The 244,999-nt window shown below is 45.7% G+C and overlaps 3 protein-coding genes and 1 pseudogene across 6 annotated transcripts; 3 read left to right on the top strand and 1 right to left on the bottom strand.

Moving 5' to 3' along the window:
- Positions 1 to 3,772: 3,772 nt before the first annotated feature.
- GPR107 (G protein-coupled receptor 107) lies at positions 3,773 to 51,600 on the top strand. Of its 2 annotated transcripts, XM_033137038.1 has the most exons (18): positions 3,774 to 3,956; positions 18,767 to 18,886; positions 19,464 to 19,514; positions 20,740 to 20,828; positions 21,735 to 21,832; positions 22,588 to 22,631; positions 23,627 to 23,683; positions 24,675 to 24,773; positions 26,188 to 26,321; positions 27,344 to 27,419; positions 27,620 to 27,693; positions 28,525 to 28,642; positions 29,236 to 29,366; positions 29,926 to 29,969; positions 39,421 to 39,470; positions 44,324 to 44,407; positions 46,407 to 46,531; positions 49,417 to 51,600. In XM_033137038.1, the coding sequence occupies exons 1-18, from the start codon at positions 3,795 to 3,797 to the stop codon at positions 49,514 to 49,516; spliced, it is 1,656 nt and encodes a 551-aa protein (XP_032992929.1). In that variant the 5' UTR covers positions 3,774 to 3,794; the 3' UTR covers positions 49,517 to 51,600. The 2 variants fall into 2 exon arrangements, with proteins under 2 accessions (XP_032992930.1, XP_032992929.1); XM_033137039.1 differs by lacking the exons at positions 39,421 to 39,470; positions 49,417 to 51,600 and having other exon boundaries at positions 3,773 to 3,956.
- Positions 51,601 to 59,863: 8,263 nt separating this feature from the next.
- NCS1 (neuronal calcium sensor 1) lies at positions 59,864 to 121,346 on the top strand. The gene is made up of 9 exons (XM_033137335.1): positions 59,864 to 59,930; positions 75,280 to 75,782; positions 98,781 to 98,805; positions 109,543 to 109,681; positions 114,503 to 114,581; positions 114,950 to 115,038; positions 115,631 to 115,708; positions 117,364 to 117,481; positions 120,501 to 121,346. Exons 2-8 carry the CDS (start codon positions 75,719 to 75,721, stop codon positions 117,460 to 117,462), a joined length of 573 nt encoding a protein of 190 aa, XP_032993226.1. The 5' UTR covers positions 59,864 to 59,930; positions 75,280 to 75,718; the 3' UTR covers positions 117,463 to 117,481; positions 120,501 to 121,346.
- A 7,804-nt stretch (positions 121,347 to 129,150) lies between these two features.
- ASS1 (argininosuccinate synthase 1) lies at positions 129,151 to 209,977 on the top strand. Of its 3 annotated transcripts, none has more exons than XM_033137636.1 (14): positions 129,177 to 129,258; positions 132,306 to 132,449; positions 133,399 to 133,467; positions 134,621 to 134,809; positions 146,781 to 146,837; positions 149,091 to 149,165; positions 162,960 to 163,030; positions 163,258 to 163,288; positions 176,638 to 176,728; positions 180,099 to 180,183; positions 181,552 to 181,616; positions 188,786 to 188,917; positions 200,207 to 200,363; positions 209,810 to 209,976. In XM_033137636.1, the coding sequence occupies exons 2-14, from the start codon at positions 132,342 to 132,344 to the stop codon at positions 209,919 to 209,921; spliced, it is 1,242 nt and encodes a 413-aa protein (XP_032993527.1). In that variant the 5' UTR covers positions 129,177 to 129,258; positions 132,306 to 132,341; the 3' UTR covers positions 209,922 to 209,976. The 3 variants fall into 3 exon arrangements, with proteins under 3 accessions (XP_032993528.1, XP_032993527.1, XP_032993529.1); XM_033137638.1 differs by having other exon boundaries at positions 129,235 to 129,258; positions 132,337 to 132,449; XM_033137637.1 differs by lacking the exon at positions 188,786 to 188,917 and having other exon boundaries at positions 129,151 to 129,258; positions 132,337 to 132,449; positions 209,810 to 209,977.
- A 5,105-nt stretch (positions 209,978 to 215,082) lies between these two features.
- Positions 215,083 to 216,826, bottom strand: LOC117040026 (annotated as a pseudogene).
- Positions 216,827 to 244,999: the final 28,173 nt, after the last annotated feature.

Genomic DNA, 244,999 nt, shown 5'->3' with positions numbered 1-244,999 from the left:
GGCTGCAAAGGGCTGCTGATGGTGGAAGAGCTCAGATGGAATGTGTATTGAAAATAAACTAGAGAGAGAGAGAGAGAGAGAGAGAGAGAGAGAGAGAGAGAGAGTCCTCCCGCTTGTTGCTCTCTGAGCCAGGCTCATATTTGGTGAGGTCTGCCAAGCTTTTACCAGCTCTGTTGTATTTCCCTTTTACAGTAAAGAGCCTGACAAACACACATTTATAGCTGGCTTTTTTTTTTTTCAGGCATCGTAGCAACTTAATGGGGAATTTTTTATTCCTCTTGCTACATTTCTGCTCTAACTGCAGCTTTATATGCAGGGGTTAGGATGTGCACATCAAAACTGAGGAAGAAAGTGTGTGTGTGTGTGGGGGAAATGGAATGTTCTAATAACACACAGGAACATGGGTTGTAAATAAGCTGCCAACCCTATTTGTGGCCTGAGTTGGGTAACATCCTCCCTCAGGGGCAAAATGGCTTTATTTCACCTGGGTCAAAGACCCAGTTTGGCACCCCCCTGCACATTTGCATACACACACACACAGGCTTGGAGCCTCAATGGCACCCCTCTGAAGGCTCCACCCACGGTATCCAACCTGGCTAGCTGCTCTCTATAAAGGGTGTCACAGTGCTGGATGTGGTACACAAAGTGAATCAAAGTGAATATATTTGCAGATGACACCTTCCTAATTTTGCAAAATCCAATAACGGCCCTGGAGCCACTTAAGTGGCAGTTAGAAGTGTATCAGTGGGTAGCAGGATCGCAAATCAAGTATTCTAAATCCGTGCTCCTTCCTATCCATGTAGAGGACACTAGAAGAGACTTGCTACTACTAACTCTCTGTTTGCCACAGCACATGGAAAATTGAAATACTTACAGGTGTTAGCTTATTACAGACAAGAAACTAAGATGTATAAACTATAGGGCAGAGGTTTTCAACCTTTTTGAGTCCACAGCTCCCTTGACCAACTACATTCTTTCTGCGACACCCCTGTGGGGCTATGAAGCCCAGTTATGTCACCCCTTGCCTGCGGAGCTGGCAGCCGCTCACCCCTTTTCCAACCCCCTCACTTGTGGAGTGTTCCCTCAGCCTCCCCCCCTCTCCCTGTTCTCTGAGCTGCTCCCCCACCCCGCCCCAAAGAGAGGTGCCTTCTCACACTGCCCTGCAGGGGCCTGGGATTCATCTGTCCATTCCCAATAGCAAAGGCTGGCAGACTGGCTGGCTGAGCTCCCTCACCCACTTGCTTGCTTACTCTGAGGCCGCCTCAGAACTTAGGAAATGGAAAAATATCAATCTTGGTCTAAATGTCAGTGTTTTTATATTCCTATATTTATGTTCTTATATTTATTTTCAAGTTTGCCTGTTCCCATCCCTCCTCTTCAGTTAAAGAGATGGCAAAACATACTCAATGCATTTGTGTTGGGAGGCAAAAGATCTAGGATAAGCAACAAAACCATAGACATAGAACAAACAGAGGGATGGAAATGCCTAACTTAATGTTATATTTTGCTGCTTTTCAAATCAAATCCTTTATCCCATTGCTCAGGAGAACCCTGAGAACAGGGGAGAGGGCCTATTTTGTTTGAATCCACATGCAGAAGGCCAGCAGCTGTCAACCCTCCCTGCTGTTCCCCACTGCTATATACATAGCTGTCAGCCCTCACTGCTGTTCCCCACTGCTATAATAAGGGAATTTCCCACAAAAAAGGGAGAAGATGACAGCTATGCATATGACCTGAAGGGTGCCGCTTCCCTAATATACAGCAATCTATTGGATCATGAAGGGGGGCAGGGGTGTAAGAGGCCTTGGAACTGTACTGTATGGAAATCAGAATTCGGTCACCCAAATGAAGATCATAAATGGGAGGGTATCTGGACCCCACCCCACCCCGTTTCAAACCATCTCTGCTTGCTTACAGGAGGCCTTGCTCAAGGTCATCCTCCACTGGCCCTGGATACCAGTCAGACTTACAAAAATTAATCCCTCCCTTTCCCCTTTATGTTGGAAGGGTTGGGGAAAACTTGTTTCATTGATTCGTGTTTTGTGGGAATGTCTCCATGTTAAAAACTTTTGGAATAGAGTATTCTCCATTATGTCCACCATTATAAGCCAACCCCTTTCTCCAAATCCTGCCTTAGCCCTACTATCTTTGGACATGGGCTCCATTCTCCACCACAGAGAACTAGACAGTTTCTTACTGACTGTAGCACAATTAGGGATAGCTCAGCAATGGAAGAACCAGACTAAAATACTCATGAGCATATGGGAAAATAATATATGGAATACAGCAAAGTCTGAGGAGGGCAGACTTGCATCTGAAGTCAATGGATAGGAACAAACACTATTAGATGTAATGCTAGATAAGTGTTTAGTGGTTCCTGTATTTGTTTAAAAACAAATAGAAAAATTGTTAAAGTTTGGGCAACCAAAAGCCACTTGCTGTCTTCACGTGACATCTACTGGTCACTGTGAAGATGACACCTTCCTATGCAAGTGGAATTTATAAGCAAGAAAAAATGCAGACCAGTTTTGGCTTGGGTGGGGTGCTGGGTTTAAGAACATAAGAGCTATGCTGGATCAGGCCACTTGTCCAGCATCCTGTCCTCACAGTGGCCAACCAGATGCCCCAATGGGAAACCCAAATGCAGGGCATGTTTGCAACAGCAAGACTATCTTCACTTGTGATTCTCAGCAACTAGTATTCAGAAGCATCACTGCCTCAGGCCAGGTTTTGCTGGGCTTGGATCCCGAGCTACAGAAAACTAATGGGAACCCTCAATGCTATGACTCACAAGGATGAACCAAATTGATTAGATTGGACAAAGGAAGCCATGCAGTGTTTTTGAGTGTCTTAAGAGAGAATGAAGGTCCACTCCCGACTGTGGAGGCAGAGCATAGCCCTCTCCATGAATTTGTCCCTTAAAAAAAAAAGCCATCTAAGTTGGTGGCCCTCACTGCCTCCTGTGGAAGGGAGTACCATAGTTTAACTATGCAATACATGAAAAAATACTTTCTTTTATTTGTCCTGAATCTTCCTACATCCAGCTTCGTTGGATGTTAAGAGGGAAACTCCCCCTGCCATTCACTTTCTTCATGCCACACATAATTTTGTACACCTCTATCAATATGCCCCCCACTTCCCTTTTCTCTTAACCAAAAAGCTCCAAATTCTGCGGCCTTTCCTCATAGGGAATTTGCTCCTGACACCCTGATCATTTTGGTGGACCTGTAGCTTTAGCCCAATCCCAGATAGCTAAAAAGATTGTGTTTGATTTATTACATTTATTTGTTTTACAAGAGTTATATAGCGCTTGACTGTAATAACACCTCAGAGCAGTTTACAATTAGAAACAAAAGATCGCTAAAAAAAATAGTTTAAAGCAACTATTTAAAGCATTCACATATAATAATTAAATAAAATCAGCAATAAGGGATTGGGGCCTGGAAGCTCGCCGGGTCTGACTTTGGGGCCAGCCACTGCCTCTCTCAGCCTAAACTACCTCACAGGGTTGTTGTGAGGATAAGATGGAGGGGGAGAACCACCTATGCCACCTTAAGCTTCTTGGAGGAAATAATTCCATATATGGGGTTTTGATTGCCCCGCCCATCCCTTAGGTGAGAAAAAACACTGCGGCTTCCAAGGCTCGTTGCTTTCGAACGTGTGAGGCCGTAGTAAACGTCTCTCTAGGCTAGCTCATATGTCTATGAACCCGGCTGCTGTGGCGTAGTTTCCGGTCTGTCCTCTTCCTCCTCCACGTCGCCCCCTGACCCCGGAAGTAGGAGGGGCTTGCGAGGATGCCCGGTGTTGATGCTGGAATAAACATGGCGTCGTGCAGGAGCTGGAGAGGCGGTGGCGGTTCCTGCTTGGTTCCTTCGCCTAAGGCGGCGCTGATCCTGCTGGCGGCTCTGCTCCTGGGAGGCCCTGCGCGGGCCCGAGTTCACCACCTCACTCTCAAAGTAGGTCCTCTGGAGAGGGGCATGAGGGTTGAGGGAAAAAGAGGGGGAGGAGAGAAAAGGAGAAGAGCGAATCGGGCGGGTGACGGGGCCGGTGTGGCAAGGGTTGAACCCGGCGAGGCAACTTCTTCCACCCTGCTAGGGCTGCGATCACTGTTTTCCCTTACTCGACAGGAGACTCTTTGAAAGATAGTGGGCAGTGACCTTAGTGGGTTCTACTCTTGAGTAGGACTTTGTTGGATGAAGCCCATCCTTATCGTTATTGGGTTGTAGGCAGTGTGGAGACCTACTCGAGAGGAAACCATTGAAATCGGTGGGTAATGGATCGGAAATAACCATCAATAGTAATAATAATAATAATAATAATAATAATAATAATAATAATAATATCCAAGAGGAGACCTCCTGAAATTGATTGGTGTGGCTGACTCTGGGGTCACTGGCCTCCAGTGGGTCTTGTAGGATTTAGATGGCTAAAACATGTTTTTGTTGGGTTGTAGCCAGAGTTAATGTTACTCAGTGTAGGCCCATTGAAATTGATGGTTATGACTGACTTGGTGTCATTGATTTCCAGTAGGTCATCTCTGAGAAGGACTTAATGGGGTGATTTTTCTGTATTAATTTCATTTGGGGGTTTGGCTGGATTTTGATGCAGAAACTGCTTTGGCCACCCTGTATGATATCCCCTGGCAGAAGAGAGACATGGGAAATGCATTCCTGCCAATTCTTTACCTCAGCGGCTTTCGATACCATTGACCATGGGTTCCTTCTACAGAAACTGTCTTGAGTTGTGGGTTGGGTGGTTCTACTTTGTGGTAGTTCCAGTACTACTTGGTTGTTTTCAGGGGGTAATGCTTGGGAAGTGCTTTTCGGCCACATGGAGCCTTCAATGTGGCTCAGGGTTTGATTTCCCCTGCTTATGCTGATCAATATCTACCTGAAACTGCTGAATGGGATCATCCAGAGTTCTGTTAGCAATACGCTGGTGACATGCAACTCTACTTTTCCTACATCTGTAGGTGTGGTAGTGGATGTGCCAACAAACTGAAGCTCAATCCAGATAAAGCACTGTTGGTGGGTGGTTCCCTAAGACTGGGTGGATAGGAGGTTGCCTGCTCCTGATGGGGTTACACTCCTTCTGAAGGAGCAGGTATGTAGGTTAGGGGTCCTTCAAGACCCTTTGATTTTGCTTGAGGCTCAAGTGGCCTCAGTAACACAGAGTGCCTTCCATCAGTTTTGGATGGTGGCGCACCTGCGCCCCATCTGGACAGGAATAGCCTAACTTCTGTCGCCTATGCTCTGGTAACCTCTCGGTTAGACTACTGCAATGCATTGTACATATGGGGGTGCAGTTCAGAGGGTGGTGGAACTGCCAAGAGGGTCCTGTCTGTGATTCTTAACATCCAGAAGCTCAGATATTTGGGGCTTAAGTGGTTTAGGGCTCTAAACTAAGGTTACCAGATCTTTTTCAATGATTCTGGGGACACTTTTCAACTTCAATGGATTTTCTATGGGGACTGATTTGTAAATCTGGGGAAACGGGGACGTCTGGTAACTTTACTCTAAACCCTAATCTGAACACCTTGAATTGGGCCTGGAAACATTTAAATGAGTAACTTAGATTTGTTAAGTTCAATGGATCGATGATGAGTATGACTAAGTTGCATACAACCTATTCTTATTGTTAGCAATATAATTAAAGGTTATTAATGTTTAGTATTTGGGATTATAATGAGCATTACAGTAAGCCTACAACTTATGTGGAGGTTATGTTTCAGGTATCACGCCAAAATTGTATATAATCAAAACACATTGGGTTCAATGTTGGGTGGAATTACCAAAGTTATTTTTTCAAGAATTCTGTCCCCTTAATTTTTTTTTTTTTTTTGCTACCCACTTAAAGCTGAATGTACACAAGTTAAGTTAAATTCAGTTACAGGTAAGTTACAGGTGTGGTGGTTCGTTTGAGATAACACTTTGTATGTAGCTGCTGATACACATATGAACTTAGGTGCTGTGGTTATCATGTGCATGTCCATTGCCTGCTCATCTAGTTATTAGGGGTGCGGCTCTTTTTGTGCAGCCTGAGGGTATGAACAATTGCTCAAGCCACTTTAGAACCCTGTGTTGTCAGTAGAATCGGGGAATATGGGTTATCCTGCCTTAGCTAGGGCTGTGCTTCCCTAGAGGACTCTTGTCCAGAGTCTGGGTGTTCTCCTGAAACCATCACTGAGCCTGGATAACCAGATCTTGGCAGTAGACTGGAACACCATAGGATAGCAAATGTGTTAGATCTGGCCATAGTAACGTGCCTTAGTTACATCTATTGTGGACTGCTCTAATATGTTCTGTGCAACTCTGCCTTTTCAACTGTGTTTGGAAACTTGAAGGTTTCTCTGAATGCTGCAGAAAGGTGTTGAATGGGAACAGTTACAAGAACTTGTGTGGCTCTCTTGGGGCAGAGCTCAAAAGTGTTGGTCATGACCTGGAAAGTCTAGAATGACCAGGTCACTCAAAGGACCACTTTCTTATCAATGAGCCTGCCTTTGAGATCTTCCAGAAAGTCCTTCTGCCAATTCATCTACTGTAGTATCCAAGGCACATGTGGCAGGGATGGGCCTCTTTAGGGGTTGTGCCCAGCCATGGAATTCCCTTCCTATCAATCTCCTTCTGCTCTCAGGAAAAGACTTTATTCAGATAGTCATTTAGCCTTTCATGCTGCTTTGACTCTTTTCCCCGTTTATGGCTGCTTGTACTATGGCTGCTGTTGGGTGTTTGTTTTTATGTGTTGCTTTAAAGAATTTTTTTTAAAAGTCAATGTAGACAGTACTGAGTTAGACCAAAGGTTTGGCTCATAAGGGAAATTCTTATGCTTTAATAAATAATGATGAAATACAATTTCTGTCCTGTCCTTTCTCTTAGGAGCTCAAGACAGTGTACTTCATTTTTTCCTCTATCACCTCCCTGCCTCATTTTATCCTCTTTATCCTAACCTCTATGACTGGCCAAACGATCACCTTCCAAGCTTCTTGGCAATGTGGGAAACTTTAATTTTAGTCTCCGTCAGCCCCCCCGCCCCAAATCCTCACAACAATCCTTTGAGGAGGTTAGGCTAAGACAGCGACCAGTTACTGGTACTCAGTGAACTTCATAGCCAAATGGAATTGGAACTTGGGGGTTTCCCACCTTGGTGTTACTTATGCACAAACACCATTAATGAGGACTATTGTGCTGTAAGTTCAGATCTTTGAAAGTCCTCCTAAGTTCAGGATATTAATTATTTTATCTTAGGGTAGCTAATAGCACCAAACTTTTAAGATGGTAAAGCGCAGGATCATAGGAACCTGCCTTATCTGGGAAAGGGTTCAGTGGTAGAGCATCTGCTTTGCATGCAGATGGTTGCAGGTTCAACTCATTGCATCTCTTGCTAGCGCTGGGAGAGGCTGCCTGACTGAAACCCTGGAGAGCTGCTATCAGTGAGTGTAGACAATATTGGACTAGGTGGATCCAATGGTGGGAGTCATGGGACTCAGTTTAAAGCAGCTTCCTATGCACACTGAGTTGGTCCATTTGCTCAGCATTGTTTACACTTAACTAGCAGCAGCTCTCCAGGGTTCAGAATTGATTCTTTCCTGACAATGCCAAGGCCTGAACCTGGAGCCTCCTGCATCCAGATCAAGCAGTGTAATGTGTAGACAAGCCTACAATCACAGGGATTCCAAAATATGCTTCAATCCAGGTCACATCCATGCTGTACATTTAATGCACATGGCGTCTCTGAAAGAATCAAGGGAACTGTAGTTAACCACTCACAGTCACAATTTCCAGAGCTCTTAACAACCTACAGTTCCCCATGATTATTTGGAGGGTAGGTCACATGCTGGACTTTCTGCATGCAAAGCTGGTGCATCCCCCTAAAAATAAAGGAGGATTCTAGTCTTTGCAGTTTGTAGTTCTGGAGAAAGGGCCAAGTGAGTCTGGGAAGCTGCCTTATAGCTCAGTATTGTATACGGCAGCTGTCCAGGGTTTCAAGCAGGGAATGTTCTCAGTCCTTCCTGCATGTGGTGGGGGTTGAACTTGGGACCTTCAGTATGCAAGGCAAAATGCCCTACCACTGAGCTGTGGCTGTCCCTGGATCAGCATACATAATAAAAATCAGGGGTAGCCAGTGTGGTACCTTGCAGATCTTGTGGTCTCCTATCAGCCCCGGCCAGAACGACTAGTGGTCAGGGATGGTGGGAGCTGGAGGCCAAGCTTCAATGCTGGGGGTCGTGGACATTCCACAGTGTTGGAACCCTGGCTGAGAAAGCCCTGCCCTTTGTAAGCTGAGCTTCATTCCACTTCATTCCATGATGTGGCATGTGTTGAGTTAAGCATACCAGAAGGTGTGGATGGCCTGGTTTGCCATCATCTTAGGCAGTGTTATAATTGCACCCATTAAAATCTTGTTTCATCCCACTCCCGTTTCTTGTTCCTTTTATCTGAAGCTGTCAGGAAAGATCAGGCAACAAAAATGCTTACTCATTCTTTAGCTCAGGGCTCAGTTGAGCAATGTCCCTTTTAACAGGTCATTTCCTTCTGTTGTAAGGACTAGTGCATAATGTTTGAGTGCCTCAAACTGGAAAACTGCAGCTGAACATAAGCTTCAGGTTAATTTGCCTTCTCCAAACTCACCTTGTCTTTGCTCTCTTCATTACACAGGGACAAAAGAAATAAACATGTAAACTATTGGGCATTCTGTAAATCAGGGTTGTGGAAACTTTTTCAAGATGAGTGAGTGCCTCATTCCCTTCTGGACAACATTCTGGGGGCTTCATGCCAATGGTGGGCTCCGCCAGAGGCAAAAGTAGGCCAAACCATGGATGTGACTCACCCACATGCTAGCCAATCAAAGCTTGGAGATTTTTATACATACAGAGAAATGTGAGGGCCTGAAAAAAACCCAGAAAAAATTAGGAAGAAATTGCAAGAAACTAGAGTGCAAATATTTCTTTGCTTCAGTTTCACGCTAGCTTCTCAGTGGTTTGGTTCTGACATGCCCTTGTTTCCCAATATGTTTTCTGTCCACTCCTCCCCCAGCCTTTGCATTGCCACTACACACATCTCCATCCTTGACTGAGGTAATCAAAAGGCATTTTCACAGTTCAAGGATGTTCCAGCCAAGCAAAAGCACTTGAGAAGAGTGTGAAGTTGTGTGGCCTGGGAAAGGGGTGTGGCCCAGGAAGTGTCCTGAGAGCCAGATAGAGAGGCCTAGAGCAGTGTTTTTCAACCACTGTTCCGCGGCACACTAGTGTGCCGCGAGATGTTGCCTGGTGTGCCGTGAGAAAAATTGAAAAATTACTTTATATATAGTCAATATAGGCACAGAGTTAAATTTTTTAACATTTTTCTAATGGTGGTGTGCCTCGTGATTTTTTCCATGAAACAAGTGTGCCTTTGCCCAAAAAGGTTGAAAAACACTGGCCTAGAGGGCCGCTTCTGGTCCCCAGACCTGAGGCTTTCCCACCCTTACTGTAACCTACTTTTCAAAATTGTTTTTGGGAGGAAAAGTAGATCCTGGCCCAACTTTCAAGGGATGTTTGTTTAACAGTAATGTTGAAGTTTACAAGCATAATTTCTCTCTCCCAGTGCTTTCTTGCTTGCTACTTGTAACTTTCTCAGCGTTGCAGGAATGCAACCCTGTGCTTGAAAACTGTTCTCCACCCCTAGAAGCCATTATTTGGCTTTCTATGTTGTATAAACAAGGCCACTGTGTACTGTTCTGGTTGCGGCACCTAAAAAAGGATTTTGTAGAGCCGGGGACGGGCCGCTAAACTGAATAAGGAGCTGGATCAACTCCTCTGTGAGGAAAAGTTACAACTTTTTGAGGCTTCACATTGGGGCATCTGGTTGGCCACTGTGAGAGCAGGATGCTGGACTGGAGGAACCTTTGGCTTGAGATTCAGTCAAGTACTTGTTTTGCTTTTTGTTTTTGAGTGGCCTGAAGTCTGTTGCACCTTATGTCAAGTGACCTGAGGTCATGTCAGCAGGAAGTCAGCATTGTTGGTCTTAGGTACACATCCATGTATGACACCTTTTTCCTTTTGGACTTGTAACAGGTACCGGTACATTTTAGCACACCGTGCTGAGAGGTAAAGCATTTGCTTAAATTAGCTCTATTCCAATTGGAGGTTAAAACTATGAGAGCTGGGCTGGAGGACCCTTGTTCCATTTCCCTTTAGCCCCAGGCAGCAGGAATGATGGCATCCAACAACACCTGCAGAAACTCATCCCCTCCCCCCATTTTGGAGGATAGGGCTGTAGCTGAGCACTAGAGCCTCTGCCCTACAAGCAGAAGGTCCTACGTTCATCCCTGGTGTCTCCAGGTAGAGCTGGGAATACTCTTTGCCTCTGAAATCCTGGAGAGATGCTGCCAGTCAGTGTGGCAGTACTGAGCTAGACTGACTAATGGTCTGACTCAGTATAAGGCAGCTTCCTATGTTCCTTTTTTACACTGCATTTTGTTCAGAACCATGAGGACTACATTGTGGTAAACAAAGGGCCCTAGTTCAGTGGTAGAACATCTGCTTTTCCTATAGAAAGAAATAGGTCCAATACCTGGCATTTCCAGGTAGAACTGGGAAAGCCTGGAGAGCTACTTCCAGTTCTGAACTAAGTGGACCAACACTTTCACAGAATCGTAGAATTGTAATATTAGCAGGTAGTCCAGGGGTCACGTGTTCTAGTTCAACCATCGAGAGTGCAGAATTTGCAATGCAAATTTGCAGTGCTTTCACTCGTTAAAAAGCACATTGCAATATTCCTCAATGTAATGCATCTTTTGAAATCCTCAGATATTTGAGTAAAGAGCCTGCTTAACTGATATCCACTTATGAATGCAATTCTGTGCAGACTTGGGAGTGAGCCTGATGGACTCTGGGTAACATAGTCGCATGGTAATGAAAGTTGAATCCTGTATTGATCTGATTAGGCACTGTAGGAAAAACAGGATGTGGACCAGAATAGCCAATCTGTGTGATTCAGTGGGGCTGTGTAATGCTCTGTATATAACATATCCCATGGAACACACCGGAACTTTCCTAGTGATTTTGCAGAGAGACTGTAGATCAGCTGTGGAGTGTTTGCTTGGTGTGCAAATAAAATGGCTATTGTACCATTGGTGTAGAGGGATGCAGGTGGCGCTGAAGTCTAAACCACTGAGCCTAGGGCTTGTCGATCAGAAGCCCGGCGGTTTGAATCCCTGCGACGGGGTGAGCTCCCGTTGTTCGGTCCCAGCTCATGCCCACCTGGCAGTTTGAAAGCATGTCAAAGTGCAAGTAGATAAATAGGTACTGCTCCGGTGGGAAAGTAAACAGCATTTCCGTGCGCTGCTCTGGTTCGCCAGAAGCAGCTTAGTCATGCTGGCCACATGACCTGGAAGCTGCCTGCAGACAAACGCCAGCTCCCTCGGCCTATACAGTGAGATGAGCTCTGTAACCCCAGAGTCGTCCATGACTGGACCTAACAGTCAGGGATACCTTTACCTTTACCATTGGTGTGGCCAGGCTTCTGTATCTTTGCTTGCAGTGGCAAGTGCACCCCAGCCTTTCTCCCAACTTTGGCATTGCTGAGATGAGTAACACCCCAGAAGATGTGAACAGTGATCCCAGGTGTGATATTTGGTGGTGGCAGGCTTGACATCGAAGGTGGCCACTGGGTAGGCATGTTCCGTGGAGTCCCTCACACACATGCAGGACCACCTTGGGAAGCACCTACCACCAGAGAGGTTTCTTTTGTTTTGCTTTGCTTTCACTGTTGTACAATTCAATTGGCAAATTCTCTTTCCTTGAGTGGGGAACCTCCTTGGCCATTGTATGTCCAAGATGCTGGAATCTCTTCACCTTCAAGGGCAGGATTCTGGTGGGCCACAGCATATGAAGCCCCTCTGGTTCAGTGCTTTTGAGCCTTGTGCATTTATTATTATTTTCATTTATTTAATATTGCATCTATATCCCCCCCTTTTTCTCCAAGGAAGTCAAGGTGGCATACAAGGTTTTCCTCATTTAATCCCCACAACGATTCTGTGAGGTTGAATAGACTGGTCTAAGTGAGTTTCATGGCTGAATGAGGATTTGAACCCTGGTCTCCCTGGCCCTACACTAACCACTGTACCACACTCTCTATTATTATTCATTAAACCTATTAGCCCCTTTTAAAAATGAAAATAACTGTTTAATTTAAGACACTTATATGTTGCTTAATTGCTAGCATTTGGGTGTGTGGCATGCTTTAAAATAACTATACAGAGAACAAAATGATAAAATAGTCATGCCATTTGTTAGGAGGTTTGCCATGGTCTTCTGATCTTCTTATGGATGATTGGTGAGCTGGTATTGTGGTTTCTCAAGCTGCAAGTACAGACATGCGTCATTAAGCAAGAGTATGGATGGGGTAAACAAAAGTAGATGTGCAAGGCTGATGCGTGAAAGTAAAACTATGTTGACTTTATTTTTCTCCCTTGTCAGTTTCCTCCATCACATCTTACTCATTTCCCTTGCAGTTCTTTCTCAGAAATTGCAAAACACTTGTAACCGAAACTGTAGAATAATGGGCTGCAAAGATAATATATACATTTGAAATCTCAACATGGTTCTATGATTAATTCAGTCTTGTGAAATTCAGCGGCTTGGTGTGGGGGGAGACCAGTCTAGACAAATGTTAAGCTTTTAAAAAATCCTATTAATAGTAAATTGACATGCTTATATTGCTCAAAATAAGGGTTTGAACTGATAGTTAATGCAGGACTTCCGGTTGGGCGCCATAGCGATCAGTCGGGGGAATTTCGGCCCAAGATTCCCCGATGCGGCAAGGGGGAGGGGAACCCGCAACCGCGCTGCGGACTCCTGAAGAACCCCAGGAAGAGCGTCCTGGGGGCATGGTGACCCAGCGGGTGCTCATTACATCTCCCCTGTAAGCTCTAATAAGAGCCGCTGAGAGCGAGCGAGGTGGGAGACGGAGCACTGTGGATCCAGCAGCTATCCTTGCTGCGTGAAGCTGCGACTGCTGATTGTCACAAGCGCTCAATTTCTCCGTTAAATTTGGATTGGAATCATTCAAACTGTGAGTAAAAAAGCAATTGAAACTAATTTGGAAGAAGAAAGGGATTTAAAATTACGGAGGTCAGTCCCTTACGGTTGAAACAGAAGGAACAGTGTAATAGCGTAACCAAGGCTGCTGCCAAAAGTTGTGGGGGGGGGGGAGAAAAACTTCTGTGACTGTTTCCCCAAAGAGGGGGGAAGAGAGCAAAGATTTAATTGCTGCAAATTAGGATTTGGAAAAGACTTACCCTTTCTTCCGAGGTCTTGAAAGATTTAGCAAGAAATTTGGACATTATGGTGGTTGGTGTTACAGTATAACGGATTATTTTGACTACAAAGTTGTTTTTTGACCTTGAAAATGACAAAGGAAAGATGGTCCGATGCTTTAAACAAAAAGACTTTGGAATTGCTACAAGAGATGGAACAGAATATGAGAGCCTCAAGTCGGACTTTGGAGATGGCGGTGCCAGCCCCAGAGGAACTTAAGGAACTGGAGGGAGAAGTGAAGGAAATAAAACCAGCCATAGACTTTTCGCTAAGCAGAGCACAACAAAAAGCGGGAGGGAGCGATATGGCATTTAACCCAGAGGGACTGTTTTGCAGGGATGAAGACACGGAGGAAGGAATCTGTAAATATGAGGATGTAGAGAACAGTATATTGCAAGGGAGGGGAGGAGAATTGCAAACAGTTTGCATTGTATCAAGTAAAGGTGATGATCTGAGAGGCAGCACACTGCAAGGGAGGAAATGAGGAAGGCAACCAGCATGGACTGATTGTTGTGCTCGGGGGCGTGTGAGGGTTGGAGTGGGGTAAAAGGGCTATACTTTGATTGTTTTTCCCTCTATGGGTGATTATTACGGTTGGATCTGGATTTTGGCGTTAATGAAGATGTGTTGGAAAATTAGGAGGATAGAGGTGCAAAAAATAGCTTAGAATTTCGAGACCGGAGGAAGGGAAGGGTGCAAAAAGTAGAAATTTAGGAGTTAGGAAAGTTTCAGAAGAAGTTAGGATCTGAGGTATAGAAAATAAAAGGAGTTAGTTAAGTGGAAATAGGATTGGTAAAATAAGAAGGAAAATGATTTTAGTGTTATATGATTTTGTTAAAAAAAGGTAAGGAAATGGAAAGAAAAATGTAATATTGGGGTAAAATTAGATATGTCTTATGAATTTGGAAAACTGATAAAGAGGATAGATAATGAAATCAACAGGGGTGGATCTGAGGAAGTCAAAGGGAAAATGAACTTGAGGAAAGGAAGAATATCTGGCCTACAGAAATGGGTCAGGCCCAAGCAATGATATTGAGTATGTTTATTATTGTGAAATGCGAAATGGTTATTGTCTTTCCCGGTGAGAGTGGGGAGTGAAAATTTGCTTCCCCCAGTGAGGGGGGGGGGGAGAATGAAAATTTAACGATATTGTAAAGTGCTTAAAATTGTTAAAATCAATTAAATAAATTGGAAAAAATGAACTGATAGTTGATGCATTTCTTTTTTTTATTTCCTGGTCTGTGATTCCCCCACCCCATGTTAACCTGTATTACATGTATATAGTTATTGTCTGAGCATACTTGGATTCCCCCCCCCATATTTTATTGGTTTCACATATTTATACAAGAAGCAATTATCAGTGTTCAACAATCCCCCCTCCAGAAGCACCAAATTTATATTTAATTACATTTAACTTTCATGTCATTTCAGTTTTTAAACAAAGGTATCATTTCACAAGTTGCCATGTGTCCTTGGAGGCCTATAATCATGTTCTGTTGATTTTTCATATGTAATAAAACTTTGCTAGGTTAATTGAAAAGTACAGTAGTGTTTTTCTTGTCCGGCTCTCTTGAACTTCTTTATAATGGCAGGTGTAGGGTTTAGGTATTCTTTATAAACTGCTTAGAGGTCTTCTGTTGAACAAGCGGCATATAAATTGTTTTCAATTAAAAAAAAAAGACTATGCAAGGTTGATTGAATTCTTCCCTCTGTCTATTTTGAAAAAAAGGATGGTGGCTGTGATTCACTTTAGCTGTGAGGTGTGGTTAGGGTTTGTAAGAATTTATCACTCTTTATACACACACACACACACACACACACACACACTAGCTGACCCAGTGATTTCAGGGATCCCCACAGGGCGTGAAGAGAAAACCCTCCCCTGCTGTTGACCCCCAATAGGTGGCTTTCTTAAATAGTGGCAAATGCAGGTTCAGCATTTAATACTTTGACACATTCCCATGTTCTTGTTAATCATTGTTTAAAGTCCGCCCCCCCATGCATCCATAGTTGGCTTTTGTGTGTGTGGACATGCCCCCTAGGGCATTAGCCACCATTTCCAGTCCTGTTTCATGAAATCATTTTGCTCCCTCATTGTACATGGGCTGTGGTGGCGTTGCCCCCTGCTGATTAAACCAGAAAGTGTTGCTCTTCAGATTTCAAGTGCTCCAAGTTTGCTCTTGTTTGTGTCTCAGTGATATATCTAGTGGGTGTCTTAAGAATCTCTGTCTCTGTGGCAAGTCCTGGACATTTCCCATGCAACTGATTTCCATTGGGTAAATGTAACACACTTCTTAACAGGAAGTAATGACCAGACAAACAGCACTGCAGATACTGGACATCCATCAGCAAGCCAGATGTGTGCTCTTGAGTCTGGGTGTGTGTGGGAAAACAGAACCATAAGGTGTATCTTGGGCAGGGCAGATTGCCATTTGAATGAATTGTTCCTTCCATGGCACAGGCAGAGACTTGCAGCTGTGGTTTTATTTTGCATTTATTGGGTTGCTGGTGCAGGTGTTCTTGGACTCCAACTCCCATCAGCTGCCTGGGGTCTGATGGGAGTTGGAGTCCAACAACATCTGAAGCAGCACCAGGTTGTTGAAAGCTGGTACAGCCTGTCCCTTTAGGCAGGGGTGGTTAGCATGGTGCCTTCTAGATGTGACCGTTTAGCCAGGCTGCCCTGCATTGCTTTTATTTATTTACTGCATTTATATCCTACCTTTTTCTCCAATGAGCTCAAGGTGGCATATATGTTTCTTTTTCTCCCTCATCTAATCCCCACAACAATCCTGTGAGGTAGGTTAGTCTGAGAGAGGCAGTGACTGGTCCCAAGTTCACCCAGCGAGCTTCATGGCTGAGTGAGTATTTGAACCCTGGTCTCTCTCAGGTTCTAGTACAGGGATCGGCAAGGTTTACCTTGCCTTGGCTGGTTCACTCCAGTGGAGATCCCTACGTGGGCTAGATTGTGTGCATGCCCCCACGATTTTTGGTGTCTGCATCTGTGCAGAATTAATTTTTGGTGTCTGCGCAGATGCGATTTCTGGCGCCGCGGAAGCGAGTCCCTGTGCTGCGCTGTGCTGGTTTAGTGCAGCATGCGGGGACTCGCCGAGTGGGCAGCTTGGTTCGGGGGCGGCTCGTGGGCCGGTTAAACGACCCCCGTGGGCCACTTGTGGCCCATGGGCCTTAGATTGCTGACCCCTGTTCTAGTATGACACTCTAACCACGGCACCACATTACACCAGTGACAGGCTTCAAGAGCCTATGCTCCCCCCTCTCTAGAGTGCCATTCTTCTCTCCCTCAACGGACTTGACCAGGGGTAAGTACCACCTTTTAAACCAAGGTTGCCACTAATCAGTTTCCCTCTCAACCAGGGTTTGCTAACTAGTTTCAAACCCTGGTTTTCAAATTCTGACAGTAACCATTGTTAAGGTTCATTAAGGTTAATGCAAATGAACGGAGGATATCATGTTTGTGGAGAGCACATTATCCTGGAGCCTATCCCCCATTATACCTTTAACCACAATGAGGCTAAGACTATAATTATATCATGGTTTTGCCCATTCTCCTCCTCTATCTCCTAAAGGCATCAAAGCCCAAGAAGGCTACAACATGCTGCTCATACTTTTGTTATGATTGACCAGACGGTTCCCCTTCAGGAATCTTTGGCAATGCCTGCCTAATTCTGACAGTTTCGCTCAAATCCTTCAAGTATACTTCAAGCTCCACTTGGTTTGGAATTCTTCCTGGCTTGGGTTCAAAAGCTTCCATTCAGGGGGCTCTGGGCACTTAGTGCTTCAGTGTCAAAGCATTTAACGTATGTTTGGTTTGCAAATAGTGCCTGGGTAAAACTTAGCTGAATACAAACCCACAATTTCTTCCCCCTCCTTGGCAAAGAGCAGTATGAATGGTAGGAAGAGCATTGAGGTGTGTAAGGAACTGCACTGAACTGTCAACCTGTGCATGAGCATGCAAAATGATTAGCTGTCTGCAATAATTGGGAACAACCAAACAGACCCAGAATAGGCTGCCTTGCCTTTCAGAAGCTCCGCCCAGCCCAAATACTAGAATCTGCCCATAGTCTGCTAAGTAACCAATTGTTTTACATGTCGCTTCTCTATTGCTGTGGGGAGAGGACTCTACAGCCTTAAGGACTAAGGACATTGCCCATATGTAAATAAAATCTAAGGTTATCAAGATTTGATACATTTCCAGGAAGTATGGAATGGTAGATAACAAGAAGTCCCTTCTTTGGGTCCCCTTGCCATATGAGATATGGTGGGTAGGCTACTGGGGTGACTATTATTTGTACTTGGTAAACTACTTATAAACTTATTTTGGTGTTAAGCAGTACAGTACAGTATATAAATTAATATAAAGTAATAAATGATTTCATAAAGTTATCCCTGACTTCCCCTTTTTATCTCTTCACTCTTTCTTTCTCCCTCCATTCATTCTTTAAAAACAAACTTACAGTATTCCCTTTTCTCTGAACACTTCTGTATTTTGTGTTAGCATCATCTCTGCCACTTGCTTTTTTTGGTACTGTTTTTTAAACAGTCTCTCCTTTTACTTCTTTCCCTCTTCAACCCCAAACTGGGTGCAACATTGTCTTACATTAGGTGTGAGTAAGAGACTGTGATTTCTCTCATATATATATATATATATATATATATATATATATATATATATATATAGTTCTTTTGTAATTCAATTTTTAAAATTAATTTTTAGTGTTTCTTAAAAATAGAATTTTATTATAATTTGGATTCTCTGCAAGCTGCTGTGGGACTTGATTGAAGGACTGGAAAGGTGGGAAGCTATAAATCCCTATACAATGTGAGACAAGCCACAGTCTTGAGTGTAGTTCAGGCTGGTGCCCACTGAGGCTGGTGGGGCAGAAGGCAGGGAGCCCAAGCATTAGGTGGAGCCAAAGCCAAAGCCAATGACAAGTACAGCTACAGTCAATGGTGGGTGAAAAGCCAGAGCCAATGAGAGGCAGAGCCAAGTAATTCTAGGTCTAGCCTCATTCCCCCCTCCCTGTTGAGTTCTAAAAGGTGTAACACTGAGACTGAGGATCAGGAAGCTGCCAGGCAGGGTCACCCTCAGGGAGGCAAGCAAAAAGGGACTGGCTGTTGGTAGACTTATCCATAGAATCATAGAATTGTAGAGTTGGAAGGGACCCTGAGGATCATCTAGTTCTACCTTCTGCATTGCAGGAAAATGCAGCTGTCCTATGTAGGGATTAAACCTGTGACCTTGGTGGTATCAGCACCATGTTCTAACCACCTGAGCTATGCTGAAACACTTGAGGTCAGTGGGGCAGCATCCCACCTGCCCAAATGGCCCCCCCTCTGCTCCTTGAGTGACAAGGCATTCACCAACCCCAGTGACAAGCACCCTCCCTGCCCATCCCTACATCAGCTTGCCTCACTGCAGCTTGTAAAGAAGCCCTGTTTCCTTTTTTCCAGGAAGACATACGTCAGAAAGTCCATCTGAACACCTTCGGCTTCTTCAAAGATGGTTTCATGATGGTCAACGTGCACAACCTCTCAGTAAAACCGGTTGGAGTAGGTGTCAAAGACTACCTGGTAGGCATCCCTTTTGTATTTTGCACCTCAACTGAAGGAACACCCCCCATGCCTTCATGGAAGAGTTGGGCAGTCAAAGGGAGGGTAATGTATTGGGCTCAAACACCACCTGGCCCTTTGCAAAGGTCTACCCTTTTGAGCCAATAGTGGTGGTGGGATCCCTTGACTTTACAGATGCTGCTGGACTTCAGTTTTCATCAGACTCAGGTAACTAATAACCAGGGATGGTGGGAGTTCCTAGAATTGTAGAGTTGGAAGGGACCCCAAGGGTTATCTAAACCAACCCCTGCAGTGCAGGAATCACAGCTACAGAATCCTTGGCAGATGGCCACCCAACCTTTGTTTAAACACCTCCAGTGACAGTGCCACTTTCTGAGAGGGGTGTTGTTGTTTTTAATTTCATTTATGTACTGCTTTAGCAAACTTTTTCTAATATGAGAAATGGCTGCTTTTATCAAGAAGCAAAAAGCTTGATTACCGGTTTTTTTTACACATACTTAAAAAAAACTGTTGAAAACCTTAAATTTTAATGCTTCGTTCTTTGGAAGAAAAATGTATGTTCTTTTTTCTTTTTTAGGTGGGATTCAGTTTAGACCGAACACGGAATGATGGATTCTCCACTTATCTGGTAAGGCCAGAGGTTGAGCACATTCTAGCTCAGACAAGACCAATTAGAACACCCAAATTTATCATTGTTTTCTGCTGAGTTCTTTTGGCTAATGAAGAAGAATGCTCTGCCTTGTACAAATTCATCTTGGACACAACATGGACTGAGGTGACAATGTATTGGTAGTACCTCCTTAGATTTATGTCTACTTCTCTGAAAAGTGATGTTATTGCTACGTGAAGACTTCTGGTGGACCTATCCAGCTGTAAAAGAGAGAGAGAGAGAGAGCAAGATAGAGCCTTTTTGGAAAGAAGTAGTAGAGAGAGAGAAGTATAGGATCCTAAACTATGTTTATTATCTATATAGATAGAGAAAATGCCAGGAGCGTTTGCAAACCTGTAATCACTTACAGTGGTACCTCGGGTTACATACGCTTCAGGTTACATACGCTTCAGGTTACATACTCCGCTAACCCAGAAATAATGCTTCAGGTTAAGAACTTTGCTTCAGGATAAGAACAGAAATTGTGCTCTGGTGGCGCAGCGGCAGCGGGAGGTCCCATTAGCTAAAGTGGTGCTTCAGATTAAGAACAGTTTCAGGTTAAGAACGGACCTCCAGAATGAATTAAGTACTTAACCAGAGGTACCACTGTATTTGATGGTAGGAGCATGCCTAGTTACTTCACAAGGATAGAAAGGTGTCTTGTCAGTTATGGAGAACTGGTACCAAAAAATGCTGTAATTGTGGCAGTTTCTGAGAAGCTTACTCATTATCTGCGCACCTTAAGAGGGCAAACGGAACTCTAAAACTATGCAGCAGGTGGTGGAACTTTGTACATTTGTAGTCGATGACAAGATCTAGAAGGCCACAGGTTCCCGTACCCACATTAGATGCTTTGGGTGGCTCTTGTTCTTGCCTCATGTTGCCCAAGATCTCTGGTTTGCTCATTTTTTACAAGCAAGCAGTGCGTACATTTTATTAAATAAATAAATAAACAAACAAATAAATAAATTATAAACAACTTTCTGGCCTTTATGCCCTCTTAAATCTGTTTGGAGAAATTTGCAAGTAATTTGATTTTTGTCCTTTGTTCTGGTTTTATGTGTTCCTTGTTTGAATTCAGAATAAAGAATGAATAATAATAATATTGAGAAGCTAACTCCATATGCCATTTACTTCCTCCCCTGATGCAAGGAGGTGGCAGGTGTTTAGAATCATCAGCTTTTGCTTACTCCTTCTTCTCCAGGATGAAGAAATGGAATATTGCATTTTGAATAAAACGCCGGACCATGACATCTCAGTCACCCGTCTGATACTGGACTTCAAAAAGAAGATGTAAGAGAAGCTTCCCAAATCTCTCCATTCTCTCACCCCCCCACCCCCAATTTGGAACCTGTAGCAGAAAGCACAGGCTCTGGGAAACAAAATTACAGCCCAGGGGCCTCATTCCCTCCTGGGAAACATTCCAAGGGCCCCATACCAGTTGTGAGAAGGGCCAGAAATAAAGGTGGGCAGTGCAATGGTTATGATGTTTAGGATCATATGCAAGGTCAGACTATTAGTCCATCTAGCTTAGCATTGTCTACACTGATTGGCAGCAGCGTTCCTGGTTTTCAAGCAGTAGGATGGACATTCCCAACACTACCTGGAGATGTTAGGGTTTGAACCTGGGGCCTTCTGCATACAGGGTAGGTGCTCTGCCCTTGAGCTACAGGCTTTTCTTATTTTTTAAAAAACAACAACAACAACAACAACAACAATAGTAGTAGAAAAAATGTGCACCCCACCCCAGAGACCATTATTTATCATAATTATCCCAAGTTTCAAAAAATTTAACACTTCTTGAGATGGTTTGATCCCTTCTGCTTTAACAATACAAATTCCACAAATGCCTTCCATATTTCCTCAAAATCATTTCTCTTCCATATTCCCCTTCTTTGATAGCACACATGAATTTATCATTAATCTCTAAGATTCATACTTTATGCCATTCTTCTATTTGAAATCTACTTTGCTTTAGGTGCAGTCTTTACTTCTGTGTAAGAGGCTGATTTCTACACACCCAAGCTTGGCCCTGAAACCCTGGAGAGCCATTCATTGTAGACAGTTCTGCCCTAGATGGACCAGTGTTCTGACTTTGCATAAGGCAGCAGTTTCCAGGGTTCCAATGTCATCTCATATATTTTTTTCTACCCATATAAATATTTTTGTGCTATTGAAGCATTCCCTCTTTCTCCCCAGTGTGCAAGTCAAGCCCAAATCCAATATTCCTCAGTTGCCAGAAATCGTATTTGATGACACTGATGGGAGTGTGAATGTGGGAAGCAAGCAGAATTCAGGTAAACCTCCCCCACCCCCACTCCTATGGCTGGCCATTAATTTAAGGAACAGCTTCACTTGCATACTCTATATCACAGTCCTGTGTCTTATCAGGAAAAGGTGCATGTCAATGGCCTGTCAATAGAGTTCACTACGACAGTGAAACTACTTGTTCCGGTGACTTTAGAAATGGATTTGGCCTAGTTGTCAGTGGCAGCTAGCCCTCCTGGCTGTACAGAACCTGTAGGAGAAAATGCCAGAATTAGACTTCTTGGATCTCTCTTACTGGGGAAAATCAAAACTTTTTGCTGACAGGGACCCATCTTCGTTCATCATCCTGTTCTCACGGTGGCCAACCCCTTGCCTCTTGCTCTAAGCAGGACCCGAGCAGAGCACCACTCGCCCCAGTTGCCTCTGGCAGCAGAAGTGTTACACCATGTACTGTAAGAGGAACACAGTGAAAAGTTTTTCTGCATTTTGTGCTCTGGGTAGGACCATAAGAAGAGCCTTCTGGATCAGGCCAATGACCCATCTAGTCCAGCATCCTGTTCTCACAGTGGCTAATCACTGGGAGACCTATATGGGAGAACCACAAGCAGGATGCAAGCAACTGGTATGCAGGAACATTGCTGCCTCCAGTTACAGAAGCATAGCCATCATAGCTGGTAGCATGAGAGCGCTGAGCACATTGGACTGCTAGTCTCAGTAGCGCACACCACCACCATGTAAATGACCAAGGTTCCTGTTCTCATGCTTGTGTGTTTTACGCCTCTAGATCCTAAGCAACCACAATCCAAGCAAAATGTGACAGAACTCCAGGTAAGAGACTGTTGCCTTATTTTGTATAATCATCATCATCATCATCATCTATAGAATATGTAGCAACCAGGAACAGAATGGACATACCCAAAACAGAACAATGTAAGAACAAGTACACCATCCAAAGAATGTGAAGAGCATAAGGGAAAAGGGGAGAGCCAAATACTGAAATTATCATCTAAAAAGAGTCATAGGATAATAGAACTGTGAAGTTGAAAAGGGATTCCCCCAAGAGTCATCTAGTCCAACTCCCTGCAATGCAGGAATCACAGCTAAAGAATTTCTGACAGATGGAACCCAACCTCCATTTGAAAACCCTCCAGTGAAGGAGAGTTCAGCACCTTTTGTATAGCCAGTACAGGGATGAATCATAGAGTTGAAGGAGAGTTTGTACCTAGCGACATCTGGAGGGCACACAGGTTTGCCATCCCTGGCATTGGACAGTTCTGGGGATGGTCAGAACTGTAACGCTGTTGTGCTGTGTAACATGGCCTTTATATGACTGCTGTTCACAAGACAGGAGCAGCAGGGCCTTTTTTGTATCTTCCCCCCCATGTAATGCCCTCCCTAGTGAGGTGTGTCTGCCTCTCCATCAATATTCAGTTTCAGGAGGGGTTTGAAAACAGCTTTGTTTACCCAAGCTGAGGAACCCTGATCCTGGCAACCCTGAAGGTGGAAGAATCTTTTTTTAGCTGTAACTTCTTTTAGAAAGTTTTTAACTAACTCCCTTTTCAATGTTTTTGATTGTAATTGTTTTTAGAATGTTTTGATCTGCTTTTGCTTGTTTTTGATTTTAAATTGTGTGCCTGTTTACCACCCTGGGCTCCTTGGGGAGGAAGGGTGAAATAGAAATTCAGTTAATAACAACTTTTTGCATATCTTAAGGCTGCGCTGATGAGGGTGGTTTTGCAATTAGCATTTTCCTTTGACGAATTCAACCTGTTCCTAGTAAATTGGCAAAAGCTTGACTTTGTCTCAATTGCTCCTTGATCCAGTTGCCGCCAGAGAAGACACATCCCATCCAGAGCAAAGATGGTCGTTATTCATTCCAGGTCAGTGCTCCTGAAACATAAGTCAGGTGCATGAGTGTCTGTTTTGCTACAAGTTGCCTAAAATACCACCTTCTTCATCTTAAACTTGGAACAATCACCAAAATCTGCTTCAAAAGCCTTTCTTGGAGCCCAGAAATCCGAAATTTTGGAAATGCTTCTTTTTTGCCATTAATGACGTTACAGTTCTTTGTATCTTTATTGTTATGAATTACATAGGGATTGCTTGATTTTGCTGTCCACTTGTTCCAGTGTTTTCATTTATTGTTTATGACTTTTAAAAAATTTGTTACATTTTTGTGATTGTTAAGGTGAATTATTCAACATCTTTGGTGTGCTAGGCTGCCATCAGCATTGTTTTAACTGTGGAAAGGTGGTGTACAGATCAGTGGTGGTGAGAAATGGACAGGAAGCCATTGCCATTGGTGCATAATCAGTGTTCCATATTCCATCTCTCTGGATTCCACCAACACCTGGGCTGCCTCCCTTTTCTCTCTCTCCCACCAATTAAAGCTTCCAAACCATCTTCAGAGTCAGCCATAATTTCTTTTACAATAATCTCTGCCTTAAAACCCTGGTCCTTCTGTTTCGATAGCATCACTTGGGAGAGCACTCATCGATTTGTAACTCAGTTTCATAAGCTGCTTGGAAGCCTCTCTCTTGGCCAGAAGCAGTATATAAATTAATGATGCTGAGCTGAAAGCAAGAGGTTGGTTTTAGAGTCGGGGCTATTTTTTATTTATTTGGGGCATTTGTACCCCATTCCTCAGCCAAAAAGCCTCCCAGTGTGGCTTACATACAATCAGTGCCCATAGGCTTACAATCTGGAAACAAAACCATAACACAAAAGGGAAAAGGAACAGGGAGAGCAGAGGAAAAAATCAAACTCAGGCACCAATTCTTAAAAAATTGTTTACCTTAGTTGGACTACTTTAAAGTGGAATGACTCGTGAACATTTGCGCAGATTGTTGACATTTCCTTTCTTCTTCTCAGTTCTCCTTCAACATCAGCTCAGAAAACCAAGAAGGCCTCTACAGTCTGTATTTTCACAAATGTGTCCCGAAGAATGAGCAGCTCCTCTTCACTCTTGATGTGAGCCGGGCTTTTGTTTCCTTTGAACCCAGATTCCTCACCCACCCAGCTCCCTCCTGGTGTTCTGGACTGCTTTGGGAGAGTGTGAGAAGGACATCCAAAGTATTTATTGGCTAGGAATGCCCCATGGTATCTCAGGTGCACCATCTAAATTGGCAGCAGTTGGTGTACATTGGGACTGGTGGGGTGGAAGGCAGGGAGCCAGAGCCAGTGATGTGCCCACCCAGAGTTGGTGGTTGGGGGAGCCAGAACCAGACCAGGCAGAGCCAACTGATTCTGGTTTTATTCTCCTCCTCCTCCCTCCTGAGTTCTACAAGGGGAAAAACAGACTAAGGAGTATTCCGTAATGTAACGGCATGGGGTGGCCACAAGCCTACTGGATAACAAGTACTCCCGGCCGGTCGTCACCTTGGGTCCTGTGCGCTTCCTGATTTGGCACGTAATTAACAGTCTTAGCAGAGTAACGCAGCTCGTCCCTGGAATGTCAGGCTAATTAAGGCTTCCGGAGTCCATAGTCTTTTTCTAAGACTACTTTATTGCAGAGAAATGTATACATTAGCCTGGAGCACATTCTTCCAGCATGGTGCTCATGGCACACAAATCAGAACTGCGACACACAGAAAAACAACAGCACTATACAGGAATGAAAACATCCAGCTGAGGAGCATCACTTCCTCTCCAGGTTTAACCCTGTGTTAACCTGTTTCTCCAACAAGGAGGAGGAGAAAACTGACACCTAGGGTCACCCTCTGGACTGGTTCTAATCAAGAAGGCAGGCAGGCAGGTGGGGGCTGGCTGGGTGCAGACGGTGTTTGGTGGAGCAGTGGACAGTTCACCCAAATGGAGCAACCTCTTTTGATCTGAATTTTCCATGCTGATAGTTGACTTTTCAATTTTCCTAATTTCCTGGCTTGAACCTCTTTTTAAAACTTTTAATTGCTACACTGTTTTTTCCTTTTCCTTTTACCATTGTCTCATTTTATTGCATGTTTTAATTGTTGATGCTTATTTTCATTTTATTTTTTTGAATAATTTTTTATTGGGTTTTATAAACAGGAATCGTAGGAAAAAATAAATGATAGAAATAAACAGACCAAGTCTTCTCATGTCATTTGTACATCACAAACATACCATAGTAAATTTGCAGTAATATCTACAACACGTGGTTCATCACTAGTGGTCAACATCTAGGTTATTGATTCTTGAATTGGCTTAAAGAAAAATGAAGGGGAAACAGGTTTGAACAGAGTTAACAATTAACATTGTATAGCGTGAATGTTTATTTTGATAAAATGTGCCAGTTTTTTTTAATAATGAGTTTTATGCTTGCAAGCGGCTTAGATGCAGCTTTGGCAGTTGAGTGGTGTATACACATTCAATAAATGACGATGCTAATAGTGCAATCTGCTTCCAGATTGAGATTATGGAGAAGAATCCAAGCAGCTACCTCTCAGCAGGAGAGATCCCTCTCCCTAAGCTCTACATCTCCATGGCCCTCTTCTTCTTCATCTTTGGAGCCGTATGGATCCACACTCTTCGGAAACGCAGGTAAAGTGGGGATCCTTAGCAAAGCAGCCACTCATTCAGAGAGAGCCAAATTTCTGCAATCAAATAAATGAATGCACACATAAAAGCCATCAGTTTAAAAGAGCATATATACTCTTGACTCCACAATGCATAGCTTTCAACAGTTGGTGCTCAGATGTGAGATCTGTTTTATACATCTTAGATATATGTCAATCAAGTCAATGTACCCCTCTGAAATCCAGGGTTGGGGTTGATGTGTGCAAGACTTGGCCACCAGTCACCTGTAAAGGCCTCCTGTTCTGTCTCGCCCCTAGCAGGCCTGTGTTGCTGTGTAAGAGGCTAAGGCTATCAGTATGCACCAACCCTGTTACCTATGCTCTGCCTCCATGGTTGGAGGCAGTAATGCTTCAGAATAGCAATTGCTGGAAATCACAGATGTGCAGGATGCTGTTGTGCTCAGGCCCTGCTTGCAGGTTTTACATGGGCTCCTGGGTGGCCGCTGTGAGAACAGGATGCTGGACTAGATGGGCCGCTAGCGTGGTCCAGCAGCGCTGTTTTACACTCTTTTTAAATTTATTATTATTTATTAAATTAAATTATTCATTAAATTTGTATGCCGCCCTATACCCTCAGGTCTCAGGCCTTGTCAGCAAGTATTGTGTTTCCCCATGCCCACCTCCCTAAAGAGACCCTTATTCACTCTTCCAGAAACTGGCTATTTCCATGTGGGTAGCTGTACCAAGATAGGTTTTCATATCCTTGTAAATAAGTGCCTTACTTTGGTCCTGAAAGAGAGAGAGAGAGAGTCAAAACTGTCCTGCGTCCATTATGATTTCCTGCTGCGCATACCTGTGACTATAAATATTCATTGCCACAAAAGGGTAACAATATTTTAATAAAAGCAGTAGATGTCAGTGGGTTCTGTTGCTACATTATTTTGATTCAAACTCGCCTTTTGTATTATAGATTCCCCCCCCCCCCCGTGAGGAGAGTGTCAGCAGGACTATCCTCTTCTGACTTTGCTTCTTGTCTCTTTGTTTCAGGGCTGATGTGTTCAAGATCCATTGGCTGATGGCTGCTCTTCCTTTCACCAAGTCCCTCTCATTAGTCTTCCATGCAGTAAGTAACCACTGTCTGTTTTTTTAGTTGCAACTAATAAAGAAAAAAACTGTAAGTGTCTTTATGAGCTGTGCATTCAAATATAAAAAGGCAGTGAGATCTTCAAATCATTGGGTGGTATATTTAACAAGGTTCATATACTGCTTGATTATTGGCTAACTGCACACTTTTGACATCACTCCTGCCCTTTCCCCCTCCAGATTGACTACCACTACATCTCCTCTCAAGGTTTTCCCATCGAAGGCTGGGCTGTCGTCTACTACATCACTCACCTGTAAGTATGTGGACCATGATGCTGTCCGCCATGTGGTTTGCCACCTCCACAGAGGCTGGCTGGTGGAGTGTGTGGGTCCTCTCCTTCTCAAATGATTGGTCATGGGGAGAACAGAGTTGGTCCTGCTTGATGTCTGTACTAATCGTTGTAGGTGCAAGAATAATTATTTTGTCACCTCCATCTGTATTGGGTGTGACATCTGGCCCTCCAAATATTCCTGAGCTGTATCTCTCAACAGCCCCAGCAACAGTGTTGGCCAGGGATGATGGGAGTTGTAGTCCAAAAATGTATGGAGGGCCAAAGCCACCTGTTCTATATACACTCATAATATTGTTTCAGATTACCTTATTATGTTTTATATTCCGGGGTTGCTGCCAGTGCTAGTCTAACTCAGAGTAGACCCATTGGAATTAAGGGGCCGAAGTTGGTCACATTCATTAATTTCAGTGCACCTAGTCTGAGTAAGACTAGCACTGGACGCACAACCCCATTTCTGTAACCCTTAAGCAGATGTGGTTGGTGTTCTCCTGTGCTTCTGATATGTGCCTTTGTGTACATTTTGCTGGTTAATTGATTAATTTTCCTAAATTGCTTTCTCCTGTTGAGATGGCTTGGAGTGTAAGCACGGAAATTAAATAACTTATGTTTTTGAAATCCCTTGTGACATTTACATAAAGATTGATCAGTTTCTCTGTAGAGCACTGTCAATGTCTCATGGGAATGTTTCTTCTTCTTCTTGGTTTTCATGCATGTAGCTTCTGAAACAGTTGTTCAAGGAAGCATTTACTCCCCCTGCTGATGCCAATTTAATTTAATTTATTTTTTCACCAGGTTGAAGGGGGCTCTGCTCTTCATCACCATTGCTCTCATTGGCACAGGCTGGGCATTCATTAAGCACATCCTTTCTGATAAGGACAAGAAGATCTTCATGATTGTCATTCCACTCCAGGTGAGGCCTTCACCTCCATTGCAGGGGTGTGCTGTGTTGCACTTATAAACTCAGAACTTCTGAGTTCTTTGAACACCCTTGATGAGCTTATGAAGTCATCACTGACCCTCAACCCGGATTCTTAGGAATGTTACATGAAACAAAGTCTAGAATCTTGGAGTTGGATGGGACCCCAACGGTTGCCTAGTCCGACCCCCTATAATGCAGGAGTCTCAAATAGATCATACGTGACAGGTGGCCATCCAACCTCTGCTTAAAAACCTCCAAGGAAGGGAAGCCCACCACCTCCGGAGGGAGCCTGTCCCACTGTGTACCAGCTCTTTCTGTCAGAAAGTTATTCCTGGTGTTTAGTCAGAATCACCTTTCTTGTAAGTTAAATTCATTGGTACGCATCCTACCCTCCAGATCAGGAGAAAACAAGCTTGCTCTATCTTCCACGTGACACCCTTTAGATATTTGAAGATTGCCATCATATCTCCTCTCAGTCTTCTCTTTTCCAGGCTAAACATACCCAACTCCTTCAACCGTTCTTCATAAGGTTTGGGTTTGGGTTTCCAAGTGGCTGATGTCTTGCTTGCTGCCCTTCTAACCAGGTCCTGGCCAACGTAGCCTACATCATCATCGAGTCAACAGAAGAAGGCACGACGGAGTATGGCCTCTGGAAAGAGATCCTTTTCCTGGTTGACTTGCTCTGCTGCGGGGCCATCCTCTTCCCAGTTGTATGGTGAGTACCAGCGAGGGCAACTATTTGTGAATGCAATGTGAAGTTCGTATCTTTCTCCCTCTACCTTCCCTGTCCCTTTTTGATTTTGTACCATGGCCTTTAGATTGTAAGCCTGCAGGCAGGGACTGTCTTGTATGAATTGATGCCATGTTAAGCCTCTCTGGGAGTCTTTGGGGCTCAAGAAGAGCAGGGTACAAATGCTTTAAATAAGTAATACTTACTCCACCCACCATCTTGTTTTTACTCTGCCTTGATAACTGTCACTAATTCCTTTGATACCAAATGGATTAAGCCTAATACGTTAAAAGATTATCTCTGTGTGTGTGTTTTGTTTCAAAACTGCCTTTGTCTGACTTGCATGCCTGGCTGGTCCAGGGAATGTAGCAGCAAGTTTTCCTAGCCAGCAGAGGACGCTCCTCACTTGCATAAAGCCCATTGCAGTCTTTGTGCCTACTTTTGGTGGGTTGGTGGTGCCATTTTTTTTCTTTTCTGAGCATCTATTGACTTGAACTCATAAAATGGTGTCTCCTTACCAATTCACCTTAATTCTCTCTTCTAGGTCAATAAGACATTTGCAGGAGGCTTCTGCAACAGATGGGAAGGGTAAGCTGTTCATTGCCATTGAGCTTCTGCTCCCCATGAAACTGTTGTGGGAGTGAAGCTACACAAATCTGGTCCCTTCCTACTCCCACCTCATGCTGGCATTTTGTTGGATCTTTTCTAAGGGCATTCAGAATTTCTCACTGTGGAATGAGACTTCAAACCTATTAATTGTATCCAGCAAAATCAGTGGTTCCCAGACTTGTGGTTCCATGAATTCCTCCCAAGTTCCCCTTACCCTATAAAAAGCATTATACAGAATAGTGGCCTTCACAACCCACCAAGGGAAATAATAACACAACAAAATTCAAAACAGTAACAATTAACTGCACATTTGTTCAAAACCCCATGAAAACAATTTTGTTTAATGCATTCAACAAAATTGATGAAGTCGATTGAGTGACACCAGCTTTTCAAAATCTGATAGTCATTTACACCTCTAGCACCCCCTGCTGCCCCCTTGCCTCTTAGGTAATCCCACTGCCCAGGTGGCGGCGCAGCCCACTTTGAGAACCACCAAACTAGAGAGAAGGGAGCATGCCTCTCAAGACGGTGTTTGCCATCTTTAGTTCCTATAGTTTACTTCTGTTATCTGTTTTATCTTTTAAGATTTATTAGGAAGCCTGTTTAGCTTGTCATTAAGGTGTTGTTGTTTTTTGTTGTTTTTTAACTGATGCAACATTCAGACATATGAAGCTGCCTATGTCAAGTCAGCCCCTTGGTCTCTTTAGCCCAGGATTGCCTCTTCTGATCAGCAGCTGCTTTCTCAGGCTGAGAGAGCCCTTCCCATTCCTGATACTAGAGCCATTATTATTATTATTATTATTATTAAACGGAGATGCCAGGAACAGCATGGGACCTGAAGACTCAGATGAAGCCTTCCTAGAGCAGATTACCAAATATTCCAAAAAGGAGAGCTATTGTAGTTATGGAAGACTTCAACTTCCCTGATAACCTATTGGAACTCACTCTGCCAAGAACATAAGGTCCAACCAATTCCTCCATTGCCTTGCTGACAATTTCATTTCCCAGAAGGTGGAAGAAGTATCAACAGGATCATCTATCTTGGACCTGATCCTCACCAACAGGGAGAAATTAATTGACAAAGTGGAAGTACTGGGAAACTTGGGAGGAAGTGATCGTGACCTCCTGGGTTTCATGATTACAGAGGCAAGGGAGAACTCAGTGTAATTGGACATGCCCTCTGGACATTAAGAAGGCTGGTTTCAAAAGCTTTAGGAGCTAGCTACTGGATGAGATCCCATCGTCAGAAATACTCAAAGAGAAGGGAGTCCAAGATGGATGGGAGTTTCTTAAAGGTGAAATAATGAAGGCACAAATGCAGACAATTCCAATAAGAAAGAAAAGTGGGAGGCATATAAAGAAACCAGTGTAGCTGCATAAGGAGCTTACAGATGAGCTGAGATTCAAGAAGGGCATATGCAAGAAATGGGGAATTCATGGAGGAGGAGTATACAGGAGTAGCCAATAGTTGCAGAGGGAAGGTCAGATGGGCCAAAGCTCAGAATGAGCTCAGGCTTGCAAGAGAACTTAAGAATAATAAAAGGTGTATTTGGCTATCTTTAAAGCAAGAGGAAGAATAAGCAAGCAGTAGGTCCTCTTCATGGTGAAGATGGAGAAATGCAATTGGGTGACAGGCAGAACTGCTCAATGCCTACATTGCTTCTGTCTTCACCCAAAAGCAATACATGTCCAACCTTATTATAACAGAAAAAGGAATGTAAATGGAAAGATGGAGCTGCAGCCCAATGTAGAAAAATAGGTTTTAAGGGAACACTTGGCTCAAATCTACAGTGCCTATACCCAAGGGTACTAAAGGAGCTTGCAGGTGTACTCTCAGAGCCTCTGACTATAATATTTGAGTTACAGGTAGGTAGCCGTGTTGATCTGCCATAGTAAAAATAAAATAAAAAAAATAAAAAAATCCTTCTAGTAGCACCTTAGAGACCAACTAAGTTTGTTCTTGGTATGAGCTTTCGTGTGCATGCACACTTCTTCTGAATTCTTGGAAACCAGGTGAAGACCTAGAGGACTAGAGGTGAGCAAATGTCCCCAACTTCAAAAAAAGGGAAGGAGGCTCATGTAGCTACCTACCAGTGAGCTTGACATTGATATCAGGAAATGTCATAGAACATATAATTCAACAGTCAAGTCTGTGAGCTCTTAGAAAAAGATGCTGTGATTACTAAAACCGAGCATGGGTTTCTCAAAAATAAGCCATGCCAGATGAATCATATTTCTTTTGTTATAGAATTACAAGCTTGGTGGATCAGGGGTATGCTGTGGTTGTAGTGTATCTTGATTTCAAGTAAGGCTTTGACAAAGTGCCCCATGATATTCTTGTTAACAAACTGGTAAACTGTGGGCTGGGTGAGGTAGCTGGTTGACTGACTGAATCCAAAGAGCGTTCATTAAGGATTCCTAATCTAACTGGAAAAAAAGTGTCTTGGATGAAGGAATTGAGGGGATGCTCATCCAATTTGCAGATGACACCAAGCTGGGAGAGGTAGCTAATGCCGCAGAAGACAGCATTGGGATTCAAGATGACCTAAACAGATTGGAGAACCGAGCCCAGACTAACAAAACGATTTCAGTAGAGACAAATGAAAGGTTTTGCACTTCGGCAAGAAGAACCAGCTGCACCAAATATAAGATGGGAAACACCTGGCTTACTAGTAGTACATTTGACAAGGATCTAGTGCCCAGATCAAAAGAAGTAGTAGTACCGTTCTATTCTGCCTTCATCAGACCACACCTGGAGTACTATGTACAGTTCTGGGCACCATAATTTAAGAAAGCTATTGACAAGCTGGAACATGTGCAGAGAAGGCCAACGAAGATGATCAAGGGTGTGGAAACCAACCCTTATGAGGAATGATTAAGGGAGTTTGGTATGTTTAACATGGATAAGAGGTGACTGAGAAGAGATATGGTAGCCATCTCAAATTTCCAAAGGGCTGCCACACGGAAGATGGAGCAAGCTTGTTTTCTCCTGCTCTGGAGGTTAGGACTAAACCAATGGCTTCAAGGTACAGGGAAGGAGATTCTGATTAAACATTAGAAAGAAAATTCTGATGGTAACAGCTGTTGGAAATTGGAATGGCTCCCTCAGAAGATGGTAGACCCTCATTCCTTGGGGGTTTTAAAGCAGAGGTTGGATGGTCATCTGTCATGGGTGCTTTAGTTGAAATTACTGCACTGCAGAGAGTTGGACTAGATGACCCTTGACATCCTTTCCAACTCTATGATTCTATTGATCTGTGACCTTCATGCAAACACGCTGCTATCACTCTGCATTTCTCCCCACAACTCTTCACTTTCTTTTAGTTAAAAAAAAATGCATATTTAATGTTTTGCAAGCCTGAGCTAGAGCCCATTATGCTAGTCTGCTTGATGCATTTTATTTAAGAAGTAAAAACCCTGTGCAGATATTTAGGGAATGCTCTGCGCAAAATTGATCACATAAACTTATCTGTTCTTGGTTCAAGGGTGGTTAGGTCTGCCGGTGAAATATTTGTCCAGTCAAATGTGCACCCCACGGTCGATGCTGGCAAAAGAGAGAGAGAGAGATGGTCGTCTGCATCCAGAGTTGTCTGGTGGTTGATTTACGGTGTACCTTTCCCTGCATTGAAGCTGGCAGCCTGGAGGGCTTTTGGTTTAAATTATTAAAAAGTATTTATAGCCTGCCATTTTGTGCAAGTGCATCTCCCAAGGCGGCTTGCCAGGAGCCCAGCAGATAACGAAATAATAAAATATGTAGTAAATGTATGTGGCGATAATGGGTGTGTGTGTGTGCAAACAGTTACCACCAGCAGCAAGCAAGCATTCCTAATGCAGCAGTTCAGAGGGCCTCAGTTACCCTTTGGAATCAAATCACGCTAGTAGGCTGGTGGAAGGAAAGCCACAAGGAGGAGCAGTCTAGGCTTCCCTTGGGGGTGATTTCATAGGGAAAGGGGGCCCGCCCCAGGTATTCTGCTTCTCCCTTTTCATATTTCAGTGAAGGAAACAGGTCAAACTTACTAAATAAACATGAAGGTAAGTTGATTGATTCTATTCCTACACCCATAGCTCGGTGGCATCTCCAGGCAGGGCAAGGGAAAGACCCCCTGCCTGAAAGCAGCTGCCAGTCAGTGAGCCCAGTACTGAGCTACATGGGCTCCAATGTTCTGATTCTGTTCATGCAGCTTTCTATGTTCCTATTTATTCAGAACTGATGAGGACTAGAATCTTGCTTTGTTTTTAGCTGAAGGGCTGTTGTTCAGCAGAGCGCATCTGCCTTGCATTGAGAAGGTCCAAAGGTTCAGTCCCTGGCATCTCTGGGTAGGGCTGGAAGAGCAGCTGCCAGTCAGTGTAGATAGCACTGAGCTAGATGAGCCCAGTGGTCTGACATGGCAGCTTCCTTTGTTCGTAACTGGCAGGCATATTCTGGAAAATGCCTGCTCTTGCCAGTTTAAGCTGAGACTGCCCATCTTCAGTGACATCCGGACATTCTTCCTTCCTGTTGACTTCTTTCAGCGTTGTAAAAATAGTCTGCTAGGCACTGTGAGAGGTGTTTGTATGTAAGAGAACACCTACTCTGGTTTCTCAAACTCTGTGCTTCCCTTGCTCAGCACCACTGGGCACATTGCAAGGGCAAGCAATAAAATTAGAGGAAAAGGCTGGGGAAGAGAAATGGAAGGAGCCCAGTATAAGACGATGCTGGGGCCCAGGAGGGGAAAGTGCCTGTCAAGGTGACTTTTTTGAATTGAAGGAAGCTCTCTGTGTGGCAGGTAAAAGGAGCATTTGCCTCTCCTCAGATAGGATATTGCAAGAGTTGGAAAAGGTTCAGAAAAGGGCAACCAAAATAGTGGGGATGGGGTGACTTCACTTAGAGAAAGCTTCCAGCGTTTGGGACATTACTTTAGATAAAAGGCAAGTACAAAACAACATGATAAAAGATTATAAAATGATGTGTGGCATGGAGAAAGTGGAAAGAAAGTCCCCCCCCCCCTTCTCATAAAATGATAGAACTGTGGACACCTAATGAATCTGAATGTTGGAAGGTTCAGGATGGATAAAAGAAAGGGCTTATTCACACAGCACCATAGTTAAATTGTAGAACTCCTTCCCTCAGTGGGCAGGGATGGCCACCAACATGGCTGGCCTTAGAATGGGATTTAACAGAGGGCTTTCGATGGCTACCAGCCACAATCTATGCTCTGCCTCTAATTTGGAGGCTGCAATGCTTCTGAAAATCAGCTGCTGGGAAACGCAGGAGGAGTGGAGCTTGCTCTTGTGCCCGAATCCTGCATGTGAGTTTCCCACAGGCATCTGTGAGAACAGGATGCTGGATTAGATTGGCCATCGGCCTTTTCCAGCAGGCTTTTCTTATATTCTTAAAACTCTTTTCTGCAGCCACGCTTGTCTGCGTGGTCTTCAGCACTCCAGTAAGCCCAAAGAGAGGGAACAGTGGGAGGAGCTAATCTCTTGTGCCATTTAGAAAAGCCTCTGTTCCTGGTTGCCTGGAGACAATCAGCACTTGCCATAGGTGAGCATGAAAGTGGGTCTTGGACAAGCCCACTAGAACCTGTTTAATCAGGACAGTGCCAGCCGCCTGTCCGCAGGAAGTATTCAGATGCATACTTCTTGCAACACTGAAGGTAGAACATGTAGGAGCTACTTCTGCAGGGGAACATAGGTCATTAAAAAACCCCAACCTTTGAAATGGCAGGCAAGTTCTTTAGCTATCATTTCCTCATCTTGCGCTTTTTTTAAGCATACCAAATGAATCACAATCCATTATGTTCCCAAAATAAGAGGCTAAAGGCAATTGGGCTGCTAGCTTTGAGTCATAAATGGACTCTGTGATTTTCTTTCTCACCCACCCCTCTGGCCTGCTGCTGTCTTTTCCTTTATGCTTAAAAGTTTGGAAGAAGAGGGTGGGTAGAGAGAGAAAACACATCCCTCTTCAGTCAGTTCACCACTAATTGGGAGGCTAGGTGGGAATGGAAAAAAGAACAGATAGAAAAATGCAGAATAACCGCACAGTATACTGTTCCACTCTTCTCCCCATGACCCTCTATATTTAATCCAGCTCTCTCTCTCTCTCTCTCTCTCTCTCTCTCTCTCTCTTGGTTTAGAATACATGTTTTTCTCATAACATTTTAATTGAATAGCTAAAAACAATGAATAAAAACATATCAAGTACCTGGTTACAACATTTTTTTACTTACTACCTATGCTTCACCCTAGCATCTCAGGAGTAGGTCACAACAATTTAAAATGCAGCATTAAAAAAAGGTTTAAAACAAATGACCATTTATTTATTTATTTATTTGACAATCCAGCATCTACACTTTAGAACTCCCTGCCTGTTGATTTCAGACAGGTGCCTTGGAATCAAGCAGTGCATACATTTTATGAAATAAATAAATCTATTTCATTCATTTCGTAAGACTTAAACACTGCTGGATTATTTTGGGGGGGGGAAATACAACAAACCCCAAAGCTCCACCCACTTTTACTGTTGGCCCCACCCACTGTTGGCATGTGACCCTCAGAAACTTAGCCTGTATACCTGAAGGAGCGTCTCCACCCCTATTGTTCAGCTCAGACACTGAGATTCAGCGCCGAGGGCCTTCTGGCGGTTCCCTCATTACGAGAAGTGAGGTTACAGGGAACCAGACAGAGGGCCTTCTCAGTAGTGGTGCCCGCCCTATGGAATGCCCTCCCATCAGATGTCAAGGAAATAAGCAGCTATCCCATTTTTAAAAGACATCTGAAGGCAGCCCTGTTTAGGAAAGTTTTTAATATTTAATGCTGTATTGTTTTTAACACTCGATTGGGAGCTGCCCAGAGTGGCTGGAGAAACTCAGCCAGATGGGCGGGATATAAATAATTCATTATTATTATTATTATTATTATTATTATTATTTATTACAGCCTGGAAGGGGATGTGACCCTTGGGCTGAAAAAAAGTCCTCTGTCTCTGATGCAGAGAGGCCTCTTTTTTGTCTCTGAAAATACAGTGGTGCCCCGCTAGACGAAAAAATTTCGTTCTACGAGTGTCTTCGTAGAGCGAATTTTTCGTCTAGCAAAGTGGCAATGCAGCGCGGAGGTTTTCGCGCAAAAAAAAAAAATTCATCTTGCGAGGCAGCCCCATTGACATTTTCGTCTTGCGGGGCAGCCTTCCGCTAGCGAATGCCTTTCGTCTAGCGAGGCATTCGTCTAGCGGGGCACCACTGTAATGACAAATGAAAATATATCTCTCTTTGTGCAGTGCCGGGCAAGACCTGTGCGGTGTAAATTAACCCCTTTTCACAGTTGTTCTGCAGGAGAGTTCTTGACTGCTTTGTAGTCAAATTGCATGGCAGTGCCTGTTAGGCTAGTGCCCCCTTTGCCCTTGGCAAGGTCAGGGGAACAACAGGAGGCCACACTCCTTGTTCCCGCAAGCCAAGTTTGACAGCTGCACCATCTGCCATTGATTGCTGTTCCTGGCTGTGCCGATAAGAAGGGCCATGTCCGGGGCGTGGGAGATCTCTCCCTAGCCTTTCCAGTCAACCAGCGCCATGGCTCTGGGCTTCCTCGCCATAATGCTCATTGACTAACCTGCGAGGATGTGTCATGGGAACCCTGTTGCTCCTTATGATTGAGCATGGCTCTGTCCCATTATGACCGCAGCATGACTTACTGGAATGAGCCTAAGCTGCTGCTGGTGTGGGGTCTGCCGTCTTCTTTTGACAGATCAAAGTGAACTCAGACAGCTTTAAGAGAGGATCGGACAAATTCATGAAGGATAAGGCTGGGTATGGCTGCAAACTGTGGTGGATGTGTGCTACCTCCACTGCCGGAGGCACTTATGTCCTGCTTGTGGGCTCCCCATAATAGGCATCTGCTTGGCCCCTCTGAGAACAGGATGCTGGACTTGATGGGTCTGTGGCCTGATCCAGCAGTGCTCTTACATTCTACATCCAGAGGCCGTTAAGCCTCTGAATACCAGTTGCTGGCCCTCACTATCTCCTGTGGGAGTGAGTTCCATAGATCAACTATGCACCACATGAGGGAACTCCTTCCTTTTATCTGTCCTGGATCTTCTAACATTTACTTTCTTAGGATGTCTGTGACTCCCATTGTTAATGAGAGGAAGGGGGAGAGAGAGAGAAAGGGGGACGGCTACATTTCTTTGTCCAGTGTCTCTATGACATGCATTGTTTTATAGACTATCAAGTTGTCTCTTACTTGCCTTTTCTCTAAACTAAAAAGTCTCAAACACTGCAGTGTTTCCTCATAGGAGAGTTGCTCCATCTTTATGACCATTTTGGTTTGTCCCCAGTGAACATAGAATGCAGGACCAGTCAGTGTCCTCATTCAAGGGAGTTTGTTCTGTGTGGCAAAGAGAGTCTGCCCTCCTCAAAGCAATGCCAGTTTCTCAACCTTCACTCTCTCCTTCAGGTTGCAGCAGAGGCTTCTCTGTTTCCACCCCCACCCCCCATTTAAGTTGATGGCGCTGCAGCTAACCTTGTTTTCCATCACCGCACTCTGTGGACTCCTCTCTCACATGCGCCCCCCCCCCAACACCTTGTCCTTGAAACCAGCATGGCTTTGGGTCTCTGGCAAGGCGGAAGCCAGCAAATGCTAACTTGGCAGGTGGAAAGAGAATTTTGGCTTATTTATAGCTGAGGCTTCCAACCTCCCTGCATCTTGGCCTTCTGAATAGGTTCTGACCTGAGAGATGGGGTGGGGGGGGTGCGCACGCGTGCATGCATGCATGCACGTGGTCCAGTGCAGAGGTAGTGAATCTTCTTAAACCTGATGGCCACCCATGTGCAGAGGAGGGTGACCCAGATAATAGGGGGCCTGGAAGCCAAGTCTTATGAGGAGTGGTTGGGTATGTTTATCCTGGAGAAGACTGAATTGTAGGTATGTTGTATCATTTTTTTTAAATGGTAAAGTGCAGGGTTTTCCACAGGGTCAATATGAGATTGTGCAGGAGGTGAATAAAGAGCTAGGGGTCAAAAGAGCCATGGGTGGAAAAGAAGTTTACAGGGTATGGTGTGGAAAAATTAATTAGGGACCATGAGCCTAAGAAGTCAAGGGCCTGGGCATGCACAGAGTATTATGGTACCCTATTATTTTCACTTGTTCTATTTCCTTATATTTTACATTTTCTAATTCCAGTGGTGATTGACAATTGATAAATGAGTTGATTGATATTTCTTGACTTCATTTCACTTGCATTCCCAGAATGTGGGTTGTGGTTAGGGGTCGATAAAAACTTTTGTATGCTCATCAAGAGCTCGTGGAACTCAGAGGTTTGTGTTTTGAGTCTCTTGGAGACCTTTGGATTAAACAACAATAATTGCATAAATGCTACATTTTTCTCCCTTTGCAGACAAGCTTTTGCCACCTTGCCCCTCCCGTCTTCAACCATTCGTACTTTTTCCTTTTTCCACAGCTGCTATTAACCTAGCAAAGCTGAAGCTGTTCCGGCACTACTACGTCATGGTAAGGAGTTTGACACGAGCAGCTGTGAGTGGGGAGTCCTCATTGCTGGTCCCACACTTTGGCACCGTCTGACTAACCCTCCTCCACTGCTTCTGAACTGCTCTCGCTTGCTCATTGGGGCCAAGAGTGAGCAGCTGCATAGCCTTTTTCAATAGACTTTGGAGATCTCACAAGTAAACTTCTGTTGAGATTTTAGGCACTCTTCCCTCTCTGCAGAGGCAGGAAACCTATTAGGATGACGACCCACCCTCGGAGGCTGATGGATCCAATGGGTTTCCAGATGACCCTGAGGGATTTTCTGGCTGATATGACTGGCCCTCCCATCAAAGCCCCAACTGACCTCTAGAACATCTGAATGTCTTGGGGCATTGACACGATTGCCCCTGAGCACTTTCTCCCACTATGTGGAGCCCACTTGGCTCCTTAGTATATCCTGGAGCATAGGGCGAGGAAACAAGCTAGGAGACAGCTGAAATGCAAGTGTAGGAAAACTAGTGCAATGCAGTTGAACACTGGTAAGGGCTCATCAAGCCTATCTAGTGGTAGTTAAGGCAGCAAAGAAGGCATACGCTGCTGCCGCAATTGCATCCTCAATTGCTAGCAGAGCTTTTCTGGGTGGTGCCGGGGCCTCTTACCATCTTGCCTGAAGAAGGTTGCAGAACTGATGGTAGCTCACTGTAACTTATTAGTAAAGCATTTTGTTGATAAAATATATTGCATCTACTGGGATCTTGACTGCTGTTACAGCAGGTGAATCTGAAGGAGTATCCAGAGCATTGTCTAGTCCTGTTGTGTTGGATGAGTTTCAATTGGTAAGGCTGAAGGATGTGGACAAGATGCTTGAATCAGTCAGGTTGACCACTTGCACTTTTGTCCCTGCTAGATAAAAACTAGCAGGAAGGGGACAGTTGGCTGGGCCAGGCAGGTATTTCCTTGCTAGAGGGGTTAATCCTTGTCTGCTTGAAGGAGGCACTGGTAAAACCCTCCTCAACAAACCCTCCCTGGATTTGGAGAACATTGAGTAACTACTGGCCAGTTGCCAATCTCCCCTTCTTGGGTAAGGTTTTTGAGCGAATGGTGGTGGACCAGATCCAGGCAATCTTGGAGGAAACTGATATTTTAGATCAACTTCAATCAGGGTTTAGGCCCAGTTTTGGCACAGAAACCACTTTGGTTGTCCTGTAGGATGACCTCTGTCAGGAGAGAAACAGAGGAAATGTGTCAGTGTTAATTCTCTTCAACCTCTCGGCAGTTTTTGATACCATCGGCCATGGGATCCTTGAGGAGCAGCTGTCTGAGTTAGGGATGGGTGGCACCGCTTTGCAGTGGTTCTGGTCCTACTTGGATGGCCACTTCCTGAGTGTGATGCTTGGGGAATGCTGTTCAGCTCCATGGAGCCTTCCTTATCCCTCATGCTGTTTAACATCTACATGAAACCACTGAGTGGGGTCATCTGGAGCTTTGGAATGTGTTATCAGCATTATGATGATGACACACATAGCTCTTCTCCTTTACATCAGCAAGTGAGGCAGTGGATGTGCTGGATCATTGTCTTGCCTCAATAATGGGCTAGATGAGAGCCAGTAAACTGAAGCTCAATCCAGATAAGACTGAGGCACTATTAGTGGGTAGTTCCCTAGACCACATGGATGGGAGATTGCCTGCTCTTGATGGGACTACACTCCCTCTGAAGGAGTGGTTACGTAGCTTTGGGGTATTTCAGGACTTATTGCTGTTGCTTGAGGCTCAGGTGCTGTCGGTAGCGCAGAGTGCCTTCTATTAGTTTTGGCTGGGGGCCTAGTTGCACATCTATCTGGACAAGAGTAGCCTAACTTCTGTCGCCTATGCCCTGGTAACCTCTCGGTTAGATTATGGCAACGCGTTGTATGTATGGCAGCCTCTGAAGACAGTTCGGAAACTTCAGCTAGTGCAGAATTCAGTTGCCAGGTTGCTCACGGGGCAAGATGGTTTAAGCATATTACACCAATTCTGACACAACTGCACTGGCTGCGAATTATGTTTCCAAGCCCAATTCAAAGTGTTTGTTTTGACCTATAAAGCTTAACTCCTGCCAACCTAGCATTTCGAAAGCACATCAAAGTGCAAGTAGATCAATAGGTACCGCTCTGGTGGGAAGGTAAACGGCGTTTCCGTGCGCTGCTCTGGTTCGTCAGAAGCGGCTTAGTCATGCTGGCCACATGACCCGGAAGTTGTACGCCGGCTCCCTCAGCCAGTAAAGTGAGATGAGCGCCGCAACCCTAGAGTCGTCTGCGACTGGACCTAACGGTCAGGTCATAAAGCTTAAAAGGCTTAGAACTGCAATACCTCAGGGGCTGCCTCTCCCCATATAAACTGACCATCATCCGAGGCCCTTCTTTCTGTGCCTCTTCCACGAGAGGTCCAGTGGCTAGAAACATAAGAACGGGCCTTTTCTGTGGTGGCTTCCTGTTTGTGGAAGTCTTTCCCTAGGGAAGCTTTCCTGGTGCCTTCCTTAGATACTGTATTTTTCCATGTATAAGACAATGTTTGTTGCTAAATTTGTTTAGTCAGAAATTGGGGGTTGTCTTATACATTGATGATGAATACACAGGGGTTTGTTTTTTTTTTAAACAAATACTACTTGCTTTCCTGTGGCTGCCATGAGGAAGCTGCCGGAACCGCCATTCTTTTCACTTACCACTTCCGCAATCTCACGAAAAAAGCTTGGGCGATCTCAGGGGTTGCTACGCTGGTGCCGGTGCTTTGAATATTTAGAAAAATATCAAAGTTGTTCTGCTTGATGTTTAAAATAACGATTTCTTAATTTTGAGTTCAAAAAAGGAGTTGTCTTATACATGGGGGGGGGGTCCTTATACACAGAAAAATACAGTATCTTAGGCGCCAGGCAAAAATGTTTCTCTTGAACCAGTCCTTTGGCTGATTAACATTCCATGTCCTTTTAAATCTGTTTGAAGAAGGGGGATTATTGGTTTGTTGTGTTTTTGTTTTATTACATATTTTGTATTTTCGTTTTATATTTTAATGTTGTGAACTGCCCTGTGGCATTCAGATGAAGGGCAGTATACAAATTTAATAAATAATAATGCTAATTCTTCACTGACCTGGTGGCTTCAGATTTTGGTGGGCCACTGCTCCCGTCATCCCTGATCATTGGTTGTGCTTGCTGGGAGTGATTGGAGTTGGGAGTCCATCCACATTGCAGGGGATTGCATTAGTTGACCCTTTGGGCCCCTTCCAGCTCTACAGTTCTATGATTCTGTGAACATCCGCAAGGGACCAAGGGGAACTGCTTTGTAAAGAGCCCCGGTTCCATATTGTCTGTGCTGATAGGCAGCAGATCTCCAGGGTCTCAGGCAGGGAACCTCTCCCACTCCTACCTGGAAATGCCCATGTGGATTGGACCTGGGACCTTCTGTGTGCAAATCATGTGCTGTTAGAATTTCCAGTGTGCAGAGCATGGCTTGTGTCTCTTGCCAGAGGGTAGACTTCAGTTGCTGCAGTCACACACACTGAGATGCTTGTACAGTAAGAAGACAGCAAAGTTGTTTATTATAGGAAGCATGTCACTTGGTTGGAAATGGTTTCAAGTTCTAAGCTAACTCACTAATCTAGAGAAGACAAAGACAGCCATGCTTCATCCTTTGTTCTCACAGAATAGATCAAAGACAACATCTTGAGAGAGAGAGAGAGAGAGAGAGAGAGAGAAGTAGAAGGAGGAAATTGCAAACAGGATGCAGCCTAGGATGTATCAATCTAACATTAAAGAGATAGGGAGGTTAGCACCATAGGTCAAAAGTACAGGGACAGTCTGGGAATCTGGGAGACCATTGCCCTGTTTTAACCCTGTGCAAAACCCTCTCAGCAAGCTCAGTGGCACCCAAACTTCCGTTGTGTGCTCTGCTACTGAGCTACCTATGAAGGACAGACTGCCCTGAGCGACCTGAAGAATGGACTATTAGATTGGTCCTACCCTGGTAAGTGCCTGGATGTGAAGTCTGCTTGGATGCCGCCACCCCTGCCCCTCCACACACCATAAGCCACATTGAGTTTTCTGAAGTGAAGTGGTTTCAGTTATAATTGTTGCCAAATGCCTTGCCTCTCTGGCAGGAGAAGAAGAAGAATATGCTTGTTGGGCAGTCACTGCTTGAGGTAATTATCTTCCCTAGAAGGCACTAGCCCATTAAAACGCAAATGGGATCCATCAATATTAGTAACAGGATGATTCGCTGTGACTTGAATGATCAGATGGAAATCAAGCGCTGCCATTCCTCCAATTCCACCTTTGTGAGAGGCATTCCCAGCCGACTTACAGCAGATGCATACTTACAGCCCATCCATTGCACACTGAAATCACATGGCTTCCCCTTAAAGAATCCTGGGAGCTGTAGTTTGTTAAGGGAATTCTGAATTTGAGCTATGTGATGGGGAAACTACTGTTCCCAATATTCTTTGGGGGAAAGCCATTTGTTTATTTGTATATTGCATTTATATCCCACCCTTATGTCGAAGGAGCTCAAGGTAGCATATGTGGTTCTCCCCCTCCTCATTTTATCCCCACAACAGCCCTGTGAAGTAGGTTATAGGCTGGGAAGCAAGTTCATACGCAGTGCGCTTCATGCATCTGAGTGAGGATTTGATTCCTGGTCTCCCAGGTCCTAGTCCAAGACTCCGATCATTGCACCACACTGATTTTCATGTCCTTTAAATGTGTGTTCGGTGTGCTTTCTATGTACGCTGCGGCTCTGCCCCAAATCCCTGGCGAGATTTTGATTTATTGGTGGGGCGAGAGTTTCTCAAGGGCTGCGTCTCCGTCGTTCTGACTGCTAACTCTGATCCTCTCCCTCTGCTCACAGATCGTGTGTTACATTTACTTCACGCGGATCATTGCTATTCTCATCAAGATCGCCGTTCCATTCCAGTGGAAGTGGCTGTACCAGGTACCCAACCCCCCCCCCCCGCATGCTTCTTTCAAAGCTGTAACATAACATAAGTCTATCATGGAAACCTATCCTTAAGCTTTGGCACTGGTGGCCAATATTTCAAGCCTGATGCTCCCCCCCTTCCCGAAATGTTGATTCCTCCCCCCTTCCCCAGTTTTTTTTTCTTCCTGCAGGTTATTATACGCTAGGACTGAAAAGTAATTGCTTTATTGATCTCAGAACACACACATTCAAGAAATGCCCTCCAGACATTAATCGACAACACAGAAAGGGTCAGGGAGAGATTAAGGGGGAAGGGGGTTGGAACATCAGCAAGAAAAGCAAGCCCTAAATTGGAAAATAAATAAATGAAAACTACACTACCCATAAACCAATAGAGATAATAAAAAAAATACTTAAGGGTAACAGCCTCATACTTGGAAAGTATAAGAAACAAAAAAGAGAATTGTTGCAGCTTTGAAATTGGTTTGGTCCACCATCTCGATTAAAAATGGTGTCTAATTTTATCAGGACATAGATGAAAACCTGCTCGTTGGTCTTGGAACCATCATGTAAAATACTGCTTACAGTATCTTAAGAGGTGTCCAAATGCATAGTAAACAGGCAGGCAACTTTCCGAAACATATAGTAGATATACAAATCACATTACGATCGGAGCATAAATTTTTAATGGACAGTGTCTGATAAAGCTGTGTCAGAGCATCCAATTCACTGCTGACGCTGGCAACACTCGCAAAATGTACGAAGGCATGATGGAAAGCCTTTGAACCGTCAGGAAAAACTGTGCCTTTGAAAACCTTGCCAGGAGAGATCATCACAGACCACAGCAAGCAGATGAAGCGATGGGCAGAGCACTATCTAGAATTGTACTTGCAAGAAAATGTGGCCGCTCACACAGCAATCGACGGCATCCAGACCCTGCCTGTCTTGGAAGAGCTGGACGTCTCTCCCTCCTTTGTTGAGCTGAAGAAACCATCTCTCAGGCATGTTGTAATGCCCCAGGACAGGAAGGATTCCCAACAGAAGTGCTGAAAGCCAGCCTCAATTCCTCCCTCATGACACACCTCCACAGCCTCTTCTTCCAATGCTGGGGACAAGGATCTGTGCCACAAGTCATACGCAACTCCAGCATTCTGACCCTTTACAAAAACTAAAGTGACTGCTGTTACTGCAACAGCTACTGTGGGAGCTCCTTGCTTTGTCCTGTGGGAAAAGCCTTTGCCCATGTAGTTCTCAACAGATTACAGTCACTCACTGACAGGGTCTGTTCCTGGTCATTATGCAGCTTTAGAGCTCAGAGGTCAGCAGCTGACATGATTTTCTCACTGTGTCAGCTGCAGGAGAAAAGAGCAGAGATGCCTGTTGCACATCGCTTTCATAGAGCTAATGAAGGCCTTTGACCTCATCAGCCAAAAAGGACTCTTCATACTTTTCCAGTAGATAGAATGCCCACCTTAGCTCCACAAGATGATTGTGTCCTTCTACAAGAACATGTGTGGCACTATCGAGTATGATGGCTTATTCTTGGACACCTTACCCTATAAAGAGCTTTATGGAAGTGAGTTTTGGTAAGCTTACAACCGCCAGGAGCAATGCCTCGATGCCCCATTGCCTTGCACAAATGCTGCATCAGGAAGATTTTGGGCATCACATGGCAGGACAGTCTCAAACAAAGATGTGCTCTCCCAAGCCCACATTCCCAGCATGCACACACCCCGTCTCAGTGATGTGTATCCTGGCTTGGTCATGCCCACGGAATGGAAGATGGCAGGATCCCCAAGGACATGTTCTATTCAGGACAGACCCACTGAAACTAACCAGGTTTTCAGACCTGTGCTAGGCTAGACGGAACAGTGGTTTCACTTGGAATAAAGTTGCTTCACATGTAAGCACAGGTGATCGTAGCTTCAGCAGTGGCTGAACTAAGAGCCCCATTTGGGTGGGAGTCCTGTTGTCTAGCAATCTTTTCCAAGTGCCCCTCTCTTATTTGTTGCAGCTGCTGGATGAAATGGCCACCTTGGTGTTCTTCGTCCTCACCGGGTACAAGTTCCGGCCTGCCTCTGACAACCCCTACTTGCAGCTCTCTCAGGACGATGATGATGTCTTGGATATGGAAGCTGTGTAAGGGGCCTGTTTCCTTGTAATAATTTGTATTAAGATTTTAAGCATTGCTATATACAGGGTTTTTTTTAAGGGGGGGGGGAACAGATAAATTGGGATTCTGCAATTTGTCTCTTGATTTTGGTGCATTCTGATTACAACAGATATGTGACTCTAGTTGATGTTGGTTGTGTCTGGAAGAATTGATGTTAGACATTGATTCGATCTCAACATTCCTGTTTAATACAGTCCAAACTCTCTCTCTTTCCAAAATTCAAACCCTTCAACATGAAATGTTCTCTGGAGCAGTGGCAGAAATGGCTGGAAAGGGGGCATCCCTTAATGTCACTTATGATCCCTCCCTCCCCACCACTTCAACAATTAATATATAATTTGAAACCCAAAGGGTACTTTTGTAGTGTAGGACTTCTACTAGAAAGGAAGACCAATAAATAGGGAGCAGTTACAATTGGCATATTATGATCCAAGTCTTAGCTGACTCCATTGGGACAAACTTTATATGATCCCTCATTTGAACCCAGGTGATTTTGAATGTTGGTCCATCTGGGAAAAAGGATTTGCAGCAGCAATGTGTGAAGCATTGCTACAATCTACTTTTGGCAATCTGTAGAGCGTAAGTGACCTTGTTTTGTGTACTGGGATTCCTGCCCAGCTCCTGTGGAGTCATCCTGCCCTACATGGAGCAGCAAGGTAGGGAATTGGGTGAGAGGTGTGTTGAATCAGAAGCTGCTAACAAGGTGGGTAGTCCCATGATTTGCTCTATACTGTTAGGTCAGGAGTGGTGAACTTGTGGCGCTCCAGATGTGGTTAAATCTCCATCTCCTATCATCCCCAGTCAGTGGGGCCTATGTCAAGGGATGATAGGAGCTTGGAACAAGACCTAGGTCACAGGTTCCCATGCCCACGTTAGATGTTTTGGGTGGCTCTTGTTCTTGCTTCATGTTGCCCAAGATATATGGTTCCAGATCCATTATCTAGCTATCTTTTAGTGTAGCAGACCCCACACTTTGAAACTCCCTGCCTATTGACACCCAGCAGGTGCCTTCACTTGTTTCTTTTTTGCATCTCTAAAAGCAAGTCTATCCTGACATGCAGAACGTTGACATGTGTTTTACTCTGCTTTATAGCTTTGCGTTGGTATTCATTTTTAAAAAATGTTTTAAATAGATGTTTTTGTTTGCTTATTGTTTCATTGCTATCTATCATAAACCACTTCAGTGCTTTATTACAATCAGGTGGTTACATAAATCATGTGAGATATCTGAAATAAATAAATCTGCAGGCCTGCGGGTGGTGGTGGTGGTGGGGGCTGGATTTGATGGATGGGTGGAGCCACCCACCTGTCAAATCACCTGGTATCTCAATGACTCTCTTTAGCATTTCAAAGGGACTAGCCTACAGTGTGGAAACAAAATTTGCATTCTTTGCTCTGCTTGCCTTTGCCTCTGGCCTTGACCCCCACTGGCATGTGGCCCTCTGAATGTTGCCTTGAAGCAAATGTGGCTCTTGGGTTGAAAAAGGTGGAAGGTGGTGTTCCATCCGCCAGTTTCAGCCTTCCACTGACTCTTGTCCAGGGGCTAAAGTCTTACACCTTTACCCCCCAAAAGGATCTTGGGATGCTTGTCCTGTGTGAAATGCTCTTGAGCTCTGCTCTGTGTCCCTGTCAGCAGGATCAAAGGTCTGTTTGCTGGCTTTATGTCCCCTGACGAGAGTGATTCTTCTAGACATCTGAACAGCGCAGATGTCTTGCAAAAGCTTTAAATCTAAACTCCCAGGACTGCTGACCTGTTAGAATTTTCTTCCAAGGCTGCTGAGCCAGCTGCAAATAGAGTGTTAAAGCCTGGGCATTTGTTGCTTGTGAAGGTGGTGGAAGCAAGGGCCTACATTCTCCGATGCAGCCCTCCCTGGTCATTGCACTAAAGATCATTGACATGTTCATCAGTATTGACAGGAGTGGCTTTCAAAACAAATCCAAGGCTACTCCTGCCTGATGAAAATGATAATGGATGATGATGATGAGTTCTTTGGGATTGCAACTCCCAGAGGTGTCACCGTGTTTAGCCCGTTGCAACAGAAACCACAGAAGTTGTCTTGTGGAGTAGCAGACTAATCCACAAGTACCGGTGGGTTGGTTCTTGCAGATGCTAACTGCGGTGTGTGTGATTTTGTGCAGAGAACCAAGAACATACAAATGAGAGTCAGTGTGGTTTAGTGGTTAGAGTGGGACCTTAGAGTGAAGGGCCAATGATTAATAATAAAAATAGTGTAGTAAGCCCGCAACCTATGTGGGTGTTACGTTTCAGAGATGGCTGCTAAAGCCAAAATTATGTATTGTCAAAACAGATTGGGTTCAATGGCAGGTGAGATTGCCCAGTTCTTTTTTGCTGAATGCCTGCCCCCTTTCTAATATATCTACATATTTAATTTACCAAGCGCATAAAGCTGAATGCATAGACTTAAAAGCACATAAATTGCAGGCTTACTGTAATAATAATATTTGTTTTAATGATACATTGTTTGTTTCTTACACTGTACGCTGGTTTGAGGTTTTTTTTTGGGGGGGGGATACTTTTAAATAAGTAAAGCAGCTCCTTTGAGTCTAATCCCAGCTGGGAGAGAGGGGTGGGGAATGGGGTGCGGGGAAAGCTTTAGCTTGTGGCACATGCGCCCGCGGGTCTTTTGTCGGCAACTCACAGATTGCCACATCTTTTTGATGTGCACTCTTTTCTTTTTTAACTAAATTATCTCTCTTGCACCCTGGAATGGGGTTTGGGGGTGGGGAGAGAGAACCTTCCTGCCATGCAGCCCTAGATGGAGCAAGAACAGCACTGAAGTGTTGCCTTATCTCTGAGTGATTTTTTTCTCTGCTGTCCTCCTCCCTGCAGGGTGACAACTTCGGGGGTCATGGAAGGTATGAAAAAAGTCAAGAAGGTGGTCAATGGCTCGTCGTCGGAGCCCCAAGGCGAGAGGGAGAGTGCTGCATGACGGAGTCAATACTTTCACCACCACCCCCACTTCTTCTTTTCTCCCTTCTGTACCCCCCACCCCACCCCTCCCCAAATTAGGACAAGGCAGCACTTTCAGATAAACTTTAATTTATTGATTTTCTGCTTCCCTCAACAGAAGGGGAGCGACTTGAGCTTCCTGATATGGGAACTGGAGAACATAGGGCAGTGGGAAATGGTAGCCGGGGGTGGGTGGGGGCAAAATCCTGTGCAAAATTGAGAGAGAATCACAATCCTGCGTATTCATTTGTCCTGAGGATTTGTGGCTCTTCTAGAGCCTTGCAAAGAAGCTCTCCTGTTTTATGGTGATGGCAGATTTGTTTTTGTTTTAATTTTTTTAACCTTTTAACATTTTTGCTAAAGTTTTTTAATACTCCTCCTGCTTTCTTTCGGAATCTTGACTCTGTGAGAAAGAAAATAGAACCATTGGTTCTATTTGGCTCCTTGGGACACAACTTCCAAATGTGAAAAAACCTGGTGAAAGTTGTATATGTAAAAGTATATATGTATATCTATATTTTATATGATGTCTTCTGACATGCACCCCCCCTTGCAATGTGTAACCTTTTGTGTGTGCTGGGGAGATTTGACAAAAAGGTTTGAAAGGTGTTGGGTGTGGCGCAGGGGAGATCTTTTGGGGTTTACTTGTAAATGTTATGCTGAGTTTAGGCATCTTTTTCTCTCCCCCTTTTTCATTTGAATGGGGAGCAAAGAGGAATTCTGCCTCCATATAGGAATAGAAATGTTTTCTTTCTTTTCTGAGACCAAGGCTTCCTTACAACCCTCTTTAATGATGTGGACCAAAAAGCTGGGTCCCGTTTTGACTCTATGCATTTCCCTCAAGGGGTTCCGAATGTGTGCAATGGAGTGGGGAGGATATTCACTGAATTATTATTATTATTATTATTATTATTATTATTATTATTATTATTATTTCTTCTCCCCCTTGGCTGAAAAGTGGTGAGGTCAGGCTTCAAATCCCCACCCCAAATAAATTACCACATATAAGGAGTGATCCATGAACAGCTGCTCCTAGAGGGTTTCTTGGCTAGAGAATTGGTGAAGCCGAGCTCTCCAAATTCTTGGGAATACTGCTGCTTGCTTTCATATGTGAAATGGGGTGATCCGCAGGCAGTGCAAGAAATCTCTCTTTGTATTGAGAAAACAGCCCAAGCACATCTCTGACCCCACCACGGAAATTCTGTTTTCTCTCTGTGAAGAGAACATCAGCTATTTCTTTTTTCTTTTTTTGTTTATGCATTGTGATCTAAATACCCCTTCTGCCTCCTCTCCCAAAGCCCCCTTCCACACCTGGCTAGCTTGGGGATAATGCGTGGGAATTGCATTGCCCTTGGGCAGTGCAAATGTCAGCTGGCAAAAGCAAGTGAAATAGCAGGTGAGCAGAGAAAGAGTTTGTTCACCTGGCAGCTGGAGGGACCCCTAGGGTCTCCAGTCAGGAAGATAAGTTTGTACGAAGGGTTACAAAGAAAAGCTGGATCCTACCATTTAGATGTGCTGGCTTCTGGAAGAGCAGGGTCAACGAGTGACCTGCTGTGGAATCAGGAGCCATGCAGTCCTATGAGCCTTTCTTCTTGTTCACTGTGAGTGAGGTCTCTTCAAACAGCAGCTGGTAGGTCCAGAAGCATCAATACATGTTTTCTGTGCTCATCCACAGGTGTGCTCTCTCCCAAAGTTTGCATGAAGGACACAAAGCTATCTCAAAGAGCGGCAAGGTATCTTCTTCCCACAAGAACAGCCCTATCAGTCTCAAGATGCCATTAGTGTTGAACTCCGCCCCTCAGATATTTGGTGGTATGGCTTGCCTATAAGGGTTCATTCAGCAGCCATCAACCTTGCTTCGGCCAGCCAGAATCTCCCAGCTTCAGTCAGCCCATTAAAAGTTTTGTTGACGGACAAATGGCAACGTCAGTAGTTTGGGTTGAAGTTGAGGAAGAGGTCATATTTTGACATTACAATCTCCACATATCCCACTCCTTTCCTTGTCCTCCGCCTACCCATCCTTCCTGCAGAACGAAGGAACTGGACAAAAAGCACCCCCCCCCCAAAAAAAACGTGCCTCTCAGTAGATTGCAACATAGCACTAATGCAAATGTTCCACCAGGCAAGGATTTTTCCTTGTTCATTGGAACACACACCCCTACAGTATACACCCCTAAATCTGTTACAGAGATTCCCCTGATCCTCTGGGGCCAATCTGGGGACAGTGCACAGCTTTTACAGGAGGAGGCAGGGGAAAGTCCTACTATACAAGTAGAAATCATTCTGCTAACACAATTACTTAGTTGGATGTTCTGGGTTGCAGCTTTATAAGGCTTTGGGTCCAGCTGGCCTGTAAACGGAGGAGAGGTTGCAAGAACAAGAGCTTTCCATTGGGCTGAGGGTGGGAAGTGTTTCTTGGACTGCAGCAGAATAGGAGCTGGCATGTACAAGTACGGGGGGCTCAATCAGTCACTGTTACACTCGTCGTCGAAACCTGATGCTTTTAAATGTTGTCGGCTCTGAATCATACTATTGATGTTTTTAAAAAATAAAAAAATGGGCACGTTGTTTTGCAGGATGGGGGGAAGTGGATGAGTTTTTTCCCCTTTCAGAACTGATGTTTCATCTTCATCCTAAAATGAGCTCAGCTTTCCTCTCCATGTGCTTCACCCACTCCTCTCCTTGACAGCCAAATCTTTTGGACAAGCAGCCAAGAGAGAGTTTTCTCCACCCAGTGTGTTCCCTTCAAATGATGAGCCCACTGCTTAAAAAACCAGGACTGTGCCACTTTTTTAAAAATAAAAAGTATCCCTTTTTAAAGTGGGCAGGAAGAAGGAACAGCTTCTCTTGCTCCCAGTTCCTCCTTTCTCTCTCTGGAACCCATTGTGCAATTGCTCTAGAACCCATTATGTGACTGTGCTGGAACCTATGTTTTATTGCAGTAAGCACTCATACCAGATGTGTCCCCACTCCCAGTGGAGATTTTGGCATCTCACATTGAAAAAGGAGCTTGCACCATCTACATCAACCCAGGGGATAGTCCTGCTTTCTTTTTTAAAACACCTGAAGACCTGTGTAGGTGGAGGACCACTTGGGTAGCTTAGCAAAGTGACTTGGTTAATCTCAGAAAATAGGTCCGCATGATTCCTGATTTATTTATTTATTTGTAACATGGGCTACACCTGCAGGCCTCAGGATGTTTTTGGACTACAACTCCCATCATCCTGGACAATTGGCCTTGCTGGCTGATGGGAGTTGGAGTCAGATAACTTCTGGAAGGTCACAGGTTCCTTCACCGCTGGAACTTTTAGAAGTTACAATAATAGATCATTATTTCAAAGAAAGAAAGAAAGGTGTGTGGTTTATTTTATTGGGTGCTTCAAACATCTGTGTATTCCTTCATGGATCTCTCCATGTTTTAAAGCTGTTGTTTTTTAACCTTTTATCAAAATAGATATATGAAATGGCAGTATTTCTGTAAAGGGGAGCAGGGGGCAATACCAATCAGGGGACCTTTTCTCTCTCTATGTAATGTGGTTTTTCTGATATGGAAAAGATGTACAAAATAAAAGACTTGATGACTAGGAAACGTTCTCCTGGGCTGCTTTATTTAAAAATTAACTTCCTCCTGGGCTGGGTTGAACTGCTGTGAGAGACATGGTTCATCTTGCTGTATCTTATAGCCAGTACAGGGAGTGGTTAAAGGAGGAAGGGGAGTTTCCTTTTAGGTGCTGCTGGTGGGCTTCCACAAGCATCTGTCCAACCAGTGAGAAACCGGATTCTGGACTCGGATTTTTTTTCTTACTCCCTCTTGGTTGCACTAAAGCATCACAGGGATGAGGACAAATAAAAGAAAGTCCTCCTTCACTCAGTGCATAGTTAAACAATGGAACTTGTCCCCCCTGGAGGTCACCACCAATTTGGATGGCTTTAAAAGAGGATTGGACAAATGCATGGAGGAGACGAATATTAATGGCCCTTGCCACAATGGCTCTGGTCTGCTTTTGAATACAATTTGCTGGAAACCACAGGAGGGAAGCATCCTCTTGTGGTTGAATCCTGCTTGTGGGCTTCCTGTGGGCATCTGGGTGGCCACTGTGAGAACAGGATTCCAGACTAGATGGGCCAGCAGGGCTGTTACGTTCTGTCTCTACTGTCAGAGGCAATATGTCTCTCAAATGGGGAGAGTTGCTGTTTCACCCAGGTCCTGCAAGTGGGGCATCTGATTGGCTACTGTGAGCTGGGTGGATCCCAATGGACTGATTTAGTAGAAGGAAGGGTCTTTGCATCTTTTGATCATGCCTAGTAGCTGTTGATAGCCTCACCCTCCGTTGGACAAGTTGACCCTTGGGGTTCCCTTCCAACTCTACAATTCCATGATTCTATTATCCTTTTAATTATGCTTGTGTGAATATCCTACCAAGTCCGTTCTGGGTTGCTCACCATTCTGTGACATCTGTGTGTCAATTATCCTTTGGTGTGATGTCTTCCTCTACCCTCAAATGCCCTCATTTCAAGATGTTTGACACACCTCCCTTCCTTCAGGCTGATAAGCGTCTTCCTCTGTATTCCTGCCTGTCAGATATTTCGAACTAGGGCAGCAGAGTTTTTAATCAATGCTTTTCAGTGGTAGCGTTAAGAACCTCCCCCACCTTCCCTTCTGTCTCTTACCTTCCCTTCTGCCCTGTTTGGTGAATTTCTGCATTTGGAAATAAGATTGTAAGAAGTGCCTGCTGGATCAGGCCTGGTGGGCTGATGGGAACTGGAGTTCTACAATAGAGAGAGAGCCGCCTCTGATCTAAGGAGAGGCGTTCCCTTCAAGGAGCTCAAGGCAGCCATACATTATGCTCCACCTCATTAAATCACAGAACAGACTTCTCACATCCTGGTGGGATGACCTTGCTCACCCAGGCTGGCCACTGGATCCTCTTGAACAGGAAAAAACAAAGTAGGACTTCAGCTGCTTGAGTGACAAGGTGTGACACCTGATTTTCTTGGATCTTGGGGGTTCAGATAATGGCTAGAAGGCCACAGGTTAGAAAACTGGGCACATAAAAGGAAGTGCTTATTTATACAGCCTGTAGTTAAACTATGGAACTCACTCCCATGCAGGGGTGCCAATAAAATATTGGGGGACCCACGGAAGCCCTACCCAACATAATCACACAACACAGTGCAAAGACACACATATTTTATTGGGGGAGCGAAGGCACGTCGGTTCCTAGGAGTTGGCTCCTCTGCTCCCACAGGAGGCAGTTATGGCCACCGACTTGGATGGCTTTAAAAGGAAAAGGCTGTAGATGGCTACTAGCCGTTATGGCTTTGTACTGCCTCCGCAGCTGGAGGCAGCAATGCTTCTGAATACTAGTTGTTGGAAATCACAGGAGAGGAGGGTGTACTTGCACTAGAATCCTGCTTGTGGGTTTCCCACAAGCATCTGATTGGCCACACAGAGTAGGATGCTGGAGTAGGAGGGCCACTGGCCTTTACCCTGCAGGCTCTTCTTACGTTTCTCAACCCCGGTAGATAGACAATCCTGAGATAGATAGACCCAATGTAAGACTTGGAGGAGGCCTGCATTCTCCATTACTTTTGCTGCTTGTCTCACCACAAGCTTTTTCTAACCCGCCTGGAGTCACGAGTCATCGCAACAATGCGATGGCACATTGTGTCATGAGATGACACATGACACAGCTGGCTGTAAAATCCTTCAGATTACAAGTCAGGGTATTGGCAGGTGGTCAGTTTCATAAGAGCCTTGATTACTGAGCTACAATGAAGGACATTAGACGTTCCCAGAAGTTAGAATTGATCAGGGAGGGAAATGCCTGTATTTTACTCTGGAGTCGCATGACAGCAGTATGAGGCCTCAGTCCTTTGGATCTGAGATTAGTATAATTGCTCCTGTCAAATATTACTCTTTAGATAGTGTCATTAACGTGAGCAGAAACCTTACAGCGGAGGACAGGGCCAGGTATTCACCTTCATTAGCTTAACAATCAAGCTTTGACTAGCTTTGAAAAGGCTAAAAAAAGCAACAAAAAATAGAACCTGCCCACATGACTGACACAGAAACATTACACATGCACTATGTAAAATAATAATGAATGTTCTCGCAAGGAAGCTGATAAAATGTGGGTTGAACAAGGTAACCATTTGGTAGATTTGTAGCTGGTTGACTGACCAAACCCAAAGACTGCTCATTAATGGTTCCTCGTCATCTTGCAAAAAAGTGACAAGTGGGGTGCCTCACACTGCCGCAGGGTTCTGTCCTGGGCCCATTGTTGTTCAACATCTTTATAAATGACTTGAATGAAGGAATTGAGGGGATGGTCATCAAATTTGCAGATGACACCAAACTGGGAGGGGTAGCTAATGCCGTGGAAGACAGAATCAGAATTCAAAATGACTGTAACAGTTTGGAGAACTGGGTGCAAGCTAACAAAATGAATTTCAATTGGGACAAATGTAAAGTTTTGCACTTAGACAGGAAGAACAGTCCAGATGCACAAATATAGGATGGGGGACACCTGGCTTACTAGCAGTGCATGTGAAAAGGATCTAGGGATCTTGGTGGACCACAAGCTTAACTTGCGTCAACAGTGTGATGTAACAGCAAAAAAAACAACACAAAAAAACAACTAATGCTATTCTAGGCTTCATCAACAGCAGTATAGTGTCCAGATCAAAGGAAGTAATAGTATAACTTTATTCTGCCTCAGTCAGACCACACTTGGAATACTGTGTCCAATTCTGGGATGCTTTCAAGCTGTAAGGTGTGCAAGGAGGACAACCAATATGATCAAGGGTCTGGAAACTCAGCCTCATGAGGAGCGCTTGAAGGAGCTGGGTATGTTTAGCCTGGAAAAGAGGAGACAGAGGAGATATGATAGCCATCTCTAAATATCTTAAGGGCTGTCACATGGAGGAGGGAACATGCTTGTTTTCTTCTGCTCTGGAGGGTAGGACTTGAACCAATGTCTTCAAGTTGCAGGGAGGAGATTCTGACTAATTCGGAAAAACTTTCTGGCAGTAAGAGCTATTCAGACACCCACAAGAGGTGGTGGGCTCTCCTTCCTTGGAGCTTTTTAAACAGAGGTTGGATGGCCATCTGTCATGGATGCTTTAGTTGAGATTCCTGCATTAATGGGGTTGGACTAGATGACCCTTGGGTCCCTTCCAACTCTACAGTTCTATGATTCTACCCCCCCTTCTCTCCCCACCCCCACTCTCTCTCCACACCTCTCTTCTCTCCCAACCTGATACTGTATACATTAAAGCCTCACGTCAAATATAACTTGATCTGTAGAAAAGACTATGAACTGAAAGCAGAGATGCTGTATGTACTTTTGTAAACAAGAAAATCTTCAATACAAACATGGTCAAGGGGATGGAGTGACCCAAAGAGGAAATGTTGCAGCATTTGGGGCTTTCTTAGTTTAGACAAAGAGGCATGATTGAAATGATGCATGTATGCAGGAAGTGGATAGAGAAAAGTTTTTCTTCCTTATATACTGTACTTGATTTGGGGGCGTCCAAAGAAGCTGAATGTTTGAAGACTTAGGACAGACAAAATAAAGTATTTCTTCCAAGTCCCTGCTTGGGCGTTACCTATTTTGATGAGCCTGGGATAGCTCAGTCAGTAGAGTCCATGAGAATGAATCTCAGGGTTGTGAGTTCGAGCCCCACCTTGAGCAAAAGATTTCTGCATTGCTGGGGGTTGGACAAAATAACCCTTGTGATACCTTCCAGCTCTATAATCCTATGCAGCACATGGGTAAACTAGGAAACTTGTTCCTGCAAGCGCCAATTACGGCCACCAACTTGGATGTCTTTAAAAGAGGATTAGACAAATTCACAGAAGAGGAGAGGGCTATCAGTGGCTGCTAGTCACAGATACCAGTTGCTGGAAGCCACAGAAAGGGAGAGTGCTCTCGTGCTCGGGTCCTGCTTGTGGGTTTCTCATTGGGGCATCTGGTCAGCCACTGTGAGAACAGGTAGGCCACTGGCCTGACCCAGGAGGCTCTTCTTATGGTCTTAATTTAAAATCCAGGGCAAGGGGGATATGGAGGGAAAGGGTTTGTGCCACACCAGTGTTCTGGGAGACAGTTCCCAGCAAAAGGGGTGACAATATAAAGAGTACAGTTTCTCTTAAGGCAGCAGCAGGTCTTTGAGATGCCTGGAGGTACAATAACATTGCAAAAGAGGCGAACTCTGCCAGTGTTGTCCTTAGCTTCTTCCCGGAGGCCAGGAAGGGCTGCCGAAGGTGTCTCTAGCTGCCGTGGTCTGGAACTGAATCATCTGTGGCAATCTTAAAATAGCCCTCCTGTGAGGTTGTGCCTTGCCAGCCAAGGAGTGGATCAATGGCGTGCCTGCAGCTTGGAGACCGGGGGGGGGGGGAGCTTTGAACGGGCAAAGAAACCACTTCTGAAAACAAAAACAAAACAAAACAAAAGCAGGGGGCAGCAAAAACAGCCTTTGCATATTGCCCTGAAGGCCCAGCTGGCATGGTTTTCAAGTGGATCCTTGAGATCATAGATTCATAGAATTCTAGAGTTGGAAGGATCTCAAAGGGCCATCGAGTCCCTTGCAAAGCAGGAATATCTATATGCCCAGCCCATCGTTTAGCTGCTCCCACTCAACAACACTGCCCTGACTAATCAGCTGCCCCCCCCCAAAGATATGGTTGGGACCTGCCACAAAATGTTGCAGTGTAGGTGTTCCTGTTCAGGGGGTGCCAGCCAACCAACTATGCCCTCTTCCAATATATGCTATTCTGTCAGTTCTCCATTCTCCCATCCACAAGTGCTTCATAATCAATGAGTACTTAGTACACTCAGTCCTCATTGGGCTGTCTATCTGTCTTCTTATTTTATTTATTTTATTTGTCAGGCCTTATTATGAATGATAAAGGCATCGTTTTAAAAATGTTGCTACATTTTGCAACTTCATGTTATTCTTTTCCCCCATGAGTCACCTTGAGCATTGTTTTTGACAGAAAGGCAGTATACAAATCAGCTGCGTTGTTTATGGGGGTTCCCTTTGGAGCATCTATGGGAATAGGTTGCTAGACTAGATGGTCCCCCTTTGGCCTGATCCAGCTGCATGGCTCGTATTTATTATTTACTTATTGCAGTCATATCCCACCTTTCCTCCAAGGACATCAAGGTGGTGTCTGTGATTCCCCTTCCTCCCCATTTCATCATCACAATAACCCTGCAAGGTAGTATATGCCAAGAGAAAGTAACTGTCCCCAAGGTCTCCCAGGTCCTAGGCCCATGCTCTAACCCAGTGTTTTTCAACCTTTTTTGGGCAAAGGCACACTTGTTTCATGAAAAAAATCACGAGGCACACCACCATTAGAAAATGTTAAAAAAATTAACTCTGTGCCTATATTGACTATATATAAAGTAATTCTCTTGAATAGGAATCAAATAAACAAATTTTTCCCACGGCACACCAGGCAACATCTCGCGGCACACTAGTGTGCCACGGAACAGTGGTTGAAAAACACTGCTCTAACCACTGCAAAATTCTGCCCCTCTTCTTAGGGTCCTGCCATCTCCTTGGGATGAGGAAGGTGAGAAATCTGAACCACTCAGGTATTTTATTTTATATCTAATAAACATCTATTCAAAAGTAACAATACATCTTTGTCCACTGCGATCCTATCACAGAATGATCACTCCAATCCTCAATCCCGCACCACTGTCATGTTGGCTTGTGGAATACTCTCAGTAGGAACCTAACGACCGATCCGGTTTGCTAGACGTTTTCAATCAATATATCCCCTCCACTCCACAGACACCTTTGTGATGATTATGACATTAAAATACACCCTGTTCTTCTTCAATCAAAGAGAAAAAGGGAGACCAAATCAGGTAACTTAACATTGCAAACCTACTGCGGAATAAGCTGTGTTAAAGGCTGCACTGCTAAATCAAATCCGCATTGACTAAGACTGGAGGATCGACCCGATGCGCCCTTACTCGCAGGTAAGTCCGTTTGACTGCCGCGGACCTTACTGCTGATCATTCCACAAAGCCCTGTCTCTTTGCCTACTCAATTCCTCCCGAATTAAGGGGCCAGTCGGGGGAAGCCGCGATCCTCAGCGAAGCGCGCTTGCAGAGTGGCGTGGTGGTAATGGGGAGTTAAGCCCAGTCCAGCTCTTACTACCGAAGCGGCTTCACCCCTGACTCGCGAGAAAGCCTCCCACGCTACCCCAGATCCTAGAAAGCGGAGTGGGCCAATTCCGGATTGGCGCGCGCGTCGCCTTTCGGGAGCGGAGCCAATTCGGAGCCGCAGCGCGTGCTCCCTCCCTCCGCTGCGCGGCCTCCTCCTCCTCCAGCCACGCCGAGGTTTCCCGGCAGTTGCAGCCGAGATCTTCCGCAGCGGTGAGTAGCCTAAGCGGGCTTCGAGCGGGATCCACGTGGCGCCTCCTTCTGCGCCTGCACCCCCCCCCCTTCCCAGCCCGCATTCTTGAATTGGAGCCCATTTGCCAAAGCTTTCCTCCATCAAAGGCTGGGGATTTCAGTTGGTTGCATTGTCTTACCCGGAATCTATCTAGCTCAGTACTGTCTGCACTGGCCGGCCTCAGGGGCTCACCAGGGTTTCAGGCAGAGGCATCTTTTCCTAGCCCTGGTGGCGCTGTGGTTTAAACCACTGAACCTAGGGCTTGCGGAATGCCGATCAGAAGGTTGGCGGTTCGAATCCTGGTGACAGGGTGAGCTCCCTTTGCTTGGTCCCAGCTCCTGCCCACCTAGCAGTTCAAAAGCATGTCAAAGTGCGAGTAGATAAATAGGTACCGCTCCGGCGGGGGAAGGCAAACGGCGTTTCTTCCGTGTGCTGCTCTGGTTTCGCCAGAAGCAGCTTAGTCATGTTAGCCACATGACTAAGGCTGGGAATCTCAGTTGGTTGCATTGTCTTACCTGGAGTCTATCTAGCTCAGTACTGTCTGCACTGGCCGGCTTCAGGGGCTCACCAGGGTTTCAGGCAGGGGGGATCTTTTCCTAGCCTTGGTGGCGCTGTGGTTTAAACCACTGAGCCTAGGGCTTGCCGAATGCCGATCAGAAGGTTGGCGGTTCGAATCCTGGTGACGGGGTGAGCTCCCTTTGCTCAGTCCCAGCTCCTGCCCACCTAGCAGTTCAAAAGCACGTCCAAGTGCAAGTAGATAAATAGGTACCGCTCCAGCGGGAAGGTAAACGGTGTTTCCGTGTGCTGCTCTGGTTTCGCCAGAAGCAGCTTAGTCATGCCACATGACCTAGAAGCTGTACTCCGGCTCCCTTGGCCAATAAAATGAGATGAGCGCCGCAACCCCAGAGTCATTTGCAACTCGACCTAATGGTCAAGGGTCCCTTTACCTTTACCTGGGGGTTGGACCTGGGATCTTCCACATGCATAGCAGATGCTTTCTTCTTGAGCTGCAGCCCTTCCCTGAATATAAGCTCCTAGAGGAGCAGCTCTCCAGGGTTTCAGCCAGAGTGTGTTGTCTTTTCCTAGCCCTAACTGGAGATGCCAGTGATTGAACCTGGGACCTTATGCATGCAGTTGCTTGACCACTGAGCTATGGTCTTTCACGTAAAAGCAAAGTAAGATTCTAGTCCTCATAGTTCTTAGTAAAGAGCTGGGTTCCATAGGAAGCTGCTTCTTTAATAGCTGGGACATTCAAAGCAGATGTTCCACCACTGAGCTATGGGTCCTGCATTATCCTGAGTAAGGTCACTGGTCCACCTAGCTCAGCATTTTACACACTGGTTGGCAGCTGCAGCTCTCCACAGTTTTGTTTTGTTTTTGTGGGGGGAGGCAGGGACCCCTCAGCCCTATTGGAGTTGCTAGTTAATTAGGGACATATGCTGAGAGTGCAGGGAACGGAATAGCCCTTATAATCTTATTATATAAGCTACTTTGAAATGCACAAACAATGCCATTTTCCAAAGCCATCCTTTTAAGAGACTGTCTTGAGTGCATTCTGCTTCCTGCAGCTGTAATTTAGAGGTAATGACCAAATTGTGCATCCGAAGCGCCGCCTTTTGACCTAAAATGCCTTCTTAAGCATCACTGACTAGAGGGGGTTGCAAGCCGGATCCACATTTCATGTGCCTTTGGAAGAGAGACACTTGGTGGCCACGGTTGCCAGAGTGGGAGGTGGCACAGCTCTGATGCCCGTGGCAGGTGCATGGTCTACCAGTGGGATGTTCTGCACATAAGAGCATAGCTCCAGTGCTCAGAAGCTTTTTTCTGAATGCCCATGCATTACTCGGCCATGTTCTTGTATTAATTAATTGTATTTACAACAGAGCTCAAAGTGGTGTACATGGCCCTCCTGATCTCCATATTAACCTTGTGTGGTAGGCTAGGCTGAGTTGGCAACTGGCCCAGTTTCACTCAGTGAACTTCATAGTCAAGTGAATATTTGGACCCTAGACTCCAAGGTTCTAGTAGTCTGAGACACCAACCACAAGACCACACTGGTTCACTATAATATCCTGGTGTATATCATTCCCTTCCTAAAATCTAAGAGATATATGAAACCTTAATTTACAATAACCTTAACTACTTGGGTCTGGGATACATTAAGGACTGCCTGATCCCTTATACCTGTGCCCAGTCAGTGGGGGAGTCACTGCTGAAGGTCCCCCGTGGCTCAGATGCACAGCTTGTTTCCACCAGGAGCCGTGTGTTCAGTATCTATGGAGCTCCCGCTTGAATTCCGTTCTGTTGAACATTCAGTGCTTATGACCTTATTAAATCAAATCTTTATTTTTATGGTCAATGACCAGCACAGAGCCCCTTATCTGTTCTGGCGGGGGATGATAATCCCACCTGTAATGGAGAATGCCATTCTAGAATTAATAGGTGCCTGGATTAAAACTGTCATCTTCATTTCTTGCCAAAAGTTTTAAATGTAACATCTCAACACTGGTGGAGGAAGAGGAGTGCGGGGGGGGGGGAGTGTACCACCCCAGGCAACGCGATCCTGGTGGGGTGCCATTGCGGCTGCTGCCACGGCCCGCGCTGGGGCCCCCAGGATGCGTGCCAGCTCCGCCCCTGCCTGCTCTCCACCCCCCCTCCCCCGGTGCTGGAGCATGAAGCTTTGCCACTGCATCTTAAGGGAGAAACAAGAGCTGTTTAACTCCTAGGTTTGACTTAGTGGAAGATGTAAGTTGGAAGAGACCATCAGCTGTCTGATCAACTCAGTAACTGGCCCAAGGTCAGCCAATGAGCATTATGGCTTAAATAAATAAATTTCTTTCACAATGAGGACTAGGAACTTGAAAGAATGCCAGGCTTCCCAGCACAACAGTGTTGCATTCCTCAGGAGTCTTGGACCCACCTCCAGTTTCTCCATCTTTAGCTTTGGACTGTTGAAGTAGGTGCTTTGGAGGGGCTTTTATTGTTTTCAAGCATCAAAATTTTCTCTCTCCTTCTCTGTTTCTTTCTTAGCCTTGCTGTGCCCCAGAGGTGACAAATCTATACATGCACATTTTCGCGCTAGCAGCTTGCAATATGGTGAACAGAAGGTGTGTGGCCGTATGTTGCCAACAGTCACTTAATGAGCAGGATGAGTGTTTGTGTGTATGTGAAGAGGAAGCTCAGTGCAGCCCCTGCCAGGTTTCAAATATCTTTATGTTGCTTTTGGGGTTGTGTGGTGTTGCTACTCAGGAAAAAAATAATAAATATCTGGCACGCTTCCCGATTACCGGTACATTGCAGTTATCATGGGAAAGGAGAGAGAGGTAACAAGAGCCGTAGAAATTTGAGACCGGAGGCTTCATCCCAGAGCTGGCTGCAGTTTGTGTAATGACTTGGAATCTGAACTGGTGCATCTGCAAGATTTTATTTTCAATGCTTTATTTATTTAAATGCTTGTTGTAGCCCGTCCCCTCTCCAAATGTTTCAGAGTGGGGGGCACCTAACAATTAAAACAATACATGGATCTATCTGCAGTGTCAGGAGTAGATAAAAAGCAGGAGTAGTTTTAAAAGCCAAGCGATGGTCATTTCAAAATACAACAGTGAGATTAACCATGACTTTGGAAGCTAGAGTAAATAACTAGGTTTTAACTTGGTGCTGGGGAGAACGCAAAGTTGGCACCTGGTGGATCTCTGGACAAGGGCATTTCACTCAGTGGTAGAGCATCTGCTTTGCATGCAGGAGGTCCTGAGTTCAATCCCCAGCATCTCCAAGTAGGGCTGCAGAAAGGCTTCATTGGAGAACCACTGCAGTAGGTGTGGATAGCACTGAAACAGATGAACCAAGCGTCTGACTCCATATAAGGCAGCTTCCTATGCTCCTATTTAAATCAGCCCTTTATTCAGAAGCATGAGATCTAGAATCTTGTCCCACATTCAATTATTGGCATCTTCAGGTAGGACTGGGAATGTCCCCTACCTGAAACCCTGGAAAGCTGCTGCCAGTCAGTGTAGACAATTCTGAGTTAGTTTTTCCACCTTAAGGCATAATATTAATGAAGGCAACCACAAGGCATTTAATTTGTGGCAATAGTGATAATAATAATTGACACATTCATGCTGTTATTCCAGGGGTTGGACTAGATGATGCTTTGGGTCTCTTTGCAATTCTGTACTATTTAGGTTGTGCTGTCCATCCCTTGTGCATCTGGGCTTCAAAAACGCCTGATGCTGCCAGTTTTGCTTCCCGGCGTTAGGAATGAACCAAATCCTGTAATTAGGAAGGGGGAGCAAATCAGCCTTGACTTGTGCTGTTTCTGGTGACTTTCATGCTCTGGCCACATGATCTTGGAGGCAGGGCAGGTTTTAAAATAGAACCAAATCAGTTTGCATCTTCTCTCTCTTTTGGCATCAAGTCAGTTGATGCACTGTGGGCTGCAGGCAGGTCAGGTCAGGACCTTGTCTCTGCCTGCCTGGTTCTGGCAAAACCAAAATGAAACATTGCACCAGAGGAAACCTAAAATTCTGTGACCTGCATAGAAAACGACACGGCGTGATTCTGCAAATGTGCAGAGGGTGAGAAGTTTTATTCCTGATTCTCAGCCACCTCTGCCTCTGTATGTGACAAAAGCAGAATAGGATGGGTCTCCAAGAGTGCCTACACTTCTATTTATTTTTATTTTTACCCTAAACCAAGTCTGCAGGGGTGGGTGCCAGTGTGGTGTAATGGTTAGAGTGTCTGACTATGACCTGGGAGACCAGGGTTCAAATCCTCCCCCTTGGCCATGAAGTTCATTGGGTGACCTTGGGTCACAGTCATCACCTCTCAACCTGACCTACCTCACAGGTTTGTTGTGAGGATGAAATGGGGAGCGGGGAGAACCATGTATGCCACATCAAACTCCTTGGAAGGAAGATGGGGTGTGAATGCAAAAAATAAAATACGGTAAGATAAAAGCCCTGCTTGATCCAGCCCAGCATCCTCTTCTCACAGTGGCCAACCAGATGCCCCAATGGGAAGCTCATAAGCAGGATTCAAGCACAAGAGTTCTCTCCCCTCCTGTGGTTTCCAGCAATAAGTATCCAGAAGTATTAATGCCTCTGACTGTGAAGGCAGAGCATAGCCATAGTGGCTAGTAGTAATCTTTCCCCACATTGCCCTTGTGTTTTCAGGCACATATATATTGGCAGCCCTAAGGACTGGGAGCTTGGGGCCAGAGACCCTCACGGTCACCACCACCTGAGCTTGAAGAATTAGGTGACTCCCACCACACATAACCAGTTTGGCAGTGCCCAGAGTGTAAGAGGAGGGAGGGAGGAGAAGTGTCCGCCTTCAGGCCTGAGGTTCCAGGGTTGGAGCCTGGAGGACACCGTGTTGGGGCCATTGGCAAAAAAATGCCTCAGTCTGTTCCCAACCTTGGTTGCTCACTGGTGGCCATCTGTGGCCCAGCAAACTTCGATCAGCTTTTGCCTTAGGCAAAGCAGATACTCTATCCCTCACCTACAACACTTCTGTAAAATTAATATCTTAGTCCTCACGGCTCTGAATAAGGGGCTTATTTAAACAAAAACATATCCTGAGTCAGTCTGTTGGTCCATCTGTTGCTCTCTTGGGTTTCAGGCGAGATCGAACCTGGGACCTTCTGTAGGATAAAGCAGATGCTTTACTGCTGGGCTACCCTTAAAGTAAGGTTCTGATTGAAAGGCTGGTTTAAATCAGAACACAGGAAGCTGCCGTTTTCTGAATCAGACCATTAGCCCATCTAGCTTGGTATTTCCCCCAATGACTGGCAGCAGCAGCTCTCCAGAGTTTCCTAACTGCCTGGAGATACCAATGGCGTTGGGACTTCAGGCCTTCAGCATGCAGAGCATGTGCTCTACCTCTGATTACCAGTCTCTCTCTTCCTCTCTCTCGCTTTCCCTGCCTCAGCCTATTTAAATCCATTCCCTGCTCCGGAGACATGTTGACAAATACGGGTGCTCTGTTTTTAAGCACTGATGCTTTAATGAGCTTGTTTTCAGAAGACTGGCTAATAGCAGATTATGTATTTTTCAAATGGCTGCTGAAGGGAATATGTCCCTGGATGATTGATTGGGAGGCCTCTTTTCCTTAGGAAAGGAATCACTCTGTATGGGTAATATGAACCAATCCTCTCCCCTTTTTGAAGAAACCAACACAGTCTTGCAATTTACGAGAATATGATTGTGTTGCATGAAGAGATGACTGTATCTTAAGCTTTCTTAAGGGGATGAGTGATTGCTAGACTCTGAGCCGAGATTCACCTGCTCTATCTCTGTTTGGCTCTCAGTTGCCATGCTAACTTCGAATCAGGCCTCCAAGCTAATATCTACCCTCCACTCGACTACCTTTGTTTGGCCCTCAGTTGCCATAGTAAATTTTAAACTAGTCCTCTCAGCCAAGGCCAGTCCTGCTTTGAGATGCCCTCGCTTGGCCTTTAGTTGCCATGCTAATTTATAATCGGCCTTGTGAGCTAAGATCTACCCTCCCTTTGGATACCTTTGTTTGGCCTTCAGTTGCCATACTCAATTGAACTGGGCCACTGAGCGAAGAGGCACCCTCCTTTGAGATGGCTTCATTTGTCCCTCAGTTGCCACACTAAATTTTAATCATACCTCTGGGTAGGCTTGCCACTTTGGTCGGGCAAAATACAGGACAGGTCAGACAAAATAAAGGACAGGTTGGGTTGGGGATGGGGGGGGGTAACAAACTCCCATGACACCAAATTCATGGCAACCCTACTTCCTGCCCTTGAGATGCCTTCACTTGGCCCTCAGTTGCCATACTAATTTCCAATTGGAGTGACAGGTAACTTTCAATTTGGCAGGAAAAAATAAATGGATTGGATATTTGTAGCTGGGTGCAGTCCTTGGCAGAAAAAAGTTAAAAGGCTCTTCACTCCTACAATAGAGGGCCCCCCCCCACCCGCTTCTTGGTAACAATAGGAACTGCTGCTGCCTTTGCAAAGTTGCAGGATGGGCTTTGTGTCTCTTCCCAGAGATGCCTTTTGGACTCTTTGCTGGGTGCTAATAATTTGAGGAGAAGCTCTGTGTCAGAGCAGCCCAGATGTAGCAGGTGGGAAGCATGCCTTTATATAACCTGCGGGCTATGGAATTGGCAGGGGGTGTGGCAAAACGGAAACGTTTTTATGGTTTATGTATATTTATAATTATAATAAAAACCTAATGAAGTAGAATAACAGATTCCAAATAATAAAATAAAAAAAAAACAGTAGGATATCTAGAACCAAACATATAGGAACAAATTTCCATACCAAAACTGAGCATAATGAAGGTTCCAAGTAACACAAATGGGTTTATGTTATCCTGTGTGTTTTTATTCTAGTACATTATGGATGTATTTTGTCAGGCGGGGTAGAGTGAAACTATGGAACTTGCTCCCACAGGGGCCAGTGATGGCCACCAACTGATATGGCTCTAAAACTGGACTGGCCAAATTCATGGAGGAGAGAGCTATCAGTGGCTATTAGCCACAATGGCTATGCTCTGCCAGTAACAGTCATGCTTCTGAATGCCAGTTGCTGGAGACTCCAGGAGGGGAGAGTGCTCTTGTGCTCAGATCCTGCTTGCTCATTTCCCACTAGCATCTGCTTGACCACTGTGAGAACAGGATGCTGCATTAGATGGGTCTTTGGCATGATCCAGCAGGCTCTTTTTACCTCCTTATGACCTGAGTTCAACAGCACTCCTCTCCACCTGCGGTTTCCAGCAATTGGTATCCAGATGCATACTGCCTCTGACTGTGGAGGCAGAGCATGACCATCGTGGCCAGTTTAGCCAAACATTTCCTGACTACACCACCTGCACAGTGGTTTGCTTTCGGCATTTCCCTCTCTCTTCCTGGGCCACAACCTTCAACGGGAAGGGGTGATGAAAAGACCACCTGTGTCCCAAGGCCTTCTCATAGTCCCTTTGCTATATGTTGAAGGTTGTGTGTGGCGGTATTGTTTGTACCCACATGAATCAGAAGGGGTTATGGTCAGTGGACTTTTAAAGGCTTGGCAACTTCTCTGTCACATCGGGAATCTTTGCAACGAAAGACAACACACCTCCTGAGGCATCCTGTTACCTTTGCACAGCATTGCCTCTGTGCCCCTCAGTAGGAAGTCACCTGTCACCACCACTGCACTGTCCACAGCCATCTTGGTGTATTCTGAGGTCTGCAACAGCTCCTCTTTCCTAAATGATAAGAAGCCCCAAAAGATGCAGTCTTTTTCTCACATAACACTCACACTTTTGTGCATCAAGCATCAAATTAGCAATGCAGTAGTGAAATCATGAAATTATTTGGACATCTAGTCCTTGAGTTTGCTCTAATCAAAGTTTAATTACATCCAGGGCCCACCTGAAAATCTGATTTGATCAGCTCGGTTCTTGAAAACAAAACATTCAGCTATGTTTTCTAGTTGATCTCATTGCTCCTTCAGTTCCTTCTCAGAAAAAAATAAATCAGTCCCCAATCTGTAGATTTAAAAAAAACAACAACCAGGCAGTCCTCTCTAGCAGTTTTTATTTTGTTTAAGTCACTGTCAGGCTCACATCGCTAGAAATTATTATTATTTTATTTCATGAAATATATACATCGCTTGATTTTAAAGAAAACCCTCAAAGCAATGTACAGAAAATATAAAACAATAAAATAAGATTAATAAGAATAATTTAAGACTTTCAAAAAGTTAAAATAACAATTCACTAAAACAGATTAAAACTCGCCTCAAGTTTCTGAACATCTGGGTAGGCTTGTCTAACCAAAAATGGTTTTAGCAGGCACCAAATTGAGTTGAGTGAAGGCATCTGCCTGATATCAATAAGCAGGGAGTTTCTTTTTTAATATAATTTTTATTTTTATTTTATTAATAAAACATAGAATATAACCACATTTCAATAATCAATCAAATACATTTGCTCCGCTGAGCTCGTGACTTCCCTCCCTCCTTTCAACTGGTTTTCTGTTTCCTCATGAAATATATACGCCTTTCTGATACCAGTCTCTGTCCTTTAATACATATCAAATCCTTCTGTTGTTTATGGTCAGAAACTAATTATTGCCCTATGTTGTAGGAGCCTGTTAGAGTCTTCAAATTTTTACAATGATATCTCAGAATTTCAATAAATTTACTCCAATCTTTCTGGAATTTGTGATCGCCTTGGTTCTGAATCCTCACAGTCATTTTGGCCAATTCTGCATATTCTATCATCTTCGTCTGCCATTCCTCGATTGTTGGTAATTCTTGTAATTTCCATCTTTGGGCTAACAAGATTCTTGACTCAGTGGTGGCATACATAAACAGTCTTTGGTCTACTTTAGCAATCTCTTCTCCCATCAACCCAAGCAGAAATGCTTCTGGTTTTTTTTGGGGGGGGGAGGTATATTTTAACATCTTTTTAAACACATTATAGTCCATTTCCCAAAAAGTTTTCACCTTATCGCAAGTCCACCACATATGGTAAAAATCTCCATCCTTTTCATTACATTTCCATCATAACTTGTTTTTCATCCTATACATTGTAGCCAATTTAACTGGGGTCAAATAGCATCTATAAATCATTTTCATAACATTTTCTTTCAAGGCCGTACATGCTGTAAATTTTAGGTCCTGATTCCACAATTTTGACCACGATTCATATTGAATATTGTGCCCAAGATCTATGGCCCATTTCGTCATTACTTCTTTCACCTCCTCATCCTTAGTATACCATTCTAGCAAAAAATTAAACAATTTAGTTAGTCTAAAAAAACAATAAACGGGGAGTTTCAAAGTGTAGATGCTGCAACTCTAAAGATCAAGTTCTTACAAATATGAAATGGGTTTTATGTGGAATCTGTAATTGTGCAGTTGCACAGATCAAAGTGGTTGAGTGGACGTACATGGGATAAGGCGATCTCGTAGGTAAACCGGTCCCAAGTTGTTAAGGGATTTATATAATAACAATAACACCTTGAACTTGGCCTGGGAGCAAATTGGTAGCCAGTGCCGATCTCTGAGCGCAGGTGTTAGATGCTGACAGGGTCTCACTCCTTTCAGCAATCAGGCTGCAGCATTCTGCACTAACTGAAGCTTGCTGAAAAAGCATGAGGGAAGCCCCACATAGAGTATGTAGCAGTAGTCCAAATTAGTTGGCAGGGAAAGGTTAGGGGAGAATCTTGTCACTGTTGCTTCAAAAAGAGAGAGAGAAAGAGAGAGATTTGCTGTTTAAGAATGCAATTAAAATAATTGAAATATCCATGATTTAAATTATGCATTGTTTATTTATTTCCTAAAATTTTACACTGCTTAATTGTAAACAAACAAACCATTGGTTTAAAACTTCAGTTTAAAACTTTAGGAGTTCTCAGATTTCATTTTTGAGGTTGTGCTGGTTTGCTGGGAGAAAGGAACCAAAATAATTCAACAGGCTTCTGGGAGCCCCCACAACTGAGTTTGGAGGCCTAAAACTGAGGGTGGAGTCTGCCCGTTGTGTCTCTGTAAGATTTTTCTGTGTCTCTGTAAGATTTTTCTGAATTGCATCCAGCCAAATTCTGCTCGGAGTAAACTTGCTGGCATTAATGAACCAATAGCTTCAGTGAGTATTGTCTGAGTAGGACTTATACTGGATCCCAATAATTAATTCTAAGGTAAACTGTAAACTAACCTGAAACAGATACAGGTGATGAGAAAGGAGATTCCAACTAAACTCTAGGAATAACTTTCTGACAATGAGAGCTTTTCTGCATTGGAATGAACGACCTCAGAAGGTGGTGGACTCTTTCACTGGAGGTTTGTAAACAAAGGTTGGAGGGATTCTCTTATGTGATTCCTGCATTGCAGGAGCTTGAACTAGATGACTCTTGGAATCCCTTGCAACACTACAACTCTAAGATTCTATGAAATTGAGACATGAAGCAAAATGTGCAGGTGAAAAACCAGCCCACTCCCCCATCGCCCCAGAAAAATTCCTGTGGTTTCAGGTTGTACCTAAGGCGGGGGCAAGGGGGAAGGGTCACACAACACTCAATGTGACATCCAAGGTTCTTACCCCACCCTGTTTCATCCTTGCGACACCCCTGTGAGGTAGGTTAGGCTGAGAAGCAGCAACTGGCCCAAGATTGCCCAGTGAGCTTCCTGTCAGAGTGGGGATATTTAATCTGACATTCAAACCACTATACCACACGGGATTTTGCCGTTTCAGTTGACTTACTTAATAAAAGTATTACTGTAATATAAATTTTGGAACTTTTGATGTGTGTGTGGGGGGGCAGTTTTCAATTTCATTGCAATCTGCCTGAACTCTTGGATCAATTGGGAATAGAGCCAGTGTCGTGAAGCCTTGGTTGGGTCATGGCCTCTCAGTCTAACCTACCTCACAGGGCAGTTGTGGGGATTGAACAAGAACTAGGACAAGGCTTCAAATCCCCACTTGGCCATGAAACTCACAAGGTGTGATCTTGGGGGACATTCACTGCCTCTCAGCCTAACCTACCTCACAGGGTTGCTGTGCTGATTAAATGAGGGGGGAAATATATATGCCATCTTGAGTTCCTTGGAGAAAAAAGTGGGATATAAATGCAATAAGTAAATAGTAATACAAGTGACGTTGGGTCAGGATTCCTAAACAAACAGCAGTTTGGGACAGGCAATAGGGACCGATTCTTTGGCCAAGCTAGGAGTCTTAACATTTTCATCCAGGGCGGTGTTAACCTTGCCTCTGTGGAGACTAGACAGATGGCTTTTTGCCAAGACCAGGCAAACAAAAGATGACAACGTGTTTCACTTTGAGAAGGCCTTTCTGCTACCCAAACTTAGCATCAATGCAATCTACACAGTTCCCCCCCTTATCTCTCCCGCTCACAGAAAGTTGCCTTTTCTGTTAATTGAGGCATAGCAGAGTGGCATTAATTGAAAACTGGCTTCTGGAACAAAGGACATGGGGATTTAGCAGGAGGGGTAGATGGCTAGCACACTAAAAGGAAATGGAAATAATAGCGGTGACAGCAGTGAGCAGGACTGTGGTACTGTGTGTGTGTGCGCGCGCGCTCCGTGCCCTGTGGAATTTCACAACCTGGGTATATATTATGCGATCTGAGCGCTTTGGCATAATCAGAGGGTAGTTGGTGGGGGCAAAAGCAGCGGCCCCTCTCCCACAACCCCCTTGGAATTCCTATGCTTCTGAATACCCGTTGTTGGAAGCCATCAGCAGGAGCTAGTTGTGGGTTACCACTGTGTGGCCACTGTGAGAACAGGATGCTAGACTAGATGGGCCTTTGACTTGATCCAGCAAGCTCTTCTTACACTGTATTCAGGTACCCCCTAGGGGTGCTGAGATTTCACTTAAAAGTGCTGTAGTATTTCCTATCAAGGGGACTAGAAACTTGAATGTGTATGTGTTCGTTTGTTTGTTTTTGAAAAGTTGAGGTTTACAAGAAGCTGAATTCTGTGTCTGATGCCATGCTCTTGCACCTGCCTGAAAGCCTGGAGAGCTACTGCCAGTCAGTGTAGATGATACTGAGCTAGATGGACCCAATGGTCTGACTAAGGCAGCTTCTTATTTTTCCATATGGTGGTTGGAGTGTCTGCTTTGGAAATAAGCCTTGCATTTCTCTACACCTGAGCTACCCTAATTTCTACAGCAGCTATGATCTTAAGAATGCAGGATCCCAGGAATCTTGCTTGCCTGGGTTCCTGAAAAGCTTAGTGGAGATTGGAAATACTATCCCAGGCAGGCGTTAGGGCTTGTGAGCTCTCCAGAACCAGCTTGAGACTGGGCTTGAGACCAGCTCCAGAACCCAGGACCTTGGAGAGGCGAGGAAGGAATTTAGCACCACCCTCCATGTGGCCAAAGACAAGAACTCTTCACTGTGATAGGCTGCAGTGGGTCATGTGATATTCACAGGCCATGTGGAAAAGCTTCTAAATCAGACTGGCTTCCTGCTCTGGATATCACTGCTGGAGTCATTAGTGGAAAAGTGGACAGCCACATTCTCCTCCTGGGCAACATGCCAGTGGTAGGTGGGGCCAGAGGAAATAATGGGCGGAGCAATGAATGCAAATTTTATCTTTGTACAGTAGACTTGTTTCTACACACCCCTCTGTGTCCTTCAGGCAAGCAAGAGACATGATCAAAGTCCACTGACACATTCCTGCATTGCAGGGGGTTGGACTAGATGATCCTTGGATCCCTTCCAACTCTACAATTCATTTTGAAAGTCTGCCTTTCCCTTGCCCGTCTCCTCTGCTTTTGACTTGGTGCTCTGTTGATGGGTTACCTAATATAATACCGGTAACTGCCTTGAGGCATGATTTCATAGGGCTGATGAGGTCACCACTTAGTGACTTTCCTGTTGAACGTATGATCTGACTCCCATTAGAAAGCATTCTTTGAACACATAAGAGCATTAGGAACATAGGGAGCTGCCATTAGTCCACCTAACTCAGCATTGTCCACACTGACTGGCAACAGCTTGCCAGGGTTTCAGGCAAGGATATCTTCCGGCCCTACCTGGAAATTGAACCTGGGACCTCCATGCAGAGCAGATGCTCTACCACTGAGCTACAGCCATTCCTTGAAATTAAGATCCTAGTCCTCATCATTCTGAAGAAGGGGCTGACTTAAACAGAAACACAGGAAGCAATGCCTTATACTGAGGGAGATTATTGGTCCATCTAGCTTCATATTGCCTTTGTTCACTGAATGTGGGTTTAAGAAATAATAATAATAATAATAATAATAATAATAATAATAATAATAATAATAGTAATAAATAGTAGTAGTAGTTTGGTCCTCTGGACAGTGTCAGAAATTATTATGCTTCTAGCTGCATTTTGAACATTTACTTTTTAAAGTGTTGATATTTACCACTAGGTGAGAAAAAGTGGAATGGAATTTGGGCATTAGCCCAAAGCATTTAATGATTTATCAACATGTTTCCTTTTGGTCTCCAGAACCACTGAGTATTCATCATATGTATTTCCCAAGTTTAGAACATTGGGTTGTCTACAATGTTAGCCCTACTCAGCATACACCCATTGAAATGAACAAATGTGACTTAGGTCCCATTAATTTCAAAATGCGTTTACTGTGAATTTAGTTGGATGCAAGCCAATGCATCTACTTTGAGTAGGACTATCTAAGGCCTATTCATTTCAGTGCGTCTACTCTGAGTTATATACATTATTTTATTTATTCATTATGGTTCCTATCTAAACCTATGTCTCCTGAGAGCAGACCCACTGAAATTAATAGACTAAGACTAAATTAGGACTACCATTAGAGGCAAGCCCCAAGCCCCTCCATCATTTTCCAAAACCTTGTCCGTTCCCCAAATGCCGCCCCCCCCTTTCATTGTCTGCTGGTAAATTTCAACACTTGCCAAGGCACGTCCGTTGGTAAATGTCCAAAAAGCATAATCATTCCTGACATTGGCCTGGAGATTAAAAACACACAATTTTTATTGTTGGCAATAGTGTACGCTAGTGCCACCCAACCCTCTGTGCTCCAGCTGCTTTGGACTTCAATTCCCATCAGCCACAGGCAGCATGGGCAATGGAGAGGGATGATGGGAGTTAGAGTCCAAAAACATCTGTAGGGCCTCAGGGTTGGAGCAGGTTGATGCATAAACTTCTTTCCTTTTCTCCTTTTCTTTTTTTCTTTTTAACAAAGCAACACTGACTTAAAAAACAAGATAAAACATGATTTTAAAAAAAATCAAAGCAAAATAAAAACTGCTTTTGCCTTCCACGAGAAACCTTATTCATCTGTGCTGTTCTCTCCCCACCCCCCACCCCATTTCTTTCCTGCTCTCTCTCCCCACACCCAAAGGATTGATCTAAAAAAAGGCTAAGCAAAGAGAAGACAAAAGGAAGAGCCTGCTAGGCAGCCCACCCGACTGCCTGACTGGCAGATTGCAGTTAGCACCTTATCAGTGCAGTGGCAGATCCTGTGTTTGCTACAGCAACCCAGAGCACCGGAGACAGCGGTGGAGAGGGGAGGGCAGTTTTGTAACCAGGGACGACAGCAGCAACACTGCCACTGGGCTCCAGCGAGGAGGAGCGAGCAAGAGAGAACGGATAGGAAGGGAAGAAGGAGAAAAGGCTGTCTGGAGAGAGGCAGAGAAAAAGCTCCACGAATTTTTCCGTTTCTGTTTTTCAAAAGAGGAAAGGCAAGTGAGCTTGGCGAAATCTCGTCATTTTTATTTCAGGAGGGCCCTGCTGAAACATAACAAAGCGACCTTCCCTGTTTCACTGGGAAATAATAATTGTAATAACGAAAGGTTTTTCTCTGTCTTCTCACTCCCCACCTTCCCCTTTTACACCAGCCGGTATGGAGGGAGACGACCGCCTCGCCATCTGTTTGTGACTGTTTTGCAGAGCTGAGTTGTGGATGCCAGAAAATAAGGGGACGTAAACCTCCTCTGGGACTCCGGATCTGGACACTGGAATTGCAGCTGAACTTATAAAGCTTATCACCCCCTTGTTTCTCTTTCTCTCTCTTCCCCCCTTCCCCCTCCTCTTTCCATCCCCTCCCCCCCCAATTTTTGGGGGTGTGTGTTAGCGCTACTTGAAGGAAATCGGAAGGGTCCGGTTTGGCTTCGAAACTGAGACAGTCCCTCTGCTGTCCTCCACCCTTCACATCGGATCTCTCTGCGCCCACCCCCCACTGGCTTCCTATATGCTTCTCCGCTAAGTAAAGGAAGGGCTTTGAGAGAAATTTATGCCCTGTTAAAAAGTCCAGTGGACAAACCTTGCCAGATCGAGATGGGGAAATCGAACAGCAAGTTGAAGCCTGAAGTTGTGGAAGAACTGACAAGGAAGACATACTGTAAGCCATTCCTTTCTCTCTCTTTTTAATTCAAATTTTACTTAGAACAGCAAAAAAATAATCATAATCTTGGATTCTCTTAACGGTGCAACTTTCCAGGTACTAGAGCCAGCTGGGATGCAGAGAAGGCCTTGGACTGCAGAGGAGGAGGAGGGGGGATCTTTGTTGGTTGTAGGGGATTTGGGGGGTCTGGGGGGCATAGGGGGATGTACTTGTGTGATGACACACAAAGACTTTGGCCAGGAGATCTGGGTGGTGGTGGTAGTGGCAGGATATAGGGTCTGCAAGCCTGCCGTAGATGAGTGGTGCAAAATCTGCTGCATTGATGGAGAGGCGGGGTGGTGGTCCGAGAGTCTGGCATTGGGAGTGAGGGTGGGTGGGCGTGGAGGGAGTAATTTTTGCAAGGAGAAGCCTGCCTAGGTGGAGTCGTTAGTTCCATGGCTCCATAGATCAAAGTAAAAACAGTAATAGAAAAGGCAAGCAGGTTCTCTTTCTTCCGCCAAGGAGGCTCACATGTTCTGTGGTGATTCATGTCGTGCTGAGATGCTCTCGGGTGGCATCGCAACATCGCCCCCCCCCCCAGCTTCTCCTGGGGGTGGGGACTGGCTGTGAGCCAGTATGGAGTCAGGATGGATGTGTGTGAGTTCACGTGTGTGGAGGAGAGAGGAAGGGGAACGTCATGCACCATAATAGCCAAGCCTCCTCCTGATTCATTTCTGGGGAGCTGATAGCCCGCTGTAGCCTGGAGGCTTGGAAGGTGGGGGGGGGCAGGTCGTGGCAAAGGTTTGTCTTTTTGCCAGCCCTGAAACTGGGCATTGTGGGGCGGGGAGAGATCTAACAATCTGGAAGAGGAAAAAGAGAGAGAGAGAGAAATGTGTATGGGAAGAAATAAAACAAAGGGCATTCAATGAAGATGGATGGCTGTATACAAGTTCTGTGCAAAGGAGGACCCACTGAAATGAATGGACCCAAGTTGTAGCCATGTGGATCATGTTCAATGTGGGTTTCCTCTAAGAAGGACTTACAGTGTTGGAAGCAGCCCTGTGGGGGGTGTAGTTTGTGCTACTCAGAGCCAGACCCATTTGTTTTTAGCCAGTGGAAGTCCTGCTCAGAGTAGACCCATTAATAACATAAGAAGAGCCCTGCTGGATCAGATGAGTGGTCTAGTCTAGCATCTTGTTCTCACAGGGGCCAGCCACTGAATTGAAAACAATGGGCACAGCTAACTTAGACCCATTCATTTTTAATGGGTCTACTCTAAACAGACAAATGTGGCAGGCAACTTGTATATATTTTTGGTCCACTTGTGGTTTCCGTTGGTATTTTGATGGAGCTTTGTGTGCAAAGTTCTGAATTTTAGCTGGAGAGCACTCCTTGGAGTTCTGATATTCTGTGCCTTCCTCTCCCCTATTATGTTAGTGCAAAGGAAGCAAATTGCCTTTCTAATAATGAAAGTGGGTCGCTGGTTTGTGCTGCAATGACTTTTCCTATGGCGGTGGCGGGAAGATGGCTTTTTAACTCATGCTTGGGATATCTGTGTTTCAAGTTGTTTTTCCTCAGGGAAAACAAGAGGCCGGGAACTGTGTTGGAGATTGCTTCCTCTTTTCTGCCGGTTCAGTTTGGCTCACTTACTCAAGTCATCTGGAGAGCTGCTCTGCTCTTTAGGGGTGGTTTCCAGCTGCACAGATAAAGCCAGAATTTGGTTATATTATATTGAAGGAATTCAGCTTCTCTTTCTCTCCCCCACCCCCTTTTCACAATTATATTTTATTAAGTTTCAACATTTTTAACGTATAGTCAAAACACAATTTCATCTTTTCTCTTATTTTTGTCGGTTTCCCATCCCATTTTCCATGGAGTTGTTTTCAGGGAGCAGGATCCTGTTTTTCCTGTTTTGTCTGTGCCCTATCTTGGCATAGTAAATAAAAAATAAAAAATAACTTTTTGGAAGTATTATTTCTGTATTATGAAAGTTGTATTTTAAAAAAAACCTCATTTCTTCTGAAGAACTCAAGAGTGCTTTCCTTCCTTGCATCCTCATTTTTTTCACCGCAACAACCCTGCAAGGTAGATGAGCCTGGAAGGAAAGTGGGGTCTGGCCTAAGGTCAGCCAGTGAGTCTGTGGCTGAGTGTGGATTTGAACCTGAGTCTCTGGGCTGTGCTTGATCTGTTGTTTGTTGTGCTGTGCTACCTTTTCAGAAGGGTTGTGTGTGTATGACAGTACATTGAACTGCATGGGATTATCAGTTAATTGTTTGCTGAAAATATGTATGTGAAATATTTATCTATGTTGGTAGCTGACTTTTAGAGAGGACATGTTATTGTCTTCCGCTTCCATTGCTGGGTTTGAAAGAGCTTTGTTGTTTTCAACTAGGTAGGGTCCATCCCATGTTCCTGATTACATGAGGACTGTAACTTTGTTTTGTTTATTCAAACCCACTGGTATCTCCCAACAGGGCTGGGAAAAGAGTCCTGAAACTCTGGAGAGCCACTGCCAGTTAGAGAAGACCAGACTTCCCCAACCTGGTGCCCTCAAATGTCGCTGGACAATACCTCCCAGCACCCATGAGCTTTTGGCCATGCTGACTGGTGCTGATGGGAGCTATTTCCAAGCACACCTGGAGAGCACCAGGTTGATGTCAGCAATGCTGTTCTCAATAGGCCAATAGTATGATTTATCATAAGGCAACTTTTCTATGTTCTTATTGACCAAACTTTTTGTATGGATAGGGTTAATGGACAACTGTTGTGTGCATTGGCAGAGTGAGTATAAGCATCTCTGACCCTTTCTGTTCCTCCCTGCCCCCTGTTCTTCCTTCTCCCAGGTCCAAAAGGACCCGCATGTCTGCGATCGTGTGCCAATTGGACACACCTAAAATGTAATGTGCCTGTGATGCTAGGAGTCTGTGGTGAGGGTGCGGCTGTCTCCCAGTTAAATCTGATTGACATAGGTTCAGAACAGATGTAGCCTGGATAGCTCAGTTGGTTAGGGCGTGGTGCTGGTAATGCCAAGGTTGCAGGTTCGATCACCATACGGGACAACTGCATTTCCTGCATTGCAGGGACTAGATGATTCTCAGGGTCCCTTCCAACTCTACAATTCTATGATTGGAATGGAATACAGTAGAGGTTGGTTCATTAGGGCAAATGGGGCACTGCCCCCCCCCACCTCAAACTGCCCTCAGCCAATCCGTACCTGCTTGCCTTCTTACAACCAGTCAAGCTTCCTCCTCCTCCTCAGTCTCAGTGTTGCCCCTTGTAGAACTAGGCAGGGAGGAGATGGGGACAGAACTAGAATTAGCTGGCTCTGCCTTTTGTTGGCTCTGGCTGCACCCACTGCTTGGGCACTCTGCCTTCTGCCCTATCAGTCCCAACTGAGCACCAGTCTTCAAAGACTCCTTTAACACAGTTAATTTAAAGGAATTAACGCTGATACGAGATGTGTGGGTGGCCAGCCCCTGGATTTTTAAAAAGAGGACTTAACCCAGTCCTCTGTTAAATTTGTTGATCAATATTTTTTAGCCATGCTGGCTAAAAGGAGCCTGTGCAGAAAGATGGTGAGGACAGATGACCTGGGAGGGCTAGCTGGCTTATGCCCTGCTTGGAAGGTTTGCAGAGGTCTTTGGCTGGTTCTTTTCAGAAGGCAGATGCTAAACAGGATAGATCCATTGACATGACCCAGCTAGGCAGTCCACCCGGTTCTCAGGAAAGGAATTGATAAAATTAACTGCCTGCCTACAGCATTTAACAGTGATAGTTAGGAGCAGTGCCTCCAAGTTCAAGGGCAGTCTACTTTTGAGATGCCAAGAAGCTCAACTGAAACTGTTGGTGTTTAACCTTTTAAAGGCCTAGTAGGCCAGGGGATAGCTGACCTTTAGATCCTGCTGGACTACAACTCCCATCACCCATGAGAATTGGCCCTGATGGCTTGGGGGCTGATGGTGTTGTAGCAATGACCATCGACTAGGATGGTTTTAAAACAGAATTGAAGATATGTGCTGCTAGCCACAATGGCAGTATTCTCCGTGCACTGTTAGAGGCAGTAATGACTCTAAATACCACTTACTGTGAGAACAGGATGCTGGACTAGATGGTTCCCACCCCCTTTGGCCTGATCCAGCAAAGCTCGTCTTATGCTCTTACTATTTTAGGCAGCTGATTTTAAAAAGTTGGCGGGGGGGGGGGGCTATCTGGAAAGCTAAACGGTGGCATATTTCTTTGTCTCCAGTTGCCCCGGGACAAAATCTAAGCAGAATGGATCATATTGACCATCTAAACAAAAAGCTTTATACAGCCCCAGCAAGGTGATGATCCAAGGAATATGGGAACCAAAAGGCAAATCTGTGAGGTGAGATCTTCAGAAGAAATAGACAGAGCCCTGTCTGAGATTTCGGAGGAGGCCTCAGGCACAGACATGACCAAAGGCAATATAAAGCACCCCCCCCCAAAGGACAGTAGCTGCCACAATAGAAGAGGACAGAGACTCAGATGAGTACATTAATAAAATAAGGCAAGGACTGGTCTTGGACTGGGGAGCAGCCCTAGCTATTTGAGCAGATATTTGATGTGCTATCTAATCAACTGTCATATATTTCTAAAACGACAAATGATGTACACAGTCTTGCTCTAACTAACCAATCTGAGATCCAACTCTTACAAATGACGGCTAGGAAGCTGAAGGAACAATCTGAGAGGGATAGGAAGAATTTTTTTCATCTACGACGCCTACTGGAGAACCAGGAAGATAGGTGGGGACTAGATACTCTCCTTGAATTTAAACATACCACTGTCCCCTATAGAAAGAGCCCATCGGGTTCCGGGAGGCAGAACCAGAACCGGGAAAGCCCCAAGAGAAGTGCTAATGCATTTTGAACAAAATAGACTCAAAGACTCAATTTTCAGAGCTCTAAGAAATGTTAGAAGCCTAAAATATGGCGATGCCACCACTGAAATCTTTTAGGATATCAGCCCAGCCACACTGTGGTGGCAGAGGGCTCTCTAACCTTATACATTGGCTCTGAAAGAAGTGGGCATAGCATATTGCTGGGGCTTCTCTTTTAAGTTGATATTCTAGCTAAAAAGCAGAACCTGGGTTGCAAGTGATAACCAGCAGACTGGCAACATGGTGAAAGAGCTCCAGCTCCAAGCAGGAGATATTGCTCCCCAGCTCAAGCACACAAGAGCACCTTCTCAGGCTGGACAACCAAAAAGGGCAGAAAGAAATAAGGCAACTCCAATTAGAAACAGGTAGGTAGCCGTGTTGGTCTGCCATAGTCGAAACAAAATAAAAATTATTTTGTTCCAATGAGAAAGTAATAAATTGTTTTGTTTTGTTTTGTTTTCATGCATGAAAAGCATCTGGACTCCACTCTAACAAGCACAACAGTAAATTGGAAGAGCCTTTGTCCTTGGGCATTAGGAGGTGTGCAGCTTAGCAACAAGCCCCCGCCTGCCCCCCTAATTGATCCTGGGTACCATGGGAGGGATCTCCACCACTCCCACATTCCTGTTGTCAAGCAGGGAAGAACACCCTAGCATTTGTGTATGTAGTTTTCAGTTTATGTCATTTGATTTTCAAGTTATAGAAGTCCAGCAGAAAAACTGAGTTTCTTGAAAAAATCCATCTTTAATAGAGCAGGAACTACATACCTAGCATTTAACTCTCTGCTATCCACATTTCTACCAACATTACTATGATTCCTCAAAGCCAAACTACCTATAAAGCTTCTCTCCTTCAATGTTAGAGGGCTAGGATCGCCAATCAAAAGAGCCAGATTGGAGGCAGCCCTGCAGAGGGAACATCCAGACATTTTTCTCCTGCAGGAAACGTATCAATGCAGGAACCAGAGGGCTGCCTTGCTGGATAGGCGAGCAACTACAAGCCCCCGGCTCTGGGAAAGCCAGAGGTGTGGCTGTCCTGGTAAGCAAGCACTGCCCTCTGAGTGTTGAGGAAAGTTGGGAAGACCCGACAGGCAGACACCTCTTTGTTCAAGGTGTCATAGGCAGCCATGAAATCACCATTGCTTATTTATATGCACCCAACTCAGCACAAGACGACTTTCTCCGGAAGATGCTAACATAATTAGACCATTTGAAAAGAGGACAAACCATAACAGGCAGAGACTTCAGTTGCTGCAGCAATGACACAAAGGACCGAAGTAGGCACTGATCTGTGAACAAAATCTGCAACCCACGCTAGGTGGAAATATTAACTGAAAGGGACCTGGTGGACCCCTGGCAGGCACTACATCCATCTATGTCACACATAGACCTAATATTAGTACCTAAACCAATCAATTTCTTGGGAATAAGTCCTAGGGATAATTAAGAATTTAAAATCTGGAAAGTCCTCAGGACTGGATGATTTTACAGGAGAGTTTTATAAAGCTTTTCGCAATGAGCTTGCCCCATGGCGGACCAAACTGTACAACTGGGGGGGGGGAAGCATCACAAACATGGTGTTCTTCAAAACTGATGCTACTTTGAGTCATATAGTTCTCATTAATGTAGACACGAAGTTGTTCACATCAATAATGGTCAAGCATCTAAATACGTTTATAACTCAATACATATCTCCAGATCAAACAGGGTTCATGCTGGCCAGAAGAGAAGCATCACAAGTTTCATTAGAAGGGCACTAAATGTTACACATGAGCTGAATAGGGAGAAGAGAGCTGGCATGTTAATCTCTCTTGATGCCTATATGCACCCTATAAGACTTTTGATAGAATTGATTTCATTGGTTTTGACACACCTGCAACCGAATTGAAATTTGGATCTAAGTCCTTGCACCTCATTAAGCAATGATACTCCAAATCAAAAGCAATTACTTCAATCAACGGCTTCGACGCTCAGGCTATCGAGCTCTTAAGGGACGCCCGACACTGCTGCCATTGCTGTTTCCATTGGCCATAGAGGTATTAGCCGTTCAACTGCACAAAGACACTTTTATAGAGAGGATGAGGTACACAAAATGAATATGTTTGCAGATAACACCCTCTTAATTCTGCAAAATCCACTTAAGCGGCAGTTAGAAATGTATCACAGGGTAGCAGGATTGTAAATCAACTATTGTAAATCCCTGCTCCCTCCTATCAATTTAAACAACAGTACAAAAGACTAGTTGCTAGTTAACTCTCCATTTGCCATGGCACATGGAGCATCTAAATACTTAAGTATTAACCTTACTGCAGACACAAGACAACTATAGGGGACTGTATAAAAAACACTTAGAAAATGGAAACATCTTAGCCTTAGCTGACTCAGGCAAATAGCTGTGGTCTAAATGTCAATGTTACCTAAATGCTTATACTTTTTTCTTTCTTTCAAGTTTGCCTATTCTCATCCCTCCTCTTCATCTAAAGAGATGGCAAAACAAACTCAATGCATTTGTGTTGGAAGGTAAAAAAATCTAGGATAAGCAACAAAACTCTGTAGACATAGAACAAAAGGAGGAGTGGAAATGCCTAACTTAATGTTCTATTCTGCTGCTTTTTAAATCAAATCCTTGATCCCATTGCTCAGGGTAAGAACTTGAGATGGTCCCTTCCACACCTTCAATGAGAAGTCACCTTTCCTTACCTTTGTATATGCAGGAGGTAAGGGAAATAGACAATCCATTTACAAGATCAGTGTACTGATGGTGTGGAGATCATGGAGTGAAACACTGGGCCCTGACCCTCACCCCTGGTCCCATTCCTGGATCATCCAGCTTTCATCCAGACAGATAAATATCAACTGTTTTAAGGATTGGGAAGATGTAGGCATTTACACAATCCAGACCTGTTTCCCAGAGGGAAAGCGATATCCAAAAAGAAACTGCAAGTTAAATTAAAAGGCATTTGTACTACCAGGTTTGAGGTAAATCAGGCTCATTCTTTCGCACTTTGATTAGAGAGCAGGGGAGAGGGCTTGTGCACACTTAACCTTGTTTGAATACTTCTACAGCAAGTCAGCATATGACCTGAAGGGTGCTGTTTCCCTAATATACAGCAATCGGTAATATCATAAAGCAGGAGATGCTAGAGGCCTTCAATTTTTCATGGGAATTAGGCCACCCAACTGAAGATCACAAATGGGAGGGTAGCTGGACCCCCCTCTGCCTTTGTTATGTATTGGGTTTAACACATGTTATGATTCTAACCAATCGTAGAAGCTTAGGTGGACGAAAGTTCTAATGGCAAGCACTGTCAACTGTCAACTGCCAACTGGCAGTTCTTGTTGGGGCTTTAAGAGTGTGTTCTTGTCATAGCCTGTGCCAGCTCATTGAAAGTGCAGGCCTCTATGTCCCTGGGTGCCATCAGACCTTCCAGTAGAGTGATGGCGGAACTTCCCAGCACTGTCAATGGCACATCCACCTTGACTGCCTCCCTAGTGAAGCCTTGTAGTCGGACGTAGCTCCTTTTTCGGCGGAGCCACTGCGGCCATTCTGCAGGATGGCTCATATCGAAGTCCGGTGGCGGCCGACTATGACTGGTGGCCATCCTCGGACCTGAAGTAGTCGCTTGTACAATTATGGATGGTTGCGAAGACGCGACAGGCATGGTCTCGTTTCCGGGGCTTCTTGCTGAGTCCAGCGTGGTGTTGTTGTTGCGATTACTGTGAGGCGGCAGGCAGCTGTGCTGCGTTGCAGTCTCAGGCCTCTGGTATCTAGCGGGAGCTCATGAATCCCATCCTCGTCGCCAATATTAAATATTCAGGAAAAGTCAGAAGCCCAATGTAACTTCGTTTATTCAACAGCTCACTCCCATATTAAAACAAGAACACACTCTGAAAGCCCCAAGAAGAACTGCCAGTTGGCAGTTGACAGTGCTTGCCATTAGAACTTTCGTCCACCTACGCTTCTACGATTGGTTAGAATCATAACATGTGTTAAACCCAATACATAACAGCCTTGCTGCCTTAAAACCATCTCTGCTTGCTTACAGGAGGCCTTGCTCAAGGTCATCTGCTGGCCCTGGATACCAGTCAGGCTTGCAAAAATTAATCCCTCCCTTTCCCTTTCATGTTGGAAGAGTTGTTGTAAACTAGGCTCATTTATTCGTGTTTTGTGGGAATGTCTCCATGTTAAAAACTTTTGGAATAGAGTATTCTCCATTATACCCACCATGATAAGCCAACCCCTTTCTCCAAATCCTGCCTTAGCCCTGCGATCTTTGGACATAGACTTGGGCTCCATTCTCCACCACAGACAGCTTCTTAATGACTGCAGCACAATTAGTGATAGCTCAGCAATGGAAGAACCAGACTGAAATACCCCTGAGCATATGGGGAAATAATATATGGAATACAGCAAAGTATGAGGAGGGCAATTAAAGGCATGTGCATAGAAATGCCCTCCAACAAACAAGGACCCCTTTCTTTAACTATGTTAACAACCAAAATTATACCAGCCACTCAATATACTCAGTCGAGAGGTTACGTTAAGTAAAATGTTTTAACATTGAGTGTTTAAGCTTACATCTGAAGTCAATGGATAGAACGAACACTATTAGATGTAACGCTGGATACTTGTTTCTTGTATTTCTATTTATTTAAAAAAAAAAAAGTTAAAAATCAAAAAAGTTTATAAAAAGCTATTGACTGGTTATTGATTTATTTTTCTGGTTTGATGTTTTATTATTGATGCCCTGGGTTTGTTTGTTTGTTGGGTTTTTATTATTATTTTTCAATAATATTTTGATATTGTGATGTGAGTCGGTGTGTGGATTGTTTCACATATATATATGAAGCTCTGGATTTGTTAGCCACCTTGAGTCATGTTTGAGAATTAGGCAGGATAAAAACTGATAAAAGTCAGTGGGGAGCTTGGAGGCTTCCCGGAGATGTCTGGCTGGCCACTCTTAGGATCTTGAACATCAGGCAGATCAACAATGTTTAACTTTTCCAGATCCAGGGCCTTCTTTTAACCCAAATTTGCATCTGGGACCCATTTCTAAATCTTTCACCATATATTTGCATAGTGGTGGTGCTCCTGTTGCGACCCACCTTGGATCTGGCCGTGACCCACTAGTGGGTCCTGAACTACCGGTTGAAGACCAATGCCCTAGATCAGGGGTCAGCAAACCTTTTCAGCAGGGGGCCGGTCCACTGTCCCTCAGACCTTGTGGGGGGGCCGGACTATATTTTGGGAAAAAAATATATAAACAAATTCCTATGCTCCCCAAATAACCCAGAGATGCATTTTAAATAAAGACACATTCTACTCATGTAAAAACACGCTGATTCCTGGACTGTCTGTGGGCCAGATTTAGAAGGCAATTGGGCCGCATCCGGCCCCTGGGCCTTAGTTTGGGGACCCCTGCCCTAGATAGACCACAGCTTTGTCCCTACACAACACTTCTTAATGTCGTACAAATGAACCTTTCAGACAATGCCTAACAGGCTTTCTTTCCATCCTCTGCTGATCTTTGGGCTAATCTGTCTTTTGAAAGGAATCTCAACCCCACCCCACCCCCCCACCCCTGTTTAACATGCTTCGCAATCTGGTTTTATTAGCTCAATGAGCCACTGACTTATTCTATTTGGCATGATCAGTTTTCTTTGAATGGTACAATTCTCTTGACAAAAAAATAGGTGGAGCTGTTTTTAAGTGAAGATTTGGGGGCATGTTTCAAGGAGTGTGGGGTTTCTGCCCCTCCTTCCTTTTCTCGCCTTGGAAATGTGCAGATCGAATCCAAGACTCCAGCTTTGGTAAAACTGTTGAATCCAGAGCACGTACCCAGGCAAAGGTGTGCTCACTCACACCCTCCCTCCTCTCTGTTTCCGCCTCTGCTGCAGTCCACAGAATTGCTTACCCAAAAAGGCAATCAAAGAGGACGCCACAGGTTCATGTGTTTTCCCTGCACAGTGGTGCAATGCACAACCCTTAAAAAGCCAGCACCGTTTCGAGAAGGCTCAGAGAGCAGACAGTGTCTTTCCAAAGAATGCATGGCAGGTTGCTGGTCGTGCTGGATTGGATTGACAGTCTGTCCCAGTCCAGGGGTGATAGACAACATCTAGTGGTCCCCAGAGCCTAATCTCACGGGGTGCCAGTTGGTCCTTCTGCTAACCCAGAATTTCAAAAGTGACCTGGAGGGAAAATAAGAAGCTGCCTTGTACTTAGTCTGGCCCTTAAGAACATAAGGAGAGCCTGGTGGCCAAAGGGAGTGCATCTGGTCCAGCATCCTGTTCTCACAGTGGCCAGCTAGATACCCCAAAGGGATACCCTCTAGCAGGACTTGAGCACAAGAGAACTCTCCCCTCCTGTGGCTTCCAGCAACTGGTATGCAGAAGCATTCCTGTTCTGACTGTGGAGGAAGAGCATAGCCACTGTGGCTAGTAGCAATGGATAGCCCTCTCCATGAATTTTTCTAATTATTACTTTCATCTAAAAATAAATTAAGAAACCTATCCTCCTGACTCTGAATAGGAGGTGCTGGGGATTGAACATCGGACCTTCTGCATGCTCCACCTTTGGGGAGAAGAGCTATGCTGGAATGTTGTGTTTTAAACGCCACATTACTTTGATAGAAGGGTTGGTTTGTTGTTGACTGTTGTAAAACACACTTTGGTGAAAAGCGGCCTATACCTACTGGAAAGGAATGTGTGAAATAAATACTGTTTTTGCTTTCCCAGCAAACCAGTCCCACCAGAGGTTGAGGAAACCTATCAATCTGCTTCCTCTGTTAGAGGCAGCCAGCCACTGAATACCATTTGCTGGGAACCACAAGTGAGTCCAGTCCCGAGGACAGAAATTTAGGTTATCAAAGGTGGCAGTGGCTAGCTGGAAAGGGAAAAGCATCAAACGTGTGTTGGAAGCCAGGTGGAGTGTGGTGCTGACATTTTGGCACTGGGGGTGTAGAATCTGAACTCAGCACCCCCCAGTGTAGTAGTAGTAGTAGTAGTAATAATAATAATAATAATAATAATAATAATAATAATAATAATGATAATATTGACCACTCCAGTTAGAGCTGCCTGAAACTGGAGAGCTGCTTCCTGCTTGTCAGTGCAGACAGTATTGAGCTTGATGGATCCTGTGGTGTGATTTGATTTAAGGCCACTCCCTGCAGTTATCATCACATGTTGTCAATCTTGACTCAGAGACTTCTGTCTGCTGGATCCATTTCCCAAAACCTGCCGAGTCCTTTTTCTTCAATATTTAATGGCATCTGAAGAGATTTTAATTGCGAATTAGCGTAACTTTCTGTTGCTGTCCCTGGGGGTGAGCGAGTGGGATGAGTCTGCTCCAAGGCTTTTTGTTAGGGTGTTGGGAGTGGCGAGACTGGTTACTGCATTCTTAGGAAGCAAGCCTAAAAATAAAATAAAGATTCCAGCAGACCTGGGAACTTACTTCCAAATTTGCCAGTGCTGGGCTCCGTTTTGGAAGGCTTTGTAGCATTCTGCTTCCCCTGCCAGAGGCAAGATGCCTTGGAATAACAGCAAATTATTATCATTCACCTTTAAAAATCAACAGCAGCAACACCAGGATGTAGTCCACTAAGGCACCATCTGCAGCATACCTTTAAATAAGAACCATGTCATTTTAAACATCCATGGCTTCCCTGAAAGAATCCTGGGAACTGCAGTTTGCTGTTAGGGGCCAAGAGTTGTTAGGAGGCTCACACTTTACCCACCACAGAGCTACAATTCCCAGAGTTCCCTGAGAAGAAGGATTGCTAACTCAATCTGGGAGTTGTAGTTCTGTGAGGGGAAGAGGGGGTTTCCTAACAACTATTGGCATGTAATAGCAAACTACAATTCCCAGGATCCTTTGGGGGGGGGGAAGCCACAGCTGCCTAATAGCCCACTGACTCTAGAAATGCATGGGTGTCTCAGAATAAGCAGCACTTCCACCCACGCTTCCTGGGTGCTGGGAGAGCAGTGAGGAATCTGGAGCAGATTTTTTTTTTTTTTTTAAGTTCTGTGTTTTTTGTCTTGACCACACAGCCTTGTATCTTGACAGCTCGGCCTGGTCTCCATAAGGGAGCAGAAATTCTGCATAGGTGGGTGAGCTGGGTGGCGGAAGGGGAGGGTGGATCTTTCATGCCTGCTCCGCTGAAGCAAATTTTTAAGATGTTGCTAGCCTTTGAAGAGACCCTCTCCTCTGATTCAGATGGCAGAGATGCCAGCGCCAGGGTTGAAGATACGTAGGCATTGTTTTTAATAAGCTCAGGAGTGTCAGGGATTTTTTTATTCTCCAGCTCCCCGCACACAATAGGTTCCACCCCATCAACGCCGCCTCCCCCCCCCCCCCCCCGTCGTGTGACACTGGCCTAGCAACAAATCAGTGCTGGAAGGAAGCCAGCTGCAAATCCCCTTTGGGAACAAATTTCTGAAACTCGGCATTTCATATTTAAACCTGGGGAAGGAGGGAGGGTGGGGACGAGAAATTTCTGGCCTATTTCCCAATGAGGTGTTTAGTGGAGAGCAAGGAAGCATTTTACCACACTCCTGATGGCTGCCAACTTCCCTGGCCTCATGCTAGGAGAGGGTGGGGTCCAAATGGGAGTGGGTGGGATCAGAGTTGGAAGTGGGAGGAGTCACTCTCTCATTCACACACACACACATATGAGAACTGGTAGTGGTGTAATGGTTAGAGTGTTGGACTAGGGCAGGGGTTCACAAACTAAGGCCCGTGGGCTGGATAAGGCCCGAGGGACTTGTTTATCCGGCCCGCGGAGAACCCTGCCGCCCGCTCTTACCAGCGCTGTGCTGCACTGCGGCCCTCTTCCGGGTTGGAGGAGCACCGGAAATAGCTTGTGCAGGTGTGCAAGCATTATTTCCAGTGCACATCCGGGTCGGAGGAGGCCCATGCACATGCACACAAGCTATTTCCGGTGCTCCTACAACCCGGAAGTGTGCTGGAAATAGCGTGTGCACACGCATACGGGCGCGCGCTCCCCTGCCCTCCGGCCCGTCGCGTGATCGGCGCTGGAAACACCGGCCTGAGGCGTGGTAAGTTTGCTGACCCCTGGATTAGGGTCTGGGAGACGGGTTTGAATCAGGTCATGGAGCTTGCTGTATGGGTCATAGTCACTATCTCAGCATGACCTACCTCACAGGGTTATTGTGGGGATTAGATGAGGACCAAGACTAGGATTCAATTTCCATAATTAGCCATGAAGCTCACTAGGTGATTCTGGGCTAGTTGCTACCTCTCAGCTGGGCAGACTTCTTGCGGGATTTAAATGAGAACCAGGTCCTGGGAGAGACCAGGGTTCAAATCCTCCATGTGGCCATGAAGCTCATTGGGTGACCTTGGGCCTGTCCCTACCTCTGAATCTAGCCTATTTCATAGGGATTAAATGAAGAAGAGTAAAACTATGTACGCCACCTTGAGCTCCTTGGAGAAAAAGTTGGGGTAGAAATGCAATAAATAAATATTGGTGTCAAACACATATTCAGCACACACTTACCGTGGTTGTTTAACAAACTGCTTTTATATTTATAGGGTTTTTTTTGTGTGTGTATGCATATAGTTTTAGGTTTTTATTTATTCATTTATTAAATTTGTGCCTCGCCTTTCCTCCCAAAAGGGAACCAGGGCACCAAGCAGCAAAATGTTAAAACAGCACAATTTAAAATCCGATTTAAAACAAACACATTTAAAGCGTTTAGAAACCATTTAAAACAATCTAAAGCTTTTAAAAAAAGTTTAGAACCTCTAAATACATTGAAAAGTCATTGCAATATACAAAAAGCAGGAAGCCTGCATCTAGAGACCTAGTGTGTGAGGGAGAAGGCTATGCTGGGTTCCGCTGTCCTGACAAGCAGGGATTTTGTTGTTGCTGTATGGAACAGCATGCATCTGTGGACTGTAATCTGAAGCCCAGGTGTAGATTGACTACCTCAACGAAATGTAGACTTGAATGAGTTACATACTTAATTTTTTTTTGCACTTTTAATGTTTAACTTGAATTGCTGGAATTTTGATGGGGCAAGAAATCACTGAACCAAAAAGCATTTAAAAAAAAAAAAAAAAAGCTAAGAGCCCTGCCAGAATCTCAGTTATCAAGTAATCATCAATTTCAGAATTATGAATTTATAAAGGGGTTTTTTGGGTGAGAAATAGCCTGTTTTATGGGTTTGCAAAGTTTTGAGGAGGTGGGTGTTTGTCTATGTGGAACTCACATCTGACATGAAGTTGATAAAGGTCTGCTGGACTTAATTGGTGTCCCCAGGATACAGGTGCAGCAAACCTGTGGATTGCTTTTTAACAGAGAATCATTTGCATGATTCATTTCCAAAAGCCTGGGCCTGAAAATGCAAAGTTTTCAGTTCAGGAAAATGCACATCCTGCAAATATGCTATGAAATTTGCTGCGGATCCTCGTTGAGCTTTTCTGCAAGATCGTAGTGTGAGATATGAATAGGGTTGGCTCCAGCACTTGGAAGCTTGTGACGACTGCCAGGGACCCCGTGCCCTGGTAGGCCCCATTGCTGATCCTTTATCTGGGTCTCACTGGATGTTCCACCAAGAAACCATTTCCATCTCCCACAACACTCCCAGCTTAGCATCACTCTGATGCATTGTGGGAAATTTTAAAGATGAACTCCTCCTGCTTCATAGCCCTGCCTGTGCTGATTGTTGACATCTAACCTGGAAGGAGGAGCAGCCACTCACGGGATTGCTCCCCCACTCTACCTCTGCCATTTAAAGTAGTACTGTCCAGACGTGGATTTACAATCTCAGCGAGAATGACAGGCAGGGCCGTCAGTGGATGAGGATTTGTTTTCCAACACTGACACTGTGTTGTTTTCCAACACTGTGACTGATCATGGTGTAGGAGACTGGCATTCTAAGAGAAAGCACACACGGCGGTCAAAACTCTGATGAGGATTTAAATCCAGGATGGGAATAGTCCAGTCCACGCTCTAGATGTGGCTCTCAGTTCCTCTCTACCTGACTCTCTGCAGGCCACACCCCTTCTCTCCACAGGCCATATCTCTTGCCTCTAAATAGAAGAGGCATTCCTCCTGAGAGAAGGGAGAATGCCTCTTCTTAGATCTGCTTCCCCACTGCTGATCATAGCATAATAGAATTGTAGAGTTGAAAGTGACCTAAAAGGTATTCTAGTCCAACCCTCTGCAATGCAAAGAGGAGGCATTCGCTTCTCAAGAGTTGGATGAATGCAAGAGATGGAAGCCTGCTTCTATTTAGGAGAGGCATTCCCATATGAGAAAGGATAATTCCTCTTCTTGATTTCACTGCTCTGGAACATGTGATCCTCCAGATGTTGTAGGACTCCAGTTCCCATCAGCCTGAGCCCCCTGCCCAGCCAGCATTCTCAGATGGTGAGGGTTGTTTTCCAACAGCATCAAGAAGGCCGGTCAGATGCCCCTGCTCTGTTTGAAAGTGTGTCATCAGTTTTATTTATTTTTACCAATGAAGGGAGGAAGCCTGCACTAGTTCAATTCTTTCAAAGCCAGCTCTTTATGCAAGCAAAACTACTTGACAAAACAAAACAAAACTGACCATTACAGCCCTCCACATTACATGTTCTTTGCCCCCCACCTTCCTGCATTCTTTCACCATCTGCTAGAAGCTTAAGTTATGATAATTGAGCATTGCCGGTTTTTATTTTTTACTTTTGCCCTGCTTGTGAAGGAAGTGTAAATGCTACTGACGGGAGTGCGGTGCTGGTGGGTGGGCAGAGAAGTGTGAAATGTGCTTGCATTCAGCTGCGATGGCGCATTTTGTGTGAATGGGGAGAGAGTTGAGTGAGAAAGAGAACAGTTGGATGGCATTGCTATGGTGGCTGCCAAGAGCTGTCAGCATGACAACCGCATAGATCTGCTAGTCTAGTGCAAAGCAGATTACTATGTTCCTATTGAATCCAGCCCTTACTCTAGAAGGACTAGAATCTTAGGTCAGCAGCAGAGTATCTGATTGGCATGCAGAATCTCCTGGGTTCCGTCCCTGTTGGTATGGATAGTAATGAGTTTGATGGACCAATATTTCTGATTCAGTATAAGGAAGATTTCTTTGTTCCTGGGTTCAATCCCCAATGACATTTCTAGGTAGGGCTGGAAGAGACCTCTGCCTAAACTATGGAAATCTGCTTTTGCCAGTCAGTGTACACAACACTAAGCTAAATGGACCAGTGCTGTGACTCAGCACAAGCCAGCTTCTTGTGTTCCTAAACAGTGCTGGAACTCTCCATTATCTGGTGTCCCTGGCAGAGGGAGTGCATGGTTCTCCTGCCTCCCCATTCACCAGTGTGATGAGCGTGGTCACTGCGGCGTGGCTGCCTCTGCTGCAGAAAACCCTCTTTCCCGCTAGGCATGTGTGTGTCAATCCATCACTCGGCTAATGCTCCTTTTGTCCTTCCAGCCTTTGCTAACATGCTCAAGCCAACTCCTTCCTGCATGTATCTCCCAAAGCTGCGCAGATTAAAACAACACCACTGCCCTCCACAATCCCTCTCTTTCTCTTTCTCTCTTCCTTGTCAAGTAATGAATAAATATTGATTTATTTCAGGTTAATTAAAACCCCTCCTGGAAGAATTATCCAGTCCTACGTGCTTTTAAGACACAGAGATAGCAAGGGAAAGATATATAGATTAATTTCTCTTAATCTTTGTTATTTTCTTTTTCTTGCCAGTTGACAGTCAAATGGAAATTTATTGTCAGGGAATGAGTTGAGAGGTTGAAGCCAAATTAATCAGGGGTCAGGAAACCAAACCTTATGAGAAACAGTTGAAGGAGCTGGGTATGTTTAGCCTGGTGAAGAAGAGACTGAGAGGAGATATGATAGCCATCTTCCACTATCTAATGGGCTGTCACATGGAAGATGGAGCAAGGTTGTTTTCTCCTGCTCCAGAGGGTAGGTCCCAAACCAATGGCTTCAAGTTGCAAGAAAGCAGATTCTGACTAAACATCAGGAAGAACTTTCTGACAGTAAGAGCTGTTCAACAGCAGAACAGACCCCTTGGGAGGTGATGGACTCTCCTTCCCTGGAGGTTTTTAAGCAGAGGCTGGATAGCCACCTGTCATGGATGCTTTAGTTGAGATTCCTGCATTGCAGGGGGTTAGATCAGATGACCATTGGGGTCTCTTCCAACTCTACAGTTCTATTCTTTTATGATTCTAACAGAGGGTGGGGGGAGTGAGCTTGGTTTGATGGAGGAGAGGGCTATTGATGGTTGCTAGCCTTTATGGCTATGTTCTGCCTCCTCAGCTGGAGGCAGCAATGCTTTGAATATCAATAGCTGGAAACCTCAGGGGGAAAAGTGTTCTTGTGTTCGATTCCTGCTTGTGGGTTTCCCCATTGGGGCATCTGGCTGGCCACTGTGAGAACAGGATGCTGGGCTAGGTGGGTCATTGACCTGATCTAGTAGGCTCTAGTTCTAATGTTCTTATGATACCTGGCAAAAGGGGTTGTCTTCCCCTTTCAGATCATCCTTACACCAGTTGTGGAAATAGAATTTTGTGTATGAGTTCATGCTGAGAATCCTGGCATTGTAGATTTGAGCCAACTCTGTCCAGAAATCCTGGTGGTTCAGAGAGCCAGTTCCTAATTTTAGAGCATCAGAAGAGGACCTGCAATGTTGGATGAGGCCAATGGGCCATCTAATCCAGCATCCTGCTCTCACAGTGGCCAACCAGATGGTAAGTCCACTACAGTGATCTCCTCACTTACGATTCCCAGCAACTCGAAATCCTGCCTTAGTGGAGGAGGAGGAGGAACATAGCCATCATGGCTAGAAGTCATGTCTGGTTAATCTTCTTTTAAAGCTAACCAAGTTGGTGGTCATCACTGCTTCTTGTAAAGGAGGTGGACAGATTGATGAAGTATGAAAAAGAATATTAGAATGATAAGGGTATTAGAATGGGCTGATGGATCAGGCTAGAGGGGGCCCAGCTAGTCCAGCATCCTGTTCTCACAGTGGATGGACAGGTGCCCATTATGAGAAGCCCACAAGCAGGACATGAGAGCGAGAGCTTTCTGTCTGCTTGGTATTCAGGGGCATATTGCAGCCCCTGTCATAGATAGCCTTATGCTCCACAAATTTGTCTAAACCTCTTTTAAAGCCATTGAAGTCAGTGCTCTAACCACTGCATCATCACTGCCTCTTGCGGCAGGGAATTCCACAGTTTCACTGCCAATCAGTGTGGACAGTGAGATGGGCCAGGGTAATAATGGTGATGTGCACTCCCTGCTCCAGCAAGTGAAACAGGCAATAATGACTAGGAGAAAAGGTTTACCTATTGGAATGGATGTGTTCAGATTTGGAACTGAGGCCGCTTCTCGGCCACTTCTCTGTAGGAGAATGCAGTGTCAGTTATCCTGTCTCTGATCATCGTCAGCAATGTCTGATTGAAAACAAGGTGTGTGTTTAGGGGGCGAGAATATAAGCTTGATTTGCCCCTTGAGGTCCGCAAGGGATTTCAGTAGTGGTAGAGCACCTGCTTTTCATGCAGAAGGTACCAAGTTCAATCCTAGCATCTCTATGTAAGGCTAGAAAGACTCCCTGCCTGAAACTTTGGAGATCTGCTGCCAGTCAGTGTAGACAATACTGAACTGAATGGACCATTGGTCTGACTCAAAATAAGATAGGTCTCTATCCTCTAAAACACCCATCTCTGCCATTCACAGATTCCCAAGCTAATTTTCTACTGGCTTTTCTTTCCCTGACCACAGCTGCCCACCTGTTGCATCCTATTTCATATAGGCTGCTCATTTTCAACATCAGGGTTTCTTCTGAGACGTTTCTGGGCTGCCTCTCCCCTCCTGCCACGGATTCCTTTATTGGACTTGCTCAGTTGATGCCTGTCAGGACAGCCCTGAGCTAATGGGGTGCAGGGAGAAGACTTTACAGGTCTGGAGCTGTAATAAAGGCATCATTGAGGTTGCAGTGCATAATTGCCTCCATAAAGAGGTGATTAGAAGGAAGCACGAAGAGCCAGGAGGGGCAGAAGAAGTCAGAAACTGACTTAAATGTAGGAAGCTGGTTTATACCCAGACAGACCGTTGATCTATCTAGAGAGAACCAAGGGGCCTCAGGACAAACGAGGCCTATAAGACCTCTCACTGGCCCTCAGGGCCTTCCCAAGGCTGCACTACTTATCCAGGTCACATCCCCTCAAATAATGGATCACCCCTCCCACAAAGGTACGCTGTGCCTAAATCTGGAGGCACAATATAACCAGTGCAGAATTATCTGATGGTTTGATGATTTATTGCATTTATATACCACTTCCCCCCCCCAAGGTGCTCAAGGTGGTACATGGTTCTCTCCCTCCTCATTTAATCCCCATTCCACCCCTGTGAGGTATATTATAGGCTGAGAGGCAATGGCTGTGATCCAAGACCACACCTAGTGAAAGTCAGAGCCAAGTGGGGATTTGAACCCTGGCTTCCTAGCCCAACACTCTAACCACTCTGCCCTAGTGGCCTTGTCTTCTCTCCTTTGAAAGCAGACATGGGGACATGGGCGTAGGCAGGATTTTTGTTAGGGGGGGACAGGACTTTTGTTAGGCGGGGTGGGCAGAACCGATGTGATCGGTCAGTTAGTTAAGTATTTCTATTGTTTTACTTGATCTAGGGCAGCAGCTGCCCCCCCCCCATGTTTGAAGCTATCTTTCTGTATTTTCTACCTAAGGGTATTCTGCCTCTATTCTCCTTGCTTGGATAAATGCATGAATTTGACCTTTGGAAGGTTTTGTAAGTAAAGCATTTTAAACTTATTTAACAGTGTGTGTGGTCTGTTCATTGTAAGAGGGATAGAAAGAGAAGCGCACTGTTTGCAAGTGGACTAAAGTGGATAAAAGGGTTTAAGAACCTATATTCCTAGCACTATACTCCTTGACTTTTGTGTATTTAAACTCTGCTATTGGGGGCTCTGTTGGGGGCCTGTTGATCATTAAAAGACTGAAGGTAGAACAAGAAGCATGTTCTAATGGTTTGAACCAAGGAAGTTTTAAACAATCAAGGGAGTTCTGAATGCTAAGTTGTTGTTGATGATGATCTGTTTTCCCAGTGAAAGTGCTGCCTTTAAATCAAAAGTATTTTTTCTACCTCACATTTCATGTGCGAGAAGGGAATATGGTTTGATAAGAGAAAACGCTGTGAAGATCTTAAGGTGGAGATTGAAATGATTAAGGTGGAGACTGAATTGTTAATAAGATAAAGAATATTCCATACGGCAAATACTTCGCTGGACATTCCATTGACTGCTGGCATTCTTCAGCAATTTTCTGACAACTACAGTAAATAAAAGAGATTAGAGCTCTAAGATTGATGAAACTGTGAATGAAAGCAGACCAGAGAAGGAAAGTGGAATTAAAGAGAACACAGAAGGATTGCCAGAAAAGGAGGGTGAAATGGTAGAGTTGGAAGCAAAAGATGGTGAAATGGAGACATCATTCACACAGGTGTTTAGAGGAATGAAACAGCCAAATAGCAAAGTGGTGGTGGAGTGGAATGAAGGTATGGATGGACAGATTAAGAGACATCCTGAGCTGGCAGAGATAGAATTGAGAGAGAGAAAGGACTCTGTATGCAGTTTGAACTTAGAGAAAAAAGCTATCAGACCTCTAGCGCTTTTCTTGGAATAGGAATGGCTGTAAAGAGTAAATAGAAGCAATAATTTTTTTCAAAACCAAAACCAAGATAGTTTTCAAAGCCAAGAAGTTATAATAGTAAATAGGAACAGATGATATGGAACTGGGTGCGAACTAATGAGTATATAATGAGTAAAAAACTATGGAATATTGTTTTCATATACGATCACAGTGGAGAGACTCTTGTGTGGAAAAAGACTTATTATTTAATATGGAGGAATGTTGAGGTTATTGGAGACAAAGTTGATATGCTCAATTAGATAAAAACTATTGCTGACATTTATTAATAATAATTATAATTAGAGAATCCCTTTTGGACCTTTTGTGTGAAAATGAAAATGAATTAATCTATTTGGGTCAGAAGATTGGGAAAATATTGTGTAACAGTAAGTAGATCAGGTGGTTGTCACTCTAGAGTCAATATTTTGATTAATTTCTTTTATGTAACTGACAAAAAATCAAAAGACCTTTTTTCTTTTCTTCTCTTCTTTTTTGTTTTCCTTTGATGTTTCCTTTTTTCTTTGTTTTTGTTTTTAGTTAGATTACTGTATATTCTGGCGTATAAGACTACTTTTTAATCCAGGAAAATCTTCTCAAAAGTCGGGGGTCATCTTATACGCCGGGTGAAGAATCTGTGGTCGAGTATATCTCAAACGCTATATTTTAACTGGAGAAGTTGGGGGTCGTCTTATACGCCCAGTCATCTTATACGCCGGAAAATGGGTTTTTATTTTATCTTATTGCATTACGAAAAGGCTTTAATAAAATCTCTTTCTTTAAGGTTCTAGTCTGCTAGCTAGCCAGCCAGCCACAGGCTCTTCCACATTACTCCATTTCATTTTGACCCAGCCCCTGTCTGTTTTTCTTTTCTAAATGACATTCAATGATATTTGACTGCTGAGCATTATCCTCATTAGACTGAGTTTTATTATATTGAGGGGAAGGGTTGCCTTAGATTTTATTGCTGTTGTAAAGATGTGTTGTGGATATCTCCCACTGTTCTTTTGCTCCAGAGCTCTTGACACTCACTGCTTGCCTTCAACATTAGAAGAAGCAACAGCAGCACTGGCAGAATGTTCAAATTGGTGGTTACATTCAATGAGTGACTAATTTGTGTTCACAAACATTTGAGATGTTCACTTTATTCACATGTAACATTCAGTGGAGTGTAGGGACCATGTGCCTGTGTACCCAGGCAGTTGAGCTGTACAAATCAACAAATGGGCACTCTTTCACACAAACACTTGCATGTGTGTAGAGGCAGCTTGTACCATAAAGTGTGAACAAGGCTTCATTTGCTGATAAACAATGGTACTTGAATCAGGTTTAAAGCAGCGAGTCAGAATATACGAACTAGATTAAAACATTTAGGTAGTGAGAACTGAGAACTCAAACTGCATTTTTCTTTGAATGACCAGTAAACACACTCTCCCCTCTGTTCTTTTTCCAGTTACGGAGAAGGAGGTCCAGCAGTGGTGAGTACTCAGAGCTATTCTGGAGCTATTGTGAGTTCACAAGCATGCACATTTGTGTTTGTGAGCACGAAAAAAGTGAAATGGCGAGTCCACTGCTACCAATGTACAGGTGTGCATGCTACATGCTTGCCTGCTGGTCTCTATAATTTCTTGTCTCATTTGTGGGATGCGATTTCTGGAATGAAATGTAGCATCTGTAGGCCTGATAATTTGAGAGGAATGAAATCTTGACTGGGCAGAGGGGCAAAGCAGGGGTGAGGAACTTCAAACTTGGGGGCCAAATGCGGTCCTCCAGAACTCTCTCTCTGGCCCTTGGAACTCTCCCTAAACCATTCCCCCTTCTTCTCATTCCACACCCACTTTCCAGCCCCCCCCCTCATTGACTCTGCTTTGCACCCTGAGTGCTTTTGCCTGACGGAATGTGTCATTGAACTCTGATAGTGCTTCTTGCTTGTCTGGAGGGATATTATATATATTATATGTGTGTGGGGGCGGGGAGAGAGAGAGAGGAAAACAACAACAACAACAACTAGCCTACTACGCAAAGGTACTGGTAATTTTTTTACATTCGTTGCTCCACTTATTTTGACTCCCGCTGTGTTAGTTGTAAGGAAACATAGAACCATAGAACTGGAGAGCTGGAAAGGTTCCCAAAGGTCATCAAGTCCATCCCCCTAAAATGCATAAATTTCAGCTAAAAATTTCCTGACAGATGGCCTTCCAACATTTGTTTAAAACCTTCCAATAAAGGAGAGCCCACTACCTTCTGTCAAACAGCTCTCACTATCTGACAGTTCTGCCTAACGTATAGTCAGAAACCAAATGCAGTGAGAGACACTTATTATGATTTTATTGAAAATTTTCAGTTAGAGAATAGAATAGAATAGAAGGAAAAGAAGACAAAAACAAAAATTAAAGAAAGAGCAAAAAAATGGAAATCGTGATATATATAATTATATAAGCAATATAGTTATTCCAATTAATGAAAAATTACTAACAATATATTACAGTTTTTACATGTGCACTTTTATAACTGCATTCCAAATATCATTTTATTTATTCATGCACAGTCTACATCTAAATGCAATCTGTTCGTATATTGCGAGTGTTGTCATATCTTCTGTCAGTGGCTTAAAGCGGGCCATGGTTTTATCTTTCCAATAAATCAGTATCAGTCTTTCGGCAGAAGTTAGGGTGCAGAGAGTCCATCCACAGTGAGAAACTTGATGTAGCTCAAGAAACAAGGGCTGCTATGTGCTGCATTTATGGTGGAAAAAATGCTCTGCACTCCCTCAGAGGCTCTCTTTTCTTTGCTAGGATTGCACAAGCTCCCATCCCCACCCTCGAACTAAACCCTGCATCTATCTGATTTGCAAAACCTCATTATATTTTCATCTTGTAGATAGCACTTTAAAAAAATAATAATAATGGCTGTGCTGTGCCATCAATGGTGCCTTCCCTCCTGGGCATACATACAGTCTAGAAAGGCTGGCTCCTTCCCCAAACCTCTGTAGGTGTGTTTTTTTGGAAGGCGTCCAGCTGTTATCAGGACAAGACAGGCACCACTGTTTACAGCTTGGAACGCAAATGCAGCTGAAGAGCAGAATATTCAGTTCCAGGCATTTCCAGGTGGGGCTGGGAACATCCCTTGTCTGAAACCCTGGAAACCCTCAATCTGTTTCCATCACAGCCAGTTCTCTATAGGAATTTTCGTTATCTTAAGAGCTGCTAACTGAGTTTGCTTCCCCCCTCCTTTTTTTCTTTTGTGTGATGTCTTTTAGATAGCTAAGAGGGTAAGCACACCCACACCCACAACACCCTATCTCTATCTTTATCTTTATATTCTATCATTTCTGTCTGTCTGTCTGTCTGTCTGTCTGTCTGTCTATCTATCTATCTATCTATCTATCTATCTATCTATCTATCTGGACATATACAGTACATAGAGACTTTTTACTTCTAAGCTGCCCTGGGAGACTTTCCTGCTGAATAGCAGGGTAAAACATGTTTTAAATTAATAAAACAGCAACAATTCTGTAAATTGCCATCCACACTAAAATATCAGAATTTGAAAACACTGAAAGAGCTATAGCTTTACCAAGTTTACAGAAGACATCGAATTATTCAGCACCATAAGAATACAGTAGAAGGGGATGATTGCAGAGAGCTCCAAAGGAATCTCTCCAAACTGGGTGAACATGCATGAAAATGGCAACTGCAACTAAGAAGATCCCTACTGGATCAAACCAGTGGCACTTGCTGTTCCCAGAGTGGCCAAACAGATGCCCTGGTGGGTAGCCCACAAGCAGTACCTTGTGATGTCTGTTAACTGGTTTTCAGGGGTATACTGCCTCCAGCAGTGGAAGTGGGACATAATAAGAGCCTGCTGGATCAGGCCAATGGCGATCTAGTCCAGCCTCCTGTTCTCACAGTGGCCAGCGAGATGCTACAATAGGAAGTCCACAAGCAGGACCCGAGCACAATAGTTGTTGCTCCCCAACAACTGGTATGCGGAGATAGACTGCATCTGAACAGAGAAACTTAGCTAATATGGCTAAGAAGAGCCCTGCGGGATCAGAGCAAAGGCCCATCCAGTTCAGAATCCTGTTTTCACAGTGGTCAACCAGATGCTTCAATGGGAGGCCTTCAAGCAGGGCCTGAGCACAAGAGCATTCTCCCCTCCAGCAGTTTCCAGTAATGGTATTCAGAAGCATTACTGCATCAGGCTGTGGAAGGAGAACATGGTCAGTGATCCAGGACAGATCTAATAGCACATTCACATAGGGCATAATTAAAATGTGGAGATTTGTTCCTACTGGACTGGGAATGGCCACTAACTTGGGCAGCTTTGAAAAGCATTAGGCAAAAAATGGAGGACGAGGCTATCAATAACTACTAAGCATGATCAAAAGGTGCAAAGACCCTTCCTTCTATCCTTCCTCCTACTAAATCAGTCCATTGGGGTCCACTCAGCTCACAGTGGCCAATCAGATGCCCCACTTGCAAGACCTGGGTGCAACAGATTCCCAGAAACGGGTATTCAGAGACATGCTGCTTCCAGTGGTGGGAGAAAGAACATCACTATTGTGGCTAGTAGTGATTGATATTCTCTTCCATGAATTGATCTAATCCTCTTTTAAAGCCATTCACATGGATGGCCATCACTGCACACTCTTACCAATAACTGCTCCAGGAAATTGAGAGGAGAGGCACCCTTAGTCTGTACTCCTTTCTTAGCACATAGCAGATCGCAGAAACATTTCTGTGCATTCCCTCTGCTGATGCAAACATGCTCGCTTATCCGCACTGTTGAGTGTGGCCAGCTAGCAGGCCTGGCTTGTTCCAGATTGAACAACAAATTGCACTGTTAGTCACAGAAGAATAAACACTTAGTTCGTTCTTCCTGGGAAGGAGGACAGCATCCGCCTGAAATGAAATGCAAAAATTCTGCCCACAACCCTCCCGCCCCCTATAGTTAATCAGCTGGCTAAGCGTTAAATGGCTGGGCATGGGTGTTCCATTCTATTCCTTTCTCAGTTTCCTTCCAGGGAATGGTTTGGCGGGTGGAAGGTGAACTTGTATGGGGGCAGGAGAGCTCTTAGATTTGGAGCTTTCGTGCTTCACTCATGCTTGGCATATGATTGGTATGGGTTGGGCCCAGGCTTACCTGAAAGATTGTACCTCCTTCTACAAACCCGCTCAATTTGCTAAGATCCTCGGGTGAGCACCTTCTCTTGGTCCCATCAGAAGGATGGTTTATGGTGACACAAGAGAAAAGAGAGAGACTTTTCTGTGGCGGCTCCCATATTGTGGGATTTTGTTGGACTGGCTCCCTCTTTGCTTTCCTTCTGCCTGCAGGCTAAGACCTTCCTGTTGAGACCGGCCTTTGGAAACTAAGGTGCAGGTGATGCTGATCACTGGGCTGCTGTTGGGGCAAACTGGATTTGAAAGGCTGGCTCTAAATGCGTTCGCGTGTATTTTAACTACTGTTATTAACTAGTTTCTTTTTATTACTTTGCATTATATAAGCTTGTTTTTTAAATATTGGATGCTGCCTTGAATCTTGTCTCAAGAGAAAGGCAAGATATTACTACTACTACTACTACTACTACTACTAATAATAATAATAATAATAATAATAATAATAAACAATAATTATTAACTTCATTGTTACACTGTGGAACTCCCTCCCACAGGAGGCAGTGATGGCCACCAACTTCAATGGCTTTAACAGATGATTCAACAAATTCATGCAGGAGGAGAGGGCTATTGATGGCTGCTAGCCACGATGGCTATGCTCTGGCTCTGACCATGGAGGCAGAGCATAGCCATTGTGGCTACTAGCCATCAATAACCCTCTCCTCCTCCAGTTGCTGAAAATGGCAAGAGGGGATGGTGCACTTGCACTCGGGTCCCATTTGCGGGTTTCCAGCAGGCATGTGGGTGGCCACTGTGAGAACAGGATGCTGGACTAGGTGGGATCATCTTAATGTTCTTCGGTTAGTTGGTTAGAGCGTGGTGCTGATAATGCCAAGGTTTCAGATTCGATCCCCATATAGGACAGCAGCATATTCCTGCATTGCAGCGGGTTGGCCCTCGGGGTCTCTTCCAACTCTACAGTTCTATGATTCTAAGGCATCTTCCTGTGTTCCTGATTTCGTGCTACCCCCTCTGCAAACTCCCACAAAGGCGGCCACCCTCCCCACTTCTCTTTTGTTCCAACAGCCCTCAAATGCATCCCCACCCCATTTCTGATTCCTGCTGTGTCATGGACAGCAATGAGGGAAAGAAGATGCTGCTTTGTCATATTTCCTGATCAGTTTCATCTTAGCGCTCCCCCCTTCCCTTGCTGCTCAGTTTGATACTTGACAGATTCGGGTGGCCCTGTTGCATAATGCTTCCCTAATCTCACCCCCTCCCCACTTCTCCGCCCCCATCTGCTGTTTCGCTCTCTGCCCCCCCCTTCCTGTTCCTTGTTTATTCCCATTTTATCTTGGCACGTGGGAAGGAGATGGCTCCTGCACAGCTTGTTTTGGGGAAGGGAGGATTAATTCCCCATCAGAACAGGCTGTAAAGGTGGGGAATTCAACTAGTGTTAAACTAAACAGCATCCAGCATGGGAGTAGCCAGGATTTTTGTTGGGGGGGGGGGACAGGTCTTTTGTTGAGGGGGCAAAACCTCAGTTTGCTATGTATTTTTACCCATGGTATCCAGAGAGGGAGTAATTTTGTTTCTTGCAACTGAAAAAGGGAGTGTGTGGGAAAGAATCTGACATTCTCATATAGATAATGCATTAAATTAAATCAAGTAGAAAAGAGCTTTCTCTTGGGCCGTCTGTCACAATGACCTTGTGAGGTAGGCTGATAGTGTGACCTGTTTTAGGAGATTGTGAACTGAAGGAGGACTCTGGTGGTGCAGTGCTCTGTAGATGCAATGTAGAGCATAGCTGCAGTTTCAGTATTGCATCTGAATGGTTGAACCAAAATGGGAAACCATTGTTTGAAGTGGGTTTGTTAACCACAATGAGTAGCACAACCATGCCAACTTTACACCAGTATCTCAGGCAGACTTGGGAGACCTGTGGCCATCTAGATGTTGCTGGACTACTCCTCTCATCCTTGTCTTTTGGACATGTCAAGTGCTAAAAACCACCCCAGAATTTGTCTTATTAAACATCTTCCAAGACAATAATGTCCACTTACACCACAAAGAACTCATAACCCATATACTCTCAGCAGCCAGAAACATCATAACCAGACACTGGAGAGACCTGTCAGGAGTAAGCATGGACCAATGGTACCAAGTAGTATGGGAAACAGCCCTACTAGAAAAGTTAACCAGCAACCTAAAACTAGCACGGGGACAAACAGGAGAAGATACCTTCACCCCGGTATGGTTCCCCTTCATCACACACACAGCCCGACAAGACAATGAAAAAAATCTACCGACAGCATACAAATCAATATGGCTAACCTGATCAAAAACTCCCACCCACCCCACTCACACAGGAAACCAAAAGATCACCACAGCCAACCACAAATGAACAACCACACCCTACGCCAATCCCGACCTCTCTCACCACCAAAGAAGCACAAGCGAACAACAGAGAACCTACACAAACAACACTGACACCAAACCCTACATATATTAAGTAAAATAGAAACATTGTCACCCCACCTCACCCATCTCCCCATCCCACCCACCTCTTTCTCCCTCCTCTCCCTAATGTCTCAATAACCAAAACTGATTTGTAAAAATGTCACATGGAAAAAAATATGAGAGAGACATTGCGCACACCTTTGTAAATCAAGAAAATCCTTAATAAAAATTAATTAAAAAAAAGAAAAAGAATGATCAACACTGTGGAGAACCATGTAAGCCATCTTAACATCCATGGAGAAAAAGAAGGGATATACAGTGGTGCCCCGCTAGACGAAAAATAATTTGTTCTGCAAGTATTTTCGTCTAGCGGGTTTTCTGTCTAGCGAAGCGGCAATGCAAACCGTGGTTTTTGCTAAACGAAAAAAAAAATTGTCTTGCAAGGCAGCCCCATAGACAAATTCGTCTTGCGGGACAGCCTTCTGCTAGACGAATGCCTTCGTTTAGAGAGGCATTCATCTAGCGAGGCATTCGTCTAGCGGGGCACCACTGTACATGCAAGAAAGGAACAAATAAATAAGTAAGCAAGCTCCCTGCCAGAAGAAAAGTAGCAGAGCAAGACAGCAAGGTTCTAGCTAGCGCTTTTTCTATTTGTGGGGAGATGCCTTTTCTAAATGTTAATCAGCATGGATAAATATTTGAAAATGATATTTCTCCCCACCTACCATCTGTGGTGGTGTGGTCCATTCTGTCAATATTAGGACTGTACCACCTCCTGGATCAGATGTGCTGAAAACAATAATTTATTATTATTATTTTGTGATGTAATATTTCAATTCAATAAACTATATATATTCAAAAAAGGAGGTGGGGGAGAAAATGACCAAAATTCATAGATTCAGCTGGGTGAAACAGCTCTGAGTCTGCAGAGCAGGTTGATGATTAGGTGTTGGTGTAGGTCAGGGGTGAGCAACCTTTTTCAGCTGTGGGCCAGTCCACCGTCCATCACAGACCATGTGGTGGGCCGGGCTATATTTTGGGGAAAAATATGAATGAATTCCTATGCCCCATAAATAACCCAGAGATGCATTTTAAATAAAAGCACACATTCTGCTCATGTAATAACACCAGGCAGGCCCCACAAATAACCCAGAGATGCATTTTAATTAAAAGGACACATTCTGCTCATGTGAAAACACGCTGATTCCCAGACCGTCCGCAGGCCGGATTTAGAAGGCAGTTGGGCCGCATCTGGCCCATGGGCCTTAGGTTGCCTACCGCTGGTGTAGGTGGTGCTGGCCTCTCTTTGTTTGCTGAAAATCTGGCTAAATGCTCTTAGAGGTGGAAGATGATGTAGTTTTGCTGTGGAGATAATTTCAGGGAATAGATTGAAGTGGAGAGCAGGGTCTGAAACCAGGTCACCCTCACCTCATCCCTGGGATTCCAAACCTCCTGTAATCATGTAGGGAGGATCAGCCGCCTTCTTTGGCCAGTCAGAGGAGAGGTGTGCCAGCCAGTCTCTCCCCCCCCCCCTGCAAGTGGGCTTATATGGAGAAGAGCTACCTATTTAAAAAACAAACAAACCCTCAACCTTCTAATGGCATGCTTTGATCAAGCCAGCCTACCCATAAGCCTCATGCGTGCATAGGAAAGGTAATCCAGAATCCCACAGTGACAGCTGCAGCATCCATCAAGGTCCCTTTTCCTGTAAATATTATTATAACTCCTGCTGCTGTGTTACCTAAGTCAGAAATAACAGCCGGGGGAACAGGGTGCTGGTTAGTAAATATTTGGCCATTTGTTCCTGTTGCTCCCACCACAGACTCAAGGGAATAAGATGGATTTCCTCTGTGTTTTGCCTCCCTTTGGATGTGGGAAACCACAGGAGGGAACTGTGCTCTGATCCTGCTTATGGGTTTCCCATTGGACTATCTGGTTAGCCCCTGTGAGATCTGGATGCTGGACTAGATGGGCCATTGGCTGCAGCACAGTGGAATGAAGGTGGTGCAAAATGAGACCACATTGCTGGATCAGGCCAGCTTGGCCAGCTGGAACACGGGAGGCAGTGATGGCCACCAACCTAGCTAGATGGCTTTGAAAGATCAGATTTATGATCAGCTTTGAAAGATCAGATTTATGGAAGAGAGGGATATCCATGGCTGTTAGCCACAATGACTCAACTCTTCCTCCATAGTTGGAGGCAGCAATATTTTTGAACACCACTTGCTGGAAGCCACAGGAGGGGAGGGCTGCTGTGCTTGGGTCCTGTTTGCAGGCTTCTCACTGGGGCATCTAGTTGGCTACTGTGAGAACAGGAGGCTGGTGTGATTGATACACACCCACACTCACACCCACACCCACACCCTCCTTTACACAAATAGTTTGTTGCATTGTGGCAGTGGCCCAAGTTGAGTATAAATCTTTTTACTTGTCAGGTTGGTAACATTTGAACAACAAGTATTATTTCCAAACTCCTCCAGACAGCATCTGCATGAAGTCCCCACAGTGTGCTGTCAAGTATCCCATATTGGCCGGGATTCCCCCGTTTTTAATCGCGTTTCCCGCTGCTGTCCTGGATGATTCAAAAACCCGTATATTCCCGGGTTGTGTGAGAATGAAAGTGGATGGGGTGCTTTGGGGCAGCGTTCCGAGAAACGTGCTTGTTTTGCTCCCCTCCGTCCGGGCGCCTTGCAGGCCTGCCGAGCAACGCGCTGCCTGCCCCCCCCCCCCCGTGGGGCGTGGTGCGCTGGCCGGGCCCGTGGGCGTTCCCGCCCGGCAGAGCCGGCCCTTTGTCTGGGCGGAGGCGTTGAAATAGAGGCGGGAGGGCGGGCCCACGGACGGGGCTGGCCCGGCGGAGCGACCTCAGCCAGGTAGAGCGAGCTTGGGAGCCTCATGCGCACTGCTGTCGGGCGGGAGTGAGAGAGGTGAGGCTCCATTCCGTGCGTCCTGCCGCTTTCGCGCCGAGGCGCGCCTTCTGCATGGCTACGCCCGGGAGGGATCCCTGGTGCTAGAAGGAAGGGCGGCGCGGAGTGCTGTGCACACCGCAAGCCCCCCAATCCCGCTCTGCACCTGAGACGGACAGCGATCCGGGGCTCTCGCCGCTCCAGGGCATTTCTATTAACTGCCGACGGCATAAGCACTGCTGTGGGGTTTCTATTCCCCCCACTTCCTCCCTGCAGAAGGAGAGTTGGCTTGGTGCTTCTGCTTCTACCTCCTGTTCACCGCCTCCTAGCAGGGAGCTGGAGCTGCCCCTGGACCCCATGGTGCAGGGGGTGTGGAGGAGACTTGCTCCAGGAGGCTATGGGGGAGATTCCCCTCAGGCCGACTCCGTAACCAGACTCCCTGTCTTCTCTACATAAAGGTTCCCCCACCCCCCGGCCACGCTCCTCTCCCTCCTCCCTCCACCCCACTATTTCAAAGGGGGAGGTGGGGGCGGGGGAGGATTCAAACTTGGACGAACGTTGGCAGCGCCTCTCGGCTTAGGAGAGGGCAGGCGTGGGAGAATCAATGAGGGCAAGAGAGGGGCGCTGCCAGATAGTGTGCCACTAACAACAGCAGCGGGGGGGGGGAGGAGCCCGCGCGACCCTTCCTGCCAGATAGGCGGCTTCGCCCCGCCCCTCCTCTTTCGTCACTCCGGCCAGGCTCTGCCCACTTTTGCTTCTGGCTCCGCCCACCACTGCCATGTGACTGTTATAGGTGGTCCCTTATTTTCATATCTGAAAGTTGACAGCTATGCCCCACACCATTCACCTTCACAGTCAATATAGAACTAAAAGAAACAACCAACCAGCTCCCAACTGTCAACTGCCAATTCTCAACTGCCAATTGCCAACTACCAAGTCTCAACTGCCAATTGCCTACTGCCACATCCTTTCCCCAATACCATCTGTTATTTGTGAAATACATTCCCAATGAAATTACATTACAAATACTAACATCAAGTAGGTGCGGGCCCATTGTCATGATCCCGCTTCAGGGGTCTTCTTATCTTCTCCCCTACATTGGGGGTAAGGCTAAGGGAGGGACTTGATTAAGACCAAGCTAGTCAACTCATGGCAGAAGCAAGAAATGAACTCATTCCTGACTTTAGCTCAGTCTTTTGATTTGTTATGCTGCCTTCACTCTCAGGGTTTCTTAACTGATCCAGCAGGCTCTTCTCTTCTAATGTGTTTATGTTACGCAAGGGAGACATTTTCATTCCCCAGTATGTCCTGGACGTTGTGTTATTGCATGCCATGGAGTGTGGGGAAGGAGAAAAGTGTCCCCTCTGGTGGCCGCCATTCCCCGCTCCCTAGGAATGCCCTCAAGCCACACATTAGCCAAGGGCATTCTGGGAAAGGAAAATGGTTGCCAAGTGCAGCTGGTAAAATAAACTCTGGAAAGGTATAACCTGAGATTTCCTGGGAGCTGGATCCCATGGGTAGCAGCACCCAGTGCCAGTCTTACTCAGAGTAGACCCACCGAAGGCATTGGCTCATTAATTTCAGTGAGTATACTCTTGTCCCTTGCTTTCTCCCTTGCTTAAGGCTGTATCATCAGAGCCACCTTGAACAGAATCTGTAGCGCCTTGTCAATACTGTGGGGCACCTTGGTGATATGCTTCAAGCTGTTTCCCCCTTCCTTTTCTTCCTTGCGCAGGTACAAAGGCTTCATCAAGGACTGCCCCAGTGGGCAGCTGGACGCTGCTGGGTTCCAAAAGATCTACAAGCAGTTCTTCCCCTTTGGGGACCCGACCAAGTTTGCCACATTCGTCTTCAATGTCTTTGACGAGAACAAAGTAAGTCCACTGCGTTCCTCTGTGATTCGCTCCCCCCCCCACTTCCTTATCCTTCCTTATCCTCCCCTCTGAAGCATTAATGGAGCTTGCCAGTTAGAAAGCATGTACACACACACACACACACACACACACACACACACACACACACACAGTTGCCAGGTGTCACCTGAAGTCTTCAGATTGGCCTGGCTGCCTCCAGGTGGCAGGCAGAAGGCTTGAATCTCCAGGTGGGCGAGAGGGCCTTTAATTATAATATACAAAATTATTAAGAGGACTGTGCATGCAAGCTACAGCCTGGCTGCACATTACAGTGTAGATGTTTGACAGGGTCTGCCCTCCTCTGCTTCCCTGTCCCAATTAATCTCCATGTCTAGGAGGGCCCACCCTCATGACATCACTGCCCCCTGTGACAGCACCTTCGTTTCAGATTTGGGCCCTGAAATCTCATGGTCTGGGATGCTCCTGACCTGATAAACCCTGGGCCAATGTCCCACCTCCAAATCATAACAATTTCCAGCACAGCTGGTCTAAGAAGGGAGGAAAATCCATCCCTTTGCTCCATGGTGGCTGAAAATTGTTGCCTGCTCAAGTCCCTAGGGGTGAATTTATTTATTTACCCATTTATTGGTCTGTTGTTATTAGAGAGGAAATGAGATTAAGTAAAACTCCCTCTTTAAAGCAAGACCGGATCTCCCCTTGTTGAACTTCCACCCGCAGGTAAAGTCTATTTTCTTCCAACAGACCTCTGGGAACTGACTGTTTAAGGAAAGGGCTTTCAGATAGTGCTGTGCTGTTTTTATTATCTGTATTTTACTAGATTTGTTTTTATGTGTTTTTAATTCTATTAATTTAATTTAATTCTATTAATTACTTTTTCACGATTATCTTTTTAATGTTTTTAGCCTTCTGTATTTTATCTTAGTTTGTCTTAATTTCTGTAAGCTGCCTTGAGTCCTGGTCTGTGGAAAGTAGCAGGAATGACACAATATCCGGTTAAACATTTCCAGCTGGATTAAACTCACCCCCACCATCTCGAAACCAGCAGAGCTGCAGTAAAGCTAAATGCCAATCAGGCACCTGCTCTTTTCTAAGTTGTTCCCCACAACCACTTTCCTCCTCTGGCATTTTAATGCTCCCCTTTTCCTTTCCAAAAGGGAACTGAGAGAATTTTATCCCACTGAGGAACGTCCCTCCTGCCTTGAGCAAAGGCTGTGACTCCTGTAAGCATCTTTGCAGAACTGTGGATTATTTTACTTTTTAGGTGGGGAGGGAACTGTGAATCAGTTTATATGTATTCCACTTTTCCATTTTTCATATTCAAAGTGACTCATAGCAACATACAGAATAAAATACAACATTTCAAGATAAGAACCTAAGAATGAGCCTAAGAAACTAAGAGCCTTCTGAATCAGGCCAATGGCCCACCTAGTCCAGCATCTTGTTCTCACAGTAGCCAATTAGATGCCCCAGTGGGAAACCCAAAAGCAGGACCTGAGCACAAGGGCACTCTCCCCTCCTGTAGATTCCAGCAACTGATATTTACAAGTGTATACTGTTTGAGTGGATTATTTGGTGAGGCTGATTTGATGAAGGGTGGGCTAGAAATATATTGAATAATTTAATTTAAGGAAAGTACCTATGAAAACTGAAGAGAGCAGGTCCCATCTTAGAAAAGGTATTCCTCCATTAGGCTGCATCTACACTATACATTTATAACATCCACCCCCAAGAACCTTTCAAACCGTAGTTTGTTAAGAGTGCTGAGAATTGTGGGCTTCCAAGGAGATGAATGGTGGTTTGGCTGTCTCTCTGTTAGCTCGCCACTAACACAATATAATTATGTGGTGATTGATGATAGTCAGATAGATAGTCCAACTATTAAATCATTCTGGAGATAAGGGTGATTGGGGAGTACCTTGAATGTTTCGATCAAGGCTGTTTTATGCTGTCTGCACCTGGGGGCTTGGACGGGAGCTAGAAAGAGCTGGCAAGCTAAGGAGTGACATTGTGCTGAAACGCCATGTAAACACCCTCCATGGGTAGAAATATTCGCACCCTCTCTTAAACTTTTCTGGGACAGGAAAAACTGCAAACTAGAGAGGAAGAATGCTCTGCTGGTAAAAATCTACAGTCCAGAAACTTGGAATAATGAATTTCTGTCATTAAGAAGAACAGAAGGAAAATGGGTAGTTAAAATAATAATAATAATAATAATAATAATAATAATAATAATAATAATAATAACAACAACAACAACAACAACAAATTTTTTATTATTTATATCTTACCCATCTGGCTAAGACAGAGTGAAAAGCCTGATTTATGGCTGACAATAAATCTTAAATGGACAAGGGAATTCTTGGTGTGAAGTGTCTTTCCCCTTTTTCTGCTTTTTGTCATTAAGGAAACTGAAAGTTAATTGGCCAGTACTACACTATTCTTCTGAGATAAGAGCTATTGAAGCTGTGACCTTTAGGAAATATTAAGGTAGACTGAGCTGTTAATAACACCCAACACATCAAAAGCAACCAGTATGGCAAAAGTACCTTTGGATCTACAAGTGACTTGGTATTGGAGAATGATGGAGAAATGCATAGAAAAGAGTGGGATGAATGAATATCGGGAAGATGTGTCAACACCAGGGTCGTAGCAGGGGGGGCATGCCGCCCCGGGCAGCGCCCTGGGGTGGGGGTGACACTTAGGGTGGGGGACCCCGCCCCCCATGATCGGCAGTGCCGAAAGCATCGCTCGGCGTGCGGTGGCTAGCTTGATTGCTGGCTTAGCCAACCGCCGACGCCTGCCTTCCTCTTTTATTATTATTAAAGGGCTTTACTCCCCGCTGCCGGGGCAGCCAGCGAGGAGGAGGGGTGTCACGTTTGTCACAAGGGTGACACCCCATCCTCGCTGGCCCGCCCCACGCCTCGCGCCTGTGGGCGGCTCTGCCCAGCAGCGGGGAGAAAAGCCCTTTTTGAAAAAAGAATAGGCAAGGCAAGCAAGCTGCTTGCCTTCGCTTCGCTTTTTTTTAAAGGGCTTTTCTCGCCGCTGCCGGGGTGGCCATCGAGGAGGAGGGTGACACCCCCCATCCTCGCTGGCCCCCCTTGCCCCTGCGGGTGGCTCCGCCCACAAGCGGGGAGAAAAGCCCTTTTAAAAAAAGAAAAGCCAAGGCAAGCAGGTTGCTTGCCTTTGCTTTGCTTTTTTTTAAAGGGCTTTTCCCCCACTGCCAGGGCGGAGCCGCAGTGACGTTGCGGCGTGATGTCACAACGTGACGCCACGATGCCCTGCCCCCAGGAAGAACAAATCAGGAAGAATGCTCCCTGTTGTATAACCTTGCAAACAAATTGTTATGAATGCTCATTAAAGGCCATATATCATCTAAGAAGAAGAAGTGTTTACTGCTTCTGATCAGGGAGGCAGAGCACAGCCATGGTGGTTAGTAGCCATCTAAAGCCTCCTCCTCCAATGGACCAACTAGTCCACCATCTTGTTCTCACAGCCGCCAGCCAGATGCCTCAGTGGGAAGCCAAAAAGTAGGATCTGAGCATAAGGGCACTCTCCCCTCCTGCAGTTTCCAGCAATTGGCATTCAGAAGCATTAGTGCCCCAGCTGTGGCAGTGGAGCATACAAAACAGATCACAATTTAAACAAAATGTCTGTAAGGCAAACAAACATCACAAAACAAAATCAAAAATTCTTTCCAGTAGCACCTTAGAGACCAACTGAGTTTGTTCCTGGTATGAGCTTTCGTGTGCATGCACACTTCTTCAGATACTTCTGCATGCACACGAAAGCTCATACCAGGAACAAACTCAGTTGGTCTCTAAGGTGCTACTGGAAAGAATTTTTGATTTTGTTTTGACTATGGCAGACCAACACGGCTACCCACCTGTAACTGAAACATCACAAACATCTCACATCTCACGACTGAAATTATGCCTGACAATAAAATATAAAACATCCACATAGCAGCAAAAATACCCCCCCACTAGGCATGGAGTGGGGCAAGGCAGGTGGGAAAGCTTGCCCTTGATAGTTCCAGCAGAATCTCCTTTGTAGCAATGCTCAACTATGCTGTATTTCCAGGTGCTTGAGGAATTTTGATTTCTGTGTCTCCCAAAGTGAACTGGCATGGATTTTGCAGCACCTGGACTCAGATGTGTGGATTGAAATATCATCCAGAATATTACACACAGAGCTCTCGGCTCAACAAATTTAATAATAATAATAATAATAATAATAATAATAATAATAATATTTATTTGTACCCCACCTATCTGGGCGGCTTCCAACAAATATTAAAATACATTAAAACATGTGAAAATTCTGTGCGTGCAGTTCGGAATAAAATGCATTTACAAATGTGTATGTAGAATTTAAACTCCACTTAGGAAAATCTTGTTTGGGGATAAAACGCTTCCTGAAATATGTATTTAAATAAGAATTTTCATGCATATTTTTTCAAAACAAGCACAGATTAAATTGGATACAGGACAGGATAGATTTTTGAAAGAGCGTGTGAGGAATTAACATGGAGCAGAAATAGATTGAGGCTTCTATCCCTTGCTGCAATGCAAGAGAGTGCATGGTGCCCTTTCCTACTGTGAGATTCCACCCTCTTCCCCAGTCATCACAAACTACCTTGTTTGGGAAGCAGCCTTATAAGTGTCAGGGCTATTGTTCCATCAAACTCAATAACATCTGCACTGACTGGCAGCAGCTCTCCAGGGTTTCAGACAGGGAGCTTCTCTCCACCTTACCTGGAGATGCCCCGCTGCCCTGGGCCATCCTAGGTGGCTTACCAAATCACTTTTCTGTTGTTCTCAGGATGGAAGGATTGAGTTTTCCGAGTTTATCCAAGCCTTGTCGGTCACTTCCCGGGGGACGTTGGATGAGAAACTGCGGTGTAAGTGGTCAACTGGATTTGAAAATAAAAACTGGTCCTATCAGCATTCAACACTCTAAATTAGGGCTCAGCTCCCACAACCCATCCCCAAGCAAAACTGACCTTTGCAATGTGAGCTAAGGCTTCCTTTTTGGCATGTGGCACCCTCAGGATATTGCCCCTTTCCTCTTGCGCTCAGATAGCAGCTTATGAAAGTCTTCTGCTAGGACTGTACATAGCACCTATATGCGCATGCACGTGCGCATGCACACACACACACCATCTAGGCTTCCAGATGATGCTTAGATGAGGGTGGGGCTAACATTTAATTAGGGCTTTTAAGCCGCAGGTCAGCATAGCTCTCCCTAACCTTCTACTTGTGGTTTCAGGGGCGTTTAAGCTGTATGATCTTGACAACGATGGCTACATCACTAGGAATGAGATGCTGGACATCGTTGATGCCATTTACCAGATGGTGGTGAGTGTTTGAAAGAGCAGGATGCAATATGAGTAAGACTCCAGCTGTTATTTATAGAAAGAGGAACTAGGTGGAGGGAAGGGCAAATGCTAGGCTCCACCCTGGAGGAGCAAAATTTGGTCACCTGGGTAATTCACAAACCATTTCCAGGCAACCAGTCAAGGATGCTTCTGTAAATGGGGGAAGGTGGGAGTTTATGTTGGTTTCTCCTCCCCCCCCCCCCAGGCTGCTACAAATTATACTCCTTGGGGTGAATAAAACCTCTAAAGACTTTTGTAGTCTTAGGCCAAATTCACACCATACCTTTAAAGCACTATGATACCAACTTAAATGGTCAAAAGTTCTCCCCTAAAATTCTGGGCGCTGGAGTTTGTTATGAGTATTTTAACAAGCAGTCCATATTCATAGGGAAATCTGGGACTTAATTGTAGCTCTATGAGAGGAATAAGCAGGTCCTCTAAGAACTTTCAGCACCCTTAACAAACTACAGGTTTCCAGAATTCTTTGGGAGAAGCTTGTTTATTTATTTATTTTATTTCAGGCCAGGAGGCAGAGACTGAACCCCCCTTTTCTTTTCTTTTCTTTTCTTCAGGGGAACACTGTGGAGCTCCCTGAAGAGGAAAACACCCCAGAGAAGCGGGTGGACCGGATTTTTGCCATGATGGATAAAGTAAGATGCATCCAGACATTGTCTCACCTTGAGGCAACCATCCAGAAATTGCCAGGCCCATTTCCCCTGCCACCCTCCCACACCAGAGATCACAACCAATGTCCCCCATGTCCTGCTTCAATGAATTTGAGGGTGCCTTTTGAGGGTCCAGAAGGCAGGCTGTCTCCTCCACCCTGTCATCGGGCTTATTCCCACATGTAGCAAACTCTCCCTGTGGGCAGAAACGGATTCGGAGCTCTGCACGGGCAGTCTCTGCAGGAGGGGGAAGAATTGTAGCTGAGTGGCGCAGAGGGAACTCAGGCCCAGGGGCAAAATGTGGCCCTCTGCAGTTCTTTATCTGGCCCTTGGGGCTCTCCTCAGACCACTGTCCTTATCTGCTTCACTTCAGAACTTCCTGAAGTGTTTTTGCTTGGCAGGGATGTAGCCTTGAACTCTGATCATGCCTCTTGTTTCCGTGCATGTTGGGTAGCAGGGGCGTAGCAAGGGGGGGTGAGGGGGGCAGGCCGCCCCGGGTTCCATAATGGAGGGGTGACAAATTATCAAGGCACATTTTTTTTTGAATTTTTTTTTAATGCCTGCTCCAAAGATCTTATCTTACTATACTAGGGATTATATAGCTATATATGAAATTTCATGCATATCAGTTAATATCTTGACCCTCCTCCACCAAAATAGCTGTTCACTTGGCTGTTTTCCTACCGGTATGTCATGAAGGCTGAAATTTCAGTTCAGAGAACACTTACTGTTCCCAACCCTACCCCTGTGGGAAATCCATCTAATTAGACTTTAATTTGATTTTGAAATGTTTTTAGGAGGTAATTTAATTATTGTTTGATTTTATACCGATGTTATGAATCTTATGTTAGCCACCCTGAGCCCAACTTCGGCCGGGGAGGGCGGGATACTTGTTATTATTCCTTTGTAAGAAAATATGAAATAACGTAAAACCATTTTGGGGGGGGGATCAATGGGGGACAAGAAATTTTCCACACCGGGTACCACCTGACCTTCCCATGCCTGGGGGGGGGGGTTGACAAAAAAAATTGCCCCCAGGTACCAATTTACCTTGCTACACCCCTGTTGGGTAGAGAGAGGTATGTGGGTGCAATCCTCTGACTTTGGTTGTTCAAATGTACAAGACAACACCTGTTGTTCCACCCTCTTTTGCACGTGGCCCCACCTATCATGGTCCCCAGAAGATTTCCCAGAAGATTTCTGGTCCCCAGAAGATTTCCCACGAGGGATTGAGGCCTTTGGCTCTAAAGGGATACATGCAGAACACCTGTTTCAAATGCAGAAGGCCCCATCATCTCCAGTTAAGACTGGGAAAGACTCCCTGCCTGTTGATCCTGGAGAGCTGCTGCCAGTCAGGGTCAACAGTACTGGGCTAGGTAGGCCCAGATGGCTTGACTCCATACACAAATACAGTATTTTGGGTTGAGGATTGAACCTGACAGCAAGCAAAGCCACAGCTTATGTTCAATCTCCAGCATCTCTAGGTAGAAAATGTGAGGCTGGGGAGACCTGAGCTTGAATCCTCCCTCAGCCATAATGGGCCAGTCACACACACACACACACACACACACACACACCCCTACCTCACAGAGTTGTTGTGATTATCCTCTCTGACTCCTCACTGTTTTCTGTTGTCCTAGAATTCAGATGGAAAACTCACCCTGCAGGAGTTCCAGGAGGGATCCAAGGCTGACCCTTCCATTGTTCAGGCGCTCTCCCTCTATGACGGACTCGTATAGCTTGCAGTCTTACGCTTTGGTAAGTGGGTGCATTTTTTTTTAAAAAAAAAGGTAGAGGGGGGCTGTGGGGATGGGGGGTTGCTTTGGGAACATCTGGATGCTGTGCCCCCCTCCCTGATTTATGGGGAATACATCCTCGGCTTTCTTTAAGAGGGGGTTCAGAAATGGGCAGCCCAAATGATTAAGGGGATGAAGCAACTCCATTGTGAAGAAAGGTTGCAGCACTTGGGACTTTTTAGATTAGATAAAAGGTGAGGAAGACGTGACATAATAGAAGTTTATAAAATTATGCAGGGCATGGAGAAAGGGGATACAAAAAAGTTTTTCTCCCTCTTGCATAACACTATAAATCATTGACATCCCAAAAAGCTGAACGTTGGAAGATTCAGGACAGATTTTTAAAAGTCCTTCTCCATGAAGTGCATAATTAAATTTTGGACCTCCCACAGGAGGCAGTAAAGGCCACCAACTTGTGTGGCTTTAAAAGAGGAGGGGACAAATTAATTCCACAATGGCCAATGCCCTGCCTCCATGGGTGGAGGCAGTAATGCTTCCTCTGACTACCGGTTGCTAGAAACTTCAGGAGGGGAGAGCGCTCTTGCGCTCACATCCTGCCCGAGGGTTTCCCAGAGGCATATTGTTGGCCATTATGAGAACAGGTTGCTGGACTAGATGGGCCATTGGCCTAATCCAGCAGGCTGCTCTTAGGGTTCTTGAGTTTAATAAAATCCCCATTTTATTTGATGAACAGGTAGAATATGGGGATAGCATTGCTCAACCCATTGTCTAATCTGCAAGATTTCCATTCTGTGAATAATTTACTGATTAGGGGAATGTCAAAATATATTATCATTATCATAATTAAATGTGTATACCACCCTTCATCTGAAAATCACAAGGCGGTTCACAACAGTTTTGGAGAAAAGCATAGAAGGAAACTCTGCCTTTTATGGCCATGGGGGTTACACACGCTCACAAATTTACCCTGGGTAAACGTTTGCAAATCTGCAAAATGTGCTGATGTTTCTCGGTATCTAAATGAAATTTGCTAGAGAGGCACATCTGCAGACAAAGGGCAGGGAGGGACTGAGATGTGCTTCACCTGAGTTTCCATGCCTGGAAGTTTTAAGAAAAAAATTGGCAATCTGGAAGGTGCACAGAGTGGGGTGACCAAAGGGAGCAAGGATCTGGAAACCAAGCCTCATGAGGAATACTTGGGAGTTGGACATGTTTAGCTTGGTGAAGAGAAGACTGAGATGTGAGGTGATAGCCATCTTCAAATAGCTTAAGGGCTGTTACATGGAAAATGGAGCAAGCTAGTTTTCTGCTGCTCCGGAGGAAAGGACCTGAAACAATTAAGTATGCTCAACCCATTGTCTAATTTGCAAGATTTCCATTCTGTGAATAATTTACTGATTATTGGCTTTTCAAAATATATTGGGTTTTATCCAGCTAGCTTCCTCATGAGCAGACCCATTGTAATTAATAAACCTAAGCAAGACATGTTCATTAATATCAGTGGGTCTCCTTTGAGTTGGATATGCAATGAGAGAACACATTTATCAACCTCAATGCAAGTGCTGGGAGTTTGGAAATCTGTCACAGGAGTGTTTTCTGCTTGTGAGGTCAAATAATTGGCAAGCTTTTGATGTCCATATTGCAAGTTGGTTGTGTCAGTAGAGTCAGCAAACACCACCAAGGATCCACAGTACATTTGGAGAGACCAACTTATTGCTTTCCAAATCTGCTTTGGAACTAATAAAACCTAAAACAGACAGCCTATTGTCTTTGTCCATGGAGTTTTCTTGGCAGATATACTGGAGTGGCTTGCCAGTTCCTTCTCCAGGTGGATCACATTTAGTCTAAACTCTCCGCTATGACCTGTCCATCTTGGGTGGCCCTGCATGGCATAGCTCATAGCTTCCCTGAGTTATTCAAGCCCCTTCACCACGACAAGGTAGTGATCCATGAAGGAGGAATTAAAGAACCTTTTAATGAGGGTGAAAGAGGAGAGTGCAAAATATGGTCTGAAGCTCAACATAAAAAAAACTAAGATCATGGCCACTGGTCCCATCACCTCCTGGCAAATAGAAGGGGAAGAAATGGAGACAGTGAGAGATTTTACTTTCTTGGGCTCCATGATCACTGCAGATGGTGACAGCAGTCACAAAATTAAAAGACGCCTGCATCTTGGGAGGAAAGCAATGACAAACCTAGACAGCATCTTAAAAAGCAGAGACATCACCTTGCCGACAAAGGTCCGTATAGTTAAAGCTATGGTTTTCCCAGTAGTAATGTATGGAAGTGAGAGCTGGACCATAAAGAAGACTGATCGCTGACGAATTGATGCTTTTGAATTATGGTGCTGGAGGAGACTCTTGAGAGTCCCATGGACTGCAAAAAGATCAAACTTATCCATCCTTAAAGAAATCAGCCCTGAGTGCTCCCTGGAAGGACAGATCCTGAAGTTGAGGCTCCAGTATTTTGGCCACCTCATGAGAAGAGAAGACTCCCTGGAAAAGACCCTGATGTTGGGAAAGATGGAGGGCACAAGGAGAAGGGGATGACAGAGGATGAGATGGTTGGACAGTGTTCTTGAAGTGACTGGCATGAGTTTCGCGGGAGGCAGTGGAGGATAGGGGTGCCTGGCGTGCTCTGGTCCATGGGGTCACGAAGAGTCGGACACGACTGAACGACTGAACAACAACAACAAAACAGACAGCCATTAGAGTGATAATAGAGGGGTTCCTAGAGTGGTTTAACAAATCAGTCCCTCTTTGCAGGAAACTATGGAAATTGTACAGGTAGCTCTGTGAGGAGAATAGTAAGTTTTCACAAGAACTCTCAACACCCTTAATGAACTACAGTTCCCTGAATTCTTTGGGAGAAGCCATGGCTGCCTAAAGTGATACTGTGCTTTAAATGTATAGTGTGAATGTTGCCTTAGTCTGTAAGCATAGGAATTTCCATCAAGTCAGAATGCTTATAACTACCAATTTTGTCCCCCTTTTAACTGCTTTTCTGCTCCCTTTTTCCAGACACACCTGAAGGAACCCCCTTCCAGTGCCATCAAACACCCACCTCAGACCAGACTCTCTCGCCTGACGTATGCCAGCCCCTCATCGCGCTAAAAACGTGGGAGAGGGGTGTGCTTGGAGCGTGACGTCAACCCAACCACTTTGTGCTCAAAAACCAGCTCGTCATCTCCATTTGCCAGCGTCTGCATTTAACAACTATTTAAAGAAAAGAAAAAAAGAAAAGCGGGGGCGGAGGAGAAGAAACCAATGATGAAGAGGATGATGAAAAGATAAGCGCCATTTCCTTGGGGCCATGAAGAATACTCTCACATGTTAATATTCTGTTTTGTTTGTTTCGAACGGATTAAGAACGAGCACCATTTTTAAATATCTCTTACGGGTGGGGGTGGGGAGAATCATGCAGACTGGAGATTTAGGGTCCCATTAAGACGTCTTGTGTCAGGGCGCCACTGGACTGGACCAGAACTGTCAAGAGTGGATGGCTTAATCGCAGCTAAGCTTTTGCTTTTAAAATCCTGGGAGTGTCGCACGTGTGTGTGTGTGTTGGGGGGTGGGTGGGTTAAAAATCCATTTGAAATTGATGTCCATCCTCATTTGGGTTTGTGGTTCAAATTGCAATGCTACACACACACACACACACACACATTATTATTATGATTATTTGGGGTGTGACATTGTTATTGTATGCTCTCATTTGTGTGTGTGTGTGCGTGACGGAAAAGTGAGACGCTTTTTCTTCTTTTGAATGACCTATGAACAATCGGTAGCTATTTATTTGCCGTTTTGTGTGTGTCAAAGCTGCTGTATAATTTTTTTGTCTCGTGTCTCAGAAAAAGAACAAAAAAAAACTCATGCTGCAGGGGTGTTGTCCCTCACAGAAGAAATCTAAGCCAAAAAGAAGAAAGAAAGAAAGAAAGAAAGAAAGAAAGAAAGAAAGAAAGAAAGAAAGAAAAGAAAGAAAGATCCCCACAACTTATATATATATGTCTGCTGTGCTGCCTGGCTGGGGTAGAAGGGGGTCAATGTGCCCTCTGATTATGTTGTCTTTTGTCCATCTATCCATCGCCCTACCCCAAAAGGCCCAAAATCTCTTACTCTTGGCAGGCCTTGCACCTGGGACTTGCGATGTCTGCAGCACCCCCTCTGAATGCTGTCTCCCCACCTCTTTTGTATTTCTTTATTTTCTGCCCCCCCCCCGCATTCATTTTGCCATTTTGCCTACATTGTAAAAGAGGAATGATGAAACAATCCAGTACCCCAAGTTTTTTTTTCTCTCTCTCTGCATGAAACTAAAGAAGTGTTAATGTGGCCAATCTTGTTGGAGCTTTAAAAAACTGACAACAAAAACACAGTTCTTTCTGAAAGGAAGTAATAATAATAATAATGATGGTGATAATAGTACCTCTGTTTTTGTTTGTTTGTGGGTTTTTGGATTCTTACTTGTCGTTGGGAGCATCCGATCTTTCTCTAACTCTCTTCTGTTTTAAGGCTAATATCACCACTGGGGAATTTTAGCTAGTTCCTCTCAATACTTTTATGAGTTTCCTCAGAATTCTTTGGAAGTTTTGTCTAAGGGGGGGAAACCTCTAAAAATTAGCCGCAACCTCACTTTGGGCAGAACCCTGTAATGACATGGTGGCGAATGGATCCTGTTGGAGAAAATTCACTTTAGGGGTTCAATACAGAGGCTCAAACCAGATTCTCAATTAGACCTTTACTTAGTAATGCATTACAGGTCAGATTCCAAAAAGTCTGTGAGAACTTTCCATGATGAAACACACTTTATTCTGCCCTCTTCTTTCACCCCAGCACCTCAGCCAACCATAGTCATTGGAAAATGTTGCCCAGCCCAATTTGTACTTGCGGAGGCCTCTTTGCATCTTACCTGGAGCTCTTTTTCGCTCTTAACTTTCAACTAGGCCCCTCCAAAATTGGTTCTTACTCATTTTGTGGTTAGGCCATAATCCTGTGCATGTGAAGCTGGCTTCACTAAACATAGATTTCAACTTCAATTCCTCTAATAAATAATTGTTCCTACTTGGGTCAGGGAAGGGGAACCTGTGCCCTTCTGAATGTTGCTGGAGTCTGACTCCCATCTTCCTTGACTGTTGGCCATGCTTGCAGGGGTTGCTGGGACTTGTAGTTGAATATCATCTGCAGGGCTACAGGCTCACATCTCTGTCAAGGATAAATTCCCAACTCCAGGCCTAGTCCTGTTACTGCCATTGCTACTGTGGAGCTCCAAATTCCATACCTGCCCAGGGAGCTGCTAACATGAATGGCTAACATGAAACAGAACAGTTTTATAGCTGGCTGGTCATGTGAGACGGGTAACCTGTTGCTGGATTACAGATCCCATCAGTCTCAGCCAGTACAGCCATTGGTCAGAGATAATGCAGGTTGATGCCCAGCAACATTGGAGGGCACAATGTTGGATATACCTGATGTGAAGAGTCTGACTTTCTTCTCAGGAGTGGGACGTTTTCAGGTCTGGATTCTATTTGGAGATGTTGCCTGCTCAGCTCCTGTATGTAGTCAGAGCCGTCTCATCCATTGGGGCTGGTGGCGCGGCGCGCCAGGGCGCAATGGCCTGGAGGGCGCCTCCGTCCTCCAGCCCCGCTGGCAGCGCCTGCCGGCAGCGCCCTCTGACTCCCGGCAAGGGAGCTGGCCGGCCACGCCATGCCCTCTGGCTGCCCAGCAGAGCACAGGAGCACAGCTCTGCGCGCCCTTCCAGCGCTTCCGGGACGGGAGGCGAGGGCGGCCGGCTCGCGCTCCCGCGCGCAGCCGGCCGCCCACCCGATGGAACACAAGGTGCCCAGCCGCGCCGCCCGGCTGCGCCGCGCCATCCGGATGCGCGCAGGAGCGCGAGCCGGCCGCCCTCGCCTCCCGTCCGGAAAGCGCTGGAAGGGCGCGCAGAGCCCCGCGCCGCTCCAGCGCCACGCCCCTCATCCCCCGCTCGCCCACCCCCCTCCCAAGGGGCGGCAAGCACGGGAGGGGGCGGCGGAGAGGCGGCATGGCGGGGGCGCCGGAGGGATAGCCGCACCAGGGCGGCAGATCCCCTTAAGACGGCTCTGTATGTAGTTCTGGAGGATTGGCAGGCTCCTCTTTTTCCCATGAGGGCTAATCAAGCTCTGGGTTGATCCTGACTGGAAAGTGGTGGGATGCGATAGTTCTCTGAGATCAGCTGCTACCCTGCCCAGGAATAGTTGTAGCTGTCATATAAGCAAAAACTATTAGAAAGCACCCTGATCTGGAGGTGGGGTGGAGATTGCAAACCTGTCCAAAACAGGCAACTGACCTATTATCTGGACCCATGCACCCACAGGGCGTCCATCTTGCTAGGATTCAGCTTCAGGTTGTTGGCTGCCATCCAGCCCATCACCTCGTCCAGACGCCAGGTCAGGACTTGAATGGCCTGCGTGATTCAGATGTTACAGGGAGATGGTGCTGGATGTCATCAGCATATAGATGATACCTCACTCCAAAACCCCAAATGATCCAATGGCTTAATATAGGTGTTAAAGAGCATCATGCATAGTTAAACTATGGAACTTGCTCCCACAAGAGGCAATCATAGTCACCAACTCAGGTGGCTTTCAAAGAGGATTGGGAAAATTCATAGAGAATAAGGCTATCAACGGCTACTAGCCACAGGAGCTCTGCTCTGCCTTCACACATGGAGGCAGCAATGCCTCTGAAAGCCAATTACCAAAAACAGCAGGAGGGGAGAGGGCTCTTGTCTTAGAATCATAGAATTGTAAGGGACCTTGCAGATCATCTAGTCCAACTCCTTGCAATGCAGGAATATGCAGCTATCCCATACGGGGATTGAACCTGCAACCTTGGCATTATCAGCACCACCCACCAACTGAGCTATCCAGACTAGTTTTGCCTGCTGTTTTCCCACTGGGGCATCTGGGTAGCTTATATGAGAACAAGAGGTTGGGCTAGATGGGCCACAGTGGCCTGATCCAACAGACTCATGTTATGATACTTTGAACAGTGTCTATATCAGTTTCAGGTTTCTGTATCATCTGAATTTATTTCAGCCATTTTGGGGGTACTGCATGAGTCCCCCAATTCAGACAGGGTTGAGAACATTATTTCATCACCACACCACCAAGCTTTTCCAGGAATCAGGGCACAACTGTCTTCTGTGTGTGAATGAGAGACAACAAGGTCTTTATTCACCCAACTGTGTTCCTCATTACACTAAGGCCTTTCCTTTGTGAGAGCACCAATCTTCTCACGTCGACTCCCACCCAGTGGACAAGGACAGGTTTGTGCTGTTAGTCGGTTCCCCACCTCTAGGCTAAAGCTCATATAACCTTTTTCAGTCAGGAAAAAAAATGTTCCAGCCCTCTGGCAGTTTTATTTACTGGGGGGGAGGGGAGAGTGAGATTTTGATTTTATTTTTTAAACTAGTAGCACTTAAATACCCTATTTTGAGAAGGCTTGCTTAGAACAGCACACAGTATTCCTGAAGCGGACACATTGCCAGGTTACATAACAGTAGGTCAGATTGTTCCTGCTTCATTGTCAAGACCCTGCAAACATCAGAGTTCCCACAGGGCCAGAAGTAAATGTGGTCAGAGGTAGGCTGGGAGGTTGGGGCGGGATCAGATTCTGGAAGAGGCAAGGCATGCCCATCTGTAGCTACTCTGACTGAGGACTGACATGGATGTGAGGGTTTTTTATAAAGCCCGGTGTGTCCCTATTGGCTTTCAAGATGCCAGCTCTTTGGCCACTGAGAATATGTCTTCTCACCCTTTGTGCTGATTGGTGCCAATCAGAATGAAAGTCAGCCACTGAGGATGGGCTCCTAGGGTGCCTCTGGAGAAAGTACATGGGAAGAACATTGAGGGCTGCAATGGTGGTCAAGGAAGAACTGTTGCTGTTGATATCATGAAGGGACCCAGCACTTTTGAATTTGCCTCTAGACTACTGTGGTGTCCCATAGGGCACATGTAATCTAATGCCTTTGGTTTCCTGAGAGACCAGAATTCTGATAGCACAGGTGATGATGACTGGCTGTAGAAGAACTAGTTTTGAGGGACACGACACCCCCCCCCACACACACACCCTTCAGTACTGTACATAAAGCTACCACTTTGCACCAGCATCACAAGACCCTGTTTTGGTCTCCATGAGTTACCAGTGGTAGGACCTGTCATCCTTTGGAAATTCTCGCCGCCCCCCTCTGGTTCATTTCATGTAACACATTAATTGGGCTTTCACTTTGAAAATGTAAGGTGAAAGGTTAAAAAAATAAAATAAAATAAAAAATGTAAGGTGCAAGGAATGGGTTGTCCATCCATCCACAATGTGCTTCAGTGCTGTTGGCTGGTGAGTGTGCATCTTTGCTGTTTCAATCAAGATTCAAATCCTAGCAGGAGATGGATCCGTGGGGTTGCTAGGCAACTGCATCTCCCACTGACGTAGTGGTGTTGCCTGGTGCCACACATCAGCAGCCCTAAGCAGTGAAAGGATATTTCATTTTGCTCAGCAAGACCCCCACAGAGGACAGCTTTTATGAAGTGGCTTCGAACGAAGGGAATCCATTCAGCAGCTCCAGAACAGAAAGCTCTTTGGAGTAAGCAATGTGATTCGCTGCCCCCTCTAAATCCAAACCAGTTTCCAACAGTGCTTCCTTCACCTTCTCAGTGGCAGAGCATCTGCTTTGCATGCAAATGGTCCAAGGTTCAATGCCTGGCATCTCCAGGTTAGGACTGGGGGAGACACCCTCTCAAAAATACTGGAGAGCTGCTGCCAGTCAGTGTAGACAATACTGAGTTGGAATGGCCAGATGGTATAAGGCAGCTTCCTATGTTCCATGTCTGCTTCCTCAGGGTCACAGTTCAAGCTTGAGGAGGACTCTATTTAGATGTTGCAGAGTTGGGGTTGTCCTCAGCCACCTTTCTAAGGTATCCTCATTGTTAAACCGTTCCTACTCTAGGCAACACTTCACTGTCATCATCATCATTATCATAATTAAATGTGTATACCACCCTTCATCTGAAAATCACAAGGTGGTTCACAACAGTTTTGGAGAAAAGCATAGAAGGAAACTCTGCCTTTTATGGCCATGGGGGTTACACACGCTCACAAATTTACCCTGGGTAAACATTTGCAAATCTGCAAAATGTGCTGATGTTTCTCGGTATCTAAATGAAATTTGCTAGAGGGGCACATCTGCAGACAAGGGGCAGGGAGGGACTGAGATGTGCTTCACCTGAGTTTCCATGCCTGGAAGTTTTAAGAAGAAAATTGGCAATCTGGAAGGTGCATAGAGTGGGGTGACCAAAGGGAGCAAGGGTCTGGAAACCAAGCCTCATGAGGAATGCTTGAGGGAGTTGGACATGTTTAGCTTGGCGAAGAGAAGACTGAGATGTGAGGTGATAGCCATCTTCAAATAGCTTAAGGGCTGTCACGTCACGTGGAAGATGGAGCAAACTAGTTTTTTTGCTGCTCCAGAGTAAAGGACCTGAAACAATGGGTTCAAGATACATGAAAGGAGATTCCAACTGAACATCAGATGAACTTTCTGACAGTAAGAGCTGTTCGACAGTGGAATGGTCTCCCTCAGGAGATTATAGACTCTCTTTCATTGGAAGTTTTAAAGCAGATGTTGGATGGTCATATGCCATGGATGCTTTAGTTGAGATTCCTGCATTGCAAAGGGTTGGACTAGATGGCTCTTAGGCAGTGCCGGGTTTACGTATAAGCTAGACAAGCTACTGCTTAGGGCCCCACTCTCTTGGGGGCCCCAAAAAAATTTAAAGGAAAAAAACACCTGGATGTACATTTCCAAAATATAAGATGAAAAAACAAATAAAATAAAACCTACATACAGCAACAGTGGCAAATGGCTTTAGATACCTATTACCGGTAGGTCCATAAATTACCATGTAGCATATATTCAACTGAAAAAAACAGTGACAATTTGTTGTTGGCAAAGGACAGCTGGACATATAAAGGGCCCCATTACCTTCAGTAGCTTATGGCTTTATCAAACCTAAATCCGGCCCTGCTCTTAGAGATCCCTTCCAACTCTATAATTCTATGGCTGTACTAATAATAATGGTAAAGTTCATGACACATTAGAGACTAACTTCCCACCTACTTAACCTATATACCAGTAAATAACCTGGTATTATAAAGTTTTCAGAATTTTCTCTTTTCAGTGAAATGAACCCAGTGATACTCCACCCACCATTCTGCATGTTATTTTCACTAATGTGTGCATTTTAATAAACACTGTGCTTAACACATGCGGTTTTCCATGTATTACATGACTGGAAAGCTGCATTGCAAAATTTGGATGTGTCTGAATTTCGAACAATAGCTGCATTTCAGTTTGCATATTGTTTTGCAAAGTACAAGATAGATTTATCTCCTTGTGAACTGAATTCCTTACCTCTGCATCCCTAGAGTGGGTGGGGGTGGAGAGAGGCTGGCTATTTCCAGTTATGCCCGCTTTTGAACTTCCTAAAGCATCAAATGTTCTGCTTTTGGAATGTGAGCTGGATGGACTTTGGGGTCTGATCCAAGAGGGCAATCCTTCTGTGTTTACAGAGGGGATTTCCCGCGGCTGCATCCAGAATAGGCAAGATTGTGTGCCTTGGCCCTTTGCTTTGTCTGCTGCTGACTCAGCACACAGAGTCTGGAAGCCACAAGACTGCATAAGAAAGGGGGATTGGATTGTGAAGGATGCAGAGTCAACAAATACCTCCGTGTCAACACCCAGGTGCCAAAAAAGACAGGTGACACTCTGGCACAGCAGACCATGATCTCTCTCTCTTTCTTTCTGGCCTTGAGCCAGCAATCACAAGCCATGGATCTTCTGTTGATAAGGGGGTTACCAAATTCTGCTCCTGACCCTGCTCCTGTGTCTTTAAACCCACAGCCAGACATGCAGAAAATAAAGTTTTCTTCAGCACTTTCCCCCCCTCTAACCCAGAAAGAGCATCACTTGCTAATTGCTCACCTGCCTGGCTCCTGTTAAAGGCAGAAGAGTGCCCCCCCCCCAAGTTGGCAGTACTACAGTTCTTATATAATACTTTCTGTCAGCCTTGTTGTCCAAAGTACAGAATTACAGAATTGTAGAGTTGGAAGGGACCCAAGGGGCCATTTGTCAAACCCCCTGAAATGCAATAATCCCACCTGAAAAATCCCTGACAGGTAGCTACCCAACCTCTGTTTAAAAACCTCCAACGAAGCAGAGCCTTCCAAGGGAGACTGTTCCATTGTGGAACAGCTCTTGCCATCAGACAGTTCTTCCCAATGTTTAGTTGAAACCTCCTTTTTTGTCATTTGAATCCATTGGTTTGGGTCCTACCCTCTGTAGCAGCAGAAAACACACTTGCTTTCAGATATTTGAAGATGGCTCTCATATCACACCTCTCAATCTTGTCTTCTCCAGTCTAAACATACCCAACTCCCTCAACCGTCTTGGTTTCCTTAGGAACTATGGGAGGTCTTTGTTAGGGCCTTTCAATCCCTGGGGAAGGCTGCCTTTTTAAAACCCTCCTCACTCCATAACCCAATTTAGAGAGGAAATTGTGAATGAGTGAAGAGGGAGGTCTGCAGTATGCAGAGCAGTCCCTTTGAGAGTAGTCACACCTCAGTCATTCCTGGCTCCTCCCACCCCAAACAAGTGACTGTGATTTATAATCTGGGGTGGCTCTCTAGGAGAGGCACACATAGTTTTGTGTGCTGAGTGGCACTATTCCATCTGTGGCAGATTCCCTGTGGTGGGGTGAGTGAGGGTTTTCTAAATTTTACAGTAGGTGAAGGAGATAAATTGCAAAGGGGGTGGGGTTCTTTTAAAGAGGAGATTAAGATCCAGGAAGATAAGGAAAGAAGAGTTGAGGCTATGTTTTAAAGTGGATAAATGCAATGTGGAAAAATAATCTGAATAGGACTGCATGTATATGTTTAACCTGTTTGAAAGTGGTGAGAGTAATTCTGGGGCTTTTGCTTTTCACTAGGGCAGCTGGGAACGTTGTGAACCCCCATTGACTGGGCATCTTCAGTCCCTCATTTAAACCTAGCCTCAGATAGCTACACATAAATGCCAGCTGGGCTGCTATGCATTATGCAATAGGTGGAACTAGAAACTTGACAGCTGTAGCTTTCGTATCATAAAGGTGTAAGGAATGATAGCCACTAAGGGGAATGACCTGGGAAGCCTCAGATTCAAGTTTTCCCCAGTGCCCACAAAATGCATTAACCTTGCAGGGCTGTTTGTAGAGACCTCCAAAGCAAACATTTTTGGTGCTCCTTGAGTTTTAAGGGGAAAGTAGAACGAAAAACTTCTGATGAATGTTATTCGCCAGCGGCTCTGCCCTATATTCAGTAAAGGGAGCCTCTTGTAATGAACTTACAGTTATTTGCCTTCTGTTCTAGCTGGTGGATGGGTTGCATTTAAATCCAGCAAATTGTGGGGTGGGGAGATAGATACTTTTCACAGTAACTATCATCTGCTTGTAGCCAGCTTTGATTCTGGAAATGGAATATTTTGTTTCTTTATTCCCTATTTTATGCTCATGACACCCCAAAAAACATGGGCATAGCCAGGATTTTTGTTAGGGGGGTCAGGCTTTTGTTTTGGGTGGGGGGCAGAACCTCAGATTTGTATTGATTTTTATTGATTATGGGGGCAGCTGCCCCCCTCCCCCTTGGCTATGCCCGTGCCAACAAAGTAGGCTAATCTAGGTTAATCTGGCTGCCCATCTATTACTGAACCAGGTTTAAAGTCCTTGTATTAATTTACCAAGCCTTGAACAATTTAGGTCTAGGCTAGGGTATACTTAAGGAACAACTTGAACCCTTATATCCCGGCTCAGCTGTTGAGATCTTCTGCAGAAGCGTTGTTAGCTATTCCCCCAGCTGGTGAGACTCATTTGACAAGAACAAAGAGCCAAGCCTTAAGTTTCATTGGCCCAGTCCTGTGGAACTCCCTGCCTCTGGACATTCAGTGGGCGTCTTCTGTGCCAACTTTTAAACACCCGCTGAAAACTTTTCTGTTCTGTCAGACTTATGCAAGGAATTGAAAACACATCTTTCCACAATAGCTTGCTGATTTCTCATTCTAATTCTTAATAATGGTTTTTATTGTGTGGTTTTACGTACTATTGTATATGAAATAGTGATATATAAATATTTTAGAAATAAACAAATAATTCACCCCTACACCACACTGACTCTTCAGGACATGTCCACCTTTTATCCTCCTAACAACCCTGAGAGGTAGGTTAGGCTGTGAGATAGGGACTGGCTCATGGGCATTTCAGTGAGTTTCATGACTGAACCTGAATCTCCCGGGTCCTGACACCATGCTGCATGAGCTGGCTTGTACAGAAGCCCCCACATACTTGGCAAAAAAGCAAACCCAGGAAAGTTGTGGATTGTGGCTATTCTTTTGTTCCATCTGCAACTGGTACCCCCATTCGTTCTTCTTCCCCTCCTCCAAATAAATCCCAGGCTGCACACAGAGGGAATTGAAAATGCAGTCCAGGCTGGTTGTCCAAAGCAGGAACTGTGGAGGTCTTTGTTTGGTCTTCTCAATCATTTATGCTGATGCCAGGCCTAATGGTGCCAATGAGGCTACCTACACAATGTGCCAAGCCCACTGAGGGATAAAAAACAACAACAACTTTTAATTGGACAAATGGTGGTAGAAACTGCCTCGTGGGTCTCAAAAGCAGAGCCGGCCACCTTCCAGCTCTTGGGCTGCAAACGGCCTGCAGTCTGATTTCACCCTGCTTTCTTTCAGATGTCTTTTAAGAACTTTATTGTTCAAACTGGCCTTTGGAACAGAGGTTGCATCCTCGTACTGCTTTGAACAGCCTTAGCTTCTCCCGAAGCATCCTGGGAAGTGTAATTTGTTAAGCGTGCTGAGAGACATTAGGAGACCCCAATTCTCCTCACAGGACTGAAGTTCCCAGAGTAGTTTTATCAACCAATCCCTCTTCCCAAAGAACCCTGGGAAATGTAGCTCTTTGAGGGGGGATTTCGGGGGGATTTCTTAACAACTCTTGGCAACCTATAGTACCCAGGATTCTTTGAGAGAAAGCCATGCCTGTGGTTTTGGGGAAAGTGGTATCAGAGTGCATGGCGCAGGTGCGACCTGGGTGTCTAAAACGGGGGTGGACTCATGGTCTAATTTCTGGAGTGGAGAACCCTCACAGCCTCACAGCTGTATGTGGCCCTCCAAGTCTTTATGGCCTTTGGGGCTTTCTCTAGGCTATACCACCTCCTCCTCTGCCACACGCAGACCTCCCCATGCCTCTTTCCTCACCGCCCCCCCTCCTTGAGTCTCTTTCCCTGGATGGGATGTGTCCTTGAACTCTAATCATGCCTCTTCCTTGTCTGGATGGAGGCTAGAGAAACGGATGTGAGAGAGTGTATCTATGGAAACTAGTCTACTATCCAAATGTAAAATTTGCATTCCTTGCTCCACCCACTTTTGCCCCTGGCCCCTGGGAGGTTGCACAGAAAGGAATGTGGCCCTTAGGCAGGAAAAAGGAGTTTCCCATCCCTGGGATAAAAATTCCAACGGAATAGGGTTGTGCCCAAGGCCAATCTTCTGGTTGCCAAGAAGAGTATTCCTCAGCCACCGAATTCCCTGGGGCTTTCAAGTTCCTCCTGAAATTTAATAATGTTGGAGAAAAGTGCACCTCATTGGGGAGAGCATTCTGCAGCTCCAGAGCCACCACTGAAAAGACCACTGTTGTTGTTTGGGGTGGGGGGGTGGGACAGGGGACTGGAGAATCTTTATCCCAACCTCTGTCTGGTACCCAGTGTGGGGAATCGTTTCTGTTTCTACTGATAGAGACAATGTCTCAGAGCAAAGGCATCGTGGTCCTTGCCTACAGCGGAGGGTTGGACACCTCGTGCATCCTGGTCTGGCTGAAGGAACAAGGCTACAAGGTCATCGCTTACTTGGTAAGTTGACATGGTAGAGTTCAAGCAGGATCCAGGAGAGGAACTCAGCATCCTGTTCTCACCGGGGCCTCTCAGATGCCTGTGGGAAACCAGCAAGCACCGTACTGTAGCTAACCAGGGGGGGGGCAGTCCGCACCAGGTGTGTGTGTGTGGGGGGGGTCTTTAGGGTAGCACAGAGGTTTGTAGTGCGGCACGGTGGATGCTATGCACCTGGAGGTGGGATTCTGGGCAGCAGGGCAGCTTGAGGGTGGCATGGTGGTAGTGGGGCATTTCGGACTCTGCAGGGGGGGGGCAGAGCCACTTCCCATCCCTGAAATCAGCAGCTATGGAATTCTGGTGGCTGCCCTAAAAAGCTCAACAACTTTGGTCTGCCCCAAGTGCCAGTGAGGGTTGCTACACTGCTGAGCAAGCAGGACCAGAGCATAAGAGCAACTCTCCCCTCCTGTGGTTTCCAGCAACTGATATTGTGGCCTGCTTCATCCTCTTCCATGAATTTGTCTAATCCTATTTTAAAGCCATCTAGGTTGGCAGCCATCCATGCCTCCTGTAGAAGCAAGTTCCATAGTTTGCACTGCAAAAAGAACATATTTTTAAGCGCCCTGAATCTTCCAACATTCAGCTTTGTTGGAGATCCATGAGTTCTAGTGTTATGAGAGAGGGGAAAATGTCCCCCCCCCCTTCTATCTAAGCAAAGAAGTCCCAAACATTGCAACCCTTCCTCACAGGGGAACATTTTGGTTGCTCTTTTCTGAACCTTTTCCAACTCCACAGTATCCCCCTTCTTCTTCTATTTTGCAGTAAGACTTGGTTAAATCTTGGGTCAGTTCTGGCTGAAATTCTGGATTAGCCACAGTTCAACAAAGAATCTGATCTATGTGTGTCTTCCATCTCCCCACCCCTTTTACCCCAAAACAAATATTAATATATGGCATGGTATCTACTCTTCCAGGCCAACATTGGACAAGAGGATGATTTTGAAAAGGCAAGAAAGAAAGCACTTTCCTTGGGAGCCGAAAAGGTGATTCCTAAGCCCCCACCCCCCACATGCTGACAGTCAATCAAATGGGTTGCAAATCCACAGAGCTGTCAGACTGGCCTAATTTGCAGGGTTAGTTTGTCAGGTTGATGGGAGAGAATGTTATCCATGCATTATTAACAGGTCAGAAGCATTGCAAGTGGATTGCTCTGGGGATTATTTGGAAAGCTGCCTCTACAGCTATGTATATGAAATTGTGGCGTGGGAGGAATTTGCCTACAATGGCAGCACAGAAATACTCTCAAAGTATAAATCTTCCTATAGACATAAAATCTAAGACTGTCATCATGCTGCAGTTCACATGGCTGCCAATAGGTGGCCATGCCAATTGCAGCTTGATGAACAGCAGCCAGGCAAGCTAAAACAAAACAAAACCCCAGCACTGACAACAGGAGCTTCTCAGCGCTGGCCCCAGCCCGGGCAGTGCCACCTCCCATGCCTGGTGCCTGACTGCCTGGGCCTTGGAAGTGCTGGGCGAGGGAGGGAGGCTAAACTGGGCTGGGGGCCTCTCCCTGGGCTGCACTCACTTGGCTCCAGCCTCTCTCCCTCCCTCCCTCCTTTTGTCGACCTTCCGTTGGGTGTTGGGCAGGGCCCCCCTCCCCAATATTTTATTCAAGTTAGTGCCATTGAAGTGGACCACTGGAAAACTGTTGCCCAAGCTGAAGCCAGGCAAAGTCAGCCCAAGCTGACCTCACCCTGCTCTAGCAAAAGGTTGCATGGTGGGGGGGGGGCATGGGATGCCAATTTTTGGTTTTCAGGCAGCAGAATGTCTTGGGCTGGCCCTGCACCATAGAGTTTGCACTTGGGATCACTGAGCACAGCTTAGTTATGCATTAACTCCCGATATATACTTACTAGGCAGTCTTTGTAATTTATTCTTTTGTAAAATACAGCCTTGGATTACAGTTTTAACACTGTATTTCTATAGCTGTTGTGTGGATTGCCAACTTTCTGATGCGGGGAGGGCGGGCACCTGAATCAGGGTGTCAGGCGATGAATGTAATTGTTGGGGCAGGCTTTACTTTCCCCCATCACCCCTTGGCAGGGTTCTGAGTTCAAAATGTGACGCCCTCCAGCTTCTGATAAAATAACTGGGGGAAATCCCATCCCCTCTCCTCCTCTCCATCGGCCTCAGGTTTACGTTGAAGATATCAGCAGAGAGTTTGTGGAGGAATTCATCTGGCTGGCGGTCCAAGCCAACGCGATTTACGAGGACAGATACCTCCTGGGCACCTCACTGGCCAGGCCCTGCATTGCCCGTAAGCAGATGGAAATAGCGCAGAAAGAAGGTGCCCAATATGTTGCCCATGGAGCTACAGGCAAGGTAAGCATTTGACTGCTCATTGGTGCTCATTGAGACTGGTGGGATGTAAGGCAGGAAGCCCAGCAGTAGGTGGCACCAGAGCCAGCTGATTCCAGTTCTGTCCCCATCTTTCCTCTGCTGAGTTCTACAAGGAATCAGACTTAAGGAAGACAAGGAAGCTGTCAGGCAGTGCCACTCCCTGGATTGGCTGCAGGCAGGTGGGAGCTGGCTGAGCACAGACTGGAAGATTCAGGACAGATAAAAGCAAGGACTTCTTCATGTAGTGCATCAGTGCTTTTATTCAGCCAGAGCGTGCTGGAGTGCAGTTCCAGCACCTCTCAGGCGAGTGCCATTGTGGGCGGGCGTTCCCCCTACCCTTCTTGCCGTTCGTACTTCTGAGAAGCCCAAAACGAACATTTCAGGTCAAAACGGAAACAGGCCGGCATGTGTCAGTCCACACATATTTTTTTTAGATCTACGACTCCACCTAGCTCCTAGCTGCGACTGGTCAAGTTATGGGGCAGGGCCAATTCACATTTCATTTTCTTCAATCATTATCCTGTGTAGTGGCAGCAGGCTGTAAGCTTTGCAGCCAGGCTTCTACTGTTGCACACATGTGTGTTTCTGCAAGGGCCTTTCCGAGCTGCCCTAGTCATCCACCTGAATCTAAGAGAACGAGGGAGGCAGGGGTGTATTTATTTGACCTGCACCAGAACCAGGGGTGACCCCCCCAAACCAGCTAGGGAGACAGCTCACCTTAGTTTTTAGCACCTCCACGGGCGGTGAATGTGGCTGTTGTCAAACCACCATCTGTTCAGGGCTGCCCTAAGTCGCCCAGCATCTTACTGCAACAACTTCATATTTTTCTTGAACAAGAGCACTGCAGTGCATAGTTAGATGGGACTCACAACCGCAGGAAGCAGTGAAGGCCACTAACTTGGATGGTTTTAGAAGAGGATAGGGCAAATCTATGGAGGAGAGGGCTATCAGTGGTTACTAACCATGATGACTCTGCTCTGTCTCCACAGCTGGAGGCAGCCATGTGTCCAAATAACAGTTTCTAGGAGACATAGGAGAGTTGAGGGCTCTTGCCCAGAGGTCCTGCTTGCTGGTTTGTTGCAGGCATCAAGCTGGCCACTGTGACAACAGGATGCATGGGTGTTTGGCCTGATCCAGCACGCTCTTCTTATGTTCATATTGGCTGAGATTGGGGGCAGTGCCCCATTTGCTCTTTCAGTGGCCTCAACTGCTTAGCCTGAGAGTTGCTTGGAGAGCACCTCATGGAGCTACAGTTCCCAGCAGTCCAAACTAACTACAGTTCCCAGGATTTGTGGGAAGCCATGCCTATTCAAAGGGCTTGAGGGTGCTTTAAAGGTATGATGTAGATGTGACCAAAGATTCTAGTCCTCATAGAATAAAGGACTGAATTAAATAGGAACATAAATCTGCCTTATACTGAGCCAGACTGCTGATGCATCTAGCTCAGCATTGTCTACACTAACTGGCAGTGGCTTTCCAGAGTTTTACCAGCTCCTATCTAGAGATGTCAGGGACTGAACCTGGGAACTTCTACATGTCAAACAGGTGCTCTGCCAAAAACAGCCCATAATTTAGGATTGGGGTTTCATGGAAGAGCAACCCAATCAACCCTTAGTCTGTGTACACACCAGACATTTAAAGTACACCCCCCAAATCATGTGAGCTGTAATTTGTTAAGGTTACTGGGAATTATAGCTCTGTTAGGCATAAACTATGGATCCCAGGGCTCTTGGGCTTCTGGGAAATTTGCTTTAGAAGTGCTTTAAATGTGTATGCAGCCTTATTGAATCAAAAGACAGCCTTTTAAAATGGCACTGCACAAACATAAGAACTAGAAGCTTGTTTCAAAAACAAAACTAGAGCTGGAATTCTCACGAAACCCATCCCAAGTTGGAGTAGGTGTGGGGGGAAGACAATGTAGCCTTTTCGGACTATGCCTTTTGGGGTTGTTCAAGAAGACTGGATGCCATGCTTTTGCAAATCTGGACAGCCTGTTTTCTTTTTGGGTTAAAAATTAAGCTGCTTTCCGGCAGAGGGGAGAGTCCATCTGTTGCCCTGAAGTTGCTGGCTGGCTGACTCCTCTATTTAACCATGGAAGCATGCTAAGCAACCGCTTGAGGAACCCCAAGATTCCTGGGGCACCTGCTCTGCAATGCGGAGAACTTCAGAGGGAACAGTTTGCACAGTATTACAGACAAGAAATCCTGGCCCATCAAACCCCAGTTACTGTTTCTCCAAATGCCCAGAGAAATGAATGTGTCTTCCGATGAAGCTGGAATGGTGGCAGTGGTGTGCACAACTCAGCTGAAAGGGAATGCCACAATCGGGTGGGAGCAGAGGGAGTGGGAACCTGAGGCCTCTTGATGTTAATGGACTACAACTCCCATCATCCCTGGCCATGCTAATTGGTGGTTGATGGGAGTTGGTGCCCAATCAGGGATTGTAGCCCAACAAGATGTTATAGTCCAACAAGTTCTGGAGAACCACACAGTCTCTCTATTTGTGGACTAGATCAGGGGACAGCAAACTTTTTCAGCAGGGGGCTGGTCGACTGTCCCTCAGACCTTGTGGGGGGCCACCGGCGGACTATATTTTTTTGGGGGGGGGGGAATGAACGAATTCCTATGCCCCACAAATAACCCAGAGATGCATTTTAAATAAAAGGACACATTCTACTCATGTAAAAACACGCTGATTCCCATACCATCTGCAGGCCACATTTAGAAGGCGATTGGGCCACATCTGGCCCCCGGGCCTTAGTTTGGGGACCCCTGAACTAGATGATCCTTTAATCCCAGGACATAAAAACTTAAGAGCTTTCTGGGTCAGGCCAAAGGGGGTCCATTTAGTTCAGCATTCTGTTATGGCTGACCGGATGTGTGTGGGAAACACAACTACAAAACATTCAACCAAAAAAGCAAACTCCCATCCTGTGGCTCTCAGCAACCCGGGCTAGCTGTCGTTCCTGCCTTGCAGGGGGCTGGACTAAATGATCCTTAGGTCTCTTTCGACCCTACAATTATTTGATTCTACCATATCAGTTTTATAATTCTAAATTAAAAAATTATAAAACAGGGGGTTTAAAATAAGAAGCCACCCATTCACACCTCACTCTAGTGAAGTTACAGCGCTCATTCTCAGTCTCACTTATATATATAATTCCAATAATTTGGAAATCAATATGGAAATAATAAGTGCTCTTTATTTCTGTTGTTGGTCTAGAAAGGTGTATAGCGGGCTTCTTTCCACGAGAGGGTGCAATGAAACCGTGCTTTTAAAAACACTTCCTTCCCATTCTAAAGTTGCTGACTCAGAGTTTCTCTGGCTTGACAAGGCTGGAACTATCCAGCAGGGGGCAGAGAGAGACTGTGCAATGGACCCCCAGCATCCTTCCAAGAAGTGCCTGTGGATTGTTCCTGGATCAGGGATGAAGCTTTCTGTGGCCATTAAAGGCTGCTCTGGTCTCTGTTCCCCTTTGATTTCAGTCCATTAACTTCACTGCTTGGGTGTTGAGAGGAATGAAATAAACAACAGCTTGTTGTTGTTGTTCAGTTGTTCAGTCGTGTCCGACTCTTCGTGACCCCATGGACCAGAGCACGCCAGGCACACCTATCTTTCACTGCCTCCTGCAATTTGGCCAAACTCATGCTAGTCGCTTCGAGAACACTGTCCAACCATCTCATCCTCTGTCGTCCCCTTCTCCTTGTGCCCTCCATCTTTCCCAACATCAGGGTCTTTTCTAGGGAGTCTTCTCTTCTCATGAGGTGGTCAAATTACTGGAGCCTCAGCTTCAGGATCAGTCCTTCCAGTGAGCACTCAGGGCTGATTTCCTTAAGAATGGATAGGTTTGATCTTCCTGCAGTCCATGGGACTCTCAAGAGTCTCCTCCAGCACCATAATTCAAAAGCATCAATTCTTCGGCGATCAGCCTTCTTTATGGTCCAGCTCTCACTTCCATACATTACTACTGGGAAAACCATAGCTTTAACTATACAGACCTTTGTCGGCAAGGTGATGTCTCTGCTTTTTAAGATGCTGTCTAGGTTTGTCATTGCTTTCCTCCCAAGAAGCAGGGGTCTTTTAATTTCGTGACTGCTGTCACCATCTGCAGTGATCATGGAACCCAAGAAATATCTCACTGTCTCCATTTCTTCCCCTTCTATTTGCCAGGAGGTGATGGGACCAGTGGCCATGATCTTAGTTTTTTTGATGTTGAGCTTCAGACCATATTTTGCACTCTCCTCTTTCACCCTCATTAAAAGGTTCTTTAATTCCTCCTCACTTTCTGCCATCAAGGTTGTGTCATCAGCATATCTGAGGTTGTTGATATTTCTTCCGGCAATCTTAATTCCGGCTTGGGATTCATCCAGTCCAGCCTTTTGCATGATGAATTCTGCATATAAGTTAAATAAGCAGGGAGACAATATATAGCCTTTCCCAATTTTGAACCAATCAGTTATTCCTTTTTTTTTTTAATAAAAATGCTTTATTTTAATGTTTCAAATTATAATACATACACATATTTCTGACAAAACATACACAACCTACATACATTTTTCAACATCTTAAAAACCAAACACTCCATCATACTTTCCTTATCTTCATCACACTCTACCCACCACCTTCCAACACCCCACACCCCACCACCATATCCAGTTCTAACTGTAGCTTCTTGTCCCAAATAGAGATTTCTCAGGAGACAGATTAGGTGATCCGGCACTCTCATTTCTTTAAGAACTTGCCATAGTTTGCTGTGGTCAACACAGTCAAATGCTTTTGTGTAGTCAATTTGGTCTCTGGTTCCTCTGCCCCTTCGAAATCCAGCTTGCACTTCTGGGAGTTCTCAGTCCACATACTGCTTAAGCCTGCCTTGTAAAATTTTAAGCATAACATTGCTAGCATGTGAAATGAGTGCAATTGTGCAGTAGTTGGAGCATTCTTTGGCACTGCCCTTCTTTGGGATTGGGATCTAGACTGATCTTCTCCAATCCTCTGGCCATTGCTGAGTTTTCCAAACTTGCTTGCATATTGAGTGTAGCACCTTAACAGCATCATCTTTTAAAATTTTAAATAGTTCAGCTGAAATATCATCACTTCCACTGGACGTTTTATTAGCAGTGCTTTCTAAGGCCCATTTGACTTCACTCTCCAGGATGTCTGGCTCAAGGTCAGCAACCACACTACCTGGGGTGTACGAGACCTCCATATCTTTCTGGTATAATTCCTCTGTGTATTCTTGCCACCTTTTCTTGATGTCTTCTGCTTCTGTTAGGTCCTTTCCACTTTTGTCCTTTATTATGGTAATCTTTGTACGAAATGTTCCTTTCATATCTCCAATTTTCTTGAACAGATTTCTGGTTTTTCCTATTCTGCTGTTTTCCTCTATTTCTTTTCATTGCTTGTTTAAGAAGGCCTTCTTGTCTCTTCTTGCTATTTTTTGGAAATCTGCATTCAATTTCCTGTATCTTTCACTATCTCCCTTGCATTTTGCTTGCCTTCTCTCCACTGCTATTTGTAAGGCCTCATTGGACAGCCACTTTGCTTTCTTGCATTTCCTTTTCATTGGGATGGTTTTCGTTGCTGCCTCCTGTATAATGTTACGAGCCTCCATCCATAGTTCTTCAGGCACTCTGTCCACCAAATCTAAATCCACTAGACGAAAATATTCGCAGAACGAATTATTTTCGTCTAGCGGTGCACCACTGTATATTGTATCTTACCGGCCCAGTGGTTTTTCCTACTTTCTTCAGTTTAAGCTGGAATTTTGCTATAAGAAGCTGATGATCTGAGCCACAGTCAGCTCCAGGTCTTGTTTTTGCTGACTGTATAGAGCTTCTCCATCTTGGGCTGCAGAGAATGTAATAAATCTGATTTCGATGCTGCCCATCTGGTGATGTCCATGTGTAGTGTTGTTTCTTGTGTTGTTGGAAAAGAATGTTTGTGATGACCAGCTCGTTCTCTTGACAGAACTCTATTAGCCTTTGCCCTGTTTCGTTTTGAACTCCAAGGCCAAACTTGCCAGTTGTTCCTTTTATCTCTTGACTCCCTACTTTAGCATTTCAATCCCCTATAATGAGACGAACATCCTTCTTTGGTGTCATTTCTAGAAGGTGTTGTAAGTCTTCATAGAATTGGTCAATTTCAGTTTCTTCCACACCAGTAGTTGGTGCAAAAACTTGGATTACTGTGATGTTAAAAGGTCTGCCTTGGATTTGTATTGAGATCATTCTATCATTTTTGAGATTGCATCCCAGTACAGCTTTCGCCACTCTTTTGTTGACTAAGAGGGCCACTCCATTTCTTTTATGGGATTCTTGCCCACAGTAGTAGATATGATGGTCATCCGAACTGAATTCGCCCATTCCCATCCATTTTAGTTCACTGATGCCCAGGATGTCAACGTTTATTCTTGCCATCTCAATTTTTACTACATCCAGCTTACCAAGGTTCATGGCTCTTACATTCCAGGTTCCTATGCAATATTTTTCTTCACAGCATTGGACTTTCCTTTCGCTTCCAGGCATATCCGCAACTTAGCGACCTTTCGACTTTGGCCCAGCCGCTTCATCAGCTCTGAATCTACTTGTACTTGTCCTCTGCTCTTCCTCAGTAGCATGTTGGATGCCTTCCGACCTGAGGGGCTCATCTTCCAGCATCATAACTTTTATATGCCTGTTGTCTTTGTCCATGGAGTTTTCTTGGCAGGGATACTGGAATGGCTTGCCAGTTCCTTCTCCAGGTGGATCATGTTTAGTCAAAACTCTCCACTATGACCTGTCCATGTTGGGTGGCCCTGCATGGCATAGCTCATAGCTTCCCTGAGTTATTCAAGCCCCTTTGCCACGACAAGGCAGTGATCCATGAAGGAGAACAACGGCTAATGTAAGCTCAAAATAAATAAATAAATAAATAAATAAATAAATAAATAAATAAATAAAATCTCCCTGGACCTACAGGGGAGATGGACTGCCATCCTGTTCTCACAGTGGTCAACCAGATGCCCCAATGGGAAGTTTTCAGGCAGGATTTGAGCACAAAGGCAACTATCCCCTCCTGTGGTTTCCAGCAACTGGTGGTCAAAAGCATCAGCTGTGGAAGGCAGAGCACAGCCATTGTGGCTAGCAGCCATGCAGGGGCGTCGCTAGGGGGGTGCGGTGGGGGCGGTACGCCCCCGGGCGACAGGGGCGAGAAGCGGCGGGTGGGGGCGACAAGCGGCGGGTGGGGGTGACAAGCGGCGCCCCTCCCGCCACTCCCCAGGCAACGCCGGTCACCCCGGGAGCAGCAGCGCTGCACCGATGGGGTGCTCCCTCGGCCGTGCGCTGTTGCTCCCGGGGCGACCGGAGCGAGCGGCGGCGCATGGGGGTGACAAGCGGCAGCCCCTCCCGCCATTCCCAAGCGCTGCCGCTCCCTCCGTCACCCCAGGAGCAACAGCGCACGGCCGAGGGAGCACCCCGTCCGTGCAGCGCTGCTGCTCCCGGGGTGACCGGCAGCGTGGGGAGTGGTAGGAGGGGCCAGCGCTTGTCAGCCCCACGCGCTGCCGCTGGCTTCGTCCCCCCGGGAGCAGCAGCGCACGGTGTGTGCGGTGCTGCTGCTCCTGGGACAACGGAGCGAACGGCGGCACGTGGGGGTGACAAGAGGCAGCCCCTCCCACCATTCCCATGCGCTGCCGCTCCCTCCGTCACCCTGGGAGCGGCAGCGCACGGCCCGACGACGGAGTGCGCCTGCACGCGCAGGCGCACTCTGTCATCGGATCGCCGCTTCCACAGCCTCCTTTTGAGCCGGAGAGCTTAAAAGCGAGCTCTTCGGCTTAAAAGAGGGCTGCAGAAGCGGCGCCGGCACTCCCGGAAACGCCCTGGGGGCGGAGCGTCATGACGTCACAATGTGATGTCGCGACGCCCCGCCCCCGGGGCGTTTCCTTTGCCGCCCCGGGTACCGCGGAGCCTTACTCCGCCACTGCAGCCATGAACAGCCTTCCTTTCCATGAATTTGCCCAATCCTCTTTTAAACCCCTCCAAGCTGGTGGCCATCACTGCCTCCTGCGGAAGCGAGTTCCATGGTTTAACTGTGCGCTGCATAAAGACTTTATTCCATCTGTCCTGAAGCTTCCAACGTTCAGTTCCAGTGGGTTGCCTCAAGTTCTAGTCAAAACAAAATCGAAAATTCTTTCTAGTAGCACCTTAGAGACCAACTGAGTTTGTTCCTGGTATGAGCTTTCGTGTGCATGCACACTTCTGAAGAAGTGTGCATGCACACGAAAGCTCATACCAGGAACAAACTCAGTTGGTCTCTAAGGTGCTACTAGAAAGAATTTTCGATTTTGTTTTGACTATGGCAGACCAACACGGCTACCCACCTGCAACTGGAACTCAAGTTCTAGAGCAGGGTTTCCCAAACTTGGGCCTCTAGCTGTTTTTTGGAGTACGATTCCCATCATCCCTGACCACTGCTCCTGCTAGCTAGGGATGATGGGAGCTGTAGTCCAAAAACAGCTGGAGGCCCAAGTTTGGGAAATCCTGTTATGAGAAAGGGAGAGAAACCTGTCTCTATACACCTTCTCTGTGCCATGCATAATTTAATAAATGTCTGTTGTGTCATATCTTAATTGTCTTTCCTCTAAACAGAAATGTCCCAAATGCTGCAACCATTCTCTCGTAGGGGAAATGGTTAGGGAGGCCAGGAGAACCAGTAACCTGATTCCCCCTCTCCAAAGCAGTCCATCCTCTGGTTGCATTGCCAACTTCTTTAATGCACCGTGCGCCATCTGCAGGACCTTGCAGCTGGGCAGCAGATGGGGCTGTTTGGGGCCTGCAAGGGAAATGAGTGTTCTAATTGATGTTTCCTCCAGAGTGTTTTGTAATAGTCCCTGGAGGCTCCTGCAGTCAGGGACAAGTTTAGCTGTGTGTATTCTCTTTCCAGCCCTCTTCTCAAGAACATCTCCACCTAATTTCCATGGGCATTGTTTATTACTTGCGATTACATTTATACCCCGCCTTTCTTCAAAGAGGACGTGGGTGGCACTGTGGGTTAAACCACAGAGCCTAGGGTGTGTCAATCAGAAGGTCAGTGGTTCGAATCCTCGTGATGGGGTGAGCTCCCGTTGTTCGGTCCCAGCTCCTGCCAACCTAGCAGTTCGAAAGCACATCAAAGTACAAGTAGATAAATAGGTAGCATTCTGGTGGGAAGGTAAATGGCGTTTCCGTGCGCTGCTCTGGTTCGCCAGAAGCAGCTTAGTCATGCTGGCCACGTGACCCAGAAGCTGTATGCTGGCTCCCTCGGCCAGTAAAGCGAGATGAGCGCCACAACCCCAGAGTCGTCTGCAACTGGACCTAATGGCCAGGGGTCCCTTTACCTTTTTTCTTCAAAGACGGGGCACATGGTTGTTCTGCTCCCCACTTGCATCTTCACAACGCTGTGAGGCAGTCTAGGCTGAGAGACAGTGGTAGCTCACATGCCCCCCCCCAACTAACCCCCCAATTGTCTCCACCCAAGAAGGGGTGCGATGGTAAGGCTATAAACTCTCAAAAGTGGTATGCAGGTGTTGCTAAGTTTGGGAAGCACTGCTCCAGACTATGGACCTTCTGAGTTATCTCCTCACCTTGAAACCGTGTAAAGGGACTGGGTTTTGTTTTGTTTTGGAATCCCACCTTTTCCTCAAAGTTGCTCAAGGTCGTGTACATGGTCCTCACACTCTTTATTTAATCCCCACAACAACCCTGTGAGGCAGGTTAGGCTGAGAGTGAGTGGCAACCCAAGGTCACCTGGTGAGCTTCACGGCCAGGCAGCAATTTGAACCCTGGTCTCTCAGGTCCTAGTCCAGCACTCTAACCACTATTCCACACTAGCTCTCCTTGAAGGGAAGGCTGGGAGGTCACCTGCTTTTGCATGCAGACGTTCAATCCCCAGCACGTCCTGGTAGGGCTGAAAAGTTCCCTGCCCTAAAACCCTGAGGAGCTACTGCTGGTCATTGGAGTAGACAATACTGGTGGTACAATGGTTTGACAGCTTCCTGAGTCCCTGTATATTTCCCATCCTTTATTCAGAACTAGGAGGACTGGAATCTTAACTTTTAGGGGAAAGGGCTTAGCTCAGTTGTAGGCTACCTGCTCTGCAGGCAGAAAGTTGCAGGTTCAATCCCCATGGGCATCTCCAGGCAGGGCTGGGTAAAGACTCCCTGCCTGAAAACCCTGGAGAGCAGCTGCCAGACAGGGTAGACAGCCCTGAGCTAGAGGGATCCCATGGATTGACTCAGGAGAAGCCAGCTCCCCGTGTTCCTATTTAAATCAGCCCTTAATTCTGAACCATGTTGACCAGAAGCTCTTTCAAGTGTCCCATCGGGACTAGAAACTTTGACCAAAGAAGAGATCCCCCTCCCCACTGGAATCTGACACACTTTTTGCTTTCGGAAATTGTGAGATGTATGTGCACCTGGTGACATCAAACAGACCAGACCCCAGCCCTGCTGGTTGATAACTGAGTGGAACGATCCATCTTTGGGATGGCTTTGTGCCAGTATTTGCCTTTTGCAATAATGGTAAGCAGATGGGCGAGGGATTACACGCTCACTGAGAAGGTTAATTAGAGAAAGACACTGTCTGGGGGTGTACTATGCACATTGATGTACAGGGGGAGCCCATCAAGCCCATCAAGCCATTAGCTACAGTTCTCATTAAAACATAGGTGCCTTCCCCGACAGTTATTACCCCTTCCTACGGCTTGTGAGTCGCAAGTGGGAACTCCAGACGACCTGTTTATTGAATATCCTCCTGATTTGCTTGTGCAAAACCAACAGAGAGGTTAGGCTATGCCCAGACCTTAATGAGTATGTTTTATCATTTGTTTCTAGGGAGCTTATACAATATAGGAGTGTTTGTTTGCAATGAGGGTGTACTATAAAGGAGTATTCATCCAGCTGATCTCTGGATTTGCTGGCAGGGTTTTACACATCTTCCCATTAATCATTTCTTCACCCCACTCTTCTCAAGCATTTCCCCTTTGCTTTCCTAACTGCAAAAGTCTCTCTCTTTTAGAGCCAGGGTAACAGAACTTTAATCTGTTTTACCTGCATAAACCTAAATATCCAGAATGCACTTGAAAATTACCTGCAGATAGTGGAACAGGTTAACCTTCCTCCCCCTTCATGTGCCATGATGCTAATTAGCCTCTTCCCTCCATTCTTCTGATTAATGCTTTGTTTGAAACAATATCATATCACTTTAATCAGTCATGACTTTCCCCCAAAGAATTCTGGGAGTTGTAGTTTGTTAAGGGTGCTGAGAATTGTTAGGGGAGACCCATATTCCCTTCACAGAGCTACATTTCCCAGAGTGGTTTAACAATCAATCCCCTTTCCCAAGGAACACTGGGAACTGCAACTCTGTAGGGGGACAGGGACCACCTAACAACTCTCAGCACCCTTAACAAACTACAGTTCCCAGGATTCTTTGAGGGGAGCCATGACTGTTTAAAGTGGCATGGGACTGCTACAAATATGGGCTTTGTGAGTTTTTTTTAAACTAAAAAACTGCCAGCTTCTATGGTAATGTTGACTATCCAATAAATAAGAGACCAAAATTGGCAGATTTGCCCATCCCTAAATGCTAAAAGACCCTTTTATAGGATGCCAAACCTTAAGTTTACCTTTTTTAATTTAGAGAAAAGAAGGTCTGTACAGGTATTAAATAAAGAGTTATCGATGTATCTCCCCATAAAGCTCTTTTTCAAGAGTTGCAATGAGGACTAGAAGCTTAAAAGTAGGAAAAAGGAAGCAATTGGGGGCTCTCATGAAGAGCTGGTTTTTCTCAACTTTCCTAGTGAACCTCAGTCAGTTTGCAGCCAATCAGTCACAGCGGGGACAGAAAAAAATTGCTAGCCCTTGATCAGCATGGCAAGATTTGAAACCTGCCTGCGATTCAGGAGTGTTTGATTGTACTCTGTGTTCTTCTATCCTTTTTAGGGTAATGACCAAATTCGCTTTGAGCTCACCTACTATGCCATCTGCCCTCAGATCAAGGTAAGGAGTGGTACCAGTGTACTGATGGCCTTCCATCAAAACAAAGTTGATAAATTCTCGGAGGGGGCATTTGTTTTAGGGGAGAATAGAAAATCAAACTGAATTGGGCCTCAATTGGGATGCTGATTCATAGCGTGAGATGGGGGGAGTTTATTCTCTCTGGTGATTGCAGAAGACCCCTGTTCCTCTCCCAAGAACTACAATTCCCAGAGTTTCCCTAGGATGAGGGATTCATTGTTTAAACCTCTCTGGGAACTGTAGCCCTGGGAGGGGAAGAGGGCCTCCTAACAACTCTCAGCACCCATAACGAATTACAGATCCTGGAATTCTTTGCAGCGGCAGAAACATAACTGTTTAAAGTGGTATGGTGCAAATGTAGCCTTCATTAATCACTCTAGCCCAGTGGTTCCCAAAGTGGGTGATACTGCCCCCTGTGGGGCAGTAGGATTACATGTGAGGGTGCTAAGAGACAAATGGGCAGCAGAGGGTGCTGGTGGATATATAAATGACCATCATACTGTATTTTGAAAAGTTAGCATTACTGGATCAAATTTAGCAGTTTTGATGAATTAATTCAACTAAATAGTTTTAATTGGATTTTGAATAAATGTGCAATTAATTGTTACTATTTTGAATTTTATTGTGCTTTTATCTTCCTTAGTGGGGCCTGCAAACTGCTATTCTGAATATTGCTATTTTATAGGGTAGGGAGCATTGGAGATGAGTGTATGGAACCGAGAGGGCGGTAGCCAGAAAAAGTTTGGGAACCATTGTTCTAACCTGTTAATTGCCTGAATCCTGAAGCTTAAATATACTCTAGAATTCCATTCTTTTTTCTTACATGCAATTCCCCCCCCTTTTTTTTGCTGATGTCCCTTTCCAGCCTTTCCAGTCCCTTTCCAACAACTGAAACTCGAAGTCAGTTCTTCAGAGTTACATAAAAAAAAAACAACAACCCAGAAAATTGGTTGTCAAATCTATTGGCTTTCAAACGGGTTGTTCTGATCTTTTAATCGGCCTCCTGTTTTAACCCAAACTGGAGAAGGTGAAATGGACACCTGAATTGCACCTTGCCTTGGGCAGGTCATTAAGTTACAGTAACAGCTTGAGAGCATCTTGGATTACCTTTGTTTGATGAGATTAATGCAGGAGAGCAGGGGATGCTTAATGGCCAGTGCTCCTGGCTATCCAAAAGAGCTTTGAAACTCTCTCTACTCCAGGCAAGGGTTCATTCTAGTAGCTGGTTTTGAGGAAAGTCTCCAGAGCTGTGGTCCCCAAACTTTTCCGGGCCACTATCACCTTGGTTCCATAAACTCATTATTCCGAATGGCAGTTTGCATGACCCACTAAAGAAAATAATAACGCAATAAGATTCAAAACAGTAACAATGAATTAGAATTTATTGAAAATCCAGTTAAAATTATTTAGTTCGATTCAACAAAACTGATGAACTTGATCCAGTGATACCAGCTTTTCAAAGTATCCCCATGTGTCTTAGCAGGTAATCCCACTGCCCCCAAGGGGTTGGTCTTCACCTTGTGGGCCAGGTCTAAGGGGGAGAAATCAAACTCTGGCCTCATTTATAGGTGAACCAACCCAAATTTGCACGTTTTGGAAATTTCACTCTGAAATCTGCCCTTCTCCAGCCAAGCAATGTGCCTCCCAAAATAAATAAAAATGCATACACTAGGGTAAACTGTGCATAAAAATGCATATAATCATGAAAATAGCTCACACAGCTTCAATAGTTGTTTTGTGAAATCGTGGCTGTTAAATGTGGCATCATAGCGCTTTGAATGTATGGTGTGAAAGTGGCCTATAATGTATCTTCCAAATGTTGCTGGGGTTATATCCTACCAAGCTCTACTCAGAGTAGACACACTGGAATGAATGTTCTTCAGTTAGCCATGTCTCTGAATAAGGAGGACTAACAGTGGATCCTGTCCTTGAACTCCAACTTCTGGCAGAAGAATATCAGAAGAGCTTTGCTCCTGGGTCAGGCCAGTGACCCATCTAGTCCAGCATCCTAATTCTCACAGTGGCCAACCAGGTGCCCATGATAGGAAGCCCACAAGCAGGTCCTGAGTGCAGCAGCACTCTCCCTACAGTAGAGGTGGAACACATTGCGGCTAGTAGCCATTGGTTACTCTGTCCTTGACTTTATGTTGGAACCTGGTTCTACCAAACTCATATTTGCTGACAACCCCCCACCCCCACCCCGAATAACCAGTTCTTTCCTACCACTCTCTGCAGATCATTGCTCCTTGGAGAATGCCGGAATTCTACAACCGCTTTCGAGGCCGAAGTGACCTCATGGAATATGCCAAGGTAGGAGAAAATTCGCCCGTTTCCCGAATTAGTCCTTTCCCCTCATTCCTGTACCCCTGTTAATTCATGCAATTAAAGGTATGGTTCTTTGGAGTTTTGGAACTTCCTTCCTGGAGAAGCCGGTCTGGCTCCCTCCTTGTCCTTCCACTGGCAAAGGAGGGAAGACTGTTTCGTTCTTTGAGAATTGACTGTTTCTTAAGGATGGGGCTTTAAATAGTGCTGTGCTGTTTTTGTTATCTGTATTTTAATACATTTGGATTTTGTTTTGTTTTTTAATATTGTTTTTATCCTATTTGGGTTTGATTACTTTTTTAAAAAAATAATGGTCTTATATATATATATATATATATATATATATATATATATATATATATATATAAAGGAGCCACTTGCTCTCATCGCCACTGAGAGCAGCCTGAGGCATTTTAAGCCTCTGCCCCTTGGCCTGCCTCTTCTAGGCTCAGAAGAACCACCTCAGGTTCTTAAAAGGCCAAACAGATGTCCCTTTCCCATTTTGTAGCCCGCCTCCTGGTGTGCAATGTGAGAGGCATTTGGTTTCTCAGGCCCACAGGAAGAATGGGCCTCTGAGCAAGGAGCTCTCTCGGCCTTTCTAGTGCAGGGCACTCTTCCAGGGCCTCCTGCCTGACAGCCTCAGGCGCTGTGGTCACTTGGTCTGCAGCAGCTGGCTGGAAGTCCTAAACCTGGCCTAGCTGATACCTCTGCAGCCTCTGACTCTATGCCCTGGTTGCGGCTGGATTTAAGTTCTCATGAACAGGATTTTGCTACTTCCGATTCTCAGCAGGTGCTTCCATGTGGAAATTTGCTGCAGCCTCGGAATGGTCTTCAAATAAGTTTTACTCAGAGTACACTTTTTGAAATCTGTGATACTATTCTACGCTGCAGCAACACCTATAGTGTCGAGGTCAAGGGAAAGTAGTAGTCCCACTCTGTTCTGCCTTGGTCAGACCACACCTGGAGTACGGTGTCCAATTCTGGGCGCCACAATTTAAGAAGGATATTGACAAGCCAGAATGTGTGCAGAGGAGGGCGACCAAGATGATCAAGGGTCTGGAAAGCAAGCCTTATGAGGAAGGGTTGATGGAGCTGGATATGTTTAGCTTGGAAATGAGGAAACTGAGGAGATATGACAGGCATCTTCAAATATCCAAAGGGCTGTCACATGGAAGATGGAGCAAGCTTGCTCCAGAGGGTTAAACTCAAACCAATGACTTCAAGTTACAAGAAAGGAGATTCTGACTAAACACCAGGAAGAACTTTCTGACAGTAAGAGCTGTTCGACAGTGGAACAGACTCTCTCAGGCAGTTGTGGGCTCTCCTTCCTTGGAGGTTTTTAAACAGAGGTTGGATGGCCATCTGTCATGGATGCTTTAGTTGAGATTCCTGCATTAAGGGGGTTGGACTGGATGACCCCTGGGGTCCCTTCCATCTCTATAATTCTATGACTTGACCACCTCATTTCCCTTTCTCAAACTTGGAACACAGGTATTCCATCACTGAGCACCCCGTTCCTGTGAAATCGAGGCTGCTTTGCTTATGTCCCCTGGGGGCTGGGGTGGGACTGAAACCTTTCAGAGTGCTTTAAAAAAAACTGCCGTCCATTCTGCCTCCTCTCTCTCTCTCTCTACACCGTTCACAATGTGTCATTTCCCCCCTTCTTTCATCACAACGAACCTTTAATTTTCTAACCTTCAAGGCCACTTTGGATTTTAGCTGAGCGCAATCTCGCCTGCTCGTTACCGCAGCAATTACAGGCACCCCCTGCAGGAGGCTTCCACGTATCCTTGGTTTTTGGGGCGTAAGGATAGTTTCCCCCTTCTCCTTTTTTTTTTTAAAGGCCCGTAATTACCTAGATGTTAATTGTCATCCACTTTGAAGGCAGAAACTTGTCCCCACTTCAATAGCTCCTTCCAGAGACAAAGTAAATGCCTTTTTTGTCGTCGTCCCCATGCCTTTTATTCCCCGCTTTTTTTTTTTTTTTGGAAGAACAAGTTTCAATAAAACATATTAGAAGTTTTGCATCAGAGCCCCTTCGCTGCCCACCAGGGGACCTTTTCTTTCCTTGCGACTTTATGGAAATGCTTGACAACTGGGCTCAATCAATCAAGAGGAAAAGAGCAGTTCGGTGTATAAACCAGAAAATTGCTTGAGGTTCTCTCTCTCTCTCTCTCTCTCTCTCTCTCTCTCTCTCTCTCTCTCTCTCTTCTTTTTTAAAAAATTAAAAAACACCCAACAACAATGCCCATTTAAAGCAGATCCAAGGCTGTGTTTAGTCAGAAACAATTATTCTGCAGAGGGTTCTAAGACCGGATGCTGCCGCTCTCTGCCTCCCTTTTAAATTTTATATTTTGGAAATAAAGAGGCACGTGCTTTTCCCGATGCTTGTCTTTTACCATCTGTTATTTATTCCTAAGTAGGCAATTTCCAAGAGCCTCCCATATGTTGCCAAATGGTCAAATTATTAACTTCTCCCTCTCTCTGTTTGTGTGTGTGTGTGTGTTTTAATTGTTATTGTATGGGAAACTGAAGTGTGCACCTTTTCTCTTCCCAAGAAAAAAAAAGGCCGCAGCTATAAGCTGAGGAGAGGGCCCCCGCTCGAAGCAATTAATGTGGGCGAAAAGAGTTGCGTTCCAGACTTTTCAAACCGTGGCCGTGTGTTAGGGAAAGGGGGGGGGGAAGGGGAAATGGTTGGTTAATGGATGCACAACCTGGGTTTGTGTGTGTGTGTGTGTGTGTGTGTGTGTGTGTTTGTTTGTGTTCATTCACCACCAGGGTATTGTTCTTCGAATGTAAGGTGCTGGATGAGGATATTGGAGAGCTTTTAGAGAGCCTGTCCTGCCACAAGCAAACTGTTCCTTTATCTCCCGTCCAGCAGATTCAGCCAGGGTTTTGTAATGCTTAGAGAGCCAGACTAAAAGGCAGTCAGAAAAATAACACATGCATAAGAGTAACCTGTTGGATTAGGCTACTGGCCTATCTAGCCCTGCACCGCCCGTTGTCCTCACGGGGTGCCAACCAAATGCCCCAATGGAAAGTTTTCCCTCCTGGATGTTGGAAACTTCAAGACAGAGGAAATAAAGGACTCATCCACACAGTGCAAAGCTAAACTATGGAACTCACTCCTGCAGGGAGGCAGTGGCTACCAATTTGAATAGCAACAGATGGCTGCCAACTTGGATGGCTATATGAAAGAATTGGCATGAGTTCATGAAGGAGAGTGCTATCGATGGCTACTAGCCATGCCGGCTGTGCTCTGCCTCCACAGTTGGATGCAGAAGTGTTTCTGAATGCCAGTTGCTGGAAACTTCAGGAGGGACAACGCTCTTGTACTCAGGTCCTGCTTGCAGTTTTCCCAGCAGGGCCCACTGCAAGAAGAGGATGCTGGACTGCATGGGCTATTGGCTTAATTCAGCAGGCTCTTAGGTCCTTATCCTCTTATGTTCTTAGTGATGATACAAAGGGACCCATCACTTAGTGGTGGAGCCTGCAGGTTATATGTTAAAAGCCACAGATCCAGTACCTAACCAGCCTTACTGTACAAAACTTTCATACGGCCAGCCTTTCACAGGGACTGATGTGGCACACCCTTAAGAGGCCTGCCACATCATAGCTGTCAACCTTCCCCCTTTTTTGCAGGAAATTCCCCTATCAGTACTATAGTAGGGGAATTTCCCGCAAAAAAGGGACGGTTGACAGCTTTGTGCCACATCTGTCCCTGTGAGTGGCTGCACAGTGGTCAGGGCTCTGAGCGCAGTTCTTGAAAATGCTTGCAAGTCACTTGGAGACCTTGCTTGTGTACCAAATTACTTATAAATTCAGTAAATATTATTCCATGTTATAAATAGTATGCAGAATCTGCTACTGTACTACCAAAGTTCACGGTGTCAATCCCCACCATCTCCAGGAAGGGTTTGGAAAGATTCTTGTACCGGTACTATTACTGTCCTACGGCTGGTGGATGATCTCCTGCAGGCTAGGGACAAAGGTGAGATCATCAGGGGGTTTGGACTGGGTGTTCATCAGTATGTGGATGATACCCAGCTCTACCTCTCTTTCCTGGAGAAGAGAAGGTTAAGGGGTGATATGATAGCCATGTTCAAATATATAAAAGGATGTCATATAGATGAGGGTGAAAGGTTGTTTTCTGCTGCTCCAGAGAAGCGGACACGGGGCCATCTGTCAGGAATGCTTTGATGGTGTTTCCTGCTTGGCAGGGGGTTGGACTGGATGGCCCTTGGGGTCTCTTCCAACTCTATGATTCTATTCTATTCTATTCTATTCTATTCTATTCTATTCTATTCTATTCTATTCTGTGAGAGCTGTTTCCTAGTTCTGCTGGATCTCTCAGCGGCTTTTGACACCTTCAACCATAACATCCTTCTGGACTGCTTAGAGGGGTTGGGAGCTGGGGGCATTGTTATACAGTGGTTCCGCTCCTTCCTCCTGGCCCATGTTCAGAAAGTGGTGGTGTGGGATGAGTGTTCAGACCCCTAGGCTCTCATCTGTGGGGTGCCTCAGGGTTCTGTCCTCTCCCCCATGCTTTTCAACATCTACATGCAGCTGCTGGGAGAGATCATCAGGGGGTTTGGGCTGGGTGTTCATCAGTATGTGGATGATACCCAGCTCTACCTCTCTTTCAAATCAGAACCAGTGAAGGCGGTGAATTTCCTGTGTGATTGTCTGGAGGCGGTTGGAGGATGGATGGCGGCTAACAGATTTGAGGTTGAATCCTGACAAGACAGAAGTACTGTTCTTGGGGGACAGCACGCAGGCAGGTGTAGAGGACTCCCTGGTCCTGAATGGGGTAACTGTGCCCCTGAAGGACCAGGTGAGCAGCCTGGGAGTCATTTTGGACAGAACTGTCCATGGGGAGACAGGTTAATTCTGTGTCCAGGTGTCTACCAGCTCCATCTGGTACGCAGGCTGAGACCCTACCTGCCTGCAGACTCTCTCGCCAGAGTGGTGCATACTCTAGCATTCTCTCGCTTGGATTACATCATTTAAAGCACAGGTGGAATTGGAGTGTTTTCAGAGTGCCACTAACAAAAAGAAAATGACCCGGCTTTTGCTTCACTTTATTTATTTGAAACCTTTAAACTACTGCCTCTTTTAAAACCCATGTTTGCATAAAACACCTAATCCATGTTTCACAGGCTCTTGGGGTGTGTGTGTGTGTGTGTGTGTGTTCGCGTAGCCTCCGGGGTGGGCTCCAGGACAGGGAATGGCGGGTGGGGGTGGGGGAGAGAGAGAGAGATTTGTGGTCATAAAAAGAGAATTAGCTTCCCCAGCCTGCCCTCCGCTTCTTATAACAGCCCATTCAGTATAAACAAAGGGGAGCTTTAATTGACTAACGAGCTCTTCAAAGCTAATGGACCAGTGCGGTCGCTGGAGTGTGAAGTGGGTGGGTGGGTGGGTGGGTGGGGGGTTTGCTCCCTTTCACAGAACTCGGAGCGTGGACAACTATACGTTCGCGCAGGCCTCACCTCGATGGATGGGTGAGAAAAGAACAGCAGGCCAGGAAGAGTCCTTGTGAGGTGAAAGACATGGGGCAGTGAGCATTTTTTCAGCCCTGAGGGCCACATTCCCTTCTGGGTGACCTCCTGAGGATTGTATGCCAGTGGTGGGCGGTGCCAAAGGGAAAAGTGGGTGGAGCAAAGAATATAAATGTTACATCTGCCTCATAACAACAACAACAACAACAACAATTTATTTGTCCCTGCTCATCTGACTAGGTTACCCCAGCCACTCTGGGCGGCTTCCGACATATACAAAAACATAATAAACACATTAAACATTAAAAAGCTTCCCTATTCAGGGCTGCCTTCAGATGTCTTCTAAAAGTTGTGTTAGTTCATTCCACAAGGCGGGCGCCACTACAGAGACAGCCCTGTGCCTGGTTCCCTGTAGCTTCACTTCTCGCAGTGAGGGTACTGCCAGAAGGCCCTCGGTGCTGGTTAGTTTCTACAAACATACCCTCTCTATCGTCCACCCAGGCAAGCAAGAGACATGATCAGATTTTGAGGACACATTTCAGACAGGCCAAAACACTCAAAACATTTGGCCTCTGGGCCTGAGGTGCTGCAGCCCACGACAAGAGAAATGCCAATGCAAATGATTGGGGTAATTTATTTTTCTGCTACCCTCATGAAAGCAACAGGAAGGCATGTCCCTCCCTGCTGAAACTTGGAATACTACTACTACTACTACTACTACTACTAATTTTTTATTTATACCCCGTCCTTCCCCACCAAACCGGGCTCAGGGCAGCTAACACCAATAAAATCACAACAAAAACATAAAACAATTCATGAAAATACAGATTAAAATACAATTTAAAATTTAATTTAGACTGCAGCCTCATTTTTAAGTAGCCCACCAATCACACTAAAATAATGAAACATCAGGGTTAAACTGAAACCAACCCAAAGGCCAGGTGGAACAGCTCCGTCTTGCAGGCCCTGCGGAAAGATGCCAAATCCTGCAGGGCCCTGGTCTCTTGTGATAGACCGTTCCACCAAGTCGGGGCCAGTACTGAGAAGGCCCTGGCCCTAGTTGAAGCCAACCTAACATCCTTGTGGCTCGGGACCTCCAAAAAGTTATTATTTGAGAAACTTAAGGTCCTACCCGGGACATACCAGGAGAGGCGGTCCCATAGGAAGCACTGGTCTTCAACAGTAAAGATTTGCGGGAACTTTTGTGAGATAGCCTCTATCATAGGAATGTAAGGAAAGCCTTTTGGATCAGGCCAGTGGCCCATCCAGCCTAGCATCCTGTTCTTACAGTGGCCAACCAGATACCCATGATGGGAAGCCCACAAGCAAGACATGAATGCAATAGCATTCTCCCCACCTGCGATTTCCAGCAATTGGTATTCAGAGTCACTGCCTCTGACAGTGGCGGTAGGACATTAGTAGAGTCTAGCTGCTATGGACTACATTGAATTGTAGTTCATAGAATCATCTAGCCCAACCCCCCTGCAATGCAGGAATCTTTTGCCCAGTGTGGGGCTTGAACCCACAACGCTGAGATTAAGAGTCTCATGCTCTACCAACCGAGAAACCCGGAAGCAGGACCTGAGCACAAGAGCCCTCTCTCCCCTCCTGTGGTTTCCAGCAATTGGTATTCAGAAGCATTTCTGCCTTCAGCTGTGGAGGCAGATCATAGCCATCATGGCTAGCAGCCATCAGTAACCCTCTCCGCCATTAATTTGCCCAATCCTCTTTCAAAGCCATATAGGTTGGTGGCCACTGGCACCTATGGGAGTCAGTTCCACTCATCAACTCTGCTATATAAACAAGTCCTTTCTTTTATCTGTCCTGAGTCTAGGGGCGGAGCGAGGGGGGGCATAGGGGGCGGTCCGCCCCGGGTACCGCCCTGGTGGGTGACACTCGGGGTGGCACCCCGCCCCTGCGATCGACACTGCTGGCGTGTGTGGGGCGCAGCAAGTTTTAAGGCTGCAGTGACGTCACGGTGCATGCGCGCTAGGGAGTGGTGCCCCGCCCCCAGGGGGGTGTCCCCGCGTTTGCCGCCCCGGGTGGCAAAGTGGCTCCCTACGGCCCTGCCTGAGTCTCCTAACATTCAGCTTCATAGGATGTCCACAAGTTCTATTGTCATGAGAGGGGGGGGGGACTTTTCTGTGTTCTTTTTCTCCAAGCCATGCATCATTTGATAAACCTCTGTGTCATCATCTCTTACTTATCTTTTCTCTAAACTAAAAAGCCCCCAGTGCTGCCACCTTTCTTCATAGTGCAGCAGTTACTCTATCCCCTTGATCATTTTGGTTGCCCTTTCCTGAACCTTTTTGAACCCTAAAATACCCTTTTTGAGGTAGGACGGCCTATGGCCTGAGGTACATTTTTTTGGCCATTGCTGTCACTTTAAAGTGTTTTCTTGGAATTTCGGTACTGAATGGTGACATGATTGTTGTCACCCACCCTGGGACCTTGCAGCAAAGGGTTGGGTAATAAATCTCTTAATAACTAAATAATAAATTAACAGGCACGCACACACCCTCCCTCCTCAATGCAAAGAACCTAGACTTGGAAGCTGTCCCTAACAGATGGTCACCCAGGCGCTGATTCAAGACTTTGTAATGCAGGAAGGAACAAGCACAACATCCGCACCCGCTGACTGGATTTGTCCAGGAATTGCATGCCCCTCTCTGCAACTTTGCAACAAACAAACAAACAAACAAACAAACAAACAGCAAACATCTCTTCTGGCAAATAAAATAAATTATTGTCCCAATTGTCAAATTTTTCAAGTTAAGAAAACGCTGGTGGAGTCTTGCCTTCCCCTGGCAGAGCCTAACACCCCCTCGATCAACACCCCGCTGCTGTGTCGTTTGTCAGGCTGAGAACCATGTCATTGCTACATCTCCTGCTAATTCCATGCCCGTCGTGTAAGTCACCCAGTTTTCACAGACCATTTCACCCACAGAAATGTCGCCGGCTAATTGACTGAGTGGGTGACCCCGTAACAGAGCTGAGGTTTATGACTATCTATATGCTGTGTGTGTGTGTGTGTGTGTGTGTGTGTGTGTGAGAGAGAGAGAGAGAGAGAGAGAGAGAGAGAGAGAGAGAGAGAGAGAAAGGGGGAGATAGGATAAGGAGATTAATAGAGGAGGAAACGTCTTGAGGCCTTGTGAAAGGCAGGTAGGGACAGCGTGAAACTTTTTATAGAATAAAGAAGGATGATTCCATTTCTGGTCTGCTCTCTGCCTGGCATGTGTTCATGCATATTACCTTTTTATCCTGTTTCTGCATAAATCTAGACACTTCAAAACTTTTTTTTTTTTAACTGCATAAAATTAATATTTGGCAAATTGCTGTGATTTATTTGTATAACTATTGCTTAATGCCAAAATAGGTTTCTGAGCACTTTAGAACGTATATATAAAAAGCACACAACATTAGTATAGAAGCTATATTTTGTTTGGACATTTTTTGAAAGATGAAAACTCGACTGCAAAAAAAATTGGAGAGGATATTAACTGAAGGATATTAACTGTGCTATAATCTGTCCACTAGCTCCAGCTTGTGATAATCAGGACAATTTGCTTAAACATTTGGATTGAATAAAATCCATACAAGCAGTGGCGGAGCTTCATGCTCTGGCAACGAAGGGCGGAGAGCTGGCGGGGCGGGCTGGCGCACATAAAGGGGCATGGCGCGCTGCCCGCAGGGGCGTGGCACCCAGCACGGGTGGGGGGCAGCTGCAATGGCACCCCACCGGGATTGCGCTGCCGGGGGCAGTGTGCTCCCCCCGCACTCCTCTTCCTCCACCAGTGCATACAAGATAATCTTCTGTAGGGAGAGACACCTCTGGCAGTGGGAAGGGCCACAGCTCAGTAGTAGAGCATCTACTTTACATGCAGAAGATTCCATGGGCAGTCTCCAGCGTCTTCTATTCATGAGGACTAGGGCCTTACAGTAGTTTTAGATGAAGGACAATGATTCATAGAGTTGGAAGAGACCACAAGGGCCATCCAGTCCAACCCCCTGCCAAGCAGGAAACACTATCAAAGCATTCCTGACAGATGGCTGTCAAGCCTCTGCTTAAAGACCTCCAAAGAAGGAGACTCCACCACACTCCTTGGTAGCAAATTCCACTGCCGAACAGCTCTCACTGTCAGGAAGTTCTTCCTAATGTTTAGGTGGAATCTTCTTTCTTGTAGTTTGAATCCATTGCTCCGTGTCCGCTTCTCTGGAGCAGCAGAAAACAACCTTTCACCCTCCTCTATATGCCATCCTTTTATATATATGAACATGGCTATCATATCACCCCTTAACCTTCTCTTCTCCAGGCTAAACATACCCAGCTCCCTAAGCCGTTCCTCATAAGGCATTGTTTCCAGGCCTTTGACCATTTTGGTTGCCCTCTTCTGGACAAGTTCCAGCTTGTCAGTATCCTTCTTGAACTGTGGTGCCCAGAACTGGACACAGTATTCCAGGTGAGGTCTGACCAGAGCAGAATATAGTGGTACTATTACTTCCCTTGATCTAGACGCTATACTCCTATTGATGCAGCCCAGAATTGCATTGGCTTTTTTAGCTGCTGCATCACACTGTTGACTCATGTCAAGTTTGTGGTCTACCAAGACTCCTAGATCCTTTTCACATGTACTGCTCTCAAGCCAGGTGTCACCCATCCTGTATTTGTGCCTTTCATATTTTATTTTTTTGCCCAAGTGTAGTACTTTACATTTCTCCTTGTTAAAATTCATCTTGTTTGCTTTGGCCCAGTTGTCTAATCTGTTAAGGTCATTTTGAAGTGTGATCCTGTACTCTGGGATATTAGCCACCCCTCCCAATTTGGTGTCATCTGCAAACTTGATCAGGATGCCCTCAAGCCCATCATCCAAATCATTGATGAAGATGTTGAATAAGACTGGGCCCAAGACAGAACCCTGTGGCACCCCACTAGTCATTTCTCTCCAGGATGAAGAGGAGCCATTGATGAGCACCCTTTGGGTTCGGTCAATCAGCCAGTTACAAATCCACTGAATGGTAGCATTGTCTAGCCCACATTTTACCAGCTTCTTTACAAGAATATCATGGGGCACCTTGTCAAAGGCCTTGCTGAAATCAAGATAGGCTATATCCACAGCGTTCCCTTCATCTACCAGGCTTGTAATTCTGTCAAAAAATGAGATCAGGTTAGTCTGACATGACTTACTTTTCAGAAACCCATGCTGACTTTTAGTTATCACAGTGTTCCTTTCTAGGTGCTCACAGATCCTCTCTTTCCCCCCTTTTGAAAATAGGGACAACATTTGCCCTCTTCCAGTCTGCTGGCACTTCGCCTGTTCTCCAGGAATTCTCAAAGATTACTGCCAATGGTTCTGAAATCACCTCTGCCAGTTCTTTTAATACTCTTGGATGTAGTTCATCTGGCCCTGGAGACTTGAATACATCTAAATTAGCCAAGTATTCCTCTACTACCTCCTTACTTATTCTGGGCTGTGTTTCCCCTGCTGAATCATCTGCTCCATATTCTTCAGGTCGGGCATTGTTTTCTTTCTTGATTCAGTGACAGAGCATCTGCACTGCATGCAGAAAGTCCCAGATTTAATCCCCAGTGGCATCTCCAGGTAAGGGTAGGAAGGAGTCCCTGCCTGAAACCTTGCACAGAGCTGCTGCCAGTTAGTGTTGACAGTACAGTACTGAGCTAGACAGATGAACGGTCAGACTTCTCTGGGTTCATAGATGTAATTATGGATATGTTTCACTTGCAATTAAGAGTGTTTGAGGGATTTGGTCTTTGCAAATTTTGATATCAACTGACCCAATCAAATTATCCTCTGTTCATGTGTGGACAGGAATTCCCGGCTGAATTGCAAAGCTGAAAATGATTTTAACAGGAAAATGCTAAAACACCAACACCCCATAGGTACTTTAAGCCACTAGTGTGCTGAAAGTTCGAGTGTTGTAATTTAAGTGCATGATGTTAAGTATCCCATGCGTGATGTTAAGTGCATGATGTTAAGTATCCTTCTGGCACCTACTGAATACTTAAAAAATTATTCCTGGAGGCTTTTTAACTGAACTCTTGAGTTTGTAATTTTTAACTGATTTGTGTATTGTGTTTCCTTGGACAACTAACAACTGTGATTGAGCAGTACTGTATATAAATGGTTGAAATACATAAATAAATAATAGGCAGGACTCAGCCTCACATGATCCAAGAGCTTCCCTCCTAAATTGCAGGAGGTTGGACAAGAAGACCCTTGGTGTCGCTCCCCGCTCTACAATTCTATGATTCTGCTCCAGCTAACTTCCCCCAAAGTGTGGGAATACACTTCATGGGTTTCCTTGAACCCGCGATTATTTGCTTTAAGTTAATGTTAATGTTGTGCACTATTTTATGTATTCTTCCGTTTAGAAGTGAAAGCGAAAGCAGGGCTGAGTAGGCGTCTCGCCACTGAGATCCCTCCGCCTAGACTTTTTGGTTCCAGAGGTTTGAATTGTGAATGATCAGTTAATCTGCTTCCTGCCTTTTTTGGGGGCAGCAACAGCGTTCCTATTGGTAAATTTATCGATCATGACGTTGCACTTGGTTGTCAATAAAAGGCTGCGGCTCCCCGTATTAGGCGGACAGTCAGAGTTAGGGTTCAGATGATTTAGATGTAGATAGTTGGGGTTTCGGGGAACGGGTTGGTTGGGTTGGAAGCGCGTGCAGGAGGTAGAGAGGTTAGCTTGCGGAAGACTTGGCGGTTTAGGCTTAGATAGCTTTAGTCTTAGGTAGCCTAGAACTTGCAGAAGAATTGGCGGTTCAGGGTCGGCTAGCCTAGGGAATGTTAGAATAGTTTAGGCATAGAGAAAGGTAACAGCCTATGCGGGTCAGCCAAAGCCATCTAAAAGAAACAGTGATTGTCTGTCTTTATTTCGTCTCGATTTTATTTTTCATAGTCTATTGGCGCTTTTGCCTGGCCGTAGTCTTGGCCATCTTTTGTTTGGGTACATTATTAAAGGGGACAGCTTAGGAGGTCGCAAGTGCTTACGGGTATTTTTTACGAGGCACTTTTCGTCGGACTACTCACGCACCTTCAGATTTAACCTGGCGGACAACGGCCGGTGTGAGTTTAAGCTCTGGAACTATCGGCCGTCCCGTTCGCAGGCTTGGCCGGCGCCCGTGCAGGAACGCATGTGAGGCACTGGCCGCAGACAGTGGCGGAGTAAGGCTCCGCGGTACCTGGGGCGGCAAAGGAAACGCCCCGGGGGCGGGGCGTCGCGACATCACATTGTGACGTCATGACGCTCCGCCCCCAGGGCGTTTCCGGGAGTGCTGGCGCCGCTTCTGCAGCCCTCTTTTAAGCCGAAGAGCTCGCTTTTAAGCTCTCCGGCTCAAAAGGAGGCTGTGGAAGCGGCGATCCGATGACAGAGTGCGCCTGCGCGTGCAGGCGCACTCCGTCGTCGGGCCGTGCGCTGCCGCTCCCAGGGTGACGGAGGGAGCGGCAGAGCATGGGAATGGTGGGAGGGGCTGCCTCTTGTCACCCCCACGTGCCGCCGTTCGCTCCGTTGCCCCAGGAGCAGCAGCACCGCACACACCGTGCGCTGCTGCTCCCGGGGGACGGAGCGAGTGGCGGCGCGTGGGGGTGACAAGCGACGGCCCCTCCTGCCACTCCCCACGCTGCCGGTCACCTCGGGAGCAGCAGCGCTGCACGGACGGGGTGCTCGCTCGGCCGTGCGCTGTTGCTCCTTGGGTGACGGAGGGAGCGGCAGTGCTTGGGAATGGCGGGAGGGGCTGCCGCTTGTCATCCCCACGCGCCGCCGCTCGCTCCGTCGCCCCAGGAGCAACAGCGCACGGCCGAGGGAGCACCCCATCCATGCAGCGCTGCTGCTCCCAGGGTGACCGCCGTTGCCTGGGGAGTGGCGGGAGGGGCGCCGCTTGTCACCCCCACCCGCCGCTTGTCGCCCCCACCCGCCGCTTGTCGCCCCTGTTGCCCGGGGGCGTACCGCCCCCACCGCACCCCCCCTAGCGACGCCCCTGGCCGCAGATCCCTGGCAACTGGAATCCCGTGTGCAGTGGGCCTTGCCCTGCACGCGGGAGGCTCCAGCAAAAGAATCCCCGCACCAAAGCATTGCTTATTTCGTGGCCCCAGGAATATTGCAAAATATATCTTGTGACAACTGATGATCTGAAAAGCAAGCAGGCAGAAGCAACAGGTTGCACTGCTGTCTGTCTGCCATAGCAAAAGCTGTTTCTCCTGACGCTGCACTGCTTTGTTTCCAAGATTTAATTTCTTCTCCCCTTTTCATTTTATCTTGTCTGTAGGAGCATGGCATCCCTGTTCCAGTGACGCCCACCAATCCATGGAGCATGGATGAAAACCTTATGCACATCAGGTGAGACAATAAGTCACCTAGAGTGGTCAACCCAGTCAGATGGGCAGGGTACAAATAATAAAATTTGTTGTTGCTGCTGCTGCTTGAGAGCAAATGGCCACCTAGCCCAGTGCCCTGTTTCTGACAGAGGTCAGCCCTATGCCACAAGCGGCCCAGGAGGACAAGAGACCCAGTTACTAATTAAACTTTTCTCCTTTTCTCCCTTACTTGATCTCCATATTCCAAAGCTATGAGGCCGGGATCTTGGAGAACCCTAAGGTAAGCAGTGCCTACCAAGAAAAATCAGAGGGGATATGGGAGAGGGCCATATCTTGGCGGAACAGCACCTCCTTTGCTTGAAAAAGGCCCCAGGTCCAGTCCTCTGTGGCATCTCCATGTAGGGATGGGAGAGACCCCTGCATGAATCCCTAGAGAGCTACTGCCAGTCAAGGAGCAAGCGTGGTGTAGTGGTTAAGAGTGGTGGACTCATAATCTGGTGAACCAGGTTCGCTTCCCCACTGCTCCACATGTAGCTGCTGGGTGACCTTGGACTAGTCACACTTCTCTGAAGTCTCTCAGCCTCACTCACCTCACATAGTGTTTGTTGTGGGAGAGGAAGGGAAAGGAGATTGTTAGCCGCTTTGAGACTCCTTAAGGGGAGTGAAAGGCGGGATATCAAGTCTAAAACTCCTCCCCTCCCCCCTTCTTCTTCTTCTTCTTCCTCCTCCTCCTCTCCTCTCCTCTTAATTCCTATCTCACTCCTTGGCGTTGACAAGAAGCAAAATGATTTTGTTTTTACCAGTTCTGCTAAAAATATGAACAATTATTTCATTTATAGACATTATTATATATACAATATCATACGCATATGAACAGGTTTCCTAAAGCAGGGATAGCTGATGTGATGTTTTGGACTATATCTCCCATCAGCCACCAAGCCCAATGGTTAGGAATGGTGGTCCCAAACCAGTCTGAGATAATGTGGTGCAGAAGACTGGGACCTGGGAGACACCAGGGCTCGAATCCCCAATCAACCATAAAGCTCACTGGGTGTGACCTTGGGCTAGTTGCTGCTTCTCTCAGTCTATTCTACCTCACAGGGTTGTCGCGGGAATTAAATGGGGGGGGGGAGAACCACATAAGCTACCTTGAGCTCTTTGGAGGAAAAGGTGGGGTAGAAATGAGATAAATAAAGTAATAAATAAAATATCTGGTGCCTTGTTGGCTAACCCTGTACAGAAACAGATGCATACAACAAGATACACAACTGTATTAAAATAATTATAATCATGTGCTAATAGGTAAAGCATAATGCTGCAGAACTATAGTACCGCACAGGAGTAGCATTTTTTAGAATAGAATAATAATTTATTATTTTTTAATGCATATTATAGTTATAATATACTATTCCCCATGTATAATTCTGCATAAAAATACATGAATAGCATGTACTCAGTGCAGGAGATGGGGTCCGAAGTGGGCAGAGCTCAATAGGATCAGAACAGCCAAGTTCTGTGCACAAATCCTGTGGTGGCCGTTGCCCATTGAGACTGGTAGGGCAGGAAACAGGAAGGCCAAACAATACGAGGAGCCAGGCAGAGCCAATGAGAGGCAGAGCCAACTAACTCTCATCAGAGTGGCTTGACACTCAAGCCCTCTTCCCAGGGAATTCTAGGAACTGTAGCTCTTGGGAGGAGAGGAATCTCCTAACAACTCTCAGCACCTGTAACAAGCTCCATTTCCCAGGATTCTTTGAGGGAAGCCACCCTAGCATCCCACAGGGCCTTGGACCTGGGCCTCTTCCAGAGATCCTCCTTGCTTGAGCCCATGTGGATATTACTCCTTAAGCGTTCCTACAGGGGGCAGGCCCAGCAGGCACTGTCCACCCACTTCCAAGTGCTGTCCTCCTTGTCTGGGAGCGCTGCGTGTCACTCCGGAGTTCCTGGGCATGGCCCTCGCTGCATCTTAATGGGGCTGGATGGCTTTGTTGCCTGCTGGTCCTAATCACTTCCACTTTATGCTCTGCTGGACTTGCCACGCTCAGGGGAGCTACTTAAACTATCCATCAGCACTAATTAGACAATCAGGCACGGAGGGTTGGCCGGGGATTGGGGGGGGGGAGGTGATGATGGGTGAGAAAGTTGTGTGTGTGTGTGTGTGTTTGGGATAAAGGTTCTTGTGCCATTCCTGGTAACTGGATGATCCCCTGCTTCTTGAAGCTCTCTGCCATAGAGGACTGCTAATGTGCTGCTAGATGTAAAATGAAAGGCTCCTGCAAGCACCAGCTACCCCCCAAAGGGAGGGTGCTGTCATGTCTCTGCATGATTACTTTCCTTCCAATGAAACATCACTTGAAAGAGGTTGAGCGGGCAGTTTAATTTGGTGTAAATCGTGCATAGTATTGTACTTCAAGTGGTTGGGACCCACCATGGAATCTTATGGTGAAGGTTGGGTAAATAATAAGAGATACATCTACTACTACTACTACTACTACTACTACTACTTGTATCCAAGTAAGGTTTGCACCGAGTAGATCTATTGAAATTAATGCACATAAGTTAGTCATGTTTATTAATTTTAATGGATCCACTCTAAATAGGATTAGCATTGAATACAACCCAAAAACAACAACAATTACCGGTAGTAAATTTATTTGTTTATAAAAAAAAACATTTATAGACCACTATTTCATTTTAAAAAATCAAAGCAGCTTACAACAAGAACACATAAAACCATACATTAAAACCATTAAAAACTTAAAAAACAGACATCAGTGAACCATTATGGGAATATGTATTCTTTATTGCCTGCATAGGCTTGAAAAGTTTTCAGCAGGTGTTTAAAAGTTAAAACAGAAGCCACTTGCCTAATAATAGTAAAATGTATACAACTAAGGTTTATTCCAAATAGATCCATTGAAATTAATGGACATAAGTTAGTTACATTTATTAATTTTAGTGGATCTGCTTTGAGTAGGACTTGCATTGAATGCAACTTACTACTACTACTACTACTACTACTACTACTACTACTACTACATATAGCATAATCTTATTGTGTGCCCGTTCTGGATCTCTGTGTTTTGATCATAGCAATGCAGAGAGATGGAGCACAATAATTTGCCCCAAGAGAAGGCTGCCTGTCATATCCCTGCACGAGTCCCTGCTCTGAACTTGCTTGCTTCTTGCCAACCCCTGCTGAGGATAGGCATTTCTGCAGCATCTTGGTGTTGGGTATCATTTCATTCACACACACCCTCCTCCAGCAGAATTAGCCACTCGCAGAGGAGGCTGCCTGTTGAATCTCTGCACAAGTCACCACTCTAGGCTTGTCACCAATTAATTGAAAAGGCAGGTGCAAGTAGGGGACTCAGGTAGTGGGGCTTGGGCATATCTGAGTGCGGAGACATTGAAAACTGAGCCTGTGTGTGTGTGTAAAGTCAGAGGAGTGCCTCTAAATTTTAATAAAGACATACAGAATTCACTTATCCCAGGCATTTGATGAAATCTGTAAAATATTTAAACTTGGTGGTAAGTCACCTCGGCACATCCCCATGTTAGACAACTCACAAATAAATTAAAGATGATGGAATTCCCTCTCTGCAGAGATGCACCGGCCACCCTCATTGTACAGATATGCTGAAAATGTACCTCTGTACTCTGGCCTTAAGCCATTGAGAAGTATATTTTAGGATCCATCCTATTCCTTTGCACAGCAAGTTGTTTTGACTGGGTTTGGATATTGGGTGGTACTTAGCTAGGTTTCTCCCATAGAAATTAATGGACACGACTATGTTGGTCTGCCGCATTCATGTCCTCTTTGTTAGGGTTCCTACCTGTGAGAACCAAATGCTAGACTAGATAGGCCTTTGGCCTAATCCAGTAGCCAGGCTCTTTTGATGCTCTCCCTCCACTGTCAGAAACAGGTTGCCTCTGAATACCTGTTGCTGAGAATCACTTATATCCTGCTTGCGGGATTCCCATTGTGAGAACAGGATGCTGGACTAGCTGGGACATTGACCTGACACAGCAGGCTTTTCTGACAGTCTTGAGTCCATTAATTTTAATAGGTGCACTTTGAGTGAATCTTACGTGAATCCATTGCATTCCCCCCTTTCTCCAGTCCACCCTTGAATCTTGTGCTGAAGAGTGAGGGTAAGAAACCTAATTAACAAATAATCCCCTGTTTTTCCTCCTGTGAAATGGGCATTTTCTGGTGCCCGTAACAATGCCTTAAGTTTCTAACTGCGTCCTTGCCCACCCCCCCAAAAAAAACCCCAAAACCAGTTCCTAGGCTATATATACAGAAATGTCTATATTCAAAACACACTGTCGCTCATGCAACAAGCCCATCTGTACAGAAACCTAATGAAACAAGGTTATGACCCCCTCTAAAGCAAGAGAGATTGGATTCTCCCTCCCCCTTCGCTCCATTTCCCCCTTCCTAACGATATCTTTTACATCAAAGGGGGGGGGAAGCTGCATTTTCATGTATGGGTCTGTTATTTTAACAACACACACACATGTACTCAAAATGCGTAAACGCAGAAGCCCAAATTATACGGGCGGCAGATTCCAATTTTACTCTGGCTGTGCTTTTCAGGAAGGCTTGATCATACTTATTTGGAAAGGAAGGAAGAACCTGTGCTCAGATCATGAAAAACTTTAGTACTCCAGGTTGGTGGCGTGGGTGGGTGGGGGGTTGAGGAAATCACAACGAAGGTGGGTGAGAGAAGGGGGGTCAGGAAAGGGAGAGGTAAAAGCAGTGCTTTTTTCTGGGGGGGGTACGCATACCCCTAAACATTTTGTGAATCTAAGTTGGGCCGAAATTGAGGAGCAGTATTTCAATATGAGTAGGAAAATGAGAGTACCCCTAGACATTTTTTTTAAAGAAAAAAAAAGCACTGGGTAAAAGGCAGAGGAGAATTGAGTGCCTATGTGAAATATTTAAAACTCTTTAGCCAAATGTTTTGAAAGCAAAGTTGGGTCTATAGTTACAATTCCCTAAATCAGGGCCATTAAATAAAACAACTAAATAGATTTTTTAAATAAACAAACAAACAAATGAATGCATCAACATGGCATTATGGGCTTCATTCCATCATTTGGGTACATGCTTTGGCTAATTCTATTCCCCATTAAAAAGAAGAAGGAAAATGCCCCAGTTCAAACAACATAGAGGTTTGCTATAGTATATCAATGCCTCCTTATTTATCCCACACCATAGGAGGGCTGGTCTTGGGATGTCATCTTTAAAGGGATGAAGGGGCAATGGGGAAAGAAAGAAGGGGGGGAGGGAGAGGGAGGGAGGGAGGAGGCTGGGTGATTGTGGGGAGGGTGTGTGTGCATGAAGAATCAGGGAGTGGGGCAAGAAGAGGAAAAAATTGGAAGTAAATGGTCCATGAACTAAAGTGTGATGTACAGCTATCGATGCTGCAAATGGTTTATTCATCCAGGGTTGATATTGTTGTGCCTGGGACTGAATGAACTCTTTTCAGGGTACCCATATGAAGTTAAAGCAAGTAAATTTCTATCTTCCGAGGTATTAGCTGCCTCATTGCTCCTCAATCGGGCCTCACAGAGGCAGAAAATAGCTCAACCATCTGTTTTCAAATCCCTCCGGCTGTCAGGTCTGGGGGGGGGGTCATGTCTGTTGGGGGGGTGATGATGGCGAAAGGGGGTGGAGGAGGAGAAGACGAAGGGACAGGGTGTCTGCATATCAGCATCCTCTACTCTCTCTCCCCCCACCACCAATCTAACTTCTGCTGCAACTCAAAATAGAGAGAGGTTTTCAGGAAAAAAAGTAGCCTGGACACCCGCCGTTCATTTTGGCCCATGGAGATCTAGGGTGGCAGCACCCGCCAGCCCCAGCTGGCTTAGCCAACAGCCATGGGTGGTGGGAAGCATGGTCCAACAAGGGCTGGAAGGCTCACAGTTCCCCCAACATGCTGTACAGTCAGGACACCAGTACATTGGAGGGGAGAAGCTGGGGTTCGTCCATGATGGGATGCTGCCATGGTTGGAGGCAGTCATGTTTCTGAACACCAGTTGCTGGAAGCTACCGGAGGGAGGAGGGCTCTCCTGCTTGGGTCCTGCTTGTGGGCTTTCCATTGGGGTATCTGGTTGGGCACTGTGGGGATGCTGGGCTAAGTGGGTCACTGCCCGATCAAGCAGGGCTCTTCATATGTTCTTATTGTCAGATGTTGTTGGACTCCAGCATGGCCAAGTGGTCAGAGATGCTGGGAACTGGAGTCCTGTCCCCAGACAAAAAATAAAATAAAATAATGGAGCTAGACAATTAGGGATGGAGAAGAAATTGGATTCTTTTCTCCTTTAAAGACTAAGCTATGAATTTTGCAGTGTGTGAACTGCAAACACAGCCATCCTTCAAAATCTGAACTTTTGAATCTGTACTTTCTGAATTTTGCAGTGCAGTTTTCCAACCAACTAATGCTTACAGTTATGTAACACTGTGGGTTCCTGCCCCTGTTCACATTGCTCAGCAACCCCACCTGTCCTCTACCAAATCTCACTCCTTGCCAACACAATGCCCCTCACCTTGGCACCCCTATCCCGTCACAGCTCTGATGAATTTTCAGGAGATGGGTTTTTATTGTTATTGCAAATTGCTGCAGGATTCTAGAGGACTGAATTTAATATGGGAAAAATGAGAAACTGAGAGAACCAGGACTGACTGATCCCTCTCTCCCTCCCTCCCTGATCCCTGAAATATAGGAAAGAGAGAGGCGTGTTTGTCACACATTCCTGTACCTAGGTTGCACATTCTCTGGGGTGGTTATGGAGCAGCGGACGTCAGCATCAGGGCCTTGTTCAGAGTCCAGCCTGGGGGCTCACAAGCCCAGCAGTGACTGGTCTATGAGTGCCCAGGGGCTGGTGAAGCTGTGATCTCCAGAGGACAATATGCCCAGAGGGAAATTCCTAAAATGTGAGCAGGACCCCAGTGTTTTCAGGGGTTGGGCTTCCCAAAATGTCTCCCAGCAATGAATCAAAAGAGAAACAAAGGCAGGATGTGTAGCCGTTACTCCAGCTTCATTCACAGGATATGGCCCACTGTTTTTTGTTAATGGGTCCCCAGAAGCCCAAGGACATCTGTGGCAGATTTTGATCTAACCAAAAGTGGGGCCTGCCACAAAATGTTGCAGCATGCACTTCCCTTTTTGCAGGAGTGCTCCTCTTTAGGGTTCTCGCTAGCCGTTAGCCCCTCCAAGATATTATAAGCTGTTGGTGCTTAAGCAGACATCCTTTTGCCAATTTTATTTCCCAAAATGACATCCCTTGAGAACTGAGCATGCTCAGAATTCAGGGCACATGTTTGATTTGGGGTGCATGTTTGGCTCCACAGATGTTATCTTGGTATACTTTAGATTCCCCCAAAGTTTGCCAATACATCTCCTTTTGTGGACTCCTTTCGCCTCTAATTGTGTTGGCACTTCATCTTAGCATTTGGTGTTGGTGGAAAGAGGCTTTCCATCATGGTGGTAGAAAGAGGTTTTGCTTTTGTTTTCTGTCCTTTAATAGCACTGGAATTTGGAAGTGTGTGTGATGGGCTAGAGGGGCTCCATGGTCCTTTGCAGGCCCCAATCCTCACCAGCAAGCACCAACCAGGCAATGGCTCATGAGGAGACCATATCTGGACACCACCAGGAGGCTCCACCTGTGTTGGAAGGGGCAGGGTGGGGCCCTTCCATTGACCAAGATTATGGTAGGGAAGGGCCCCAGTTGCAGGACCTTAGCTAGAATGAAGGGTGCAGACACCTGGAGGGTATAAAAAGCCCCACAGTAGGGAGAAGGCTGGCGGTGGAAGTTCAGAGACCCTGTTCCTCAGCAAATTTTGGTTTCTGGGCCTGCAATGATGCAGTTGCGATGCAGTTTGGAGGGGGGGGGGAAGCCTCAAACTACAACCTCAAGGCTCTATTACTGCAATGTGCTCTAGGTAGGGCCTCCTGGAGGCCTGGTTTGGAAAGGGCAGATGGTATAGTATGGGGCAGCCAGGCTGCTGGTGGGGGCACCTAGTCAACAACATGGGACACCCTTGTTAGAACAGCTGTACTGGCTGCCCATCAACGACTGAGCCAGGTTCAAGTTGTTAATTTACAAAGCCCTGAACAACTGAGGTCCAGGGTACCTTGGGGATGGCCGGAACCTTTGTATCCCAGAATGATCACTCGTTCTTGCAGGAGCATTGCAGGTAATTTCCTGAGTTGTTGACTTTCATCGGAAAACGAAAAGAAACCGAGCCTCGAGTGTGATGGGCCCAGCCCCTTGGAACTATCTGCCAATAGAGATTCAGCAGGGACCTTCTGTTTTAACTTTTAAAAGCCTGCTGAAAATTTTCTATTCTGCTTGGCCTTTGTAGGCTATTAAGGAAGTTTCCTTCTATGGTGAGTTGATAATCTCTGATTTTTTAAAAAGTGGTTTTTTAATTATTATTTTTAAAAAACATATATAGATATGGTCATTGCAAGCTGCTCTGATTTTTTGATGGTATATATATATATATATATTTATTACTATAAAGAAAGAAATAATTGCTGAGTTCAGCTGCATCCCAGCTACCTGAGAAACCTGGAAAAGATCCTATCTTCCAGCACTGGTAATATATTCCATTGGGAGCTTCATTGACCAAAATGGAGTTGCACCCACTTTTTGTTGGCGAGGGAGTTCAATCTGTAATGTTTAAATAATTTAAGTTGCACATCTCCCCACTGCTCCATTCCCCCCCCTTATGGCTGCCCCCTAGCCTTCTCCTTGGGCACTCCCATCTGCTGATGGTGTCTGCTTGATGGGATAAATGTTCTAGTTGGACCACAGCCAGGGGCTCTTTGTACTAAGTGGAAGCCTTTCCCAGTGACTTGAACAGCTTCTGATCCAGGGGGCTGTGTGTATATGAGGGGTTTCCTTGGAAGACCCTACACACACACACACACACACACACACACACACACGCACACCCTGAATAAGGACATAGGAAGCTACTGTATTACTGAGTCAGTCCATCTAGCTCAGTATTGCCTGTTCTGACTGGCTTTCCAAGTTTTCAGACAGGGAGGCTCTCCCAGCCTTACCTTGAAGAAACCAGGGACTGAATTGGGGACTTTCTGCGTGGAAGGCAAATGCTCTAACTCTGAGCCACAGTACCTTTGGGGAAGAACTATACCTCAGTGGTAGGTCATCAGAGGTGAATCTCTGCTTTCGTGAACAACCAAATTTTCTAGTCCCTAAGGGATACTTGAAAGAGCTTGCGGAGTATCCAGTCCTTCTGCTTCTGAATTAGAGAAGGGCTGGACACTCCGCAATTAAATAGGAAGGCATAGGAAGAGGCCAGCTCACCCAAGAGGCAGGCTGAGCCAGCCGCCTCAGGTGGCAGAAGCCCAAGAGGCAGCATCCCTGCAGGGACCCTGCCCACATCACCGCCTCTGCTGGTGGCAGAGAAGTGGCTCCAGGAACAGCTCTGACCCAGCAAGATCTCAGGAAAACTCACCGGAACCTACTGTCGCAACTCCACTTTGCTGGCACTGCCACACAACCCGTGCAAGGGAGGCACCTTCCCATTTCATCTTCGGTGGTGAAATGGGACATGCCACTCCTGCATAGGAAGTTGCCTTCTCCTGAATCAAACTATTGGGTCTATCTTGTTCAGTGTTGTCTTTCCCCAGTCCTACCTGGAGATGGGAATTTCTGCATGCAACACAAGCTCTCTGCAGTTAAGCTGCGGGCCTTCCCCTAAAAATGAGTTAAGATTCTAGTCCTTATGGTTCCAGAAATGGCCTCCACAGTCACTTACAGACTCGTTGTTAAAACAGTGTTTATAGAAGACAATTTTACTTGGCTATGAGTGATCGCCAAAGAAGAAGAAGAAGATCGTTGCAATAGCTTTTGACAGGCTTGATCTCCAGTGCATCTATCTCTAAACCATTTCAACCAGCGGTGGAAGCCCCCTTTTTTCACAGGGGATTTCTTAACCATGCACCATGCATAAATAAATACTTCCTTTAGCCAGCCCTGAACCTACTACTGCCCTTATTGTAAAAAGAACCCTCAGGATTCATCATTGGAAGCCATGCTGACATTTTAATATTTTTAAAATTTGTTTCATGACATCGTATTGCTGTTAGCAGATTTTTTTAATGGGCAGTATAATTTGTGAGTTTGGAACTGTTCCACCAAAAACTGGGCAAAGTCATGCTGAAGTCAAGTTTTGGTCCACCATCTTGATTCAAAATGACATGTTGACATGTTGACAAAAGCTACCTACTCCTGCCTTCCTGCCGAGTATATCTCAAGAGGCATCCAAATGCATAGAGAAGCAACAGACAGACAGACAGACAGACAGACAGACAGACAGACAGACAGACAGACAGACAAACAAGCAGACACACAGACCACTTTTTAAAATATATAGTACACACATGTTAAAAATGCACCTTTAAATTTGGCAACTGATGCATAAATGTGGTAAACTAAACTTTTAAGATTGGGAGTGAAACCAACATGGACAGATTGGTTCATCGCTAGGCCCCTGGAGATGGAACGCAAGTGGTCTCTCAGTGGACTTGATGCAAACCTGTGCCAGCTGTACAGTTTGTACAGCTAGAGATGTCACCCACTCTTGCTCAAACTGGATTTATCTTTTCAAACCCCTGTAAACATCAAGCCATCCTGCATTCGGGCCTAGATGTTGTGCACAGTTCCCCTCTCAAGCCGTTGGCGTAAGATGACGCCTCAGAGTCAGAGGCTGGCCCAGGAAAGAGCTGGACTCTGAAACTGCAAAGCCAGCAAGTAGACAGAGGAATTTATTTCCACATGCCCAGAGAGATTCCCTTATTCTCTCCCCCCCCCCTTTCTCTTCGGCTCCACCCCCCACTTACTGCATGCCCGCAAATGTGGAAATTCATCAGAAGCCCCCGAGGCATAAACTAATTATGGGAATGTTGCTGCTCTTTTTCCCACCAGCTCGGTTTTAAGAGATAAGACACCCCTGTGCTGTAAAAATCTGGTGAGGGGGGTGGGTGGAAAAATATATATACATAAAGGTTGATGTGTTTTGAAATGGCTTTTTTGCTTTGTTCCTCTATTTCCCCCCTGGGTGTATTAACCTTGGGGACACCGTCAAAATGCACAGTCTCCCAGAGCACCTGCTGGGGTCAAGGCTAGTCATTAGTTTTTCGGTCAGTGCAGAATAAACCCCATTTCTCTCCCTCTCCCTCTCTCTGGAAGTGTACGAGGTTCTGCCTCTATCTTTCCCCTCTCTGCCAAAGTCGCATTCCCCCCACCCTCCACCGTTTTCCCTGCCTGACTTGTTCCTCCATAGCTATTCCACCTCCAGCTGTGGGGGCGTCAAAGGAAAAGATGAGATCAAGTTGAGGGGAAAAAATTGTCTGATTCCCCACAAGGCCCTTTGTTCCCAAACACCTCCGGTGCTCTCATTTTGCAAAGGGTGGCAAAACAATGATAAAAAAAAAATCCCAACCCTTCCTTTGGTTTCTTTCTTTTCTTTCTTTCTTTTTTTGCTGCCTGAGTAGTATTAGGCTTTTAAAAAGAGGTGTGTGTGTGTGTGTGTAAAGGTTTGTGGCTTGCATGCATAGGAGGCTGGGAAGTTGTCGAAGGGAAGTTGTTAAGAGCTCCAAGGAAGCCTCCATGCTCAGGGGAAGTATATCTCTGAATGCCAGGCCATCACACTCTCTCACGATGCTAGAACTCGTGGACATCTGATGAAGCTGAATGTTGGAAGATTGAGGACAGATTACAGGAAGTCCTTCTTCAAGCAGCACATCGTTAAACTATGGAACTCACTCTTGCAGGACGCAGCGATGACCACCAACTTGAGTAGCTTTAGAAGAAGATTGGACGAATTCATGGAGGAGAGGGCTATTAGTGTCTACTAGCCATGGTGACTCTGCTCTGCCTCCATAGCTGGAGGCAGCAGTCCTTCCAAATACCAGTTGCTGAAATCCTGCTTGTGGGTTTCCCACCGGCATCTGGTTGTCCACTACATGGGCCATTGTCTGGATCCAGCAGGTTCTTCCTATGCTTTTATGTTCCTATGTTAAAGCCATTAACAACTCCGATGAAGCCCCCATGATGCCAGACTGCCATGCTCAGAAGGCCTTGTGGTTTATTCATGAGATCCCAGAGGTATTCAGCTGGGCTGCCGTTGGGGGGAGACCGCTGGCTAGACCTTCGTCTGATCCAGCCAAGGCACACGTAGTTTCTTAAAAGGAAGTTCTGGCCAGGCAACTCTACAACACCAGATTGTCCCAACTTGCCCATAGCCACTGATGTAAGGACATAAGAAGAGACCATCTAATCCAACTTCCTCACAGTGGCCAACCAGATGCCCCAGTGGGAAACCCACAAGCAAGCACTTGATTGCACCAGAAACACTCTCCCCACTTGTGATTCCCAGCAATTGGTATTCAGAGGCTTCTGACAATGGAAGAAGAACATGGATTTGTATGATACTCTTTTTGAAGTCATCCTAGTTGGTAGCCATCACCACAGCCTGCAGGGAGTGTTGTAATGTAGGCAGGACCATCTGAGAACACAGGCTGGTCCACAGCAGCATAGTGTGGGGGGGGGCACAGGTGTGGTTGCCCCAGGTGCAAAATTGTTAGAGGTGCAAAATTTCAACACTTAGTGCTGCCTCAATACAGCCGCACGCTTCCGTGGCTGAGTTCCATTGAAAATGGCTTCTCCATGCAAACCAGGAAGTGACCTTTCCAGACAACAGAACACCTTTTTTTTCTTATATCTGCAGTTGATGCAGATGCCATTAGGCAGTTGAATGTGCATGCATACTCTGTCCATTTCCCTTCTCCCCCCTCCTCTATGTGTGGCCACCGGGCACTGGCAACCCATGCTATGCCGCTGGCTATCCAATCAACTTGTCTCTCCATCTTGGCATTCTCCTTCCCAACAGTGGCTGACCAGACGCTATAGAGGCATGGTGACAGTCCCATCATTCACACCTTCTTCCCTCCCAGCATGTAGTATGTCAAAGGTTATATAAACCTTGAAAACTAGAGTTTTTGCTGCTAGGTCTCAGGGCTGGTTTCTAGAAATATATCCTTTCCCCTATCTATTTAACCAATACTTTTAGGGAAAGCTGCTTCTGCTTGTAACCAGTGTCATGTTCCATAAGCCTGCTATTGACAGAACATCGCTGAAAATTCTCAGAAGATATTTTTTCTAAGCTTCCCCCAAATTTTATATGTTCACCCCTTTCCCCCTGAAAATGAGCTGCATTCAGCAGAACATTCCCTGCAGTCCTTGTGTGTGGTTGACAACAAATCATGAGTGGGCATCTGTTGACGATGTCACAGGCACGAGCCAGTAGGTGCCTGCACAGTCACCTCTCCTCCCACCCCTGGTTTGAACTGATCAAAGCCACCCTGAACTGATTTCAGAGCTCACCCTGGGTCAGAAACAAATGTATGCTTGTACTGTGAGTGCCAGGAGGGGTTTTCCAAACCGCATCTTCCATTCCTGTCTTCACGCCCAAATTTCCTGGGCTTAGGTGATTTGCATCCAATGTTGCTAACACTCGTTTCTCTCTCTCTCTCTCTCTCTCTCTCTCTCTCTCTCTCTCTCTCTCTCCTTTTCATACAGAACCAGGCACCCCCTGGCCTTTACACAAGGACAAGAGACCCTGCTACAGCCCCAGACACTCCAGACATCTTAGAGATTGAATTCAAGAAGGGTAAGGACAATCTTTTTGCAATGCTGCATTGTAGCTACATTCGGAAGAGTGAGTACAGTTCGAGTCACAACATCTAAAACAGGGGTCAGCAAACATTTTCAGCAGGGGGCCGGTCCACTGTCCCTCAGACCTTGTGGGGGGCCGGACTATATTTTGGAAAAAAAATATGAACGAATTCCTATGCCCCACAAATAACCCATAGATGCATTTTAAATAAAAGCACACATTCTACTCATGTAAAAACATGCTGATTCCCGGACCATCTGCAGGCCAGATTGAGAAGGCGATTGGGCCGCATCCAGCCCCCGGGCCTTAGTTTGCCTACCCATGAACCCATGATCTAAAATAAAAATGTGTTGTAGGTTTGGAAATGGTGCAGAAAAGGGCACTCTAAATCAGGGGTGCCCAAACTTTTTTCAAAGAGGGCCAGATTTGATGAAGTGAACATGCGCGAGGGCTGCCACGGGGGCCAGATTACATCGACTGGTGCACCGGATTAGGCCCCCGAAACGGACTTTGGACATGCCTGCCTTAAATAGTCAGAGGGCTTGGAGCAAGCTTTGAGATGAGGCTTTTGGTGCTTTTCAGTAGAGTTTGTTAACATATCCATCCAAAGGCCATCAAACAGAGTAATCAGATGACAGGAAACCAAGCTTTACGTAGTTGGGTTGATCTACCGACTAAGAACCTAAGAGCCTGCTGGATCAGGCCAGTGGCCCATCTGGTCCAGCATCTTGTTCTTACAGTGGCCAACCTGATGCCTCTTCTGAGAAAACTCAAAGCAGGACCAGAGCCCAAGAGCACTATCTCTTCCTGTGGTTTCCAACAACTGGATCAGAAGCATTACCTCTTCTGAACATGAAAGCAGAGCAGAGCCTTTGTGGCTACTAGCCATTGATAGCCTTCTCCATGAATTTGTCTCTTAAAACCATCCAAGTTGGTGGCCTTTACTGCCTCCTGTGGGAGTGAATTCCAGAGTTACTATGTGCTGCATGAAAAGCCCTTTCCTTTTATCTGCCCTGAATCTTCCAACATTCAGCTTCATTGGATATCCACAACTTCTAGTGTTATGAGGGAGAAAAAAGCTTTTCTGTATCCATTTTCTGCACATAATTTTATCATTGCCTATCATGCTGCCTTTTTTCTAGACTGTGTGTGTGTGTGTGTGTGTGTGTGGAAAGGTTGGAGTTTTGGGGATATATATCCCAAAAACTCCAACCTTTCCTCATAGGAGAATCGCTTCAGCCCCTTGATAATTTTCGTTGCCTTTTTCCGAACCTTTTCCAATTCTACAATATCCTTTCTGAGGTGAGGTGACCAGAACTGTACACAGTATTTCAAACACTATCACACCATAGATTTATTTATTTTTTTTAAAGGCATTATATCCACAATTTAATTTTCAATTCCTTTCCTAATGATCCCTAGCATGAAATTCCCCCTTTCCACAGTCACTGTGCACTGGGCCAACATTTTCATAGAATGATCCACTACGACCCCAAGGTACAATATAGTTAATAGCCTGATCAAAAGCACAAATAAATTAACCGGTCGGGAAAGCGAGGGCCCATCAAAGGATGCTCCCTCCATCACCATGTGTGTCGTTCCCCCCCCCCCCCAGCATCCCTACTGGACGACACAGAGTGATGCGGTGAGGTTTAATAACTCACTCTGTGTTTTGAGAGAAAGACGTGCTCTGGCACCCACAGAAACCCACACGCACCCACATGCTACCCTCCTTTCGCCTGCAAACACATCCTTGTTTTACCCCCTAGTTAATTTATTTGAAGTTCTAATCTAATTATTAACTATTTTAAAAGGGATAAGCAGCTTTCCTGGACAATGCCTGCACTCCTCCAGGCGGGCCACGTCCGATCGCTGTCCGAAAAGGCTACAATAGACCGAGAAAGACGATGGCGAGGAGGTGCTGACGGCTGTGCTGGCCAGAAAGAGATTTAGGGTTCATTATCGCCGGGGCTTACATTTAATAGTCATTTACAGCCGAATTCATAAACCTCCAGTCTCCTAGCCCACTTTTTTTTCTCCTGTGAATGTGTGTGTTAGGCGCAGGGGGGACAAAAAATAAAATAAAATATATAAATGGGTTTAGAATGGAGACGCTGACAGGCAGCCTTCACCACACAGCGGGTCTTTTGTAATAAAGACTAGAAAGGAAGCTATTGAATCCTGATTAGTGACTGATAAAGCTCTATATGGTAATGAGGAGGGCAGATGGAAGAGAGATTAGCCTCTGAACAGGCTCACCGGCCTCCCCCCCACTGCCCAGTTTCCCCCTATTTTTCTTTTATGGGTCTCCCACCCTTTTCTCCACCTCCCCACACATCTCCCCTGTGTCCTGCTTCCGTATACATTTATTGCTCATTTCATACTGTGGGGGGGGGGGGAGAAGAAAAGAGCATTTTTTTTTCTCTTTCAGTCTCCACTTTGGGCTCCCCCACCCCTCCAAGGCTCTTCATGTCTTTCCCTCATGCTCTTAAAAAGAGCAGAAAATAATATTTCTTTCTGTTTTGGTTGCCACACCTCCAGGCTTCCCACTCTCGGGGTTCCCGCCACTTCCCCTCAGTGTCACCATCTTAAAAATAAAATGAAAGTAAGTGTAGTCTTGAATTCCCTGAGAATCGTCTCGGGCTTTGGCCACAAACAGTCCCGAGTCAGGCTCCCTATTCACTCCTGTCAGGTGGCTAACTGGGGACATGTGTGGCGTTTGTCCGCCAAATGGATGTTAACAGGGGCTGTGCGCTGTGTTTTCACTTGCGCCTCAGTTTTCCCGTCCTTTATCCTCCTCCTCCTTTTTTAATTGTGGGGTGGGGGCGTAGAGTTTGTCCGCCGGGGCCGAGCCTCAGTGGCTGGTGGAACAGAAGGTGCGACGGGCTGAGACAATGAGGGAGCGTGAAATTTAATTAGTCGAGGCCTTACCCGCAATTTCAAGCTCCTCAAAAAAAGAGGTGGGGGGGGGATAGACGGGCGGGTGGGAAGGGGCAGTTGTATGTGGGAGGGGGGAAACTTTTATTGCCTTAAAAAAAAAACCACCTCTTTTCTCTCAGGGCTTTTTTTCGGCCTCGTATTGTGTGAGGGTTCACCCGACCCCGCTTTTTAAAGGGGGGAAAAAACACCAGAGCCTTCTGAGCGGAGCAGCTTAGCCATGCCTTTTTAAGAAGTTATTTAGAGTTCATATCTGTCACATCTATTTAACACGTCCAGGGTGATGTTTTAAAGAGGCGCTCTTGACATTAATAAGGGGATTTCAAAGTCCAGTTTCCCTGTTACCCTCCCTGCCCGTCTGTTTCCTGTGCCGACTTTCTCTCCCCCACCCCATCCATCTCCATGTCCCTTTTCTCTTGCCTGACAGGTGTCCCTATCAAGGTCACCAATGTTGAATACGGCACTGCCCACCATTCGTCCCTCGAGCTCTTCGTTTACCTGAATGAAATTGCGTAAGTTTCCCCGTCTGTGTTGGCCCCATGGAAGGATGAAGGGAGAGAGAAATTCATTTTGGTTCATGTTTAACATCAGACCTACCATAACTTGCGCTTTCTGGAACAATACATGAACTGCAAATGCAGCCATCCTCTGAAATTTGCCCTTCTCCGAATTTTGCACTGTGGTTCTCCAGCCAATTAATGTGCCCTAAAATGCATCAAATAGGATAAAGTGTGTGTAAGAAAAGGAACGTATTTACGGAACATAGCATACAAAAATGCATTACGGTATATTACCTGGATTAAAATGTCAAAACGCAATATTTAAAACAGTTTAAAACAACTTACAATCACAAAAATAAGGTGGGTCCAATATACCTAATATATACCTCATATAAGGCAGTGTTCCTGTGAGAAAGAGGGAGAGGAAATATACATGTCCCTCCTTGTCTTGTTTATTACCTGCCCTTCACCTGCCCTAAAGACCTAGGGTGGGTTACAGCCATTTAAAGCACATGCAAGTTCAAAACAACTTGCAATCTTAGAAATACAGTGGGCCCTAAAAAATATACACCCCAGGTGTCAAAGGCTAGGATAAAGAGGTGTGTATTTAGCATCCACTGGAAGCTGTATAGTGAAAGTGCCCGACACATCTCTGTGGGGAGGGAGCTCCACAACTAAGGGGCTGCCACAGAGAAGGACCTCTCCTGGGTGTCTGAGGGTGGTGGAACAACCAAGAGGTCCCCCTCTGCCAGTCTTAGTACCTGGGATGGTATGTAGGGAAGGAGGTGACCATTCAGGTACTTGGGGCCTGAGTTATTTAGGGCTTTAAACACTAATGTAAACACTTTGAATTGGGTCTGGAAACAAACTGGCAACCAGTGCAGCTGATTTAAAATGGGGGGGGGGTATGTGAGTTCTAAATGTAACTCCATCCACTGAACCTTGCACCAGCTGAAGTGTTGGAGTCATCTTCCAGGGCAGCCCCACACAGAGCGCATTGCAGTAATCCAATTTGGAAGTTTCCAGAGCATGGAGTAAAGTGGCTAAGTCATCTGTCCAAAAGGGGTCCAAATCCTTGCACCCAGCCATCCTGAGAGAGACCTTTGCCCTTTCCCATCATCCTTTGCTTCTAGTGCTTTGCACTGCCTTGCCTGCAGGTTTAGAAAAACATGGAACCATGGAATTTTTTAGAGCTGGAAGGGACCCAAAGGGTCATCTATTCCAACCACCTGCAATGCAGGAATCTCAAATAGGATCATACATAGCAGCTGGCCATCCAACCTCTTCTTATAAACCTCCAAGGAAAGAGAGTCCAGCATGTATTGTGGGAGTCTGTTCCATGCCTATGAGCATTGACTCTCGCCTCCTTCCTCTCCACAGTGCCAAGCATGGTGTTGGGCGCATTGACATCGTGGAGAACCGGTTCATCGGAATGAAGTCTCGAGGTAAGCATTGTTCTTTCTGGACTTGCAAAGCTGCAGCTAAACCCAGACCTGGCACACAAGCCCCAACTAATTTGAGCTCCCTATATTGGATGGGAAGGGGGCTCCCTACTATGTTGACTTGCCTGGGTGTCAGGATCATCTGTGGAGGCCCTGCTGGTGGTACCACTGCACTTTGAGGCCCACAGATTGTGGTGCATGGGAGTGCCTTATTGGTGGTAGGCCCAAGGAGTGCCCACTCTTTGGAGGTGGGCCTAGTAACATTGTTGTACTCCTTATTGATTAGTTATGCACCTCTTTGAGATGCACCTCTTTGCCTACATTTTTGGAAGTGGTTGTTTAAATCTGGTTGGAGATCTGGCCCTTTGGGACCAAAAGGTTCCCTGCTCCTTGCCTAATTATTGGGCTGGTGTTGGCTTTAATCCAGTAACACACAAGTTGTACTTCTGTTTCCTCCTTTCCTGAACCTTGGAAAGGACCATAACTTAGTGACAGAGCATCTGTCTTGCATGCAGAACGTCTGAAGTTCAACCCAGCATCTCCAGGTAGGATTGAGAGAGATCTCCTGCCTGAAACCCTGGTGAGCTGCTGCCAGTCAGTGTAGACAATACTGAGCTAGATGGTCTGACAGTATAAGGCAGCTTCCTGTGTTTCCCCCAGATAAGGGACAATGTCTAAACCTTCTTTTCTGAGGTCCCTCAAAACTTGGAGCAGTCTGTTCCAATCATTGCTCCTAATAGGTTGGAAACAGTATGGTGTAGTGGTTTGCGTTTTGGACTAGGACCTGTGATACCAGAGTTCAAATCTCCCACTTTTCATTGAAGCTCAGCCTAACCTACCCCACTGGGTTGCTATGGGGATTAATTGAGGACAACGACCTGGGAGTCCAAGGTTCAAATCCCTGTTTGGCCATGTAGCCAGTCACTGCCTCTCAGCTTATAGCTTACCTCACAGGGCTGTTGTGGAGATTAATTAAGGAGGGGAAGAACCACATCTGCCGCTTTGACCTCTGAGGAGAAAAAAGGTGTTCTATAAATGCATTAAATAAATTTAATAAAAGTAATAAATAAATTGATAGCCTAGATAGCTCACTTGGTTAGAGCGTGGTGGTGATAATGCCAAGGTTGCATGTTCAATCCCTATATAGGACAGCTGCATATTCCTGCATTGCAGGGGGTTGGGCTAGATGATCATCAGGGTCCCTTCTATCTCTATGATTCTAAAGAGTTGAAGGTGGGGTGGTGGTTGAAGGTATCATTGACCATGGTGTGAACGCTCACCCCAATATCAACAATGGCGAATAAGCTTTGTGAGGGGCAGATGTTGAGTCATGCTTGCAACTCAGGAAGTGCCATTCTTGCAGATCCTTCAGCTCCCTTGAAACGATTTCTCCCTTTCTCCTTCCAAACTCCCCTCAGATCTCTAGGAGTAGCTGCAGGAATAGTGAATGGCATGTCTCTTTTATGTGGGTGCCCCCTAGAGGTGAAGGTTTTCAGAGGAGAATGTTTCAGAATGAAAACTACTGCTTTTGGCAGTAGGGACACGTGTGTATGTGTATGTGCGTGCTTGAGGAGTAGTCTGATATTCTCTTCTTCATAAAAAAAATCTTTTAAAAGATGTTATTCAAACCTGTTGCTATTTTGACACTGCTTTTTTTGGACCCATCTGCATTGTGTACTTAAAACACTGTTGTACCACTTTAAACAGCCATGTTGTTTAGTCGTTTAGTCGTGTCCGACTCTTCGTGACCCCATGGACAAGAGCACGCCAGGCACTCCTGTCTTCCACTGCCTCCCGCAGTTTGGTCAGACTCATGTTAGTAGCTTCGAGAACACTGTCCAACCATCTCGTCCCCTGTTGTCCCCTTCTCCTTGTGCCCTTAATCTTTCCCAACATCAGGGTATTTTCCAGGGAATCTTCTCTTCTCATGAGGTGGCCAAAGTATTGGAGCCTCAGCTTCACCTTCTATTTAAACAGCCATGGCTCCCCCCCAAAATTCTGGGAACTGTACTTTGTTTAGGGTGCTTGGAATTGTTAGGAGACAGTCTATTCTCCTTTTGGAACTACAATTCCCAGAGTTCTTTGGGAAGATTGATTGATTGTTAAGCCAGCCTAGGAGCCAGAGCATAGCCATCATGGCTAGTAGCCATTGATAGCCCTCTTCTCCATTAATTTGTCCAATCCTCTTTTAAAACTATCCAAGCTGGTGGCCATCACTGCCTCCTGCAGGAGCAAGTTCCAAAGTTTAACTCTTTGTGAATCTTCCAACATTCAGCTTCATTGGATGCCCATGAAGTTCTAGGGTCATGAGAGGAGGGGGGACGGGACACCTTTCTCTGTCTGCTTTCTCTGTGCCATGCACAATTTTATTAACTTCTATCATGTCACCTCTTTCTCCAAACTAAACAGTCCTAAATGCTGCAAACTTTCTTTATAGGGGAGTTGTTCCTCCAGATCTCTGCCACCCCAACTCTTTTTTCTCAGTTGGTATGGATTTTCTCATACCAAGAATACTTCGAAAAGGATAGAGTAAAAGAAAACATGGACTGAGGAAGCGAAAAGTGTGGGAAGGCAGTGATTTGGAGGAGAGCCTCATATGGACCACAGAGACTTAATGGAGGCCCAGGAAGCTAATTGTCCACATTAAACGACAGAAACGTTTCAGCTCTTAGGAACTCTTGACATGAGTGCTAGGGGTTGCCAGAACCTCAGTTGCCCCTAAATCTTGCAGGATTTGTGACTTTTGCTTTGGTATAAAAATATGTGGTGTTTAGCATTAGCTGGAAAAACAACAAATAATAAATTACATGTAACAAAATGCTTGGAGGTCCCAGAAAATTTTTAGGCTCTTTTGTGGGATTTTATCTCATATGGGGATGAGAAGAAGAAGAAGAAGAAGAAGAAGAAGAAGAAGAAGAAGAAGAAGAGTTTGGATTTGATATCCCGCCTTATCACTACCCAAAGGAGTCTCAAAGCTGCTAACATTCTCCTTTCCCTTCCTGCCCCACAACAAACACTCTGTGAGGTGAGTGGGGCTGAGAGACTTCAAAGATGTGTGACTAGCCCAAGGTCACCCAGCAGCTGCATGTGGAGGAGCGGAGACGCGAACCCGGTTCCCCAGATTACGAGTCTACACTCTTAACCACTACACCACACTAGCTCCTATACCACAGGACTTTGTCTCCTCAGTACAATGTTAAATTTGGCTTACCTGATGGTCTTAAGTACTTTGGCAAGCTAAGTCTCTCCCAGATATACTATGCTGCCTTTTTGTAATTCTATTTATTTCTATTTTATTGATTTGTTTATGTCCATAAGTTACTGTTTTTTTAATGGCAGTCTGGGTGAGGTCACTGTCGTACTATGGAACTCGTTCCCATAGGAGACTAAGATGACCTCCAACTTGGATAGCTTTAAAAGAGGATTAGGCAAACACATGATGGGAGGAGAAAACGACCAATGGCAGGGGGTTGGACTGGATGGCCCTTGTGGTCTCTTCCAACTCTATGATTCTATGATTCCACCAGCAGTCAGATGTAGCAATGGATCTGAATACCAGTTGCTGGAAAGCAATGGAAGAGTGAATACTCTTGTTCTTGAATCCTGCTTGTGGGTTTCCCTTGAGAGTCTGTTGTTGGACACTGGACTGGATGGATTCCCATTGGCATGATTTCATGTATGGAAGGGGAGAGGTTTTCCTCTCCTTTCATGCTTCTGAGTGCGCTGGAGTTAGTGCCTCTGGTTACAGAGTGTCACAGGTGGATTGCTGTCAAGGCAGCCGAAACAGCTTTGCTGGAGGTAAACAGACAGTCGAGGTTACAAATTAGAAATTTTTAAGTAGCGGCAGCTGTCTTTTATACCCCCCTCCTCCCATCACCCCCCCCAATCCTCGTCCACTTTCACGGCAGCAATTATGGCGTGATTGAAATGCCGTGAGCCACGTGTCGCTGACACCTCTGTCTTTTTCCTGTAAACATGGAGAGATGAAAATAGACACTTGGAGCGGCGGTGAGTGTCACTTTGAAGGTGGCTCTTGTCTCCTGTGCGGCGACGCAGGACGGGCGCCTGTCATTTTCCTCTCCCCCACGCACGGTGGATCGTACTTCGACTGTCAAAAAGAAAAAGAAAAACCAGCTTCCAGGCCTACAGTCTTTGTGGCTTCGGGTTCCTGTCACAAATCAAACAAAAACAAGAGAGAGAGAGAACTGGGGAGGCAGACAGAAGAAAATAATCCATTTCTAACACTCCCTTTTTTCTTTCAGAGAAATGTGTGGGGCAATATGGAGGGGGAGGGCTGCCCAGGGAGGAGGAACTAGTGGATGAAAGCTTATAGAAAACCAAGCTTTTTATCTGTCCAAATTAACTTTAACATCTTATGAGGAAAGGAGAAGACAGATTAATTGGAGTGGATTAGGGTTACTGCGCAGATTTGGTGATATGAAGCTACCCTTGTCTTGCCACAGTTATCTTATTTTTGTTTCTATGTTGTTGTTTCTTAAAAAGCCCTCTGTGGTTTAGAAGAACATTTTTATTATGCTGCACACTCAAGGGATTAAGGAACAAGGATGCTCTCTCTCTCTCTCTCTCTCTCTCTCTCTCTCTCTCTCTCTCTCTCTCTCTCTCTCCATCCCCTCCACCACATTCCTCTCTTCCTTCGCATTGCACCAGTGCAACTGTCTGCCATGTATCCTTAGCCCTGTCACTTAACCACTGCCAACCATTGCAAGCTCACTTGGAATTGCAAAAGCTGGAAACCTTCTAGTGGGATTCCTTCGACAGTGTGTGTCCACCTACTTTCCACCCACCATTCTTTCCCATGGAGCTCCTCTTTAAGGGGTTTCCACACTGCCCTCTCCATCCTCCCAGGATTAATATAATCTTGGGACCCTGGCCAGTGCCATCATTGGATCAGACCAGTTCCTCCTAGCTCTGTGAGACAGGGAATTGGGATGTTTTTCAGCCTCTGGACCACATTCCCTTCTGGGCAACCTTTTGAGGGGTGCAGGCCATTGGTGGGTAGAACCAGAGGCCTGAGTGGGTGAACCAATGGATGTAAATTTTGGCTTTGTACAGTAGGCTAGTTTCTAGACATGCTAACTCACCCTTTCCCTATGTTCCGTCAAGCCAAGCAAGAGGTGGGGTCAGAGTTCAGGGACACATTTCCATCCATCCAGGCAAATAACACTTGGAGGTGTGAAGCAGGGCCACTGAAGGGTGTGGCCTGTGGACACTTCCAAGGGCCAGATAGAAACTCATGGAGGGCCACAATTGGCTCCTAGGCCTGAGGTTCCTCAGCCCTGCTGTAGAAACTGTCTTAGCTTCTCGGGCTGTGAAGATCTGTGAGCCAGAGTCTACAAACATCAAGACTTGGTAGGTCCAGCTGGTTCCCCATCAAACCACCTGTGAGACATGAAAAGTCTTTGATCTCCTGTCCATGGCATGATTTTCTTTTTCTTCTCTTTCTCTGTACATCAAAACAAAATAAAAACTAAAAACATTCCTTCCAGTAGCACCTTAGAGACCAACTAAGTTAGTTCTTGGTATGAGCTTTCGTGTGCATGCACACTTCTTCAGAATCTGTATCAAGTGAGACACATCAAGGTGTCAGGCTCCCCCCAGTCTTTCTGGGTTGGCAAGATTATAGCCCAGTGGCTGAGCATCTGCCTTACATGCAGAAGGTCCCAGGTTCAATCCCCAGCATCTCCAGGTAGGGCTGGGATAGACTCCTACCCAAAATCCTAGAGAGCCACTGCCAGTCAGTGAGGAAAGTACTGAGTTAGATAGGAACTCTTCTGCTAGATGTGGGTGAAAGTGAACCAGTAGAAGAGCTGGGAGAGAAATATGATTCAATTGACATCTAAAAGCAAAACTACCTAATTCACACTTTCTGAAACAAAATGCAAACTGAAATGCAGCCCTCCTTCAATATTTGTCCATTAGGTACAGATAAAGGTGACCAAAATGACCAAGGGGATGAGGCAACTCCTTTATGAGGAAAGAAAGGTTGCAGTATTTGGAACTTTTTTGCTTTAGACAAAAGGCAAGTGAGAGATGACAGGATAGATGTTTATAAAATGATGCAGGGCATGGAGAAAGTGAGCAAAAAAAAAAAAAAGTTTTTACCCACTTCTCATAACGCTAGAACTTGTAGAGATCCCATGGAGCTATAAAGGTGAAAGATTTGTACGGTCTGAAGAGAAACCAGAGTAGCCCATGAAGCTGAATGTTGGAAGATTCAGAACAGATAAAAGAAAGTCCATCTTCATGCAGCTCATAATTAAACTATGGAACTTGCTCCATAGAATGCCTTTCTCAAGGCTGTTATTTATGCACACTTTTGCCACTTGTAATTTTTTTTTGCAAGCAACTCCCCCTTCCCCACGCAATGCATTTCCATGTGTTATTTCCACACATTTATTCTATTTCATTCTGGTCATGGAAGCTGCTTTGCATGGGTGGATTTCAAAGGAAAGCTGTGTTTTATGCATCATCTTGCTACAAACAGAACACAAGGTAAACCGCATGTTAAAATGTGGACTCCGAATGGACATTCTCTCATATCCCCTAAACTGAGTTAAGCTTGGCGATGAGGAACGGATTGTGGCGGGGACAGTCTGGGTTGGCAGCCCCCAAGTGAAGGTAGATTAAAACTACCGCCCGCCCCCCACCTTCTCAGGTACCCTCCATTTTTTGTCACAGCTGAGACGGGAGAGGGGCTTTCACTTCTTCTTCAGTGGAACCATGTTGTGGGGCGGGGGGAGCGAGGGGGAAGGTTTTCTTCCAAACCCCCACGACTTTGCCCCGCGTGGCTTGTTTAATTACAGGTTTTCAGGCACAGACCGGTGGGCTTGCTTCAGTGGGGGGAGTCGCCTCCAAAACCCTGTCATTTAGCCTCGTTGGAGTGCCTCTTCAAAGAAGGGAATCTAGAAATTTTCTCCGCAAGGTGCGGAGTGGACTGTCTCGGCCCCAGCATGACTATAATGACACATGCATTTTACGGCAAGCTGAGAGTGAATGGAGCCAGGACTGCGGCTCCTTCTGTCAGCCAAATCATTATTTTTTGTCATTTCCTGACAGTTTGGGTCTCATTCATTCCTCTCCCCCTCCCCCCCTCTTCTCTTCTCCCCCCATCTTCTTTCTTTCTTTCTCCCCCTGCCTCGTGAAATGGCTAGGTATCTACGAGACCCCGGCGGGGACCATCCTGTACCACGCTCATTTAGACATAGAGGCCTTCACCATGGACCGGGAAGTGAGGAGAATCAAGCAAGCGTTGGCTTTGAAATTCGCTGAAATGGTGTACAACGGTATGTAGCACCAAACAAACAAACAAAACATCATTTTCCTTCCAAGAGTGCCTCTCTCTATGGTTCTCATTTATGCTTTGGTATAAAGCAACAGAGGAAGTCTGCATCTTAGATGTCGCTCCCTACCATCGCTTATTCCTTGTATTTCAGGGGTGGCTCAGTTGCCCAGATAAATTTAACATAGTTCTCTCCTCGCCACACACACACACACACACACAGAGAGAGAGAGAGAGAGAGAGAGAGAGAGTTTAAGGTATAAGCAACTGTCAGTCCACACTTTCATGTTACATCTTTCTTTCCTGATTTCATATGAAATAAGGAAATTGCAGGCCCATAATGTTTGTTCCATTAACTAGTTAGGTTTTCTTTTGGGGGCGGGGCGGCTCACAAATTTAATCTACTAAGATTAACATCATATTTCATTTGTTTTAATCTGCCCTGGGACCTTAAGGTGAAGGGCAGATAATAAAGGGTAACAAAAGCAACAGCAGCAACAACATTACAAAAGTCAGTTGAAAAACAAACAAACACGAAATTAAAAAATATAATCATAACATAAATGGAATGCTGGGGGGGTACTCAAAGGTATTCTATACTGGTTAAAAATGTGGCGCTTACTGTAACAACTTCATGGTGAGTACCAGCACCTGTTTATCTAGAAGAAACACACTGTATATATCTTTATACAGTATGTGTGTTTTTCTGTGTATTACAAGTGATTCTAAAAACCAAAGAAGGCAATCAACCATCTTTGTATTTAACTGTTTGCTCTTTGCTAATTCTTTTTTGTTTGTTTTTTACCCTGACTTTTAATGAAATGTTTTCAAGGAGTCTATTTGAGGAGGATGTATCACAAAGTGTACAGGAAGAAGGAAAAACGGGGAAAACCAGAAAATTTTAAAAAGAGGTGTCTCCCCCTTCTCTTCCTCCCATAGGAGGGGATGCCTCTTCTCATGATGATGCACATCACGTTTAGATATCTGAGCATGTGACAAAAGCACGCTTTTTGCTAACTCTTCTTTTTATGCAGCATCTGCAAGTGCAATACTGATGGAGCAATTCAAAATCAGACTGTGATTTCAGTGATTGGCTAACAGCCTTAGTAAATCTTCCTATCTGCAATATAGTGCCATGTCTGAACCTGTGGCCCCCCTCTTTACAAAGGCCCCTCCTGACACAGCCACTAACCAAGTTATGAAATTGATAATTCCCAGGCACAAGTCACCATCTGGAGAACAAAGTCATAATTCCCCACCTGGGATGGTTGAGGGATTCAATTTTGATGTGAACAGGCCTGATCCATGCATCTTTGACTAAGGTGAAGATTGGAATGCAGCTATCCTTTTGCAGGGCTCTGAAGCTTGCAATGCAGTCCTTGGCTTAAAAAACACACAAAAGGACCAAAATTCGTTAAAACCTGTATTTTGGGGAATAAGATGCATCTAGAAATGCATACATTGAGACATTAACATTTTGTGCCAAAAATGTGGTGTTATATGAATTTAGGTAAGTGCCTGGATTTTGGGGTCTGCAAATATCTTGGAAGTGCTCACTGCACCTCTCCTGTTAAGCATTTGCAAATATTCTATCCCTTTCAAGGGAAACAGAGTCTCTGTGTGTAATTGACACACTTGCTATTGTTACATTCCACCCCTGTCTTCTCCAGCAGTGTAGGATTCCAGGGGTTGCAGGTGCATTTTACCCAGTGCTCGTGTTTCCTTTCAGACAATGAGGCACAGCAGAGACTGTGGTGTCTTTATGATATATGGTTTATCCACACATATATACAACCTGAACCTAAATGAAGTGCTTGCAGAGCATTCGCTTCCCAAGAAGTGTTCCATAAGCACAGCATTGGATTCAAAGAACAGCTAAAAACCATGCTATCTCCATCTCCTTTTTAGTAGCTTGCCACCATCAGCCAACATCATGTTCTGCCCCACCTTTCTCTGCTTTCCAAACTGCTTGCAAACCTAACATTCTACTGTTTGCTTACATCATCCACCCTGAAATCTTAAACTACTTTGGTCTCTGCCCACCAGCACACAGCTGGAGGAGGGGCTCCTCCCCTCCTTGTCTGCAGTCTTCGATCTCTCTTGGTGGTTTCCTTGACCTTACTCTGCTTTGTTCCTTAAGAATTAGGGGTGACTTGCACCCACAAAACTCTGACATCCCAACACATCTGGAACTTTCTGTCTGGTCCTCTGACCTCTCCCTAGGCCACAATCCCACCAGCTGTGCTTTGCGCCTTCCTTACATGTTTTTAGCCTGACTAGAAAGTGTTTCCTGCCTTTACGTTGCTGGATGGAGGACAGAGAGTTGTGTGTATAGAAACTAGCCTGCTGTACAAAGGTAAAGAGTTGTCACCAGTCCCAGTCCTATTCAGACACATTGAATTTGGTAGGCATAACTAAGTTGCATTACAGTCCATGGGTCTGATCTGTGTTGAACTCAGTTGGAGACAACCCAAAATCGACATCCCATTGCTCCACCCAATTTTGTCTCTGACCCCCGCCACCACCACCATGGGCACCTGTCCCTCAAGTGGGTGCCCAGAAGGGAATGTTGCCCTCAAGCAAAAAAGTTATTTTCTCTTCAACTTAGATGGCTATAGGGAGTGGTTTTCATTTGGTGACATAGCAGTTCCAGCATGTTTTTCATGCAGGTGTTTTGTTTTTAAATACGGTTTTTCAAAACAAGTGAAACAATGAAATTTCAGTACAACAGTTTGAAAACAATTATTTCAAACATTCAAAAAATAATAACAAAAATAATCGATAAGCTAAAAACCACATTCAAATGCCTGCCAGCATTCTACATATCTGGAGAGGCTTGCCTAAATAAAAATGTTTTCAGCGGGTGTTGGAAAGACTACAGTGAAGGCACCTGCCTTGTGTCAATAGGCAGGGAGTTCCAACGGTTGTGTGCTGCTATGCTAATAGATCAATTTATTGGAAATGCAGAATGAGTGTTATGGAGCACCAATATCTTTGCCTGTTCCACAGATGCAAATTGCCCCCTTTGAAGAAAGCTGAGGCCATTCCAACACTATTAAAGTGCTTGGCTTCCTTCCATTAGAACCTCACCCCTTTAAACTGTGAGCAGCTCTGCTTGAGAGACAAGACTCTAGCATCAAGCCTGCATGAGACTATAGGCCTTTAGTTGAGCTGGATCAGTATCTCCCTTCCCTGGCAGCTCTCTGGGTTCCCGAAAACCTGATTCCCCTCCTGTAGTTTTGCTTTCTTGGAAACTAGCAAGCACTCTATGAGTGGAACATGTTTGCAATTGGTGCTGGACAGCTCCCTGCTGCTGCTCCATCTCCCCCAGGTCTTTCCAATCTCCCTGCAGCAGGGAAGGAAGGCCTGAGGCTTTCCCAATGCTGAATGGACTCCAGCTCCCATCAGCTCCTGCAGCCAGTGTGGTCAGGGATGATAGGAATTGTAGTCGAGTAACAAATGGAGGAGCCACAGGCTTCCCACCTCTTCCCTGCAGCCTGAAAGCATGGCTAATGTAGGCCCATTAATTTAAGAATATAATAAGAGCACTGCTGGATCAGGCCAATGGCCCATCTAGTTTAGCATCCTATTTTCACAGTAGCCAACCAGATGTCTGTGGGAAACCTGCAAGCAGAACCCACAAGAGAACTCCTCCCCTCCTGTGTTTTCCAGCAACTGGTATTCAAAAGCATTGCTGCAGCCTAAAGTCCTGGAGGCAGAGCATAGCCATTGTGGCTAGTAGCCATGGGCAGCCTTATCCTCCTCCTTGAATTTGTCCAACCCTCTTTTAAAGCCATTCAAGTTGGTAGCTATCACCACTCGCTGCAGGGGCAAGTACCATAGTTTATGTAACTCTTTGCTGTGTTGAGAATGACTTCCTTTTATGTGTCCCGAATCTTCCAACATTCATCTCGATTGGATGTCCACAAGTTTTAGGTGGAATCTACACACGTATTTTAAAAAATGCTGTGAAAATGCTTTGGGAAAAAAGTTTTGAAAAGTACATTGAATTTGGCATAGCTCACTGTTGTCATCTAGTGTCACATTTGTATATTGCCCTTTACAAGACATTTAAAATGTTTTATTGGAGCTGTGTAGCTGAGTCCTTAATGTTAGGAGGAAGGGTGAAAACCTTTTCTTTGTTCACTTTTTCTATGCCATACATCATTTATATAAACAGCTTTCATGTTGCCTCTAACTTGCCTTTTCTCTAAACTAAAAAAGTCTGAAATGCTACATCCTTTTCTCATAGGGGAATTGCTCCATCCCATTGATCATTTTCCTTGCCCTTTTCTGACCCCTTTTTTTTTCAATGGGTGTGCAGTGAGTAGGACTTAGTTCAATCAACCCAAGGTTTTTTTTTGGAAGTACTATAGAATTTGGTGCACTGGGGGGAGATGCTTGATTGGAGATAATCTAGTTAGGATTTTTAAGAAGCAGATTTTGTTGTTGCTCCAGCAAAATATTGTTGGATCTTTGTGGTTTAATTTGTTCCTCCTTTCCTTCTTGAAGGAAACCTGCTATGTGAGGCTGAGCCCACACTGGGGCACTGTGCACCCCCCTTTCCCCCTCACTCCCCATGATTGAGGATCTGGTCATCTTTTGTATGAGCAAACCATGGGAAATGGCAGGTGAAATTTCTGGTTTGCAAAGGTAGCTCTGAGAAGGCTTTTTGGGGGGGGGGGGAGAGAGAGAGAGTGGGAGCGGGGAGACAAGGAGACTGTTACCTCTGACATTTCAATCAGTCCTGTGGTCAGCAGGGCCAGCTATTACAGAATTGCTGCAATTTGGAGGGTGAAAAGAAGAGGAGGGGCAGAAAGAATGGCTGTGCTGGAGGCTGGAGGCTGTGACATTCCAGATGGAGGCTGGCATGGGAAGCCCCTCCATTATGAGAGGGTATTGGTGGTAGATCTATGTTTATTTGCCCTTCTTCAGTCTGTTTCCCAGATTAAAAAATAAAATTAAATACACAGGAAGCTGCCTTAAACAGAGCCGGACCAGCGGTCCATCTAGTTCAATGTTGTCTGCACTGACTAGCAGAGGCTCCTCAGGGTTTAAGGCAGGAGTCTTCCCCCAGTCCTGCCTGGAGATGTCAGGGATTCAGCCTGCAGCCTTCTCGCAAGCAAAGCATGCACTGTGCCACTGAGCTGTGGTCCTTCATGTATAAAAAGCTTCTAGTCCTCATTGTTCTAAACAGAGGGCTGAATTAAATAGGAACATAGAGAACTGTCTTGCTTGGGGCTGTGCTTTCTAGGCACAGGTCTGAGATTACTAGGTCTGTGTTCAAGCAGTTTTTTTGTGATTTGTTGTTGTTGTTTTGTCCCATCACATTCTACCGCCATGGTTAGAGGCAGTAATGGTTCTGAATGCCAGTTGTTGGAAACCACAGGAGGTGAGGAGGCTATTGTGTTTGAGTCCTGTTTGTAGGTTCCCCATAAACATCTGGGTGGCCAATGTGAGAACAGGACACTGTGCTAGATGGGTTGTTGGCTTGATCCAACAGTCTCTTTCTTTTCTTAAGAAGTCTGTTGGAGAACATTCGACACAGAACAGGTCCTATCATTTGCAGCTTGCCTTGAGCTTTTGCAACAGGGTGGGAACATACCTCTGGAGAATCAAAGTTCAGTGCCAGCATAAAACACCTCTTCTTTTAAATAAAAAAGCCATTTAGGTTTTTATTTTTTATTTTTTTAAAAACCAACCCTCAAAGCCGTGCCCACTCCAGGCATATGATGTTTTCCATTCTAAGAACAGAAACCATTTGCAAGATGATAAATAAACCATTTAGGCAAAGAGGAGAAGATTATTATTATTATTATTTTTTAAAAATGGCATTTTCTTTCCTAAAAAAAATAAAATAAACATAGGCCAAATAACAATATTGCAGATCACAGAGGACTCCACTCAGCAGAGGGAACCTGCTGGAGGCCAGGCTTTCATGCCCCTGTCTTCCTTAAACACCTAATTATTGTAACTAGTCTCTCTGAATTTAAGGCAATTAGCGGTTGTCATTTCCCTCCCTCCCCCCCCACAAAACCCCCCTCCCCTGCTCCCCATCGTGCTGTGGGAAAGGTGGCACGGCAAATGCGAGAGACTTCCCCCGTTTTGTTCTCTCTCGCTGCCAGGTAGAAGCCAGGTGTTGGAAATGGTGCCATCTCTCCCATGGCCCCTCCACTGCGAGGATTAGGAGTGGAATTACTCTTACAAAGTGGGAAGGTGGCTAAGAAAGGGGGGGCAGCGTCCCGTTGAATAGGAAATTTGCTTTGAAGGGGCAGATTGGGGGCCGGAGGAGGAATAGCGGATGTAGAAAAAGGGAGTAAGGGTGTTTTAAGGAAGCGATTATGTTGAACTGCGGGTGGGGGTGGGATGGAAGATTTTAGGCCCAAGGGCCTCTTTGACTTCCAGGGAGCTTTCTGGGGGCCATGTGCTGGCAGTGGGCAGGGACAGAGGCAAAAGCAAGTGAAACAATTTTGATTTCATATATATCAACAAAATAATAGTGTGGTGGCACCTACGAAAGGCAGGATATTAATACATTTAATAGTAATCATGATGATTAATTTACCGTACCTGCAAGGCCACCTTAGCTCATCTCTACCCAATCAGCTACTTCAATCAGTGGAACTGGAACTTTTCCAGGTGCCTCATAATGTCCATTCTGCATCTGTAAGAGATCAATCTTAGCATCTGCCCTTTGGAACTCTCTGCCTTTTGACATCAGGCAGCATACCCTCCTACATTTCCCCGAATGCATAGTATTCTATGCTTATCTATCTGGATAATAAAATAAGCCTGTGTCTGAGGTTTGCATTTCAGTAAGTAGGTGTGGGCTTGCATGATGAACCTTTGTGCTATTAGAAAGGAAGCCTAGTCTTCCTGCCCACATGCTAGATTTCTAGGTGCAGGGATTTATTTAAATGTCTACGCCAGAGTATTCCATGATGCAAATCCCTTCTTGCCGTTGCAGTTCTGTATTAACCCAGGCACAGGTTGACCACCTTTGATTCAATGCAATTATAAAAGCAATTACAGTGTGGCCTAGGCAAACATGTTTTGCTCACTGCATCAGCACTTGTAGCCAGCTGGGAATGAAAAGCCAACTGCGGTGGCAGCGGCGTGGGAGCCACCTGTGTGTATGTGAGAGTGCAAAGGGATTAAAGGGATAAACTGTCCTGATCACCAAAAACAGTGAAATAGGATAGTTCTTTCATCCTCTGTCTGTTCCTCTGGCAGCCTTATGGACTAATTGGCGGCAGGGGTAGCAACTAATCCAGGGCAGCGTTCAGGAAGAGAACTGTCTTTACCTTTAAGAAGATGGGCTGGTCCTACCATTGGTGAGAGAGGAAATCCCTGCAAGAAACCCTGGAGAGCTGTGTGCAGTCAGTGCAGACAATTATGAGCTAGCAGATAGACCAATGGCCTGACTCAGGATATGGTACCTTCCTGTGTCCTGTGTTTTCCAGGGTCTGAACTCCCTCCCACCAGAGGGCTGTTGACAATGGAAAGGAGGCAGCTCAGGGTAGACAGATGCCCCCTTAGCCATGATCTGTAGGGAAAGGTGAGACTGCCCCCCTCCCTTGCTTGAGTGACGGCATGAGGTTACTTGATATATGAAAGAGATGGGGAAGGTGAGCCCACCTGGGACAGATGGGTCCTGATCTCCTAGCCCGATAAAGACCCCTGAGCTCTGAAGAGAACCCTCTGTAGAAAGTTCACTTGCTCCAAAAAGCCTTATCTCTTCAGAGTCAGGAAGACCAATTATCACGTTCAGTTTCGCCTCCAAGACAGCAGAAGCACGACAGATTGGAGGAGGGGGGCGGATAGCACCACCAAGGGTTTCTGTTTCAAAGGTAACTTCTTGATGGCAGAGGAAGAGCCTGTGTCTGTGGTTGGGACTGAGGAACAAATATTTGTTGCAACTGCATTTGGGAAACCGTTGTACAGTTCTGGTCACCTCACCTCCGGAAGGATATTGTAGAATATGGAAACGTTCAGAAAAGAGCAACTAACATGATCAAGGTGGGATGGAGTGACTCCCCTTATGAAGAAAGGTTGCAGCATTTGGGATTTTTTAGTTTAGGGGAAAGTGTCTTAACAGTCAATCTCTCTTCCCAGGGAATGCTGGGAATTGGAGCTTTGTGAGAAGAATGTGGGGGCCTCCTAACACCTCTCAGCATCCTTAAGAAACTACATTTCCCAGGATTCTTTGGGGGAAGCCATGACTCTCTACATTTTAACCATTTTCATGCCACTTTAAACAGGCATGGCTTCCCCCCAAAGAACTGTGGGATCTGGAGTATTTTTTTATTAGTTTGTATATATTAGTATTGTTAATGGTTTAAATTATTTTCATTATGTATTTTATGCTTTTTTATTGTAACTTTGTGTTTGTGAACTGCCCTGAGACCTACTGGTATAGGGTAGTATACAAATTTTATTATTATTATTATTAATAATAATAATAATAATAATAATAATAATGAAAGTTGTTAGGAGATCCGTCTTCCCTGCACATTTCTCAGAGTTCCTTGTGAAGAAGGAGTGATTGTGAAGAAGGGAATAGGGGTCTCCCAGCAATGCCCAGCACCCGGGATTCTTTGGGGAAATTCATGCCTGTTCAAAGTCCTGTGGCTAGAAAGCACAGATCCGAGTGGTTTTCTACTTGACCCATGCTTTCTAGGCATGGGTCTGAGTGGTTTTCCCCATGCCCTGCTCCTTTCCCATGGAAAACTTGCTCTTTTATTGCTAAATCGGAGCAAACGTCCATCCAGAGAAAACCCGAATTGCCATTTGCTCTGATTGGGAGCTAGAGAGTGGTTTCCACAGGGAAATATGGCTTGAGAAGGCTTTGTTTCCTGTCTTCCAATTCCCATCCTTGATTGTCTCCAGCTCTTGGTCAAAATTCTGTCCAAGCTGCTCCTGTTCCTCTTGTGAGATTGAATTTGTTGCTGGTGTTCCTGTTCCCCTCTGTAGTCAGGAAGCCTTGCCCATGGAAATGCATACCCACCTGAATGCTTCCTGCCATCTGTTCCAGGCACCGCAGCTGCCTGGTTTCAGGTGATTCCCCCCAGATGGTCTTTGGTAATGTTACATGTATATTATTGCCGATTACCAAGATTCTGCCTCTTTGTCATGTTCCAGCAGTGACCTGCAAGGGTTTTGGAAATGTTGGGAGAGACAAAAGGTGTCTCCATTACTTTTGCCTTCCTCATTTCTTTTCTGAATGTGATTTGTGGAGTCGGGAGCAACTCAGTGCCCCCCAATTTCAGAAGCCGAGGCAAAGATTTTGGAGATTGGTGAAGAAAGATGGATGGGGGGTGGCGTGGAGAGTGGAAAAGATGGGAGCAACAGAAACTGCTGACCACTGCTCTATGTGGCAAGTTGCATCACTTGTCCTGTGAAGAGCCAGTAACTGCTGGCTCCCTTGTGGCAAGCCTTATCACTGCAGTTTCTCTGCAAAGAACGTTCCTGGCTGACTTCACCGAGGTTGGCCATTGACTCCTCCTAGGCAGGGAGAATTAACAGGGTTTCTTGTCTCAGTGGCAATTCCTGACAAGCTTTATTTGACTTCAAGCATGTGTGTTGTTATGTATTCAGTGGTCTGTGTTTGCCTGAGCTTGACTCAGGCTAAGGATTCTGAGCTCCTGTGTTCTGATTCGATACATGTTGTCCAATCACAGAACATTTCAGGATTTGGGCCTCTGCCATTGGCCCTTGAACTGTTGAGTCATGATTCGCAGTTTGGGAGTATAGACAGCCAATCACATTGGGAGTGGGAGTGGCCCAGGCTTTCAGAAATGTATATAAGTAGTTGCTTTGCCTCTGTTTTCCAGTTATGTAGTTCAATAAAGGTTCTTGATGTTATCATTTTGCCTTACCTCATGGGAACCCACCTACACTTCATGTGTCTAACATTGCTCTTCAGATCCTTCCGACATGGTTGCTTTTCGGTCCTGACCTCTGGTTCTTAGCTCCTGACTTCTTCCCACCACCCAGCACTGGCAGGATGTCAAGACCCTCCCTATGTTCCCTAAATCCATGCCTAGCTTCCCAACGTTATGAATGGTTACCACTGGTGGACATAGATTCCTGCATTGCAGGGGGTTCTATGATCTAAAGTTCTGTGGTTCTAATTGTTTTTACTCAAGGAGTGAGAGGAGGGCCAAATGTGGTTCTGTGCTTCTCTTTACCTGGCCCTCATGACTCTCCCCAGGCCACACTTCTTCAGGCCACACCCCCTCACTGGCTCTGGTTTACAACCTTCTGGTGTTTTACTAGAGAAGCTGCAGGAATGCAGCTCACCACACGTGGCAGTGGTCAGCAGTTCCTTGCTGGAATGTGTCCTTGAATTGTGATAATGCCTCTTCCTTTTTTGGATGGAGAGGGTGTGTTTTGAGATACAGAAATTATAAACTTTTGTATGGCCGGGATACCACCCATTGTAAAGAAGTGTCATATGTGTTCCTCTGTCCAGGTAAGTGTCATATGTGTCTCCAGGGCTGTCAGAAACCCTGGAAAGCCACTGCCAGTCCATGTAGATAATACTGTGCTTGATGGACCGGTAGTCTGACTCAGTAAAAGGCAGTTTCCCATGTGATCAACAAGGGTGAAGTCCTACATTATCTGTGTAGCTCAGCAAACATATGGAGGGCCAGAGCTTGAAGTTGGACCACATTTAAGGTAGTAAAGGAAGCCAAACCCTCCACACACAACCTGAAGTGTTCGTTTCCATGGGAACATGAGGCTAGCATGGGATGCAGACAGTATCCAATGCAAGCAGAGGGCAGGTGACACTAGGACCTTGGACAGCTCCATTGTGCTGAAGGTGTTTCTCTGCCGGGAGCTAATATCAACTGAAACTTTATGCGGATTGATCAGATTTTGAGTGTGATAAGCTGCCTTGTGCAGGAGCAGCTGACTAAATCATAAAAGCCAATGAAGCTGAGTATCGGAAGACTCGGAACAGATAGAAGGAAGGACTTCTTCACACAACACATAGTTAAGCTGTGAGACTCACTCCAACAGGAGGCAGTGGTGGCCACCAACTTGGATGGCTTTAAAAGAGGATTAGACAAATTCATGGAGGACGCAATTGGTATCTAAAAGCCACCATGGCTATGCTCTGCTTCCACAGCTGAAGGCAGCAATGCTAGTTGGCCACTGTGAGAGCAGGACACTGAACTACATGGGCCACTGGACTGATCCAGCAGACTCTTCTTACATTCTTACTGTATATTCTTATGAGGGTGCCACTGATGACTTTCACCCTGTCTGTTCTCCTTTTCTGCTGCAGGTTTCTGGTACAGCCCAGAGTGTGACTACATCCGCCATTGCATTGTCCAATCCCAAGAACTTGTGGAAGGGACAGTACAGGTCTCTGTCCTGAAAGGCAAAGTCTACATTTTGGGAAGGGAGTCTACACAGTCCTTGTACAATGAGGAGCTAGTGAGGTAAGCACGGTGAGGGTGGCCGATGTGTCTCAAATCCTCAGTGAATTAGGGACTTACCTTGCATGTGAACAAGGCTAGTAGTGGGTCCAACGATTTCTGCATTTGGGCATGTTAAATATCGTTTTATTGCATTCAAAATATTATTTTCTCCACTAATTTCAGAGAAAAGGAGACTTGCTTAACTACATAAACAAAAAACAAAAATAAAAACGGAAAAAAATAAAGTAAGGTAAAACATTTAAGAATGAATTCAAAGCAGTGTAAATCCACAATATGTTACTCATATGGTATTTAAAACCATTTTTACAGTTGCAAAACAAAAGAAATGGCACCTGACATCAAAAAAGAATGATAAAGCATAGCCCCAGAACTTAGATTCTAATGAGAGGGGTGGGACTGTTTTGATTCGCACAATGTAGCTATATGTGGTTGAATCTGAGACATCTGCAACCGAATACCAGGCTTTGCATTAAGATGAGAGCTGTATTTTGTTTTAGTAGCCACATAGGTAGAGAACCCTGATTCACATAACTAAATTGTTGCAATGGCAGGGTTATTTTTGCTTTATCTGATGAAATTTTAAATTCGTCTTTTAGCTGACACCAAAATTCTGATAGTGACTTCTTAGTTTCAAAATTATCTTTTATAGCAGAATCTGATGTCAAATTGATGTCCGTAACCAGAGGTGCCTGTTCTGCGCATGAGCCAATGCTCCTCACGCAACCTGTCTCCCAAAGCGAAGTGATCATCTGACTTTGAAATGAGGGCTGAAGTTTCTGACTTCAGCCCTCATTTCAAAGAGTCAAGTCCAAATTTTGCCATGAGAAATATACCTTACTTCTGTGTGAAGAAGTAAAGACGTGCGCAGACTCCCCATGTCACCACACAACATTTTGAATAGCTTTGTATTATTTGATAAAATTAATTACTTTCATGTTCATTATCCCATGGGATGCCCCTCACCTATTAAGTTGAAAAATTTCAGCACCACTTGTGATAGTCAGTAACGGCTTGCAGAGAAGCAGATTCTCTTGAAAAAGACTTCAAGTAATGGTAGTGCACAAATAAATACTATTGGAATTGCTAACCCGGCCACATCCATTGAGTCATCCATTTGAACCTAAAATTCAGTGCATTTTATTTGTGAAAGTAAAATAGCTTTCACGTCCTCTGCTAAGTCCCCGATTCTTCACGAGATTGTGTTATTTGACAAAGGAACTGTGCCTACTAGCTTCATACCTTTCCCATCCAATATACCTTCGACTATGTCTTTATGCAAGGCGTGATAAGGTTTTCAGTGATGGTATGGGCTTTGCCAGCCTGGGCAAATTGGTAACTGACTAAGTAGGACCACCACCAAAGCCTTTTCGTTAACTGTTTTAGAGTGGTAGGATATGGTTTTCTAGGCTTGTGTAAGTTCACCATACTTCCTTCTCATTCAATCAGTCCGTTTGCTCTTGAGTTCTAGACAGACACCCCCCCCTCAAAATGACAAAAACATTTTTGCTGGCAACATGGCACTGTTTGGAGACACTTTGCCGCAAATCCCGTACTCTGGTTTGTTGCCTCTGGTCTCTACAAACCCAATACCTAAGTAAGAATTGTGGTTCTTCCTTTTCCCTGTGGCACAGAAGTACTAGGGCTAGGCAGCTGGTTCAACATTTCAGGAGGTTGTAGATTTGACTTGGGAGTCTTTCGCAGCCCTACCAGGAGGTGCCGCTGGGGACTGAACCTGGGACCTTCTGCATGCAAAGCAGCTGCTCAACCCCTGAGCTACAGCTCTGCTCCCTGACTCAAGGAATCAGCACCCCTTACACCCCCTGTGCTAAAAGTAGAGGCAGAGAAAGTTCCCCCACACACATAACCCATGAATAACTTATGAGCAAGTACTTCATCTAACCTGTTTTTTTTTTATAAATAAAAAATAAATAAATTAAGCAAAGGTCTTGTTTAAAAGTCAAATCTATTTTTTCCTTCCCCACATTGCACCTTTCCCCTCTTTTATTCTGCTGTCTGCCTCTCTCTCATGACTTCCCCCCACCCCTCCTCTCAGCCCCTTTCAATCCTTCTAAACACTTTATAAGCCATAAATATACCCAAATCAGTTTAGATCAGTCAGAGTAAATGTCAAATTATCCTCTTCCCCCCATATCTCGGCTTCTTTCCCTCCCTCCCTCTTGAAATCAACAGCTCCTAATAATCCGTCCCCCAACCTTTCATTATCGTTTGCATTCTCATGCGGTGGAGATTAAATGAATAACGTTTTTTAAAAAGAGAGAGGGTTTTTTTTTTAATGGGGAGCCAGAGATGGGAGGTAAAAAAGAGAGAGAGAGAGAAAGTGAAAGAGAGGGGGGTTTGAAACAGGAGCACTTACTCCCAGTGTGTCTTTAGCCCATTACCCCCCTCCCTCTGTTCCTTTTTTTGATTTCTACATCACTGGTTTGAAAAGCGTTTGAGTGACGGCATGGCGGGGACCCGCGAGGGAGCCGAACGAGGTGCATCGCAGCAAAAATGCCTCCGCGCAGTAGGTAGAAAGTAACGTAATTATAGAGCAGGTCAGAACCACTCGGCTGAGCAAAAATAAAAGCGCAGAGGTTTTTCTGCAGCCCGTCAGGGGAGGTAACATCATTGTAAACTCTCTCTCTCCCCCCCCCCCATTTGCAGAGGCAAGAAACTAGCTCATTTAGGGTTTTCGTACTGAGGCATACACTCCATATGTTAAACACACATTGAAAGTGCATTTCTCCCCCACTCTGATGAATCCTGCGAACTATGGTTTGTTGTGGGTGCCTGGAAAGGGAGCTCCATGTAGGATAATCAACAGTTGCCAGGATTCTTTGGGATGTTTGTTTTAAATGTTTGATGTATACATTTAAAGGATATTTAAAGTGCACTTCCTGCTCACCCTGAAGAATAATGAGAATTGTGGTTTGTTATGTGTGCTGGGCATGAAAGTTCTGTGTGGGATAAACTATAGTTCCCAGGATTCTCATGGGGAAGATTATACGTATGATATGTACAGGGACATTCAAAGCACATTTACCTATCGATCCTGAATAATCCTGGGAACTGTTGTTTATTATGGGTGCTGGGAACTGGAGCTCTGGGGTAAACTACAGTTCCCAGGATTCATAGGGGTTATTGTTTTGAATGTATGGTGTGGACATGGACATTTAAACCATATTTACCACCCTCCCCAAAGAATCTTGGAAACTGCGGTTCATTGTGGATGCTAGGAATGGAAGTTCTCTGTGGAGTAAACTACAGTTCTTGGGATTCTTTGAGTGGGGTGCGTTAAATGTTTGTTGCATACACAGACATTTAAAGGATATTTAAAGCAGATTTCTCACCCACCTTGAAGAATCCTGGGAACTGTAGTTTGTTGCAGGTGCTAGGAACTGGCAGGGCAAACTACATTTCCCAAAGTTCTTGGGGTTCTTTAACATTATTTATTTAATATATGTATAACCCATCTTACTCCCAGGTTGTGATTCAATGTGGATTAATGTGCGGTGTATACACAGTCTTATACTCACAGTTTTTAAAGCTAAGTCTGTTTTCTTTTAAAATAATGATGTTGGCCTTTTAGGAACTCTTCCAGCAAGCAATGCCTCTTGATAGATCAGGGACTATGTGACCCTCCCTGTATTGCAGGACTCCAACTCCCATAATCCCTAGCCAGCTCAGCCAGGGGTCAGGGACATAGGAGTTGTAGTCCAGCTACATCTGGGGCCCCAAGCAAATCAATGCAAGTCAAAGTAAGGTGAGGCTGGGGGCCAGGACCTTGGACAGAGCACAGAGCACAGCTCAAATGTTGCTTCAGCAACAGGCAGCCTCAGAAGGAGCCTTATATGGAGCTTGTCCTGTCTCCAATAAGAGATGTATCTTCTGTTAAAGAGGACTAGCCTGCTTCAACTGCCAATTACTCCAGGGGTGCAGGGAGACTGTGGTTCTGCTGGGGCTTTGGTGAGGTTTTTAGAGTCAGAGGAGGACAATGTGACCTCCTCAGGCTGGAGACATGCTGTCAAGATGGACTTATCTGGAGCTATCCAGGGCTGGCTCTAAAAACCATACCATCTCCAACCACCATACCTTGTCTGAATCCATTACCTCATCCCCATAAAATGTGCAGGTGGACCACCAACATTCAGCTTCATTGAGTGTTCCTGAGCTCTTTTGCTAGGAGAGAGAAAAAAATGCAACCTTTCCTTATCTGCTCTATCCACACCTTGTGTGATCTTATGCGCCTCAGTCTTGTGGGTGTATGGATGTGCATGCCAGGAATGAACCCTCAAATCAGCTTTCAGGATATATGTTAAAGTAATAAAATCTCATGGTGGCAGCAGCAAGCAACAGCATGTAGCACTTTCAATTAAAAGCAAATGCCTTACTCAGGTGATTGCTTTGTCAAAATTACGATCCCTGCCAGTGTTTCCATTTTTGTCCTGCCCCTTCTGGAAACTGAAACTGCTGTGTCGGATAATGAAGAGCTATAATGGCCATTAATCCCCAATCCTTGTTTTCCAGTTCCATATTTAACAATTAAAATAATTAACAGGGTGTGATTAGAGCCCCCTGATTATGCCATGGTTGCAATGAGCGCCTTGACGTCCTTTGCCCGGCTCTCAGTGCTGAGACAATCTGCGGATTAGTCAAAATGAGCTGATAAGATTCAAGGCCACTCCTCAGCAGGGGGAAAAAAGATCCCATGCATGCTGTAAACTAGCAGATCAGGCCTGGAGAGCTATGGCAACGCTTCATGCTCTGCTACTGTACTAATTAAAGGGTTTGTGTTTCACTTTCTTTCTTTCTTTTAACACCAGGGAAGCATTATATATATATATTTTCAAAAATATGATTTAACACTTAGGAAGTGCCTGCAATCTGATAATTGCCATACAGGTATTAAAATAGGAAGCCGTCTCTGATCGCAGGCTTACTACTGTCTAGTAGACAAGTGGGAAGAAGAAATCAAGAGTTGGAGCAGCTCCACCATTATAGGTGGTATTGCCTCTGGATACCAGCTGCTGGGAGTTGCTTGAGGGAAGAATATTGCTGTTGTGCTCAGGCCCTACTTCTTGGCTTCCCACCATGGGCATTGGATTGGTCACCGAATCCAGTGAACAATGCTGGACTGATGGATTGGGGCCAAGTGGTTGTCCCCTTGCCATGATGTTTTCCCTGGAGGTGCTAACTTCCAGTGTGGCCAGAATGTGCCTCCCTTCAGACTTAAAATATGATGGTGATTATTATTATTTTTAAAATGCAGGGGAGTATTGAAAACTGCATTTAATGGCAAGCTTTTGTTTTTTCACACGTGGGAGCACTCAAAACACAACTCTCTTAACTGCAGATTTTGCTGCTTTTTTTAACACGACAAAGTATTCATTATTCTGATTTATTTCTATTTATTTATTTTACAAAGGAGAGTATTTAAAATGCATGTTTCTAATTACAGGCTTGTTTTATGTAAAGGAACGTTTTATTTATTTATTTATTTATTTATTTTTTTAAAAAACATTTAAAGAAGTGTAACCAATTAAATTCTGCTCAGAGTAGATCCGATGAAATTAATGGACCTAAATTAGTTATGGTCAATAATTTCAGTTGGTCTACTCTGAGTGAGACCACTATTGGAGACAACCCTGTATTTTAAATCCTGCTCTTTGGCCAAAGAAAGGCTCTCAGAGAAGGTCACTAAAAATAGACAGTTCCTGTCCGCAGGCTTATGCCCTTAAACAAAGAAGAGACATGGCACCAAAGAAAAAAATGAATTGGCCGGGAAGAGGGAATGAGCAAAGTTTTGTACCAGTTCTTAGTTACAAGTTCCTTTAATGACCAGCTGCTGTGGCAAAGTCCAAGGAGAGGAGAGGCCAAAAGCTGCTCATTTCTCAGCTGTGCCAATGGAGTGGTCCTGCTTCCCTTCCCTTCTCTGTTGCAGTGCGCTGGCCCCCAGGGGTTTGTCCATAAAGCAAGGTCTAGTCTAATCCAAAGTCCAGGAGGGAGCAAGGCAAGGGAACAGGGCAGGAGCAGGAACAGGGTTACAGTCAGAAGCGTGTTAGCGACTATGTTGCTCACACAACTTGGGGCTGCGGCTGGCTGGCTTTTATCTGCCCTGACGCTTAGGGCAGCCCCGATCCTCTGGAAACTCACCTCTCCTTCTGGCCTGGAAGCGAGTACTCCTCCTGCAAGCACTCAGTTCCCTTCGCCTCTCTGCCCTGGACCTCTGGAGCTCAGGAGAGGCCGGTGGGCTACCGGACCCAGGGGCCACCTCAGCTTCCTCTGACGAGGCTGGGCGTGGAGCACCTGCAGGCAATGGGTCCTCCCTCGCATCAGGAGCCAGAGCAGACTCCGCTGATGTCTGCACCAGAGGATCCAGCACAGGTGAGGAGGACCCTTCAGGCTCAAGCCCTGGCCCTGGCTCAGCTGGTTCTGGAGGCGGGGAATCCTGTGCAGGCTGGGATTCCTCAGGTTCAGCATCTGAGTCTGAATCCCAGGCCATCACATGCAGTCTGATGGAATGTTGTTGTTCAGTCGTTCAGTCGTGTCCGACTCTTCGTGACCCCATGGACCAGAGCATGCCAGGCACCCCTATCCTCCACTGCCTCTCACAGTTTGGCCAAACTCATGCCAGTCGCTTCGAGAACACTGTCCAACCATCTCATCCTCTGTCGTCCCCTTCTCCTTGTGCCCTCCATCTTTCCCAACATCAGGGTCTTTTCCAGGGAGTCTTCTCTTCGCATGAGGTGGCCAAAGTACTGGAGCCTCAACTTCAGGATCTGCCCTTCCAGTGAGCACTCAGGGCTGATTTCTTTAAAGATGGATAAGTTTGATCTTCTTGCAGTCCATGGGACTCTCCTCCAGCACCATAATTCAAAAGCATCAATTCTTTGGCTATCAGCCTTCTTTATGGTCCAGCTCTCACTTCCGTACATTACTACTGGGAAAACCATAGCTTTAACTATACGGACCTTTGTCGGCAAGGTGATGTCTCTGCTTTTTAAGATGCTGTTTAGGTTTGTCATTGCTTTCCTCCCGAGAAGCAGGCGTCTTCTAATTTCGTGACTGCTGTCACCATCTGCAGTGATCATGGAGCCCAAGAAAGTGAAATCTCTCACTGCCTCCATTTCTTCCCCTTCTATTTGCCAGGAGGTGATGGGACCAGTGGTCATGATCTTAGTTTTTTTGATGTTGAGCTTCAGACCATATTTTGCGCTCTCCTCTTTTACCCTCATTAAAAGGTTCTTTAATTCCTCCTCACTTTCTGCCATCAAGGTTGTGTCATCAGCATATCTGAGGTTGTTGATATTTCTTCTGGCAATCTGATGGAATAGCTACTGCTATTAATGGATCTGGTGGAAGCTTCTCAGCAGAAAATATGCTGTCTTTTTCTTGTTGCATGGGAGAGGATTTGAAATGATGATGTGAGAGCACAAGAAGAGCCTGCCAGTAGGCAATCTAGTCCAGCCTCCTGCTCTCACAGTAGCCAACCAGGTACCTGTGGGAAGCTTAAAAACAGGGCCTGAACAAGTTGAGCTAGACTCCAACTCCCATCAGCCTCTGCAGCCACCGTGGCCAATGGTCAGGCACATCTGGAGTTGTAGAACAGCAATGAAGTGGTTTAACAACCAGTTCCTCTCCACGTGGAACTTTGGGAATTGTAGCTCTGTTGGGGGGTGGGCAGGGCGTTTCCTAACAACACCCAGCACCCATAGCAAACTACAGCTTCCTTTAGGGGAAGCCGTGACTGCTTATAGTGGTATTATAGTGCTTTGAATATATGGCGCGAATGTGGCCTTCTTCATAGTCATTAACTTCATTGCGTCTACTCTGAGTAGGACTAGTGTTGGTGCCAACCTTTAACCTTCAGCCTTACCATACACACATAATATCATTTTCTTAGGGCTGCCATACGCCCAGAATTTCCCGAATGTAGCCAGGATTCATCCATCGGAAACAGTGCCCAGGAGGAAAACGCTTAAATGTCCGGGAAAATTCAGGCATAACCCATGTCAGAAGTGTAGATTTTAATTTTTTTTTTAAATTGAGATTTAGAAAATTTGGGCAAAAATAAAAAAGCTCCACCACTCAACAACTTTTGTGTCCAGATTTTGACTTTTTGAAATATAGCTTTGAGAGGGAGCAACATCCCTAGCTCAAACATCTGCTATGGGGTCAAATAAAGAGGTGGTCCCCCCCCCCGCATTTTGCAAAGTAAACCATCCTCTTGCAGTTGAAGTGATACGGGGAGGTGGGGGAGAGGAAAAATGGGTTGCTTTGGAGACTTTGGGGGCACCAAGCCATTGTAGGGTATCTTTTATTGCTTTCTAATTAGTGGGACTGTGCTTGGTTTAACGAAGGGGTATTTTTGAGCACCTTTAATGGAGCTCCTGGTTTTTGAGACAGAAGTTGCAGGGAAACAGATCACTGGTAAGGTATGGGACTTAAGCTCATGGAGGGGGCTCCCCTCTCTGCAGAAGCTCAGAGCCTTTGATTCTGCAGTTGATGGAGGAAACAGAGAGGGCTTTGTCACCCAGCTTGGACTCCAGGACAACCACATTCTGCCTCCCACAGTGCACTGCAGCACCTAGGGGTCATTTTGGGAATGTGTGTCTGAATGTGTGTGTGTTAAATATATTGTTTTGAATTGTCAGGGTTGCGTTCTTTAACTGATGGGGGTGGTAAACCTCAGGCACCCAGGGGACAATTACAGCCCTCTAAACTTCTCTATCTGGCCCTAAGAACTCCTGAGGCCATGCCCTTCACTGTCCCTTTAGAGCCCCCCAAGTGTTTTTGCTCAGCTGGAACATGTCCTTGAACTGGCAGCATATGCACCATACACTTAAAGTGCATTTAAAACATGTTCCATGCTTGCAAAGAATCCTGAGAACTGACCTGAAGCTACAGTTCTCAGGATTCTTTGCAGTGGGATAAATGTGTTTCAGAGGTATGGCACATGCACATCCAGTGCCCCTTGCTTCTCTGGATGAATAAGGCGTAGAGAAGAGGTATGTGTAGAAACAAGCCTAGTGTACAAAAGTAAAATTAACATTTGTTTCTCTGCGCACTTTTGCCTCTGCTCCTGCCCACCACTGGCATGTGGCCCCTGGAAGGTTGCCTAGGAGGGAATGTGGCCCTTGGGCTGAAAAGAGTTCCTTGCCCCTTCTTTAAACATCTCATAGAATCATAGAAATGCAGAGTTGGAAACGATGCAAAAGGTCTTCTGTTCCATCTCTCTGCAATGCAGGACTCTCACCTAAAGCATCCATGACTGATCTCTCTCTCTCTCTCTCTCACACACACACACACACACACACACACCCCTATCCTGGTCTCTAGAAGTTGTGCGGGATGCCTGCCTTTCCAGTGCTGAAAGCCAACCTTGGCACGGTGTTACTGTCTCTATTATAGCTGCCAAATCATTATTTTGCCTTTCTTTCCTGCAGCATGGATGTCCAGGGCGATTACGAGCCATCTGATGCTACCGGCTTTATCAAGATTAACTCCCTTAGGTTTGTATTGAAGCGTTATAGTTTCAGAAGCTTGGCAATGTTCTAGGCAGATGCTTTATACTGAATCAGACCATTAGTCTATCTAGCTCAATATTGTCTGTACTGACTGGCAGCAGCTATCCAGGGTTTCAGGTAGGGGCATTCCTAGCCCCAACTGGATATGCTGTTGGGGATTGGGAACCAGGGAACCAGGCAGAGGGCCTTCTCGGTAGTGGCGCCCGCCCTGTGGAACGCCCTCCCATCAGAAGTCAAGGGAATAAACAACTACCTGACATTCAGAAAATTCCTAAAGGCAGCCCTGTTTAGGGAAGTTTTTAAACTGTGATATTTTAAATGTATTTTAATGTTTGATGGAAGCCGCCCAGAGTGGCTGGGGAGACCCAGCCAGATGGGCGGGGTACAAATAATAAATTATTATTATTATTATTATTATTATTATTGAACCCAGGGTCTTCTGCATTCAAAGTGCATGATTTGCCTCTGCATAACAGCCCTTCCCCTAAAATAGGGTTGCCACACCCCGAACGCTTTTTTAAGGAAGACACCCTACCTTAAATGAAATAAGGTTCCAGCCCTCAGGGTTTTGGATTAAAGTAGGAACCCAGGACAGTGTCATCTACTTTATCAGACCACTTTGTCAATATAGCTCAGTATTGCATGTCAATATCCCGACCCCTCCAGTGGTGAAATGAAGACACAGGACTCAAAAGTAAGGTTAATGGGCATGAAAAGGCCACAACTTTATTGGTTATGGATGTTGAGCGGTATTGGCTTAGGCATTGGAACTAACCGACTATATCCGACTCCAGTACGTCGTGCTGGCAGTCCAGGAAGGGTTAACCACTGATGGGAGAGCCCTGCTGCTGCACATCAGCTAGGGACTCACCCTGTGGTCACCGATATGGGGCGTGCCTTTGGCCCTCACCTACCACGTGTCCGCTGGGAGCAGGAAGCAAGAGGCTGAGCCCTGGCCGCACGCTCGTTTAAAGGCAACAAGCCACGCCCATCAGCCGCACCGATTGGTCAGCTAGGCAGGCGCCGCGCCCTGGGCTCAGCCAATGGTGCTAGGGGATGGAACCATCCCCTGTGCACGTGAAGGGCTCGTGATGCCTGCAACCCCCCCTCCTTTCTATGGGCGGAAGGGGCTTTGTTATACTGACTGGCAGCCACTGTCCACGGAGGTGACATCTCCAAACCTACCTGGTAATTCCTACTTTTTCCTCTTCCTACCCAAGGTCTGCCACTCAGCTGGATGGGTCCCAGGGCCCCTGTAGACATCTGTCCCCCAGCAGTGGAGACTGAGCCTGGGGTGAAAAGCAGAGGGGTGGCTTCTACCCTGTCCAGATGGGACCTGGGGTCTCCTTAGAGGAGGAGCAGGGAGTAGAATGGGGACAAAACTAGAGTGAGTTGGCTCCAACTCTCATTGGCTCTGGCTCCACCTCCTCTTTGGTCTCCCTACATTTCACCCCAACAATCTTGATGGCCACCAGCTGCTTCTGGCATGGCTGAGTCCTTCCATTTCAGAGTGTGGGTGGGGGCATCACATGTTCCCCAATAGTGAAAGATTTCCTTGCATACAGAGAAACCTAACACCCCATGCAAAAGACTGCATTTCTCCCTAATTCACTGGACTTCTACATGCAGCATGCCTCCATCTTACAGTCATGGATTCTATAAAGGAGGGAATCAGATGGCCATAACGGTCTAGCTAATGGAACTTTCCAGGAATAGAAAGCCCAGCTAATTAATGCCATCCGCAATCATCTGTTTTGTTTTGGGTTTTTACATAATCTGTCCTATGCACACACCCTTCTGAAATCGGGGGGGTGGGGTGGGTGGGTGGGTGGACGGACGGACGGACACATTTACCTAATGGGCTCTTTTGGCCCACCCCTCCCCCAGTAGCAGCCTGTTAACTTCTTTGTCCTGTGCATTAATGTACACTGTTCTATTCCCTTTCGATAAATTAATTATACAATGATGAGTTTTTCAGCAGCAGACAGGAAAATTTAGAAAAACTCACATATCTCGAGTAATGCACCTTGCACTTATACCCCCCCTCGTTTCATTTATTTGTCTCCACTTTGCCCAATACTAATTTTAATTCAGAATGAATTTCTCTCACTTTCTCTTCCTTTTTGTTGGTTTCCAGGCTGAAGGAATATCATCGACTCCAACGCAAGGTCAAAGCCCAGCAGAACTAATATAATGGGGTGGGGGCTGCAGGCTTTTTCTTTTCCCACCCAGCTAACACACCTATGTGCCACTCACCGCTAATTGCGGCAGTAATTAGTAATGGTTACGGTACTCATCTCCCTGTGCCTTGAGGGATCCCACAATGGTTTTGTTACAGTCTTTTAGTGGCACCAATGAAATGGAATCCAGAAAAAGGTGGTTGGTGGAGAGGAGGGTACATCACCACGCCTGTCAGTTTGCACACAAATATGTTATTAAAATATCTGAGCCATTATTGCTGGAATCTTAATGAATGGGACCTCCTTTCTTTCTGTTTTGCTTCTGACTGTTTCCCTCACACTTATTCAGCCAAGCTGTTTTGCCAAGCTTTAGTCTTTGTCCTTTCATATGAGTTTAAGTGCATCTGAAGGACATGCTGGATTGGGCTTGCTTTTTTGTGGGTGGGAGGGAAGATGCAGCAAAAGGAAAGTGGGCCCTGGACTCTACCCAAGCCCATCGCTCCACCTGTGGGGAGACTAAAGGGGAAATGGAATGGGGGGTGGTGGTTGAGGGAGGTGAAGAAATAAAATAATTCGTTCCATTTTGATCACCACTAAGAGCATTGCTTTCTTTGTCTTTGCATTAATTGCAACGAGGTCTGCTTTAATTTCACCCTTAAAAAAAAGTCCCTTTATTAAAATGAATTTCTCAATTTGTTTTTGCCCTCTACCCCCACCCCCCTGCTGCCCACATCCCTACAGGGATGCTTCAGTTTGAAAATAAAAATCAAGGTAAAAATGGATAGAGGGGAAAATGGAGAAAGAAGGTTGCGTGGTGGGGAAATGTGGAATTTTTTCAATATTCCACTTGCAGCGTCAACTGTGGACTTGAACTGGTTCCAGAAGAGCTTGAAACACAGAAGGAAAAACCAATGAGAATTAGATTTGCTTGTGTTACTGTAAGGTACAAAAGTGTGTTTAGAGGAAAACTTCTATCCTGCTCAGCAGATATTGAGCTTGATGTCACACAGCTGAAAGGGTGTAAAACCAAGAGAGGGTAATCTGTAGCCTTCCAGGTGTTTTGGACTCAAGCTCCCATTGGGGATGGAAAGATTAGTCATTTCCAGTTCTCTCAGTTTCTCATTTTTCTGTTCTTAAATTCAGTTTTCCGCAATGCTCAAATAAACAATTCCTCCTGAAAATTCATTAATCTTTTAGTGCAAATTTGTCTGTTTGACTCATGTACACATTTTTGCAAGCAATGTTATTTACGATAATGCATCTTTGTCTGCTAGTTTCACAAATATATTTATTTTTATGCACACTCTCCCCCTCACATACACATATTGGTAAACATAAATTGTTTGGAGAACTGCAGATTTCGGAGGGTGTCTGTGTTTTGGTTTTCAGTTTGTTTTGGAATGTATGAAATTTCATAGATTTCCCTTTTAAGTGTGAACTGAATCATTGCCATGGCCCTCTGTATTAACTACCCTCCATAATTCATATTAGGGCAATACTTTTATTAGACCAGCTAAAACTCAAAAATCCATACACTTCAAAATTTCAAAGAGGTGGGGAGCAGGGCTTGCTCTTTATAAAATAATTTGGAGTTGGCTGAGTGGTGTATATTCTTGCTTACATATTTTATACCAGCATTTCTGATGTTTGATCGTTTCTGATAGATCTTACAACCTGACACTGTCTAGCTGCATGCAGAGTTCTCCTTTATAAAGCTGAACAACTTAAAATATTTTGGAAAACGCCAAAAAAAAAAAAAAAACACTAAATGAAGGTTTTAAACTTAAAGCACAGCAGACGATGATTTTTACTTTTTAAAATGAAAACAAAAACCCAAAGCTCCACAGGCAGCATTTTAGACATCCTCACTTTTGGTAAACCCCATGGACCTACAGAAACAGAGAACTAGGATAACATACAGTTATACAGGTACAAAAATGTACTGAAGCAATGCAAAGCTGCTCTGGACCTGGGAAGGGGGGGTGGGTTGTGATCTGACTTTGGGGATATTTATTAACATCCTGCTTTGGCTTGGTGAGGACTGAAAGCACCCTGACAAATCTCACTTTGACCCCTTACTTTACAAACCAGAACTGAAGAACAGAGGAAGAATAAATTGGGGAAATCTGTTATAATCTGAACAGCCTCACTCCTTTGTCCGCCTCTCCCTACCCTTTGTTCAGTTTCGTAAGACAGTGGTTCTCAAACTTTTTTTCTCTGGGCCACACTTTTTCAGAATAAATTTTTTCTTGTGCAGCACCAATTTTTAATTGAGAAGAAATGCATTGAAAAACAAAAACTAACAACTCCCAGCAGTGCTTAATTTTGAAAAGAAATATATGTGTCTTCTGCAAATAAAACAATTATTTTGATACTATACCATACTGCTATGTTTATATGTTGCTTTACCTTGAACATTCCCACTACACTTGCCATCCTCTCCTGCCACACCAGGACCCCCCCTTTTTTTTTGGCTTGGTTTTCCTTTTTATTTTCCAAAGTTTCAGCATCACCTTCTCAGATTTAAGCCCCGCTTGAAGTTTGGGAAAGCAGAAGGAATCCCATTTCTTCACTGGCCTCCACAAAAGCCGAACTGCTTCAAAACGGGCTCTTTGCTTTTGCGGGAATATTCCCTTCATTAGCGTCACATCCCTTTAAGAAAATGTGAAGCCAAAAAGTTAAATACCAACATTTCTGTAGGGTCCCCCCCCCGCCCCCTTCAGTGGTGTTTTTGAAAGCCTTTGTGCGTTTCCTTCTGCTGTTCCTGGCTGGGGATGATACAGCTTGGTTTCCTGCTCCCTTGCGTCCTTCTCCACTGAGAAACTGTCTTAAATAACTCCCTCAACACATCTGATAAGGTATTTAGATTAATATTTTAGGGGTTTTTGGGGGGACACACAGATATTTGATATTATCTACTTTCCTTTATGCTCTAAAAAAAATTATTCTAATAAAGTAAAATAAAACCACCTTTGAGGACTTATCCTAGAACGAAGTTGGAGGGCAGGGCAGAGGGAGAAGAATTGGCCATCTTGTCACTCCCAATCCATGGGAGGCCGAATGATGAGGGGAGCAGCATTCTTGCATCCGGCACGGATTCCTGGGTAGAAAAAAGGCCACAGCTTCTCCGTGAAGGTGTTGGTGAAAGTGTAGATGTGGGAGCGGTCCATCACATTGTAGAAGGAAAGTCTGCCAGCCTCGTAGTCCAGGAAGACACCCACTCGCTTGGGTTTGGTGGCGACACTGAGGGGCATGAACAGGGTGGTGGTGGCCGCATACTTGTCCCCACTGAAGAGCCTCACCCGCCAGTAGCCAGTCTCTGGTAGGGAGGTTGTCTCGCCTTTGTGGCTCACGGATTCGTTACAAACCCCTAGGGCCCAGTGGGTCTTTTCGCCCACTTCCACTTCCCAGTAGTGGTGGCCTGAAGTGAAGCCCTCCGTCGCCAGGACACAAACGTAGGTGGTGAAGCACCGCGGGCTGTCAGGCAGGTCTTGTAGGCATCGCTCCACAAATTTGACGCTGTTCTGGTCCTCGGAGAGCACTAAGTTGGGGTGGGCCATCTTGGGGTCGAGGATCAAATCTCCTGTGAGCCTCTTGATGATTTTGCGCAGGACAAAGTACTGCCTGGGGACATTGCAGAAGTTCTTTTCCAGCTCAATGGAGACCAGGTTCAGCTTGCACCAATTCACACCTTTTGAGAGTGTGCTTCACATCCTTGAGCATCTCCATGCCTGACTGCAGACACTTCTCCTCGATTTCCGTGATGAGGCTGTTGAGGGAGGCCCACTGCTCAGACAGTTCAGCCAAATTGTCTTTTAGTTTCTGCAAGATCTCCTTCTCCTCATCCTCCAGGTGTTGCATCAGCACTTCTTGCTCCACCTCCAGGAACAAATGCATCTCCTTGAACTCTCGGATGATGAGCTGGCGGTGGTCTTCAACCTTCCGCTTGAGCTCCCCGGGTAGCTTCTCCTCCCGGGATCTGCACTGGCCGATCTCATTCAGCTTTCATTCAAGTGGCTCCAGGCATTTCTGCAGCTTTCCCTTATACTCCAAGGAGGCATCGTCCGGGTTCCCAACTGTTTGGGAGCGGTGTTCATGAGAGATCTCGCACACTAAGCAAACAGCCTCCTGGTCATCCTTGCAGAAGAGGTGGAGGGCTTCATTGTGCTTCTCGCACAAGTTCTCATCCCGCACCTTGTGCTTGTTCGTGACCTGCAGCTGCTTGGCTATCTCCACCATGTTGCCCAGCTGCCTCAGAATGCGGTGGTGCAGACAGGGCAGGGGAAGTCCTGGTTCAGATCTGCGGGTGATTCATACCCGACAGAAATTGTGGCCGTATTCAGTGATCACGGGGTCCTTGAAGTACTCCAGGCAAACAGAACAGCTGGCTTCTACCTGGAGTTTTTCCAAGGGGTTTGTGGTTGCCATGGCTCCTCAAAGGCAGGAGGGGTAAAGCATGGATGGCAGAACCAAGGGCTGTATCCAGCATAGCACTAAGTCACTTAGAGACATCCTTGTTGTGCTGGAGGAGCATTGCCTGTCGTTTGGGTTATCTGGAGCTCCTCAACTGCAAGTGTATTTTCCTCTCTGGGCAGGGTTTTGGACAGCAAAAAAATTATCCATTGGGAGCTGGCTGAGGCATGATTCAACATCACAGTTAAACAGTTAAGCTATGGCTGTTGATCTCTTCCAGTTCCTTAACACCAAGGCACCTTGCAAAAGGGTCGTCTAGCATTTAACACTTTGGTATTTTCCCTTTCAGATACTGCACCACTGCAGCGCAGGCAGAGGAGGAAGAGGCAGGGCAGCAGGGCTAGCAGTGGCCATCTGTCAGGGATGCTAGGACTACGGCAGGCACCTGAAGCACACCTGCAACCTGAAGCACAACGAACAGGAAGTCTCTGTGGAGAGGACTTGGGCTCGGGGGCTAAGCCTGCCACAGCCCCCGCAACGCCCACCTGAGCCCAAGGCACCCATTGTTAAGATGGTGCAGTGTTTTGAACCGGCTGCCAGGGAGGCTGGAGGAAGCCAGAGGGGCGGGGATCTCATGGTGTGGAGGGGATGCAATAAGGGCAGTTTCAGAGGGCGCTTTAGAGGGACAATTATGGAAGGCCGCTCCTCCGCGCAGCATGGCCGCAATTACGACAGCCCCGCCACTCCTCTTTGGCCCTCACTTTCCCGCCCCACTGCGCCCCCCGAACAGGTGGACGACAGCTTGAAGGGGTGAACTGCACAGCCTGCTGGACGTCTCCCACTCCCACAACAAACCCGTTCAGCAAACGCCACCGCAGGAAGCGGCTTTCATGTCACCAGAAGCGATCACCAGGACCACTGTTGTAAGATGACCTTCAGGAGCTGCTGAGATCTGCATGCTACTGTTAGGAGTTGGGAGTCAAGTATAGCTCAGCAGTAAAAAAAAAACAGTGTCAGTGAAGTTAACTCTCTTTTTTCTGTTATAATAATTTTTTATTGATTTTCCACATTTTTAACATCCTCACAATATTCATTTTTTATCTCTACTTAATAGGTTCTTTTGAACCCTTGAACTTCCATCCACTCCTCCATGGGTTCTTTCTTTATCCCATAATTAACTGCATCTTTTACATTTTCCAAATCATTATATAAATCATAAGTAAAATATAGCAGAATTTCACATTACAAGTATCTTCACATTCCTGCCAGTTTCTTTAAATTTTTACAGTGATCTTTTAAATAAAGTACAAATTTGTTCCAGTCCTTTTCAAATACTTGATCTTCCTGGTTTCGGATCTTTCCCGTCAGTTTCACCATCTCCCCATAGTCCCATCAGTTTCGTTTGCCACTCCTCTTTCGATGGCACTTCATCTTGCTTCCATTTCTGGGCTAGTAATACTCTCGCTGCTGTTGTTGCATACAAAAATAGTCGTCTTCTCTCAGTTTCTCTTTACCTATAATACCTAATAAAAAGGCTTCTTTTTTAAAAATAAATGTATTCTTAAACATTATCTTTAACTCATTATAAATCATCTCCCAGAAGTCTTTTACTTTGTCACATAACCACCACATATGGTAAAAAGTACCTTCTATTCCCTTACATTTCCAACATAAGTTTGAACTCATTTTATACATTTTTTTCAATTTTGCTTGGTGTTAAATACCAGCAATACATAATTTTCACAATATTTCCTTCAGAGAGCAGCATGCAGTAAATTTCATTTCTTCCTTCCATAATTTTCCCCAGGATGACAACTGAATATTATATCCAAAATCTCTAGCCCAGTGTATCATGACTGCCTTAACTTCTCCATCCTTTGTATGCCTTTCCAAAAGTAAGTTATACATTTTTGATAATATTTTCACCTTATTCTCCAACAGATCTATTTCAAACCTTGATCTTATTGTATCAAAACCATTTTTAATCTATTTAAAAAATTTCATTTATCTAATGGTATTGTAACCAATCCGTAATATATTCTTCTAATTCTTCAAATGTTTTCAATTTTGCCCATACCCTTTAGCTGTATTCTTTTCCTCTGGGGGCTGGGCGGAGAGGAGGACCGCCGTCAGGACAAAGCTCTTTCAGAGTCTTAGCAGATATTATGGAGTAGGATGAGCCGGTATCCAACTCCATAGTACACGGGGATCCCTCTATCTTGAGTTGCACCCCAAGCTAATTGGGCCCCGGGGACGGAAGTTGCAGTACCCTGGCTGAAGAGGTGGGCTGTAACTCCTCCTCTATGTAGGCCTCATGGACACGTTGCTTGGGTCGTGCTCCGGAGGTCTTGGAGCGGCGGACTCGACCAATGTGCCCAGTCGTCCCACAGTGGCGACATGTGGCGTCCCGAAACCTGCATGTCCGCCGCTTGTGGTTTTCTCCGCAGCTGGCGCAGGTCCCTCGAGGTGTGTCAGATGATGCTGGTTCAACAATGCGCTCGTAGCTTGGGAGCTGTGGTGTCGGTTGGATTGGTCTGAAGCTCGGTGGACATCCTCATTGTGGGAATCTACGGAAGATGACCGGTCTCGCTGTATGCGGTGAGTTCTCCTTTCAGCATGTGGGCTGTAGGCTGCCTCGTGGGCGTTATCCTTCTCAAAGGCTGTGGCCATATTTATTGCTTCCATCATTGTGATGTCATCTTTTGCTAGCAGCTTGCGGCGGAGACAGCTGTCTTGCACGCCAGTGATGAACCTTTCAAGAAGTTGTTCCTTGATGTCAGCGAATTGGCAATACATCACAATCGCCCGGAGTGCAGTGATGTATTCACTCACTGACTCTTGCGCTTGTTGCACTCTGTGTGCCAAGTCATAGTGGCGGTAGTTCTTAGTTGGCTGAGGCACGAGGTGTCTTGTCATAGACTGTGTCAGCTCATCGAAAGTGCAGGCCTGTATGTCCCTGGGTGCCATCAGACCTTCCAGTAGAGTGATGGCGGAACTTCCCAGCACCGTCAATCAGGGGCGTTCCTAGCCCCTTGGCTGCCCGGGGCGGGAAGCCAAGAGGCACCCCTGGGGGCGGGGCGTCGCCGTGTGTGTGTGTGTGTGCGTCATGACGTCATGGCACGTGCGCGGGGTGATGCCCCGCCCCCGCGGGGTGCCGGGCGGGGGCTTTTGGAACGTTTTTGGGCTGCAAAGAGTCCTGAAGCCGCTGCTGTAGCACAAAGGGGGTGCTACAGCAGCGGCTTCAGGACTCTTTGCAGCCCAAAAACGCTCCCCAAGCTCCCGCCCGGCATCCCCGGGGGCGGGGCATCGCGGCGTGTGCGTCATGACGCACGCACACACGGCAACGCCCCACCCCCGGGGGGTGCCGGGCGCAGGCTTTTGGAGCCTCTGCAGCCGGCGAAAAGCCGCTGGAGGGCAGGGGCTATTTTGGGTGCTGCCGGGGCAGAGCCGCAGGAGCGGGCAGCGAGGGGGGTGACACCCCGACTCGCTGGCGGCCCCTGCGGCTCCACCCCGGCAGTGCCGAAAATAGCCTAAAAAGAATTTTTTAAAAAAGAAATTGTAGGAAAAAAGCCCAGTGGGCGGGGCAGCCCCCCCATGTTCACCCCCAGCAGGGGCGCTGCCCGGGGGCCCCCCGCCCCTCCGCCCCCCCTGCGACGCCCCTGCTGTCAATAGCACATCCACCTTGACTGCCTCCCTAGTGAAGCCTTGTAGTCGGACGTAGCTCCTTATTCTGCGGAGCCACTGCGGCCATTCTGCAGGATGGCTCATATCGAAGTCCGGTGGCGGCCGACTATGACTGGTGGCCATCCTCAGACCTGAAGTAGTCGCTTGTATGATTATGGGTGGTTGCGAAGACACGGCAGGTGCAGTCTCGTTTCCGGGGCTTCTTGCTGAGTCCAGCGTGGCGGTGTCGCGATTACTGTGAGGCGGCAGGCAGCTGTGCTGTGTTGCAGTCTCAGGCCTCTGGTAGCTAGCGGGAGCTCATGTATCCCACCTTCGTCGCCAATATTAAATATTCAGGAAAAGTGAGAAGCCCAATGCAACTTCGTTTATTCAACAGCTCACTCCCATATTAAACAAGAACACACTCTGAAAGCCCCAGCAAGAAGTGCCAGTTGGCAGTTGACAGTGCTTGCCATTAGAACTTTTGTCCACCTACGCTTCTGCGATTGGTTAGAATCAAAACATGTGTTAAACCCAATACATAACAGGCCACTAGCCTAACCCTGCAGGCTCTCAGCCCCCCCCCCCATCTTGAGTGGGCCTGCTTCCCCTGTCTTCAATGCCATTGTTACTGCCCACTCGCTGTCTCCATCCCCCTCTTTTCCCTGTGGATAAAAACTTTTCCCAGCCTGCTTTCTCCATGTCATGCCTAATTTTATTCACTTCTATCGTTTCCCGTTTCACTCTTCTTTTCTCCAAAGTCCCTGAATAAAAATCAGTATTTTTTTCCCAGTTGGAGTGCACTGGGTTGTAGTTCAGGCACCTCTCAGGTGGGCACCATCATGGGCCAGCACTCCCCCACCAGTTTCTTGCAGTACATACTTCTGAGAAGCCCAAAACAAACTTTTCAAGTCAAAAGGGAAGCTGGCCAGCATGTGCAAGTCTGACTTTTTTTAGATCTATGACTCCACCTTGCTCCTAGCCGCTCTTGGTCAAGCTATGGGTGGGGCCAATTCATATTTCCTTTTCTTCAATCCACCTCCCATGTAGTGGGAGTGGGCCTTAAGCTTTACAGCCAGGCTTCTACCATTACATGCATGCGTGCATACCCTCCAAAATTTCTCCAATGAAAATAGGGACATCTTAAGGAAAAGCAGGACATTCCATGATCAAATCAGAATGTAGGACAGCTTCTCTAAACCAGGGACGTCCCTGGAAAATAGGGACACTTGGGGGGGGGGTCTGAGTGTGTTTGTGCAAATGTCCTTCCAAGCTGCCCTAGCTATTTGCCTAAATCTAAGACAATGAGGGAGGTGCGGGCACATTAATTTGACCTGCACCAGAACCAGGGGTGACCCTCAAACCAGCTAGGGAGACAGCTTGTCATAGTTTTTAGCACATCCGCAGGTGGTGAATGTGGCTGTTGTCAAACCGGCATCTGTTAAGGGCTGCCCCAAGTCGCCCAGCAACTTACTGTAACAACTTCATGGTGACTTCTGGCACCTATTTTACTTGGGGGGGGAGCACTGACCACAAAATTTCTTCAAAGGGGAGTCACTCCATCCCCAGTGAGTCTTGTCCAAGGGTGCCCCTGAAAACAATGAATGGGCACCCTTACCAAACCAGCGTTATTTGTGTGTGCAAGCCAGGCTGGGAAACGTTGGTTTGATAACATTGGCAGCATCACTATGGCTTTCCCCCTGCCTTGAAACTCCTCCCATGCAGCCTTCTCTGGTCTCCTTCCCCCTCTTGCCCTTGGCTGCAAGCCCTCATGAGCCAAGCCCAGAGGCCTCTGGGTAAAGGACAGCTGTTGGATGACCCTTCCCTTTAGCTTCCGCCTCGGGCGCGCTGCGCTGCCAGCAGGGCTGATCTGTACGCCTCTCAGGCTGAGGAGTGCAGGGGCTCCTCCAGGGTCACTGTCAATCGATATCTCATCTGCAGGCTCTCCTAGCGGAAGTGATAGCATATTGGAAGAAGGTAATGGCTCTGGTCTAGTGGAAAAGGCTAATCTTCCCCAGCTGTACAGGATCTCTGCAGGTGGCCTCTGGCATCTTCCTCCCGACACACCGCTGGGCTCCCCAACGGCAGCACACGACAAGAAGAGGAAGAAAAGGACCCTTTTCTTTAAAGGCACAGAGACTCCCTTTTCATTGCTAGATCTTCACCGGCTGGGGCAAACTGGACAGCTTAGGGGGCATGGAAGGAGTGGGCCAGGCCACCCCTACGGCCCATTAATCGCAGTCCATCATGTGTTCACTGGGTTCTCACTTCCCACATTTCCAGGAGGGAGCAAAGCCAGGAGAGTCCCTGGATAGGAAGCTACCTTTCACTTAGTGGAAAGATGTGGGAAGCTTTTTAGCCTGAGGGCCACATTCCCTTCTGGGCAAGCACCAGGGGGCCACATGCCAGTGGGTGAGTGGGGCCAGAGTCAAAAGTGAGTGCAGCAATGAATGTAAGTAGGTTGGTGTCCACACCCACACCCACCCACCCACCCACCCCTCTGTTCTCCTGCAGGTAAATAATACTGTATGCATGATTGGAGTTCCAAAGACACATTTCCAGCTGGGCAAAAACAGTCAAGGAGGGCATGAAAGAGAGCTGGTGAGGGGTGTGGCCTACGGAGAGTCCTGAGGACCAGATTAGAGAGTCCTGGAAGGCTGCCTTTAGCTTCCAAGCCTGAACTTCTCCCTGACTTACTGAGTCACTAACTGCTCCTCTTTTTGTAGCTGACAATTTCCCTGTTGCGTGTATTTGCGGGTGGCGTGTTGGCAGGTGAAATGTCATTCTGATACTGCCTTTGTGGCACTTTGCATGCAGAAGGTCCCGCCTCTCTCATGAGAGACATTCTCCCATCACTTGCACTCATCCATCCTTTGAGAAGGGAATGTCTCTTTTTTAGATCAGCAGTGGGGAACCTGATCTAAGAGGAGGCATTCCCTCCTCTCTCATGACAGACAGCTTCTTCTGCATATAGGCATTCTCCCATTATGCAGAAGAGAATGGTCTTTCTTAGATCAACGATATGGGACCTGTGGCTCCCGAGATGTTGTTTGACTCCAGTTCCCCTCACTCCTATCCCATTTGTCATTCTGGCAGTTGGCTGTATTGGATGCAGTTGATGCGTGTTGGAGAACAACAATATCTAGAGGGCTGCAGGTTCCCCATCCCTACTAAACACACCCCACTTTTGTAGCCCTAAAGCTGTGGCAGAGCAGGCGGTACAGTGAGGGAAAAGTGATATGTTCCCCCATAGGGATACATGTGACATCCGTCTCCCCGAGTGAGGGAGGCAGATGGAGACCCCTCGGAAGCAGAGTCCAGCACCGTAAAGTGTAATAAATAATGCATTGTGGCAGATAAACAGCCACCTCAAGGAACCACTTGCAGGGTTAATTTAGTCCCCGAGGGCTCAACGACATCATTAACCCAGTAAAGAGACAATGATGCACAATGCCACACCAACCGGGGTCATCCAAAATACCTCCAAAGTTGTGTGTGTGTGTGTGTGTGTGTGTGTGTGTGTGTGTGTGTTTTTACAACACAGCATAGGTGTTAGCAGGATGAGCTGAACTCTCCCCATTTTCTTCAGTTTCTCTTTGAATGCTGGCTTTGAGAAAAATAGAAATAAAAGCCTGCTATTCTACTTGTGTGGTGTGTGTGTGTGTGTGTTGGTTCTGCTTGCAGAGCCACATTGGGAGAAAAACAGCTGTTTTGTTTTTTAAGGGAGACAGATGAGGAAAGGTTGCAGCATTTGGGATGTTTTAGTTCAGAGAAAATGCAAGGGAGAGGAGACATCACAGAGGTTTATACTATTGTGAATTGAATGGAAAAAGAAATGTTATCCTCCCTTTCTCATAACATTTGAACTCATGGATGTCCTACAGAGTTGAATGGTGGAAGATTCAGAAGAGTCACAAGGAAGAATTTATGCATGCGATGCATAGTTAAACTATGGAAATCACTCCAGCAGGGGACAGCAGTGGCAACTTGGATAGCTTTAAAAGAGAGCTGGTAACCTTATACTAGCCACAATGGCTATGCTCTGCCTCCACAGTTGGAGGTAGCAATGCTTCTGAATACAGTCATACCTCAGGTTGCGATCGCTGCGGGTTACTTTTTTGGGTTGCGCTCCGCGCTGAATGGGTTACTTCCGGCGCACTCACAGAAACACTAAATCATGCTTTGTGCATGCGCAGAAGCGCTGAATTGCAACCCGCGTGTGCACAGACATGGTGCTGCAGGTGGCGAACGTGCCTCCCGCACGGGATCATGTTTGCAACCCAAGTGTCCACTGTACTAGTGCTGGAAACTGCAGGTAGGGAGAGGGCTCTTGTACTCAGGTCCTGCTTCTGAGTTTCCCACAAGGGATTTGTGGTGCCTTAAGACTCCCTGGAAAAGACCCTGATGTGGGGAAATATTGAGGGCACAAGGAGAAGGGGACGACAGAGGACGAGGTGGTTGGACAGTGTTCTCGAAGCTACTAACATGAGTTTGACCAAACTGCGGGAGGCAATGGAAGACAGGAGTGCCTGGCGTGCTCTGGTCCATGGGGTCACGAAGAGTTGGACACGACTAAACAACAAAAACAACAACTAACCATTCTTTTAATTACCTGGCCTGGCAGGGCAGGGCCCTGACTATCTCAAGCTACAATAGCTGAGGGTGCTGAACAGAATTTTGGGGCAGAGTATTTTTTTGCATTTGTGGGGATGGTTGTTGTTAATATTTTGTGTCTTTATTTGGGATCTTATGAGGAAATTGTTCGATTTGGTTGCATACTTTTTGATGGTTTTTTATTGTTTATGACTGCTTTTGTTAAGTTTGTAGTTATGTAATTTTTATATGTTGTAAGCCACCTTGACAATTGTTTTAACTTTGGAAAGGTGGCATACAAATAAAATGATTGATTGATTGATTGATTGATTGAATACCAATTACCAGGAATTGCTAGTGGGGACAGCACTGTTGGAACCAGGTCTTGCTTGTGAGATTCCCACTGGGGCATCTGGTTGGCCACTGTCTGTACAGGGTGATGGACTAGATGGGCCTTTGGCGTGATCCAGCTGCCAAACTCTTCTTCTGTTCTTAAATACAAAATGTACAGAACAACAGAGACAAAAACATATACAGCATCTCCAAGAACCATCTGTGGCCCCTTGCCTACTGCTAGTAGGTTTATTAAATACACCCAGTTGGCCGAGAAGACTCCCTTTGTGCTGAGGTTGGGAGCCTTTGGATGAAAACTTCCCAGGAGGAGATGGGCTCCCTTTGTAAACTTCTTGAAACAAGGTGGCTTTGTCTCTGCATTTCACAAGGATCTGCCTTGCATCTCTCCCCGGGAGTTTCCCAAAGCCTTCACCAGCGATTGCTGAAAGGGAGCTTTATTCCTCCTTGACGGTCCACACCATCATGGGAACCACCTGAGGGAGAAGGACAGGCGGGATCACAAAACCAGGGAGGGCAGATAAGCATGGCAATTACAAAAGGCTGCCCCGAGGGGTCTAGGCCTCAAAGCCTCACCGCCGTAAAAAGGAAAAGACAAGGGACTCACACAAGGAACTCCGGACACCCATCTGGTCACTCAATAGCAGTGGTCAGTTGGCCCTTTGTGGGGTCTCCTTTCTGCCTGAACACCCCTCCCTGTTTCCCCATCATCCAAATTGAGAATGTGGCTTAAATATCCAGGAGGCCATGCAAAAAGACAGGTATGTTTTGTTGGACCCTCATAACAGAAGATATTGGCTTTTTCTCTTGACTTTTTCCCTCTGTAGAAAGGGGGGGGGGCGGGAGAGGAGGTCACCAGGGTGACCTCTTTGGTTATGTGAGATGCTCACTTAAGACGCTGACATTATGTGCCCCTCTGCTGCTGTTGGCCCGACAGCCTTTCTGGGTCATGAGGCAACCTGCAAAAGTGAGGGGAGGGAGGGAGGGAGGGAGAGAGAGAGAGAGAGAGAGAGAGAGAGAGAGAGAGAGAGATGAACAGGACCAGCCATTCCAAATCTTCATATGAAGTTGTCTTCTACTGAGCGGTTCATTTGTCTCAGTATTGTCTACCCTGGCTGGCATCAACTCTCCAGGGTTTAAGGCAGGGGTCTCTATCAGCCCTACCTAGAGATGTCACTGAGCATTGATCCTGGGATCTTTTGTACAGAGCTACGACCCTTGCTAGGAACATAGGAAGTGACCTTGTACTGAGCCAAACCCTTGGTCCAAAACATGTGTTCTGCCATTGATTTACTGCCGTCCATCTAAAACTAAAGATTCTTGTCCTCACAGGCCATAGGAAGTGGCCTTATATATCTCCAGGATTTTAGGCAGGAAAGTCTTCCAGCCCTACTTTGAGATGTTGGGGATTGAACCTGGGACTTTCTGCATGCCAGGATCTACTATTGAGCTACAGCCCTTCCCCCAATTTAATTTACAAGCCCTTCCTTTTAAGTTCACTAGGTGGTCTTAGGCAAGCCATTCTCAACCTAAATGTATGTCCATTTACAATATGAGGACAGTTAACACTGATCTACCTTACAAGTCTGTTGTTTAGTTTCCCCAGCTAATTGTGTGGCATGGTTTGGAAACCAAGAACCACTAAATAACTTTTGTATTGCTATGCTTAACTGCATTGCTTCAATTTGTCTTGGGTTGCTTTTAACCTTTTTGTCTCTGGCTTAGCATTTGGACTGTAAACCCTTTGGAGGCATTGTCGTCCCTGCTTAGGTTACTTTATAAACTGCCCACTTATGCATGTTCAATAAGTGTATGTGCACATCGCAACAAATCCAGAAGTGACCCGGAAACGTAATAAAGATGTTCCTGAAATGTCACTAAAAAGGTGGAGCTGAGGCAGGGGCATAACAGGTTGTTCACGGGCTTTTTCAGCGGGTTTCCATTATACATGATTTCACCAACATACCGGTACATGGTGCCTCGGAATGTAACCTCTGGATAAACGAGGGGCTGCCTGTACTCTGTATAAATAGCAATATCTAATTGCAGACTGCAAAAAGCTAAGTCGCCATGTTTGTGGCCACCAAGAACAGGGGCAAAGTATTTTTCCTAGCCCGGGGGTCTGCAACCTGCGGCTCCGGAACCGCATGTGGCTCTGTCACACCTTTGCCGCGGCTCTGCCGGCTGCGCCCATGCCGTCCACTTCTTTTCCAGGGCGGGTGAAGTTGGGGGGCGGCGCTGCGCTTGTGGCCCCACCGGCTGCGCCCGTGCCGTCCTCTTCTTCTCCAGCTGGCCGGCGGCGGCCCGCCCTCCAGCTGGCCAGCGGCCTGCCCCCAAGGCTGAGGCAGGCACTGCTGCTCTGCTCATGCGCCGTGCCTCGTTTATGCCAGTGCAGGCGCAGCAGCAGACAGCAGCAGCTTCCCTCCTTGGCGCCTGGCCTGGAGGTGTGGCTGCTGCTGGCATGGTGGAGCTGCTGCTGCTGCTGCTGGCGTGGAGCTGCTGCTGCTGGCATGGAGCTGCTGCTGGCTCAGCTGCGGGCTGGGCCAGGGGCGGCGGGTGGCGGGCGAGGGCGAGGAGGAACAAGCCCTCTTTTAAAAAATTGTAGAGGAAGCGGGGCCTGCCTGGAGGTATCCTGGACGCGCCCTCCCCACCCCCAACATTAACCTCTTGGAGATGTGTAACTATTGTCATTGTCCCCTTGCATGAAACAACGAAATTGCTCTATTAAGCGCCATTGTGGGATTTGATGGTGTGTTGTTGTTGTTTTTAAGGGGGCATGCACTGGCCTTGAGTGAAAAACCCACTCACCCTTATATTGTTAGAATCATAGAACTGTGGAGTTGGAAGGGACACCCGAGAGTCCTCTAGCCCAACCCCTGGCAATACAAGTATCTCAACACGTGCTCTCCCATCCAGTTTGAAACCATACCGGGCCCTGCTTAGTTATTTAACTTAGTAGTTGCCTAACATGGGGGTTGGGGTGGGAGTCTCTGGGCAATTTGCCATCAAGCAAAAATTTTGCTGGTCCTCTTCCTTATATTATCACCATTCTTAATGCTATTTATTAGTTGCCTAACACAGGGGAGTTTCCAGAAGCGAAAGGTTCGTTGAGACCTCTTACTTGTATTACTATTATTGGTAACATTAATATTGTTATTGTTATTTCATTTGTTGGTTGCTTGGGGGAGCCTCTGTGTGACTCAAGCAGCATCTGCATTGGGGTATACTGCATTTAGGAGGGACTGTGTTGTTTGCTAGTGTTGTTTGTGTTGTTTGCTAGGGCTTTCAAAAAGGTGTTGAACGGCCTTATTTGCACATGGTTATGCATACCAGTCTCGGTGCTGCCTGGGTTTCAGTATTGCCAATCCTCTTGGTTGACACAGCATTCAGAAAGAGCTTTCAAACTAGGTGTGCTGGAAAAGATCCTGAGGGATTTCTTTTTTTTAAGTAAGGGCAGTAAAGTATCATGAAACTCAGTTAGTTGGTCTGAAGATAATGTCCCCCGTAAATAGAATGTTAAGTTTATGCTGCAGTGTGAGTTTATTCAAAGCATTAACAGGCAGTGCATGGAGCCAAGACTGGATTGTTAGTTGAAATACATATATACATATACATATATATGCAGTGTTATATTTGTTTTAAATGTCACAATGGTTTTGCGGCTCCCAGTTTTTTTTTTCCTTCGGAAACGGGTCCAAGTGGCTCTTTTTGTCTTAAAGGTTGCAGACCCCTGTCCTAGCCCATCTAACTGGCTGGACACACCATCATTTCCACTTCTGCTTTAATAACCATTCAGAGCAAAAAACAAAAGCTTCCCACTCTCACTCTGCATTGCCTGCTTGCCAATTCTCGCATTGTGGCTAAGCCAGTTCAGAAGGGAGGGACAGGAATCATTGTCCCCCCTCTTAATAAGTGCATGGAAACATGGATCCTTCCAGGCAAGGGAAAGGGGAGGAATTTGATTCACATTTAAAGTCAAGCCTAACCAATACACATTTTCCAAAAGAATGTGAACAGAAACATTGCTATCCTTCAAAAAGTGCAGTTCTCCAAATTTTGCAATGCCGCTCTCCAACCAACTACCAGGGTAGTGTGTGCATGAAAATGCATAGATTAGTGAAACAAACATACAAAAATGAATTATATTTTGAGAAATAGCTTTGCAAAACATCTAGATGGCAACCAATTGTCCATCCTTGATGTAAACAATACCAAATGCACCAACTTTTAATAGCCTGGGGGTCCTGTTTTAAATCAGGGATAGTGTCCAAGGGCTCCACTCCCTTTTGGGCACCCTTCTGAGACCATATGCCAGTGGTGGGTGGGGCTAGAGGCAAAAGTGGGTGGAGTAAGAAATGTGAAAGTGTTGTTGTTGTTCAGTCATTCAGTCGTGTCCGACTCTGGGGTTGCGGCGCTCATCTCACTCTATAGGCCAGTGTTTTTCAACCACTGTTCCGCGGCACACTAGTGTGCCGCGAGATGTTGCCTGGTGTGCCGTGGGAAAAATTGAAAAATTCAAGAGAATTACTTTATATATAGTCAATATAGGCACAGAGTTAAATTTTTTAACATTTTCTAATGGTGGTGTGCCTCGTGATTTTTTTCATGAAACAAGTGTGCCTTTGCCCAAAAAAGGTTGAAAAACACTGCTATAGGCTGAGGGAGCTGGCGTTTGTCCGCAGACAGCTTCCGGGTCATGTGGCCAGCATGACTAAGCTGCTTCTGGCGAACCAGAGCAGCGCACAGAAATGCCGTTTACCTTCCCGCCGGAGCGGTCCCTATTTATCTACTTGCACTTTGACGTGCTTTCGAACTGCTTGATGGGCAGAAGCTGGGACCGAGCAACAGGAGCTCACCCCGTCACAGGGATTTGAACCACCGACCTTCTGATCAGCAAGCCCTAGATTCTGTGGTTTAACCCACAGCTCCATCTGACAAATAAACATGCTGCTCTCTCTGCTCCCCATCCAAACAAGCTAGAGGCAGTGTCAAGGATAAATATATTTGAGGGGTGAAACAGGGCCAGTGGGGAGTGTGGCTTGGGGAAAAGAGGTATGTCCCTGGGAAGAGTTCCCAGGGCTGAACAGAGAGGCCTGGTGGGCTGCATTTGCCCCATAGTCTTGAGGTTTACCCTCCTCCCTTGCCCCTTATTACATTGCTTAAGCAGTAGTTCTATAACTCTCCAATGGCAGCTGACAATTGGATGTCATCTCTGTATAGAAAATACTCTCTGTCTTTTCTTTTCTTTCTTTTTTATAATGAAGCCCTGCAGGAAGGCTGCTAGAAACACTTAAATACTTTCCCCCTCCCTCTCTACCCACCAACCTTTTTTTTAAATAAATAAAAAAGCAAAATGAATATAAAGCAGGCAGGCAACCTAAAAACACAATTTCGCATTTAAGCAACATGCTCAAGGTCACCAAAGTGACTCAGTAGCGTCGGAACGGAAGGCCCCGAATGTATGTGGCCTCCCCTCTTGCCAGGAGTTGAAAGGAAAAGGCCAAATCTGTTCAGGTGCTGAGCCCTGCACAGAGCCTCCCCCCCCCCCAAATTGCTGTGGCACTCTGGTTCAGAGCCAGAGGCACTCTGCAGTGCTCGGGTCAGGATCAATCCTCCAAATGCAAAAGACGAGGAAAAGGCGGACTGGCAGAGGTGGGGGGGATGAGGAGGGAGGTTCCTACAATTAGCCAACAAGTGGCTGTTTTGTGAGGGATTGTTGTAGATGTGTTTTAAGTGGTTTTCAGAGTGGAAAATGTTAGGCACTAGAGCGATTGACAGACAAAGAGCAGGAAATGCATTAGGTTTTTTTTTATTGGTCTGTTTTGAACACATTTGACATTACTCTATTAAGCAAGTTCGGTTCTGGCCTTTGGGAGACTATTAAAAGAGAGAAGAAAAGGGAGAGGAGGGGAGAGGAAGGCTGGAGGTGGATAAAGCGTAGAAGGGGAGGGGGGCAATATTATTCAAACAGGCAAGCGGTAACATAATGGCGGGAGGGACTGGAGCAAACTGTGCCAGCCAGATGGGACCCAAATGCGGATAACACAGGAGAGAATTAGCAAAACCTGGCATTGTCTAGGGGAGAATGGGCGCCACTTTTTCCTTAATAGCTCCCTCTATGTGATATAATAATGTCTCATTCAGATGCTGAACCCATCAAGGACAAAAGTCACCAGCAAGGAGCAAAAAGGGAGTTTGTGGGGAACAGGGAATACACACACACACACACAGAGAGAGAGAGAGAGAGAGAGAGAGAGAGAGAGAGAGAGAGAGAGAGATTTTATACTGAACATCAACAAACTATCAGAGTAACTTGACAAAATACACATCTACTGTGAATTACAGGGAACTCAGCTCATTTGGGCAAAGAGGATGATTTGTGACAGCTGTGGGGGGAACAGATGGATTAAAGAAGAGCTCTGGTGTAAGTCTCGACTAGTGGCCCATCTAGTCCAGTAGCCTAGCAGAAGCCTGCAAGGAAGATATCAGTGCAACAGTGTTCTCCCCTCCTGCGATTCACAGCAGCTGGTGTTCAGAGGCATTCATGAACAAAATAGAAAATTCTTTTCAGTAGCACCTTAGAGACCAACTGTGTTTGTTCTTGGTATGAGCTTTCGTGTGCATGCACACTTCTTCAGATACACTGAAACAGAAGTCCTTCTCCTTGGACTTCTGTTACAGTGTATCTGAAGAAGTGTGCATGCACACGAAAGCTCATACCAAGAACAAACACAGTTGGTCTCTAAGGTGCTACTGAAAAGAATTTTCTGTTTTTTTCGACTATGGCAGACCAACCCACCTGTAACTAGAGGCATTCATGCTATCTTTGACAGTGGAGGAGCCTGGCTGCTGGATCAGGCAAAAGGGGTCCCATCCAGCATCCTGCTCCAATGGGAAACATGAAAGGAGCATCTAAGCACAACAGCAACGTGCCCCTCCTGTGGTTTCCAGAGACTGGTATTCATTACTGCCTCCAACTGTGGTTTGTAGATTTCTTTAAGGGCTTTCATCTTCCCCTCCCTCCCACCACCCAATTCAAACTCAGAGGCTCATCTCTACCAGAACTGTTAACTGCATGTGTTCAGAAAGGGTCATATTGAGTTAAATCCCTGATGGGGGAGTGATAGGCAGCAGGTGGAGCCACTGAAAAGAATAGCTTTGTGAGCCTTCAAAAGGTCTTGTCGCTGAAATCCCAAGTTCAGATAGACTGCTCCAGCTCAGAAGTTCTTATTTCCCTGTCTCCCCCCCAAAAAACATAACCCTTCACTGGATGCACAGTCCTATCAGCTGCATCTGGAGAAAGTCACATGGCTTTCCCCTATCCCATAATGTGCATTTCCTGGATCGGGAGTTCAGTCCAGGGAAAGGTACCATCTTTCAAGCAAGCCCCCCACAGCTGTCCTTTGAAGTTAAACTGAAAAAACAACAACATATTTTTAAGCTAACTGATAGAAATTAATTTTGGGTTTAATATTCAAGCAACCAGTAGAGGATAGGAACACATTTCCTTCTGGATAGTTTTCTGAGGGCTGCTTCTCAGTGGTGGGTGGGGCCAGAGGCAAAAGTGGGTGGAGCAAGAAGTGCCTTCAACACTCATCTGTTTCAATCGTCCATCCAATGGTTGTTGTTGTTGAGTGTTGAAGGCATTTCTTGCTCCACCCACTTTTGCTTCTGGCCCCACCCACCACTGAGAAGCAGCCCTCAGCCAGGCAAAAACACTCAGGTACAAAAGCAGGGCCAGTGAGGGGCATGGCCTGGATGAACGGGGTGTGGTCAGAGAGAGAGTTCAAAGGGCCACAGAGAGAGGCCCAGAGCACTGCACCCAACCCCTGGACTTGCAATATAGATTGGGGCTACAATCTTAGTGTAACTCTTACATACGCACAAGTGTGAAAAACAGAAAACAACACAGAAAAATGGAAGCCTCTTTTGCAGAGGAAGAAAACTGTTGAAAAATAAGAGGACAAAATCTTGGGACAGCGCTAGTCCAATAAGCAAGCACTATTGGTCAGTTGGTCTGCCTGTCACAATTGTGGTTCCCTTTGATATTTAACCTTCAATCAGTTCTAAATTATTGTTGTCTGTCTCATGGCTGAAAGGCAGTGTCAAAACCTACAAAAGAACAAACTGACTGCTGTTTGGTTTGGATGGAACTTTCCTAGGGCTGCCATACGTCCAGGTTCTCCTGGACATGTCCGGGAATCGGACTGACAAAATGGCATCCGGGCGGATTTTTGTTGAATTGGCAAAATGTCCAGGAAAACTCTGTTGTATGGCAAGTAGGATGACTAAAAAAGAAAAACATTTCTAAATGATTTTTTTTAAAAAAATGCTTTCAAAATCCAAAAACAGCCTCAACCAATTTCATGTTTCTCAAAACAAAAGCAGCACAAGATTCAAATGACTGCAGTGGCTTTCTTTTCTGGAGGAAGCAGTAGCAGCAACCCTTCCTCCAGCATGCAGAAGCAGCCTTGGTGAGGTGAGTGCTGGCTGCTCTCCCTCGTCATCTCTCCAGTGCCTGCTAAGGAGAGGTGTCCAAGCGGACCTTGCAGACCCTCACAGCTCTAGGGTGCAAATTACCGGTGCACCACCACCACCAATAACATAGAACTCCTTGCACTTTGCTATAGAGAGAGGTGTGTGTGTAGGAGGGGGCAACCCCCCCCCACTGTCTTGCCAGGTCAAGCCTCCTCTTCCTCCTCCTCTGCTGACAGGCTGTGGCTGTTTGTGAGTGTGCCAGGAGCTGGTGTGTAGGAGAAGCTCTCACTGGGCATGTGCACAGACATGCGCATGCAGCCAGCCAGCCTGCTCGCCCTCCCTCCACTACCCGATCTTCCCCACACCAGAAGCCTGAGGCTCCACCTCCCTTGGCATCCAGAAATGGGAAAAGCCCCCCTGAGCTCTTCCAGCGCTATGCCTGGCAGGGCAGCCCATCCCCGCCAGTTTGCAGCTCAAAAGAACCCCACCACCACCTTTTGGGAATATGGCAACCCTACCTTTCCCCCTCACGATTCCCACAGTACCTCAGCTATTGTCTTGCCTTGAAAATTCACTCACACTTTGAAGAGTCTCCCATCAGATCGGACAATGTGAGAAACCCCAGCTGGTGTGGAAGGCAAAATGGGAAGTGAGGTCATTTCATAATTCCCTGTATCCCTATTCCATTATATAGGGAGCAACTGGAGACTGTTTCCACAATCCCCCCCCCATATTTTCAGTTTTTCTTCCACTCACACACAAATGCCCCACATACACATTTGACTATTATATTATATTATATTATATTATATTATATTATATTATATTATATGCACTTATGCATCATAGGATATCAATCTCCCATTCAGAGAGTACTAAACCACCCCATGACTTGTGACAGAGAGGTACAAAGGGCCCCTCCCTCCCCGGTTAACACACCCATGACATATGAATTTCCACTTTTGTTAAGCAAAGGTTAAAAGCTACCAGGATGCCTCCTTTCCTCCTCACTTCCTCCTGTCATGGCCAGGTGAAGAAATTTTGCTGCCTGAGGCGAAAAACAAGATAGCTGCCATTTCAGTTACAGGAGTTGACAGGACTGGTACTGGCTCAGACCCTGCAAGTATCCCTATTTTCCAGGGACGTCCCTGATTTAAAGAAGCCATCCCAGTTTCTTATTTGATCCTGGAATGTCCCAGTTTTCCTTAGGACATCCCTATTTTAATGGGAGAAATGTTGGAGGGTATGGAGTTATCCATCTCCTGAGCCATCTCAAGGCAATCCTGTACAGTGGTGCCTTGGTTCTCAAACGGCTTAGTTGCCAAACAAATCAGCTCCCGAACGCCGCAAACCCAGAACTAAGTGTTGCGGTTTGCGAATGCTTTTTGGAAGCCGAACGTCTGACATGGCTTCCACTTGAGTGCAGGAAGCTCCTGCAGCCAATCGGAAGCCACACCTTGGTTTTCGAATGGTTTTGGGAGTTGGAACAGACTCCCGGAACAGATTAAGTTTGAGAAGCAAGGTACCACTGTATAGGGAAGTTTTTTTTAAAAAATGTTTAATGTTTTATTGTGCTTTTGTATATGTTGGAAGCAGCCCAGAGTGGCTGGGGCAACCCAGTAAGATATGTGGGGTATAAATAGTGAACTTATCATTATGGAATGGGACATCCCTATTTGCATGGGAGAAATGTTGGAGGGTATGCTGGCTGAGTGTTATTACAATACTGCTCTCTTCCACACATGAGGGCAGCAGGTTGGCTTAGAGGGCATAGGCCTGGCAGTGTGGTGCACACAGCCTACAACTACAGCGTATTCCTGCCACACCACACCCCCCCACACACACACCTCAGGGCTTGCTGCTGCAGGCAGCTGCCTCATTCAGCCCAGTATTAATATTTATATCTGTCTCGTCTCCATAAGAATAGAAGAATCAGGCCAGTGACCCATCTAGACTAGCATCCTGTTCTCACAGTGGCAACCAGATGCCCCAACAGGAAGCTTAAAAGTAGGACATGAGTGGACAGCATTCTCCCCACTTGTGATTCCTAGCAACTGGTATTCAGAAGCATTACTGTCTCCTACGATGGAGGCAGAACATAAAGAAGAAGAGCCTGGCTGCTGGATGAGGCAAAAGACCCATCTATTCGAGCATCCTGCTGCCTTTGGGAAGCCTGCATGAAGGACCTGAGTGCAACAACACTCTCCTCCCCATTTGCTAATCCCAGCAACTGGTATTCGGAGGTAAAAATTATCCCCAACAATAGAGGGTAGAACATAATAAGAGCGCTGGTGGATCAGGCCAGTGGTCCTTTTAGCCCAATATCTGGTTCTCACAGTAGCCGATCAGATGCTTCAATGGGAAGTCTGCAAACTGGAACTAAGTGCAACAGCACTCTCCTCCCCACTTGTGATTCCCAGAAAATGGTATTTAGAGGCTTGCTGCCTACAATAGTGGAGATAAAACAAAGCTGTCTGTGTTACATGGGGCCACTAACAGTGGCTCCCCAGAAGTCCTCAGGGGTTGGGCAGGGACATAAGGGGTCAGGTGGTCCCTGAGGTATCCTGGACCCAAGTTGCTATGGGGCTTGTACCTGTTAATACAAGAACCTTGTACCTGACCTGGTAGCCTATACAAGCTCTTGTGGATGAGGTCCTGATTATGGGGTCCTTCCTAGTCCCAAGCGACCATTTTAGCAGCGAGCTTCTGTTTTCCCCACTGAGGAAGGTTGTGACGATCTCATCTGAGGACTGCTGGAAGATTCTTACAAGGTCCGCTGACCTTTCCCCACCCCAAGGCCTTGTGGGCCATCTGCCATTCCGCCCAACACTAAACCAAAAGCCAGAAATGGCAGTTTCTGATTTTGCAAACAAGCAGAAGGTGTCCTGGGATTTCAGAGAGAGCCCTCAAAAGCCAGCCTCATGTGGCTTTATTTTATAGAGGTATTGATTAAAATAAACTAGGGAGACACGTTACATCTTTCCTCAAGGGTCAAGAGTTCAACCACCCAGCTGGTTTTTACCCCGCCAGCCATGTTTTCAGAAACACTTGATGGCCTTCAGCGTTGGATTGAGGTTTCCCTCCCTCTCGCCTCCATCCCCTCAGAGAAGCTCAGGTCAGTCGATGGAAGGTAGGGGAAAGAGGCCTGTGAAGCCTGAGACCACTCTGAGAGGCAAAGTGCTTTAGCCGTGGGGAAAGGGTTTCTTTAAAAAAGAAAAAGAAAATAATAAACCAAATCAATGAAGGTCTACTGTGACATGTTGACCCCTAAGTTACATAGCACTAATAACATGGTTTTTAAGGTGTGGCAGTAAATCCTGTGTGGTGAGTTGAGCTCTCTAAGATTGCGGGAGGTGGGGAGGGAGTTTTAATAATGCAGCAGATGGCCTAGGATAAGGAAACAGAGGAGCAGAGACTCATGACATTAACTTCTACAAAGATAGCTTTGCAGAAATCATGATGGACACGCCTAGCTTAAGCCCTTAGGCAAAAGCAGTATGGCAAGGCAGAGAGGCCTTGTGCTCTCCCTCTCCTTCTCTGAGTAGAAAGCCTCAGTAATGTCAAAGCAGCTGGTTTTGCCCCATAGAGGCCTGTGTCAGCCTACAGTAGAGGCAGAGCTTGTATCTTTGGTTGCAGGAGGCTCAAACCCCAATGCAATGGGCTCTGCCAGGGAGGGTTCTGAACGAGAGCTGGAATGGAAAATTCAGACCTATTTAAATTTCAACAATATGTTAACAAGATGTGAGTGAGACATATCACGTGTTGACTTGTTTTCTGATTTCATTTGTGTGATGTGATTGTGAAGCAAGCTTTTTAAAAATAAAAACTTGCTAAGAACATAAGAATGTGCCAGATCAGGCCAAAGGGGGCCCAACTAGCCCAGCATTTCTGTTCGCACAATGACCAGCTGAGTGGCCTAATAGAAGTCTCACAAGCAGACCCTGCACTCTCCCCTCTTGCAATTCCAAGCAATGGCACACTGAGGTGAAGTTTTCAATTTCATTTCTTATTTTTCCAATTTCCAATTTGGTTTTCAGCATTTCTACATCAACTACCAGTTCGAAAGCACGTCAAAGTGCAAGTAGATAACGGTAAATAGGTACCGCTCCAGGCGGGAAGGTAAACGGCATTTCTGTGCGCTGCTCTGGTTCACCAGAAGTGGCTTAGTCATGCTGGCCACATGACCCGGAAGCTGTATGCCGGCTCCCTCGGCCAATAAAGCGAGATGAACGCCACAACCCCAGAGTCATCCGCGACTGGACCTAAGGTCAGGGGTCCCTTTACCTTTACATCAACTTGCATTTTCTTTTTCTTTTTACGAAAGGTCCACATGAAGTGGTGAAAGTGTCGGACTAGGGTTCAAATCACCACTAGACCATGTAGCTTGCTTGGGCCATTCAGTGCCTCTCAACCTAACCTGCCTCATGGGGTTAAATGAGGAAGAGGAGAGCTATGTATGCTACCTTGAGCTCCTTACAAGAAAAAGGTGGGATATAAATATAACAGATAAGTAAATAATAAACAACATTGTTCAACATTTTCAATGCAAATTTCTGCCAACCTATACATCCTTCTATTTCATTGATTTATTTTATTTTATTTTTTTAAAAATTATATAATGCATATAATGCTTCATTGTCGACAGAACTCTTAAGTGGTTTACAAGCTGCAATTTCCCCTAATAGACACATTTTCCAAAACCATTTGCCCTAAAATAAAGCATTTTCATATGTTATTTTCAAGTCAGGGGGGATTAATTTTTATGGGCACTTTGCCGGTATATACATTTTAAAAAAACATGTTATTTGGCAGGAAAACCACATTGCAAAATTCAGAGAAGTGCAAATTTCAAAGGATGCCTGAGTTTTGGTCCTTGTTGACCTCCATCTGTCTTGGATGCTCAAGATGTTAACTGAAACGATGGCAATTGAGAAGTGGAGGAAAAACAAATGTTCTGAGCCCTCGATCAGCTTTATCACACACAGAAGGGGGTTCTGCATTGTGAAGCCTACACCATGAATACATGGTTCTTCTGGATCCCCTCCTTGCCAGAAAAAGGTGTAGTTTATCTCTCTGAGGCAGACATTCGAAGTGAGTCTGGTCTCCTGTAGAGTGGCAACATCAGTGTTGAACATTCTCAGTTCATGGTCAATGATGGCCATCTTCCGTGAATCATTGACCTGCAACAGGTTGGTGGACAAGCCTGGACACATGGTCCTGACATTTCAGCTAGCTAGGCATAAGTCAGGTTCTTTCTTTCTTTTTTTGCCTGCTGAAGCAGTTCAGTCCACTTGTTTAGTGATACTCTGAGTTTCAAGAACCCACTGATGCAAGTGGACTGTGACAGGTCAACACTTTATTTACTGGAGACTGTCCAGCTAAAGGTGGGCAGCAACTAACCAGTGAGACATCTCCCACCGATGAAGGCAACCTATAGAACTGGTACCTTCCGCCAATCAAGTTGAACTTATTTCTGCTGGATCTATCAGTAGCTTTTGATACCATAGATCATGGTATCCTTCTGGAGCTTCTAGAAGAGTTGGGAGCAAGGGGCATTGTTATGCAGTCGTTCTGCTCCTTGTCTAGAAAGTCATGTTGGAGGATGAGTATTCAGAGCCCTGGGCTCTCACCTATGGTGTGCCTCAGAACTCTGTCCTCTCCCCCATGCTTTTCAACATCTATATGAAGCCGCTGGAAGAGATAATCAGGGAGTTGGGGATGGGTGTTCACCAGTATGCTGATGATACCCAGCTCTACCTCTCTTTTAAATCGGAACCAGTGAAGGCAGTGATTGTCCTTTGTGAGTGTCTGGAGGGTGGAGGGTGGATGGAGGCTAACAAATTGATGGTGGCTAATGCCTAAACCTTTCTATCCCAGTGAAATCACTGAGATCATCTGCAGGAAGGTAGTTGGTCATTCATTTAACAAGAAACTGAGCCTTTCGGGTCATCAGCCCAGTCCTGCAGAATACTCTGCCTGTAGGATTCAGTGTGTCTCTTCTGAATCAACTTTTAAACACCTGCTGAAAACTTTTCTATTTTGCTAGGCCTATTGTACAGTTTTATGTTTTATTGCTGCAAACTGCTTTGATTTTTTTAATTACATCCCTTAACAAGTTAGATGTTTCTAAACACATACACCTCTTCCCATCCTCCATCAAAGCAAGCCAGATACAGTTCAAGGATATATCCCAGTAGGGAAAAACAATTGAGGGTGCAAAGGAAGGGTGATGAAGGGTGTGGCCATGGAGGGATGTGTGTGGCCTAGGGAGAATTTCAAGGGCCAGATAGCAAGCCCTGGAGGGTCGTTTTGGGGCCCCAGACCTGAGGTTCTCCACTCGTCCTTTAGTGCTTTAGTCCTTTAGTGCTGTCCTGATACAGAACCTATAGAGATCAGTTAAAATAACAAAGCAGAATGTGGCATTTTAACAAATCAACCCACAACATTCATTGCCTCAAAGCTCAAATGGATTTAAAGAGAGAGTGTGTGTAAATAGATAACGGTACCACTTTCATCTCTAGGGAAGAAGTAGCTGCATTTCATCTCTTGGTCTTGACCCTTTACTACGCTCTTTATAACTCTCTGACTCCATGGGGCTTCCTGCATTTTCAGGGAAGGAGGAGTTGAACACACTGAACACCAAGAAAAATCAAAGGATTATAGGTTTGCAGTTGGTCCATCTGTCAGTGTCAGAAGTAAAAAAAAATCCCAAAGTCCCCAGGCCTGATTGTCAATGAGAAGGCTGTTTCATTAGAACTCTCCATTCGGAGAGGCCAGAAAAATATGCCAACTGTCTGAAAATCTATCTATTTATCTATCTTCTATCTATCTATCTTCTGGTCTCTTAGAATAACTTAAATATAGATGCTATTACCACCTGTCTCCTCCTCCTCCTCCTCCTCCTTCTTCTCTGAACCAGGGATGGGGAACCTGTGGACCTCCAAAGTTTTTGTACTACAACTCCCATCATCCCTGATCATCAGCTATGCTGGCTGGAGCTAATGGAAATTGGAGTCTGTGAGGTTTTCATCTGCTCAAGTTGCCCATAATCCCTTGGTACCTCCTATGTATGGATTCAGGTGTTCCTGCCTAAGGCCCAGCCCTATTCCTGGGGGGGGGGGTCATCTGCTCAAGTTGCTCAGAATCCCTTGGCACCTTCTATGTATGGATTCAGGTGTATCTGCCTATGGGCCAGCCTAATTTCTTGCACTTACCACCTGCTAAGTATGGATGTGAGGACAAAGTGAACACAAAAACTGTAACCAGAGCCAGCCCAAGACATTCGGGCACCTGAGGTGGAACTTGAAATGGTCCCACCACTTCCCACCAGGGGAGAAGGTGAGGAAAGATCTATGTCAGGAACAACTAGGGAAGGAAAACTGACATTGGGATCTGCTGCTCTGGTAGATCCTACTGCCTGAGGCAGTTGTCTCACCTTGCCTTATGGGTGGGCTGGCCCTAAATGGAATGACTCCCCTTGTGAAAAACTACTGCAGCTATCCTCCTGTTTACATCGGTGAAGTAATATCACTTTTCTCTTTCTCTGGACTCCGTCTGCTTCATTGCACTCATTCTGCTAACATTCTTCATCCCCATATGCAACCATATCTGTCTGCCTGTCTGTCTGTTATATATACAAACACACACTACATATCCACTGCACACTTCTCTCTAGCACTCCCTGCTGGGTGCGGAGGGGCCGTGAGGCCGCCACGGCTCAGCGTTTCCAAAGCTGTTCCCTGCTGAGCCTCGTTCTTTTTGCTCCCCTCCCCCTGCCAGTAATCAAAACAAACACTTCTGAAGATAAAACGAGTTGCAGCGGGTGCTCAAAATAAATAACTAATTTCTCCCTGCATGATCTCAAGGAGCAGGAGAGGCGTGAATAGCGAGGCCCAGTGCTGGTCCGAGCAGAACCCCCCGGAGTGGTAATTCGAAGGATGACAAACATGAGGCAAAGGAAAATGCCGAAAAATGGCTACTCCCCGTGGCCCTTTTGCAAAGGAGCTATTGCAGGGTTTGGAAATAACGAAGCCGTCGATAGGGAGAGGGGATATTTTCTCATTGAGGCTGAGTGAAGTGCCAAACAGGCTACTATTATGGCGGCTTTAAGAGGTGTATGAAAGAAGAGAAAATGGAGTGGTGGGAAAAGGGGGGCAGTGAAAAGAGAGGTGGGGAAAATGAAAATGAGAGGTGGGGCGACTGTGCAAAAAGAGTGAGTGAATTTGAGAGAGGGGATGGGGGGGGAGAAGGCGCAGTGGGAACATTTACCTGAGAAAAATTGGCCTTCACATTATTTATTTATTTATTTATTTCATTTTATTTCAACAACTCATTGCACCCCCACTCGCCTCCAAATTTTCGTAATTTCTTGAAATTTCTTAAAACCTTTATAAGAGAACACGTTTAAGGTGTGTGTGTGCACGCACACACACACACACACCCTCCTCCCTGATAACCGTGAGGGGAAAGGAGGGGGAAACAAACACCCCAAAACGAAAGAGAATGTAAAGAAAACAAAATATCTACAGTTGTTGAGATGAGAGAGAGGGGGAGAGAGAGAGAGAGAAAGGAAAGAAGGAAGGAAGAGCGAGAGAAAATAAAGGCCAGCATCCATAATTTTCTCTGTGGGGCTTTGAGGTAATTGAGCCATTTGGATAAAAATAAGGCAGCAGGCCCCTTAGGTAAAAGGAGCTTTGCAATCCAAGGAGGTTCGAATTATGCGTCTTGTATCACTTTGAATCCCCCCACATCCCCCTCACCCCCTAGCGCTACGCCGAACCACTCTCCTCTTTTCTTCTTATGTGTATTTTTTTTAAGTACCCTGTCAAAATGTCCTTAGATGAGTACAGAATTTCAGCTGTCACAACTAATTTTGATTCTCCTGAATGCTTGTGTGTGCGTGTTGAGGAAGGGGTGTGTGTGTGTGTGTGTGTGTGTGTATGCGCAAGCTCTTGTGAGGAGAAGAGTGTTGTTGAATCAAGATTTCTTTTCTTGTCATATATATATATATATATATATATATATATATATATATATATGAGAGAAAAAAGATTTACATCAAAATTTGTTTCTGGGGAGTGTTTAAGGACTGTAATTTCCTCCTCTTTCAATTACCTTTGATGCTGTCTGATTCCTTCAGCTCCCCCCCACACCCGAGCTTCATTTTGCCGCTGTTTTTCTTTCCTCACAAAAACGCCGTCAATCTTTCTGTCAGCTTTAAGCTGTCAGCTGCCTAGCTGATCCATTTCAGACACACCACAGGCCCTGGGGTTGTCAAGAGTGCCCAAATGCCAGTTCGTTTTCCTTCCTGATCTTGACGTAATTTTACGGCACACTTTCCTTACAACAGAGTTTCTTGGGGAAGGTGGCATGGAAATCAGCCATGGTTCCCACTTCATGTTTCCTGCCTGATGCACATTTGCCCCTCTATATGTCTCAACACATGTTGCCAACAGTTGTAGCTTTCTTGTTGACATCATCACATTTACCTCACAAAACAACAAAAGTAACTCGAAGGTGTCTGGTTGCAACTAGTAGCACATATTATCTACACTACAAATATACAACTTAACTGTCATGGCTTCCCTCTGCAAAGGATCCTGGGACCTACTGTTCAGTGAAGGTGCTAAGAATTATGTTTTAGGTCTGTACAAACTCACTCTACTCAGACTTCAGGGCCAGCAAAAAGGGAATGTTTTTTAATTGAGGCCTGGTGTGGAACACAGGAATTTGCCTTCTATTGAGTCAGGCCGGCCCCACGCTGCTCAAAAAAGCAGTACGGAGCTTGCATGCAGTCCGCCAACCTCCTCTCCCTGAGCTGTAGGGCGGCTGAGGGGGATGTAGCGGGTGGACGCAAGCCCCACACTGTTGTTTTGGGCAGCATGGAGCCTGCAGGTGCCCGAGCCACTGCGTCATTCCTAGGAAAGATGCATGACTTGGGCGCACTGCAAGCCCTGCGGTAAGTGCTGCCCCCTGGGTGATTGGCGCCCAGTGCACCCCCCGCCCCCTAGCTACGCCTCTGTTCTGCCCACTCTCCTTCAGCCACTATGAGCTGCCAAAGAGAGGAGGCTGGCTCTGCTAGCTCATCCTCCTTCCGAACTCGGCAGCGGGGAAAGTGGGACATTCCCAGATCCAAACAGAAGCTAGGAATGCTTCTGTGAATCTGGGATGTCCCACAAAAACTGGGGTGGTTGGAGGGTATGAGCTGTGTTGTTACATATGTTGTTCATACATGGGTGTTTGCTGGTTAATGAAATACCTGTTCTAAATTACTACATTGAATCTAGGACACGGGTAGGCAAACTAAGGCCCGGGGGCCGGATCCGGCCCAATCACCTTCTAAATCCAGCCCACAGACGGTCCGGGAATCAGCTTGTTTTTACATGAGTAGAATGTGTCCTTTTATTTAAAATGCATCTGGGTTATTTGTGGGCCATAGAAATTCATTATTTTTTCCCTAAAATATAGTCTGCCCCCCCCAAGGTCTGAAGGACATTGGAGCAGCCCCCTGCTAAAAAGGTTTGCTGACCCCTGATCTAGGACTTAATTTTCACAACACATGGTGCCGGGGTGAAATGCAATGTGTGCAGGTTTTTCAGAATAAGTGAGCGCTCGTCATCCTTTATCACTCTCATATGAGGCAGCTAAGGAACAGACAAGGATGAAAAGGACACTGACATATTCCCCTTCATTTATCTTAGTGCCCCCTCTAGCTCCTCTACAGTCCTGGAAATGCCCCCTTTAACTCCATCCATTTCCTCCCCACCCTCCCCAATTTCTTCTCCTCTCACGCTTCCTCATCTCCAGAATCCTAAACTGTCTCTCACCCATCTACCTCCCTCCCAACCATATTTTCTCCCTTCCTCCATATGCTACCTTTACGTCCACCCAATTCTTCCCTTCTCTTCCACCTTGCCATCAGAAAGCTGAAAGTGTCATAAAAAGAGAGACCCTTCCTCTCGGCGCCAAGGCATTTCCTTAACCTCTCTTCAACTTATTTTCTACAAACGAGTCCCCTCCTTTTCCTCCTGCTTCACCCACTCTGCCTTTAGACCCTTAGGAGCAGCCAATGAAAACAGCATGGTGATGGACTAGAGAAAATATAGCATACAGAGACATACCCTTTTTCTTCAAAACAAAATAGAAAATTCTTTCCAGTAACAAAATTTTCTATTTTGTTTCGACTATGGCAGACCAGCACGGCTACCCACCTGTAATCTTTTTCTTCAATCATGGAACTCAAGGTGATGTATGTGTGGTTCCCAGCTAGTCTGTCATTCAGATTTTGATCAGACCCAGACCTGCTTAACTTCAGCAAGATGCTGGTCTCATGTTCCTTGAAGACCATATCCCAGGACTTTTTACAGGGCAGTCCCAGTTACAGGTTTCTGAAGAAGTGTGCATGCACACGAAAGCTCATACCAAGAACAAA

Source organism: Lacerta agilis, chromosome Z (genome assembly GCF_009819535.1).
Source record: "Lacerta agilis isolate rLacAgi1 chromosome Z, rLacAgi1.pri, whole genome shotgun sequence".
Lineage (NCBI taxonomy): Eukaryota > Metazoa > Chordata > Lepidosauria > Squamata > Lacertidae > Lacerta > Lacerta agilis.
This window is presented reverse-complemented; position numbering and strand designations above follow the sequence as displayed.

Coding starts and splice junctions, on each gene's coding strand:
- GPR107 (XM_033137038.1), top strand. CDS start 3,795: ATGCCCGGTGTTGATGCTGGAATAAACATGGCGTCGTGCAGGAGCTGG. Junction 27,420..27,619: donor TCTCATTAGTCTTCCATGCA/GTAAGTAACCAC, acceptor TTCCCCCTCCAG/ATTGACTACCACTACATCTC. Junction 29,367..29,925: donor ATCCTCTTCCCAGTTGTATG/GTGAGTACCAGC, acceptor TCTCTCTTCTAG/GTCAATAAGACATTTGCAGG.
- NCS1 (XM_033137335.1), top strand. CDS start 75,719: ATGGGGAAATCGAACAGCAAGTTGAAGCCTGAAGTTGTGGAAGAACTG. Junction 115,039..115,630: donor ATGCCATTTACCAGATGGTG/GTGAGTGTTTGA, acceptor TCTTTTCTTCAG/GGGAACACTGTGGAGCTCCC. Junction 115,709..117,363: donor TTTTTGCCATGATGGATAAA/GTAAGATGCATC, acceptor CTGTTGTCCTAG/AATTCAGATGGAAAACTCAC.
- ASS1 (XM_033137636.1), top strand. CDS start 132,342: ATGTCTCAGAGCAAAGGCATCGTGGTCCTTGCCTACAGCGGAGGGTTG. Junction 134,810..146,780: donor CCCATGGAGCTACAGGCAAG/GTAAGCATTTGA, acceptor TATCCTTTTTAG/GGTAATGACCAAATTCGCTT. Junction 163,031..163,257: donor GAAAACCTTATGCACATCAG/GTGAGACAATAA, acceptor CATATTCCAAAG/CTATGAGGCCGGGATCTTGG.